The sequence below is a fragment of the Diabrotica virgifera genome, chromosome 7 (genome assembly GCF_917563875.1).
Source record: "Diabrotica virgifera virgifera chromosome 7, PGI_DIABVI_V3a".
NCBI classification, from domain to species: Eukaryota; Metazoa; Arthropoda; class Insecta; order Coleoptera; family Chrysomelidae; genus Diabrotica; species Diabrotica virgifera.
Window position 1 is genome coordinate 170801081 of NC_065449.1, and position 240689 is coordinate 171041769.

The 240689-nt window shown below is 32.2% G+C and overlaps 1 protein-coding gene and 1 non-coding gene across 3 annotated transcripts; both read left to right on the forward strand.

Moving 5' to 3' along the window:
* Positions 1-21307: 21307 nt before the first annotated feature.
* Trnad-guc (transfer RNA aspartic acid (anticodon GUC)) lies at positions 21308-21379 on the forward strand. Its single transcript has one exon. It is a non-coding gene; the product is annotated as a tRNA-Asp (tRNA).
* Positions 21380-22023: 644 nt separating this feature from the next.
* LOC114339214 (delta-1-pyrroline-5-carboxylate dehydrogenase, mitochondrial) lies at positions 22024-223273 on the forward strand. Of its 2 annotated transcripts, none has more exons than XM_028289835.2 (11): positions 22024-22238; positions 129200-129407; positions 141036-141163; positions 150316-150456; positions 161591-161762; positions 172649-172836; positions 192795-193017; positions 204425-204603; positions 204706-204894; positions 217787-217905; positions 220315-223273. In XM_028289835.2, the coding sequence occupies exons 1-11, from the start codon at positions 22195-22197 to the stop codon at positions 220428-220430; spliced, it is 1707 nt and encodes a 568-aa protein (XP_028145636.1). In that variant the 5' UTR covers positions 22024-22194; the 3' UTR covers positions 220431-223273. The 2 variants fall into 2 exon arrangements, with proteins under 2 accessions (XP_028145636.1, XP_028145635.1); XM_028289834.2 differs by lacking the exon at positions 22024-22238 and adding an exon at positions 23155-23189.
* The last annotated feature ends 17416 nt before the right edge of the window (positions 223274-240689 follow it).

The window sequence follows — 240689 nt, forward strand, 5'->3', positions numbered from 1 at the left end:
ATTTCATATAAATATATGTATCATTTTTGTAATATTATTTCTTCAGAAATGAAATTTCACATATAAAAGTTTATCGAGAAAAACAAGTACAGTGGTAAATAGACTGTATATTATAATAGTAATATTATTAAATTGTTTTCTGTCAAAATTTAATACAAGTTACGTAAAAATTTTCCGTGCGCGCGGATTTGAAGCGAGCCGGGCGATTTGCAAAATTCGGCCGCTTGCAAAAGCACCGATTTTAAAAATAATTTTTAATAATTAAATGTAATTATATTTTATAATAATTTTTATTTTAAGATAATATAAGTCTTTCTTTAGTCAATGACTTTAAAATAATTTCTTAATTGTTATAAATAAAGGCACTACGATTTAAGAAAAAAAAAAACAATTATCTCGGCTTCAGTTGGTTGTAGAAAATTTTTATTTTTTTTATAAATCTTCGTTTCGTCTTCAGCAACAATAATCTGTAAGTTAGAAACTCATTGGATGTACAGGGCCGCTTCAGCTCTAAATGTTTATAACGAAATTTGCCCCCTTATTTTCAAACCCAAAAATTATCTCGGCTTCAGTTGGTCGTAGAAATTTTTTATTTTTTTATAAATCTTCGTTTCATCTTTAGCAACAATAATCTGTAAGTTAGAAACTCATAGGATGTACAGGGCCGCTTCAGCTCTAAATGTTTATAACGAAATTTGCCCCCTTATTTTCAAACCAAAAATTAGAGGTTTAAAAATGTTTTACGCATTTATTTACAACGGAATATGAAAATATAACTCTTTAGAAGGAGATTGGATGTTTCAGTAACTCTCTACGATTTTTTTTCAAAAAGTTGTAGCCTTCGACATTTGACCTCTTGGGATGAACAATTTATAATATCTAAGCAACAAATTCGTTAATCTGACTTTACAATTTTTTTTATGTTTGGAATTGAAAGATCTTCATTTTAAAGCTTTAAAAAATAAAAAAAAAATATTTGTACAATAAATAATGCAATTGTAAAAAACGGCCATTTTGGACCTTCGCAGGCTGTTTTGCAATAACCAATTAACGAAATTAAACTTACCATACCTCAAATTGTAGGTTTTTTAATTTACTACATTTTTCTATTAAAAAGTTTTTTTCTAAAATCAATATCCTAAGCTGCAAAATTAAAAATCATTAAAAATTGCAAATTTAACAAATGAAAATCGCAATAAAAAAAAGCGCACAATATTTTTGGTTACATTTTAGTAGAAGTTATTCCTGGCATCGTCCTTTACAACACCTGATAGGTTTCAAAAATTCCTGAATTATATCACGTTTTTTCACCCACAGCCTGGGGTATAAAAACTAAAGTTTTGGAATGTAAAAATTGGGTTTTGCCGAGACCGTTAAAAATTGGCAATTTTCAACTTGCCCTTTAGACCAAACGGTTCGTCTGAGAAAAAAATAAATAGTGATATTTGTAGATAATTTTAAGTACTTTAATTTCTGTTAACAGACCATTTACTAAAAGTTAATAGTTTTCGAGATTTGAGCAAAAAAGCGGAAAAAAGCTGAAATTTTTCGCTTTTTTCGCGATTTTTTCAATGTTCCGGCAAGAAATTTTGTCCGCAAACCTCATATTCGGATTCAGCAGCCCAAAATCCATATATAATGGAAGAAATCAGAACTACCCCAAAGCTTTCCTAGTAAAAACACAATTTTATTGAATCATTTCACCTAATATCTGACACTACAGGGCAAGGACTATTTAATTTTGTAGTGTGCCAATATATTTGTATGATAAGAGTAGGATAACCCTGGAGCTTTTTTGTTCCACGGATTTTAGTAAAAAATTAGTCAAATTAAAATAGTCAAACGATAAAAGTAAACTTTTTTAATATTGTACAAGAACTTTACGTATTTTTCTCTTCCTCCACAATAGAAGGGATATCTATTATAAAACCCCTAAGTAATACAAAATGGTCGAGTAGATTAGAAGCTATAGAGCCATTCAAATTTTATATAATTAAAATTTGTGAGAATCTTAGACATAGCAGATACCTTTAACACATAAAGTAGACAGTATTACAATAATGCGTATTGATCAAGTTCTAAGTTCGTTAAATAGTAGATTTGATATAATGTCTGGTTATGATAATTTTTTGGTTTTTTTTATTGATATTTTTACATTAAGTGACGTCGATATTGTTAAAAACTGCCTTGATTTTCAACAAAAGCTAACTGATCCACAGTGTTTCGATCAGTATAAACGTATAAGATAGGTGGACAAAAGTCTTGTTCAAATTTCAAAGAATTGTTATTTGAATAATGTAAACAATACTTCAAAACATGGTACTCTAATATTTGGTTATGTCTAACACATCTCGCCGTTGAGTAATAGAGCCCAAAAGTACTAAAAGTAAAAAAAGTCTAAAAAAGAATAAATCAGTTAAATTCCGTACATCATTTCAATCACACGAAAATTAAGTATTAAAAATGTATAAACATTCTCAATTTCTTTGCAAAACGAAAATGCAGCAGCTGCATAATACTCTGGTTAAAGCGGAGAGTGCAGGAAGAGTCTATACCGGTTTCGGAGATCTTTTTCCCCTCATCAGTAAACCCATATCCTCTTCTCTCCGCTTTAACCATTTACCATAGCTTAGGGCCTTCCCGAATTGCAAAGAAAGAAATGTCACGGATGAACTAGGGCCATCTACCGGAAAACAAACTAAGTTATCAATCGAAGCAGCGAAGAAAACGACAATAAATATCGCCTCCGTACCACCAGATTGACAACAGGTGGAATACTTTCTTTTATATAATAAGTATTACTATAAGTATAAATACTATAAATAAACTATAAGGAATAAGTATTACTTAATGTATACGAATTAATTGTTGAAGATGGATACTACTTATGCTGGTAAGTGCTAATTTTTTCTAATTTAACAAATTTATCTGATAAACAAACAATATTAAAAAAAAAATTATGATGAACGAAGGAAAGGACTACGCAACACTCCTTATGGAAAAGTGGTCCCGGTCAAATTTGATGAAAGTTTGGTCAATGATACTTCTTGATGTGTAGATTAAAAAAGTCCATGGCACCTGGGTCTGAATAACTACTATTCTCGAGTTACAGCCTTCTGAAGTTATTGGATTCGAGTGCTCGGTTTACGTTAAGTGCACTAATTTACGGTCAAGTGAACGAAAATATTTATTATTAGAAGAAGAGAAACTCATGTTTTTCATACATACTTGCGTGTTGTATATGAATTCGTGGTCAAAAATAGTTGGATCGTATTTTAGTCTTCACAAAACCTCCAAAAAGTCCTCAGAAAACTAAAGAAGTTCGGTATAAAATGTGCTGCTAGATCGATATAAGCATTATCATGTTTTCATGAATGCTTCTCAGTTATGGAATACCAGCAAAACTGCAGTTCCCCCTTATCTTTAGAAAACTACTGAACAGTGGCGGATCTAGGGGGATAGGGGTAATTCCACCTGTAAAATGTTCCAGAATTAATGAAAAAACTTTATTTAACGAAAATGAACGAGATGGAGCCATCAAAACCATATATCCAAAGAGCGGATAGTGTGATGAAAAGACGTAGGCACGGGCGCCCATATAAAAAAATTTTTAGGGGGGGGGCAAACGTGAAAATGTTGCACATTATATTTTGTATACTTTGAATAACCATATATAATTCAAAGCACCCGAAAAGCCAGCCCCCCCCCCCCCTCCTGGACAAAAGCAACTTTCAACTGAAGATGTTAATAACTCGCGCATTATTACGAAAAATCGATGGATTGTAGAAGGAAGAAATGGATATTTACGCTCTATCTTTAAATTTTTTGCCAATCCTATAAACATGCACCATGCAAAAAAACTAAATGATTTTTACTGTATTGCTGGTGCACTATAAAAATAATCATGATTTTGCTAACTTTCCTGTTTTCGACTTAGACTACCTAAAAGACCTTACGATTGGGATATATCAAATTAAACTGGCACCATCTTACATACAAGATAAAAGAATAAGAGAAAATGACGAAGAGTTTCAAATTGATGAGAATATGAATGAATCGGGATTCATAAGAGTTCGAATATTTTCTAGGTTTCGGCAAGCTACAAAACACCAAGTATTCATTTCCTATACGGTTGATGAAGATAATGATGAAGATGAGCCTACAGAAGAACCGAAATCTAATGCGAGAACTGTAGGTACTTGTGCTCATATCACCAGTGTGTTATTGTTTTTAGGCTTTGCAAGACATCAACCCAATTATAAGTATCCTGATAGGTCGTTAGTTAACACGACGTATGATGCATCTGACCGAAATCAGCAAAATGTTAACGTATTAATAGTCGAAGATGATTTAAACCCGATTTTTCCATAGACAATTGTAATTAATATTTAGCATTTACATACTACTATACCAGGTACTTTGTTTTTTTTGTATTGAAATAAAATCCATGTTCTCTACCTGTCTTATATCTAATATGCGGGACAGGTTTCATGTCAGCTAATGTATTTTTTTATGTTTCAACAATTTTTTCTTTAATTATTCTGGAACATGTTACGAGTGGAATTACCCCCATCACCCCTAGATCCGCCACTGTTCAGTAGTTTTCTAAAGATAAGGCGGAACTGCAGTTTTGCTGGTATTCCATAACTGAGAAGCATTCATGAAAACATGATAATGCTTATGTCGATCTAGCAGCATATTTTATACCGCACTTCTTTAGTTTTCTGAGGACTTTTCGGAGGTTTTCTGAAGGCTAAAATACGATACAACTATTTTTGACCACGAATTCATATACAACATGCAAGTATGCATGAAGAACATGAGTTTCTCTTCTTCTAATAATAAATATTTTCGTTCACTTGACCGTAAATTAGTGCACTTAACGTAAACCTAGCACTCGAATCCAATAACTTCAGAAGGCTGTAACTCGAGAATAGTAGTTATTCAGACACAGGTGCCATGGCCTTTTTTAATCTACACATCAAGAAGTATCATTGACCAAACTTTCATCAAATTTGACCGGGGCCACTTTTCCATAAGGAGTGTTGCGTGGTCCTTTTCTTATTTTAAAAATTTGGAAGGATGGCAATGATTTGTACTTAAAAAGGTTTAAAATTATTTTCATTACCTGACTCATCAAATCCTCTTAAAAATCTTCAATAGATATATGTGAAAATATCTAACTTCATCTTTACCAAATATCACTATTTCATCAAGAACCCCTTTCACTTTAACTGTGTCTGTTGCTTCTGTGAGAAATGATTTCCAAAATTAAATTTAATCAAATATTATTTGAGGTCTACTATGGCAGAGGAAAGATTATGTGGTTTGGCAATATATAGCATATATGCTATATATAGCATAGGGGAAAGGCGGGCAAAATGGGGTACTTAAGGTTTAAATTGGAATTTAAAAAAAGTCTGTATTTTTTAAGGTCTTAAAATAAGACAAATATCATTGTTATAGTAGTAACTATTTATTAATATAATTTAAATTAAAAAAAGTCAAAGTTCTTTTTATTATATGAAAAAAGAGAAACTAATGTAAATTGCCCCATTATACCCGTCGTATAGGGTAAAATGGGGTACCAAATTGAAACCAAGAAAAGCCTATATTGACAAAATTCGCATGCAAGTACTACTTCATCATCCTCATCTTCTACACCTGCCTGCACATGAATTTTTAGCCTATTTAAGGCAACTGGATCAGCTTATCCATCCTTCTGGGGAACTTGAATAAAAGTTTCCGCAGTACCAGTCAGTGTCACTATCTTCGCCTTTTGAATCTGACTCTACTGTTTTAGTTTTATTCAATTGCGATTTCTTACTCGTCTGTGATTTGGTTTGATCATCGGCTGTCTTACTTGGTATGGTAAAAAGGTAAAGACTACCACTAGGTATGGTAAAAAGGTTACCCCATTTTACCCTAACTATTGGTACCCCCATTTTGCCCAAAGAGCAGATTTTGAGATTATGACCTGTCTAAATTATTACAAGTTTGTATTTTTTAACATAATGACAAACGAATACTCTATAACACATTCACTGTTAGTTGGAAGTACATAATGATATTAAATAATAAATTGTTTTAGTAATACTAACGATGGATTATTTTTCGGGTGATATTATAACTTGGTTAACTAAAAACGCACATACTCTTCACAACAATCGACTAACAGTTAATTATATCTGCTTTATGACAGAAGGCGTAAACAGGCGTCTATAATATAATTTCATTAACGTCGTACAGATGGAGCAAGTGATATTGAAAAAAAAAGGGGGTACCCCGTTTTAGGCAGCTACCCCGTTTTGCCCGCCTTTCCCCTATATGCTATATATATAGCATATATGCTATATATAGCATATATGCTATATAGCAAGAGCTCGTCAATAAAATTGACTTTGAAGATATTATAAAAGAATTTGCTGCAGTCAAATCTAGAAAAACACCCATTTAACTCAATAGGGCTTTTCATTCACAGTCATTTGTTTCGAGCTTCTGTCACATGTCGTATAATCCGTATATATTAATATACTGAATTCGCTCTATCGTGATTCACTTTGACACTGACGTTAGTAATTTCTTTTTTGGGAAATTCAGTTGTCAGAAGTGAGATTTGAAATTACTACACAACCAAGGCACCTGCTCATATCCAGTATTATTAATAGTAAACAGCCATAAAATAACATTAACCTTACGCAAATCAATATTTATTTATTTATACCATTATAATGTATTGATAACAAATGAGAAAATTATTTATTGTACAAAATAAAAATATTTTGTAGAAATAAACTTCACAAAATTTTATGAGGTTAGTAGACACTGACTGCCACTATTTCTAATAATTCTTCTTTTTTAATGAAAGATTAAGTTGATTTGAGTTGATTTTAGCAGTTAATAGTGTGAGGTAGGAATTTTTATGTTGTATGTTTCCTATTCCGAATGTGTCAAAAAAAATCTCGCGAGAGCGAATGTAGTATATTATACATAGATTATACAACATATGACAGAAGCTCGAAACAAATGACAATCGATGAAAAGCCCTATTGAGATTTAAGGTATCGGTTATCATCGGCAAATCAGTTACAACAAAATTTGAGTAAAAAATAAAAAAAATATAGATTTATTTCATAAGTGGATATAGTAAATTTAAAGGGCGCTAAAATATATGCCGCACGCGGGCGCCGCTCAGCCTTGCGGGGGCCCTGTAACATAGGCGTAACCAGGGGGTGTTTTGGGGCTTATAACCCCCCCCCCATTGGGATGCACTTTGAGCTCTATACGCTTAACACCATAGCCCTCAGAGACCTTCCAGTAGTTGTAACCCCCCCCCCCTTAGGATCATCCTGGTTACGCCTATGCCCTGTATTGAATTATCTAGAAAATTATTTATTTCATTTAGTTATGTAAGTAATATAATGAATATTATCATCATCTATTAGTTTCAATTTTTGTGAATGAAGGTGCACAACTGTGTACCTAGGTACTAGACCTGGATCCCGCGTACCAAAAGAAAGCTGATAATAGCTTAACGGTGTGTAGTCGGGCGCCGTCCGTCCAAAACATATTAGACCAGGGTAATAAGCTGGAAATAGACTATGTTCGGGACACTCAAAGATCCAGGTAGCTGACTACTTTTTTAGTTATTATTGTAGACCTATAGGAACAAAACCTACCTGTTTCCTGCCTAAAGTTCGCGCTCGTTTTTAATTATTAACAATTTAGTGCAAAAATGGCGATTTTTCGATTTTTTGCATCCCATTCAAATAGTCCGTTCTTTAACGGTAAAATATTGCAAAACCTCTAAATTTTAAAGAACCGCTTGGATTGACATGAAATTTGGCATACACATAGCTAACAAGTCAAAGAAAAAAAGTGATATTGTGCCGATATGTGATTTTGCCCTGGGGGTGGTTTTTAACCCCTCTTGGGGGTGAAAAAATATTCGTCCAAAGAAAGTCAGGAAACGGATAAAATGGCTAATTTTAAGTAACTTTTGTTCTATAGAGTTTTTTCACTAAGTCAACTTTTCGAGTTATTTGGCAGTGAATATAAAATAACCAAGCTTTTAGACGGTTTTTCGCAAATAACTCAAATAGTAAGTATTTTGTCGAAAAAACATTCTTAGCAAAAATATAGCCTGTAAAAAATTTGAAAAATGGTGTATATACCACGTCTCTACACCTAGTAGAAGTAGAGTTATAGCTAATGAAAAACAGGTTCATATTCGTCAAATTCCAAATGGAATACTTTAACGTGAAATAACCAAAAATAAAGCACATTTCGGGGAAAACTCATTACAACTTATTTAAAGTGTTTAAAAAAAGCTTCATTTTTGTTTTATAAAAAAAATTCTAGCATTAAAATTAAACAAGTTACGCTCGAAATAAAGTTATTCCCTTTTGGTTTTGGTAAAAAAATTGAGAAAACCACCCCCTAATTAGTATCTTAAATGAACTTAATCGTTGCGACTTCACCAGTTTCTTGACTCGTGTATATATTGTTTATATGATCTGTAAGTTTCATCGGTTCAAAGTCCTTATTATTGAAAGGGCTGTAGTTAAAAGGGGTTGAAGGAGTCACTGATCACGAATGTATGCAAATTTAGAAACACCAAATCTTAATCAATTTTTGTCTAACAGAAAAACAAAAAAATACATGATATTCAGAAAAGAAAGTCGACTTTTTTGTTTTTCGAGATTTTTGGTATCTCTAACAATTTTTAAGTTATTTTGAAAAAAAAAGCATATTTTTCAAAATTTAAATTTTTAAAAATTTTACTTTGAAACCAATTTTTTTCAAAAATAAGCACTTTGAATCGATGAAACTTACAGATCATATAAACACAACATAAGTTAATAATTTGTGGAGCGGTAACGATTCATTTCATTTAAGTTGCTAATTAGGGGGTGGTCTTCCCGATTTTTTTTTGCAAAAACAAAAGGAACCACCTTTATTTTGAGCGTAACTTGCTTAAATTTAATGCTAGAAACTTTTTCTAAAAACAGAAATACAGCTTTTTTTAAACACTTTAAAAAAGTTATAATGGATTTTCCCCAAAAAGTGCTTAATTTTTTGGATATTTCACGTCGAAATATTCTATTTGAAATTTGGTGAATATGAATCTATTTTTCATTGGCTATAACTAGACTTAGGCAAATATGCAAATTGCATATTTTGCATATAATGCATAAAAAATGCAAAAATTTCCAATTTTGCATATTTTTATATGTGTGCATAAAGTGCATATAATTTTAAATTTTGGTTTTAACTGTACATATATTTTTATATTACTGTAACAAGTAGCTTGGAAATCTCAATATTTAATTTTGTTTTATAATCTCTTGGTACATATTCAAATTTTGGGTACCTGAATGTAGTAACTAATAAAAGAGCGGCTTATTATATGTACACAGTTTTGTCACGTTTTGGTTACAAAGGTTCCAAAATCAGCCAGTTTATATCTCTAGGTAAAAATTTTTATTCTGACGGCTCATTTCGCTTTTGTTGTAAAATAAGCCGTGAACACGTGTCTTCGTAATTGTGAATAATTATTGTGCTTTGAAAATGCCGCAAATAAACAGTTCAGTGTCGTGGTGTCATTCATAAAATCAAACTATTGTTTTGTTCAGAAGACTATTACTCAATTAGAATCCTCCAAATAATTATCATTGTTAGACAGTACATTTTAACTACATAAAAGAATTTGAATCATTGTTTTAAAACGTTAAAAGTAAAACATATTGGATAGGAAATTTTTCAAAAATTTAAAGCAACCATGGAAAAAAACAGTGGTTATTACCAGATTCTTTCTCAAATGGTTCAAGTACTAGCGGGGATATTTTTCGAAGCACTTAATTTAGAACCAACTATTATCGTAAATTTGAACAATGCCCCAATTACATCAGTTAATCTCGAAAGAAGCTTTTCTATGTAATCAGATAGAAGCCATAAGTATTTGTTAGAAAATTTTGAACAGTATTTGGTAATGATTTATTGTTACCACACTTCGAAATAATATCAATTATTTAAAATACTTAAATACTGAAATATTTAATAATTAGCTTAGTCAGTAAAATATATACATGTTAATTAATACACCATGTGGAGATATTGTAAGTATGTTTGTAAAAAAATACTGTAAATATTTTTTTTAATTACATGCATATTTTCTATATAAACGTGCATATTTTTGGGTAAAATACTGCATATTTATTCGCATATTTCATACCTTTTTATTTGCATATTTGCCTAAGTCTAGCTATAACTCTGGTTCTACGAGATCCAGAGACCTAACGCGTACAGCATTTTTTTTTTACTTTTTTATAGGCTATATTTTTGCTAAGAACGTTTTTTTCGACAAAATACTTACTTTTTGAGTTATTTGCGAAAAACCGTCTAAAAATGTGGTTATTTTGTTGAAAAATGAACATATTCACTTGCAAATAACTCGAAAAGCGTTGACTTGGCGAAAAAGCTCTATAGAACAAAAGTTACTTAAAATTAGTCAGTTTACCCATTTCCGGACTTATTTTGGACATATATTCTTTCACCCCCAAGAGGGGGTGAAAGTTACCCCCAGGGCAAAAGCACACATCGGCACAATATCACTTTTTTTCTTTGACATGTAAGCTATACGTATGTCAAATTTCATGTCAATCCAAGCGGTTCTTTAAAATTTAGAGCAAAAACCGTGAAAGAATGGACTAAAAAGCTAAACAGTTGACATAAAACTACAAAATTTAATTTTTTTAGAACATTAAAAAACCTTCAAAATGCCGATTTTTGAAAGTTAAAAAGTTAATTTGCTGCTACGCAAACTGCAAAATAAGTGAAAATCGTTATTTGTTAATAACTTTTACTAAAACTACTTTAGAACTTTAGGGTTTCACCCAAAGTTGTGTATTGGAGTACTTAACAAACTCTTAAAATTTGAGACCGATCCATTAATTAGTTTAAAAATTATTCTACTTGTTTATCCCAGAGACCTTTATTTTGCAATAACATAAGACAGAAAATAATGAAGATAAGGCAATTCTGCGTATGTCAAATGAAAGTAGAAAAGTGATACTATCAAAATGTACTTAAAAAAATAAAAAAATTATCTAATATAGTCAAAAATAGTAATGCCAAATTTTTGAAATTTTATAGTTTATAAACATTTAGAACAACTTTAAAAATATTGTCCGTAGAAAAAACCATTTTACATATTCGAAAAGTTGGTATTCTACACGAATTTTTAAAAATGTGTTCAGTTGATGACTAGTCGTGGTAAGTGAAGGGGGAGCTGGGAGCCGACAAATGCACGAGTTCAAAAACTAAAAAAGGCAACTTAAAACTACTATCATTATCTATATCTCGGGATCTACTGAATATATTTTCATCTTTCTTTTTTTAATTTGTATGTAATTTTTCTGTACATTACAAATATGTAATTTGTCTATTTGCAATTTGACATTTATTAGTTAATAAATAATCTAATTTGTTTAAACAATTTTTGAATAAATAATTTTTCCCCAAAAATCCATGTTTTTAATCAGACTATCATTATTAATCATAGAAAAAGTTAAGTTATACTTTAATAAATAAATTATCTTCAATAAATATTTATCTAATATAAATAATTTATTTATTAAAGTGAACTTTAACGTTTTGTATGATCATTAATGATACTATGATTAAAAAAAAGATTTTTGTAAAAAAATATTTTTTCAAGAATTGTTTAAACAAATTAGACTGATTATTAATAAATAAATTTATAAACAAATTGCATATTTGTAATGTACGTAGAAATTACATACAAATTAAAAAAGAAAGATGAAAATCCATTGAGTTGATCCGGAGATACAAAAAATTGTATTAGTTTGAAATTGCTTTTTCGGTATTTTAACTCGGTGGATTCGTATTTTTGAATTCGGTATTTTTCGGTATTTTTGAAAAATCATAGAGTGTGCTGTGAATATACAATGTTTGTGCAAATTTTTTAACAAAAAATACAAATAATATTATTTAAAATGGCATCAATGAAAATCCTTAATTAATATAAACAAATTAGCTGTGAATTAAAAAAAACAAATGGCTAACTTTGTCCCTAATGAACCCGGGCTAAATTTTTTTATATGAAAATTCGTGTTAAAATACTAGCTTTCCGAATATATAAAAAGATTGTTCCTACGGACCATATTTGTCAAGTTATTCTAAATGTTTATAAACTACAAAATTTTAAAAATTTGGCATTAGGATTTTTGATTATATTGATTAATTTTTTCATCTTTTTTTAATACATTTTGATACTATCAGTCTTCTTCTTTCGTTTGGCATACTCAGAATTGCCCAATGTTTATTATTTTCTGTCTTATGTTATGGCAAATATAGTCTGTTCGCTAAACTCAGACGAAACTGGCTAGATATTTTAGTCGGTAATTTTGCCAATTTTAGTAAAATTGGCAAAAAATAATTACTAAATAGTTAATAATTACTAAATAGTCAGTATGCCATTTTTTGCCAATTTTTGCAAAATTGGCAAAAAACAAAAAAATTACCGACTAAAATATCTAGCCAGTTGCGTCTGAGTTTAGCGAACAGACTATAAATGTCTCTGGGATAAACAAATATAATAACTTTTAAACTAATTAATGGATGGGTCTCAAATTTTGAGGGTTTGTTAAGTACCAAAATAACCAACTTTGGGTGAAACCTGAAAATTCTAAGTTAAATTTAGTAAAAGTTATTAACAAATATCGATTTTCATTTGTTTTGCAATTTGTGAAGCAACAAATTAACTTTTTAACTTTCAAAAATCAAACAAAAGGTTTTTCAATGTACTAAAAAATTAAAGTTTGTAGTTTTATGTCAACTGTTTAGCTTTTGAATAGGGTGCAAGAAATCGAAAAAATCGCGAACTCTAGGCAGGAAACAGGTAGGTTTTCTTCCTATAGGTCTACAATAACTAAAAAAGTAGTCAGCTACCTGGATCTTTAAGTGTCCTGAGAAAATCCTTATTACCCTGGACTATATAACGACTCCACCTTAATACGAAAATAAGTCTACGAGAAGTGCAGGATAAATTGAAAATGGAATTACAAAAAAAATATGCCTATCTCTTTCTATTCACTTTATAATGCTCAAAAAATTACGCGATCTGGATTTCAATGCATATTTTTTTTATGATTCTCATATCATAGTTGCGCGTGAAGTTAGGCATTATCGATTTTGGGGGCGACCCGTCTAGTCGGACAAACTTTGATCTATGGGAACACTGGAACAGGGGAAGTTTTTTAGAACAGGTTAAAAATTTGGAACGTCAGACTACGAAAACGTTCCATGTATTTTGTCGGACAGAACTTAATTACAATTGATTCGTGACCATTGCATTAAATTCTCATGCAAAAATAAAACTGGTGTTTATCACCAACTTTGCATTTTAATGAGTGGAACACGAAGAACATGTCATAAATGACAACAATCATGTTGGTTAGTAATAGTAGTCTGATTTTTGCATGAGAGTTTATTGAAAGGGTAACAAATCAATTGGATGTTCTCTCCGACCAAATAGGTAGATACATGGGACGTTTTCGTAATCTGACGTTCCAAATTTTTAAACTGTTCTACAATTTAAACTTCCCCTGTTCCAGTGTTCCCGTACATCAAAGTGTGTTCGACTAGACACCGTTAAGCTATTAACAAATTTTCAGCTTGCTATTAATCAACTTTTTTTGGTACGCGGGATTCACACCTATAAATTTCTATTACATTAATTGAGCAGGGGATTAGATGCTAAGAGGTACAAGTGATAAAATGGTTTAGTTGAGAAAAACGAATAGTCTGGGCTGATTATCGGAGAATAGGCCATTTTTGGGAAAAGTTATTTACCAGCAATTTTATTGCTGGAATCGAAGCTTATGATTATTTATATTAATAATATAGGTATGCAAAGTCCGCAGATAGTGTGCTACTTTTTTAAAAACAAAATGGCGCCGACAAATCGTGTTTTTTTCAATTTTTTCTCCATAACTCTAAACATTTTAACTTTACACCAAAAACACCCTAATAAAAATTCACCGAAATTAAATTCTGCATAAAGACATGTTTTTCACGATCTGCTCCGACGAAAATTTTCCTCGGAAAATGGGGGTTTTCCCAACAAAATCTTTAAATTTCAAATAAAGTTTTAGAGGTTTAGATAAGTAATTATCTACCAATAATTAAATAACTCGGTGACATAAAAGCTTTCTTGGTTTAGATTATAGTTCCAGAAGCCGGTGAAAATTAAACGAATATTTTAGCAACAATTCAATTGTTAATTAATAATTTACGGTCGCAATAATAACCAAACAAATTATGATACACTGATCAAACTTTGAAATCTTATAAAGATTTATTTATTTATTAAATCTTATAAAGATGCCTATTTAATATTTTGTCGACAAAATATAAATTTTTAATTTTTTTAAATAATCTTTAAATGTTTAAAAAAAATAGTTATAAACAAATTAACGTTTCTCAGAAAGTTTTTATTATATGATAATTTTAAAAAATAGGTAAATTGCGTATTTCAAAGATCTTGAAAATGATTGCTTTAAAACTTTTTTGCAACCATTTGCAAAAAAGTTATTAAACAGCAAAGTAAACATACGATGACTACGTTGTTTATATTTTTTTTTATTCTTTCAAAGCGTAAAAGTGAGTTTAAAGTACAAGCTAATTACTTACAAAAAAATATCGATTATTAGTTTAATGGTTATATTTTAATTAAAGATTATAATTTTTTTTTTTTTTTGTAATTTACACGCGCGAAAGTAGACTAATACAGTACCGTAGCTAAAATTTTCACTCGAAGCGACGACCGCCGCGCGACGTACAGTAGTTAATAAATAAAATTATGTATTATAACCCGTCCACATACACAACTCGCGCGAGTTTAAAGCGTGTCAGTCGCTTCGAGTGAACATTTTAGCTCCGGCTCTCTATCAATCCTACTTTCGCGCTAAAAATTACAAAAAAAACATTTTTAATCTTTGATTAAAATATAACCATTGAACTAATGTTTGATATTTTTTTAGAGTAATTAGTTTGTACCATAAACTCACTTTTAAGCTTTGAAACAATTAAAACAATTTATAAACAACGGAGTAATCGTATGTTTACTTTGCTGTTTCATAACTTTTTTGCAAATTGTTGGAAAAAAATTTATAGCAATCATTTTCAAGACCTTTGAAATACGTATTTTAAGTATTTTTTAAAATTATAATATAATAAACAACTTCTGACAAATGTTAATTTGTTTATAACTATTTTTTAAAACATTTAAAGATTATGCAAAAAAATGAAAAATTTATACTTTGTCGACAAAATATTAAATAGGCATCACATCTTTATAATCTTTCTAAGTTTGATCAATGTCTCATGATTATTTTGGTTGTTATTGCGACTGTAAATTATTAATTAACAATTGAATTGTTGCTAAAGTATTCGTTCAATTTTCACCGGCTTCTGCAGTTATAATCTATACCAAGAAAGCTTTTATTTAACCAAGTTATTTAATTATTGGATAAAGAATTACTTGCCCAAAAAATTTATTTAAAAATTTGAGATTTTGTTGGGAAACCCACATTTTCCGAGGAAAATTTTCATCGGAGCAAATCGGGAAAAACATGCCTCTATGTAAAATTAAATTGGGGTGAATTTTTATTTGGGTGTTTTTGTTGTAAAGTTAAAATCTTCGGAGTTATAGAGCAATAGTTGAAAAAAATACGATTTGTCGGCGCCATTTTGTTTATAAAAAAAGTAGCACACTATCTGCGGACTTTGCATACCTATATTATTAATATATAGGATCTTATAATTCGATTCCAGCAATAAAATTGCTGGTAAATAACCTTTATTTGTACTCTACTAATTAGACCAGCGTATTAATATCTATTTTTTTTTTTCCAAAATTTAAAGATTATGCAAGAAAACGAAAAATTTATATTTTGTCGATAAAATATTAAAAGAGCATCTCAGCTTTATAATCTTTATAAGTTTGATCAATGTATCATGATTATTTTGGTTATATTGCGATCGTAAATTGTTAATTAACAATTGAATTGTTAATATATAGGATCTTATATTGTTAATATATTATTAATACTTATAATATATATATATATATATATATATATATATATATATATATATACAGAGTGGGCCAAATAAAAGGAGCCACCCCGATATTTGGCAGTATTTATTGGATTTTAAGAAAATAAAAAAACAGGTCAATTTTTTATCTAAGGGGGACACATTTTTACGGTAAAAACATCTGTCATTTGTCAACTCCCTCCCTTCCACTTCCCCCACCCCTTATTTTTAAATAGGGAATAGGGGTCGTGTGCTAGCTCATTTGAAAGGTTATTCAATTCTCTATTCAGTAATATCAACATTGACATAAAAATTTATACAGGGTATCCAAGAAAAATTATTTTAAATTATATTAATTGACACAAAAAGAAGAATGTATGTAATTTATTTAACTCAGAATACATTCTACTGCTGATAAAAAACAGAAAACAATGTTTATTTAATAAATAAACACTGTTTGTTGCTTAAATTCAATATTCAACCTTCAACCTACCAAGAGGCAGATGGGTGGAAGCTTGAACTTTAAAATTAAGCAAAAAGCAGTGTCTATTTATCAAAAAACATTTTTTTCTGCTTTCTGTCAGCAGTAGAATGTGTTCTGAGTTAAATAAATTACATACATTCTTCTTTTTGTGTCAATTAATTTAATTCAAAATAATTTTTCTTGGACACCCTGTATACATTTTTAAGTCGATGTTGATATTACTGAATAGAGAATTGAATAACCTTTCAAATGAGCTAGCACACGACCCCTATTCCCTATTTAAAAATAAGGGGTGGGGGAAGTGGAAGGGAGGGAGTTGACAAATGACAGATGTTTGTATCGTAAAAATGTGTCCCCCTTAGATCAAAAATTGACCTGTTTTTTTATTTTCTTAAAAACTAATAAATACTGCCAAATATCGGGGTGGCTCCTATTATTTGGCCCACTATGTATATTAATTTGTTAATATATTATTAATATATAGGATCTTATAATTCGATTCCAGCAATAAAATTGCTGGTAAATAACATTTCTTTGTACTTTACTAGTTAGACCAGCGTATTATAACTAATTTTTTTTCAAAACTTAAAAATTATGCAAGAAAACTAAAAATTTATATTTTGTCGATAAAATATTAAATAAGCATCTCATCTTTATAATCTTTATAAGTTTGATCAATGTATCATGATTATTTTGGTTATTATTGCGATCGTATATTGTTAATTAATAATTGAATTGTTGCTAAAATATTCGTTTAATTTTCACCGGCTTCTGGAATTACATTACAATCTATACCAAGAAAGCTTTGATGTCACTAAGGTATTTAATTATTGATTAATAAGTACTTACCTAAAACTTTATTTGAAAATTAAAGATTTTGTTGGGAAAACTCGCATTTTCCGAGGAAAATTTTCGTCGGAGCAGATCGGGAAAAACATATCTCTATGCAGAATTTAATTGCGGTGAATTTTTATTTGGGTGTTTTTATTGTAAAGTTAAAATCTTCGGAGTTATAGAGCAATAATTGAAAAAAATATGATTTGTCGGCGCCATTTTGTTTATAAAAAAGTAGCACACTATCTGCGGACTTTGCATACCTCCTATATTATTAATATATAGGATCTTATAATTCGATTCCAGCAATAAAATTGCTAGTAAATAACTTTTCCATGAATTTTGCTAATTAGCCCAGAGTAGAAGCAAATACTATGGACTATAGTCCATAGTATTTGGTAGAAGTCATTAAACTTACATAGTAAATTCTACAACGAATTAATCACTTGTGGACTTATTTTGAATTAATTTTATACATTTTATTTATCTAATTGTAAAAGCTTTTGTAAGGTTAGTATTCATTTTCATTCAAAATATTTGAAATTGTGAAAACACCTTATTCGGACGTACCCCTCTGTTTCAAATTTTTCACTTGTTTCTCTTTGTCTCTTAAGTAATACCTTACGAATTTCTTAAAGTAAAATAAAAGAAAAATTACGTAAAATTTTTAATTACCTATGAAAAATTACTTGGTATATTTTGTGTTATTATTTCATTTATTTTGAATACTTTTTAAGCACTTGATTTGCAAAGATGCTAAACGATTCACCAAAAATAATATCCAACACCTTACATGCAAAGGAATATAAGTGTAGTTATACCTCTTTCTTAGTTTTATTTATACAGTGAGTTGAACTTTACGATTTTCATATAAAATTGGTTATAACTTTGTAAATACCCTGTATAACATACCCAAATATTTTTGTTATGAAGAAGGTAAGAGGATCTATTTGTTAGCATGAAAACTCATTATCTTTTATTGAAGGGTGTAAAGTGTACATAATACTCCCCTCTTCAACTTGTTGTGGTCAATCACATCGCGATAAATCACATCAACTTATCACAGCGTCTCAATAGGGCTTTTCATCGATTGTCACTTGTTTCGAGCTTCTGTCATATGTTGTATAGTCTGTGTATAATATTAATATACACGGATTATACGACATTTGACAGAAGCTCGAAACAAATGACTGTGAATGAAAAGCCCTATCATCAACAAATCACAAATATCATCACAACTAAATAATAGTTGCTGTGACTGTGACTTATATTGCTTATCTGTGTCTGAACTGTGTTTGAACTGTGTCTGAACCTGAACGACGCCTTAGCATGCTTTAGCCTCTAATCCCCCCATATAAAAATAAAAGACAACTTTTTCTTATTATTCAATTTTAAAACTTAGAAATTACATTCCTCGGTAGTATAGTGGTAAGTATCCCCGTCTGTCACGCTGGTAACCCTGCTTGTGACTTACATTGCTTATCTGTGTCTGAACTGTGTTTGCACTGTGTCTGAACCTGAACGACGCTTTAGCCGGGGTTATCGAAATGCCTCCCACTTTTTCAGGTAAATATTTTCATACATGAAATGCCTCCCAGGTACAATCGAATTGCCTCCGTTTTGTTTATCATTTAGGCTGATATTTTGTCTATTTAATCTCTGTATAATGACAGAATGTTGCCAAATCATAATTTAAATAGGTTGTATCTATTTATTTTGATTTTCCTAATTCTTATTGCAGTGTACCTACATAAAATTTGTTTCACATAAATATTTCACAGTACGACATACACATTTCTTTTTAGAAAAGAAAGTTGTTACCCGACAATCTAATATCCAGCTTTTCTGAGTAATTCCAATTCTGATTCTAATCTCTTCCCTATTTATCATTCCATTTTATAATTCAATATATAGGTACCTTTACCTTAATTTTTTGTTTGTTTATATTCTCTGGGTAATTCCAATTGCGATTATAATATCTTCTTAACGATTCCATGAATAGGTACTTTTACTTTAATCTTTTTAAATGTTGTCCAAAGATACAGTAAAACGGTGGACATGTACTAAAAAAACCTACAAAGCATTTTTGTGAAAACACAAGGATGTTAAAATACGATAATTGAATCAATATTAGATCATAATCACGAGAAGTTGTCTGCCGAAGTTTACAATAGATAAGCCGTAAGCAATTCAATAAAAAGAGCAGCCGTGGAAGATCTCAGCGAAAAACCAATAAAGCTCATCTGTAAAGAACTTAAGAAGACAAATATAGAGACGTTTACTATCAATGATATCAATAGGGTGAGACAAAATTTATATTATGCTAGAACCACAAATTCTTTAATTAAACTTCCCAAAAATATATCTGAATTTCATAAAGCTCTCGATTCATCTTCTATTATTACAAATAGAAATGAAAATTTTATAATTAAAAATGACAAAGGTAATCATATTGTTATATTAACATGTTTTTCAAATCTTCGTTTTCTTTCGACTGTTTCCAATTGATATTTTGATGGAACTTTTGAATACTGTCCTCGTTTTTTCACTCAATTGTTTAGTATACATGGCTTGAAAAATGGACATTATATTCCTCTTGTCTTTTGTTTACTTAAAGATAAAATGTCATCTTCATATTATCTCGCTTAAATATATCATAGAAGAATGTTTTAAAATTAATTGTCCTGTATCCCCTAAAGTAATAACTTCAGACTTTGAAATTTCCATTCATAATGGTATTCGTATGGGATTTCCTGAAGCAGATCTTCATGGATGTTGTTTTCATTTGGGTCAGGCATGATATAGAAAGGTTTAAGCACTGGGATTAGCTCCAGAATACCAGAAAGAAGGTGTTGACTCAACCGAAATTACGCATTTTCTTATTTATATTTTTGGTCTTTCATTCTTACATCCTAAAGATGGTAGCGATTTTTTTGATAGCTTTGGCAGAAATTAAACCAGTCGATGAAAGAGTCACCCAGTTTTGTGATTATCTTGTTGATAATTACATATCTGAAAATTCGACATTTCCTCCACATCTTTGGGCTGAGCACTCTTCATCCTTACAAAGAACCACAAAACCATGCGAAAGTTTTCATTCCAACTATAATTCTTCTTTGCTGCCCTCATCCTAACATTAATAATTTTATTGATGTACCTAATTTTACAATTTCAAATAAATTCCTATATTAAAATTAATTCTGTTTCGACACCAAAAAAAAAAAAATGTTGCGAAAAGTACAGCAAAAATAAATTTTCTAAAATTCTAAATGAAACAATTTTAGAGTTAAGAGAATGTAAAATAAATAGATTAGAATTTGTCAAAGTAGTATCATATAAATTTAGGAAAAATTTTCACATTTTGTATTATTTTCCAAATAAGTTTTTTTGTTATGTTATTTTTAATAAATCTATAAAATACTTAATATGTTTATGTATTTTTTGTTAAATTATTAATTATAAAAAATAATGGTTATAATAAAATATATATTATAATAGTTATAAAACTAGTTATATATGTATAAGTTAGTTAAAATTTATAAATACCGCCTAGTGTCAATAATGTTTAATACATAAAGGTTGAAAATAAAATAAATTAAATAACAAAATACCAATTTTGACAAAAATTTACAAAGAGACGAAGATGCGGCAACGTCTCACCTTCACATAAAGATTAGAACCATGTAATTATTTATTTAAACCTTGGGAGGCAATTCGTATGTGACCATTTTAGCGACAGGTAAGAAATCCTATTTCGGGAGGCATTTCATATGCGGCCGCTTTAACATGCTTTAGCCTCTAATCCTTCCATATAAAAATAAAAGACAACTTTTTCTTATTATCAATTTTAATACTTAGAAATTATATTCCTCGGTAGTATAGTGGTAAGTATCCCCGCCTGTCACGCGGGAGACCGGGGTTCGATTCCCCGCCGGGGAGGAATTTTTTGTTTTTTTTTAGTTTCTTTTCATGTAAAATATAACAAAAACAATGTCTGATTAGCAGAATGTGTAAATAAAACATTAATAAATCTTATAAAATTAGTTACGTTACAGAGGTGAAATTAAAAACAATAAATTACATGTAACTTTAATTTTTTTTAAGTTCTATAAAATAATAGTAGACAAACAGTAAGAAAAAATCAAAATTTATAATTGTATCAAAACAAAACAGTCCTGTGCTGCAGTCCTGTGAGCTTTAATATTCAAAAAAAAATTTTGCTATATGCAACACACATTACAAGGTTAAACTGTTTGATAACCTTTCCGTTCTTTAGTTTAAGGCTATTTAGTTTAATAATGTTAGAGATAAAATTAAAAATTACATTTTTATATTATTATAATTAAATTTGAGGTTTATCTGGGAACTACCCAACTTCATTGTTAATTATTTTTCACCATTATGATATATCAATGTTAAATCAAAATATCTTGTTTTTGATATTTCCAGAGGGCATTTGTAGGCAACTAGGAAAATTTTATGAGAATAGATATAGCTCATCATTAATTATTTAAATTATAAAAATTTATAAGATATATTTTAAAGATTTTCGGTATCTCGCGATCATCGCCTTCGCGAATCACCCCTTCATTCTGTCAAGTGTCATTGCAAATTTGCTCTTATATAAATTCAACGTTACCTGAATTTTGGAGGTCATTCTGTATTTGTTAAATGTTAGGGATTAGTTTCTATTTTTATGTGTTGAATTGGTGATTTTATTAAAGGAAGTGTTAAAAAAGCTCAAGCTATAAACGATGTTATCTCTATGTAAACAGAGCTTGTCTTCGAGCTTCCAAAGGTCAGTTTTTGAACTTTCTTGATATCTTATCGGCATATGGTAGTTTCATTATACAATTTAGTAATTACTGTTTTATTAATTTAGATAAACAATTTTCATGTGATAAAGCTGTAATTTGTGATTTGAAAAATATTTTGTTTCGTCCCTACACCAATTTGAGCGGATATCATGCGGCATTAGACTAGGGGACTTTCCATTGACAGTTAGTTTCATCTGAAATTATTGTGAAGTTGAATTTCCTGTATAACGAATTACTTTATATTTAATTTATACTAAAAACTATAGACTAGTAGGATTCTGCTTTTTTACTATGATAATGAATTTTCATTATTACTTAAGTAGAAAAAAAAAACAAACACAAACAGCTGATAATGACATAAGGACTAAATTTTTAGTAACAGTATATAAGGAGGGATCATTATTTTTTTAATCTGGTTACTTAAGTTTGTTTATTGTTTGAATTATGCAATGGACATGTTCCCTTTGGTTGTAACAAAAAATCTGCTTTGGTAGTGATGCATATTAGATCAGATGAGATAGGAGAGATGCAGTTTTGTGTTTATGATCAAAGTTCAAGGAAATTGAGGAAAATTTATAAATAGGGTTTACATAATTATATATTTATATCTGAAAACATATTCCTAAATATTTCTGGCAAATTTTTAAGTTACAAACTATTTTTATTTGGTCAAAGTAATAATAAAAGTCCTTTATATACCACAATAGAGATTAGTATAATTATAAGCAACTTATATCACAACATGACTGCTCTTTTATGGGCATATCAACCATTTTTATAAATATAGGGTCATTGGAAATTTCTACTGAGTACTTGGACCTTTTCCATGTCTTACATGACAAATTTATAATTATCAAATTGAAATCGGTATGCTTGGGATGTTTCTGTTTAGTTTGTGTAATTAAGTTCGCCATGACTGAATCAAGTGATGAGTAAGTATACACTAAGAGAAAAAGTGTACACGTATACACCAAGTGCAATGTGTGGAGCCTGTAGTTGTAGTACCATATCTTCACATAAGGAAAAGTTGATAGTCTTCTTGCATTGGGCTCATTATACATTATAAAAAATTATGAAAAATTTTCTGTAATTAATTCCAAACAATATAGTAGGGTAATTAGTAATAGTCTGTTCAGGCAGTTCAGGTTTGAGATTGAGGTTTTTCATTTTACTGTAGAGGTTCATAAAATATTTTTGCTCTCTAGAATAGTTTTAGTGTTTTCAGAGGTTAGATAGTAGGTTGAGCCAGTAGTAGAACTGGGGAAATTTTCAGGGAGGGGAACTTCCAATGAAACACCAAAAGACACAAAATAGATACGCCCAAACTACATAAAAGACAAATAATAACTTACATGCTTCAAGTAGTGAGTAAGTAAAGAAAACTAAGAGAAAAAGTATACACAAAGTGCCTATAATCTGTGGAGCCTGTAGCTCTAGTACCATATACCCACATAAGGAAAAGTTGATAGTCTTCTTGCATCAGGCTAATTATCTCTTATAAACGATTCTAAAGAATTTTCTGTGATGAATTCCAAACAATATAGTAGAGTAATTAGTAATATTCTCCTTAGACAGTTCAGGTTTGAGATTGGATAGTAAGATATATTCATTCTATTGTATTTGCCCTAAATGTAATGTTTGACTATATTGTAGAGGTTTTTCATTTTATTGCAGAGGTTCATAAAATCTTTTTGCTCTCCAACTCTAGAATAGTTTTAGTGTTTTCAGGGATTTTGATAGTAGTATGGTATAACTAGATCCAAACCCAGACATCCTAAGTGAAAGTTATCCTCCAACACCAAATTGTTCTATATAGTCCACATAATGTTCAGAAAAAAGGCACACAATTTTGAGCGTCGGAGAGGGGGGAGAAATTGGTAAATTCGTAGCTTTTACGTCATTCGTCAGTATTTCTAAAACTATGCGGTTAAGCATGAACAACCTTCTATACAAAAATGTTCTACATTAAATTTGAAATAAAAAAGGCTCTATGTATAATCCTTCTAAAATGAACGGTTTCAAAGTTATGGAGGTAGTATAGTATAATTGGTAGAAAAAAAAAAGGCCTAACACAAACATCCAAAGTAAAAGTTTTCCTTCAATACCAAATTGTTCTCTATGGTTCATATTGTTCAGTTAAAAGTTACACCATTTTGAGCGTCCGGTTTGGGGGAGAGATGGGGGAGAAGTCGGTAAATTAGTAGTTTTTCTACGTTTTTCGTCAATATTTCTAAAACTATGCTTTAGCGTAAACAATGTTCTACACAAAATTAAAAACAAAAAAGGTCTTATAGACAGCGTGTCTACTTGAGTTGGAAACATATGGGAAACTTTTTTATTATTAATTTTACGAAAAAAAGTTATTCTTTATAAAAAGTTCTGCATGCCCCAAAACCTAAGATTCAATTATCAGATATCAAATTTTCTCAATATTATACGAGGTATGTCAAAAAATATGAATTTCGGCTAAGGGTAAAGTACCTTTATTTCTCTCAATATCGAAAATTCTTATGATAAAAAGTTGTTTGGAATTAAAAACTAAGATGAAATATGCAATTACATGCTTCTTATTGAAAAAAAAATATTTTTCTCAAATTTATGGATACCCAACATCGTTTTTAATTATTACAAATATCATAACTCGTTTATTATTCATTTTACGAAAAAAAGTTATTCTTCATAAAAAACTTTGCATGGTCTAAAATCTAAGACACAACCATGATATATCAACTTTTATTAATTTTATACGAGGTGTGTCAAAAAATATGAAATTCGCTCAATATTATAGCACCTTTATATTTCACAGTATTTCAATTAGAAGGATGTAATTGCATATTGACACATAGTTTTTAATTCTAAACAACTTTTTTAATAACCGTTTTCAATATTGTGAAAAATAAAGGTACTTTACTCTTGAGTGAAATTCATATTTTTTGACATAACTCGTATAAAATTAATAAAATGTCATATCTGTTGGTTGAATCTTCGGTCTTAGGACATACAGAGATTTTTATAAAGAATACCTTTTTTTCGTAAAAGTAATAATAAAAGTGTTATCGTATGTGTAATGAATAAAAACGAAGTTTCAATAAATTTGAGAAAAATTTGGAAAATATTTTTTTCCAATTAGAAGCATGTAATTACATATTTGAGCTTGGTTTTTATTTCCAAACAACTTTTCATAATAAGAATTTTCGATATTGAGAGAAATAAAGGTACTTTACCCTTAGCCGAAATTCATATTTTTTGTCATACCTCGTATAATATTGAGAAAATTTGATATCTGATAATTGAATCTTAGGTTTTGGGGCATGCAGAACTTTTTATAAAGAATAACTTTTTTTCGTAAAATTAATAATAAAAAAGTTTCCCATATGTTTCCAACTCAAGTAGACACGCTGTATAATTGTTATAAAATCAACGGTTCCAGAGTTACGGAGGGTGAAAAGTGGAGGTTTTCGATACTTTTTATATTGTTTGGGCAAATTTTTAATATTATTACTGATGAAAGAAATTTTCTTTAACAGAATTGTGTTTTGTAAATAAAATTTGCTATATCAGTGGCCAATGGTATGTTAGTGATAAGCCCTTGAAGATACGTCAACCTCACCACCCAAAATCATCATCAATTGAACAACTAATATAAAAAGTATTGAAAACCTCCACCTTTCACCCTCCGTAACTCTGGAACCGTTGATTTTATAGCAATTATGTATAGGACCTTTTTTGTTTTAAATTTCATGTAGAACATTCGTGTATAGAACATTGTTTACGCTAAAGCATAGTTTTAGAAATATTGACGAAAAATGTAAAAAAACTACTAATTTACCGACTTCTCCCCATCTTCCCCCCTACCCCCTCCAAACCGGACACTCAAAATGGTGTAACTTTTACCCATATTAAGCTGCACCCCCCACCATCGCGAATAAAGTTCGGACTAGGCAAAAAATTTAGTGCTATTTATGTGCTAATTAGTTGCTCTATTCCGAATTTTGTTGCTCAAACCGTTTACCAGGAAATCGCGTTGAAAGTGGGGGGGTGCAGGTTAATGTAAAGCTGCACCCACCCACACCGAAAAAAGCTCAAACTTCTTGATTTTTTTTTGTGATAAATTTAGTGCTATTTATGTGCTAATTAGTTGCTCTATTCCGAAATTTGTTGCTCAAACCGTTTACCAGGAAATCGCGTTGAAAGTGGGGGGTGCAGGTTAATGTAAAGCTGCACCCACCCACACCGAAAAAAGCTCAAACTTCTTGATTTTTTTTTGTGATAAATTTAGTGCTATTTATGTGCTAATTAGCTGCTCTATTCCGAAATTTGTTGCTCAAACCGTTTACCAGGAAATCGCGTTGAAAGTGGGGGGGTGCAGGTTAATGTAAAGCTGCACCCACCCACACCGAAAAAAGCTCAAACTTCTTGATTTTTTTGGTGATAAATTTAGTGCTATTTATGTGCTAATTAGTTGCTCTATTCCGAAATTTGTTGCTCAAACCGTTTGCCAGGAAATCGCGTTGAAAGTGGGGGGGTGCAGGTTAATGTAAAGCTGCACCCACCCACACCGAAAAAAGCTCAAACTTCTTGATTTTTTTTTGTGATAAATTTAGTGCTATTTATGTGCTAATTAGTTGCTCTATTCCGAAATTTGTTGCTCAAACCGTTTACCAGGAAATCGCGTTGAAATTGGGGGGGTGCAGGTTAATGTAAAGCTGCACCCACCCACACCGAAAAAAGCTCAAACTTCTTGATTTTTTTGGTGATAAATTTAGTGCTATTTATGTGCTAATTAGTTGCTCTATTCCGAAATTTGTTGCTCAAACCGTTTACCAGGAAATCGCGTTGAAATTGGGGGGGTGCAGGTTAATGGCAAGCTGCACCCACCCACACCGAAAAAAGTTCAATCTTATTGATTTTTTTGGGGTGATATATTTAGTGCTAGTTATGTGCTAATTAGTTGCTCTAATCCGAATTTTGTTGCTCAAACCGTTGACAAAGGAATCGCGTTGAAAGTTGGGGGGGGGGGGGGGTGCAGATTAATGGCAAGCTGCACCCACCCAAACCGAAAAAAGCTCAAACTGCTTGATTTTTTTGGTGAAGAATTTAGTGCCATTTATGTGCTAATTAGTTGCTCTATTCTGAATTTTGTTGCTCAAACCGTTGACTAGGAAATCGCGTTGAAACTGGGGGGTGCAGGTTAATGGCAAGCCTGCATCCACCCACCCCGAAACAAGCTCAAACTTCTTGATTTTTTTGGTGAAAATTTTAGTACTATTTATGTGCTAATTAATTGCTCTATTCCGAATTTTGTTGCTCAAACAGTTGACCAGGAAATCGCGTTCAAATTGGGGGGTCAAACTTAATGGCAAATTGCACCCACCCACACCGAAAAAAGTCCAAACTTATTGATTTTTTTTTTAGATAAATTTAGTACTATTTATGTGCTAATTAGTTGCTCTAATCCGAAATTTGTTGCTCAAACCGTTGACCAGGAAATCGCGTTCAAATTGGGGGGTCCAGCTCAATGACAAGCTGCACCCACCCACACCGAAAAAAGTTCATACTTATTGATTTTTTTTGGTGATAAATTTAGTGCTATTTATGTGCTAACTAGTTGCTCTAATCCGAATTTTGTTGCTCAAACCGTTGACCAGGAAATCGAGTTGAAATTGGGGGGTGCAGTTTAATGGCAATCCTGCACCCACCCACACAGAAACAAGCTCAAACTTCTTGATTTTTTTGGTGAAAAATTTAGTGCTATTTATGTTCTAATTAGTTGCTCTATTCCGAATTTTGTTGCTCAAACAGTTGACCAGGAAATCGCGTTCAAATTGGGGGGTCCAGCTTAATGGCAAACTGCACCCACCCACACCGAAAAAAGCTCAAACTGCTTGATTTTTTGGTGAAGAATTTATGTGCTATTTATGTGCTAATTAGTTGCTCTATTCTGAATTTTGTTGCTCAAACCGTTGACTAGGAAATCGCATCGAAAATGGGGGGCTGCAGGTTAATGGCAAGCCTGCATCCACCCACACCGAAACAAGCTCAAACTTCTTGATTTTTTTGGTGAAAAATTTAGTGCTATTTATGTGCTAATTAGTTGCTCTATTCCGAATTTTGTTGCTCAAACAGTTGACCAGGAAATCGCGTTCAAAGTGAGGGGGTCCAACTTAATGGCAAATTGCACCCACCCACACCCAAAAATGTCCAAACTTATTGATTTTTGTTTGAGATAAATTTAGTACTATTTATGTCCTAATTAGTTGCTCTAATCCGAATTTTGTTGCTCAAACCGTTGACCAGGAAATCGCGTTCAAATTGGGGGGTCCAGCTTAGCGTTACCAGGTGTCCCGATTTGCGCGGGACGTCCCGATTTTCAGGGGTCTGGGGACGCGTACCGATTTGTACCTGATCGGGACACTAAATGTCCCGATTTTCACACACGAAAACCAATTTCAGGTGGACTTGCTGTGAATTTTATAACTCTGTTATAAAAACAAGGCACTCCTAAAAGCGACAAAATCGAATGAAAAATATAATTTTAATAAAAAATAAATAATTTACGTAATATACGATTTTTTTTGTAATTTCGTCTGATTATTATTATTATTTAGGATTAAAGTACAGATTATAGAATCACCTTATAGTCCAATAAATGAACGAAAAATACGGCGATACCGTGTAATTTTTAGGACCAACTCCTCCAAAATGCATGAAAATTTGGACGGCTTGTGCCGTTGGTTGCTTTTACTCAGGTGGTGACAGTCACCCCTAGTTGGGGGGTGAAAAACCGCGCGTTTAAAATAAGTTCGGAGATGGATAAATTGACTAATTCTAAGCAATTTTAGTTCTATAGAATTTTAACTTAGTTAATACTTTTCGAGTTATTTACGATGGAAAATGTTTATTTTTCGACAAAAAAATCACATTTTCAGGGGATTTTCACAAATAAGTCAAAAAGTATTTGATGGAGAAAAATATTCTTAGCAAAAATGTAGCATAATATAAAAAAATTAAAAAAAAAGTGAAATTGTAAAGTTTATAGACCCAGCAAAAGCAAAGTTGTAGCTCATGAAAAATACGTTCTTATTCGTCAAATTCCAAATCAAATATTTCAACGTGAAATAACCAAGAAATGAAGCACTTTTCGGGAAAAACCAGTTAAAACTTTTTTAATAAAGCTTTATTTTATATTTTAAAAAAGTTTCTAGCATCAAAACTAAGCGAGTTATGCCCAAAATGGAGTTGACTCCTTTTTTTTGGTAGGAAAATCGTGAAAATCTCAGCCTACTTAGCACCCCACATGAAATTAATCGTTACCGCTTTAAAAACAGTTTACTTTACTTATGTTTTTTTACATGACTGAAAGGGCCTGAACGAGTCACTAATCACGAGTGTATACAAAATATGAAAAGCCATATTTTAACCAATTTTTGTCTTACAGAAAAGCAAAATGAATCTATATAAAATCAAATCCTACCTACTTTTTACTCCTTGAGATTTTTAGTATCCCTAATACTTGTTAAGTTATTTTGAAAAAAAAGCATTTTCCAATATTTTAGGAAAATGTTTTTTACTATAAAACCAATTTTTTTTCAAAACTAAGCACTTCCAACATGTAAACCTTACAGACCGTAAACCGTATAAATAATACACATATAAAGTAAATGGTAAATCGGTAACGATTAATTTTATTTACGGTGCTAAATAGGGGGAGATTTTCACGATTTTTTTTTTACCAAAAAAGGGTCCAACTTTATTTTGAGCGTAACTCGCTTAGTTTGAAAGCTCGAGACTTTTATATAAAACAAAATTAAAGATTTTTTAAACACTTTAAAAAATTTTAATAGGTTTTGCCCGAAAATTGCTTAATTTTTTGGTTACCTCAAGTTGAAAAATTTGATTTGGAATTTGACGAATAAGAACGTATTTTTGATGAGCTACAACTTTGCTTTTACTGGTTTCATAGACTTTCTGAACATAGGTACATTTCTTTTGCTTTTTTAAAAGATTTTTGCTAAGAATATTTTTTTTCGATAAAACTACTCGAAAAGTATTGACTTAGTTTAAAAATTATATCGAACAAAAGTTTTTTAGTGCTAGTCAGTTGATCCATTTTGGGACTTACTTTAAACGCGCGTTTTTTACCCCCGAGAGGGGGTAACTGTAACTGTCACCCCCCAAGTAAAAGCAACCAACGGTACAAGTTCAACTTGTAGACAGTAAGTAGTAGAACCTAAAACCAGATTTTCATGCAATTCGGAGTTGACTATGAAAAACACTCCAAAACGGTCATTTACTGGGCTATTGTTGTTTATTTGTCCCGATCTACAACCCTAAATCCCGATTTGTTTTTGCTTATGTACCGATTAAAAACAAATCGGACCTGGCAACACTAGTCCAGCTTAATGGCAAGCTGCACCCACCCACATCGAAAAAAGTTCATACTTATTGATTTTTTTTGGGTGATAAATTTAGTGTTATTTATGTGCTAATTAGTTTCTCTAATCCGAATTTTGTTGCTCAAACCGTTGACCAGGAAATCGCGTTGAAAGTGGGGGGTGCAGTTTAATGGCAATCCTGCACCCACCCACACCGAAACAAACTCAAACTTCTTGATTTTTTTGGTGAAAAATTTAGTGCTATTTATGTGCTAATTAGTTGCTCTATTCCGAATTGTGTTGCTCAAACTGTTGACCAGGAAATCGCGTTGAAAATTGGGGTGCAGGTAAATGGCAAGCCTGAACCCACCCACACCGAAAAAAGCTCAAACTGATTTTTTTATTAAAAAATTTAGTGCTATTTATGTGCTAATTAATTGCTCTATTCCGAATTTAGTTGCTCAAACCGTTGACTAGGAAATCGCCTCGAAAATGGGGGGGGGGGGAGCAAGTTAATGGCAAGCCTGCATCCACCCACACCGAAACAAGCTCAAACTTCTTGATTTTTTTGGTGAAAAATTTAGTGCTATTTATGTGCTAATTAGTTGCTCTAAACTAAATTTTGTTGCTCAAACAGTTGACCAGGAAATCTCGTTCAAAGTGGGGCGGTGCCAGCTTCTCATTAGACGCACAACGAAACACTTGTATGTTCACTAAAACAATGAGGAATAAAATCAGATAGAAGTATAATTTGATGGTACGTGCTCCCTAAATTATTTTAGTACCAAATAATATGTACGAGTAACTTATTTATTTAACATAGAACAGAGACACATATGTATAGTGCGGAGCCAGGTCGGGTGGAACTAGCTAATGCATTTGCAAGTTCTACGGTTAGCAACAAAATCGGATACCGATATATTTCGATAGTACGTATCATTATCATCATCATACAGCCCTTTTCGTTCACCGCTGAACATAGGCCTCCCTCATTTTTGTCCATTGTGCTCTATTTTGAGCACTTTGCATCCAATTTCTTGACATTTTCTTGAGCTCATCAGTCCAACGAGTTTATGGTCTTCCTCTACTTCTTTTGTCTAATCTCGGCCTGCACTCTTCGTCCACCCCCCATCACTGATTCGGGCGACGTGTCCGGCCAAGTTCCATTTCAGGGTGGCAATTCGTGAAATTACATCGGTAACTCCTGTTCTTCGCCTTAAGTCTTCATTTCTAACTCGGTCACGAAGCGACATACTCAGAATTGACCTTTCCATTTTCCTCTGGGCTATTTGCAGCATTTTAGAAGCTGTGGCTGTCAATGTCAAAGTTTCGGCACCATAAGTCATCATAGGCAACACAAATTGGTCAAATGTTTTACGTTTTAGAGAAATTGGTATGTCGCTTTTAAATAGGTCTTTGAGTTTTCCATAGGCTACCTATGGTAGGTTTATTCTTCTTCGTAGTTTGCATATTTGTTTGTCTCCTGTGATCTTTATTTCGTGTCCATGGTATATGTATTTTTCCACTAGCTCTACTTCGTTTTCTCCAATATTGATATTTCCCCTAGGTACTAGGTTTGTCATGAATTTTGTTTTGGAGATGTTTATTTTGAGGCACCTACACTGGCGTACACTAACTAAAGTTCATGTAGCATGGTACATATCTTCTTGAGGTTGTCAGAGAACAAAACTATGTCGTCTGCGAATTTCAAATTTGTTAATCTTCTACCGTCAATATTCAGGCCTCGCTCTTCCCAGTTAAGTTATTTACAAGCATATTCTAGTACTGCGGTAAAGAGTTTAGGCGATAAGTTATCGTCCTGTCGGACTCCTCTGCCGATTGGGATACGGTCCGTGTTTTTATGTAGTTACACCGGCATAGTTGCGTTCTTGTATGTATTGTAAATTAACCTTGTGTATCGGTAGTCAATGCGGCATGCTTGTAGTACTTCCAGAATTGTGTCACATTCTACCGTGTCAAAGGCTTTATGGAAATCTACAAAAGCCAAAACGAGTAGTCGATTGTATTCGATAGTCTTTTCTATTACCGTTTTAATGCTCTGTGGGTGATCATTTGTTCCAAATTGGCTGGTAGAAATCAAGTTTTTTCTCAAGACGATTCGTTACTATTCTTGTAAGGAGTTTGTATAAGTGACTAAGAAGACTTATAGGTCTGTAATTTTCTAATTCATGGGGATCTCCTTTTTTGTACAATAGAATTACTTGAGCATTATGCCATTTGTCGGGTATATTGCTATCTAAAAGGCACATGTTAAAAAGGTCTTTTATTTTCTTAAGAAGACAAGTGCCTCCGATGTTTATTGCATCAGTAATTACACAATCTTCGCCTGGAGATTTTTTATTCTTATCTTTTCTTAGGGCTAGTTTACAATCTAGAAATATATGTTCCAGGGCAAAAAGGTGGTATTTTGTATTTGTTTAAAAAAATTGTTTAAACAATTTCTGCCCAAAAATTCCGCCATATATCCTTCATCTTCTTCTTAAAGTGCCTATCCGTTTCGGATGTTGGCGATCATCATGGCTATCTTGATTTTGTTTACCGCAACGCGGAACAGTTCAGTGGTAGTGGTGTTATACCACTTTCGTAAATTTTGAAGCCAGGAAATGCGTCTTCTTCCCGGCCCTCTTTTACCATTTACCTTCCCTTGGAGAATCAGTTGGAGAAGGCCGTAACGTTCTTGATTTCTCATTACATGTCCTAGATATTCTAATTTTTTTGTTTTGATGGTTATGAGCATTTCACAGTCTTTCCCCATTCTACGCAGCACTTTTACATTATTAATTCGTTCAACCCAGGATATACGTGAATATGTAGCTTTTCAACAGACGGTATTTTGTTTTTAATGATATGTCTCGACTGTTGAAAATTGGTCTCATTCTAACGTATGCTGCTTTCGCTTTTATTATTCGCTGTTTAATTTCTGTCGAGTGGTCCCATTGGCTATTTAAATTCGTACCCAGATATGTATATTGCTCAACTCTTTCGATATTCTGTTGGTTGACTGTAAGTTGAGCGTTTAATATTGGTTTTTTACTAATTGACATAAATTTGGTCTTCTTCTGTTGCTGACTTCTGTTATACGATTTGTTAATATCTGTAAATCATTCAGATTATCGGCGAAAACTATGGTGTCATCTGCATATCTAATGTTATTCAACCATTCACCATTTATTAATACTCCCTTCGCACAACCGTCTAAAGCTTCTTTTAATATCCATTCAGAGTAAATATTGAATAGTAGTGGAGATAAAATACAGCCCTGTCGTACTCCTCGTTCTATTGCAATTTTATCAGTTAACTGGTCTTCTATTTTGATTTCTGCCGTTTGATTGTAATATTTGTTTCTGATAATCGGTACCCTTCAGATTTGTTTAAAGGGGACATTTTTTAATAGGAATCCACAAAGAAACCCAATCAGAAATGTTTTCAGACTCACCATATGGACTATATGGAGCGGTCTTACCATATGGACTATATACATACTTCCACATTTTGTAATAAACATACAAACTTTCACCAAGTAACCATCATGTTGATGTAAGATACGAATACGAGTGTGAATTATAAATTTCTAAAAAAAATACAAAATCTTTGTGGCTTGTGAATGTTTTAAAAATAAAACAATTGAATATTAGTCTTAAAGGTGGTGTTGACGCGGCTGAAGTTTCATTCTTCGGTGAGGTATCTTACAGTCCGACCAGATTCACTTTGTATTTGAGATTTGGATGCGCATTGTTGTTGACTTTCGGATTTTCCAAATTTTGTGATTTTTATTTTGATAACATCTCGTCAAGTAAAATACCTGCACGGTACCAAAATAATACTAATTAAAAAGTCTTGAGATTCGGTAAAACCTTACTTTTCAACGTGTTTACAATCTTTGTTTGCAAGTGATCATCATAACACTGAATATAGCCGCAGTTGGCTGTGACGTCACACTCCGGTCGTCTATTTACCTGTCTAGCAACAATATTATTAAACGATAATGTTCAAAAATATGACTATAACATTTAAAAAAATCACTTAAATCGGAAAACAGGTTTAGGAAATATGAGACATAAAAAATGACCAATTTTTAAGGTGATACGTTAATTTCTTGGAGAAATGTAGATATACATAAATACAATTATAGATAAAGAACAGATTAGACGAACATACATAATATACCCGAACAATACATACTGTTTCAAATATTCAAAGATAAAGCGATTACAAAAATTGCAATTCGGCATTCTTCAATATACATTATACAATAACTCACACACAGCCAACGGAATTGACAATGAGAGATACCTTGAAAACAATAAAGCTCTGTTGTTATGGGGCAGAGAATAGATAATAGGTAAATATGATTTATATAGGTATATATAAAGAATCAACTACACCAAAATGTTGATATCCAAACAACATACACTGTTTCAAAGCGTTTTAATAGTGAAATACCTGTAGAAATTAGTTCACAGAAACCGCCATAACCATGGATATGGCTTATACCATTTATGCTTACTGTAGTGTGCATTATAGTAGGGGAGGAAAGTATGCTAAATTTGCAGTTACTCGAGGGTTATGGGCTATGGGGACCTATTGGGTTGTAAAGATTAGGTGCTAAAACAAAAAAAAATTAAGTAAAGTTTATTATAGTCCGTACAATAATATAGAGTATGTCCCTGTAAGTTGTATCCATATGGAAAACCTTTTTATTATTAATTTTACGAAAAAAAGTTATTCTTCATAAAAAGCTCTGCATGGTCTGAAACCTATAACATTATTTTCAGTAATTTTAATTCTAATAACTCTTTTATTATTAATTTTACGAAAAAAGTGATTAGTAATAAAAAGTTCTGCATGGTCTAAAACACTCTAAAACCTAAAATACAACAATCTTATATCAATTTTATACGAGGTATGTCAAAAAAGATAAATTTAGATCAAATGTAAAGTACCTTTATAGTTCAAAATATTTCAATTAGAAGGATGTAATTACAAACTAAAACATGGTTTTTAATTCTTAATAACTTTTCATAAAAACAATTTTCGATATTGTGAAAAATAAAGGTATTTTACTCTTGAGCCAAATTCATATATTTTGACATACCTCGTATAAAATTATAGAGTACTATACTATACTACTCGTACTAGAATATTCTTGTAAATAACTTAACTGGGAAGAGCGAGGCCTGAATATTTCCGGTAGAAGATTAACAAATTTGAAATTCGCAGACGACATAGTTTTGTTCTCTGACAACCTCAAGGAGATATGTACCATGCTACATGAACTTTAGTTAGTGTATGCCAGTGTAGGTGTCTCAAAATAAACATCTCCAAAACAAAATTCATGACAAAACTAGTACCTAGCGGAAATATCAATATTGGAGACAACGAAGTAGAGCTAGTGGAAAAATACATATACCTTGGACACGAAATAAAGATCACAAGAGACAACCAAACATGCGAACTACGAAGAAGAATAAACCTACCATGGGCAGCCTATGAAAAATTCAAAGACATCTTTAAAAGCGATATACCAATTTCTCTAAAACGTAAAACATTTGACCAATTTGTGTTGCCTATGATGACTTATGGTGACGAAACTTTGACATTGACAGCTACAACTTCTAAAATGCTGCTAATAGCCCAGAGGAAAATGAAAAGCTCAATGCTGAGTATATCGCTTCGTGACCGAGTTAGAAATGAAGACTTAAGGCTACGTCTCCACGGGCGGGAAATTGACGCTAGCAGTAGCAGTAAAATGAACTTAAGGTTCCGCGGAACGGAATGGGAATAGCCGAACTGTACCGACTACAGGACTTGTGCGTAGTCGGTTCAATTCGGCTATTCCCATTCCGTTCCGCGGAACCTTAAGTTCATTTTACTGCTACTGCTAGCGTCAATTTCTCGCCCGTGGAGCCGTAGCCTAAGGCGAAGAACAGAAGTTACCGATGTAATTTCCCGAAATGCCACCCTGAAATGGAACTGGGCCGGACACGTCGCCCGAATCAGTGATGGGGGTGGACGAAGAGATTACTTGAGTGGAGGCCGAGATTAGAGAAAAGAAGTAGAGGAAACCACCTACTCGTTGGACTGACGATCTCAAGAAAATGACTAGAAATTGAATGCAAAGTGCTCAAAATTGAGCACAATGGACAAAAATGAGGGAGGCCTATGTCCAGCAGTGAACGAAAAGGGCTGGATGATTATGATCCTGATGATACGTACTATCTAAATATATCGGTATCCGATTTTGTTGCTAACCGTAGAACTTGCAAATGCATTAGTTTATCCCACCCGACCTTGTTCCGCGCTATAGGTGTCTCTGTTCTATGTTAAATAAATAAATTACTCGTACATATTATTTGGTACTAAAATAATTTAGGGACCACTTACCATCGAACTATACCGCTATCTGATTTTATTGCTCATTGTTTTAGTGTACAAGTATTTCGTTGTGCGTCTAATGAGAAGCTGGCCCCGCCCCAATTTCAACGCGATTTCCTGGTCAACGGTTTGAGCAACAAAATTCGAAATAGAGAAACTAATTAGCACATAAATAGCACTAAATTTATCACAAAAAAAAATCAATTAGATTGAACTTTTTTCGGTGTGATGGGTGCAGTTTGCCATTAACCTGCACCCCCCACTTTCAACGCGATTTCTTGGTCAACGGTTTGAGCAACAAAATTAGGATTAGAGCAACTAATTAGCACATAAATAGCACTAAATTTTTCACCAAAAAAATCAATAAGTTTGAGCTTTTTTCGGTGTGAGTGGGTGCAGCTTGCCATTAAGCTGGACCCCCCACTTTGAATGCGATTTCCTGGTAAACGGTTTGAGCAACAAAATTCGGAATAGAGCAAGTAATTAGCACATAAATAGCACTAAATTTTTCACCAAAAAAGTCAAGAAGTTTGAGCTTTTTTCGGTGTGGGTGGGTGCAACTTGCCATTAACTTGCACCACCCCAATTTCAACGCGATTTCTTGGTCAACGGTTTGAGCAACAAATTTCGGAATAGAGCAACTAATTAGCACATAAATAGCACTAAATTTATCACCAAAAAAAATCAAGAAGTTTGAGCTTTTTTCGGTGTGGGTGGGTGCAGCTTTACATTAGTCTGCACCCCCCCATTTTCAACGCGATTTCTTGGTAAACGGTTTGAGCAACAAAATTCGGAATAGAGCAACTAATTAGCACATAAATGGCACTAAATTTATCACCAAAAAAATCAAGAAGTTTGAGCTATTTTCGGTGTGAGTGGATGCAGCTTGCAATTAACTTGCACCCCCCCCCCCCCACTTTCAACGCGATTTCTTGGTCAACGGTTTGAGCAACAAAATTCGAATTAGAGCAACTAATTAGCACATAAATAGCACTAAATTTATCACCAAAAAAATCAAGAAGTTTGAGCTTTTTTCGGTGTGGGTGGGTGCAGCTTTACATTAGCCTGCACCCCCCCACTTTCAACGCGATTTCCTGGTAAACGGTTTGAGCAACAAAATTCGGAATAGAGCAACTAATTAGCACATAAATGGCACTAAATTTATCACCAAAAAAATCAAGAAGTTTGAGCTATTTTCGGTGTGAGTGGGTGCAGCTTGCCATTAACTTGCACCCCCCCACTTTCAACGCGATTTCTTGGTCAACGGTTTGAGCAACAAAATTCGAATTAGAGCAACTAATTAGCACATAAATAGCACTAAATTTTTCACCAAAAAAATCAAGAAGTTTGAGCTTTTTTCGGTGTGAGTGGGTGCAGCTTGCCATTAAGCTGGACCCCCCAATTTGAATGCGATTTCCTGGTAAACGGTTTGAGCAACAAAATTCGGAATAGAGCAAATAATTAGCACATAAATAGCTCTAAATTTATCACCAAAAAAATCAATAAGTTTGAACTTTTTTCGGTGTGAGCGGGTGCAGCTTGCCATTAAGCTGGACCCCCCCACTTTCAACGCGATTTCTTGGTCAACGGTTTGAGCAACAAAATTCGGATCAGATCAACTAATTAGCATATAAATAGCACTAAATTTATCACCAAAAAAATCAATAAATTTGAAGTTTTTCGGTGTGAGTGGGTGCAGTTTGCCATTAAGCTTGACCCCACCAATTTGAACGCGATTTCCTGGTAAACGGTTTGAGCAACAAAATTCGGAATAGAGCAACTAATTAGCACATAAATAGCACTAAATTTATCACCAAAAAAAATCAAGAAGTTTGAGCTTTTTTCGGTGTGGGTGGGTGCAGCTTGCCATTAACCTGCACCCCCCCAATTTCAACGCGATTTCCTGGTAAACGGTTTGAGCAACAAAATTCGGAATAGAGCAACTAATTAGCACATAAATAGCACTAAATTTATCACCAAATAAATCAAAAAGTTTGATCTTTTTTCGGTGTGGGTGGGTGCAGCTTTACATTAACCTGCACCCCCCCCCACTTTCAACGCGATTTCCTGATAAACGGTTTGAGCAACAAATTTCGGAATAGAGCAACTAATTAGCACATAAATAGCACTAAATTTATCACCAAAAAGATCAAGAAGTTTGAGTTTTTTTCGGTGTGGGTGGGTGCAGCTTTACATTAACCTGCACCCCCCCACTTTCAACGCGATTTCCTGGTAAACGGTTTGAGCAACAAATTTCGGAATAGAGCAACTAATTAGCACATAAATAGCACTAAATTTATCACAAAAAAAAACAAGAAGTTTGAGCTTTTTTCGGTGTGGGTGGGTGCAGCTTTACATTAACCTGCACCCCCCCACTTTCAACGCGATTTCCTGGTAAACGGTTTGAGCAACAAATTTCGGAATAGAGCAACTAATTAGCACATAAATAGGACTAAATTTATCACAAAAAAAATCAAGAAGTTTGAGCTTTTTTCGGTGTGGGTGGGTGCAGATTTATATTAACCTGCACCCCCCCACTTTCAACGCGATTTCCTGGTAAACGGTTTGAGCAACAAAATTCGGAATATAGCAACTAATTAGCACATAAATAGCACTAAATTTTTCACCAAAAAAATCAAGAAGTTTGAGCTTTTTTCGGTGTGAGTGGGTGCAGCTTGCCATTAAGCTGGACCCCCCACTTTGAATGCGATTTCCTGGTAAACGGTTTGAGCAACAAAATTCGGAATAGAGCAAGTAGTTAGCACATAAATAGCACTGAATTTATCACCAAAAAAAATCAAAAAGTTTGAGCTTTTTTCGGTGTGGGTGGGTGCAGCTTGCCATTAAGCTGGACCCCCCCATTTTGAATGCGATTTCCTGGTCAACGGTTTGAGCAACAAAATTCGGACTAGAGCAACTAATTAGCACATAAATAGCTCTAAATTTATCACCAAAAAAATCAATAAGTTTGAACTTTTTTCGGTGTGAGCGGGTGCAGCTTGCCATTAAGCTGGACCCCCCCACTTTCAACGCGATTTCTTGGTCAACGGTTTGAGCAACAAATTTCGGATTAGATCAACTAATTAGCATATAAATAGCACTAAATTTATCACCAAAAAAATCAATAAATTTGAAGTTTTTCGGTGTGGGTGGGTGCAGTTTGCCATTAAGCTTGACCCCACCAATTTGAACGCGATTTCCTGGTAAACAGTTTGAGCAACAAAATTCGGAATAAAGCAACTAATTAGCACATAAATAGCACTAAATTTATCACCAAAAAAAATCAAGAAGTTTGAGCTTTTTTCGGTGTGGGTGGGTGCAGCTTGCCATTAACCTGCACCCCCCCAATTTCAACGCGATTTCCTGGTAAACGGTTTGAGCAACAAAATTCGGAATAGAGCAACTAATTAGCACATAAATAGCACTAAATTTATCACCAAAAAAAATCAAAAAGTTTGAGCTTTTTTCGGTGTGGGTGGGTGCAGCTTTACATTAACCTGCACCCCCCCCACTTTCAACGCGATTTCCTGGTAAACGGTTTGAGCAACAAATTTCGGAATAGAGCAACTAATTAGCACATAAATAGCACTAAATTTATCACCAAAAAAATCAAGAAGTTTGAGCTTTTTTCGGTGTGGGTGGGTGCAGCTTTACATTAACCTGCACCCCCCCACTTTCAACGCGATTTCCTGGTAAACGGTTTGAGCAACAAATTTCGGAATAGAGCAACTAATTAGCACATAAATAGCACTAAATTTATCACAAAAAAAAATCAAGAAGTTTGAGCTTTTTTCGGTGTGGGCGGGTGCAGTTTTACATTAACCTGCACCCCCCCCACTTTCAACGCGATTTCCTGGTAAACGGTTTGAGCAACAAATTTCGGAATAGAGCAACTAATTAGCACATAAATAGCACTAAATTTATCACAAAAAAATCAAGAAGTTTGAGCTTTTTTCGGTGTGGGTGGGTGCAGCTTTACATTAACCTGCACCCCCCCACTTTCAACGCGATTTCCTGGTAAACGGTTTGAGCAACAAAATTCGGAATAGAGCAACTAATTAGCACATAAATAGCACTAAATTTTTTGCCTAGTCCGAACTTTATTCGCGATGGTGGGGGGTGCAGCTTAATATGGGTGTAACTTTTTACTGAACAATATGTGGACCATATACAACAATTTGGTGTTGGAGGAAAACTTTTACTTTGGATGTCTGGGTTAGGCCTTTTTTGGACCAATTATACTGTATTACCTCCGTAACTTTGGAACCGTCCATTTTAGGAGGATTATGCATAGGGCCTTTTTTATTTCAAATTTAATGTAGAACATTTTTGTATAGAAGGTTGTTCATGCTAAACCGCATAGTTTTAGAAATATTGACGAAAAACGCAAAAAACTACGAATTTACCAGTTTCTCCCCCCCAAACCCGATACTCAAAATGGTGTGACTTTTTTCTGAACATTATGTGGACCATATAGAACAATTTGGTGTTGGAGGATAACTTTCACTTTGGATGTCTGGGTTATTCCATCTTTTGAATCAATTTTATCATACTATAGTAGGTTGAACCAATGGTGGATCTATAAATTTTCTTGTGTGGGGTAAGGGAGAACTTCCAATGAAACACCAACTAAAAGACATAAAAAAAATAAACCCAAACTACTTACATAAAAGGCATAAGTAAATAATAACTTACCTATATATGCAATAAGTTTACTTAATTTTAGTAACTAGCTGGCTTATAGGGTTGAATTTGTTTTTATGTTTCAATTTTTTCTTTAATTTTGGATCTTGTTTAGGGGTTTTCCCATTTTCCTCCCCCATGTATCCCCCTCTGGGTTGAGCCCAAGTGAGCAGTATTGTTATTAGGCATAGGCAGTCTTGGTTTACAGTATTGGCATATTTTACCACCACTTTTGACAGTTAACACTGTCAGAGATGACATACATGTGAGCCACATAGTGCCTCCACCAATGTGCCGATTCCTTGCACGTATGCCATTGAATATATACATTTCCAAGATGAAAATAAGTTTCAGCTGACATGTTAACTGTTACCTGTTAAAACATTTAATGCTTTGCATATTTTTTCATAGTATATAAATATAGTGATCAGCACGCTAATAACCGGCAAAATAACGCAAAAGATGGAAAACATATTAAGTTGTGAGATAAAAAGAAATGAAACTAGTAGAGGGAGGAAATTTAGCGATAAAAACCTATAAATTTATTTATGTTTATTGTTTTCCACCTTTAGACATATTGGACGAGTTTGGCAACTGCCACTGTGACAGTAACAGTTTTAGTTGACATACTCTGCTGATACGTTTAAAGATGGTAAACGATAAATAAAATGTAAGTTTATAGGTTTTTATCGCTAAATTTTCCACCTCCAGTAGTTTCATTTCTTTTTATCTCACAACTTAATATGTTTTCCATCTTATGCGTTATTGTGCTGGTTATTAGCGCGTTCATCACTGTATTTTCAATTTGAGTACAGAGTAGTAAGTGTATTGCTCCATAGTGTACTCCTGGTCCATAGAGGAAATGGTTCTCCACAACAACTAATCTATTTAAAGCATCAGTTAATAAAATAATTATAGCCAGAACGATCGCCAATATTCGAAATGAATAGGCACCAAGAGAAGAAGAAGTGTATTGGGCGTATACCAGTTCGCTCCGGCGGTCAGATTTTAATACCCCACAGAAAAGGGGCATAGGTAAGTTCGCTCCGGCCATATATTTCTTAGAAAAGATAGTTGAATAATGTCTTTACTGGGTACACAATGAATAATAATGAATAGCCAGGGTCAGCTTAAATAGATAATGTTGCCTTCATAAAGCAGATACTTTGATACATTTTATTAATAAAATTTTTAATAAATATTTCTCAAACTTTGTATTTTTCTAATACGACAATACTATCATTGTTTAAAAGAATGAGTCTTTTTAAACAATGCTACTATATAACACTACTTCTTACTTAAAAATATATTAAACTTATAACGATAAGATATAACTTATAAGATATTCAAATTGACACATGTAAAAATACGAAGTTCGGTGAATCCAAAAAAAGTGTACCGAAAAGTACTTCTAGAGCGCCAAAAATTTGTTGATCACAAAATAGCGGAATTAAAGCAAAATAAAATTAGTAGATTTGATTTTGTCAAATGTATTTCACTTAGATTTCTAGCAAAATAAATGCCTCGTTTTAATTTATATTTGTTTAATTTTGTAATGGTAGAGGATATCCCATACCTATTATGTTAGTTTTTACACTTGTATTGCTTTCTTATTATATCTATATTTTAGAATAAGCACAAAAATTATTTCAGTAATTTTTAAAAACAATTCAAAATTTCTAATCGAATTTCTAATTCAATCATTAACATTTTTCAAAATATAGTAATGAGCGCGCTAATAACCGGCAAAATAACGCAAAAGATGGAAATATTAATTTGTGAGATAAATAGAAATGAAACTAGTGGAGATGGGAAATTTAGGGATAGAACCTATAAATTTACATTACATTTATTATTTCCCACCTTTAGACGTATCAGACGAGTTTGGCAACTACCGCTGTGACAGTGACAGTTTTAGTTGACATCCTCCTCTAATACGTCTAAAGGTGGGAAACTGTGAATCGAATGTAAATTTATAGGTTTTTATCGCTAAATTTCCCAATTATATTGGTTTCGCTTCTTTTATCTCACAACTTAATATGTTTTCCATCTTTTGCATTATTTTGCCGGTTATTAGCGCGCTAATCACTGTATAGAAAAAAATTTTGTGTAAATAAAATAATTATTATTAGCCCAGTAAAGGAACGTGAAATCCGGCGATAGGTACCGTGTAATTTTTAGTGTCACCACTGAATTGCATGAACATTTGAATTTTCGTTCTACTTACCACCGCGAAGTTGGACTTATGCCGTTGGTTGCTTTTACTTGGGGGGTGAAAAAACATACATTTAAAATATGGCCGGAAATAGATAAATTGACTAATTCTAAGCAACTGTTGTTCTATAGAGTTTTTTAAAGTCAATATTTTTCGAGTTATCTGCGAGTGAAAATGTTTATTTTATTATTGTTCAACAAAAAAACACATTTTTGGACGATATTTCGCAAATAACCAGAAAGTAAATATTTTATCGAAAAAAATATTCTCAGCAAAAATGTATTTTTGGAACACATTTTTCATAGGAACATATTTTTCATGAGTTACCTGCAACTCTTCTTTTGCTGGGTCTGTACCTACACTTCATGAATATACTGTTTTTCATTTTATTATAGGCTATATTTTCGCTAAGAATTTTTTTTTTCGATAAAATTATAAAATACTTATTTTTTTAGTTATTTAAGAAAAACCGTCTGAAAACGTGTTATTTTTTGTTATTTAAAAATAAACATTTTTGATGTTATTCAAATCAAACAAGAAGTCAAACAATTATTGACTTCTTTAAAAAACTACATAGAACAAAAGTTACTTAGAAGTAGTAAACTTATCCATTTCTGGACTTATTTGAAACGTATGATTTTTCGCCATCGAGAAAACCAACGGCACAAGTCCAACTTTGAAGTGGAGGATAGGTAGAACGTAAAACCAAATTTTCAACCAAATCCGTAGTAACGCCGAAAATTACAATCCAAAATAGTCATTTATTGGGCTAAATCTAAATTATCTAATTTCACTGTCTCCTTATATAGTTGCCAAACGTCTAAAGATGAGAAACAATCATTATAATGTAAATTTATAGGTTTCTACCTCTAAATTTCTCATCTCTACTAGTTTCATTTCTTTTATCTTACAACTTCATATGTTTTCCATCGTTTGCGTTATTTTGCCGATTATTAGCGCGCTTATCACTGTATTTATATAAATAGGTAACCACCAATATTTTACATAATTTCTAATATAAAATACAAAAGTCACAGTACCAATTTTCCTAGAATAGAATAGATAAATACTTAATCCGCTTAACCACGGGAGCGAACTGGGTGATGGTTTTCGGAGCGAACTAGTATGTAATTAAGAGGGTTTTTTGACCATGGGAGCGAACTAGTGTGCTCCGAGTGTATTGGTAGGGGAGCCCAAGGGGAGATTTTTGCAGTAACTTGAGCGCTTCAGATTTTCATATGGGGAGAACCCTGGTACCCTGTAGATGTACCTCTACCATATATTGGCTCTAAACACAGGGGAGTCCGTTAAGGGGGGGCCGAAAACAATCTATTCTTAGAAAAACTCGAAATCGTCAGATTAAGATAAGGTAAGTTAAGTGCATGCAAAACAGTGTATATTTCAAAAATCTGACGATTTGGGCACATTGGTTGGAAACATATTTGGGGCGTAAGGACATGGGTGAGTCACAAAGTTTCACAAAGACTTTCACGTACATTTAGCATACTTTCCTCCCCTACTATATTGCTCAATATTTGACCACATGTAAAAGCAAATGTATACCTACTTGATCAGAACTATAAATATAATAAAAATTTAACTATTATCTATAGTCGTCGCTGGGCCATCGAAGTGTAAACATCGTTAAAGCGCTCCGAAAAAACCGGTGATTAAGAATTCTAATTATCTTATCAACAACAATAAAAAAACCCATTAGCAATAAGTGAGAAAAACAAAACAATATGTTCCCTTCGGGGAATCTTATTGGGTTCAGAAATGGACAACCAGTTTATCAACAACAAAACATACGGAGTGATCCAATAAATCTACAAATAACAACCAATAACCAACTACAGTGGCAGCCAACAATGATGAACCAACCAGAAAATGCAATGAACATGAATATGCCAACTATGCAACAACAGTATCATACAACTCCTATACAGACAGCAAATACAAACTATCTCTCTCAACCAGTTCAACAGCAAACGCCGACATCAAGTAAAAATAGTGCAAATATCGAAGACAGAGAAACTCACTATATGACATCAACCAGCGAAGATGAAGAAGAAAATCAGACAAACAGTAAAAACGCTTGGCAAGTCATGGGAAGCAATAAAAGGAAGAAAATACGTAACAACAAACCAAATCCAAGCGAAATTGAAACAGGTAACCGATTCCAACCGCTGTCGAAAGAAACAGAAGAAAATACTGGAAACGCAGAAACTAACAAAATACCAAAACCTCCACCAATATTTGTACACGGGGTACAGGATTTCAACGAGATGACAAAGCAATTAGAGGAAATAGCGAAAAAAGAAGAATACCAGACAAAAAGTTTAATAAACAACGTTGTCAAAATAAATTGTGAAACACCAGAAATATACCGAAAATTGGTTAATGAGTTCAAGGAAAAAAATATATACCATCACACGTACCAACTAAAAGAAGAACGAGCCTACAGAATCGTGATCAGATACTTACATCACTCAACCAATACTGATGACATAAAAAGTGAGCTATCTCAGTTAGGGCACAAAGTGAGAAACATAGTTAATGTAAAACAACAAAAAACCAAAGAACCGCTTAATCTCTTCTTTGTAGATTTAGAACCCGCGCAAAACAATAAAGATGTCTATAATATAACAGGCCTACAGAACAGAACAGAACCTCCACGAACTCAAAAAAAAAACAGTATAATACAGTGCATGAGATGCCAACAATATGGACATTCCAAATCATATTGTAATAAACCATTTGTCTGTGTAAAATGCGGAGGCTCACACAATACCACCACGTGCAAAAAGTCAAAGGAGACGCCAGCCATATGTGCGTTATGCAATGGAGGCCACCCAGCCAATTATAAGGGATGTGATCACTATAAGAAACTTACCAAAGGAAGCAACAAAAACAATGGCGAGCATCAAAACCCATCAGCAATCTACACAAATGATATATACACAAGAAACACACAACAACTATCCAATCCACTGCCCCAGGGCTTGAGCTACGCTGAAGTAACTAAACACAACCAAACAGAAGATACAACCACTGTGTTAAACAAGTTTTTGGAAGAATTCATGAATCTATTCAACCAACTAATCCAACAAAATAGCATGGTCCTCAACATGCTTACCATGCTTATGAACAAAATGAAATAATGGCTAAGTTTCTTCGAATAGCCCAATGGAATGCCAACGGCCTTCCAAGCCATACAGAAGAAGTGAAAATATTTCTAGACATAAATAAAATTGACATATTTTTAATTAGTGAAACGCACTTTACGAACAGAACTTATTTTAACATACCTAAATATAAACTATATCATACTGAGCATCCTGACGGCACAGCCCACGGAGGTACAGCAATACTCATCAAAGAAAATATTAAACATCATGAACTACTGAAGTACAAAGAAGAACACATCCAAGCAACGACAGTAAGCGTTGAAGCACTTCCATATAATGTCAACGTAACAGCTGTGTACTGCCCTCCTCGCCATAATCTAAAACGAGAACACTATGAAGAATTTTTCCAAACTTTAGGACCAAAATTCATTGCTGGGGGAGATTACAACAGCAAGCATACCTTGTGGGGGTCACGACTTATAACAACAAAAGGCAGAGAACTTGCACATGTTATACAAAATAAGAATTACTCATTTATCTCAACGGGAACACCAACATACTGGCCGACCGATCCCAACAAAAAACCAGATTTATTGGACTTCTTCATAACAAACGGTATTGGTATAACTTATACAGATATAACACCAAGCTATGACCTAACTACTGACCATAGCCCAATAATAGCAACGGTAAGTACAACAGTTATCACTAAAAAACCAAAACTCCACCTGCATAACAATAAAACAAACTGGGACACTTACCGACAAATAATTCACGATACTATCGAAATAACAACGAGGCTGAAAAAACCGGAAGAAATAGAAGAGGACTATAACAAATTTATAAACATACTACAGTATGCAGCTAAATCAGCTACCCCACAAAGTAGTCCCAACAGAGACATAAGTAATATACCTTTAGAAATAAAAAAACTGGTAGCTGAAAAAAGAAAGGCTAGATCTGCATGGCAACGAACACACACACCAGACAGCAGAACAAGATACAATCGCATCAGCAACAAATTAAAATCAAAGCTGCAAGAAGTCAAAAATGAGTCATTTACGAATTACATCACCAATCTATCAAGACAAGACAACTCTATATGGAAGCCCATAAAAAGTAAGAGAAAGCCAATAACAGCATTACCTCCAATACGTAAAAATTCAACACCACCAGGACCATGGGCAAAAAGTGATAAAGAAAAGGCTGACCTATTTGCCGAGTATTTAGCAGAAGTTTTTTACTCCACTAAATGACGACCAAGTACCAGAAGCGAACCAAATATTAGAAGAACCACTACAGATACAGGACCGAATAAAACTATTTACTCCAAAAGAAATTAGAGACGTAATTGCCACCCTAAACCCAAAGAATGCACCAGGCGAAGATCTGATAACCGCAAAAATGTTCAAAGAAATACCCAAAAAGGGCATAGTTAAACTACTGCACATATTCAATGCAATACTTAGATGTGACTACTGGCCCAAAACACTCAAAATTGGACAAATAATTATGATACCAAAGCCTGGCAAAAACCCTCTAGATGTCTCATCATATAGGCCTATCAGCTTATTACCAACAATCTCCAAGTTGCTTGAAAGACTTATCCTAAACAGAATAAATGCAGAAATAAATCCACAAAATTGGATCCCAGATCATCAGTTCGGATTTCGATAAAGCCATTCAACGATACAACAATCCCATCGCATAGTCAACGCCATCAACCAGTCACTTGAAAATCAGCAGTACTGCACAGCAGCCTTTATAGACATCAGTCAGGCTTTTGACAAAGTCTGGCATCCAGGCTTGTTATGCAAAATAAAAAGAATTCTCCCAGCAAGTTACTACAACCTACTGAAAGCCTACCTACACGAACGGCAGTTTAAAGTAAAAGTTAATGAAGAAGCCTCGGAATACAAGCCTATTCACTCTGGCGTACCACAAGGGAGCATACTAGGGCCATTATTGTACATACTATATACATATGACTTGCCTACAAATGATAAAACAACCATCGGGACATTTGCAGACGACACTGCTATTTTTGCCAAGCATGACGATCCTATTGTAGCAACACAAAATCTCCAAGAGCATCTAAACTCACTTGAAATATGGCTGAAGAAGTGGAAGTTTAAGGTAAACGAAACAAAATCATCCCATATAACATTCACTCTCCGGACTGGAACCTGCCCACCAGTAACCATCAATCAAATAAAAATACCACAAAGTAATCAAGTCAAATATCTAGGGCTACACTTTGACAATAAACTCAACTGGAAACACCATATAACAAAGAAAAGAATGCAACTTGACCTAAAAACCAAAGAACTTTACTGGCTCATTGGAAGAAAATCCCACCTTTCAATAGAAAACAAATTGCTAATATATAAAGCAGTGATAAAGCCAATCTGGACTTATGGCATTGAACTGTGGGGCTGTGCTAGCAAATCCAATACTGTGATTATCCAGAGAGCGCAATCCAAGATACTTCGAGCAATAGTTAATGCACCATGGTATGTATCAAACCAAACTCTACACAAAGATCTAAAAATTCCATATGTAACCGAAGTCATCCGAGAAAACAACAGAAAACACCACAACAAGCTAGAAGACCATCCTAATCCACTACTTCATCCACTACTGCAACCTGTCCACAATAGAAGACTCAGAAGAAGCTGGCCCTCCGACCTAAGAGGTAACTGAGGAAACATCGCTGGATGTTTACCTCTCCACGTCACCACATTTACAATAATTTAATTTAATGTAAGACCAACAAATTGACTTATAGATGTTTGTTTTATATCTGATTGTCAATAAAGGGAGATAATAATAATAAAAAAACTATTATCTGGGCTAGTTTTAAAATTTCATTTTATTTGAAGTCATTTTGCAACTCGCTGCCTTCAAATTGTAGCAGAATGTTAACTTGTGCGAACATGTAGTGCTAAGTGAAAGCTCCGTAAGTTGAGAAATTTAAATCCAGTATGGGGTAGAAAGTACCCTATTATAAAAAAATGTAGAAATTCCCATTCTTGTTTAATTGATACTTGGCAGAAGTGGTGCAGTTATTGAAAAGTAATAAGTGATTCATTGTTGTATAACTGACTTTACTTTTAAGGGTATAGGCATAGGCGCAAAATGCCGCCTGTCAAAATGTTCAGTGTGTTTTGAATGTATTCATTTTTTTCGAATCCTGAGAAAACTAATAAGTATTTTTGAAAAATTATTGCCTAATAAGACAATATAGGCAGAATTTCTCTCCGTGGGGGATCGTGTTTGGTATCATTAAATACATTAATTTGTGAAAAATATTAAACACATATTTTTTAGTTTTCGATCTGACGTTCATTTCGCGAAATATTCGCTTTTTTTGTGAAACTTTGTGACTCACTCATTTCCTTACGCCCGCTCAAATCGTTAGATTTTTGAAATAGAGACTGTTTTGCATGTACGTAGCGTACCTAATCTTAATCTGACGATTTCCAGTTTTTCTAAGGAGAGATTTTTTTCGGATCCCTCTTAACGAACTTCCCTGTATTAAGAGCCAATATATGGTAGAGGTACATCTACAGGATACAAGGTTTCTCCCCTGTGATAATTTGACGCGATCGAGTAACTGCAAAAATCCCCGTTTGGGCTCCCCTGCCATTAGTTTTCTCAGGATTCGAAAAAAATAAATACATTCAAAGCACATTGAACATTTTGACAGGCGACATTTTGCGCCTATACCTACCCTTAATAAAAATATATTTATTTAATATACACTTCACACAATGAATACTCCCTTAAGGCCATCGGTACATAATTCGCAAATATTTTACGGGTATCCCTACTTTTTCTGTCTTTACACGGCAATTTACGTGTAGTAAAATTCATACTGGTATGGATATGTAAACATTACTAGAATGTTATTCTACTTGAAAATGTCATCATTAATTTAAAGAGATGGCTTTTTAAAGTTTTGTTTTTTGATTCATTCGCTTATGTTCGGTAATAAAAGAAATATGTACTTTTATATTATAAATGAGGTATGCTATTTGGTCTTGATCAATATCATTCCAAATCTCGAGAGCTACTGTTTCTACTTCTTGTATGGTTCTAGGAGGTGGCAAACGCTGTCGTAGCCTTCTGCCAATCATGTCCCACAAATGTTCGATCAGGTTAAGATCTGGACTATGTTATGGCCAATTCAGAGTCCGAAGATTTACCTGTTGTAAATATTCGGTTACAGTTCGTGAACATGAGGTCTTGCATTGTCGTGCATTAGCAAAAAATTGTTACCAATGTAAGGACCCGATAGCATGGTAGCTAAGTCCTTCGCTATGTAAGATCACCGCTTGAACACACTTATCGCGTGTCAAATTCCTTGTAGCGCGTTCCATTTACACCAAACAACAACAAAAATATAGAGTTAATTGAGACTTTAAATAAAAATCTACTAATTTTCAAAACAAACCAGACACTTTTTGACTGTTAACAATTTGACATTCATTAAATTGGTAATTTCTCATAGTCTAGTTTAGGCTTGTTTATTAAACTAAGCAGAAAATGAGGATTTATTGATGAAAAATATGGCTAGTTGTTAACGTACCTAAGTTTTTTTATTATCCAACATAAGTACAGTCGGAAAAATGAAAGAATACCCATGAACGAACATATAAAACACGCTGTATTTTCCTGTCACCGTGTCACAAAGAAAATTGTCCAGTGGACAAAATATGTAACAATAATTGTTACATGTACTTGCGCTGGCCAATTTTTTGTGTGACACGGTGACAGGAAAATACAGCGTGTTTTATATGTTCGCTCATGGGTATTCTTTCATTTTTCCTACTGTAAATGAATCCAAAGAGAAAATGTTAATAAAGCCTAAGGCTACAATTGAGTTTTAATTTCAATATTTTATATATGCTAGAATATTCCAGATGGTGTTCCGAACTTTAAGGAAAAAACACAGTATGACGGTATAAAATGACATTTACCTGCCTAGCAATATTATTATTGCGGCGCTATTGTTAAAGAATGTGTATAACATACTAAAAAATCATTCAAATCGGACAACAGGTTTAGGAAATTCGAGACGTCTAACGTGTGTAATTCATCGAGTGAGTCGGATTTTTTTGCTCTTAACCTTTAACTACACGCGCTGGCGTATTTTGTACGCCAGTTATAAGAATTCTACTGCAAATATATTTAAAAATTTAATTTTTGACTTTGTTTATCTATCTATCTATCCTATCACTAGAGTGTGCTTTACAATTGGTTTTGGTTTCGTTATAATCGGCGGTTTAAGAAGCTCGTAATTAACAGTTTATTATTTGTTGTTTCCGGCGGTGTACAAAATATGCCACGATTGTAGTAATGTAAGTACATTTTTCAATTGTTTTTAAAGTCATTATGGGACAGAATATATTTTTCTTTATAAACAATACTTTTTCTCATGTAAAAAATCACATTTCAAAAAAAATTATTAGTAATTTTATTTTTCAATGGATCAGATTCCAATTAGAAATATCAAGTTGACTTACTTCGAAGGAACTCCAAAAATTTGCTGATGCTGAATAATGTTTATAACAAACAACTAAGTGTATTTTTTCAAAAAAAAATAAACAAAATCGCTGCTGTTAAGTGTATTCTCTTGTGGCGTATAAAGTACGCCACGCGTGTACTTATGTTATAACTTGATGCGCGGGTAGTTAAAGGTTAAGTGTAGATACATATTAACAAAAAAATCCAGTTCGTGATGGCATTCTAAAGTTTATAAAGGAAAACCAGAATCTCCTTACATAGGATGAAAAAATTTGCGGATAATGTTAAACAAATTAAATTTTTCTTTGGTAGAGCAAACTTGAAAGTCAATGATAATAAAAAACGAAGACATATTACTTTGTAGGTGCCAGTGGTTAAGCTAAAAAGGCAAGTCTATTATCTAGCTGAAATGTGGATAAATAGATATAGGAAAGTTATAAGTGAAATAGAGAAAACACTATATCTCTCGATATACCCTTAACCACCCTTAATAACATTAGAGTTTTTATAAGCAGAAATTTTAAAAGATCTGTACAGAAGAAAAGTAGAATTAAAGAATTACAAAAACATTTATTTACACAAAAATACGAATTTACAAATATGTACAAATACAAATACAAATAGAGAATTAAAGAATTACAAAAACATTTATTTACACAAAAATACGAATTTACAAATATGTACAAATACAAATACAAATAGTTTTTTGTCATCTTCCAGTATACGAACCAGTTCTATGGTATTATACATACATGGAAAATTATGCGTAAAAGGACTATCCGAATTTTTGGAAAAAAAATTGGTTTTATAAACATAGCTCCTTTATTTTTGGCGATAAAAAGTTTTTTTAAAAAAGACTGTAGGATTTTTGAAGAGTTATAAGACTGTGTAAACTAAATTTCGTAAGATCCCTTAGTTTTTAATTAGGGTGGGTTTAAAGGGCTCGAATACGGGGGTGTTTGCTCGTAAATAGAGGTTTTAAACAGCTATATCTCGCTAACAGTTCACTATAATGAAAATCTATGTGCAAAAGAACTTTAGTTATTAAAAATGCTATAATTTAGTAATCTATCATTTTTTTCCTATCTCCAGTATTTTCGGAGATATTTTGAAGTAAAAGGTGAAACATGAATAATTCCAAAAAATTAATTTTTCTTTAAACTCCAATTTTTCTAAAATTAGGCCTTTTAAATAGGTCAAACTTCTTGGATGTATTAAAAATACAAATATAAAAGGAATTACAGAAAGGTAAAGGCCAATTTTTAATTAGCAGGGTAGTTAGAGGGTTGTTTTCATTGATTTTTTCATAGAAAAAAGCAGGTACCGACCTTTTTTTGATCATAAGTCGCTTAATTTTCACGTTAGAAGTTTTTTATTATTAGTTTTTAAAAGGCCTAACTGTATACTTGAAAAAATATTATTTAAGTTTTCCTCGAAAAATGCAAAGTTTTTCAGTTATTTGGCTTTGAATATTTCAAATTATGCATTTTACGAAAAAAGCTAACTTTTAACATGCTGTATCTCGGTCCGTATTGATCTTAACGATATTACAGAAAAATAATTTGGTTTGTGTTACTAAAAGATACAATTTTAATATCTGCAATTTTTTTGATTAAATGCATATTTTTCGAGGTATTTTCAAAAAACCTACTAAAAAAGTAGATTTTTTCGTCGAAAAACTGTTACTTTCAAGCGCGAATAACTCGAAAAATATTAGTTTTACGAAGAAAATGTAAAAAACATTTTTTTCTTAGAATTACTTTTTACATCGATTTACATGGATAAAATGTAATAAAAAATGCCCGCCCACGAGATGGGGTGGCAACCACCCCCAAGGTTTTAGCGTACAGCGGCATGATATAGAAAATGATCCTTGGACTATTTCCTATCTTCTGTGAAAATTTCAAGTAAATCCGTGCTGGACGAAAAAATTGCGATCCAAAATGCTTCATTTCCTCGACTATAGGTATGTAGCAAACACAGAAACAAAAGTAATCTGGCAAGATCAGGTTTCTCTTTAAAGGTTTCTACATATTATCATGCACTCATCGTTTCCAGCACGTAGCGTTTAGTTTCCGAAAAATATTGATATTAATGGTTTTAAATATGAACAATTCACACTGTCCGGAACGTATCGTATCAGACAACCCTTTGTAAAATCAGGTTTTTCGGAGACTACGCTACGTGCATGATAATATGTAGAAACCTTAAGTCCTTAATATGGAAATTTTTGTTTAATTAAAATTGAATGTTTAAAATAATTTCTACCCGGATAATTATCTATTATTTTTGTATTTATCATTATAAACAAATTTTGTGACTTAATGAGTTTTTTCCTACAATTCCGAGTATCTGTCTTTGTAGACTAAGGCCCGGTATTTTATGACTCGATTAACAGCCGGTTAGTTAACCGGGGTTTAATCGGGACCTCTTTAGGGTCTCTTGCGTTGTAATAAATGCAGTTATAATTATTATTATATGTACTTATTTATAATTATAATGATACTTGTAATTGCATTTATTACAACGCAAGAGACCCTAAAGAGGTCCCGATAAACCCCGGTTAACTAACCGGTTGTTAATCGAGACATAAAGTACCGGGCCTAAGAGTAAGGGAATATAGGAATGGCTATAAAATTATAAAATTTCTATATCATTCCTGAAAAATTTTGCAACTAGGATAGGAGTGACTTGTAAATTGTGTTTTTTTTATCTTTCCCATGTTAAATTCTAGACTTTTGAGATATCATTTCGAAGCTACCTTAGTTAATGATCAGGTTCTAAAAAGATCTTTCCAATTGGAGAACAATTGCCCTCTAGTTTTAGAAAATATGTTCGGCTGTTTTATTTGAATTTTCGCAGAATCTGCATGTAGGTCTGTCTGCCCGTTTTACACCGGTGTTATTGGTAGGGGAGCAAAGTATGTTAAATGTGCAGTCACTCGAGCGTTATGAGGACCTATTGGGTTGTGAAGAGTAGGCCCTAAAACCAAAAAAAGTTAAGTAAAGCTTTCCATTTTAGTGGGGACTTTCCATTTTTTAATTTAATTTTCCATTTCCAACAATTGTTCTTTCCGATTATAGCGCCATCTATCCATAGTTCGAAAAAATGTCTCGAATAAAAGTTGCTTATTAAAATCTTTTTATATACTTGGCTTGGTTGGTGTCACGGACTCCGCAAATTTTGTAATCCCTTTTAAAAATAGTTCTAGGCTACCTAGACACCTGAAATTTTCAGGATAGCTTATAACTAGCTAACAATGCAATATTTAACTGCTATTATACAGGGTGATTAATTATTAGTGAGGTGAAGCTCAGTAGATCCGTTATAGTAATAGATAGCGATAAAACTTAATAACAAAAATTGTTGCGAACTTTGAGCTTCACATTACAAAATTAGCTAGAATGTTAAAGGGTGTTCGATAAAATAGTGGCAGATCAAACTTATGTTTTTTAAATAGAACACCCTGTATTTTATTTTATATTCGAAATCTTCGTAACTTTTCGATTACAAAAATATAAAGGTTTGGTATGTTATACGGGGTATTTACAAAGTTATAACCAATTTTATATGAAAATCGTAACAAGTTTAACTACCTGTATAAATAAAATCAAGCACAAGGTCAATGGTTTATTGACGTCATATTTTTTTATTTATTGTCAAAATTTTCGTAAATGTTTGTTTTGCTAATTTTGTTTATATTGAATACAGGGTGAGTCAAAACGCAAGTACATTATTTTCTCAGTAATTTTAAATAGAACACCCTGTATTTTATATCATTATCGAAAAGTACCATTACCATACTATAATTTTTGTATAACATTATTTTCATTTTCATTTTTCAGAGCAAAATTATTAATAATTACGGGTCTAAATCTTTCCAAATTTTAAGTAAGCCATGACTGAATAATTGTCTAAAACTTACAATTTACGATAATTGATTATCAATATATAATCAAAGTTGGCTAAAATTTTTGTTATTAACTTTTATTACTATCTATTACTTATAACGGATCTACAAAGCTTTACTGACCAATTACGCTGTATGGATAAATCATTTATTTTTAATTTCAAACTATTTTAAAAATGTGACTACTGCAATGATATTTTAAAGTACGTTAATAAATCGATATCTACAAATTGATGGTGCCTAAGTGGCATTAGACTGCAGATCGAGAGGTCCCCAGTTGGAACCCGGCTGTTGCGTATCTTTTTTTACTTGTTTTAATAAATAATTAAAACTTTATATTCTTAAAATCATATAATATACCGTTTTAAACAACAGTGGTATTTGGTATTATAAAAAATACTATTTTATACTAGTGTAATTTTTGGAATCATAATTATAAATAACAGTTAATACATCTACTAAAAATTCATATTTTATATGTTAATTATTATTTTCAAATATGTTGTGCCCTACATAAATATGTACATGTACCGGGTGTCCCAATAAGAATGGCTCTCGGCCATATCTCAGGAACCGTTTATAGCAGAGCTTTGAAATAAAAAATTTTATAACAAAAGTTGCCTCAGGAAAAGCCTGGAAATTATTTTCATAATTGTGGGTCCACCGCTCGAGGGCGTAATTGAATATCAAAAATAAAAAAATCTAAAATCTAGTTTTTGATTTAACAAGTTTAACTCTACCTTTGCAAATAAGAGGTGGGGGTGAGTGGGAACCTTGTTGTGAAAAAATAGCTGTAAGTCCGGTTCTGCTAAATCAAATTTTGAAAACTGGGTCTTGTTGAAGACAGATCTTTTTCTTCAATGTAAGCGTGATAATTTTGAACCATCCTAATAAGTAATAAGCCAGCTGGGAGGCGTTATTTAATTTTTTTCAGAAATCTAGTTTTCTTTGGAAAATATTAAATACAAGTATGCATTTTTAATCATACTTTATAAAATTAGATTAAATTAGCAATAGAATAGCGAAAACCGCATGTCGATATCTTTTTTCTATCTCAAGATATCTCGAGAAACGTGTAAATTTTATACATAACTGTTACTATCACCGGTAAACTAAGTTAATGAAAAGTAGTGTGCTGTGGAAAAAAACAAAATAACATTTTCCAGATGTCAACGTATAAAAATATAATTACAATATAAAGAGAAACAATACTATTAAAATTAAATATAACACAGAACAAAAAGAACTACTTAGTGACGACCTAAATATTCAAATTGTTGCCCATCATACACTACTCTAGAATACATTATCCAGAGAATACTAAACGCCATTCAAAGCATATCGAGAGCAGAAATTGAGACTGCTGTTCAATCTACTCTTGAAAGAGTAAATGTTTGCAACGAAAATGATGGGCAAAAATTTGGACGTTTATGTCATCACTAAATAGTTGTTTTTATTTCTTTGTAATAGGGCTTTTCAACGCTTCTCATTTGTTTCGAGCCTCTGTCATATGCCGTATAATCCGTGTATAATATTAATATACGAGATATGAACGAGGCTCGAAACAAATGAGAAGCGTTGAAAAGACCTAATATACGTTGACAGCTGGAAAATGTTTCTTTGTTGTTTCCATAGCACACTACTTTTAATGAATTTCGTTTACCGGTGACAGTAACAGTTATGTTTTTAAATTTACACGTTTTGTAAGATATCTCGAGATAGAAAAAAGGTATTAACATGCGGTTTTCGCTATTCTGTTGCTAATTTTGTCTAATTTTGTAATATGGTATTAAACATGCATGTTTGTATTTAATATTTTCCAAAGAACACTAGATTTCTGAAAAAAATTAAATAACGCCTTCTTGCTGGCATATTACTCAGTAAGTTGGTTCGAAATCATAACTTTTACATTGACGAAAAAGATCTGTCTTCAACAAGACCAAGTTTGCAAAATTTGATTAAGCAGAACCGGACTCACAGCCAGTTTTTCATAACAAGGTTCCCACTCACCCCCACCTCTTATTTCCAAAGGTAGACCTAAACTTGTCAAATCAAATATGCGTAGAATTTTATGAAGAATACGACGATCGGATTTCCAGTGCCCCTTCATTGGGAAAATTTTGTAAAATTTAGATTTTTTAATTTTTGATATTCAATTACGCCCTCTAGCGGTGGTCCCACAATTATGAAAATAATTTCCAGGCTTTTCCTGAGGCAACTTTTGTTATAAAATTTTTTATTTCAAAGCTCTACTATAAACAGTTCCTGAGATATGGCCGAGAGCCATTCTTATTGGGACACCCGGTACAATAACAAAACCGTGATATTATAAAAAGTACTTTTTCTACTCTATGTCATATTATGTATGAGTTTTAGTTTGTGAAAACTGTCATTATAGATAGCAGTGCATGAAGGATTTAAAGTGTGCGTGAAGTAACAATGTATTTTAAATGGGATTTACTTTTTCGCACTGTTTTTAATTTCGCGTTGTCATGGTCGCAATCCTTATCTTTCGCGTTGTCATGGTGATGACAGTATGACCAATGAATTACAACAAAAGTTTTGACAGTTTTGTTGTTTGAAAGTAGTTAGAATTTTTAAATGTCAAAGTTCTAAAAATTGTAGAATAGAAATGAATTCCAGTGACGAAGAGTTACAGTTTTTATATTTATTTATCGTAGATAAAATATTGTATGAAAGTGTACGTGAAGTACTTTTTGCGAACTTACGCGATTTATAGCACTCACTCCGTTGTCGCTCGTACTCTAAATATCGCGTGCGTTCGCAAAAAGCATACTTAACGAACTGTTTCATAATAGCTATTTGTATCAGAAGGGAGGAAAGTGCTACTTTTCCTCCCGAGAATGAAGTTTACTGCCCGACGCGTAGCGGAGGGCAGTAATCATTCAAGGGAGGAAAAGGCACTTTACTCCCATGTTATACATAAGGTTTTTCCACCTTCCTCAAATAACAAGTCATTTTTTCATTTTTACTTAATTTATTTATGTAACTAACCAACAAAATTTATTAGAACTAAAACTAACAAGTAGGTACAATATAACTGTCAAATATAAGTCAAATTATTAATGTAAACATTGTTAAATCAGAATAACAATTTACTGTTTTTTACCATTCTGCAAAATACAGAGTGTTTTTAAATAAACGTTAAAATGTATAGATACTTACGTAATAGAAAATAGATATTGTACAGGGCGTCAATAAGTTATATTTCATGAATGAAATACCATGACGTCACTTTGGAAAAATATTTTCCTCCCTAGGGAGGAAAAGTACAACTTTGCTCCCTACAATCAGGTCCGGAAAAGTATACTTTCGATAGAGGTAGGTGGAAAAATAACTATTTTTATTAGAGTATAATTTTTGGAATTTTAAGCATTTTATCGTTAAATCGTTTATCATTAAATAATTTTATATTGTTTCCTGTAAATAATAAAAAGGTTTTATTATAAAAAAGTTCTTTTTTATAAAAGTCTAATTATTTTTACGTAAATAATCGAAATCTGCAATAAAAAATGGGGGCTCCAATTTAAGATTTTAAAGTGGCACCTCCGTGGGGGTTCGTATTTGGTGCCATTCGATAGATTAAAAAAAATATTGAATAAGTTCATTTTTCAGTTTTTCGATCTGATGTTCATTTCGCGAAATATCGCGGGAGTCGTATTTTAAATTTATCCCCCGTCCCTATCCATGGAAAGTCGTGTTTGGTATCATTCGATAGATTTTTGAAAAATATTGAGCACGTATTTTTTAGTTTTTCGATCTGTCATTCATTTCGCGAAATATTCGCTTTTTTTCTTGTGAAACTTTGGGACTCACATTTCCTTACGCCCCGCTTAAATCGACCGATTTTTTAAATATTACACTTAGTCCAGGGTAATAAGGTTTTTTCCATGACACTCGAGCAGCCAGGGTACTGAAGCGTTTTTTCGACAGGTAATACCTATAAGAGCAAATTGTAACTATTTCCTGCGTAGGATCTGGCGGCCATTTTTATTTATAAACAATTAACTGTCAAAAAATGGCATTTTTCCCTATTTTTTCAAATCAATGAAAAACGGTGAAACTTATGGTTTTTTTAGTACAAATATCTTTGAGATTATGGAAAAAGCTTTAAAATGACGTATTACAAAGTTTGATATACTCATTTATTGTTAATATAATTGAGAAAAAAGGTCGGAATTACAAAAAAAATTAATTTCGCAATATCTATTATAAAAATTAGTGTACAGCTTTGAAATTTTTTTCATATAAGGGTTCTTTGGTGCTTAATATGTGATAAAAATTTCAAAGCGATTCATTCAATTGTTTAAATTTTATTCAAATTGTTTATCCCAGAAAGCATTTTTTTTTGCAATAACATAAGTCAGAAAAAAATGAAGTTAGAACCATTCCACAGGTGTCAAATGAAAGAGCATGAGCTATATTTTCATCTTGGTTTAAAAAAAGTGAATAAAAAATGCATTTATTAGTAATAAATAATTATGCAAAAGTGTAGTAAATCTTTCCTTATAAACTTTTTATTTTGTTATATAAGAAATTATATATATTTATTACAATTTTTAATCAAGTATGATATACATAACATTACTTGGTAGTTGTGCACTTAAAACAGGGTAATAAAAGTTATTTTATTTGGAAAAATTTATTCAAAAAGTCTATAAGGGAAGATTTACATACTTTTGCATAATTATTTATTACTAATAAATGCATTTTTTATTCGCTTTCTCTAAACCAAGTTGAAAATATAGCTCATGCTCTTCCATTTGACACCTGTGGAATGGTTCTAACGTCATTTTTTTCTGACTTATGTTATTGCAAAGAAAATGCTCTCTGAGATAAACAATTCGAATAAAATTTAAACAATTGAATGGATCGCTTTGAAATTTTTATCACATATTAAGCACCAAAGAACCCTCATTTGACAAAAATTTCAAACCTGTACACTAATTTTTACAGCAGTTATTGCGAAAATAATTTTTTTTGCAATTCCGACCTTTTTTCTCAATTATATTAACAATAAATGAGTATATCAAACTTTGTAATATGTCATTTTAAAGCTTTTTCCATAATCTCAACGATATTTGTACTAAAGAAATCATAAGTTTCATTGTTTTCAATTAATTTGAAAAAAAAGGGAAAAATGCCATTTTTTGACAGTTAATTGTTTATAAATAAAAATGGCCGCCAGATCCTACGCAGGAAATAGTTACAATTTGTTCCTATAGGTATTACTTGTCGAAAAAACGTTTCAGTACCCTGGCTGCTGAAGTGTCACGAACAGGGTATATTTTTGTCTTATTACCCTGGTCTAACTGTTTTGCATGTACCGGCTGTCCCAATAGAATGGCTCTCGGCCATATCTCAGGAACCGTTTATAGTACAGCTTTGAGAAAAAAATATTTATAACAAAAGTTGCCTTGGGAAAAGCCTGGAAATTATTTTCATAATTGTACGTCCACCACTGGAGGGCGTAATTGAATATCAAAAATTAAAAAATCAAAATTTACCTAATGAAAGTACACTGGAAATCCAATCACCGTATTCTTCATAAAATTCTGCGCATATTTGATTTCAGAAGTTTAAGTCTATTTTTGCAAATAAGAGGTGGGGGTGAGTGGGAACCTTCTTATGAAAAAATGGCTGTAATTCCGGTTCTGCTAAATCGAATTTTGCATACTTGGTCTTGTTGAAAAGAGCTCCTTTTCGTCAATGTAAGAATCTTATTTTCGAAATAGCCTAATAAGTAATATACCAGCTAGTAGGCGTTATTTAATTATTTTTGGAAATCTAGTTTTCTTTGGAGAATATTAAATACAAGTATACATTTTTAATCCTGTATTACAAGATTAGACCAAATTAGCAACATAATACCGAAATCCGATTTTCCTATCTCGAGATATCTTAAGAAACGTGTAAAGTTTAAACATTCACCCGATTTGGGTGTCGAAACGTTAATAAAAATATTTTTTTCAATTTAATTGTGGCTTATTTCCCATCTAAACATTTAATAACAATATCACTTTTACGATTGGGGCATTCTTGGGTTGTAATTACAGCTTTAAAGTGGTAAGAAGTTTTTTTATTTTAGAATGGATATTAATACTAGCACAGGAAAGATCTTGAAATGCGTAACAACACCGATTACCTACTATTGAAGAAGTAAATAATCTCCATAAAGACTAGGGCATAATGATATCTAATAATTTAATATAAAAAACTCATACAGAAGTAAAAACTTCTAATTGTATTCTGGTATAAAATCGTTTATTAAAAACTGCAAAACGTTTTCGTTCTAATTCAGAACATCTTCAGTGCATTCTGCTGAGTAGTTTGAAACTAACACACTATTTAAAGTGGTAACCCCATAATACATATATATGGTTTACATATTATATATTAATAGAATATGGTGACTACAAGTCGAGGTTGTTAGATTTAATATAATACATGCTCAAAGGGCAACATGTTTCCCTGCTCGAAAATGCTAGGTACTTGCCAGTTCATTGGGCACAGACCAACTGAAGATGTTCTGAATTAGAACGAAAACGTTTTGCAATCCATTTGGATGACATTTTAGATAGTTTTTAATAAACGATTTTATACCAGAATACAATTTGAAGTTTTTACTTCTGTATGAGTTTTTTAAACTATGGTATACAGCCAACTATTGGGATTTTCGTATTGATTTTATTTTAATTTAATATAACTAACACATTTTTCTCTAAAGACTCAAACGAGATAGAAAAAATGTTAAAAATATCGGACACATTAGTAACGGGAAGAGAATATCGAAAAATACAATAAATATCAATGCAGTAATAATTGAAGAAGGCAATGACCGAAGGCAAAAATAAACAGTATTTCTAATGAAATATTTATAAATTAAATTCACTATGCCAATGTCAACGATTAAATTATATAAATAAATTCTAATAGGTTTTAATATCTATGCTACTTGATAACAACAGACCTTGACAATGAGATACAAATAAGAACGCGAATTAGCAAGGCCAGCTCAGCCTTTCAAACGATTTAACATTGTTACTATAAAAAACATTGTAAAAACATTATTACAGACTCTCTTATGATCTGCGAATAGCAGTTTTAGTTGTTAATACTTTCTTTCTTTCTCCCCTTCCGTTTATACCGTTTCATTTGTCGGATTTGGGTTTAATTTAGCTAAATATTCACCCATCTCTTCCATTCTCTTCGGTCCTGTGCTATTAGTTTCATTTCTTCTAGCGTTTTCTGTTTAATTTTTCCTGCTTCTACTATTTGCTGTATCCATTTTTTCCTCGGCCTGCCTTTTTTTTTGTAATATTCCTTGTTTCGTGAATTTTCCTTGCTAGTCTACTAGGTTTCATTCTCATTATATGTCCATACCAGTTTAATTGCCTCTTTATTATTTTATTCATTATTGGTTCCTGTTTAGTTATCCCTCTTATTGTCTCATTTCTTATTCTATCCCATTTGGTCTTTCCGGCTATAGCACGTAAATGTCACATCTCAATTGCATTTATCCTACTATTATGCTTTTTCTGTAAAGTCCAATTTTCGCTCGTATACAGTATCGACGGTATCACAATCGTATTATATATTTTAATTCTTGTTTCGTGGGACAATTTTTTTTCCTCAGAACTGGCGCTAGTGCGTAGTACAGTTTGTTTGATTTTTTAGTTCTGTTTGTTATTTCGAGGTCTATTTTCCCATCATTGGTAATTACACTTCCAAGATAATCATATGCGGTAACTATTTCCAGTTGAGTATTTTTGCATTTTATATTTACTTCATTTTCTTCCTTTTCGCCGATGACCATTATTTTACTTTTCTCGATGTTTATTTCCATTTTTAATTTCTCTATTTCTTCTGTCCGTATATTTATGAGTTTTTGCATTTTTGTCACGGAATCTGCTATAAGGACTATGTCATCCGCATACAATAGGGCTTCTATTTTTATTGGCTGTAATCTTTGGTATCCTATTGTTGTCTGTATTTGGTTCGTTCTTTCTCCAGTATTTCTAGTCAATTCATTCATGACTATTATGAATAGTAGCGGACTAAGACTGTCTCCTTGCTTGATACCTCTTTTCCAATTGAATTCTTCAGATCTTTCTCCTGCTATCTGTACACGTCCTTTTACTACTCCATATATATTTTCAATTATTTTTATCAGTGTAGTTGGTACTTTCATGTTCTGCAAGCATTTCCATATAATTTGTCTTTCTATAGAGTCGAATGCTGCCCTTAGATCTATGAATGCTAGAATGAGCTTTCCCCCCGAGTCAATACTTCTTTCTATTATATTTCTAATGATGTAAATGTTATCGTTTGTCTGTCTTTCTGGTCTAAACGCTGCTTGTTCTTCTCCCAGTTCTCTTTCTACCTCTTGGCTTAGCCTCTTCTCTACTATTTTCGTGTATATTTTAAAACATACCGATGATAAACATATTGCTTTTTAATTTTCGCAGTTGACGTGTTCTCCCTTTTTGTATATTGGCACTATAAGGTTACTTTGCCAGTCTTTTGGGATTTGCTGCTTTTCCCATGCCTCTTTGTATATTTTCAACAACCAGTTTATCCCTTCTTCTCCCATGTACTTGACCATTTCCGGGTCTATGTCATCATCGCCTCCAGCTTTACCTATTTTTACGTTTGATACTGCCAATATTACTTCTTCTCTATTTATTTGCTCTAATTCTTTGTTCTCGTTATCTTGATATGTTTCATTTCTCTCATCTATTATTGCATTTCTAAATTTGTTTTCATAGTATTCTTTCCATACTTTAGCTATTTGTTCTGGAGTTGTTTGGATTTGGTTTGTTGTATCCCTTACGGCTACAACCCTGAAGAGGCTTAAGCCTAAACGGGGTATAAACGACGAGTTTTCACTTCCCTTACGGCTGTTATTTCTTTATGTTTTCCTTGCTTCATATGTCTGATTGTTGTCCAGAAGCTTCTATTATTTGTTACATAGTTTTGCTGTAATTCTTCTCCAAACTCTTCCCACGTCTTTGTTTTTACTTGTTTTATGGTGTTTTTCGCTAATCGTCTCAGCCTTTTGTATTCTTCTTTATCTTCTTCCAGTTCGGTTTTAATGTATTTTTTCCATGCTATTTTCTTTTTCTTCACTGCTGTTTTAACTTCATTGTTCCACCATCTCGTTCTTTTATGGACTTTGTTATGTTTTCTGATTCCACATATTTCTGTTGCTGTAGACTTTATGACTACTTTGAAGGCGTTCCATCTTTCTTCCAGTGTCCATGCCTCTTTTTGGTCTTCTAGTTGTCTTAATCTTCTATTTGTTTCTTTTTTTTAATGTTCTCGCACCTGTTCTAATTCTTTTGTTGTTAATACTAATATTTATTAATTCATCATTCTCTTTGCCTTATCCCTATGCGGGGTCGGCTTCCCTAATTGCATTTCTCCATACAATTCTATATTGAGTCATATCAATATTAATCCCCTTTACCAACATGTCCTGCCTAATCGTCTCCCCCACGTCTTCTTTGGTCTTCCTCTCCTACTCCTTCCAGGAATCTGCACTTCAGCAATTCTTCGTATTGGGTGATTAGCGTCTCGACGTTGAACATGATCAAACCATCTCAACCTATGCTCTCTCATTTTGGCATCAATTGGTGCCACACTTAGACTTCCCCTAATATACTCATTTTTAATTTTATCCTTTTTTGTCACTCCACTCATCCATCTAAGCATTCTCATTTCCGCCACATGCATTCGTTGTTCCTCTTTCTTTTTCACTGCTCAACATTCAGTTCCGTACATCATAGCCGGTCTTATGGATGTTTTATAGAATTTTCCCTTCAACTTCATTGGAATTTTCCTGTCACACAGCACACCACTCGCTTCCTTCTACTTCATCCATCTAGCCCTAATTCTACTGCATGCATCTCCATCTATTTCTCCATTACTCTGTAATATCGATCCCAGGTACTTAAAACTATTGCTTTTTACAATCAGTTCACCATCCAAAGATACCACTTTATTTGTAGTAACTCCATCTTTAAATGAACATTCCAAATACTCTATTTTTGTCCTACTGTTTTAAACCTTTTTCCTCCAGAGCTTGCCTCCACTGTTCCAGTTTTTGTTCTAAGCCTCTTTCACTATTTCCTACTAACACGACATCATCAGCATACATTAAGCACCATGGAATGTTACCCTGTAGTTTCGCTGTTATCTGGGCCAAAACTAATGAGAATAAATACGGACTAAGCACCGAGCCTTGGTGCAATCCTACTTTTACATGAAATTTATCAGTCTCTCCCACACCTGTCCTAGCACTAGTCGGTACTCCCTCATATCTACATATCCCTCACACTCTTTACATATTCACCAGGGACTCCTTTCTTATTGAGTGTCCACCACAGAATCTCTCGAAGAATTCTATCATATGCTTTCTCAAGATCAATGAATACCATATGAGCGTTTGTTTCTTTACTCCTGTATTTTTCCATCAACTGCCTTATAATGAAAATTGCATCTGTTGTTGATCTGCCCTGCATAAAGCCAAACTGATTCTCCGATATTTCGGTCTCTTCACGTATCCGTCTATCAATTACTCTTTCCCATATTTTCATGGTGTGGCTAAGCAGTTTTATAGCCCTGTATTTGTACATTGTTGTATATCTCCCTTGTTTTTGTAGACAGGTACTAGTATACTGCTCCATTCGTCTGGAATTTGTCCAACTTCCATAATTCTATTAAATAAACTTGCTAGCCCCCTTGTTATTGTCTCTCTCAATGCTCTCCATACTTCCCCAGGAATATTATCTGGTCCTACCGCTTTTACTTTCTTTATTTTTTGAAGCGCTTGAGACACTTCTTATTATCTGACAGAATTACTGTATCGTCTGCATATCTTATCACATTAAGTAGTTCTCCGTTGATTTTTATTCCATATGGCTGTCTCTCAAATAACTGGTCCGAGTAAACATTAAACAATGTTGGTGACAAAATGCAACCTTGTCTGACTCCTCGTTGTATGGAGATTTCATCGGTGTAGTTATCTCCAATTTTGACCGTAGCAGTTTGATTCTAGTACAAATTTTTAATGACAAGAATATCTTTGTCATCTATTCCGATATTTGTCAATATTTGCATTAATTTCACATGCTGTACTTTATCGAATGCTTTTTCGGAGTCCACGAAACATGCAAATACATTTTTTTTATCACGGCATTTTTGTAATAGATTTAATGTTATGTTTTATGTTTATATCGTCAAAGTTAAGTACATTGATTTTTGGGTTTTGTCGCTGAATTCGTTTTAACCTTAGTTTAATGTCTGCTATAAGTGGTTGATGATCAGATACAAGATCTGCTCCAGGAAATGTAGTGACTTTGTGACGGCATTTTTACCGGACGGATATTAGTTTTAAATACACCAGGGCATTTAGGAAAAATAAATCGATATTTAAATAGGTATAGCACCTGTCAACTATCTTGAACATATTACTTGGGGGTTTTGGGGTCGCTGAACAAGAATACGCCATGACAACCAACCTCCGGTGCAAAAACCCACCGAACTCCAGGAAATGGCGTACTTTAGCAGTGACCCTGGGCACCTGACAGTCCGGGAGTCTGTTCTGATGGAGTATTCATGTTCAGCAACCCTGTTCAGTATTCATGTTCAGAGTCTGAATACATTACAGTAGCAACCACAGATAATAGTTATAACCAGATAGTCCAGGGCGGATCTGTTTTGAGATGGACGTTGAGAGGTGACTCTAATTTTTTTGCAGAAATTGCTTGGAATTAACCCATATAATAATAATTGAGTTATCCTCCCACTCAAAAAGGTCCGGAACATTGTTTAAATAATCAAAATGTCAAAAAATGAGGGAAAAATTCGATTTTCTTCGTTTTTTTGATTATAACTTTAAAAGTATTCACTTACGAGAAAAGTTGCACTAAAATAAAAGTTGTGTAATTAAATTTCCTACAATATAAGATTATTATTATATATTATATTAATTATTATTATATTATTATATTAATTAAATATCCGCCACCTGAATACATATTTAAATATAACCTGCCAAAGCAAGATATTTCTACTATCGTCAGATTAAAAACTCGACACGGGAAATATGAGGCACATCTGCACAAATTAGGAATAATTAATTCATCAGTATGTTTTTGTGATAATGTTTCGATTAGAGATTTAAACCATATTTTCTTGGAATGCAAAATTAACGAGAGATATATAAATCAATTATATTACAATTTACGACAAACCCAAGTTCATTTTCCAATTAGTATAGAATATCTACTAAGTTGTCATAAAATGGAAATATTTAAATTACTCATAAACTACTTGAAAGAAACAAATATAATCATTTAAGTGAAATACGTATAAATATAACAAAACTAATAAATTGAGGTAAAAATAAAATAAAAATCTGTGGCTAACGGACTCGCATCCAAGCCGTTTTTTCACACACACACATACAATATAAGATTGGTTAAAATTTTTTAAAATTGTTACCCTTGTTACAAAATAGCAATAATTGCGAAAAGAACAAAAAAAAACAAGTATTCGCATTTTACGTTTTTCAACCATTTGTGATACACTTAGGACCTTTATATTTCACCCAGAAAAACTTTTTGGTATGATAAAACAATACTGTAAATTTAGTTAAGATCGGTTCAATAGATTTTGTAAAATAAATTTGGCAATCCAGCTTTCGCAAAAAAAAATTCATTTTTTCAAAAGGTTGCAGGACTAAAAATAGAGCAGATAGCAAGTTAAATTCGCAGTTAAATAGAAGAATACTGTACCTTTCATTTGCAATTTGCAAAATTAAAATCGGTTAACTACCACGGCGTCAGGAATTTTTTTTAAATAAACATTAATTTTTGGTGATAAGCGCATGACAGCGGTGTTCGATTCACACAAGTTGATTTCCACCAAAAGTTCTTCCAATCTTTATGTAATATATTATTTTCTTACTCTTTATTTTGTTGTATGTTCATATTTTAATTCCACAAAAATCAAATTAATTTCATTATTGTTTGTGAAAAATTGTTTAAACAATTGCATACGTTTAAAAATAATACACTTTTATTTTCTAAGTTAAAATATATGAACAAAGAAAGTTTTTGCTAAAAAAGTGTTATTTCGAAGGACAGAGTATGTGTTTTTATTTTGCAATAAACAAATTTATTTATTTATTACACTAAAATTTATTACAATAAACACAATGAATAAGCTAGAGGCATTTAAGATGTGGATCTATCGACGAATCCTTAAAGTTCCCTGGACCGCAAGAATAACAAATGAAGAAATCCTGAGAAGAATTGGTACAGAACGACAACTGATGTGCACAATTAAACAGAGAAAAACGGCATACCTGGGACACATAATTAGAAATGAAAGATATCAGTTTCTGCAAACCTTAATTGAAGGAAAGATCGAAGGAAGAAGGGGAGTGGGCAGGAAGAAACTGTCATGGCTCCGTAATGTCAAACAATGGACAGGACTAAAAAACATAGGAGACCTAATACATACTGCAAGGGATAGAGAAAAATGGTCAAACGTGATCGCGAACATCCATTAGTGGATTGCATAAGAAGAAGAAGAAATTTATTTATTTCGAAATGTACTAAAAATTAAAATTTACCAATCATTATCAAAGGTCATTGGAATGCCCAATCAGAGCGAACGTATCCGCTGTCCTGCGCGTAGCACCAAAAATTAATGTTTTTTTTTTTTAATTCCTGGCGCCGTGTTATAGGCTATTGATTATATTCAAAATAAGATAGCTAAAAGGAACTACAACGTTAACGGGGTTTTATTATTTCATATGGTCAATGGACATCTATATATGAAAAAACCGCGGAGTGCTACCATTTAAAGGGGTGCGTTTTGAGAAATTGGTGAATTAGTCCCTGGGCACAGGTTACATTTGGGTGAGTTCTATGCACTTTTGGTACAAACATACCTACATAAAAATTGTTCCTGGTTAAATTTACTATCTACATATCACTTTTTAAAGTCAATGATACTTTTTTTTACAAAAATATATTCAAAAGAAAAAGCACAAAGAAACCCAAAAGAAAGAAATTTTGTTTTTTGTCCCATAACTTTTGTCCACGAGGATATAGGTATAGACATTGCTTTACTTAAAAAAAAACCTACATATTTCTTCTTTAAAATGTTGTTTAGTAGAGGTAATTAAGATTTATAGTTTTCGAAATATGATTTATCAAAATTTGCCACTCACAGCAATTTTGGGCAGTTTTCCTTGTTATTTCGCAAATATTGTTCTGTAACTTTTTTCTACGTAACTTTAGGTATATGCAATGGTACACGTAATAGGAACAGAAATGAATTACCTTTAAAATGGTCTACTGTATAACGTTGTACGACTTTTTCTTTTCGAAAGAGATTATGGTTTTTCAAGGTTTTATTTTTTAACGATTTTTTATAATATAATATAAAAATAAAATAATATTATATAATATATTATATATTATATAATATTATATTATATATAGTATATTTAATATAATATTATATAATACCTAATATACAAAAATATTATTTTTTACATTTTTTACGATTATTTTTGAAATTTCTCATTATAACTTTTTTTCTTCTACATTTAGGTATATATTATATATTATATAATAAAAAAGCTTATTTTGTTTACTTTAAAATGGTGTATTACAAAAAACTCGGATTATTTTTGAATAAGATATTATTTTTCAAAATGTAATAAGTACTTGCAACGATTTTTGATTTTAGGATTATTTTTTAAATTTCTCATTATAACTTTTTTTTTCTTGTACGTGAATATACTATATATTGCTCAATAAAGAAGGCTTATTTTTTGTTCTTTAAAATGGTGTATCGTATCATCTATATTTAAATAATGGAAACCGAGTGATTCTTTGATATTTTTTTACCTGTATTATTTAAAATTATTTATTTTACAAAATTTACATAAAGATTAGTCTTACAAAACATAACTTTAGTTAAAATTATTTAAACGTTGACATTTAAAAAAATTTCAAAACCAAAGTCCATCTCTTCGTTAGCATTAGCTTCAATATCTTCCTCTGACACCCCACTTATCTTAGAGTTCCCACAATTAGAACCCATGCATATGCACCCTTTGCAGAATATTGAACAACTAATTCTTATCTTCCTACAACCGCAGTTTTTTGTACATCCTTTGGTACATTTACATGCTATTTTTTCAAGCAAAGCTTGTGGTGCAGGCGCTTTGACAGTAAATATTGGAATTAATCCATATTTTGAAGTTTGCCCGGCCGAGTCAAGTGGATCCAAAGTATTACCTATAAAAAATAAGATTCAATCATAACACACAATCACATAAAAAAGTTGTAATGAGAAATTTAAAATATAATCCTAAAATCAAAAATCGATGCAAGTACTTATTACATTTTGAAAAACCATATCTTATTCAAAAATAATCCTAGAATTTTTTATAATACACCATTTTAAAGTAAACAGAATAAGCTTTCTTTTTATTATAATATAATATATACCTAAATGTAAAAAAAAGTTATAATGGGAAATTTAAAAAATAATCGTAAAAAATATAAAAACTCGTTAAAAGTATAAAATCTTGAAAAAGATAACCTCTTTAAAAGAAGTCGTACAACATTATACAGTAGAACATTGTAAAGGTAATTGATTTCTATTCCTCTTACATGTGGCATTGCATATGCCTAAAGTTGCGTAGAAAAAAGTTGCAGAACAATATTTGCAATATAACAAGGAAAATTGCCCAAAATTGCTGTGAGTGGCAAACTTTGATAAATCATATTTCGAAAACTGTAAATCCTAATGACCTCTACCAAACATCATTTTAAAGAGAAAATATGTAGGTTTTTTTTCTATGAAGCAATGTCTATACCTATATCTCCGTGGACAAAAGTTATGGGACAAAAAACAAAATTTCTTTCTTTTGGGTTTCTTTGTGCTTTTTCTTTTCAATATATTTTTGTAAAAAAAAGTATCCTTGACTTTAAAAAGTTATATTTGGATAGGAAATTTAACCAAGGACAATTTTTATGTAGACGTGTTTGTACCAAAAGTTCATAGACCTCACCCTAATGTAACCTGTGCCCAGGGACTAATTCACCCATTTCTCAAAAACGCACCCCTTTAAATGGTAGCACTCCGCGGTTTTTTCATATATAGAGATTCATTGACCATATGAAATAATAAAACCCCGTTAACGTTGTAGTTCCTTTCTATAGTACATAATCAATAGCCTATTAGTTAACCGATTTTAATTTTGCAAATCGCAAATGAAAGGTACAGTATTCTTTTATATGTAAAAAAATTCAACTTGCTGTCTGCTTTATTTTCAGTGCTGCAACATTTTGAAAAAATGATTTTTTTTGCGAAAGCTGAATTATTGCAAAATCTATTAAACCGATGTTAATGAAATTTACAGTATTGTTTTATCATATCATAAAGTCTTTCTGCGTGAAATATGAAGGTCCTAAGTGTAGCATAAATGGTTGAAAAACATAAAATGCGAATACTTGTTTTTTTATGGTTTTTTTCCAAATTATTGCTATTTTGCAACAAGGGTGACAATTTTTAAAATGTTCAGTTAATCCTATATTGTAGGAAATTTAATTACGCAACTTTTATGTCCGTGCAACTTTTCTCGATAATGAATACTTTCAAAGTTATAATCAAAAAATTAAGAAAAAAATCGAATTTTTCCTTCATTTTTTGACATTTTGATTATTTAAACAATGTTCCGGACCTTTTTGAGTGAGAGGATAACTCAAATATTATTATATGAGATATTTTTAAGCAATTTCTGCAAAAAAATATGAGTCACCTCTCAACATCCAAATGTACTAATATTTTTACAGATGCGCCCTGGTCTAAGACACAAGTCGCAGAAAACCAAACCCACAACCTATTCTTCTTTTGGCGTTTTCCTGTCATCTATTCTTTAGACGTGTTCGTGCATCTTGGTCGATTCTGATTTTCTCTGTTATTCTATACGTCCATGATATTTTTAATTACTTTTTTACTCTATGTAATTTTGATTTACTGCCCGCTCTCCTGCGGTAATAAGTTTTGTTGCTTCTAAATCTAAGGTCTTTAGGGTTTTCTCTTTCAATAAACATACAATTTAATTTTTGTATTTCGCTTCCTTATGTAACAACATTTCTGATAATATTATAAGTAGAGATGTTGAAAAAGTATCTATTTGTTACAAAGTACTCGTTACTTACGAATACCGAAAGTAACGATTACTATACAGAGAGGCAAATCGTTACTTTGATTACTTTGATTACTTCGTACCAATCATTACTTCGTACCAATCGTATCAGAGCGAGTAACGACTATTGTATCTACAACCAGTACACTTGATTACTTTCCATTGATCCCAGCGAGTAACGGACGGGACCGGTATTTTACGAGTGCTATCGAATATCTTATCGGTATGAAGCGTTTTAAGAGTGTGAGCCTCAGATCCTCACACTGTGAGGGCAAGGAGAAGATAGAAGATGAAACAGAGGGAGGTATAATGGAGGTAAAATATGTAATGTTCATTAAAAAAGATCGAATGCGAGAACCCTTTATTGAAGTTATACTTCTTTACGGGCGTAATGACGATGAAATTTTATATGGGAAAACCTAGCGACCGGGCGCATGCGCATTATAACTTTGTTCTGATTGGATGTTCAAATGACATGACAAAAATTATCCAATATGGCAGCTGTGGCACAGCTGTGGGACTGTGCATGGTTTGGTTATAATGTATGCTTGTTGCGTTTTAAAATTTGTAGGAAGAGAAACAACAAACAAAAAGTTAGTTAATGGTTATACTGCCTTTTTAAATAGTTTTCATATTATATTTTTGGACTTATTTACATAGAAGAAATGATTGTTGCATGCCAATGTGAAAGCTCATCAAACTGTGCCTAGTATGAGTGCCGCAGATCTCGCTTATTCAAAGCTAAATAATCTTTCACTGGTAAGTGTTTTATAAATAGTTGATCAAATTTTGTTATGATATTTGAACATAGCCACTTCGCACGACGCAATTGATTGCGAAATTTATTAGTCGTTATACGGGCTCCGATACCTACCTTGAACCTACCAAAATACATAAGTAGTATGTAATACTTTTATTTTACACCTTAATATTCACCTAATATATTGTCTTCTTACCCTATGTTTTGTTGTATTTTTTCAATTCTAAATCATTTCAATTCAAAATCAAAATAATTTGATTTACATAAGTTAAAAATGTCAAAAGGTTAATCTGTTTAGTTAGACGATCTTCGCACATAATGACAAGCTGTGTCTGTAGCGCAGTTTTAATGCGGGTGAATCCCAATACAACGCAAATACCAGCCGCGTGGTAAGTTGGTTCGAATCCCAATAGAAACTTTTATTTTTTTATTTTTTTTTATACATTTTATGATTGTAAGTATATTTATTATATAATTTTTTTTTTCAGAAAATACGTATTTAGTTAAAAAATTTTCCGACAATTAATGTTCAGAAATCATTTGTGGCATTTTTAATGTGTTTGTGTGTGTTTTATTTTTTTATTATTTTAATTTTTGGCACTGTTTTAATAAAAATGTTTGAGAAGTATTAAGTATAAATTAATTTAATATTTAAATAAAATATAAATAAAAAGTATATTAATTTCGTTTATAATCATATAATCATATAATAGAAGTATAACTTCTTACGTGCGTACAAAGTACACACACATTCTTTTTTTTATCTAGATATGTATCTATACCTATTCAAAATAGCTACCAACTGAGAAATACGATTCTAGATATGGTTACCGGTACTCAAATACAAAAGTAGCAAAAGTAATCATAGTAATCAAATCATTTTTACCCCTTAAACAGATCGGTAAGGTCGTTGTTATATCGGAATCCATCCATCCAATGGCACTACAGCCCAAATCGAGCCTTGGCCTCCTTCAACAAGCTTCTCCAATCATTTCGATTTACCGCTGTTCTTTTCCATGAACGCGTTCCCAGGAAGTTCCTGGCATCCTCATCGACTTCGTCTTCCCATCTCTTTTTAGGTCTTCCAACAGGTCTTCTTCCCTGCATTCTTGCATTCAGCAATTTTCTGGGGATTCTATTCTCATGCATGCGGACCACGTGCCCTGCCCACCGTAATCTCTGCAGTTTAGTGTATTGTGCTAGAGTTGGTTCGCTATATTGCTCGTATATTTCTCTATTATACCTAATTCGCCATTTGTTATTTTCACTTATTGGGCCCAGTATCCTACGTAACACTTTTCTTTCAAACACATCTAATGCATTGGCAGATTTCTGTGTCACCACCCATTTTTCGCAGCCATAACTTACTATAAATGCCTGATTATTGTTTTATATACCCGGAGTTTTGTTTTCCAGTGTACGTCTCGCGATTTGAATATGTGGCCCATCGCGAAATAGGCTTTATTTGCCAGCACAAGCCTTCTATTTATTTCCGGTTCTTCTTCATTGCTTGCAACCAGATCCATTACTAGGTACGTGAATCTATTCACATGCTCTATATCATCAATAAAGTGTTGTTGCGCCGGTCTATTTGATCTGGTTTGTATGAGTAGTTTTGTTTTATTTGTATTTATTGCTAGCCCTACTGCTTCTGCACTCTGTTTCAACTCAGCGTAGGTTTCTTCCGCTGCATTCATTGTTCTGCTCATTATGTTTATATCATCTGCGTATGCTGCTAATTGGGTAGATTTGTTTGTAAGTATGTTATTTCCGCTCACCGTCAACCGTCTAATTACATATTCAAGAACAAGATTAAAAAGCGTTGGAGCCAGTCCGTCGCCTTGTTTCAGTCCTTGCGTTATCGTAAACGCATCAGTGATCTGTCCTTGAATACCTGTGCTTCTGTTTCTGTCATTGTCATTTGCACTAGTCGTATTAATTTTGATGGTATGCCAAATTCTTCCAATATATTAGGTAGAATTGTTCTATCTATTGAATCATGGGCTTGTTTAAAATCTACAAAGAGATTGTAAACGTCCATGTCATATTCCCATGCTTTGGCTAGTATTTGTTTAACTGTAAATAGTTGGTCAATGGTAGATCTATTTTGCCTAAACCCTGCTTGATATTCCCCGATGATTTTTTCATAAGTAAAGAGATGCCTCTATAATTCTGACACAACAGTTTGTCTCCTTTTTTTATAAATAGGGCAGATTATACTTTTCTTCCATTGGGGGGGGGGGGGGGGGGGGATTTCTTCTTCTATCCATATCTCTCGTATTAGCTGGTACATCTGTTGTGTCAAATTACTTCCTCCTTGCTTGAGTAGTTCTGCCGGTATTTTATCTATTCCCGGTGCTTTATGGCTTTTTTGTATGTGGATTGCCGTTTGGACCTCCTCTAGCGTTGGGGGTCTAGTTAATTCATTTTCTTCTCCATCTTCCCCCAGCTCTTGTTGTTGTACCACCTGCCGTGCCTGCTGCTGCCTCTGCTGTTGTAATGGTGGTTGTGCCCCTATATATCGGAATACCTATACAAAATACCTACCTACTGAGAAATACGATTCTCGATATGATTACCGCTACTCAAATATAAAATTAATCATAGTAATCAAAGTAACGAATACTGTAAATGATTACTTTATACAAAAGTAACGATTTTTAATGAATACTCGAAAGTAACTATAATCAACATCACTGATTATAAGTAGATTCTGTGTTGATTTTGTGTTTACCTCTTGGTCTAAATTGCTATTCCAAAATTATATTTTGTTTTCTACACCTATACACACATATTCTGTTTTTATGTTTACTTCTAAACTAAATTTTTTAGCGGCAAATTTTTTAAAATACAATAATGGTAGGGGAGCCCAAGCGGGGATTTTTGCAGTTACTCGAGCGCGTCAGATTAGCATATGGGGAGAAACCTGGTACCCTGCAGATGTACCTCTACCATATATTGGCTCTTAACACAGGGGAGTTCGTTAAGGGGGGCCCGAAAAAAAAATTTTATCCTTAAAAAAACTCGAAATTGTCAGATTAAGATAAGGTAAGTTAAGTACCTGCAAAAGAGTGTATATTTCAAAAATCTGACGATTTGAGCCGGGCGTAAGGAAATGGGTGAGTCCCAAAGTTTCACAAGAAAAAAGGGAATATTTCGCAAAATGAATGACAGATCGAAAAACTAAAAAATATGTGCCCAATATTTTTTAAAAATCTATCGAATGATACCAAACACGACTTCCCACGGAGAGGAGTGGGGGGTAAATTTAATATTTTAAATACTAATCCCGCGATATTTCGCAAAATGAACATCAGATCGAAAAACTGTAAAATACACTTATTCAATATTTTTGAAAAATCTATCGAATGGCCCCAAACACGTCCCCCCGTGAATGTGGGGTGGGGGGTTACTTTAAAATCTTAAATAGGAGCCCTCATTTTTTATTGCAAATTTGGATTCCTTGTGTAAAAATAAGTAAATTTTATTCGAAACATTTTTTCGAATTATGGATAGATGGCGTTATAATCGGAAAAAACGATTGTTGAAAATGGAAAATTAAATTAAAAAATGACAAGCGCCCACTAAAATGGAAAACTTTACTTAACTGTTTTTGGTTTTAGAACCTACTCTTCACAACCCAATAGGTCCCCAAAGCGCTCGAGTGACTGCACATTTAGCATACTTTGCTCCCCTACCATAAGGCCAAAAACCCCAAAAAGTTTTAACGAAATAAAATGAATTTTTAACAGAAACATCATGCTAAAAATATCAAGGTTTACACAAAAACATCACCTTTTTATTATTTTGATGTCCTTGACTTTGACATTTTGACAGCCTTCTAATTAAAAAAAATTTTTGCAAATTTTTCTCAAATTGCCCATACCATTCTAATCATTCTTTCCAAGTGAACAACATCTATAAATGACCTTTGAAGGTTCATCTTTTACTGTAGGTAACCCCACAAGAAAATACCGAGTGGCGTGAAATCTGGAGACCAAGGAGGCCAAAAAATTTTCAGATACCCGATGTATAACTGTTCCATTAAAACGGTTTTCAAGGTATTGCCTTACATCTATCGTACTGTTACATAGGTACTTGATACTTAACGACGTTCTACACCTTCGTTGCGGGGTATGCCTCTCAGAGGAAAGGGGGGAAACTTATATGCAAGCGAAAGTTGGTAACAATGCATTTATAGCAGAATACTCAAATTATACGTTTCAATATTGAATACTTAATAAAAATAAATTATAATAAATTACGGAAATTACGGAATAAATTACGGAATTAATTATAATAAATAAATTAAAAATAATTGGTACGGTAAACAATCCTCATTTTTTAATATGTTATTCCTTACAAAAAAAACCTTTAATGTAAGCACAAATAATTAAAAATCGTAAATTTGGGTCAAAAGTTATTAATTTTTTAAGAATTTCCATAAGAGCCCATGTTAAAACTTAACTTTGACCCTTAATAGTAATTAAACGGCACGGTAAAACAATTTTTAAAAAATCAAGTCTTAGTTTTTTGAAGTAAACTATAACATACTAAAATTTCATGCAAATCCTTAATTCTTTGCCGAAGGTGTAGAACGTCGTTAAGTGCATCGTCAAAATGTTATAAGGCAGATATTATCTAATTGAAAGGTTACTAAGGTACTAAGCTTTATTTTTAAAGCAAGAGGAGTAAACTAAAAAGACAGATTCACACCCAAGAAAGTCACTAGAAATATCACCAAATACATCTTCTTTTTTCGTTGATCATATCGGCCTTTGACGGTAATCCATAAATATTATATTATACTAATACGTCGCTAAATAGTTCTAAAAACAAGTTTTTCTTTATATAAAAACAGACATAATAATCTAAAATTTAAAGGAATAACGCAGAAAATACAAAAAATCGCTGATATAATCGCAAAAGTGTTAAAATTTTATAAATGTCATTAGTGTCAAAATTTTTTAACAGTGGAGTAAACTTGCCTGAGGTTGGACCAATTACAAACAAGCTTTACGGCGCGGGAAATTTGAATTACTAATCTTGGTTTAAAAACAGACTATAGTACACTTTAAAAGACCAAAAATAAGCATTTTTTCTCAGAGCCTTTATTAAAAATGAACATAAAACTTTTTACATATTAATATCTAACTCTTAGAGAGTACACAAAAATGTATCTTTTTTCATTTATGCACGTACACTAATATTGTAGAGGGCGATAAAGTCGAGGCCTCGAGAAAAAGTAGTTTCGATGGCGGAAAGTTAATCTTAGGATTGGGATCTCTGAAACAAAAAAAATCGTACGGCCTTTGAAAAAGGAACGTTTCTTACGTGACAATTTACCACAATTTGACCAAAAAATAAAAAATAAATATTTTTTAACCATGAAAAACTGAAGAAAAAAGAGCGATTTTTTCATAAAATTTTTTCAAATTTCCGTACAATTTTTTTGTCGAATTTTTTACTAAAGGTTGTAAATTGTCACGTAAGAAACCTTCCTTTTTCAAATGCCGCACGATTTTTTTGTTTCAGAGATCCCAATCTTGAGATTAACTGTCCGCCATCGGAACTACTTTTTTTCGAGGCCTCGACTTTGGCGCCCTCTACAATATTAATGTACAATATGTAAAAAGTTCGATACCGGTAATTTAAGAAAATAGTTATTTATGAAACTACGAAACAGTTCGTGAAGTATGCTTTTTGCGAACGCACGCGATGTTTAGAGCACGAGCGACAGCGGAGCGAGTGATATACATCGCGTAAGTTCGCAAAAAGTACTTCACGCACAGTTTCATACAATATTTTATCTACGATAAACAACGGAATTCATTTCTATTCTACAATTTTTAGAACTTTGACATTTAAAAATTCTAACTTCTTTTAAACAACAAAACTGTCAAAACTTTTTTTGTAATTTATTGCTCACATGTCATCACCATGACAACGCGAAAGTTATGGATATTTGATTAAATGAAAGTGTTCCCAAAACAGTGCGAAAAAGTAGATCCCATATAAAATACATTGTTACTTCACGCACACTTTAAATCCTTCACGCACTGCTATCTATAATGGCAGTTTTCACAAACTAAAAACTTATACATAATGTGAGATAGAATAGATAAATAATATTTATCTACACAAAACTGTCAAAACTTTTTTGTAATTTATTGCTCACATGTCATCACCATGATAACGCGAAAGTTAAGGATATTTGATTAAATGAAAGTGTGCCCAAAACAGTGCGGAAAAGTAGATCCCATTTAAAATACATTGTTACTTCACGCACACTTTAAATCCTTCACGCACACTTTAAATCCTTCACGCACTGCTATCTATAATAGTCTAGTAAAATAAAATTACACTACATGTAAATCAAAATGTAAATTCGTACAGGTTGAAACAAATTTTATATCAAAGTTTAGGTGGGTACAAAAGATATTTTCAAAAAAGTATCCAAATCATACAAGGGGATCATTGTTTAAATAATTAAAGAGGGGTCATTTTTGCAAAAAAATTACTTTTTTAACTGCTGAGGTCATTCAATTATTAATGAAGGTCTATAGAATTGTTTTCTGTAAAGTTGAAGGGTAAATCTTTCACATAAGACTTACTAAATTAAATTTGACCCCTTATTTATTTAAATAATTATACATAAAACTTTAAAAACAAATTTGCAAAAAATTATTTTTAGCTTTGTAAATAAGCACTATAAAATATCTTATTTTACAGGATAAGTTGCGCTATGTTATCAGTATTATTAAAAAAAATTGGTCCAAAAATATTTAATATTTTTTGAGATATTGAATTTGTTTATTAAATGTTACTCTATTTTCAATTGAAAAAAGGCGGTTGTTACCAAAGAAATAATTACCTGTCTTAAATCTTATTATTTTTATTTTTATGTATATTTTCGACAAATGTATTGATAAATTCAAATTTCAATTAAACTTCCCCCTAAAATGGCATTTGAAAATAATTCAAATTTGTTTATAATTTATTTTTTTAATAACGTCGCGGGGATTAAATATTTTGAAATGCCATTTTGATAATTGGGTTCCTGGGAATTTTTCACTAATTAACAAATTTTTTTGTCTTTTTTTCCTCTTCTTTTTTTTTTCTTGGCATTATATTACTACGGGCCCTTTTTGGGTTAAGTTTCATTAAGAATGTCGAATCTCTAAGTTGTAGATTCTAGACCTAAAAATATTAAGATTGGTCTAAAATCACTTAAATAAAATGTGGCTACTTACTGAGTTACAGGGTGTTTTATTTACAAATTAAAAAATTATTTTTACCAAGTACTTTCAAACGATTTGACATATCCTTATCATACTTGGCAGAAAGTGTGGGTACTATACAGTTTACTAAATTGTGATAAATAAAAGTTTCTAGCTACCACCAGAGGCGTACGACAGGGGCCAGTTAATGGTTGACCCTTCCCAAATTCTACGCCACTGAGGGAATTACTATTTTAGCGAAATTGTTCGATTCTCCAATACTTTCTATGTCAATAATATAATCTTTACTGGTAACGATTAAGTCATTAGTTTTCGAGATATTGGCCGTTAAAAATAAAACGGCATAGTTATTTTGATTCATTCATTCATTCATTTTAAATTTCCAATATCTCTCAAACTGATGACTTTATCGAAACCAATAAAGTTATTTACATACAAAGTATTGGAGAATCGAAAAATTTCGCTACAATAGTAATTCACTCAGTGGCGTAGAATTTGGGAAGGGTCAATCATTCTCTATCCCCTGTCGTACGCCTCTGGCACTAGCTAGAAACGTTTATTAATCACAATTTAATAGGGTGTATAATAGCCACACTTTCTGCCAAGTATGATAAGGATACGTCAAATAGTTTTAAAGTATTTGGTAACAATAATTTTTAAATAAAACACCCTGTAACTCAGTAAGTAGCCACATTTTATTTAAGAGATTTTAGTTAAATCTTAATATTTTTAGGTCTAGAATCTACAACTCAGAGATTCGACATTCTTAATAAAATTTAACCCTAAAAGGGCCCGTAGTAATATAACTCAAAGAAAAAAAAAAGAAGAAGAAAAATGACAAAAAAATTTTGTTAATTAGTAAAAAATTCCCAGGAACCCAATTATGGAAACGGCATTTCAAAATACTTAATCCCCGCGACGTTATTAAAAAAACAAATTATAAACAAATTTGAATAATTTTCAAATGCCATTTTAGTGGGGAGTTTAACTGAAATTTGAATTTATCAATACATTTATCGAAAATATACATAAAAATAAAAATAATGAGATCTTAAGCAGGTGAATATTTCTTTGGCAACAACCGCGTTTTTGCAATTGAAAATATAGTAACATTTAATAAACAAATTCAATATCTCAAAAAATATTAAATATTTTTCGACCAATTTTTTTTCCTTAATACTGGTAACATAGCGCAACTTAGTCTGTAAAATAAGATATTTTATATTGCTTATTTAAAACGCTAAAAATAATTTTTTGCAAATTTGTTTTTAAAGTTTTATGTATAATTATTTAAATAAATAGGGGGTCAAATTTAATTTAGTAAGTCTTATGTGAAAAATTTGCCCTTCAACTTTGCAGAAAAAAATCCTATAGACCTTCATTAGTAATTGAATGACCTCAGCAGTTAAAAAAGTAATTTTTTTTGCAAAAATGACCCCTTTTTAATTATTTAAACAATGATCCCCTTGTATCATTTGGATACTTTCTTGAAAATATCTTTTGTACCCACCTAAACTTTGATATAAAATTTGTTTTAACCTGTACGAATTTACATATTGACTTTTTTTTATTTTATTAGGCTATAATGGCAGTTTTCACAAACTAAAAACTTATACATAATATGGGATAGAATAGATAAATTTTATCTACTCTATGTCATATTATGTATAAGTTTTTAGTTTGTAAAAACTGTCATTATAGATAGCAGTGCGTGAAGGATTTAAAGTGTGCGTGAAGTAACAATGTATTTTAAATGGGATTTACTTTTTAGCACTGTTTTTAACTTTCGCGTTGTCATGGTGACAATCCTTAACTTTCGCGTTGTCATGGTGATGATAATATGAGCAATGAATTACAACAAAAGGTTTCGACAGTTTTGTGGTTTGAAAGTAGTTAAAATTTTTAAATGTCAAAGTTCCAAAAATTGTAGAATAGAAATGAATTCCAGTGACGAAGAGTTACAGCTTTTTTTATTTGTTTATCGTAGATAAAATATTGTATGAACTGTGCGTGAAGTACTTTTTGCGAACTTACGCGATTTATAGCACTCGCTCCGTTGTCACTCGTGTTCTAAAAATCGCGTGCGTTCGCAAAAAGCATACTTCACGAACTGTTTCATAAATAACTATTTTGCATATATGCAATTTATACATATTATGCAACTTTTTTCAATTAAAAGGATGTAATTACATAAAAACATCATTTTTAATTATAAACAAAGTTTATCAATAAAAATGTTCGATATTGTGAAGTATGTATAAGTAATATAAAGGTATTTTACTCCTTAGCGAAATTCAAATTTTTTGACATACCTACTATTATTACTTTTGACTATTACTGTTACTATTTTATGTACAATTTGATAATTCCATCGAAACAGCACGAAAATTGTATGCATTCGTATATAAAAATATTTTTCTAGATTACGCCTTATCTAAATTTTTTAGCAATTATTAATCGTTAAGTCAATATAACTTAAATTGCCTGACATGGTTTTTGTTTTATTTTATTAGTCTATTTTTCAATAATATACAAGTTCACATTTATCACATTAGGTGTATGCGGATGCAGTTGGAAAATTACGCTCAAGAGAAGTTATCGATTAAAGATACATCATAAAACAGCATTTTTCTTATTTTATGCTTCCGTAGTAATTGGTTAAAGAGGATATATCCAGATAAAAATGTTAAATTCTTCACTCTATTTGTTAAAAAAATAGTTGCCAGCAATGTTGACTTTTTACGTTAAGTCCTAAAACAAAATGTCTTTCGTCCGTGCTTAAAAATTTATACAGGTATGGAAAAAATATCTGACTATTTAGGGCATTAAGACAACGCAACGAACTGAGAAAAAATGTTATATAGACTTGTATGCCCGAGAGAATAACATGTGTAACCACATGTCTGTGAGAGACCCGTAATAGTCAAGAGCTAGAGCCAAAAAATCATCGTCATAAGTAATATGGAGTTTGGCATGTGAAATGTGTCTATTGTATATTGATAATTATGACCTCTTTCAGGCTGACACCTCAGTGGATACAGGAAGTAGCAATAAGGGATGAAAGGGGAAAGTTAGTGTAGTCTTTAAAGGTTTTCACCTCCTATTTTGTTAAACCTCCATCGATTTGCATGAAAACTTTGCATGGTGACTAGTTAGAGCATACCCCAAGGAATAAAAATTATTTGGTGCGAACTTCCACTTTTACCCTGGGGGTGGATACCACCCCTTCTCGGGAGTGAAAACTATTTTATTAAAAATAACCTCACAAATCGATAGAGGGGCAAATTATAAGTAAAATTTATTATATCATGTTATTAAAATAAATCAATGGATACTTTTAGAGTTATTAAAGATCAAAGATTTGTATGTTTAAGAGCACATGCGTGAAGTTACGGATGATAAAAAGGACATATTAATTAATTTTATGTTACTAAAATATTATTTTTATATTATTTCGATATTATAAATTTAACAAAAGTATTAGTCCTGTCGCCAGGGGGGGTACAACGGCCTCCTGTATTCAGATGGACTTACCCAAGTTTTTTTTATGTATTTTGACCTGTAGAACACGAATTTTTTGGGTAACAGTTGATCCGGATGTCGATAAGATTGTTATGAACCAAGAAGTTGAGGAATCACATAACAGCGATTTCTCGCAAAACAAAACATTTTTTTGTATTTTTTGGGCCATTTTAACCAAAAAATGTTCCTACAAATTTTTTCGTAGGATGCATAGTTTTCGAGATAAACGAGGTTGAACTTTCAAAAAATCGAAAAATTGGAATTTTTGAACCCGAAAAACTTTTGATTAAAAAATAAAATAGCAATTCTGCTAACCGCATTCGAAAGTTCAAGTCAAATTATATCGGTTTTAATTATTTGTATTGCCAAAAATGTATTATTTTATTGTTAAAACAAAGCTATAAACAACTAGTGCTTGAGTGATGTTTCAATGATTTCTCATTTAAAATCGAACGAGTACGTAGAGGAGGAAAAAGTGCAAGCGGGGCTATTTCTAAGTAGCATGCAATAAAACGCATGTATTAGGCACGGGAAACAGTATGTGTTTATAGCTTTTTTTAACAATCAAAAAATAAATTTGTAGCAATACAAATATTCAAAACAGATATAATTTGACTTAAACTTTTAAAGGCGGTAAGCAGAATTGCTATTTTATTTTTTATTCAAACGTTCTTCGGGTTCAAAAATTGCAATTTTTCCATTTTTTGAAAGTTCAACCGCGTTTATCTCGAAAACTATGCATCCTACGAAAAAACTTGTAGGAACATTTTTTGGTTAGAATGACCCAAAAAATAGAAAAAAATGTTTTGTTTTGCGAGAAATCGCTGTTATGTAATTCCTCAACTTCTTTGTTTATAACAATCTTATCGACATCCGGATCAACTGTTACCCAAAAAATTCGTGTTCTACGGGTCAAAATACATAAAAAAAACTTGGGTAAGTCCATCTGAATTAAGAAGGCCGTTGTACCCCCCCTGGCGACAGGACTATATATTCGAATATGTCAAATGTACCCAATATTGAACACCCCCAGTTTCTGGACATATTCAGTTTATATTGATAGAAAAAATTCAATTAAATATCGAATTAATATAAAAATAATATTTTACTAACATACAATTAATTAATATGTTCTTTTTACCATCCGGAACTTCACGCATATGCTCTTAAATAGACAAATATTTGATCTTTAATAACTCAAAAAGTGTTGATTTATTTTAATAACATGATATAACAAATTTTACTTAAAATTTGTACCTCTATCGATTTGTGGGGTTATTTTTAATAAAATTGTTTTCTGGTGGTACCTGGTTTTTCCCTGGTGGTATCCAATATCACCACCAGGGTAAAAAATAATAGCTCGATTTAAAAATAATAGCAGTGACTTGGTCTTTTTCTGGGTAAAAGGGCATGCCGGAATCAAAGAAAATGAGGTAGTAGATGAAATGGCAAAGAATACAGCAATTACATTCGAATAACAATCTCCAGCGATTACATTCCAGAATTGCATAAAAAATTAAGAAAGAAATGGGAAACTATTTGGCTCAAGTTTGTACAAACTTCGAGGAATCCGTACACTTACATAGACCTACAACTTCCGCAAAACATCCCACATATATTTGATTATCACGTTACTCGATTTTATTCCACATCCCTAAGTCGCTTAAGATTAAACCATGGCAATTTTCCTGTACATTTAGCTAAAATAGGAATGCGTTTCAATTCTCTCTGTTCATGTGATAACTACTCTACTGCAGATTTAAATCATATAATCTTTAATTGTGAACTTAATAAATACCATACGAAAGCACTAATTGCTAGACTTCAGGAGCGGAATGTAAGTTTACCGCTGAATATTTCACACCTACTAAGCTTTAACACCAAAACTATTAATGATATTATCATACAATTTCTTAAAGATTCTAAAATAAAAATTTAATATGACATCTTCAATCTTCAACTTTCAAATAACTGTGGCAAAAAGTTTATCTAATGCCATCCCCTCTTTGCGAACACACACACCAGGGTAAAATTGCAAGTTGATACCAAATGAGTTTTATTTCTTGAGGTATTCTCTAACTAGTCAGGAATTTTCATGCAAATCGATGGAGGTTTAACAAAATAGGAGGTGAAGTGAAAACCTTTAATGACTGCACTAACTTTCCCCTTTCATCCCTTAATGCTACTTCCTGTATCCACTGAGGTGTCAGCCTGAAAGAGGTCATAATTATCAATATACAATGGACACATTTCACAGGAAAAACTTCATATTACTTATGACGATGATTTTTCGGCTCTAGCTCTATAACCACTATGATGGGCGGGCAGTCTTGTCTGTACAACATTGCCGAAAGAAAGTTTATTCTTAAGATGGTCTGGGGAAATATTTCAACGATATGATTACAAGATTATAAAAGCAGGTTCATATCTTAGATTAAATCCACAGTTTCTTTAATCTTAATTCATAAAAAAAAATAACATAATAAATTCTTAACGGCATAACTTAAAACAATTTATTCTAAAAAATAACAATTTTATAATTTTAATTAAAACTATTTTAAATTAAATTTTCAAAAACTTCCACCACGTTCAGCCAAGTAGTAGCCCAATCTATTGTTTAATTGCATTCGGGTGCTCGACAACCTTCGGGTGTTATGTTTTGAAAGGCCTGGATGATTTTTTGACGTCCTAATTAGTCTAAATTTCCGGCACGTTCATGCTCACGTCGGTAAATTTGTTGCTTCACATAACCCCATACGAAAAAGTCCAAAGGTGCAAGATCATGAGAGCGAGGTAGCATTTTAATGGTACCTTTTGTGCTAATAACTCTATCTGGAAACGTAATGTTTAAAAACTCATAACACCTCTCGCGTATTGTGAGCTGTACAGCCATCTTGCTGCAACCAAATTCTATCCATATTAATAGGTAATGCTCGAACTGCTGGAATTATGTAATTTATCAGGAGATCTACATATTTATGACGACACAAAGTGAAAAAGGGCCAATTACGTTGTCACCTAAAATACCAGCCCAGACGTTGGCTTTTTGACGGTATTGTGTTTTGTAAGGAACTTACTAGTACGTTTTTTAACGGTAAAATATTGCAAATCCTCTAAATTTTAAAGAACCGCTTGGATTGACATGAAATTTGGCATACACATAGCTAACAAGTCAAAGAAAAAAAGTAATATTGTGCCGGTGTGTGCTTTTGCCCCGGGGGTGAAAAAATATTCGTCCAAAGTAAGTCCGGAAATGGATAAACTGACTAATTTTAAGTAACTTTTGTTCTATAGAGTTTTTTCACTAAGTCAATACTTTTCGAGTTGTTTGTCAGTGAAAATGTTCATTTTTTCAACAAAATAACCACAATTTTAGACGGTTTTTCGCAAATAAATAGTAAGTATTGTGTCGAAAAAACATGTTTGGCAAAAATATAGCCTGTAAAAAATTTAAAAAAATGGTGTATATATCACGTCTCTATACCTAGCAGAAGCAAAGTTATAGCTAATGAAAAATAGGTTCATATTCGTCAAATTCCAAATGGAATACTTTAACGTGAAATAACCAAAAATTAAGCACATTTCGGGGAAAACTCATTACAACTTATTTAAAGTGTTTAAAAAAAGCTTCATTTTTGTTTTATAAAAAAATTTCTAGCATCAAAAGTAAACAAGTTACGCTCAAAATAAAGTTAGTCCTTTTTTTTGGTAAAAAAATCGGGAAAATCACCCCCTAATTAGTATCTCAAATGAACTTAATCGTTACGACTTCACAAGTTCCTTGACTCGTGTATGTATTGTTTATATGATCTGTAAGTTTCATGGGTTCAAAGTCCTTATTTTTGAAAAGGCTGTTGTTAAAAGGGGTTGAACAAGTCACTGATCACGAATGTATGCAAATTTAGAAACACCAAATCTCAATCAATTTTTTTCTAAGAGAAAAACAAAAAAATACATGATATTCAGAAAAGCAATGCTGATTTTTTTTTGTTTTTCGAGATTTTTGGTATCTCTAACAGTTTTTAAGTTATTTTGAAAAAAAGCATATTTTTCAAAATTAAAATTTTTAAAAATTTTACTTTAAAACCAATTTTTTCAAAAATAAGCACTTTGAATCGATGAAACTTACAGATCATATAAACACAACGTAAGTAAAATAATTTGTGGAGCAATAACGATTAAATTCATTTAAGTTGCTAATTAGGGGGTAATCTTCCCGATTTTTTTGCCAAAACAAAAGGGACCAACTGTATTTTGAGCGTAACTTGCTTAAATTTAATGCTAGAGACTTTTTATAAAAACAGAAATAAAGCTTTTTTTAAACACTTTAAAAAAGTTATAATGGATTTTCCCCAAAAAGTGCTTAATTTTTTGGATATTTCACGTCGAAATATTCTATTTGAATTTGGTGAATATGAATCAATTTTTCATTGGCTATAACTCTGGTTCTCCGAGGTCCAGAGACCTAACGCATACAACATTTTTTTTTTACTTTTTTACAGGCTATATTTTTGCTAAGAACGTTTTTTTCGACAAAATACTTACTTATTGAGTTATTTGCGAAAATCCGTCTAAAAATGTTATTTTGTTGAAAAATCAACATATTCACTCAAATAACTCGAAAAGTGTTGACTTGGCGAAAAAGCTCTATAGAACAAAAGTTACTTAAAATTAGTCAGTTTACCCATTTTCGGACTTATTTTGGACATATATTTTTTCACCCCCAAGAGGGGGTGAAAGTCACCACCAGGGCAAAAGCACACATCGGCACAATATCACTTTTTTTCTTTGACATGTAAGCTATGCGTGTGCCAAATTTCATGTCAATCCAAGCGGTTCTTTAAAATCTAGAGCAAAAACCGTCAAAGAATGTACTATATGTGCCTATTTTCTGTACAGTACCTTACGGCAACAGATGGATTGTGATGGTCAGTAAAAGAAAAAGAAGACTCATCTGTAAACAAGATTTTTTCATGAAATCTTCCTCACGATTAGTGCGTTCCATCATGTCCTCACAAAATACCATCCGTCTTTCATAATCAGCAGGGAAAATTTCCTGAATTTTTTGCAATTTGTAACAATGGTACTTGTGGCTTTTTAAAATATTTCCTAACATTAATACCACCTAATACCAATTTCTCTTGAAATTTGGGTGCTGCTACAAGGAAAATTGATTTCAGCTAGACTACATACGGCAATTTCACGCTGTTCCCTTTCTTCATTAATTGCACGAGCTGGTTGATTTTCATCTTCATCACTATCCGTGCATTTTTAATCTAATAAGTATTAGTGATGTAAGAAGAGAATATTCTCAAGAGAATATTCTCAGTCAGAATATTCTCGTTCTCGAGAATATTCTTTTGAGAGTTGCGCGCCCTTAATCGTGCTAAGACGATACATAAAAAAGAAAAATGAAAAACGGAAAATGTGGATACGGCTTTTCTAAGTAAACGCGAAACAATGAGTAATTTAACTATGGAAATAATGCTAGACAATTATTTGTTTAAGAATTTTACAAGAATGTCAAAAAGTGATTTCGAACTATTAACAAATAATGATAGGGCCAAGAATAGAGAAGAAATAGCAAACATGATTGGCAATACCAATCTCAACAAGATTAGCAATTGTTATTTATATCATGATACTACGACAACCAGGTTGTCGTAGTATCATGATTTATATATACTAACAGTTTTAATTTAATGTATTTATTCAGGGTGCACTACTCTTCCATTTGTCTCATAGTTCCAGAAGTATGCCAAGTTCCACTCTGGACGTAAATATACTGCAATAATAAACCTTATTATGACTTCATTTCACCACGTATTCATCTTTTCTTTGTATGTTTTGACAAAACCAAATTAAATTTCAACAGAGTACAGGAAATAAAGAGGAAATACAGAGCAACATGCAAAATTTTCCACAGCAGTTCGACTTTATCGGCAACGCATCAGACACTGCAATAGTGTTCAAATACCAGTAAAATTTCGGCCACCTGGCTCAGCCAAACGGCGATATTTTCATTAGATGGCTGTAATGTTGCCAGAAACATACCAAATATATATTTTCGACAACATGTTGCTTCAAAAACTAGCCCGTAGACGTAGACCAATCCTAGACCCGGAAGGAATAAACACTTAAGTCTTAAATTGAAAATAAGAAAAATTTTACAGGGGAAGGTTTAAAGTTTCTGGTGAAAAAGTTTAAAGGCGCATATTCTCTTTTATAATGTATTTGTATGATATTATTTATGAGCCTTTCAACTGTGCTATCCATATTAATGCATTATCATTAAACAATAAAATAACTGACTTAAGTTATTATGTTCAACTGGAAAATTTGACTTAAGTGGTTAAGGCAGATACTATTTAGGGAACCTAAATACTTACAATTCAAGAAAGGTACTATGAGTAACAATTTTTATATAGTCTTCAATATACAAAATCAATATTTATTAAATAAACATTATTATAAGTCACTCTCGTCTCTGTCCAAGTCCGGATCTACGTCTCTAACATCGGCAGCAGTCTTTAGATTTTCGTAAAAGTGATGAAAGTATTCCGGTATTAAAGGTAGCAAAGAAATTAAATCTCGCTTTTTCTCTTCACTTATTGCCAACTGTTGGTCCGTGATCGGCTGCAATATAAAATTTCTTGTTTGTCTTGTTGTTCTTTTGAAAGAAATAGTTTTGAACGGCTCATTTTGCTGAAGGGATGTTTTATAATTAATACTACCGAAATCGCGTCCGTAAGAAAGCCATTTAACGTCAAACCACTTAAAATTATTACCACCGCAATCTTTTTTTCGCATAATAAGGGACCTTTAAGCAAAGCAGCAAAATCAAAGAAATCAGCCTGTTGCATTTCAACAGCCTTAAATTTATTACTGCTTGTACGAATCAGTTGCATCCAGTCATGTGAATGATAAACTTGTATAGCCGTATTTAGTTTTTCTTTCCCGTTTTCTCTTTCTGTTTTCTGTAACTGTAAGTGGTTGTGTAATATCATCGGAAGAAGAAAGAATCTCAGGAGGATTATGCACGTCATTAACTTCCAATTGTGTATGCCCTACGACACCATTAGAACTTTCAGGTACAAATGTAGGGTCAGTAACAGAATCGTCACTTGAGTAATCACTTATTTCAAGTTTTTTTTCTGGAATATACGATTTCTGGATACCCGATGTACTTGGCTCAGGTTCTGCTACTAAGTCTTCCTGATGAACTATAAGAAACGAAAACTCAATTAAGTAGGTATAAAAAACAAATTAAAATATGTGTCGTTTACACTTGCACCAGGGATTTTCTAATAGTTAGATACATTTTTTTAAATCTGATAGTAAATTTAAAGGAATTATAATATTTTTCTTTATAAAATCATCTACTGAATTTTTTAAAACATTTCACAACCATTTATTTAAATGCAAGTCATACATTCAAATCACGGTACACAGTTCTCTGTGTACCGTGCATTCAAATGATAGAAATTGGTAGAAGCGTAAAAGCACCCCTCTTATCTTTGGTACGTAAATTCTAAGAATAATGTCCGTAATCCAATTAAATTAATATTATTGTAATCAAAATCAACTTCATCCTTTAAACGGTTTTTAATTATAGTTACATCGTTTTCCCTTTACTTTAACATTTCTACACCAATGGAACACATCTAGAAGTTTTCAATTTTTTAAGAATTTACTGCACACTATTTACGTACCATAGATGAAAAAAGTATTGTCAACAAAAATAATACATACCAGGTTCAGGTTTCAGGTGTATCCGAAACTAGTGTTTGTGAAACTAGCTCCAATATCAAATCTGTCTACCTCTAAGACTTGTAAATTTACTATTTAAATTTATGTCATTATTTAACAGAAATAAATTTCAGACTAATAAAACTATCACCAGATCAGGCCGTCAACTTTATCGGAACTAATAATTGAAAATGGTTTTAAAACGAAGATTCACCCCAAAACTCAAGTGTCTTGTATAAACAAAAGAGGAAGAACCGACTGTGGATATCAATATCATCATTCTGCATGTATTTAATACTTATGTCACTAACAATATAATATTTTAGAAACAAATTTGACGAGCATAAATACCTATATCTACATAAGTGGTTTAGAACGCCGTTTCACATCGAACTCGCTATATTTGGTATGACTGAGTAAAAGTACGTAAGTCGAGCTAAGTGTTTATTACAGCCACCTTTATGAAATAAAAATAAAGAGTTATAAGGAGCACGATAAAATACTTTGATATATACGCGGTATATGACTTAGGTGTTTATTTCACTTGGTGTATTACACAAATTTGGTTAGTTTGCGAGATTATGTATTTTTCATAAAAAAAATGACTTAAGTGCTTGTGGCCGCCGAGTCTAGAATCTATGACTGACACGACTCGTGAAAAATAAAATCCCACAACTTCTCATCAGTACATTGAAATGCAGAATGTAGATGACCAGGATGAGCAAATGATAGAAATAGATTCTGTACCTGAGACCTCATGTTTTTCTGATTAAATCGCTACATCCATTACTTGCATTATTTGTTGTTAAGAAGAAAGTTTTATTTTTTTATCAAATAAATTTTGTGTTTTCTGTTGTTTTTGTATTTTGTTTATATATTAAGAACACTGCTGTTTATTCTCATAATTTTGTATATGATTTCATGATTTTTAGTACCCTATTTCATCTTCAACAATATCTCTAAGTGCGTCGTAGGGTTCATTCTCAGAAAATTCTCGATATCGAGAATATTGAATTCTTGAGAATATTCTCTGATTTTTCATTCTCGAGAATTTTCCAACACTAATAAGTTTACAATAAGGTACGTTTTTTAAGGTATAAATATCAGATCTAGTGAACCCTCCGAGTAACGGTCGTCCTGTAAGGCTAGAAATTTGTATAGTGATAATTCATAGCACACCAAGGCTAAAAACCATGACCTGGCAGGCATCAGCCCTGCATGTGTATCTACCAGGTGAATCGAAAAGTGCATAGTTTAGGGGTAAAATAAACTTTCTCCTGTAAAGTTTAAATTTAAGTATGTGTTTGAGTAAGTCATTTAGAAGAAATGTGTACAATGACAGGCGATTCTGAACATCATAAGACCTTGCCAGGTCAGGGGAAAGATTAGGGTTTTTTCCTAAAATTATTATTTTTTGCATCGAACAAAGTTTTTTTTAGGTTTTTAAAAGGTTTTTAGGATTAAAAATGGCGAAATATGCCATTTTTAACCCTGAATCGGACATTTAACTGAAAATATCAATGTTGCCAAGGTAATTAAGTATTCTTTAAGCATCGATTGATGAAATTCCGAAGAGTTTTTTGCAATACAACATCGAAAACACCTTTGTTTTTTAATTGCTAATCAAGCGGGCGCGACACTGTAGTGTCGTTAGTGAGGACGTTTGAGTTTGCATAAATTCATTATCTCGACTCGAGAATGGGGAAATTTGAAGACGAATCCTCAGATAGGTCGATTTTTATTTTTAAATTAGGACTTATTGATATATATTGTATAATATTAGTGACGTCATCCATCTGGACGTGATGACGTAATCGATGATTTTTTTGAATGGGAGTAGGGGTCGTGTGATAGCTCATTTGAAAAGTTGTTTAATTCTCTATTCAGTAGGTAATATTATAAACGTTAACATAATTATTTATACAGAGTGTGCAAAAAATTTTTTTTAATTAAATTAATTGAGACAAAACGAAAAAGTTTTTTTTTTGCATACCCTGTATAAATAATTATATTAATGTTTATATTACTGAATAGAGAATTAAATAACCTTTCAAATGAGCTATCACAAAACCCCTACTCTCATTTAAAAAAATAATTGATTACGTCATCACGCCCAGATAGATGACGTCACTAGTATTATTATAGATATCTGAAATGATATATATATATATATATATATATATATATATATATATATATATATATATATATATATATATATATATAATAATGAATTTATGCAAACTCAAACGTCCTGACATACTAAAGTGCCGCGCCCGCGCAAAGGGGTTTTCGATATTGTATTGCAAATACCTCTTCGGGATTTCATCAATCGATGTTTAAAGAATATCTATCTACCTTGGCAACATTGAAATTTTCAGTTAAATGTCCGATTCAGGGTTAAAAATGCCATATTTCGCAATTTTTAAATTTTTAATCGCTTATATGTCAAAAACTATTAACCTAAGAGAAAAGTCACTAAAGACCTTTTCTGTTTGGAATGGTTCAAAAAACCTAAAAAACTGTGTTCGATGTAAAAAAAATAATTTTAGGAAAAAAACGCTAATCTTTCCCCTCGCCTGGCAAGGTCTTATGCTGCTCAGAATCGCCTGTCATTGTACACATTTCTTCTAAATGACTTACTCAAACACATACCTAAATTTAAACTTTACAGGAGAAAGTTTATTTTACCCCCTAAACTATTCGATTCATCTGGTAGATACACGTGCAGGGCTGATGCCTGCCAAGTCATGGTTTATAGCCTTGGTGTGGTATGAATTATCACTAAAAATTTCTAGCTTTACAGGAAGACCGTTACTCGGAGGCTTCACGTTCACTAGCTCTTAAGGCCCGTTTTCACACTACGTCTTATTGTACGTTTTGTGTGTCATACAAAACGTACATTTTGTCCAGTGTATAATGTGGCGTGTAAACAGCAAAACGTACGTCTTGTCGAATCGAAAAATGTATAGGATTTGTCCTATCACACAAAACGTACAATAAGACGTAGCGTGAAAAGAGCAAAATGTACGTCTTGTCGAATCCGCTTATTGACAAAACCAACGTTTTGTCGTACGTTTTGTATGACACACAAAACGTACAATAAGACGTAGCGTGAAAATAACCCTTTAGTTTAGACTATTTCTACAATTCTTGACACGAGTTTTTTCAAATTTAAAAATAATGTTGTGAATTGTAGATTTTGTTGGTTCGGAATGAAAACGAAAACCTACCGATTGTGTCGTCGGCACTACTTCCAGAATATAATTTGAATTTTATATTCAGTTATAAAGGTTACCATTTTCCTAACCTGAAATATCAATTTCTTTATTCCGTTTTTTTTTGCGAATAAAACCAGGAGTATTACTAATGAAGAAATAAACGTTTATTTGAGGTTTCCGTTATCAAAACTCAATGTCACTTTGACAAAACTAGAATTCAATTTTTACGCTTGTTTAACATTATAAGAATTTTGACCGTGCGATTGATAAAATCTACATAGTGGCTCGAGCAATCATATATGGAATCTTTCTCCCTTCACCGCTTGAAACATTCGATCGCACGGTCAAATTTCTTATAATGTGAAACAAGCGAATGGGTGTTAAAAACAAGCTCGTATGTCGGCACTAATTTCATACTATATTCGATCTCTCTCTGTTCTCAGAACAACCTCATACTGTTCTTTTCGCAATAATTATGCGTGCTATATGCAGTTTTCAGATTACCGCACCTGTATAGTCCAGGCCGCATCTGTTTTGAGATGGACGTTGAGAGGAGACTCAATTTTTTTGCAGAAATTGCTTGAAAATAACTCAAATAATAATATTTGAGTTATCCTCCCACTCAAAATGGTCCGGAACATTGTTTAAATAATCAAAATGTCAAAATATGAAGGAAAAATTCGATTTTTTTATTGGTTTTTTGATTATAAATTTAAAACTATTCATTTCTGAGAAAAATTGTACTAACATAAAAGTTGCGTAATTAAATTTCCTACAATATACAGGGTGTCCCGAAAAGATTGGTCATAAATTATACCACAGATTCTGAGGTCAAAAATAGGTTGATTGAACCTCTCTTACCTATATACAATAATAGTGCACACAAAAAAGTTACCGCCCTTTGAAGTTACAAAATGAAAATCAATTTTTTTTCATATATCGAAAACTCTTAGAAGATTTTTCATTGAAAATGGACATGTGGTATTCTTATGGCAGCAGAATCTTAAATAAAAATTAAAGTAAAATTTGTGTACCCCATAAAATTTTTATATGGGTTTTGTTCCCTTAAACCCCCCAAACTTTTGTGTACGTTCCAATTTAATTATTATTGTGGCACCATTAGTTAAACACACTGTTTTTAAAACATTTTTGCCTCTTAGGACTTTTTCGATAAGCCAGTGTTTATCGAGATATTTTGAATATTTTTCGAATCCACCACATATTTTTATATGGTCAAGTTCGATTATAGAGACCTGTTAATAATCTGAAAATGTATTTATAATTTACATTTTTAGGTATATTTTGAAAAAGAAGCCACATCTCGATAAAAGGTGACTTATCAAAAAAAAGACTAAGAGGCAAAAAAGTTTTAAAAACACTGTGTTTAACTAATGGTACCACAATAATAGTTTAATTGGAACGTACACAAACATTTGGGGAGTTTAAAGGAACAAAACTCACATAAAAATTTTATGTAAATATATTAAAAAAGAAGCCGCATCTCGATAAAAACTCGCTTATCGAAAAAATACTAAGAGGCAAAAAGTTTTAAAAACGTTGTGTTTAACTAATGGTACCACAATAATGAATTAATTGGAACGTACACAAAAGTTTGGGGGGGTTTAAGGGATCAAAACCCCCATAAAATTTTTATGGGGTGGACAAATTTCACTATAATTTTGTTTTAAGATGATCCTGCCATAAGAATGATACATGTTTATTTTCAATAAAAAAAATCTTTAATAGTTTTCGATATATTAAAAAAAATCGATTTTCATTTTGTATTTTCAAAGGGCTATAACTTTTTTTATGAGCACATTTGTACTAAGGTAAGTTAGGTTCAGTCGAACTATTTTTACTCCAGAATATGTGGTATAATTTATGACCAATCTTTTCGGGACACCCTGTATAATTGGTAAAAAATTTAAAAAATAGTCGTAAAAAAAAATAAATAATTGCGAAAAAAAAACATACAAAAACAAGTATTCGCATTTTACGTTTTTCAACCACCTAGGACCTTCATATTTTAGAAAAACTTTATGATATAGTAAGACAACACTGTAAATTTCATTAAAATCGGTTTAATAAATTTTGCAATCCAGCTTTCGCAAAAAAAAATTCATTTTTTTTAAATGTTGCAGGACTGAAAATAAAGCAGCTAGCAAGTTGATTTTTTTTTGCTAATAGAAGTGTACCGTACCTTTTATTTGCAATTTGCAATAAACATTAATTTTTGGTGCTACACGCAGGTCAGCTGTGTTCGATTCACACAAGTTGATTTCCACCAAAGTTTCTTCCAATCTTTATCTAATATATTATTTTCTTACTCTATATTTTGTTGTATTTTAATATTCTAATTTCACAAAAATCAAACTAATTTTATTATTGTTTGTGAAATATTGTTTAAACAATTGCATATGTTCGAAAATAATAAACTTTTATTCTCAAGTTAAAATATATGAACAGAGAAAGTTTTTGCTAAAAAAGTGTTATTTCAAAGGATAGAGTATGTGTTTTTATTTTGCAATAAACAAATTTATTTATTTATTTATATCGAAATGTAATAAAAATTAAAATGTATAAATCATTATCAAAGGTCATTGGAATGCCCAATCAGAGCAAACTATCCACTGTCCTGCGCGTAGCACCAATAATTAATGTTTATTTAAAAAAATTCCTGACGCCGTGGTAGTTAATTGATTTTAATTTTGCAAATTGCAAATAAAAGGTACAGTACACTTCTATACGCAAAAAAAGTTCAACTTGCTATCTGCTTTATTTTGAGTCCTGTAACATTTTGAAAAAATGAATTTTTTTGCGAAAGCTGGATTGCAAAATCTATTAAACCGATCTTAATGAAATTTACAGTATTGTTTTACTGTATCATAAAGTGTTTCTGGTTGAAATATGAATGTCCTAAGTGTAGCATAAATGGTTGAAAAACGTAAAATGCGAATACTTGTTTTGTATGGTTTTTTCGCAATTATTGCTATTTTGCAACAAGGGTGACTATTTTTTAAATTGTTAACCAATTCTATATTGTAGAAAATTTAATTACGCAACTTTTATGTCAGTACAACTTTTCTCGGAAATGAATACTGTTAAAAGTTATAATCAAAAAACGAAGAAAAATATCGAATTTTTCCTTCATTTTTTGACATTTTGATTATTTAAACAATGTTCCGGACCTTTTTGAGTGGGTGGATAACTAAAATATTATTGTTGGTCTGTGTCCATTGAACTGGCAAGAACCACAAGTTCTTAACGAGCAGGAAACCATGTTGCCCTTTGAGCACTCCTAGCACATTTCATCTTGTAACATCGACTTGGAGTCGCTACAAATATCATTTAAGTATTATGTAAACCATTAATATCGATGTAACCTTTTTCAAAAAGTTGCTAGTTTCTTTTACGAAGCACTACGCACTGAGGATGATCTGATTCAGATTGAAAACGTTTTGCAAATCCTTTTGGAGGACTTTTATGTTTTTTAATAAAACTTTTTATACCAATATACAAAAGAAGTTTTTACTTCTGTATGGTTTTTTAACTATGGTATACAGCCAGCTACGGGGACTTTCCCATTGATTTTGTTAAAATATTATTATTTAAGTTATTCTCAAGCAATTTCTGCAAAAAAATTTGAGTCACCTCCCAACGTCCAAATGTACTAATATTTTTACAGATGCGTCCTGGTCTAATATATAAGTAGGTATGATAATGCAGGGACGTAATTAGGCCGTATTTCACCCGGGACAAGAAATGACTTTGGCGCCCCCCCCCCCCTCCGGCCAGATGCCTCATGAGTCATACAAAGACTCAACCACCCTAAATACCAATGAACCACAAAAAAGTAATAAATTGCTTTTTTTCACAATTATTTATGAAGTCTTCGTCTAAAAGGAGAAAGGTATGGTAAATAATTGCTCAATGTAAGATATTAAATAATAATTATTTAATTTCTTAAATAGATGATAATTACATTTGTGTACAAAATGAAAGCCCTAAACAAACTTTAAAATGAAACTTTTCGGGCTTTTTTTGCTGCAAATGTTTTAACAATGTCATCAAAAGATATTGCTGAAGCTATTTTGTGCTCTATTGATATGATGGCCAAGTTGGTTAGTCGTTGTTGTCCTGTCAAGTTCCTGATGTAGTTTTTTATTATCTTCAGTTTACTAAAACTTCTTTCATTTGATGCGACTGAAACGGGAATTGTAAGAAAAAGTTTCAAAGCTGTGGTTATATTGGGATAGGCATCATGGAGACCGTTTTGGCAAATATAAACCAAAAGGTCGAGTGGAGTAGCCTTTTTCATGTTAGAGCCTAAATCCAATGCATGGTACTTGAAGCTTTCCACTTCTACTTCCAACTCACTCTGATCCAAATCATCCTTGTAGGTAACAGCCAGTTCGTTAGCATGGGTCTTTAACTCCTTTTCAGACATTTGTTCAAATTTAGCCCCATTTAAGAACCAAATAAAACATTCACATTTTGGATGGCTTCAAATCTTTGTCGCAGTTCAGAAAGAATCCTGTCTATAATTTGTATAGTTAAGAGCTCAAACTTTTTTTCCTCTGATAGTTCGTTTGATTCATCTTCTGCTTTTTCGTCAAACATCCGCTTCTTTTTCCGCTTGCGTACTTCTTTGAAGTGTGGATCTATGTTGATCTTTGCTGAAATATCTTTAGCCTCCTTCACTGCATCAGCTGAACAAATTGACCGTTGAGCTTCAAATTCTGTGATCAATCGACTGATGTGTCTTGCCGATCTATCTACAGTGATGTCCTCCTTTTGAAGAAGCTTGTTGACGATGTCAATGCGGCATAATTGTTTATACCAAAAACAGGAGAGAACAACAAACTCAAACGTACTAACATTTTTTAGGTGATAATTCGCTTCTGTTTTCGTTTCAGGTGTTGTTAGTGTACTGGATTTTAGTTCATTGAGGGCATCTACAACTTTTTCTAAGTGCTTATACACAACAGTCACAGCTTCCTTCTTCGTCGACCATCTTGTATTACTCTGTAGTTTTAGAGATAGAGGGACATGTTTAGATAAAACCTCCCATCTATTGGTGGAGGAAGCAAAGAAATTGTGCAGACAATTAAGAGTGCCGAAGTAGGTCTGTGCCTCTACTGACAAGCTAGCAGCATTTGCACCAACCAAGTTAAGGGAGTGCGCAACACATGGCACAAATAAGGCCAGAGAGCTTTCTTCTAGGATTCTAGCTTGAACACCCTTATACTTGCCGGCCATGTTTGATCCGTTATCATAACATTGCCCTCTACAGTTTTTTATATCTAAACCATCAGTTTGTATTTTGTCCAATATTTTTTCAGACAGAGCCAAACCACTTTTTTCACTAACTGTTATAAAACCAATGAAACTTTCCACAACTTCCGGACCCTCTTCTGTGATCTTTACATAACGTAGAACTTGAGACATTTGTTCTAAATGACTAATATCTGGTGTACAGTCAAACATTATTGAATAATATTTTGAAGCTTTTATTTCTGAAAATATGTGCTCTCTGATTTTCCCAGCAATGATATCCAAAAACTCGTTCTGTATCTGAGGAGAAAAGTAGCTCACTTGCCCTTTTTTATGGCGAGTAATATGCTCTCTTAACTGGGGATGATAATGAGACACTAACTCTATAGTATTTAAGAACCTACCACATCTAGGGTCCCCAAATTCCAGGCTTTCATTAGAATTAGAACCCCGTAACGGGCTACCTTGTTTAGCTAAATTTATGATAACATCAATGATAGCATACAGGACCCCTCTCCAGTGCGCTTCCTCAAGCGCTATCTTGTCTTGTAGCTCTCTATCAATTCCAGTACCTTTATTTAATGATGACTGCAATGATTTCCATGAGCAAAAACACTTTTTGTGAATGAGTGAATTTTCATGCTCAGGAATTCGTTCATTCAATTTTTTCCACTGAGTTAAACCCTGCTCTTTAGCCAAAGCAGAAATATTTTGTTCTGAGTTAGAGCGGGAAAAAATTTTACATGGAATGCAAAATAAGGCATTTTTTGATTTGCTGTATGCTAACCATGTGCGGTGGATCTTCTGGCCACCGGACAAAGTTTTTGTAAACCAGTCTTTGGTTAGTTTTCTACCATCTCTTAAGGTGTTACTTAAATCATGCTCTACACTTTCTTCCTTTGATAAGCCTGATACTATGAAGCACCTTTCTGTATCCGATAAAGCTGTAGGCCATGTTCCCGGATCGTTAAATTCTATATCAAAATGAGTTGTATGCTCACCTTGCGCTACATCCATTGTCAGAGCTGTAGGAACGTCATCCTCAACAGTCTTAGTGCACGGTTGGATAACACTATCTGCATCATTTTCGCCTTCATCACCTTGTAATGATATTGCTATACATGGGAGATCTTCTAGTTCGTCTACTTCCATCGAACTGGCAGCCTCCACCTCGGTTAAACATTCCTCTTGAACCGCTTCCGGTTGTTCCTTACACATATCACTTGTATTGCAGCTTCCATCATCTGAAAAAAAATTAAAATAAACAACTTAAAATTGAATTATTTAATAATTGTGTTTATTTTTAAACTCGAATATACCAATTGAATAACAAGATGTACCGTAGTTTTTTAATCAATTTAATCAAAATCATATGAAAAAACGGAAGTTTACCGGTACATTTTGTTTTGTTAAGCTTCTTATGCAGAAAAGTATCTATTAACTAAAATACAATAGTTTTTATTACAATACCATACAATTTAAATATCTTACTCACCTTTTCCTCTCGAGTCGTTAACATTAAGCCATGACGATAACAGGGCAGAAGATTTCTGAGCTACTTTTTCTCTTTCTTTAGCTCTTGTACGAAATTCAGAGCCGGATGGTTTTTTTGACATGGTTTTAAATATAAAACTATCAATATTTTAAATCACTGTGGCACAATGTGTCACCACGACTGGCAGACTCAGACTGTCTGGTTAGTGCGCGAGCCGTGTAACCTCACCCGCACTCGCAAATCACAGAGTCAACAACCCTGCATTATGCAGGGTCGTATGCAGGCTGCATACGACCGCTCAAGGGCAAGGCTACTTCGCGCCTCGCGTGGCATACGTTTACGTTGCCTTTGTTATTTTTGTAGATCTATTTCATTTCTAATTTATATTATTATTTAGTTTTTTGTTTGTTTTTTACTAAATTTGCAAAGACAAATGTACTCCAATCGGTCATGATATTTTAGAGAACTAGGAAAAAAATTTCACTTTTTTGCCCGTTTGGCGCCCCTCCAATTTTGGCGCCCGGGGCAGCCACCCCGCCCCCCCCTAGCTACGTCCCTGTGATAATGGATAGAATAAATAGTAAAAGAAATTGGCGACGAAAATGATGGAATATACAGGGAAATGGAATATATAGGAAATTAATAAAAAGAGTGAACTTTACTAACCAGAGGGGCGTTATTTGCTTTTAAGCACCTAGGCGCAAAATTTCGCTCCAATGTGTTTTAAATGCATTCATTTTTTTTCGAATCTTGAGAAAACTAATAAGTATTTCTGAAAAATTTAAACCCATAATGAACGATAGCATTATTACCGAGGGGCGAAAGTCTCTGAAAACTTCTATAATGTTTATTTTAATAAGTAACAGGGGGATAAAAAGAGAAAATTTAGTGTGATTTTTAATTTGAAATATCTCATTAAAAAAAACTTTTTTGTTATTCTAAGGGGTTATTCTTGGTTATTCTGAGCTTTCATTCTGCATTTAAATTAAAAAAAAAAACTTAGTTTTTTCAAGATTCGAAAATAATTTAAAACACGTTTGGTATGGATGTGCGTGTTTGTTACGTTGATTTTGAAAACGCATTTGACAAAGTAGGACATGAAAAATTAGTCCAAATTCTAAAGACAAAAAACAGACAAAGGGGACATTGATTTCGAATATAGAATAAAATACAGGGTGTTCCATTTAAAAAAACATAAGTTTGGTCTGCCACTATGTTATCGAACACCCTGTAACATTCTAATTAATTTTGAAATGTGAAGCTCAAGTTGGCTACAATTTTTGTTATTAACTTTTATTGCTATCTATTACTATGACGGATCTACGCAGCTTTCCCCCACTAATCAATCACCCTGTATAGTAACAAGGAATGGCTTCTACAGATGAGGTGTGTTTATAGAAGATACAAAAATGAAGAATTAAAAGCCCATTACATGAAGAAGATTTTTGTCGATATACCTGTGGTTTGAGCTAGAAAATGTGTTCCCTGTGCATGAGATCATTCAATGCATGCAGATAAATAAAAAATGTTTTTGTTTTTCCTATTCGAATGTTAAAAATATCGTTTAGAGATTCGTCGGCTGATCTAATAATAGATAGGAGACAAACATATTTAAAATATATTAATGATAGGTTAAGATATTTCTGGAAAATTTAGCTGATGCGTTTGAGACCGGCAGATTTAAAGCCAGAGATTGATTGAATAGTGACCCAGTAATTCATTTTGTCATAGGCCTGTTAGATGTTTTAGATATAGCTGTAGTTTTAAGCTCTAATTACTCCATTAAAATGTTACATTTTTTAAGCCATACCTTGCATTTGTTAGAGGAGTCAATTTTATTTCTTTAATATGTAGGGGGGATCAGTAGAAGCTTAAGTTCAAGTTTTTGGGGTCGCCACCCTTGTCTCTCGGCCGCCATCTTGGAAATGGGGTGCAAAGGGGTTTCGCGCTATATCTCGTAAACTACCAACCGTACGGAAAATATAATTAAACATAAAATGTAGAAAATTAAATTTTCTACAATTTTGTTTCTATTACTTTTTATCGTCAAGTGACCAACAAAAAAGATATAACCATAAATATGTAAAAAAAAATTTAACAAGTTTCCTTTTGGAGGTTACAACTGTTTTTCAGTTCATTTTAAAATAAAATAACATAGCAATTTTGTAGAGGGTTTTTCAGCGAACAATTTCCACTATAAAGTTATTTAATTATATTTATTTATATAGATTTTACAGCGCTCCAAACTTGACCAGATTCTCGAATGCTCATAGGGATACAATAAAAAAAAGTTAGGCTTACTTTTCTATCTATACATATTTTTTATTCATACAATTTATTATGATTTTAACATTCCTATGCTATTATTAACCTGTTTTTGACCTTTCTCCCCACTATGAAACTTATAACCCTAAGCATATATAGAAAAGGCCCAAGAAGTTGTTTGCCGGTTCAGAATATTTGATATCAAAATCATAAAGTATGATCAAAATTAGCCATTCACCACACCGTGGTCAGGATCTCGAGATACAAGCGTTTTTTGGGGTGTGCCGCTTGTCTATGAAGTAACATCATTTTTTCCTATTGTATATTTTGACTTAAAATTTTCCCAAAAACTTCTTCATGAATTATATTTTATTGTCGTGTTGGTTAAAATTATAAATAAAAAATTTGTTAGTCAACTTTTTTAAGTAAACATGAAACTAACGAAATATGATGACAAAATGTTTAAAAACTAACAACTCCTTTTTTAATGTGTTTAAACATTTTGGACAAATTCCACTGTTATTTACATACTACTTCAAAGATAACACAGTAAAATTTTCTAAAGGAAATATTTACAGCGACCAAGGATACAGCGAGGTAAATTTGAAAATCATCAAAACTGACTTTCGGCATTTTTGTATAAAATTTGATTTTTGAACATGTTCCACCAAATCTAGATAAAAATAAACTTCATATTCGGATTCAGCGACCTCGAAAACATAAAAATAGACCAAAATTGGTCATTCACCTTAAATTTTATTTTCACGGTCGGCATAACGGTTGCTGCCGTTCGACTAATATATAGATAGAAAAGTATTTTTTTATTGTATTCCTATGAGCATTCGAGAATCTGGTCAAGATTGGAGCGCTGTAAAACCTAGATAATAAATAAACTTAAACAACTTTATAGTGACTATTTCACTAGACTGTTTTTAGCTGATAAAACGGCATAGCAACGCATCGTTTTCTACTGACAAAACTCCTTAGCGACGTGATTTCTCAGCGACAAAATTATGACAGATCCGTCACGAAAGTGTTTGGTAATAACAAATAAATAAAGATTATATTTCGTTGACATGGTGCATTAATTGTCTCGTGAAATAGTCTTGTCGAATATCATTCGAGAGAAAATTATTTACCGGCAAAATTTTCTCCTGGTTTCATTCAAGTTGCCTTTTGGTAATTTTCGCTTATGAAATTTTGACAAAATCACTCGACTGACGTCTGGTGATTTAAGTCAAAATTTAATTCGCGAAAATTGCCAGGCAACAAACTTTCATACCAGTCGAAAATATTGCCAGCAAAATTTTCTCTCTTGTGATATTATATACGAAAATTATTCATTGAAAAATCCTCTACAAAATCGCTATGATGTTATTTATTGTGAAATGAACGGAAAAAAAGTTATAACTTTTTTCTCATATTTTTGTCTATAACTTTTTTGTTGGTCACTTGTTGGTTGGTTTTGTTGGTTTTATAACACGATAAAAAGTAATAGATATAAAATTGTAGAAAATTTAATTTGCTACATTTTATGTATAATGAAATTTTCAGTAGGATTGCTAGTTTAGGAGATACAGGGCGAAAACCCTTGGCACCTCTTTTTCCAATGTGGCGGCCGGGGGACAAGGGTGGCGACCCCAAAAACTTAACTTAAGCTTCTACTGAACCCCCCTACACATTAAAAAAATAAAATTGACTCCTCTAAGAAATGCAACCTAAATGTAACATTTTAATGGACTAAATTCCGCTATGCAATAAAGAGGAAATACTAGATCTCGAAACGGATTCAATTCTAGCATGAATTTATTTATTTTAGTAAAATAACTAGTTTCAAGGGAAGGTATGATTTGAAATCAACATTTCAAGCACATTTTGTGATTTTTTTAAACTGTGGTAAAATTATTTTATTTTTAAATTAAATAAACAAATTAAGTACAATTTAAAGAATCTTAAAAAAAATCAAGGCAAAATTATGAAAAATAAACCTACGGTTTCAAATTTTCACAGATACTTAAAAAATGGATTTTGCGGTGGAAATTAGAACTCGTCATTGGATCATGTGAAACAAAACATTCAAAAAGATTTGATTAGCTTATGAGTTTCTCGGGGTAACGCTGTCGAGTCTTTTTTTTTTAACGATTTTTGAGTTAAAATCGGTGAAAATCAAGATATTTATTTGGAAAAAGCAGTTTTCAGAAAAACGCGTTTAAAGTTTTGACAACTTTTATTTTCAATTTCTTTTTTGTCTGTCAAATCGTAAAGTGATGCACATCGGTATATGTTTCTGAATCGCGGAGTAATTTACAAAAGAGAAGAGGAACAGTTTTTGGACGTTTCTCACTACGCTGAAACGTGCTGGCGCGAAGCTACTGCAAAACGAGCTGTATAAATATTCAACATACTGTATAAATCGTAAACGATATTCAACATGCTGTATAAATCAGCTAATTTTGCTCCGATGAATCTGAAATTTTCAGAGAGTACTCTTAGTTATCTACGTTCATCTATAATATTAAAAAAATCGAAAATTTCAAAATTTTCAAACTATACCACCCGCCTCCTTAATGAAAAATTATATGAAAAGTATAGTAAGACAAGGAGAGGGGGCTGGTCATCTGCGCGTAAATCGAAAAAAAAGTTTTTGATAGAGATCGAATAGGTTTAGTCATGCTTGTTCCGACTGCTGTGTTGCTGTGTCAAAATATATCCATATCACGAATATAGCCAATATCACGAAAAATTCTTCTTCTTCTTCTTCTTTTTGTATAGACATGACTCTGCCTGTTTTTTCAATGTGCCTCTATAGAGCGTTTCACGTTAAGAATAGAACATTGCGGAGATAGCCCCATGTATTTCTTACGGACGATAGAAGCGCACCGATGCCACGCCGTACTGACTAAAATGAATCGTATATCGGCAGTCGAGTATCCACCCGTGCCCGAAAGGTTTGGCAACACTGATATCCGTAAGCGTAACGTTCTATTCTTAACGTGAAACAAAGTATAGTAAGTTGTCGTTTCATCGTTTTCGTGGTCTTCCCACTGATCGTCTTCCTATTGGGGAACCGTCTCTCGATGTCCTTACTACTCTATTTCTTGTCATTCAGCTTATGTGGTCATTCCATTCTATTCTTCTGTTTCTTACCCAATTATTGTTGTCTACCTTGCATCTCCGTCGTATATCTGTACTTCTAGCTCTGTCCCATAGAGTCTTACCATCGATTTTTCTGAGGGTTTTCAACTCCTCTGTTTCGAACAATATTTTTGTCCTCTCTATGTCGGGTCGTGTTTCTGGCGCGTATGTCATTATTGGTCTGATTACAGTTTTGTAAATTCTGCCTTTCATTTCTTTTACGATATGTTTATTTCTCCATATTGTGTCATTCGGGCAACCTGCGGCTCTTTTTGCTCTGTTCACTTGATCTTCCACTTCTATTTCGAGCCTTCCGTAGCTAGATAGTGTGATGCCTAGATACTTAAACTCCATCACTTGTTCTATTATCTGACCCCTCTAGCTCCAATTTACATCTTATTGGATTTGCTGTTATAACCATGCATTTTGTCTTTTTTGGGGAAATTAACATGTTAAATTTTCTGGCGGTTATGTTAAATTGGTCTCCCATTTGGTATCCTTTTTTAGTTCTTACTTTTTTTATTATTTCATTCATGATCAGGTTGAACAATAAAGGACTCAAGGAATCCCCCTGTCTTATCCCATTGCCGGCTTCAATTAGGTCAGTTAGTTCATATTCTACTTTTACTTTTATTGTGTTGTTCTGGTAGATGTTTTCGATTGTTTTAATTATTCCTAGAGTATAACAAATGGACAACGTCCTTTAATGTGACCCTGTCAAATGCTTTCTAAAACATCTAAAATATCACGAAAACAATGTACAATATTAAATATTATTATATTAGACAATATTAAATTTACGCAAAGATTGTGGTTGATTTTAAAATCAAACTTGTAGAATGCAAAAGGAATAGATTATAATAGATTCAAAGTGCTTATTTTTGAAAGGGTTGTAGTTAAAAGGGCTTGAACGAGCTACTAATCAAGAGTGTATGAAAACTTTGAACAGCCATATCTTAACCAATTTTTGTTTTACAGGAAAACAAAATAAAACCAAAATATTTATAAAAGCAAAACCTACATTTTTTACCGTTTGAGATTTTCCGTATCACTAATATTTTTTAAGTTATTTTAAAAAAAGCATTTTTCCCAAAATAAGCACTTCGAACCGGTCAAAATTACAGATCATATAAAAATACATATTACAGTGATGAGCATGCTAATAATCGGCAAACTAACGCAAAATATGAAAAACATATTAAGTTGTAAGATAAAAAGAAATGAAACTACTGGAGTTGGGAAATTTAGCTATAAAAACCTATAAATTTACATTCTATTTATTGTTTCCCACTTTTAGACGTATCGAACGAGTTTGGCAACTACCACTGTGACAGTGACAATTTTAGTTGACATACTCCTCTGATACGTCTAAAGGTGGGAAACAACAAATAGAATGTAAATTTATAGGTTTTTATCGCTACATTTCCCACCTCTACAAGTTTCATTTCTTCTCATCTCACAACATAATATATTTATAAAAAATAAATATATAAAGTAAATGGTAAAGGAGTATCGATTAATTTCATTTACAAAAAAAGGGATTCAACGTTATTTTGGGCGTAACTCGCTTAGTTTTGATGCTAGAAACTTTTATAAAAAAATAAAAAAAAGCTTTTTTTATTTACCCTATCTCATATTATGTATCAGTTTTTAGTTTGTGAAAACTGTCATTATAGATAGTAGTGCGTGAAGGGTTTAAAGTGTGCGTGAAGTAACAATGTATTTTAAATGGGATTTACTTTTTCGCACACTTTCAATCGGTTTTTTGGTACACTTTCATATTATAATCAAATATCCTTAACTTTCGCGTTGTCATGTTGATGACAATATGAGCAATGACTTACAACAAAATTTTTTACAGTTTTCGTGGTTTGAAAGTAGTTAGGATTTTTAAATGTCAAAGTTCTAAAAATTGTAGAATAGAAATCAATTCCAGAGACGAAGAGTTACAGTTTTTTTATTTGTTTATCGAAGAGTAGATAAAATATTGTATGAAACTGTGCGTGAAGTACTTTTTGCGAACTTACGCGATGTATAGCACTCGCACCGTTATAGCTCGTGCTCTAAATATCGCGTGCGTTCGCAAAAAGCATACTTCACGAACTTTTTCATAAATAGCTATTTTAAACACTTTAAAAAAGTTTTGATGGGTTATCCCCGAAAAGTGAAAAACCAAAATTTGTCTGTTATTTCACGTTGAAATACACGATTTGAAATTTGAGGAATAAGATCATATTTTTCATGAGCTACGACATTGTGCTTTTACTGGGTCTTCATGAATACTCCATGTTTTCCGTTTTTTGCTGCATTTGTCAGCTACATTTTTGCTGAGAATATTTTTTTCGATAAAAAAACTACGTACGTTTTGAGTTATTTGCGAAAACGCCAGAAAACGTTGTTTTTTGGTTGAGAAATAAACATTTTCACTCGGAAATAACTCGAAAAATATGGATTTAGTTGAAGAACTATATAACACTAGTTGCATAGAATTCCGGATTTATTTTAAACGTATGTTTTTTTACCCCCCGAGACTTTCGTTCGTCAATTTTCAGTAGTAATTACACGAGAGCTCTAAAATTATCGATTTGTATCCCGAGTGACACTTTGACAGTTTTAATTTCACGACCCGAAGGGGAGTGAAAACAAATCGATAATTCGAGCTCGAGAGTAATTCGGTAAGATTATTTCATGAATAATACTGTCTTTTTAAGGGGCTATCCTAGTGTAAAAATACGAAATTCATATACTTTTTTGGGAGTTTCTAAAATAAAAAGTACTGTACCGATTGTTTTGAAAATTTGCATAAGCATTTATTATAAAAATTACAATTTTATAAAAAAGAACATTTTTATAATAAAACCTTTTTATTATTTATAGGAAAGAATATAAAATAATTTAACGATAAACGGTTTAACGATAAAATGCTTAAAATTCCAAAAATTACACTCTAATAAAAATAGTTATTTATGAAACAGTTCGTGAAGTATGCTTTTTGCGAAGGCACGCGATATTTAGATGCGCTATACATCCATAAGTTCGCCAAAAATACTTCACGCACAGTTTCATACAATATTTTATCTACGATAAACAAATATATAAACTGTAACTCTTCGTCACTGGGATCATTTGTATTCTACAATTTTTAGAGCTTTGACATTTAAAAATCCTAACTGCTATCGAACCACAAAACTGTCAAAAATTGTGTTGTAAGTCATTGCTCATATTGTCATTACCATGACAACTCGAAAGTTAAGGATATTTGATTATATGAAAGTGTGCCAAAAAACCCATTGAAAGTGTGCGAAAAAGTAAATCCCATTTAAAATACATTGTTACTTCACGCACACTTTAAACTCTTCACGCACTGCTATCTATGATGACAGTTTTCACAAACTAAATACTTATACATAATATGACATAGAGTAGATAAAGTACTTTTTATAATATCACGATTTTGTTATTGTACGTACATGTACATATGTAGGACACAACATGTTTGGAAATAATAGTTAACTTATAAAATATGAATTTTTAGTAGGTGTATTAACTGTTATTTATAATTATGATTCCAAAAATTACACTAGTATAAAATAGTATTTTTTATAATACCACGGTTGTTTAAAATGGTATATATAATTTTAAGTATATAAACTTTTAATTATTTATTAAAACAATTAATAAATATACTCATCAGCCGGGTTAGAACTGGGGACCTCTCGATCTGCAGTCTAATGCCACTGAGGCACCATCAATTTGTAGATATCGATTTATTAACGTATTTTAAAATATCATTGCATTAGTCACATTTTTAAAATAGTTTGAAATTAAAAAAAAATCGATTTATCCATACATATACAGTGTGATTGGTCAGTGGAGTAAAGCTTTGTAGATCCGTTATAAGTAATAGATAGTAATAAAAGTTAATAAAAAAAATTGTAGCCAACTTTGATTACAGATTGATAATCAGTAATCAGTAAAATTTGGAAAGATTTAGACCCGAAATTATTAATAATTTTGCTCTGAAAAATGAAAATATCTCGAAAGCTAATAAATTTACACATAGGGAATGTTATACAAAAATTATAGTATGGCAATGGTACTTTTCGATAATGATATAAAATACAGGGTGTTCTATTTAAAATTACTCAGAAAATATTGTACTTGCGTTTTGACTCACCCTGTATTCAATATAAAGAAAATTAGCAAAACAAACATTTACGAAACTTTCGACAATAAATAAAAAAATATGACGTCAATAAACCATTGCCATTGGGCTTATTTTTATTTATACAGGGAGTTAAACTTGTTACGATTTTCATATAAAATTGGTTATAACTTTGTAAATACCCTGTACAACATACCAAACCTTTATATTTTTGTAATCGGAAAGTTACGAAGATTTCAAATATAAAATAAAATACAGGGTGTTCTACTAAAAAAAAACAAGTTTGGTCTGCCACTATGTTATAGAACACCCTGTAACATTATAACTAATTTTGTAATATGAAGCTCAAAGTTCACTACAATTTTTGTTATTAAGCTTTATCGCTATACATTACTATAACGGATCTACGGAGCTTCACCCCACTTCACAATTAATCACCCTGTATAATAGCAGTTAAATATTGCATTGTTAGCTAGTTCTAAGCTATCCTGAAAATTTCAGGTGTCTAGGTAGCCTAGAACTATTTTTAAAATGGATTACAAAATTTGCGGAGTCCGTGACACCAACCAAGCCAAGTATATAAAAAGGTTTTAAAAAGAAGTACACGTCAAACAATTTTCATAAAAAAATATTGAAAATTAAACGATTTATGCGCCATCTACTGGCACCGTGAAAATAAAAACAGCTCTACTGCTGCAGTGATCGGGACTAATAGTCACCCTGAAACATAAAATTTCGAAGTTATTATTGAAATATAAGTAATTTTCTATACTATAAACTAGGGGTTTTTTGATCGAATAAAAAATGACAATTTGGCGATTTTTGAAACTAAAAATGTTTTAGCTAATTTTAAAAAATGTTTTCAACACTTCGCCATTTTCCCAAATTTTAATATTTTTCAAAAATCCTAGTTGATGGTGTGGGAAATGACTTATATTTCAATAATCACTTTAAAATTTTATGTTTCAGAATCCCCATTAGTCTCAATCACTGCAGCAGTGGAGCTATGTTTTTATTTTTACGGTGCAGTAGATGGCGCATAAATCGTTTAATTTTCAATTTTTTTATGAAAATTGTTTTACATGTACTTCTTTTTATAATAAATGCTCATGCAAATTTTCAAAATATTGGTACAGTACTTTTTATTTCAGAAATTCCCAAAAAAAGTATATGAATTTCGTCCTTTTACACTAGGATAGCCCCTTAAATAATTTTAACTATTTTATTGATATCTTCGCCTGAATATTTGCTAAACCTGTTTCTTGTTGTTCTCTGTGACAAGTTGTAAAACATTAATTGTCATTAATGTCACTAAATGTATTTTTGCGTAGTAACGAAGGGCATGTGACGTAATACTTGACGACGGGAAACTATTGAAAAAAATTATCAGTAGTAATTGCACAAGAGCTCTAAAATTATTGAATTTTTCCGAGTGACACTTTGACAGTTTTAATTTCACGACCAAAGGCGAGTGAAATTATGTCAAAGTGTCACGAGGGCAAAAATTCTATATTAATTTTAGAGTTCGAGTGCAATTTGTTGCGATTATTTCATGAATAAAACTGTTCAAAACCAAAATTTTATTGTAATTTATTTGTGTAAGTACAAATTAGTACAATTAAACACAAAGTTTTTATAAATATTTGACGATTTGAAAGTCATCACTTTTATAATTTTTAAAACATTAATTGTCATTAATGTCACTGAATGTATTTTTTCGTAGCAACGAAGGGCATCTGATGTAATATACTTAACGACGGGCAATTATCAAAAATTATCGATTTAATTCAGATTTCTGTAGCTTTCTATTGGTCAGAATCTCCTATGAATGAAATAATCACTAGTAATTGCACAAGAGCTCTAAAATTCTATATTAATTTTAGAGATCGAGTGCAATTTGTTGCGATTATTTCATGCATAAAACTGTTCAAAACTAAAATTTTATTGTAATTTATTTATGTAAGTACAAATTAGTACAATTAAACACACAGTTGTTATAAATATTTGACGGTTGAAAGTCATTACTTTTATAATTTTTAAAACATTAATTGTCATTAATGTCACTGAATGTATTTTTTCGTAGCAACGAAGGGCATCTGATGTAATATACTTAACGACAGGCAATTATCAAAAATTATCGATTTAATTCAGATTTCTGTAGCTTTCTATTGGTCAGAATCTCCTATGAATGAAATAATCAGTAGTAATTGCACAAGAGCTCTAAAATTCTATATTAATTTTAGAGATCGAGTGCAATTTGTTGCGATTATTTCATGCATAAAACTGTTCAAAACTAAAATTTTATTGTAATTTATTTATGTAAGTACAAATTAGTACAATTAAACACACAGTTGTTATAAATATTTGACGGTTGAAAGTCATCACTTTTATAATTTTTAAAACATTAATTGTCATTAATGTCACTGAATGTATTTTTTCATAGCAACGAAGGGCATCTGACGTACTTGACGACGGGAAATTATCAAAAATTATCAGTTTAATTTTTATTTCTGTAGCTTTCTATTGGTCAGAATCTCCTATGAATGAAATAATCCTTGTAATTTTCATTTCTGTAGTTTTCTATTGGTCAGAATCTCTATGAATGAAATAAACAGTAGTAATTGCAAAAATTGAAGAAAGAAAAAGAAGAAAAAATCTTCTGTGTAAAAGATATATTTATTTAAAACCCCAATAAAGGGCTACACTGTTGGCTTTTACTCTTCTCTTTGTGAAGACAGAGAAATCAACTCAACCACTCACATGCACGTGGTATGTATAGTCATATGAAGCTTTGAAGTATATCTTGTTTAAATTTCACCCATCGCCATGGTGTCATATACAAGGTGTCCCAAAAGTAGCGGAACGGTGGAGTATTTCGCAAACTGAACATCGGATCGAAAAACTGAAAAACACGTTTTCAATCATTTTTAAAAATCTATCCAATGACATCAAATACGATCCCCCACACCACCCCTTGGAGGTGGGGTGGGGGGCAACTTTAAAATCTTAAATGGAAAGCCCCAGTTTTTATTGCAGATTTGGATTTCTTATGTAAAAGTGAGTAACTTTTATTCGAGACATTTTGTCGAATTATGGATAGATGGAGCTATAATCAGAAAAAACCATTTATCGTGACACCATAGGTAAATTATAGAAATGGTCTAACATCTCGGAAAATACACTTCCAAATGAAAAGTCAAAAAATACGTATTTAATATTTTTCAAAATCCTATCGAATACCACTAAACATGATCCTCCACACAACCCCCTAGAGGTGGGGTGGGGGATAACTTTAAAATCTTAAATAGCAACCTCACTTTTTATTGCAGATTTGGATTCGTCATAAAAAATTAAGCAACATTTATTCAAAACATTTTTTAGAATTGTTCATAGATGGCGCTATAATTGGAAAAAGACAATTTAGTAGCGCCATCTATCAACTATTCCAAAAAATGTTTCAAATAAATGTTGCTTAGTTTTTTTATGTCGAATTCAAATCTGAAATAAAACATGGAGGTTGCCATTTAAGATTTTAAAGTTACCCCCCACCCCAAGTCGAGGGGGTAAGGTGGAAGGTCATGTTTAGTGCTATTCGATAGGTTTTTGAAAAATAATAAATACATAGTTTTTGATTTTTCATTTGGAAGTGTATTTCTCGAGATATTAGACCGTTTCTATAATTTACCTATGGTATCACGATAAATCGTTTTTCCGATTACAGCGCCATATATCCGTAATTCGAAAAAATGTCTCGAATAAAAGTTGCTTACTTTTACATAAGAAATCCAAATCTGAAATAAAAACTTGAGGTTTCCATTTAAGGTACTAGTACACTTTAGAAGACCAAAAATAATTATTTTTTTCAAGAATTTTTTTCTCAGAACCTTTATTAGAAATGAACATAAAACTTTTTACATATTAATATCTAACTCTTAGAGAGTACAAAAAATATATGTTTTTTCATTTATGCACGTACACTAATATTGTAGAGGGCGCAAAAGTCGAGGCCTCGAAAAATGATGGCGGACAGTTAATCTCAGGATTGGGATATCTGAAACAAAAAAATCGTACTGCATTCGAAAAAGGAAGGTTTCTTACGTGACAATTTACCACAATTTGACCAAAAAATAAATATTTTTTAACCCTGAAAAACTGAAGAAAAACGGGTAATTTTTTCACGAAAATTTTTCAAATTTCCGTAAAATCTTTTTTTTGCGTATTTTTTCACTAACGGTGGTAAATTGTCACGTAAGAAACCTTCCTTTTTCAAATGACGTACGATTTTTTTGTTTCAGAGATCCCAATCCTGAGATTAACTGTCCGCCATCGGAACTACTTTTTTTCGAGGCCTCGACTTTGGCGCCCTCTACAATATTAGTGAAAGTGCATGAACGAAAAAACATCTATTTTTTGTATTCTCTAAGAGTTAGACATTAATATGTAAAAAGTTTTATGTTCATTTCTAATAAAGGTTCTGAGAAAAAAAATCTTGAAAACATGCTTATTTTTGGTCTTTTAAAGTGTACTAGTACCTTAAGATTTCAAAGTTACCTCCACCCCACCTCTAGGAAATGGAGTGGGGATCGTATTTGATGTCACTGAATAGATTTTTCAAAATTATTGAAGACGTATTTTACAGTTTTTCGATCCGATGTTAAGTTCGCGAAATATTCGACCGTTCCGCTACTTTTGGGACACCCTATATAATACGCCAATGTAAGACTTTTGGTCGGCATTTTAAGGGTTTTAACCCATGTATTTTTGGTGGCTTAGCATGTAGAGCTTGCTTAGAACACTGATGTTGCTCTCTTTAGAGCGAAAACGTTCTGTTTTTTAATGTAGCCCTTTATTGGGGTTTTAAATAAATATACCTTTTACACAGAAGATTTTTTCTTCAATATTTGTAATTAAGGGGGGGGGTATGGTTTGATATCAACATATTAAGCACATTTTTGTGAATTTTTTTCAAAGCTATGGTAGAATTATTTTATTTTTAAATTAAATAAACATATTAAGTACAATTCAAAGAATATTTAAGAAAAAATTCAATCCATAATATTGAAAAATAAGCCATTGGTGACAAATTTTGGCAGGCAGCTCAAAAAAAATGGATTTTGTGGTGGACATCAGAACTCATCACCGGATCATACGAAACAAAAAATTCAAAAATATTTAATTAGCTTATGAGTTCACGAGGTAACAACGTCGAGTTTTTTTTATTTTTAATGATTTTTGAATTTTGGTATAACTCAGAAGTCAAAAATACGAAATTTTTAATAAAAATTTTGTGAAAACCAACAGATTTAATATTTTTGAACAAAAAATAAGCAAAAAACGAAAAATATCTCGACGTTGTTACCTCACGAAATGTCTAAAGAAAAGCTATGCAAAATTTCAGGTGGATCGGTCAAGTGGTTTTTCAGTTACAATGTCCACCGCATTTGAAAAAGCAGTTTTGAGAAAAATGCGTTTAACGTTTTGACAACTGCAACTTCATCTTCTTATTTGTCTGCCAAATCGTAAAGTGATGAACATTTGATTATTTTGAATTGCGGAGTAATCTACAAAAGAGAAGGCGAACAGTTGTTTAACGTTTCTCACTACGCTCAAGCGTGCAGCCGCGAAGCCGCGGCAAAGCGGGTCGAAGGTAGGGATATTCAACACTCTGTATCTCGGGTAATTTTACTCCGATCAATCTGAAATTTTCAGAGAGTATTCTTGAAAGTATGCACTTTTATTTGAAATAATAAAAAAATTAAATATTTCAAACCATACACCCCCCTTAATGGTATACAGCCAGCTACAGGAAATTTTCCTTATGAGTAGTAATGGCACGAGAGCTCTAAAATTATCGATTTGTTTCCCGAGTGACACATTGACAGTTGTAATTTCACGACCCGAAGGGGAGTGAAATTATGTCAAAGTGTCACGAGGGCAACAAGTCGTTAATAATTTTAGAGATCAAGTGTAATTCGCTGAGATTATCTCATAAATAAAACTGTCTTTTTAAATCATTTTAACTAATATTTTATTGATATCTTCACCTGAATATTTGCTAAACCTGTTTCTTGGTGTTCTCTGTGACAAGTTGTAAAACATTAATTGTCATTAATGTCACTGAATGTTCATTTTGTAGTAGTAACGAAGGGCATCTGACGTAATGCTTGACGACGGGATATTATTAAAAATTATCGCTGTCATTTTTAGTTCCGTAGCTTTCTATTGATCAGAATCTCCTATGAATGAAATATTTAAACAAATTCGTCGTAACGCTGAAAAAATCACTCCAAAACGGTCATTTACTGTGCTAATACGTACTCGTTGTTATTTAGGATGGAGTTGTGTAAGAGTTTGAAAATCTAAAAAAATGTCTAAGGCAGAAAAGAAAAAACTAACAGAAAAGAAAAAAACAGTTATACATATAAAAAATGTCAAAACTTGGTAAGGATGTGTTTATAGAAACTACTCATCACTTCATTTGGTGAAAATTTGAGTAGAACTTTTTGATATAGTCCTGTCGCCAGGAGGGGTACAACGGCCTCCTTAATTCAGATGGACTTACCCAAGTTTTTTTTATATATTTTGACCCGCAGAATACGAATTTTTTGGGTAACAGTTGATCAGGATGTCGATAAGATTGTTATAGACAAAGAACTTGAGGAATTACATAACAGTGTTTCCTCGCAAAACAAAACATCTTTTTGTATTTTTTGGGTCATTCTAGGCAAAAAATGCTCTGACAAGTTTTTTCGTAGGATGCATAGTTTTCGAGATAACTGCGGTCGAACTTTCAAAAAATCGAAAAATTGCAATTTTTGAACCCGAATAACTTTTGATTAAAAAATAAAGTAGCAATTCTGCTTACCGCATTTGAAAGTTTAAGTCAAATTATATCCGTTTTGATTATTTGCATTGCTAAAAATTTATTATTTTATTGTTAAACAAAGCTATAAATACCTAGTGCGTTAGTGATGTTGTCAATGATTTCTCATTTAAAATCAAACGAGTAGGTAGAGTAGCTACAAGTGCAAGCGAGGCAATTTCTACGTAGCATGCGTTAAAATGCATGTATTAGGCACGGAAAACACTATGTGTTTATAGCTTTTTTTAACAATAAAAAAATTAATTTTTAGCAATGCAAATAATCAAAACCGATATAATTTGACTTAAACTTTCAAATGCGGTAATCAGAATTGCCACTTTGTTTTTTAATCAAGAGTTATTCGGGTTCAAAAATTGATATTTTTCGATTTTTTGAAAGTTCAACCGCGGTTATCTCGAAAACTATGCATTCTACGAAAAAACTTGTAGGAACACTTTTTGCTTAAAATGATCCAAAAAATACAAAAAGATGTTTTGTTTCGCGAGAAATCGCTGTTATGTAATTCCTCAAGTTCTTTGTCTATAACAATCTTATCGACATTCGGATCAACTGTTACCCAAAAAATTCGTATTCTACGGGTCAAAATATATAAAAAAAAACTTGGGTAAGTCCATCTGAATTAAGGAGGCCGTTGTACCCCCCCCCCCTGGCGACAGGACTAATATTAATTTGTCAAAAATAATTATAGTCCAGGGCGCATCTGTTTTGAGATGGACGTTGAGAGGTGACTCAAATTTTTTTGCAGAAATTGCTTGAAAGTAAATCAAATAATAATATTTGAGTTATCCTCCCACTCAAAAAAGGTCGGAACATTGTTTAACTAATCAAAATGTCAAAATATGAAGGAAAAATTAGATTTTTTTTCGATTATAACTTTAAAAGTATTCATTTCCGAGAAAAGTTTTACTGACATAAAAGTTGCGTAATTAAATTTGCTACAATACAGAATTGGTTGAAAATTTAAAAAATAGTCACCTTGTTGCAAAATAACAATAATTGCGAAAAAAAAACATAAAAAACAAGAATTCGCATTTTACGTTTTTCAACCATTTATGCTACACCTAGAACCTTCATATTTTACCCAGAAAAACTTTACGATACAGTAAAACAATACTGTAAATTTAATTAAGATCGGTTCAATAGATTTTGCAAAATAAATTTTGCAATCCAGTTTTCGAAAAAAAAATTCATTTTTTCAAAATGTTGCAGGACTAAAAATAAAGCAGATAGCAAGTTGAATTTTTTTGCATATAGAAGAATGCTGTACCTTTGATTTGCAATCTGCAAAATTAAAATCGATTAACTACCACGGCGTCAGAATTTTTTTTAAATAAACATTAATTTTTGGAGCTACGCGCAGGTCAGCGGTGTTCGATTCACACAAGTTGATTTCCACCAAAATTTCTCCCAATCTTTATCTAATATATTATTTTCTTACTCTATATTTTGTTGTATTTTAATATTTTAATTCCACAAAAATCAAACTAATTTTATTATTGTTGATAATCGCATATGTTTAAAAATAATAAACTTTTATTGTCTAAGTTAAAATATATGAACAAAGAAAGTGCTAAAAAAAGTGTTATTTCAAACGACAGCGACAGAGTATGTGTTTTTATTTTGAAATAAACAAATTTATTTATTTATATCGAAATGTACTAAAGATTAAAATGTATCAATCATTATCAAAGGTCATTTAGTACGTTCGTTAACGGTAAAATATTGCAAGACCTCTAAATTCCAAAGAACCGCTCCGATTTAGAAGAAATTTTGCAAATAAGCTCATCTTATCCTTCTCTTCAAAAGTGCTATGACTACAATGTGTGCTTTTTATTTTTAAGGGGTGAAAACTACCCCTTTTTACCAAAAATAAAAAACAGCCGATATAAGCGTTATTTAAATCAAAATTGTATGTAGGTACATTAAATAGTATGTTAAATATAGGAATTTCATTGTTTCTCATATTAAAATGTATTTTATAGTTTATAACTATTTTTAAACCCTTAAAAACTACCCTCTAAATAAGAATTTGTATAAAAAATATTTTGTAACTTTAAATTAGGTAATGATGTATTTTGTAGTGATCTAAACTTTATTTTATGTTTGCAATTTAGTTTATTAAGTATTTAATATTTTCAACCCTTATAAATTACCCCTACAAATAGATTTATTAGATCATTCACTCACGGTAAAATATTGCAAAACTTCTGAATTTTAAACAACCGCTTGGGTTGACATGAAATTTGGCATTCACATAGCTAATAAGTTAAGGAAAAAAGTGATATAGTACCGATGTGTACTTTTGCCCTGGGGGTGAGTTTTACCCCTTCTCGGCGGTGAAAAAATATAGGTGCAAACTAAGTCCGGAAATGAATAAACTGACTAATTCTAAGCAACTTTTGTTCTATAGCGTTTTTTCACTAAGACAATACTTTTCGAGTTATTTGGTAGTGAATATGTTCATTCTTCAACAAAAGAACCACGTTGTTAGACGTTTTTTTTCGCAAATAACTCAAAAAGTAAGTATTTTATCGAAAAAATATTCCGAGTAGAAATATAATTATGAAAATCTGAAAAAATCTGTGTATGTATGAAGTTTGGAGACCTAGTAGAACAAGAGTCGTAGCTATACTCTGGGCTAATTAGCAAAATACAAGGAAACTTACAGCAATTTTATTGCTGGAATCGAATCTTATTATTGTATGTATTAATAATATAGGTATGCAAAGTCCGCAGATAGTGTGCTACTTTTTTTATAAACAAAATGGCGCCCGAAAATCGTGTTTTTTTCAATTTTTGCTCTAGAACTCCACAGATTTTAACTTTACACCAAAAACACTCAAATAAAAGTTCACCGCAATTAAGTTCTGCATAGAGACGTGTTTTTTCCGATTCACTTCGACGAAAACTTTCCCCGGAAAAAGCGGGTTTTTCCAACAAAATCTTTAATTTTAAACTAAAATTTTAGATAAGTAATTGTTAATCAATAATTAAATAACTTGGTAATGTAAAAGCCCTTTTCGTATAGATTAAAATTCCAGAAGCCGATGGAAATTGAATGAACAGTTTAGCAAAAATTGAATTGTTAATTAAAAATTTACGGTCGCTATAATAACGACAATAATTATGATGCACAAGAATAACTATGATTTTTTCATAAAAAGACACTATACCTATCTAATGTACTTTACAGAATTGAAATTGGACTATTTAAGCGGCCTCAGAAATATTTTGAAATTATAAACAATTTTTTGGCTTATAAACAAATGGAATATCTCGGGAAATATTAAACTAAATTAAATTATGAAAACGGTATTCAAAAAACAGCGGCAGGATGCTTCTTTTAAAAGAAAAAACGTTTAATTATGACCGAGTGGTTCCTGAGATACAATCGGTAAAAGTTGACCGGAATTTACGGCAAAGATATAAACAATAGGATCATAATTTTCAAACCATCACCTTTTTATTTTTGTCCTCTTTCTCCACACCAATTTTCATCTCCTTAAAATACTCATAACATATATTATTATAATAAAAGCTATCGATAATACGTGTGAAAATTGCCAAAAATAGCAAAATTCCAATCAAAAATTAGGTTGGAGAAAATGTAACCCTCAAAGTTCAAAATCGGTATACGTTAAAAAAATGCATTTTCTCGGCTTCCCATGGAGCAATTTCCTTCATTTTTTTTTTGTTCCCTAATAACTCGAGTAGAGCCATCGAACTAATGCATTATTAAATGTCAAACTTGCTTTTGTTTTGTTATAATAGATTAATTTATTTATAAGAACAGAAAACTACATATTTTTTCCAGTTGTAGGCTTTTGTTTAGATAAACTTACTACAAGTGTACCTTTTAAAGTTAAAAACATAAATATTCTCATTTGAAAGCTGTATAATTATTTAAACAATTTTTATTTAAACAAATTAAAATTTTGTGTTATAATAAATTAATTAATTTATTATAACAAAACAAGAGCAAGTTTGACATTTAATAATGCGTTAGTTCGATGGCTCTACTCGAGTTACTTGGGAACAAAAAAAGAATGAAGGGAATTGCTTCATGGGAAGCCGAGAAAATGCATTTTTTTAACGTATACCGATTTTGAACTTTGAGGGTTACAATCTCTCCAACCTAATTTTTGATTGGAATTTTGCTATTTTTGGCAATTTTCACACGTATTATCGATAGTTTTTATTATAATAATATATGTTATGAGTATTTTAAGGAGATAAAAATTGGTGTGGAGAAAGAGGACAAAAATAAACAGGTGATGGTTTGAAAATTATGATCCTATTGTTTATATCTTTGCCGTAAATTCCGGTCAACTTTGACCGGTTGTATCTCAGGAACTACTCATCATAATTAAACGTTTTTTCTTTTAGAAGAAGCGTCCTACCGCTGAAAGTCGAATACCGTTTTTACAATTTAATTTAGTTTAATATTTCCCGAGATATTCTATTTGTTTATAAGCCAAAAAATTCTTTATAATTTTAAAATATTCCTGCGGCCGCCTAAATAGTCCAATTTCAATTCTGCAAAGTATATTAGATAGGTATAGTGTCTTTTTATGAGAAAATTATAGTTATTCTTATGCATCGTAATTATTGTCGTTATTATAGCGACAGTAAATTTTTAATTAACAATTCAATTGTTGCTAAACTGTTCATTTAATTTCCATCGACTTCTGGAATTATAATCTATATAAAAAGGGCTTTTACATTACCAAGTTATTTAATTACTGATTAACAATTACTTATCTAAAAGTTTAGTTGAAAATTAAAGATTTTGTTGGAAAAACCCGCTTTTTCCGGGAAAAGTTTTCGTCGAAGTAAATCGGAAAAAACACGTTTCTATGCAGAATTTAATTGCGGTAAATTTTTATTTGAGTGTTTTTGGTGTAAAGTTAAAATCTTTGGAGTTATAGAGCAAAAATTAAAAAAACACACGATTGTCGGGCGCCATTTTGTCTATAAAAAAAGTAGCACACTATCTGCGGACATTGCATACCTATATTATTAATATATACAATCATAAGATTCGATTCCAGCAATAAAATTGCTGGTAAATAACTTTTCCCAAAAATGGCCTATTCTCCGATAATCAGCCCAGACTACTAATGAAGTTCCAAGATACGGGCTGTTGAGATTTCTCTTACAAAGTGAAGATTTATTGATTGCTCTAAAACCGGTTGAGATATGCAAATGAAATTTGGTGGGTTTTAAGAGGTAGTTATTGACAGACTTACTATTAAGAATTTTATATTCACCATTGGCGCGCATACGGGTACAATTCTGAATTAAAAAAAATAGTACGCCACTGAGGGATTTCAAATTAAAAAGCATTTTTGAGTTACTTATTTAATTTATGACAGAAAATATATCTTCCCTTTTTTTCATACGATGCGCCTTTTTCATGAAAAAATAAATAAAATACTTATATCAACGCTTAAAAAGTATTCGACATAAGTTTCAATGTGGTTTTTTAACGATAACTTCTGTTCAAAATATTTCATTGTTCCAAAGCTTATTTTGTGGGGAATTGTAAGTGCTAAAAGTGTTCAGATGTTGGACTTTCTGGAGGTCTTTAATTTTTAAATCATGCGATTCAAAGATCTTATAAAACTGCTGCTCACATTTACTTGCAAAATTAGAATATAAATATCTCCCTCAGTTTTTACCATAGAGACATTGAAAAAACTGAATAAGTTTTAGTATGAAAAATACTATATTTTAGTATTGATATATATTTTTCAGATTTCTTTTAGTTTTCAAGTAATTTTGGAAAAATGGAAAACATTTATAAAATATCAAAAAATAATTTAATACTAAATTGAAATTTTTTTCAAACCTAAGCACTTTAATCTGGTTAAAAGTTTAGAACGCGTAGTCAGACTATAAATAAACCTAATTGTGATTGGAATAATGTTAATTTTTATTATTGTGGAAAATTCACCAATTTAAGTAATTATTCTTTTGATTTTTCAACGACATACTCGTTTTGTTTTTGTAATAACTCGGCCATTTTTTATCCAAATCACTTTTATCATAGCACCTTTTAAAGATATCAGTAAAATATTTAAAAGATGTCTCCATAATTTTTTTCTAAAAATCTCTATTTCTTCGTTTATTTAATGATAAAATGTTTGATTCAAGGTTAATTCGAAAAAACCCCGATTTTAAGTAGGCTGTACCTTAGGTTTTGTTATTACTATAATAATTTAAAGAACACCACTCCATTCACTAATTTAATAGGTTTCTTTTTGATTATAATGACTTTTTCGTAAAAATGCATAATTTTGGAGATATTTTTGAAAATCCACTCAAAAACATGCATTTTTCATGTAGGAAATCATCAATTTCGATCGTGAATAACTTGCTAAATATCAATTTACCGAAAAAGTCGTATATAAGATTTTTTACTCAGAATTGAAATATCTATCAATTTCGAGGTTATTTTGAGGTTAAATATTTCCACCCCCGAAAAGGGGTGGTACCCACCCCCAGAGCAAAAGCACACATCGGCCCAATATCACTTTTTTTCTTTGACATATTATCTATATGTATGCCAAATTTCAAGTCAATCCAAGCGGTTCTTTAAAATTTACCGCAAAAACCGTCAAAGGATGGACTAATTGAAATGCCCAATCAGAGCAAACTATTCGCTGTCTTGCGCGTAGCACTACTAATTAATGTTTATTTAAAAAAATTTCTGACACCGTGGTAGTTAACCGATGTTAATTTTGAAAATTGAAAATGAAAAATAAAGTATTCTTCTATATGCAAACAAAATTCAACTTGCTGTCTGCTTTAGTTTCAGTCCTGTAACATTTTGAAAAAATGACTTTTTTTGCGAAAGCTGGATTGCAAAATTTATTGACCCGATCTTAATGAAGTTCACAGTGTTATTTTATTGTATCGTAAAGTTTGTCTGGATAAAATATGAAGGTCCTAAGTTTAGCATAAATGGTTGAAAAACGTAAAATGCGAATACTTGTTTTTTTATGTTTTTTTCGCAATTATTGCTATTTTGCAACAAGGGTGACTATTTTTTAAATTTTTAACCAATTCTTTATTGTAGGAAATTTAATTACGCAACTTTTATGTCGGTACAACTTTTCTCGGAAATGAATACTTTTTACTTTATCGTACTATATACGTAGTATAGTATAATAAAGTTATAGGATCGTGCAAAAAAATTTTTTTCAGATTTCACTTTTTTTCGACGTTTTGAGTCCCGCTGAGTCTAAAAAGCAAATAAAAAAAACATGTCGGAAGTATGTACGTACGTACGTATGTCGCCACCGCCCAGCAAAAACTACCGGACCGATTTTGATGAAATTCGGTATGAGTAAGTTTAAGAGAATTTTGTCGAGAAACTAAGCTTTAAAAAAAACCTCTCAAAGGGGGGCCGAAATAGGGGGGTTATTTAGGGCCCATTTTTGCAAATTTTTACCGAAATGAATGAAATTCAACTCAAAGTAAGCTCATCTATAGGTAAATAAAAATACGGAATTTGACATTTCCAAATTCAAAATGGCGGCCAACATGGCCGACCGCCCACCCGACACATTTCGCTACCTATCTAAAAACTTGTTTAAGATAAGTTTAATTTGAAAACGTCGTTATATAGCTTAAAGATGGGGCTATAAGAAGAATGTTATCGTTTTTCAGAGAAAGTTACGGGTTGCCTATATTTAAGGGGTCAAAATTTGACATAAATTTGAACTAGATTTTCTCAAAAATGGCTCCAAGGAATTTTTTTATTTTTTGATATGTTTTTGATATCCTATCGCTAAATTGAATGACATTAGTCAGATTTCTTAACTCCCTATAGGAGGCGAGTTATGTATTTTTTATAAAAAAATGTTTGAGTGCCCGTAACTTCCTTCATAATAGAAACTTAAATTTTAAATTTTGCAGACATATATGGTACTTTATTATCTATTATCACAATAAATTTTACCAAAAATATGGCTTCCGGTTGAACCGGAAATGAATAAAAAATCTTAATCTTTTTAGATGCGCCCTGTATATTTTTACATATTTTGAAAGAATGCAAAATTACCTTTCCAATGACATAAAATTCGTTGCTGTACCTCAAAAACTCGAAAAGTTACGGTAAATAGAAATTTTGCTATAATCTTAAGTGTGTCCTCTCTCACGCGATCATAGCAGAGCATTATTGTAGGGCACTCAATGAGGGTATTTGGCTCCGAATTCTATCCTACTACATTGATATACTTGATATTTTCACAGTAAGTAGGGAATAGCTCAAGAAACAAAATCTACCCTATATACTATGGCGCTTTTATCTTGGGGCGGTTCCCACTTCTTCAAGGGGGTGGAAAATTTGTTGGTCAAAATAAGCACGGAAGTGGCTAAAGAACCTATGTCTAAGCAAAAACTGGTCTATACTTTTTTTTGAGAACTCAATACTTTTTGAGTTATGCGTAGTTGAAAATTGGCCATTTTCATTGAAAAATGACACCTTTTCGGACTGATTTTTTGTGAATACCTTAAAAACTATGCATCGAACTAAAAACACTATATAAAACATTATTTAGATTATAAATAATAAAGAGATTCGTTCATTCGTAAATGTTGTATTTATAATACAAAAATAGATATGGTAGGTGAAAATAGTTTGTTTTTTGGTGCATGCTCAAATTGGTGTATTCAACTTAAAATAACAGAGGAACGGTAGGTTTTAGGTGTATAATGCTACCAACACCTTTTGTAGTGTTTGAAAAGGCCTTTAAAAAGAGCACCGTTAAATGTCGGTTACATACAAATTAAGCGAGATATGGTGTAAAAAATATAAGACTAATGTACTTTAAGGAAAAATGAAAAGTATATACATTTAACTCCCCATCCAACATAATTTAAATGTATTGTTTTTCTTTTGCAATACCTTTTAATATAGTGTTACTTCTACTTTCAAAAAGTTGAACGAGTTTAAAATGAATGGTTTTTGTAGAAAATGTGATCAAATTATAGAATGAATTTTTAAATTTTCTTAAAAATCTTCCTTTTTCTACATGTAATTCGAAAATAAAAATATTTCACCCCTGAGAATTGGTGGGGACCGCCCCCATGATAAAAGCGCCATAGTATATAGGATTGACTTTGAATTAGGAGATTGGACTACTCCCAAAATTTCCTTAAAATCCATGCAGTAGGATAGAATTCGGAGATAATATCTTGACTGGCATAATCGAAATAGAATGAGATGTAAATAATATAAGCTATTAATTTCTCAGAAAAATGAACTAATTTTAAATTCTAAAATATCAAAATAACGAGTAACTTTGTTATTTTTATAGAATGCCAGTATCTAGTACCATAACGATAATAGATCGGTACGATAAAGTTCTCGGGCGACCCTTCCGTCCAGCGTTTTTAAGTTATAATCAAAAAACGAAGAAAAAGATCGAATTTTTCCTCGTAATCGAATTTTTCCTTAATTTTTTGACATTTTGATTATTTAAACAATGCTCCGGACCTTTTTGAATGGGAGGATAACTCAAATATTATTATTTGAGTTATTTTCAAGCAATATCTGCAAAAAAATTTGAGTCACCTCTCAACGTCCAAATGTACTAATATTTTTACAGATGCAATTATCTAATCGAAAGTCTATTATCGAATAAACAATAATATCGCATAAATCTGTAAAATACCCTTTTGATTTAGTTTCTAAAATGTGATTTCTTTACTTTTTCGATTTCAGAGTGGGTGTACGATGTATAGGTTCGGTGCTACCTGATATGAAAATCAAAGATTTCGACGTCAAGAACGAACCTGTGCTAGAGTACTTGAAAGGGTCCAAAGAAAGGTCAGAATTAGAGAAAGCATTAAAAGAAGCTTCATCACAGACTGAGGATGTTCCCATTGTAATCGGCGATGAAGAAATTAGAAATAACGATGTTAGATATCAGGTAAACTATACATTATTCTTTAAATAGTATTTCGAATCAGCAACATGTAATAGCCATTTTACTTTGCGGCAATGCAATGAAATATACCGGGTGGTGAAACTCAATGGGAAATTCTAAACTGTTGGAATGTTGGGTGGGGAATTCCTGCGTCCTGAATTATTATTTCACATCAAATATCATAAGAAACTATTTGTAGAGAATTAAAATCTGTACTGAAAACGAATGTTAAAACTGTTCTACGAATTAAACACATTCCAAAATTTTGCAAAAATATTATTCATTTGCCACAGTATAGGTATATGATTTTTTTAAATGACAATAGGGGTCGTGTGGTAGCTTACTTGAAAACTTATTCAATTCTCTATTCAGTAATATAACCATTAAAATAATTATTTCTACAGGGTGTAAAAAAATTTTTTGAATTAAATTAATTGACACAAAAAGAAGAACGTATGTAATTTAGTTAATTCAAAATACATTTAACTGCTGTCAAAAAACAGAAGAAATGGTTTATTGACAAATAAACATTGCTTTTCGCTTAAATTCAATGTTAAAACTGTCAAGAGGCAGGTGGGTGGCAGCTTGAACATTGAGTGTAAGCGAAAAACACTGTTTATTTGGGAAATAAACTTTTTTCTGTTTTCTGACAGCAGTAGAATATATTTTGTATTAAATAAATTACCGTGTATGAAAAATTATGTTAATGTTTATATTACTGAATGGAGAATTGAATAAGCTTTCAAATAAGCTAGCACACAACCCCTATTCTCATTCAAAAAATCATCAATTATGCTCAGAGGGTTTCAGCGTTTTTCCCTAAAGTCGCCGCTTTACGAAATAACAAATTTATGCATTTTATTTGCACGATACTGTATAAACAATCGTCAACCGAAAATGGTACTTCATTCTGAAATAATTCATTAATAGTAAACAATTAAAAATATACTTCAAAATCATAAAAATTTGAGACCTTGCGAAGGGAATTAAATAAAAAAAATCCTTTCTGAATATTAACCAAGCACCTGTACAGCCATTTGAGAATAGCCGTTATTTCGCAAATCGGATAAATAAATACAGGGTGTTTGGTAAAGAATGGGCCATAGCTTAACCTCAGGTTCCTGAGGTTAAAATAGGCCGATTTAAGCTAACTTACCTTAGTACAAAGTTTATAATAACCGAGATACAGGGTGTCAAAGTGAAAGTTTTTTTTATTTATTATTGAATATTTCCTGACAGGTATGAGATAACAACATGAAATTTGGTCGAAAAAACTAAATTCTCTACCAAAAATTATGTATTGCCCAGAAGACGCCACATGCGCCTTTCAGCACTGATTTTATTTATTTTTATTTTATTTAATCAGTTAAGCCCATTCGTACCTTTCGGTGTTGGGCTGTTTACAACTAGTTCAATATCTACATTTCAATACATTTTAATAATTATACAAAACTTTTATTTTAACAATACAATTTTAATAAATATAAATTACTTATTTGACCCATTTTTCTGTCCATACGTTTTAATCTTGTGGTGCTTCTTTGATACTTCTTTTCCATGCTGTTCTATTTTGAGCCAATTGTTTTGCCATACTCCATTGCAGTCCTCTCTTCTCTGCTTCTTGTCTAACTTGTTCTTCCCATCTCATTCTTGGGCGACCTACTTTATTTTTCCCTTGTACTCTGACTTCATATACTTTTTTCGTTATTCTTGTGTCGTTTAGTCTGTGGATGTGGCCCAACCATCCTAACTGTCGTTCCCCTATAATTGTCTCTATGGGTTTTATCTTTAGAGCTTGAGTTATTGTGTCGTTTCTTATTTTGTCTCTTCGTGTGACCCCTTCTATTTTTCTCAAGAATCTCATCTCTGTAGCTTTGATTTTTCTTTTGTTGTTCTTTGTTAGCGTCCACGACTCACTCCCATAGACGATTGATGGTCGAACCACTTTTTGGTACACTTGTGTTTTGACTTCTTTGGGTACCTCTTTCTTTCCAAAGAACGTATTTCTTAATGTATTATAAATTGTCCCTGCTTTTCCTATTTTATTGTTTATTTCTTTGTCTATTTTACCATCTTCTTCAATAATTGTACCTAAGTAGTTGTAGCTGTTTACTTGTTCCAAAACTTGTCCTTCTACCTTAATTTTTATCACTTTTTTTGTAGTTGCCATAACCATTGTTTTACTTTTATCTGTGTTTATTTCCATGTTCATTTTTCTTAGTTCTTTTATATAAGTGTTTATTATTTGTTGCAGTTTCTCTTCCGTGTCAGCTAACAATACCATATCATCTGCAAATAGTAATTCTTCAATATCATGTCTTTAGATTTCTCCTTGCATTGCTTTATTGCGTCATCTAGTACCATTGAGAAAAGTAATGGACTTAGTACACAGCCTTGTTTTAGTCCTATCTTTGCCTGGAATTCATCAGATTCTTGATTGTGAGTCCTTATTTTTATTTTATTATTTTTATATAAGGCTTTAATTATTTCTATCATATCCTTTTCTATTCCATTTTTCTTTAAACATTTCCATATATCTTCCCTTCTTATTCTATCAAAAGCTTTTTTCAGATCAATAAAGCATATGCGTATCTCTTTGCCTTTCATCAATAGTTTTTCTCCTATTTGTCTCAATATGAATATCAGATCTTGGGTACTCCTTCCTTTTCTGAAGCCATGCTGGGATTCTTCTAGTTTTATTTCTAGTTTTTCCCTTAGCCTTTTTTCAATTATTCTATTGAATATTTTGGCAGGAACGCTTGTCAATGTAATACCCCTATAATTTTCGCAATTTCTTGCGTCTCCTTTCTTAAACAGTGGTACTATTATATCTGTTTTCCAATCAGATGGTATTTCCTTTGCTGTGATTATTTCATTTAGTAGTTCTCGGAATTTTTCTTTTGAATTTTCACTGATTTATTACGTTCAATTTTTTTTATCCCTCACTCTGTATAATTTTGACATCAAAATTTTTATTCTCATTAGTTTTACTTAAAAAAGGTATACTTCTTTCATCTCCCTAAACTCAACCGTTTTCGAGTTAAACGCATTTTAAATCTGCGATACACTATCATTTTTAGCATAATATCATTGTAGTTCCACCCGAAAAATAACTTAAAACCATAATATTTGTGCCAGTTCTCAAATGTATGTCATTACATCACAAATTCCATTTGAAGAAATTTGCGATACATTTTTGGATAATTTTATGATTTTAAGTTATTGTTCGGGTGTAACTACAATGATATTATGCTAAAAATGATGATGTATTGCAGATTTAAAATGCATTTATCTCGAAAACGGTTGAGTTTAGGGAGATGAAGTATACCTTTTTTAAGTAAAACTAATAGGAAAATAAAAATGTTAATGTCAAAATTATACAGAGTGAGGATAAAAAAAATTGAACGTAATAAATGAGTGCTGAAAGGCGTATGTGGCGCCCTCTGGGCAATACATAATTTTTGGTAGGGAATTTAGTTTTCTCGACCCAAAAAACCCTCACATACCAAATTTCATGGTGTTATCTCATACCTGTCAGGAAATATTCAATAATAAATAAAAAAAAGTTTAACTTTGACACCCTGTATCTTGATTATTATAAACTTTGTACTAATGTAAGTTAGCTTAAATCGGCCTATTTTAACCTCAGAAATCTGAGGTTAAGCTATGGCCCATTCTTTACCAAACACCCTGTATAATTGTTTAAAAACTACTCGACCGATCGTGTCATTTTTTGCCCGTATAGTAATTACATACTAGTGCGGCAGATTCTCGCAAATATTATAAGAATTGTGCATTTAATGATAGAATTTGGACTAATATACCACACATACAAATAATTTGGACTACATATACCACACATACAAAAGTTCAAAATTAGATATGAGGCCATCTCAGATTTTAGCTTTTACAAAAATGGCGACGATACGTATGTGACTAATAGCACGATAACTTTTGAACGAAAAGTCCAACTTCAACAAAATTTGGTATAATATGGGTTCTTTTTTGGTGTATAAGATCGAATCGGTTTACCAGCAGTTGTTTTTCCCGATTTTTTGTGTAAAAATAAGTTTTTTTTTTAATTCCTTCACCCTGTATATATTAATTTTTCAAAAAGGTAATACCGGCGTTGAAAAGAACGTAAAAATATTTTTTAAGAAATATTTTGAACTTTTTAGTTTTGCCCAATTTATATTACCAATAATAATAAGAATTATTGTGCATTTAATGGTAGAAGCATATAATTTGGACCACACACACACTACACATACAAAGATTCAAATTTAGATATGAGGCCATCTCAGATTTTGTCTTTTACAAAAATGGCGGGCATTCAAAATGAATCTGCCGCACATAGGTACATGTGAAGATACGTTATGCATTTATTAAATGGTAATTAACATAACTAAAAAGTTCAAAATATTTCCTAAAAAATATTTTTACACTATTTTCAATGGCGGTATTACCTTTTTGAAAACTTAATATATACAGGGTGAAAGAATTGAAAAAAAAACAACATTTTTTACTTAAAAAAAAAACAGTAAAAACACAACTTCTGGTAAACCGATTCTTCCGGTTCAAGACCTCGATCTTATTCATCAAAAAAGAACCTTGATGTCAAATTTGGCTGAAATCGGACTTTTAGTTCAAAAGGTATCGTGCTATTAGTCACATATGTATAGTCGCAATTTTGAATGCCCTCCATTTTTGTAAAAGGCAAAATATGAGATGGCCTTATAATTTTAACCTTGATATGTGTAGTATATGTGGTCCAAAGTATATGCTTCTACCATTAAATGCACAATAATTCTTATAATATTTGCACGAATCTGCCACACATAGATACATGTGAAGATACTTACTTACTTATTACTTATTCCTCTTCACTCCATGCGGAGCATAGGGCGTCAACTGTCTGCCTCCATTCTGTCCTATCCTTTGCACTAATCTTTATTTCTGCCCAGGTTTTCCCAATAGCATTAATTTCTTTGTCCACACTTCTTTTCCACGTTTCTACGGGTCTAACTGGTCTTCTCTTGCCATGTGGTGTGTATTCTAGGGCTTACCTTGCAATGTCTGTATCAGGTCTTCTTAGTGTGTGCCCCATCCAACTCCATTTCCTTTTGCATATTGTCTTAGATATATGTACCTGGTTAGTTCTTGTCCATAATTCTTGGTTTGATATGCGGTTTGGCCAGTAAATGTTAAGAATCTTCCTTAGGCATTTATTTATAAACACTTGCATCTGTCCGATACATTTTCTTGACACTTTCCAAGTTTCTGCTCCGTATAATAACACAGTCTTCACGTTGCTGTTGAATAATCTTATCTTGGTTTTACTTGTCATCTGACGTGAAGACCACATTTTTCTTAGCATATTGAATGCGTTTTGAGCTATTCCTATTCTCCGTTTTACGTCCTCCTCCGTCCCTCCTTTGTTATTCAAAATACTGCCCAAGTAGTTAAATTTCTCTACCTTTCTAATTCCGTGCCTCCCAGTGATATTCCCATTTCTCTTGGTGTATTTATTTTCATTATCTTAGTTTTTCTGACGTTTATGTTAAGTCCGACCTTCTTCCCTGCCTCTGCTACTTTTTCAGTTTTGCGTTGCATGTGTTGTCTTTTTTCTGTTAAAAGGCATATGTCATCTGCAAATTCCAAGTCCTCAAGTTCGTTAAAAACATTCCATCTTATTCCAGTCTTATTACTAGTAGCCTTAGACATGATCCAGTCGATTACTATCAGGAATAAGGTTGGAGAGAGCACACAGCCTTGCCTTACTCCTGTACCAATATCTATTTGTTCTGTTAACTTGCCTTCGTGGAATATGCGTGCTGTGGACCCTTCGTAGAACAGTTTTATAATTCTGATATACTTGGGAGGCATTCCGTATTTCTCTAGCAATTTCCATAAGGCTTTGCGATCTACACGATCAAACGCTTTCTCGAAGTCTATTAAGTTCACATATAGCTTATTCTGCCACTCTAATGATTGCTCTATAATCGTTCTCATCGTACAAATGTGGTCAATGCAGGATCTTCGTGCCCGGAATCCAGCTTGGTTTTCCCTTATAACTTTATCAAATTCCTTCTTCATTCTTTCAAGCATGATTCGGGTCATTATTTTGCTTGTTGTGCATAGCAGGGTGATCGGCCTCCAATTTTCACATTTGGAATCTTAGCCCTTCTTAGGAAATTTTTACAATTCAGCCTTGCGTCCATTCTCTGGGTAGCTCTTCGGTTCTCCAAATTTTATTTAAAAGTGTGTACAGTATAGAGGTGGACGTTTCGATGTCAGCTTTGATTAACTCAGCAGGGATATTGTCTATTCCGGCAGCTTTTCCTCTTTTTAATTGATTAATTGCATCTTTTATCTCTTCATGGGTGAATTCTTCGGTGTTCATGTTCATTGGTTGTCTGTTAGGTTCCTCTTCTATTTCTTTTATTATATTCTGTTCTTCATACATTTCTTTTAAATATTCCATCTATCTAGTAAGAATTTGTTGTTCTGTTTTCAGTACGACACCATCTTTATCTTTTATTTTAGTGGTACCATTTCGGCTTGTTCTTGTCAAGGTTCTTGTGATTTCATACAATTTTTTTAGGTCGTTTTCTCTTGCCGCATTTTCAGCTTGATTAATGAGTTCGTTTTGGTATGATCTTTTGTCATTTCTTGCGCTTCTTTTGACTTCTTTATTTTTTTCCCAGTATTTCTGTTCTAATCGTTGCTTCTCATCGTCGTCTTTCATTCCTAGTAACTTGACTTTAATTTGTTTACGTTCTTGTATCTTGTCCCATGTTGTTTTTGTCATCCAGGGTTTGTTACTGTTTTGCTTGTAGCCAACTGTTTCCACTGCCGTTTTCTTTATCGTCTCTTTATATTTGTTCCAGAGTTCCTCAACAGTGGCTTCCTCTATGTCGCCGACCGTTCTCCAATTATTCTGCATTCGCTCTCTGAATTCATTCTGTACGTCATTTCCATCTCTGATCCAGTGAACATTGTATTTTTCTCTATTCGGCGTTCTCTTTGCTGTTGCTCGCAGCTTAACTGTAAATTTCGCTCTCACTAATACATGATCGGACCCTACATCTGCCCCTCTCATAGATCTTACATCCAGTAGTGATTTCCTCCATCGTCTATTTATTGTAATGTGGTCTATTTGGTTTTGTACTTCACCTCCTGGAGAAATCCACGTTATCTTGTGTATGCGCTTGTGTGGAAAGATACTTCCGCCAATCATTAAGTTGTTTTGGGCACAGAAGTCAGTAAACATTTCATCATTTTCATTTATTTCTCATAAGCCTTCCCTACCCATTACAAACTCTTTTCCCTCATTTTCTCCACCTATTTTGGCGTTCATATCCCCCATCACTATTAAGATATCACTTTTATTATTTGCCTCCATTCTATCATATACAGCTTGCATCGTAAAATTCTTCTTTCACTACCTGTTCTTTGTCGTTGGTGGGAGCATAAACATTTATTATTGAGAGATTGCGAAATCTTGTTTTAAACCTTGCTACTATAATCCTATTTGTCACACCCTCCCAATCTATCAATGCTCGTGCTGCGTTTTTTCCCAGCATTATGGCCACTCCGCCCTCATGTTTGGCAGTTTCCTGTGTATGTCCCGAGAATAAGATTGTTTTTCCATTTTGTAGTCTCGTTTTTCCACATCCTTTCCACCTTACCTCGCTTATTCCTAGGATTTCTATTTTGTTTTTGTCCATCTCAGCAGCTACCTGATTAGTTTTGCCAATCTCATACATAGTTCTTACATTCCAGCAGCCCATATATATAACCTTTCTCGTATCCATTTCCATAGCACTTGTCGTCATCGTTTTATTCAGGCCAGTTCCGAGGCATCTTGACGATTCCATAACAAAATACTTTTAACGTGGTTGGGTTGTTAGCCCAACGCACAACCTTCCTCCTTTCTCATCCTGGACTTGGGACCAGGCAATGGCGGAGTTACATGTGAAGATACGTTATGCATTTATTAAATGGTAATTAACATAAATAAAAAGTTCAAAAAATATTTCCTAAACAATATTTTTACGCCCTTTTCAATGGTGGTATTAACTTTTTGAAAAATTAATATATACAGGGTGAAAAAATTGAAAAAAACAACATATTTTTACATAAAAACCAAGAAACACGCAACTTTTGGTAAACCGATTCTTCCGGTTCAAGACCTCGATCTTATACATCAAAAAAAGAACCTATATACCAAATTTGGTTAAAATCAGACGCCTCGTTCAGAAGTTATCGTGCTATTATTAGTCACATATGTATAGTCGCCATTTTGAATGCCCACCATTTTTGTAAAAGAAAAAATTTGAGATGGCCTCATATCTAAATATGAACCTTTATATGTGTAATATATGTGGTCCAAATTATATGCTTCTATCATTAGATGCACAATTGTTTCACATATCGGCTGCACTAAACATAAAAAGTCGCATTGTGAAAGGTGTTTTAAATATTTTTATTATTTATTTTAATAACTTTCGGGTTTAATTTGCAATAACTTTTTTAATTAACCTCAGTTTAAAGGACAAATATTTTCAAGAAAGTTATCTGTTGAACGTTTTCATCTACAATGCGTTGTTTTTTCACAATATTGAAATGAATGAAAAAAGTAAGTCGCTTTTTTGCTAAATTGTTAATAAAAAACCACGAGATGGTATTCCTTTTCTATTGACTTTTTCCAGATATTCCAGTTGAAAAATAACCAGTAATTTTTGATTTTTAAATGCTTCGGTTATAACCTGGGGTATAATTAGATATTTTTTAATATGACATATACAAAGAAATACATTTTATTTATCGATTATTCATTTTGATACATGTTGATGTTCAACATATTTCTGTATTAAAAAAGGTATTGACGATAAAAAAGTGGTTATATTATGAGGTCAATGTTGTGTAAAGGCATTTAGATCAACAAAATTATTAAACCCGCATCCAACCAACATTACTTAATTCATTTTCCGCATGTACTGTACTATATAACGCGCAACGAATACTGAATTGCTCAATCAACCTAGATAGTCCATCTCGTTCAAATGTATGCTCGCCTGATCAACACTGAAGTCGAATATCGATTTTTTTAATCATTTGATTCTCTATACATATAAAGTAAAATAGCATATTCCAATTGTGAAATTAACATAACCATATGAAAGGTGCCATGTATATTTTCAAATAATTTAATTAGTAGGTACATTTTTCTTTTATTCCGATTTTTTAATATCTTTCATCTGTAACATTTTTATAATTATATTTACCGTGGTTTAGAGATTATTTCTTGTTCTAATAGTGTAGGAAACAGAGGTTGAACCTCGCAAAATGGACACAAGTTCGGTTTTACTTTTTTTTTCTGATACATCAAGGGGTGCTTAATATGACACTAACTTTTTCTTAAAAAAATTTGCCCCGGAACCCCCCTTTTCATCCCTTTAAAGGGGGTAATTTGTGGTTTTTGCGAAACGTAGCCCTTCTTGTACGTTTTGCAAAAAATGTACTTAATAGTAAAATAAAGAGGACCATATTTCCTACTATTTATTTCTCGGCAGCGTATGTCTATCACCCATCGTTTAGCGGGGGTGGCGCCCCAAAGTTGACAAGTTTTTAAAAAAGATGTTTTTAAAAAAAATATTTTTTCCTAACTGTAATGAAAATTAAGAAAAAACCCAGGGGAGATTAATCACAAATAAATGCATGATTTTTTGGTATAGGTTTCATTTAAGAGCAATTGCCCATTTTTTAATTACAGTGTGTTACATTTTAAAAAAACTCCTTTTTATACCATCTCAACCGCCTATGCTAGAGTAAAAAAACTTTCAGCGATTATCCATGTACTGGTGATATTTACAAATTTCTATAATGCAGCCCCATTTTTTTTTCGGAACTATCCCAAAAAAAAAGGAGAATTAATAAAGAAAGTAATTTTCTTGGAATCCTTCACAGACCATGCCCTTTATTAAAATGCTGCATATATAATGTTGTGCACGTTCATGCATGGACACCAATAGCGATTTCTTAATGCAACCTTTGTAGCCAAAAAAAAATAAATAAAGGGGGGTTGAAAAAATTTTTTTTTGCTTTTTGGCCGATGAGGACATATACTCCATCAATAGGGTTTTTCATAAATATATATATATATATATATATATGATTATTGCAACATTCCTGCGGAAACTACCCCTATCCTTGAAAATAAACTGCAGAAACTACCCCTATCCGTTGCAGAGCATGTTTTGACGATTTTCTCATTACCTATGCATTTTTTTTAAACAAAACTTATACATATTTAAAGACCACTATTTTCTCTACAATAAGCAATCGCAAAAATAAGCAATTTTTAATTGTAAACCTCAGAAATGCTATGGCGGGCACCAGTTTTTGTTTTTTTTTTTTCGTCACCTATTCATTTTATGGATAACATACTTGTGGAAAATAAAAGAACACACTGTCTGCTACAGATTATGACCTATGAATATTTTATTTTCTTTGCACCCTAAAGCCACAGTGGTGGCCCAAAATTAATTTTTGATTATTTTCTTTATTAATTTTCCTTTTTTTCGGGTAGTTCCGGGGAAAATATGGGGATGCAATATACAAATTTTGTAAAGAACACTAGTACATGGATAATCGCTGAAAGTTTTTTTACTCTAGCATAGGCGGTTCAGATGATATAAAAAGGAGTTTTTTAAAATGTAACACCCTGTAATTAAAAAATTTGCAATTATTGCCCTTAAATGAAGCCTATACCAAAAAATCAGCCTATTATTTGTGATTAATTTTCGCAGGGTTTCTTCTTAATTTGCATTACAGTTAAGGGAAAATATATTTTTTAAAAACATCTTTTTTTAAAATTTGTCAACTTTGGGGCGCCACCCCCGCTAAACGGTGGGTGATAGACATATGCTATCGGGAAATAAATAGTATGAAATATAGTCCTCTTTATTTTACTATTAAGTAATTTTTTGCAAAGCGTACAGGACGGGCTACCTTTCGCAAAAACCACAAATTACCCCCTTTAAAAGGATGAAAAGGGAGGTTCCGGGGCGAATTTTTTTAAGAAAAAGTTGGTCTCATAATAAGCACCCCTTGATTACCAGAAAAAAAATAAAAGCGGACGTGTTTATTTTGCGAGGTTTATTCTCATGTTTCCGACACTATAATAATTATAGAACGCGTATTATGTATACTGTATACAGTGATGCGCTAAGAACCGAAAAAATAACGCAAACGACGGAAAACATAATACGTTGTGGAATAAAAAGAGATGAAACTAGTAGAGGTGTAAAATTATCGATAAAAACCTACAAATTTACATTACATTACATAGTTTCCCACCTTTCGACGTATAGGAGGAGTATGACAACTGTCATTGTGACAGGAGAATTTTATAAAATTTCCCACTAAAGGTGGGAAACTATGTCTGTAATATAATGTAAGTTTTTAGGTTTCTATTGGTAATTTCCCATCTCTACTAGTTTAATCACTTTTTATTTCACAACGTATTATGATTTCCATGTTTTGCATTATTTTTCCGGTTATTAGCACACTCATCACTGTATAATACAGTAATTATATAGTATAACATCATTTGTATACTTTTAGGTAATGCCACATGACCACAAGAAGAAATTAGCCAAATTTTATTACGCTGATAAAACTCTTGTTCAAAAAGCTATAGATGTAGCATGTCAAGCCCAGAAAAAATGGGATGCTGTACCTATTTCAGAAAGGCAAGTATTTTGAGAATAAATAGTTGGTTATAATAAATTATTATAAAATATATAGGGATATTCACCACCCATTCAGATGAAGAAGTCGAAGAATTCTACGACGATATCTCAATAGCCCTAAACGACGTACCCACACAATACGTGATAATATGTGGTGATTGCAATGCAAAAATAGGAATCAAAGCATGTCCAGAAGAAACATCACTTGGAAAATTTGGACTGAATGGAAGGAATGAAAGAGAAGAGACCTTAATTGGTTTTCTCCTTCAGAATGATCTAGTCCAAATGAATAGCTTTTTCTATAAGAAACCACATAGAAGATGGACCTGGGCAAGCCCAGATAATAAAACAAAAAACGAAATTGACTTCATAATTACAAACAAAAAAGAAATCATCCAAGACGTAAAGGTCCTAAATGCATTCAACACTGGTAGTGACCATAGAATGGTAAGAGCCGAAGTTAAAATAAGCACAAAACAAGAGAGACGCAAATTAGTAAATACGAAACCAATACCAATATGTACCGAACCTAGGGATATTAAAGAATATCAAAACGACATCGAAACCAAACTGAGAAACAACACAGACATAACTCTCAACGAAAACATAGATGCACTAAACCAACATATTACGCAAGCCATTGGAGAAAGCATGAGAAAACAATGTCCAAGAAATAAGAACGAAGAAAAACTTAGTACTGACACCAGGAATTTAATGAAACAAAGAAATCTTATTACAGAAAGAAATGATCCAAATGGAGAGCAAAAGAGAAAGATAAACAGAGAAGTCAAGAAAGCAATAAGAAAAGATTAAAGAAAGTACAATACACTAAAAATCGAACAAACCATAGAAAATAATAAAGGAATAAAAAGTCTCCGAAGAAAACTAAATAATGGAAAAAGCCAGATCATTAAATTAAAAAACAAAAAGGGCGACATAACAACAAATAGAGAGGAGCTTTTAACAATAGTAGAAGACTTCTATAAAGAACTTTATAAAAGCAGACGGATGAACCAAACACCGCTAAATGATGCAATAAACAAAACAATATTAAATCAAGGCTCTGAACTCATGCCAGAAATATCTCTCAGTGAAATTAGACAGGCGATGAATAAAATGAAATCCAATAAACCACCAGGTGACGATGGAATAGTGATCGAGGCTGTGAAGAATGGCGGTGAACCTCTAATGAGAAAAATAAAAGATCTCTTTAATCTATGTTTGACAAAGAAATCCATACCATCTGAATGGAATAGAGCCAAAACAATTCTTCTGCGCAAAAAAGGAGAAAAAACTGATCTGGAAAATTACCGACCGATCAGTCTGTTAGACCATCTTTATAAACTTTTCACGAGAGTAATTACCACAAGATTAAACAAGAAATTAGACCTATATCAAAGTAGAGAACAAGCTGGATTCAGAGCAAACTTTGGAACCAACGATCATCTCCAAACAATAAAACAACTCATCGAAAAATCCATAGAATATAACAAGCCCTTAGTTTTAACATTTGTAGATTTCCACAAAGCATTCGACTCAGTAGAACTCGACAGTGTTATAGAAGCACTAAACGAGAGCCGCATTGATAGCCGATATTCGAGGCTAATATGTAATATATATAAAAATGCGACAAGCTCGATACAACTACACGCTAACAGCAACCAAATAAAAATCCAAAGAGGTATCCGACAAGGTGATACTTTATCACCTAAACTTTTCATATCGGCTCTAGAAAAAGCGATCAAAACCCTCGAATGGGGTGACAGAGGAATACATGTGGACGGAGAGATGCTACACCACCTAAGCTACGCAGACGATATAGTCCTGATTGCAGACGATTTGGGACAAACAAAGAAAATGTTGGAAGAACTTAGTACAGCCTGTCATAAAATAGCCTTAAAAATGAATATAACAAAAACAAAATATATGACGAACTTAGTACCAAGTAAACACCTTGAAATACAAAATGAACAAATAGAACTGGTAGACAAATATATATATCTAGGTCACGAAATTAAGATAGGTAAGGACAATCAAACAACCGAAGTATCCAGAAGAATAATACAAGGATGGGCAGCATACGGAGCTCTTAGGAACGTTTTTTAGAGTGACATTCCAACTAATATGAAGAAAAAAGTTTTCGACCAATGCGTGCTACCGGTGATGACCTATGGTGCAGAAACATTATCGCTCACAAAGAAAAACGCACAAAAGCTAAGAATAGTGCAGAGAAGAATGGAGCGATCAATGATAGGGGCCACTCTGCGAGACAGGATTAGAAACGAAGATCTACGAGCTAAGACCAAAGTCATAGACGTCATTGAAAGAAGCTGTAACTTAAAATGGAAATGGGCTGGACATGTTGCCAGAATGAAGGACGGAAGATGGACTCGTAAACTAGTTGAATGGAGACCAACAGCCGATAAACGTAGCAGAGGAAGACCACCAACACGATGGCAAGATGACTTACGAAGGACAACAAAAAACTGGGTACAGCAAGCACAAGATAGAACACTTTGGAGACAAACAGGGGAGGCCTATGTCCAGCAGTGGATTGAGAGAGGCTGATGATGATGATGATATAGGGATAAATTCACAACTGGCCAATCATTAAGAACTTTCCACAATTATATTTAAATTAAAGCTTATGAATGCTATTATTTAAATATGATGGCACGGTAGTTTATGTAATGCAAATTGGGTGTAACCGTTGTTAAAAAAATATCAAAAATTCTTAAATTTTTTTAGCATGTCTTTTTATAACATGGTATATAGGGTGATTCATTAAGAACGTCAAATCTCTGAGTTGTACATTCTAGACCTCAAAATATTAAGATTTAACCTGAATAATTTAAATATAATGTGGCTCCTTACTGGATTACTGTTTATTTAAAAATTTAAAAACTATTTGTACCCAGTACTTTAAAACTATTTGACATTATGCTTGTCATACTTGACAGAAACGGTAGGTGCTGTACACCCTACTAAATTATGTTAAATAATAATTTCTGCCTACTACCAGGGGCGCTATTCTTGACCACTCTTAAGTACAAATGTCATTCGCAAGATTGAACGATGCGAACGAAATAGAGCTTTCCGTATTCTTTAGCACTCGCAACATTGCGAACGTTCCAAACTCGCTACGAGTGCTTATAATCATTCGCATCATCTTCGCAAGTGAAGATTGTAAATGTTTTATGTTTATTTTTAAATGGAATTTGGAAATTGTATAATATATTTAATTGTTGCTGTGACTTTTATGTAGAATAATAATTGGTGCGAAAAGTTATTATATAATTTTATTCATTCATTAATATCTAATACATTTTTTAATTTTCCAGGTAAAGTTAAAGTTATTTTTAAGAAGAAAAATTCTTTTGAGTAAAGGCATTTGAAAATTTTGCACTTAGCAAATTAGGATTTTTTTCATAAATTTCAGCAATATTTTTTTTCTTGTCTGGTATTGGTTGTTTGTTTTGCTAATGGAATTTCCATTTTCAAAATACAAATATAAACAATATTAGACTGTGTAACGTCGTGTAACCATGTGTAACAAAAACGATAAATAAATAATCGAATCCTAATGAACCCTATTAACGTTCCCTATTCCGAATTCCTACAGCAGACAGCAGTGAATATAGACGTTTTAGATATTTACAGTGTTGCTAAATGTATTTAGACGTGAACAATGCGAATGGTCGCATGTTTCTGCGAACGGTGGTCAAGAATACCGTTTTTAGGAAATGTTCGCAAATCAATCCTTCGCAACTTACGTATACGCGCAAATTGCGAGTGATGTCGAAAATAGCGAGCCAGAGGGGTACAACTGCGGAAAGTACATGGTGAACCCTTTTTACATTCTACGCAACTGACGGAATTGCTATTTTAGTGACAGTTTTAGATTATCCAATACTTTCTATGTTAATAATATACTCTTCATCCGTAACGATAAAATCATTATTTTTCGAGATAAAGTTAAAAATGATACGGCAGTTATTTTGATTATTGTATTGTGCCCCCTCATTTTTAACTTAAAATATCTCGAAAACTAATTATTTTATCGTTACGAATGACAAGTAAAATATTAAATAGAAAATATTGAAAAATCTAAAAATTATGCTAAAATAGCAGTTTCTCCAGTAGCGTAGAATGTAAAAAGGGTTCACCATGCACTTTCTCCTATCGTACACCTCTGGTAGTAGCCAGAAACGTTTGTTTAAAATAATTTAGTAGGGTGTATTCAGTATACAATTCCTTCCAAGTATGACAAGGATATATCAAATAATTTTAAAGTAGTGGGTACATATACTTTTTAAATTCATAAATAAAATATCCTGTAACTCAGTAATGAGCCACATTTTATTTAAATGATTTTGGTTAAATTTTAATATTTTGAGGTCTAGAATCTACAACCTAGAGATTGGTCATCCTTAATGAATCACCCTGTATAACGAAAATTCTCTTTTTTTTCAATACTTAAACTTACAGTTTTTACTCTACTCTATATCTTTCCTTCTCCTATAGATATAGTAATCGCCAATTAGGAAGAAATGAATAAACAACGCGCAATGTTAGTATTTACGAATGTTATCGAGATCAATGAATGGTCAACACCATTTTAGTTGAACTCGAACAGAGATAAGAATCTGCACTGGCTCTTCCTATTTGGCGCATACTATTATTATACTATTGCCTTCGTATAACTTCTTTTTATCTTTACCCAGTAGTATTATTTTCTACCTTGAAATTACGTCAAAATCAATCACAGTGCCAAATAATGACTGCAGGTCGTAAAGTTGCTCTCTTTTTAGTGACACCAAAATATTTTAACACGTTGACGGACAGAACATCTATAGACGTCTAATTTCCATTAATGTAATGTGACACAACGTCTATAGACGACATTTTTAAAATAACGAGTTGTGACAAAAAATCGGTAGAATGTACAGATGCATATGACATGTGATAATACGTTCTTTAAAGGTAAAATATTGCAAAACCTCTAAATTTTAAATAACCGCTTGGATTGACATGAAATTTGGCATACACATAGCTAACAAGTCAAAGAAAAAAAGTGATATTGTGCCGATGTGTGCTTTTGCCCTAGGGGTGTGTTTCACCCCCTTTTGGGGGTGAAAAATATATGTTCGAAATAAGTCCGGAAATGAATAAAATGACTAATTCTACAGAACTTTTGTTCTTAAAGTTTTTTCACCAAGTTAATACTTTTCGAGTTATTTGCGAGTGAATATGTTAATTTTTCTACAAAATAATCACGTTTTCAGACGGTTTTTCGCAAATAACCCAAAAAGTAAGTATTTGGTCAAAAACATTCATACCAAAAATATAGCACGTAAAAAAGTGAGAAACGTGGTGTATATATTAGGTCACTATACCTATAGTCCAGGGCGCATCTGTTTTGAGATGGACGTTGAGAGGTGACTCAAATTTTTTTGCAGAAATTGCTTGAAAATAAATCAAATAATAATATTTGAGTTATCCTCCCTCTCAAAAAGGTCCGGAACATTGTTTAAATAATCAAAATGTCAAAAATTTAAGGAAAAATTCGATTTTTTTCTTCGTTTTTTGATTATAACTTTAAAAGTATTCATTTACGAGAAAAGTTGTACTGACATAAAAGTTGCGTAATTAAATTTTCTACAATATAGAATTAGTTAAAAATTTAAAAAATAGTCACCCTAGTTGCAAAATAGCAATAATTGCCAAAAAACCATACAAAAACAAGTATTCGCATTTTATGTTTTTCAACCACTTATGCTACACTTAGGACCTTCATATTTCACTTAGAAAAACTTTATAATACATTAAAACAATACTGTAAATTTGATTAAGATCGGTTCAATAGATTTTGCAAAATAAATTTTGCAATCCAGCTTTCGCAAAAAAAATTCATTTTTTCAAAATGTTACACGACTGAAAATAAAGCAGATAGCAAGTTGAAATTTTTTTTGCTTATAGAAGTGTACTGTACCTTTCATTTGCAGTTTTCAAAATTAAAATCGATTAATTGCCACGGCGTCAGAAAATTTTTGAAATAAACAATAATTTTTGGTGCTATGCGCAGGACAGCGGTGTTCGATTCACACAAGTTGATTTCCAAGAAAAATTTCTTCCAATCTTTATCTAATATATTATTTTCTTACTCTATATTTTGTTGTATTTTAATATTTTAATTCCACAAAAATCAAACTAATTTTATTATTGCTTGTGAAATATTGTTTAAACAATTGTATATGTTTAAAAATAATAAACCTTTATTATTTAAGGTAAAATATATGAACAAACAAAGTTTTTGCTAATAAAAGTGTTATTTCAAAGGATAGAGTATGTGTATTTATTTTGCAATAAACAAATTTATTTATTTATATCGAAATGTAATAAAAATTAAAATGTATCAATCATTATCAAAGATCATTGGAATGCCCAATCAGAGCAAACTATCCGCTGTCCTGCGCGTAGCACCAATAATTAATGTTTATTTAAAAAAATTCCTGACGCCGTGATGTTAATCGATTTTAATTTTGCAAAATTGCAAATGAGAGGTACAGTACACTTCTATGTGCAAAAAAATTTCCAACTTGCTATCTGCTTTATTTTCGGTCCTGTGACATTTTAAAAAAATGAATTTTTTTTACGAAAGCTGGATTGCAAAATTTATTTTGCAACATCTATTGCATCGATCTTAATGAAATTTACAGCATTGTTTTACTGTATCATAAAGTTTTTCAGGGTGAAATATTAAGGTCCTAAGTGTAGCATAAATGGTTGAAAAACGTAAAATGCGAATACTTGTTTTTGTATGTTTTTTTTTTACAATTATTGCTATTTTGCAACAAGGGTGACTATTTTTTAAATTTTTAACCAATTTTATATTGTAGGAAATTTAATTACGCAACTTTTATGTCAGTACAACTTTTCCCGGAAATGAATACTTTTAAAGTTATAATCAAAAAACCAAGAAAAAAATCGAGTTTTTCCTTAATTTTTTGACATTTTGATTATTTAAACAATGTTCCGGACCTTTTTGAGAGGGAGGATAACTCAAATATTATTATTTGATTTATTTTCAAGCAATTTCTGTAAAAAAATTTGAGTCACCTCTCAACGTCCAAATGTACTAATATTTTTACAGATGCGCCCTGGTCTACTAGTAGAAGCAGAGTTATAGCTAATGAAAAATAGGTTCATAACTCTGCTTTTGCTAGGTAGTTTTTTTTTCACTTCTTTATAGGCTATATTTTTGCTAAGACTATTTTTTTCTACAAAATGCTTACGTTTTGAGTTATTTGCGAAAAACCGTCTAAAACGTGGTTATTTTGTTGAAAAATGAACAGGTCATTCCATTTCAAATCACTCAATTTTGGAGCAAAAAAAATTTTGGACCTCCGATTTGTATGCAAATTGGTATATAGCTTCTGCGGGACGTAAAAATAAGATATTTAAGGTCAAAAAATCTTCCTTCTTCTTTTTTTCTCAAAATGTTATTTTATTCGATTTTACAGTGATTTGGTGTTTATTTATACAAATTTGCATTTTCTATCGTAAAGTATCAATGGAAAACATAATATTTTAATAGAAGGGACTCAAAAATGTCATTATATGGCATTATAACAAGTTACTTTGATTCAAAACAAGCTTTTGATCAAATTTTATAGTGTACAAAACGTTAAAATACCGTTGTTTACATTTTTCTCCATTCCCAAAATGCATCATAATCGATTTGGCTGAAAATTTGCCCACAGATAGACAAAACATAAGACTTTAAGTGGTGAGAAGGATTTGAATTATATTACAATACCAAAAAAGTTACATGCAATATTATAGTCAAAAGTATAGGCGTCTACTGTAAGTACATAACTCGAAAATATCGACCTCACGACAAAAATTGTTAAAAAGAAATTGTAATAATTGTAAATACGATTTATTTGGAACAATTTCAGTTCCTACCATTTTTGTCGAAAAGTTAAAAATGGCGGAGATATTGAGCAAAGCAGGTTCTCCTTTAAAATCAAGATGGCGGCTAACGTAACGGAGGAATTAATTCGTGATTTTAAATTTAGGCTACTATTGACTCCCCTAAAGATCAGAAAAATAAAATTTTGGGCAGCTCGGCATTCAAGGTCAAATGCTATCCCGACTGGACTAATATATACTTTTGAGTCTGATATTACTGCATGTAACTTTTTTGGTATTGTAATATAATTCAAATCCTTCTAACTACTTAAAGTCCTATGTTTTTTCTATCTGTGGGCCAATTTTCAGCCAAATCGATGATGATGTATTTTGGGAATGGAGGAAAATGTAAAAATCGGTATTTTAACGTTTTTTACACTATAAAATGTGATCAAAAACTTGTTTTGATTCAAAATAACTTGTTATAATGCCATATAATGACATTTTTGAGTCCTTTCTATTAAAATATTATGTTTTTCATTGATACTTTACGACAGAAAATGCATATTTGTTTAAATAAACACCAAATCACTGTACAATCGCATAAAATAACATTTTGAGAAAAAAAGAAGAAGAAGATTTTTTGACCTTAAATATCTTATTTTTACGTCCCGCAGAAGCTATATACCAATTTTCAGACAAATCGGAGATCCAAAATTTTTTGCCTGAGTGATTTGACATGGAATGTACCGAACATATTCACTTGCAAATAACCCGAAAAGTATTGATTTGGTGAAAAAACCCTATAGAACAAAAGTTGCTTAGAATTAGTCAGTTTATCCATTTCGGGACTTATCTTGGACATATATTTTTTCACCCCCTAGATGGGGTGAAACTCACCCCCAGGGCAAAAGCACACATCGGCACCATATCACTTTTTTTTCTTTGACATGTTAGCTATGCGTATGCCAAATTTCATGTCAATCCAAGCGGTTTTTTAAAATGTACAGCAAAACCGTGAAAGAATGTACTATGAGACGACATCCATGGTCGTCGTCCACATGTCTACAAAAATGTTAAAGAACTTATTGTTTCCATAAACTATAAGAAGCATTAAAAGAAATTCAGCAATTTTCCTATTCTACTTTGCAAAATTCATGTGTCACAACACTTGCTTATACATTTGACGCACTGTCCGTCAACGTTTTAAAGTATATATTTTATTGAATTTTTTTTAGGATAAAGATTTGGGACAAAGCAGCAAACTTGATGGCAAATCAATACAGAGCCAAGTTGAACGCTGCTACTATGCTAGGACAAGCAAAAACTATGATACAGGCTGAAATTGATTCGGCTGCGGAACTAATTGACTTTTTCAGGTAAATACAATATGCTACATTATGCTATCATCTGAATTATATTTTCACTTGTAATTACACAAGAGCTCTAAAATTACCGATTTGTATCCCGAGTGACACTTTGACAGATTTAATTTCACGACACGAAGGGTAAGGAAACTATGTCAAAGTGTCACGAGGCAATACAAATCTGTAATTTTAAAAGCTTGAGTGTAATTCGGTAAGATTATTTCATGAAAAAAAGTGTGGTTTATATCATTTTAACTAATATTTTATTGATAACTTCATCCGAATATTTGCTAAACCTATTCACGGTGTTCACTTTGCCAAATTGTAAAACATTAATTGTGATTAATGTCACTGAATGTTTATTTAATTTTAAATAAGCCTAACGCGGTATCTGACTTACTACTTGACGACGAGAAGTTATCAAAAAAAAATTATCAGCATTAATATCACAAGAGAGTGAGAATAAATTGAAAATATTGCGACAGTTTTTCGATAACTTGTTGTCTGGCAATAGAAACGAGAGCCCTCAGGGCTCTTATGACTATTGCCGAATGGCAACAAGTTTGAGAAGAAAACTGGATTTTCTTATTTATTCTTACTTTCGTGTGATATTTGCAAGATTATTTTTTAATATTGACGTACAAAATTCAAGTCTTTGTAAATAAACATTCAGTGACATTTATCACAATTAATATTTTACAAATTGTCAAAGTAAACACCATGAGCTGGTTTAGCAAATATTCAGACGAAGATATCAATAAAATGTTAGTTAAAATTATTTAAAAATACAGTTTTATTCATGAAATAATCTTACCGTAATTACACTCGAGCGCTTAAAATTGCCGATTTGTATTCATAGATATAATAACACAATATATTAGGCCAGGTCCGAAAAATAGCGTATCACGGAGCAGTTCGGGTCGGTGCTCTAGCATATGATGGCTGCCACCTCTGTGTCACTGTCGTTCCATTACTCCTACCTCTTGGTAGATACGCTCACACTCGGATGACAGACAAAGATAGCGATAGCTAGACCACTGTACTTGATATTGGTGTTACACCCCGATGCATTGAGTGGCATGTCCCTAGCCTGATCTATTGTTGACATATCAGGAGCTTGGAGGAGTAAGGGCGAACTGCAAAAACGATGTTTCGGGAAAACTGAGTTAAAGTTTACAAACACGTTAGAATAGTAAGGGCGAACCAGTGATGCTACTAGATTATGCGGTTTATCGTCGAATTTCTACTATAGCGTGCGGTCTACCGAGGGATGCGGTGTACAATGCCGACAAAAAATCTTTACAAAGTGAATAAAACGTGTAAATCTTAGGAATTATTATTTTAATTTTATGGCTTGTTCCCAACTAAAATAGTTAATTAATATAATAAAGTATTAACTTGTAAAATTACTATAATAATCCTTCTTATTTATGCCTTATATTCCCTTTGTAAAGATGGTTTTTGTGGGTGTCACGTTCTATCAGTACATGGGCTCATCACTACAATCTTTTCTCAGAAACGTTAAACAGAATAATAAAAGGCGCCTTTGTAAGCGGAAAGTTTATCGTCAAGTACTAATAAAAATTACAATATACAATAAACTTTATGCAAATTTAACTTCTCTACTATTATGCAAATTACACCCTAATCTTTTCCTACGGTATGGAAATCCTTCAGGTAGATCTTAAAAACTCAAGAGGATTTTGCAAGATTTTTATGAAATAAAAAAAGAGGTTTAATAATTTTTATTCTATAAAAATAAACATCTCTAGTGTTTTTAATAAAATTCACAAATAAAGCTTCAATTGAATTCAATTTGATTTTCATCGTCTACGGTTGCTTTGTTTTATGTATACTGTATCTCACTATCACCAATTAAAGCTACTAAGTAAGCTACAAAATCACTGAAACACCGGCGCGTTAACAGAGGAGAAGGGGCAAACCTTGAACGGAAACGCAACGAAAGCATGTGGGTTCGCCCTTACTCTTCTAGACGATTATGCAGTTCAGTTTCTGACATGAATAGATTGGTATATTATTTCTTACGAAATTTTAGGAGTATGAAGGGCGAAAAATGCTGTTATAATAAACAGACGCATTCTTTAAAAGTATGTGAGGAAGATGAGAGTATTTTTGAAATGATCATTTTTCAGGTTCGCCCTTACTCCTCCAAGCTCCTGATATGTCTGTTTGTATTTCCCTCTTGACAATTTGACATTAGATACAGAACTAAAAGTTTATTTTGGTTAATTTTCTTAAATGTGACGGTTGTCAAAACTATAAAACTAGTTATTAAACACGTGATGAAAAATATTACTACATGATTGGAAATTAAAATCACTAAAAAATAATCGCTGAAATTTTTATTTTTGTAGGTTTCTGTCGATCTCTATGAATGAAATAATCAGTTGTTGGTAACAGTGGCGGCTCGTACCACTTTAAGAAGGTAGTGCCAGAATTCGGACAGCCGCCAAAATTTTTAGTGACGAGTTCACGATATCAAAAAAGTTATAAAACAAAAATTTAAAAAAATAGGCGCTGATACTTTTACCTTATTACGCCAGGGCAGATAAATAAAAATGAGCGATTTCAGGGTAAAAATCAATACAGGTATTTGAAGGTGCTAAATCGTAGGGGGGACATAGTTAATTAAAAATACATACAGAGGTACTCGCAAATCAACCTCAGTTTTTTATAAACAAAGGCTAAAGTCACAAAATATTGTTTTTTGCCTGTAGCATTTTTTGTATCATGTTTACAGCAAAAGTTGTATTATGAAAGTTGTGTATCATAAAAAAACGATTAAGTTTAATTTTGATTAGTTAAAATTGATAAATAATTAACCGAGATAGTTGCAAAAAACCACATTTTTGGCACTATTTTGTGAATGTTAATAACTTTTACTAAATATGCCCTAAGGAACATATTGCACCTTAATTATGAGGACATTATGTGCCTTTATTAGAGTGCAAAGTATCAAGAAGATCGTTTTGTTAGTTTACGAGTTACGTTAATTGTTTATCCAAAACATTGAATGTTTAAACATCTATTGTTGCCCAAGGAGTATTTTCAGAGCTTTTTAGCAAAGTGAAATGAGTTTTTAAAGACTCAAACTACTAAGAAATTAAAAAAAATGATACATTTATTATTTAAATGTTCTTAAACAAGTCGTTTAATAAATAGCGAGTTTTTTCCTTATAAACATTTAGAATAACTTGGTTATTTTTCACGACAAATAATTATAATTAGTTGTATCAGAAAAGTGGTAAAAAAACACACATTAAAAACTAAAAATAAACTTTCTATGACCAATAATACCCAAGTTATACTTTTTTTTTTGAAAAATCATATCTGTATTGTTTATAAATATTAAGAGTCGAAATTTGCAAAAAATCATAATAGACATCTATATTTTACATTGCAATTAATAGCTACAGTATATCTTCTATTTAAAATGAGTAATAACCCTTTAAAATGAAGGTACTCGAGCTGACTTAACTGGGACCGTGTGATGGGGGAAGGATCTCTGAGTCCGTTTTCGCGCTTCGAGATTTTGGTATTGAAAGTTCAAATTGGAGCACTTGAAAAAGTTTACAATAACTCCGCTTCCAGAGAACGTAGAGCCTTCATTTTTTTTTTAAATTGCGGTAACTGGACGAAATAATAACGACTAGCTAATTTCCATTCACCGGAAAAATCGGCAAATTCTGGAAAATGGACTTTTTTATTCAACATTTATTTACAACGTTAACACTAATATATTTGAATAAATATTTTCATAACATATTATAAATTTGTAAAAAAATAATAAATGTATAGTATATATATCTTTATATATATACAGGGTGGTTCATCGTATTTGCCTCGGTCTCTGTACGGAAAACGACTTGATATTTAAAAAAAATTCTTGACAGCAATTTACAGGGCAATTAACACTACAATCTAAAACTAATGAAAATTATACAGGGTGCTTCAAAAAAGAGGGGTATATTAAAGTTTTATTTTCTCTTATGGAACACCCTACTCGTGAGCCATTTTTGAATTTTCCTTAAAAATAAGCTATATTTTTATAAGGGTTTCCTACACGTAAATACATGGTGTTTTGATTTATTTCGATTTTTATAAGAATGTAAGGTTTAAGAAAAAAAAAATAATATCTACGAATCTAAGAATCGGTGAAAAATTTTTTCTTGGATCTTTATAATAGACTATTCAGCATATTGGAACAGATATTTATTGTAATAATATTTATAATTATTTAATCGTACATTTTTAGATTTAAAAATTAATTAAAAACAAAAACATTCAACAAAACTGAAAACATAAACAAAAACATACCTCACTATAGGGCCAAAACTAGTTTTAATGTGTATCTACAAAAACACATAATAAGTATGTGTTTTTGTGTTTTGTGTTTCTCCACAATACACCAGGGTAAATCAATACAGGTATTTGAAGGTGCTATTATTGTGCTTTATTAATAATACATACAGGGGTACTCGTAAATCGACCTCATTTTTTTTATAAAAAAAAGACCAAAGTCAGAAAATATTAGTTTAGTATAGTTTACAAAATCTCAAGAAGATCTGTTTGTTAGTTTACAAGTTATGTTAAATGTTTATCCCAGACATTGAATGTTTAAACAATCATTGTTGCCCAAGGAGTGTTTTCAGAGCTTTTTGGCAAAGTGCAATGACTACTTAAAGACTCAAAAGTTAAAAAAAAAATAATATATTTGTTTTTTAAATGTTGTTAAACAAGTCGATAAAAAAAAGATAAGTTTTTTCCTTATAAACAATTAGAATATCTTTGTCATTTTTTCTGATAAATAATTATAATTATAAATTGGATGTGTCAAAAAGCTGGTAAAAAATGTACATTAAAATGAAAAAAAACTTTCTAGGACCAATAATAGCCAAGTAATACTTTTTTTTTTTTGAAAAATCACATCTCTATATATCAAGTTTATAAATATCAAGAGTTGAATTGAAATTTTTAGAGCATGGTAATAAATATCTATATTTTATATGACAATTGATAAGCACGAAATATCTTCTATTTAAAACGAGTAATAACCCTTTAAAATCAAGTTACTCACGCTGACTGAGCTGGGACCGTGTGATATGGAAGAATGTCGGAGTCCAGTTTCTCGCGTTGAGATTTTGCTATAAAAAGTTCAATTTGGAGCGCTTGAAAAATTTTACAATATCTCACCTTCCAGAGAACGTAGAGTCTTTAATTTTTTTTTGGGTAACTCGACGAAAGAATAACAACTAGCTAATTTTCATTGGCCGAAAAAATCGGAAAATTCTGGAAAATGTATTTTTTATTCAACATTCATTCACAACGTTAACACTAATATATTTTGATAAATATTTTCATAAAATATTATAAATTTGTGAATAAATATTAAAATATAATTATAGTATGTATACAGGGTTGTTCATTTTATTCGCCTCGGTGTCTGTACGGAAAACGAATTGATTTAAAAAAAAATTCTTCATAGAAATATACAGGGCCATTAACACTACAATTTAAAAATAATATGAATTATACAGGGTGCTTCAAAAAAGAGTGGTATATCAAAGACATATTTTTTATGGAACACCCTACACCTGATGAAATTTTTGAATTTGCCCTTAAACAATAAGCTATATTATACCTAAGTACAGGGTGTTTTGATTTATTTCAATTTAAAAAAAAATGTAATGTTTTAGAAAAAAAAATAAACAGGTATTTTCGAATCTAAGAATCGGTGACAAATTTTTTTTGGATCTTCATAATAGACTCTTTAGCATATTTAAGCAGATTTTTATTGTAACAAAATTTATAATTACAATTACATGATCGTACAATTTCAGGTTTAAAAATTAATTGAAAACAAAAACGTTCTCAAATTGAAAAAAAAAATAGATTATAATTATTGATCTTCGTTAATTCTACACAGTTTTTGTACAGGTTCATCAATTTCTTCCACATTATCCATAATTTCTTAAAATAAATCAATTGTACCGAGCTTTGCATAAATTGCAAAGATGATACTGACGAAAACAGATGCTACAACCTTTTGACAGTTATTATAGATCACAAAAGTGAAGTTGAAGAAGATTTGTTTAAAAAAATTAGGGATAATGTTTAAGAAATTAAAAAATCTGTACATAAACTGTGTAGAATTAACGAAGATCAATAATTATAATCTATACATATACATTTTTTCTTAATTTGAGAATGTTTTTGTTTCCAATTAGTTTTTAAATCTAAAAATGTACGATTAATGGCCGGTTTCACCAACGACGAATAGTAGTTTATTCTATGATTAAAGTTATTCGACCAATAAACTGACATATCTCCATTTTACTAACGTCAAATAAGACTTATTTTATTTATTTATCAAAAAAATACTTACTCTTTGAGTAAATTGGCAAGTTAATCTGACTGTGAATATTTAGAAGAAAGTAAATTCGCCAGTTTCACTTTAAATTATTAAAATTATTGAAACAAAATATAAACTTAAACATCTAATACATTTTATTCGACGAATAGCATTCATTGATTTATTTGTTGTTGGTGAAACTGGACCTAAGCAATTATAAATTTTGTTACAATAAACATCTGTTTAAATATGCTAAATAGTCTATTATGAAAATCCAAGAAAAAATTGTCACCGATTCTTAGATTCGTAGATATGCATTTTTTTCTAAAATTTTACATTTTTCTAAAAATTTAAATAAATTAAAACACCCTGTACTTAGGTATAGTCTAGGTAGCAGCTAGCATATTGTTTCAAATTGAGCAATTCAAAAATTTCATCAGGTGTAGGATGTTCCATAAAAAATATATCTTTGACATACCACTCTTTTTTGAAGCACCCTGTATAATTCATATTATTTTTAGATTGTAGTGTTAGTGGCTTTGTATATTTCGATGAAGAATTTTTTTTTAAATCAAGTCGTTTTCCGTACAGACACTGAGGCGAATAAAATGAACAACCCTGTATATAAATAAATATATACATACTATAACTATATTTTAATATTTATTCACAAATTTATAATATTTTATGAGAATATTTATCAAAATATATTACTGTTAACGTTGTAAGTAGAATGTTGAATAAAAAAATCCATTTTCCAGAATTTTCCGATTTTTCCGGTCAATGAAAATTAGCTAGTTGTTATTCTTTCGTCGAGTTACCCCAATTTAAAAAAAAATTGAAGGCTCTACGTTCTCTAGAAGCTGAGATATTATAAAAATTTTCAAGCGCTCCAAATTGAACTTTCTATAGCAAAATCTTGACTAGAGAAACTGAACTCCGACATTCTTCCATATCACACGGTCCCAGCTCAGTCAGCGTGAGTAACTTGACTTTACAGGGTTATTACTCGTTTTAAATAGAGGATATTTCGTACTTATCAATTGTCATATAAAATATAGATATTTATTACCACGCTGTAAAAATTTCAACTCTTAATATTTATAAACAATAGAGATGTGATTTTTCAAAAAAAAAAGTATAACTTGGCTATTATTGGTCCTAGAAAGTTATTTTTTTCATTTTAATGTCCATTTTTTACCAGCTTTTTGACACAACCAATTATAATTATTTATCAGAAAAAATGGCAAAGATATTCTAATTGTTTATAAGGAAAAAACTTACCATTTTCTTATCGACTTGTTTAACAACATTTAAAAAACAAATATATTATTTTTTTTAACTTTCTTAGTACTTTGAGTCTTTAAGTAGTCATTGCACTTTGCCAAAAAGCTCTGAAAACACTCCTTGGGCAACAATGATTGTTTAAACATTCGATGTCTAGGATAAACATTTAACATAACTTGTAAACTAATAAACCCATCTTCTTGAGATTTTGTAAACTAATAAAGGCCCTTCATTACCTCATGATCAAGGTACAGTGAGTTCCTTACGGCCTATTTAGTAAAAGTTATTAACATTTCCAAAATAGTGCAAAAAACGTGGTTTTTTGCAATTATCTCGGTTAATTCTTGATGGATTTTAACTTGTAAAAATTCAAATTAATCGTTTTTTTGTGATACACAACTTTCGTAACACAACTTTTGCTGTAAATATGATAATAAAAATTCTATAGGCAAAAAACAATATTTTCTGACTTTGGCATTTTTTTATAAAAAAATGAGGTCGATTTACGAGTACCTCTGTATGTATTTTTAATTAACTATATCCTCCCTACGATTTAGCACCTTCAAATACCTGTATTGATTTTTTTCCCGTTTTTATTTTTCTACCCTGGTCTATATGTATCTTATGTATATTTATCTGAGGTGCCAATAAATTGTTCAAAATTTATCAAAACAGTTCCGTAAATTCATTAACAATAAAAAACTCTCAACTTACAACCATTATTTACTGCTAATATTACTTAGCTTGTACATATTACGATTTAGTCTCTATTTACAAAATTATAAAAATAATACTATTTCATTATTTACACCCATGCACAAAGTTGTGTTAACCCATGCACTTTTAAAGTTTACGATACATTCTTCTTGTTTTTTTGGTTGCAAAGTTTTCAATGACTTTATTATTAAAATTATCAATACCATTTACAAAATGCTTTTCTGCAGATACCTAAGTCGTTCTTCTTTCATTGTATTTTTAACTAATGTTTTAATTCGTTTTAACATCGAAAAACAGCGTTCTGCTTCAGATATTGATATAGGAATGGTAATTAAAATGCTTAAAAGTTAAATAGTTTCTTCCAATATGCTTCTTAAACCTTCCTCATTTAATAAAACTCATAGCGGAATAGCCCCAGAGGTAGTACTTAATTCGTCTCACTAATACAGTACTAATTCAGTTTTAAACTGAGTTTTGTTTAAAAATTAAAATTGTCTCCATGTTTCATTAAAAAATTATTCGGGGAACCGACGCTTGTAAGCAGAAAACTTCTCCGACGTCCGACATAAATAAATTAGAAGCAACTACATGTCAGGAGACGGTAGACCTTTGAAAGATCTGGAACTTTAAATATTATGAACCTTTAAGTCGTTGTCTAATTCGGCGCTAAAATTGACCAGTTCCTTAAATATGCCTCTATTTTGTGAATTTTTTTTCGTCGTGACCTCTTTAAGCTAACTCGAAAGCTCCACAAAACCTTATAAAATTTGTAAAGAAAAACCACCAAAAGAGTTTTCTAAGATACTAATCTGATTCATTGTCAGTTAATAAATTAAACTAATAATCAAAATATTATTTATATTACACCCACGATCATGATGCACTAAAAGTTTAATAATAATATTAATATTATAAATACAAAAACTTTAACAGAAAATAGACATAACAAAAGCGACAAGCCAGCACTTAAAGAAACTCAAAATCTTGTGCCAGGCACGAGATTCCCATTTAAGGTATATTAAATAGTCCAATATAGCTCTTTCTCTGTCACTTATATAGGATGCTCGTAAAATCTTTCTCTTTTCAGCCGTGGTAATACCAATTTTGGCTCGAGATTCTCCAGCCGAATAATCTTCGCTGTAAGTGGCAGCGATTGTACTACGCGCACAGTTGCCAGATTTTATATAATTTATGAAGATAAGAAATACACACAAAAAATTAACAGGCATTAAAAGATTTTAAAAATAAAAATATGCTTCTGCATAGTTAGTAAGGTAGTGCCATGGCTCCATGGCACTACCTCACGGGCCGCCACTGGTTGGTAATTACACAAGAGCTCTAAAATTAGCGATTTGTATCCCGAATGACACTTTGACAATTTTAATTTCCTGACCCGAATGGTAGGGAAATTATGTCAAAGTGTCACGAGGGCAATACAAATCGGTAATTTTAAAAGCTTGAGTGTAATTCGGTAAGATTATTTCATGAATAAATTGTATTTTTAAATCATTTTAACTAATATTTTATTGGTATCTTCATATGAATATCTGCTTAACCTACTGATGGTGTTCACTTTGCCTGTGAAACACTCGCCGTCAGTACGAGTTACTAGCGTCGTGTAACTGAGCCTTTAAGAGTGGTTAAATTTCTCCTATTTTCAATGGACTACTTGTAAACAATAATTAAGATTCCTCTGCGATGTATTTCTAGAAATGTTCTCGTACTATTTTTTGCAATATTATTACAATATTAGTACTGTTTTGCTATAATTCTTTGTTACACAGTTGTCACAAATTGTGGATATTTATGGAAAGATTTTCCTAGAGGAAACCGCACACATCTTATGGAAAATTTAATGTCACTCAAATGAAATAACATGAATAGATTGGTCTTGAAATTACACTAATTTCATATCATTATTCCAGCTCTGTATTTTGAATAATAAGAGCGTAAATTGATTAAATAAATCGAAAATCAAATGGGAATATATGTGTGTCAAAGAGAGAAAAAAGATTTTGTAATTCGCTACTCCACAAATCTTTTTGAGAGATTAAGACAGAGGTTTACTCTTAATATTGTTCTGAAGCTATTTCTTTGTGGCATTTATGTAAATTACTATTCTAACTGCGAAATAAGCCACAAGATGATTTTATTGACGTTTTTATTGATGATTTAAACATGATTTTATTGACGTTTCGTACTATAAAATGTGTAATATCTGTCTGAATTGCCGATATAAATGAGTCGTCAGATTAAATAAATTATTAGAAGAAATTTTTTTACTAAGCAACAACATTTTTGTTTAATCTAGTAATATTAATAAATAAACGTCAATAAAATAATTTTTTAAGTTATATTGTAGCTTATTTCCCAGTTAGAATAGTAATTTAGGCTTACTCTTATCTTATTATTATTGATAAATAAAGTAGGTATAATTTGGTCAATCGTACTTCCTATTATCGGCCTAAGCTCACGATGGGTAGGCTGTTTTCAATAGCCGCTGGACTAATAGTATTTATGAATGACAGTTTTATGGACTTCAAAGATGTGTTTTCGATAAACTTTAATTACAGTTAACGCCGTTATTAATTAAAATTCAGAGTTGGCGCAATGATAGGAAATTATTGAAATTTTGAGATCAATCTATTCATGTAAATTTTCCATATATAATTTTCCATAAATTTTATTTTCCATAAGATATGAGCGGTGTGGTACTTCTAACTGTATGAATTTTTATTCTGTTTATTTATTTTGATAATTTCGTTTTAGACTGAATGCCTATTTCTTAAAAGAAGCAACTAAATATCAACCCATATCAGAAAACCCAAGAGTTACAAAGAATTCCATGAGGTATCGCGGGATTGACGGTTTCATAGCAGCGGTATCACCATTTAATTTTACAGCTATCGGAGGAAATTTGGCATACACTCCAGCCCTTATGGTAAATATAAAATATTTTTCTTTAAAATCATGAATTTAAACATATGTATTGAAATGTAGTTATTACAGCAGACTTTACAATACAATACGTCGCGTCTATAATTCGCCAATTTCTCCTATTCTTGTGCGTATGATATGTCTGCCTCTTTGTTGTCTGATGTCTGCAAGAGTTGATAAAGCCATATCCCAAACAACTTTTGATAATATGTATTTCTTTAGCACATTTTTTAAAATAATGTTTTTTTGAAAACAAATTCACGAGGAAAAAGTATTCCTGTAGTTGGTTGTATACTATATATTACAAAAACGATAAAATCCTTTATAAAAGGTATATTTGTTAAAATCCGTAAAAAGGGATACATCACAACAGAACTAGTTTTCGATCGGATGACCGATCATCATCAGTGTTTACGTGAATCTAACAGGATAACCACCAAATTAAAAATATCACATATTACCACATAGCATGTTAGATTCACGTAAACACTGATGATGATGGGTCATCCGATCGAAAACAAGTTCTGTTGTGATGTAGCCTTATTTAGGGATTTTAACAAATATACCTTTCATAAAGGATTTTATCGTTTTTTTAATCATAAAATGTAATTTTCATTACAATCAGTTATGGCTTAAATCCATATGAAGGCAATATTTAACTTAGACATGCCACAAAAAAAAAGTTTAATGTCAATTTCTCCTTTTTCTCTCTACTGCCCTAATAATTTCAATGGCATCGTTTCTCTGATAAGGGGGTAATATAAAATACAATTTGTAACTTGTAATAGCAACGAAATAATCGATGGGTTCTTTATTTTGCATATTTCATATCTGGGTTTTTGTTGAACGGCGAACCATTCTGCCCATTGTCTACACATACACACATGCTTTAGTGTTCAGTGTATACGGCACTAAAGCCGTCGTTGTAGACATGTTATTTTTATTTGAAGGAACCAAACCACGTACTTCTCACAGTGTCTCATTTCACGTTATTAGGATCCAAGTTATTTAAATTCTACTCGTTTTTCTCCAAACATTTAGATATCCCCAACCATTCCTGTTCCTTCCAACCACATATACGCCGTTTTAGACATGCTAATCTTAAATCATCTCTCTTCAATAGTCCTTCTCCAACCATACAACTCCTCCAACATTCTTTGCTCTTCTCGACTAATACGTTATCATCAGCAAAGATTATTAACAAACGGAGCCCTTTCTTACCGTCTCTGTATCTTAGTATGATACAATTGATCCAAAAGATGGCATAACCCAGACATCCAAAGTGAAAGTTATCCTCCCAACACCAAATTGTTCTATGCGGTCCACATAATGTCCAGAAAAAAGTCACACCATTTTAGCGTCGGGTTTGGGGGGGGGAGAGATCGGTAAATTCGTAGTTTTTTACGTTTTTCGTCAATATTTCTAAAACTATGCGGTTTAACATAAACAACCTTCTATAGCAAGCTAGTGATCATCAGCAAGCAAAACATAACTGGAGTAAATCTGTATGTGAACAAAATGAGAATTGAACGTGTCTCACAATACAACTATTTGGGCACTATATTCAATGAGTCGTGGGACAATACTCAAGAGATTAAATGTCGCATCGGAAAGGCAAAGAGTGCATTCTTGACTATGAGCTCTGTGTTCAAGAGCCATGACATCACTCTAAAAACAAAAATAAGGCTCCTTAAATGTTACGTGTACTCAGTGCTTTTATACGGAGTAGAAACGTGGACCTTGAAGGCGGAAACTTTATCGAAACTTCAAGCTTTTGAGCTATGGTTGTACAGAAGGATCCTGAAGATACCATGGACAGACAAAGTCACCAATGAAGAAGTACTACAGAGGATGAACACAACCGCAGATTTAGTCAACATCGTGAAGGGCCGTAAGCTGCAGTACTTAGGGCATATAATGAGAAATCAAGGCAGATACTCCAGTGCATTTTACAAGGTAAAATTGAAGGAAAAAGGGCCCCAGGACGAAGAAGAATATCCTGGCTTGCTAACCTGAGAACATGGTATAGAAAGACCTCAACACAACTATTCCGTATAGCAACTAACAAAGTCATCATAGCTAGAATGATCGCCAACGTTCGGAACGGACAGGCGCCCTAAAAAGAAAAACCTTCTATACAAAAATGTTCTACATTAAATTTGAAATACAAAAAGCCCTATGCATAATCCTTCTAAAATGAACGGTTCCAAAGTTACGGAGGTAGTATAGTATAATTGATCCAAAAAAAAAGCCTAACCCAAACATCCAAAGTAAAAGCCAGTATATTTATCAGTCAACGGTAAAAGTTTTCTTCCAACACCAAATTGTTCTATATGGTCCACATATTGTTCAGTAAAAAGTTACACCATTTTGGGCGTCCGGTTTGGGGGGGGAGGTGGGGGAGAAGTCGGTAAATTAGTAGTTTTTTTTAGGTTTTTATCAATATTTCTAAAACTCTGCTTTAGCGTAAACAATGTTCTATACAAAAATGTTCTACATAAAATTTAAAACAAAAAAGGACCTATACATAATTGTTATAAAATCAACAGTTCCTGTTGCGGAGGGTGAAAAAATTCGAGGTTTTCGATACATTTTATATTTTTTTAGGCAATTGATGATGATTTTGGGTGGTGAGGTTGACAAAAATTTCTTTCATCGGTAATAATATTATAAATTGCCCAAAAAATATAAAAAGTATCTGAAACCTCCACTTTTCACCCTCCGTAACTCTGGAACCGTTGATTTTATAGCGATTATGTATAGGACCTTTTTTGTTTTAAATTTTATGTAGAACATTTTTGTATAGAACATTGTTTACGCTAAAGCATACTTTTAGAAATATTGACGAAAAACGTAAAAAAAACACTAATTTACCGACTTCTCCCCCATCTCCCTCCCAAACCGGGCGCTCAAAATGGTGTAACTTTTTACTGAACAATATGTGGCCCATATAGAACAATTTGGTGTTGGAGGAAAACATTTACTTTGGATGTTTGGGTTAGGCCTTTTTGAACTAATTATACTACCTCCGTAACTTTGAAACCGTTCATTTTAGAAGGATTATTTTATTGTTTCAAATTTAATGAAGAACATTTTTGTATGGAACGTTGTTCATGCTAAACCGCATAGTTTTAGAAATATTGACGAAAAACGTAAAAAAACTACGAATTTACCGGTTTCTCCCCCTATCCCCCCAAACCCGACGCTCAAAAAGGTGTGACTTGTTTTAGACGGAGAGCTAGAGGCGAGAAATCATCGTCATAAGTAATATGGAGTTTGGCATGTGAAATGTGTCTATTGTATATTGATAACTATGGCCCCTTTCAGGCTGACACCTCAGTGGATACAGGAAGTAGCAATAAGGGATGAAAGGGGAAAGTTGGTGCAGTCATTAAATGTTTTCACCTTCTATTATGTTAAACCTCCATCGATTTGCATGAAAATTGGTGAGTAGTTAGAGCATAACTCAAGAAACAAAACTGATATGGTGCCAACGTGCGCTTTTACCCTGGGGGTGGATGCCACCCCTTCTCGGGGGTGAAAACTATTTTATTAAAAATAACCCCACTAATCGATAGAGGGACAAATTTTAAGCAAAATTTGTTACTTCTAATTATTAAAATAAATCAATACTTTTTGAGTTATTAAAGATCAAAGATTTGAATTTTTCGTGAAATAAATGCATGATGTAAAGCGGTTTTTCGTGAATAATTCAAAAACTGTAAGTTTTATCAAAATAGTTATGATTACCAAAATTGAAGATAATAAAAAATAAAAGAGATTTATTATTCGAAAAACCTTTGAGAATTAATAAAAAGTGAGTTATAGGTGATGGAATGTATATTTTTTTCGGCTAGTACCCAAATCCAAGTATTCAAGCTCAAATAACGGAAAAACGGTGCATTTTATAAAATATATTTACTGAACACTTGTCAAAGTACTCAAGAATACCTATCAAGTGAGCTCCAGATGAAGTTTATAACATCAAAGCTAAGCAAGTGATGATGAAAATAAGAGAACCCTTTCGAGTTTTTAGGAAAAAGTGAAAATTAAAACATAGGCTATTTATATATTTATTTTGAAATTTGTTTGAAACAGAATATTATTTAAAGGAATTTCGGGAATGAAGTTAGGATTATAATTTATTATCAAGTTCGTTTTATTACAATTTAAATATAACAAGTTAAAAATGCTAGCATTATTATAACGAAAACTTTGTTTTTTATGTATTTAAATTCCTAGTATGGAAAATTGCTATTATGAAAAGTTGTTTACAATTAAAAATTATGTTTAATGTGCAATTATATCCTACTCTTTAAATATTGTGAGCTATAAAGGCAGTTTACTGAGCGAATTTCTTGAGCAAAATTCATATTTTTTACACATCGACTAAAATCGATACAATTTTATATAATCTTTTGTTTATGATTGCATCTTGGATTTTAGACCGTGCAGATCTTTTTATGAAAAATAATTTTTGTTCGTAAAATTAATAATAAAAGAGTTATAAATGAAAATGATGATTGGTAGGTATCTCTAATTTGAGAAAAAAATTAAATATTTTCTTTTTATTAGAAGAATGTAGATAATAGTTACATTATTATAATAATTATTAATTATTTAATTATAATAATAACAACTGTTGCATATATTAGAACACAGTTTTTAATTCCAAACAATTTTTCGTAGTAACAATAATTTACAACAGTGTGAAAAAAGGTACTTTAATCTTGAGCGAAATTCATATTTTTTTAAAATACCTCCTATAATATAGATAAAATTTGCTATCTGATGATTGAATCGTAGGTTTTAGACGATGCAGAACTTTTTATGAATTATAACTTTATTTCGTAAAATTAAAAATAAAAAAGTGTCCCGTAATATATGTGTCCAACTTAAGTAGACACACTGTATATTATACAATATAATATACATAATACATAAATCATTGGGTAGACAGCACCAAAAATTTGTAACCTGCCATTTAACATTACTTACATTAAAATTAATAAGTAATATTTATTTATTTGATATTTCAATTCTTTTACAGTTTATATGAAGTAATATATTTTTGAAATAATATGAAATTTTTATTAACATTTTTACGTACAGTGTCTCCATTGTAGAATTATCTCGCTATCTAAAATTGCTAAAAAATCATAAATTGCTGTCCCGAGATGCAATTTGTCTTTGAGGTCGGTTATCTCGAAGATGGTTTGAGATATCGAAATGCCGTTTTTAGATTTGGATTCAGGAGACAAAACTACATTGACATCGGTACATAAGCTCCAGATATTGCAGGGGTGGCAACGCAGGAACGAACGAACGGACTTTGCGAATTTATAAACAAAATCAAAATTTTCGTTGAAAATACTATTTATTTTTCACTTTCGCTGTCACATTCACTAAAATCGCTATCATAATTATTTTCATCACTTTCGCTATTATGAATGTCATCATCAGCTTGCTCATCATCCATCTCATCGTCTCTTTCATTCTCAAAAATAATATCTCTAACAATCTCTGGCATTTGAGGCCTTTCAAACCATTTGAATTTATATGTGTTATCTTCAGCAAGTTCCCAACCATTTTGTTCAATAACCAGATCTGTTGGATTTTTTTTATAGGCGTTCAACCAAATACTTGTAATGTATCGTGCTCGTAAAAGATGTTGATATAGCTTAGATTGAGATGGTGGTAAAGTTGATGCATCAAAATTTTTCAGATATTTTTTAAAAAATGGTTCATTTACGTCTTTTAGCTTATATCGACGATTAAATATCGTAAGCCGTATGTCATTGACTTTTTTTGGAGAATTCTTTTTGTAATCCCTGTACCGTATATGTGACAAATATATGTTTCTAGAATTTCAAAAACCGTCTCTTCGTCAAAATCGATATCTCCAAGAGCATAAAATGTTTCCTTATATTGCTCAAATGATTTCATAATATTGAATGGTCTCTTTTTCCCTTTCTATGAAAACATGGATTATAGTCACAGCCAGTTAGAGCGTGGAAACCAGCTAAAGCTTTGCATATTGAATCTCCAAAATGTTCATAAATTTTACAGATATCAATATACCTAATGTTTTTTTCCTGCGGTTCCAGACTGTATCCAAATGTGTAGATTACTGTTCAAGTGATGCATATTACTTAACATAATAACCAGAATATCTGTATCTGAGCACTTTATGATTACATTGGCATCTTTCTGTAGTTGACATACGTGGTATATTATTTTAGTGTCTGCCTCCTCATGAGCTGGACAACTAAAATATGGAGCTTCGTCTTTCTGCACTTCTCCATTTTTACTAACGAAAAACTTGTGGCACTCAACAAAATTAACATATATTATTTTACCTTGCAGAAAAGGTGCTATTTCGTTATCAGCCAAATAAGCCAAAAAAAATCGAACCAAAGCCTCTTTGAATTTGTTATTTCTTAACTATTTAATAAAATCGACTGGTCTCTTTTGATTATACATATACAGAAAACGCGATCGGCTTCTTTGTTACCTCTTGTAGATCTTTCATAGTCTTTAATTGACGGTTGGAAATATTGATCAGATATCAAATGTATTTCAGTTGCGTTGGTATTTTTATAGTATTTATGTAGTACTTTTGTACTATAATTTTCGTTAAAAAGGCACGTTATCTTGTTTATTCACCGGTTGTGTTCCCTTGCCCCCCACTTTTTTTGGTCCAGAACCGCCCCTGTATAAACTGAATATGTACAGAAACAGAGGGTGTCCAATAATGGGCACATTTGACATAATATTCAAATACATTTTTGCTATATTTTATATAAATGTCTTAAAACAATTATAAAAACTTATATAAATAATACAATACTTAAGCTCCAAATTTTTGGAGCATAAACTTTGAAAAATGTTTGTAGCATAATGTTTAATGGTATCAACTTTTCCGGGAGCTCATTTGATACATGTTTCTAAGTACTTTGACAAGTGTTCAGTAAATATATTTTATAAAATGCACCGTTTTCCCGTTATTTTAGCTTGAATACATAGATTTGGGTACTAGCCGAAAAAAATATACATTCCATCACCTATAACTCACTTTTTATTAATTCTCAAAGGTTTTTCGAATAAGAAATCTCTTTTATTTTTTATTATCTTCAATTTTGGTAATCATAACTATTTTGATAAAACTTACAGTTTTTGAATTATTTACGAAAAACCGTTTTACATCATGCATTTATTTCACGAAAAATTCAAATCTTTGATCTTTAATAACTCAAAAAGTATTGATTTATTTTAATAATTAGAGGTAATAAATTTTGCTTAAAAGTCCCTCTATCGATTAGTGGGGTTATTTTTAATAAAATAGTTTTCACCTCTGAGAAGGGGTGGCATCCACCCCCAGGGTAAAAGCGCACGTTGGCACCATATCAGTTTTATTTCTTGAGTTATGCTCTAACTACTCACCAATTTTCATGCAAATCGATGGAGGTTTAACAAAATAGGAGGTGAAAACCTTTAATGACTGCGTTAACTTTCCCCTTTTATCCCTTATTGCTACTCCCTGTATCCACTGAGGTGTCAGCCTGAAAGGGGTCATAATTATCAACATACAATAGACACATTTCACATGCCAAACTCCATATTACTTATGACGATGATTTCTCGCCTCTAGCTCTTAGACTATTTCTGAACATTATGTGGACCATATATAGAACAATTTGGTGGAGGATAACTTTCACTTTGGATGTCTGGATTTGGGTTTAGTTATACCATAATATCTCATATTATATCGTACTCATCATTTGCCACAACACATCAACCGCTTCCTATCCTAGAGCCTTCCAAACTTCCACAGGTATTCCATCAGGTTCTACTGCCTCACCATTCTTCATACTATTCTAGACTCTACTCTTGAGAAAACATTTGCCAAATCCTTATCCTTTAACTTCCACCACTTTACTTTCTGATGTCCTGCTTGCTCTTCTTCACCGCCTCACTTTCATGTCAGTATCCACTATCACCGGCCGGTGTTGGCTAGCTACACACTCACCCTTTATCACTTTACAGTAGTTGGTAACCTCTTTTAGCTGGCTTCTTCTAAAAACCACAAAATCTATCATCTAACTTTTTGTTCCACGCTACTAATAGGTAACATACTGGTCGTCAGTCTTCATAAAGAACGTATTAATCACGGCCAAATCACATGCAACTGCAAAGTCAATCACACTATTTCCTTCATTATTTCTTCTCCCCATCCCCCAATTTCCATGAACTCTTTCTAATCCCGTTAGTTCTCTAGCAATATGTCCATTCTAACCCCCTCCAATAAAACACTTTCCGTCTACAGGAATCTCGAGATTCTCGCAGTTTCGCAAAGAAAATAAATATTGAATAAAGTCACGTTAATGGGAATGTACAATGAATTAAGGGAATCACCAATAATTAATAATCATAAAATTAAATTACCACAGCTTCTCAGCGCAGCGGCCTGAAATCGTATTGATGTTAATGCATGTTTGACTAAATGTTACTTAATGCTCTTTACTCGAATACGAGCAAACAGATTGGAAGTAAACTCAATTTCTATCAGTCAGAAGAACAAGCAGGATTTCGATAAGACCACGGAACAAATGACCATCTGCACTGCCTTAAAACTCTAGTCGAGAAGTCTATCGAATATAATAGAGTATTGTTCTTATTTTTGTTAACTTCCACAAAGCATTTGATACAGTGGAAACAGTTGCTAACTTTAAAGCACTATCAGAATGCGGATTGGACCACAGGTATACTCCATCTAATTTACTTACCGTTGCACGTCATCCGCGTCATAGCCCGTGATGTCACATGATACCAACACGAAATATTTAGGCGGTAGGTGTGTTCTTTTTTAGAATCACTTTGCCGAGTACACTGGCATTACAGCCACTAGACATATTTTGTTATATACGCGTAGAAATAATACTTAAAGAGTTCTATTAATGTTAACTTAAAGAAATACACAATAATATGTTTCATTTAATTTGTATAAACGGATTATAAAGCGTTTTTATGAAGCACATTTGTTCGGAATACACTGTAACCATAATCGAACGAAGGTGATATTTTGGCATAAATTGGTAACATTTATTTGACAGTTGCGGTGATGACACTTCATATTTGTTTATATTATTTATTATAAGTATTTGTTTCATTATATTTACTGTTTTTATTGTGTACTTTAACGTAAGATTATAACTTAATTCTTGTTTTCTATTTCTAAAGTTCTTGGGAATTAAATAACCTACAATTTTATATTTAAACATTTTTTCGTATCTCTGATGCTAATCTTTCTATTCTGAAGAAAATGACATTTTTTACCAAACTACCAAAACTCGTTATTGGCTTTTAACTCCAGTTTTTTAAAAACTAATCATTCTAAACCAGACAAACTTCTAGAATATATTAATAACTAAATAAGAATAAATAAGACCAATGACTAAAAACATCACTAACTTACATTATTATGCTTCCCATTGGATTTCGCCTATTTTTTTTTTAAATATATTGATTTTTTAACCGTAACTTTTTTATCTTTTATCTTAGGAAGTTTGGTAAAACATAATTTTGTAGGTTTTTATAAGATCTATAAGCCAATTAATATTAACTCTTTTTAAAATCCTTAGTCGCAAAAAGAGGTGACTTTGAAAGGGTTTGTAAAGGTGGTTTTTGCATGTTATTACAAGTTTTAATTGTCAATAGCTCAAACTAGGTTCTTGGGAATTAAATGAGCTACAATTTCATATTTAAACATTTTTTCGTATCTCTGATGCTAATATTGCTATTCTAAAGAAATAACCTTTTTTTTTCAAACTACAAAATATCGTTATTCGCTTTTAACTCCATTTTTTTTTAAACTAACCATTCTAAGCCGGTCAAATTTTTAAAACCTATTAATAATACATACATATAAAAAGACTAAATAAGGTCAATGACTAATTTTAATTATTGTGGTGATTAGGGGGTTGCTTGCGATCACTTTTTCGCTGAAAAAAATTGGGACTGACATTCTTTTCATTATAAGTCACTTAATTTTTGAGCTAGAGACTTTTTTTATTTCTGGAGATAGATATTTTTAAGTACTTTAAATTAGTTCGAACACGTTGTCCTCGAAAAATGCCTAGTTTTCCAGTCTTTTGATTTTGAAACTACAATATTTAGCATTTGACGAAAAAGAGCCAACATATAATAAAGTATAGCTCGATTACTATTGGTCTTAAAGAAAATTTAAAGAAACAGTTTTGTTTATTTTTTCAAAAGGTACATTTTTGTTAAGTAAAGTTGTTTTGATAAAGCGAGAACTTTTGGAGTTTCGATATAAAACTAACACTTTCGAAAGCGAATAAATCGAAAACTATCAATTTTATTAAAAAAATGTATAGAACATTTTTTGCTTAACATGAACGTTTTTACTAACTTTTGCGATTAAAATATAATAAAAAATTTCCACCCCCCGAGATGGGGTCGCAACCACTCCCATGGTAAGAGTGCCTTTCAGCATGACATAGATTTTGATCCTTGATCTTGATCCACTACTTATTCTCAAATTTTCAAGCAAATCAATCCATTCTGTAAAATTGCGAGGTTTTGTCCTATTTTAAGCTTCATTACTTGGACTGAGAGTTCAGCATCATTGATATAAAATATGTTCATACCTCTTTTTTTCTGAGGGAGCTCATAGTCAAATGTTGCCTTTGTCACATTTTATTATCGGATCCCTAATAATTGTATTCTTTATAGACTTTCTCTACGGAGGTTTTTGATTAGATAGATATAAACTGTATGTGGGACTCATGTTTCGTCCTAATAAATGTAGCGGAATAAAATGCATCAAAATTAAAGTTGCTATGTTTGTAATATATAATAACGTCGTAGGGCAACGCTGTTTTATGGAAACCCAGTGACACAGCTTTACTCTCGAATTGGGTAATCTTTAAAATCTGCCGAGAAGCTGGAGTACCTCCTGGCGTAGTCAATTTTGTACCTGCAGATGGACCAGTATTTGGAGATACGATTACCGCATCTCCACATTTGGCTGGAATTAATTTCACTGGAAGTGTTCCGTAAGTATTATTAATTTATTTTAATGTTTGCTTAAATACCAAAGAAGTGAAAGTGATGTAACAGCATTAAAATTCAACTTTGTGTTTTGTGCTTTGTTTTTAAATATCCGTAAATAAACAGATAATAATAAATAAGTGGTTAAATAAGAAAAGTCCTCTCCATGGAAACTGTAGTGATGGACTTATTAAAAAGAGTAGAGGTAATTCCTTGATTTTTTTAATGGTATGGACTAGATGTCAATCAGCCAGTCACAACATGAGTAAGAAATTCACTTCCTTTAGTGTTTCAGGTGATCACCGTCTCATTTTCAGTTGTTATAAACAAAAAACCTGATAAAGAAAGTATAAAAAATCAAAGTTTTCAACCTAATAGAAATATTAAAAATATTAAAAAATATTAAAAATATTCCTAAAAGATATTTAATTGAAAACTTATTGGACCATTTTCCTGGTAACACCTCCATGGCTTCTAAAAATTGCAAGCCAGATGGATGCTGAAGCGAAGAAGACAAGAGGGAATTTAAAAACTTACAATTCACGACCCCGTCTGTTCAGCTGGTAAATTCCAATGGAAAATGGACCTACTTACTGGAGTCATCATAAGAGAGGCGTAGGTTTGCTGCTCTTTGCCCCAAGTGACGAAATTCCGAGAGCTTATCCCCGCATTGCAACTGACGTTTATGGAGTAGGTGTCTAGCGACATCTGGCAACTGAAAGTCAACTTAATAGAAATATTAAAAATATTGAATTTGATAAGCTCTCAAAGTTTCGTCACTTGGGGCAGAGAGCAGCAAACCTACGCCTCTCTGATGATGACTCCAAATAGAGTCGAAAATCGTCGATGTTGGTTTGGGCTCTCTGTTCTAAGTGAAAAATAAGACAGTTTTTGTATAAATATCTTGTGTGGACTGTAATATTGTTGTGGTTCTAATAAAAGAAATTTATCTTCAATTTATTAAATTTATTCTTCGTCTAAAATACAAATGCTTTTCGAAGGTGTACGTAATGAAATTGAATTATTGAATCTTGTCATTCTGACAATCGGCAACTTACCAAATAATAGCAAAATATTTCATTGCCACCTTATTCAGGATTTAACAGATTATGTATTAAGTTTTAACATAGCCCCCACCTTGAAGGGAACCTTCAAATAATAATAATATTAATGTAATATAAAACACAACAAAATTAACTACATTACACATGTGAGTCCTGTAATGGTATTAAACAGAGGTCTCTAATAGATCGTTTTAAAACGCCATTGGACGTCCGAACTTCCGCTACCCTAGAGATATTGTCTTTTCCAGGAAAAAATTTTAACACTCGTCCAATATTTCATCGGAAAGACGGTAACTGGCTATTCTTGATGAGGACAAGACTGTCCACCATTATTGGAGATGCTGGTTCGTTCCATTTATACTGCTTGTGTTGTTGAGTAACATAGTCTTTTGAAAACCGATTCCAGAATTGTTGCTTCAGTTGTTGCACAAATTGAAGTCTAGATAGTCGGTTAGATGGAACTTCTTGAAAATCAGCTTCAGGAGGGTCTGTGATGATCCGTCTAATAAGAAAATGTGAAGGAGTTAGAGGATTTAGGTCATGAGGATCATTGGATAATGCAAATAAAGGTTTGCAATTTATTATTCCTTTAATTTGAATTAATAGTGTATTAAACTCTTCATATGTCAATATTGCATCTTTCAAAATTCTTTTAAAATGAAATTTTGTACTTTTGACAGCAGCCTCCCATAGGCTACCAAAATTGGGAGAATATGGAGGTATGAAATGCCAGATGAAACCCTGATTTGCTGCAAAATCTAAAACAACACCTCGATGTTGTTGTAAAAATTGACCTAATTCCTTAAGTTCATTGTAGGCACCTATACCTCGTCCAATTTACTTACCGTTGCACGTCATCCGCGCCATAGCCTGTGACACGAGACCAACACGAAATATTTAGGCGGTGGGTGTGTTCTTTTTTAGAATCAAAATGATTCTAAAGGGGAACACACCTACCGCCTAGATATTTCGTGTTGGTATCGTGTCACAGGCTATGGCGCGGATGACGTGCAACGGTAAGTAAATTGGACGAGGTATATAAAAGTATTACCATTATCTGAGTATATATTTGAAGGCTATATTATATATTATCGTCTTGAAATAAATCTACGTAAACATGCCACAAAATTTTCCTCGTTAAATTTGAAGCTAATTCAAGATGTATTGACTTGGTTGAAAAACATACAAAAATACATATATAGCATTTGGTAATTAGTTTACCTCTTCCCTTTCTATCTGCAACTGAAAATGGACCAGCATAATCTATACCACTATGCTGAAAAGGAAATGATTGCAAAACACGTTTGTTAGACATGGGTGATGTTGATGCACTGAGAGTAGGCTTTGCCTTAAAGCATACCATACAGTCTTTTATAACATTTTTAGCTAGAATTTTTGCTCCTATTATCCAATATTTTTGTCTAATAGAGGACAAAAGTGATTGAGTTCCTGCATGTAAGAGTGTATTTTGTTTCTGTTTAATTATGAGGTGTGATAATGTATAATTTGAACATCATAATATTGGATATTTTATGTCAAAGTTAAGCGAAGTAAAACATAACCTGCCTCCTACACGCAAGACACCAACTTCATTAATAAAATATTGCAATGAACGTATTTTATGATGCTTTGGTAACTGTTTATTGGTACTTAGATTGTGAATAATATCATGAAATGACTCAATTTGGGCTGATTTATTAAGTTTCATTGTAGCACTATTGAGTTTACTTGCATTAAGAGTTACTTTATTTATAAAAATCTTTTGTAGTTTGTTAAGGTTTTGTAATTGAACGTAAAATTCATGCCAAGTTTTCCACAAGTTTTTAGGAATATGTTCATCCCATAGTAATTTTTTTGACCATAGCTCTTGAATAATAATTCTTGCTATTATAATGCATGGACTAAGTAATCCTAATGGATCATAAATTTTCCAAATATAAGATAGACTTGTTCTTTTTGTTGCATGGTCTGAAGGTGTAATGGGTTCAATATGGAATGTTAACAAATCTGGTTGGCTAAGCCACTTTAGATGATTCATTTTCTCCTAACATGAGAATTGAGTTGGGATCATTGTTGTCTTGTTCATTTAGCAAAGATTGTGAATTAGAAATCCACTTTCGTAGTTGAAAATGACCCGAATCTAAAATAGAAGAAATTTGTTGACACAAGACTTTAAGTGGTTGAAGGTCATTGGCACCAGTTAATAGATCGCCTGCATAGAAATTCTTTAAAATAGTTTTGGAAGCAAGTGGGTATTTATTTGAATGATTAATACCTAACTGATTTAAACATCGTATGGCTAGATATGGAGCAGCTGAAGTGCCATATATGACTGCATTTAACTGCAAAACCTGAAGTTTTCTCTCTGGATCATCTCTTCAGATAATTCTTTGTAGTGATTGATATTCAGGGTGCATTTGAATTTGTCTATACATTTTTCTGATATCTGCTGAAACTGCGTAAATGTATTGTCGGAATCTGATTAAAATAGGAAATATATTATTTTGGATCTTAGGACCCACATATTGTATATCATTAAGAAACAAACCACTAGTAGTTCTACAGCTTCCATCGAAAACTACTCTTAGTTTTGTAGTGAGACTGGATTCTTTGTATACACTATGATGAGGGAAGTACTAGGTTTGTAATTGTGTATCAATAGTCCTTGTAACATTGAATAATTAACCAAATTCTTGATATCCATCAATAAATTGCTTGTATAAGTATTTTAACTTTATATTGGTTGTGAGTCTTTTTTCGAGAGAATAGAAGCGTTTTACCCAAGTATCAAAGGAATTGCCTAATATTTCTGGAAGATATTTAAATGGCAATTTAACAATGCGTTGTCCATTGGGAGCTCTAGATGTAGTATTTAAGAATAATTGTTCACATTCAATATCATCTTGTGATAAAAAGTTACTTTCAGGAATTTTTTCTAATTCCCAAAACCTTTTTAATTGCTCACCTAAACTTTCAATAACAGAAAAATTGAAAATGTGTTGACTTGAAATGGGTTTTGATATTAGTGCTAAGCCTGCTACTGTCCAACATAGCATTGTATTTTGTAAAATTGGTAAGTTTTTCCCTAACTTCATTTGGCTTTCTGATAGCAAAAACCAAAATTCACTAGCTCCAATTAGTATATCTATGCATCCTGGCTCATAGAAAGATGAATCTGACAATTCAATATTTTCAGGAATGTGCCACAGAGAATTGTTTAAGACATACGATGGAGTAGCAGCGCTAATACTTGGTATTACTTGACAGTTAAAAGTTGTAGAAAATTGTTTATTGCTTGAAATTATATTGATGTTGCTTTTTTTATGAATAATGCTTTCAGATTGGTTAATACCGATAACTGGAATATGTCTATTGATCAATGGAAAATGGATCTTTTGACAAGAATGCTCAGTGATTAAATTTGATTGTGCACCACTGTCTAAAATTGCTCTAGCTTTATGAAAATTGTTGTATTTATCCTTAACTTGAAATGGTACAGTAGGCAGCAAAACTTGTGTAATTGGAATCTTATTTTCAACTAGTAAATTTGTTTGACTAACAGATGGTTCTCCATTTATAGTTGATTTAATTTGAGAATCAATGTGTAGCAATGTACTATGTTTTTTTGAACATTTTTTACAATTATCTAGTCTACACTGATCTTTGCTATGGCTTATATTTGATTTTATTTTAGGTAAAAAGTTATTTTTTATATGGTCAAAAGATTTATTTGCATTTTTAATCATATAGTTGATTAATATTGCCATAGCATCAAAAATGATGTTGTAAATTGCTTTCGTGTTTCATAATGAATCTCTAGATCTGTCTCATCACATTTCTCCTCTATAGTTCTCTGGAGTTGATTAAATTCTTGTCTTAATTCATGGTAATGAGGTAACCTGTATCCTACATCTGCAATAGTAGGCAAATTGGTATTTATATTTGTAGCAAATTCAGTTAACATTGCTAGTTCTTGAGTCAAAAGTATTTCTGTTTCTTATTAATTGTTTGATAGACATTCTAATAGTCACAATGGAAATATAGGCTAAATAGAAATTGTAATCTAGCAAAGGTTTGACAAAGGTATAAATAGACCTTTGACAATAATTGTATTTGTATTGTTACAGAGGTAATATCGTATCTACCTCGTAATCCTCGTATAATCGTACCTCGTAATGTAGAAATGGTAAATTGGCAATTGATTGAAAACAGGTATAAATAGACCTGTTAAAATTGTAATCTAGCAATGGTTTAACAAAGGTATAAATAGACCTATGACAATAATTGTATTTTTCGTATTGTATTTGTATTTGTATTATTTGTATTTGTATTTGTATTCGTATAGAAGTAAAATCGTACCTCGTAATCTTCGTATAATCGTACCTCGACCTCGTTATATAGAGATGGTAAATTGGCAATTGATCGAAAACAGGTATAAATAGACCTGTTAAAATTGAAATCTAGCAATGGTTTGACAAAGGTATAAATAGACCTTTGACAATAATTGTATTTGTATTGCTATAGAGGTAATATCGTATCTACCTCGTAATCCTCGTATAATCGTACCTCGTAATATAGAAATGGTAAATTGGCAATTGATTGAAAACAGGTATAAATAGACCTGTTAAAATTGAACTTATATTGAACTTGAAACTTGAACTTAAACTTATGAAAATAGTATCCCCAAGTAGCAATTTGTCGACGCGACAACGTTGTCTACCGCGTGGCAACGTTTTGTTACAACGTTGTTATTGCCTAGAAGACGACCCAATTCTGCACTAATTTGGTGGACGATTTTTGAGTTGTCTTGACGTTGCCTAGACAACATTAAGCGTTGCATAAGACAATTGAAGCGACTGCGTGCAATGGTTGCTCAAAGAGTCGGACTGGTTATGTTTTTTTACCTATATAAAAAGTAAACTATTTTGACATCATATCAGGTATTTAAATTTATATAATTACATAAATAAGGACTTAAACAAAATTACCTGATGTGAAATTTATAAACGCATCTCAGATTACCGTCAAATATGGATATTCCACCTTTAAAAAACACACGCGCTCATTTTTTATCACCTTTTTAACAAAAAATATGTAAATTTAAAAAATCTAATTTTAATATAAAAGCCAGAATTTATGTTAAAGATGTTTTGTATAAATTTAATGTATTGATGGTGCTTTTAAAGGTATTAGAAAATGCCTGCATTTTTTATATTTTGTGTTTTTATTTTCTTTACATCCCAAAAAAACCAAAATGGTGCATTAAACAACATTACCAATATTACTTAAAATATACCTTATTACCAACCATAGACGGATGAGACAACCGAGAAGTTAAATCGCCGACCAAACACGGCCGGACCGACTATCCCAACCACTTTAGAACGCACTCTCTTATTGGGTGACAGAGGTCATGTGACCAGTGCAATGAAGTGCATCATTCTCCTTAACAGCGTTGCCACATTTAGTAGATATCTACTGTTTTGGTATATTTTTGATATTATTTAAAAAATTCTAGTAGGCAATGTTTTTTATTAGATGTTTGGTATATTTCAATATTTTGTTATCACTAAAATAAAATTTGCTTTTTAATAGTATTCACCCCATTTCTAAATTAATTTTCAGACATTTTGTTACAATTTCCCAATGTCATTACCGAAAATAAGATTCAGGACGTAGATGATGATAATAGATGGACAGAGAATAGACAAGGCGGAAACGGCGGGTTCGTTGGGAAAATATTCCCATGAGATATTTTTGCATAATCACATTCGTGAGACATCCCAGAATAAGGTTCAAGAAGTCGCCCACGAGAAAAGTGGGCCAATTTTTTTTTAACAATTTTTTTTAATCAAATTGCAAAAATAAATATTTTGGCCCGGACTAATTTTTTTTTATATTTTTTGGACCATTCTGGACAAAAAAGGTCTCTTATAATTTTTCTCTAAAGTTGATCTTTTTCGAGTTAGAAGCAAGTTAAAATTTGAAAAACGCGAAAATGGCCATTTTTAAGGCTTAATAAGTCGGTCAAAAATTATTATTTTGAAAGTCAGAAAGTGACTAAATCAAAGTTTAAAGTCACCGTTACATGATCCCGAAGAAATCTGTTTCATTAATTTACTACTAAGCTGTTATTTTTAATTAATAACAATGAGTGGTTGTATCGTATTGACGCTGCTGTAAATGTGAGTGCGAGGACTGCTGGAATAGCTTCTCTCTCGCACTCAGCATTTACAGCCCCGCACACGTGAGTGGCGCTTATTATTATTACTTAAAAATAACAGCTTAGTAATAAAATAATGACGAAAATTTCTTCAGGATCTTGTAGGGGGGGCTTCAAACTTTGATTTAGTCATATATTGACTTTCATAATAATAACTTTTAACCGAGTTATTAAGCCTTGAAAATCGCCATTTTTCGTTTTTTTCAATTTTAAATTGCTTATAAGTCGAAAACGATCAACTTTAGAGAAAAATTATTAGAGACCTTTTTTGTCCAGAATGGTCCAAAAAATTAAAGAAAAAATTGCTCGGGCCAAAAATATTGATTCTTGCAATTTGATTAAAAAAAAATTGTTAAAAAAAATTGGCCCACTTTTCACTTGGGCGACTTCTTGAACCTTATTCTGGGATGTCTCACGAATGTGATTATGCAAAAAAATTTCATGGGAATATTTTTCCCTTCGAACCCGCCGTTTTCGCCTTGTCTAGAAATGAAACTGGTAAATACCAGATCTAAATAAGGAAATCTTCATATAATTGGTTTGGAGAATTTTCAAAATGATTGTAACGCTCGGTTTCATAATCAGTTTTTTAAATTTTAAGTAAGTTGGTACCTCTACCTTTATCACAATTCATATATGGGTAAATGTCACGGTTATTAGACTTTATTACGGGTGTCTTGTCCGACGGTGGTGGGGAGACTTATATTTTTGACTTTACGTCACAAGAGTTTACATTCCCATATTTTTAAAGGATTTTCGATCATTGAATGTGTGTTATTGTGTATATATGTGTATTATTTGTGTTATTATGAAATAATTAGACAAATAGTACACATTTTATCTTATACTTATATTATAGGGCCATAGGAAACTCAATGTAAAATTCTGAATTGTTGAATTCCTGCTTCCCTAATTATTTTACATCAAAAGTCATGAGAGAATACTTGTAGAGAATTAAAATCTGTATTAAAATCAAATGTTAAAATTGTTCTACGATTTAAATGCATTCCAAAATTTTGAAAAATATGATACATTTGCCACAATAAGTATGCGTGTAAAAGTAAGGCCACACGTTACTATTTAACTGAGAGTGCTCACACCATTGACTGAATAAAAAAATATTTATTATTAATCCTTTCTCCGCAACTGAGGGTATCTTATCAACTGTATTCTTTTTAAACAATAGATGATAAAATAAAAATATTGACAGTTCAAAAATGTGAACATTATTGCATTGTGTGTGGCCTAAGTTTGGGCTGAAAACTAAAATGTATTACATTTTTACAAAATTTTGGAATATGTTTAATTACGTAGACCAATTTTAACAGTTATTTCCAATACAGATTTCAATCCTCTACAAATAGTTTCTAATGTCTTTTGATGTACAATAATTATTAGGGAAGCTGGAATTCAACAGTTCAGAATTTTACATTGAGTTAATGCAAAATTTTGACGCATGTCAAAATTCTCAATGTGTTTTAATTGTATTAATTTTTTTCGAATCCTGAGAAAACTAATAAATGTTTTTGAAAAATTTAAACTCAGAATGAAAGACTACATTATTACCGAGGGCTGAAAGTCCCTGAAAACTTCTATAATGTTTATTTTAATAAGTTACAGGGCTGAAAATAAAAGAGAAGTGTGATATTTAATTTCAAATATTTCATTCAATAGAATCTGCTTGTTTATTCTAAGGGGCTTTCCGCCCTCGGTAATAATGTAATCTTGCATCCTGCGTTTAAATTTTTCTAAAATACTTGGTTTTCTCAGGATTCGAAAAAAATCATATTACGATTCAAATGACAGTAAACTCTCGTGACGTAATCTCACCCTTAATGTTCATTGGTTAGTCGATTTAGGCAACCGTAGTAATGTCTAAGAACCGTGGGTAAATGTCAACTTTAAAGTGAACTTTACTTAATGTTTACTTTAAGTTGATTATGAAATCGGGCGATTTTGACAGGTAACCGTTAACACAGATTTTACTGTATTTACAGGGCCTAAAAAGAATCTACTGATTTCTATTGATTTTTTGAAAGCAAAACTACTATCCGCTGCAAGATAATTCGGATGGAATTCAGACAAAATATGTACAAAAAGTACATATTTTGTCGGAGTTTCAGCCAAATTATCTTGCAACGGATATAGTACTGAAAGAGTAAGAACTGGCCTGGCAACCCTGTCTAGCAAAGCTGATACAAAGATTAGAGCTTATCAAATCTACTGATAAAACAATGGACAATGGAGAAACCAGCTAATAAAAAACAAATAAACAGGTTGTTAAATAAATCGAAAATTTCCAGCAAAATAAAATATAAAATAATAAGAAAAAAGTAAGGTTATAAAGTAAATTCTTTTTTTGCTCCTGAAGTTGCCGTAAACGTGTCACATATCTATAGAACTATACTAAAGGCCCTGTGGTCGTGAGAGACAACTACCTAGTCGGCCAGAAAACCCATGGGCGTAAATTAGTTTAGCATTATAACGTTTTGAAGTAGTTGCGATTGTTGAAAAAACTTGACTGTGATATGTAGTTGTCACAATAGTAATAATTTAGTTGCCCATATAACTAAAGATATTACAATGATATTACTTAACGTTGTAACATCGTAATGTCAGTCGGGTTAGGGGTCGTTGGCCGAAACAACTGAAAATGCTCTCGGGCAACGTTATATACAGTGCATTTGTTTGTACTGACAAGCAATGCGTCGAAAAATTGCTACTTGCGTCCCAAGTGTAATTATTGTGCAATGGTAAATGGACACATTATTTCATCAAAAATAATTGTATTTTACTTGAAAATTGTATCAATTTTGAAATAATAGAAAAAATGCAATATTGGCCTAGAAATTTGTACACCAACGATAAATGAAATCAGTTCCAAGTTCTAAGTAACTGGAACTGTTATCGAAATGTCAATTTGACAAATATTCAAAAATAAATATTCTAAATGACTTCAAAATAATCGTTTTAAAGTTGAAAAAGGGGGTAATCAAAATAATATAAAACTGCAAACCCTTAATTACAGTAATATGATCAGAAAATAGCTTAAAAGGATATCCTCGTGTTATAATTTTAATAGCGTTCTTGAACTGTAATTTATAGTTGACCAGTTCGTTTGCAGATTGAATATCACCTCTTTGTGTAATAATTGCTCTAAAATAGTTCACTACTTGACTGGGCCACTGACTGCTACTATAGACTTCGCTTGTGGCTTCTTCTTCAATAGGTCGTTGCAATTGATTTTCAAAATATCCGTCTCGACTTGGACCAAAAAATATGTATAAATATCTTGTGTGGACTGTATTATTGTTGTGGTTCTAATAAAAGGAATTTATCTTCAATGTATTAAATTTATTCTTCGTCTAAAATACAAATGCTTTTCGAAGGTGTACGTAATGAAATTTAATTGGATCTTGTCATTCTGACAATCGGCAACTTACAAAATAATAGCAAATATTTCATTGCCACCTTATTCAGGATTTAACAGATTATGTATTAAGTTTTAACAGTTTTGCCTTCGCATTGCAACTGAATAAAAATGATATACATTTTTATTTTATTTTATATTAGTTTTACTTCTTTGATTAACTAATAACAGTATAATTACTAAAATATGTGTAAATGACAATATTTGGCATTTCTTCAAAGTCTTCATCAGTTAGTGTTTATTGGATTCGTCAGTAGATTTTTTGGGAATAGACATGAAAACCTGATTTTTTTCAAAAAGTTGAAGGACGACCGTTAACTCTGCCGTTTCAGATTGCAAAAGTTTTGATATTAGATTAAAAAATTTAAGTATTTTAGATTGAATAGTAATGTTAACGACAAATTCAAAATTATTCATAATATGCTCTAATAATGCATTAGCTTCTAATTTTTCATCGTTTTTTAGATAGCAATGAAATTTTCGTTAAAGATTTCATTACTTGTCGGAAAGCTTGACGCAAAACCATAACAGCATCATGTCTGGATGATCACCGGGTTTCACATAACCTTTCTAGTGTTGGCAAACGCGATGAATCCAAAGTCATAGTACATAGTACATCACATCTTTTAATACTCGCACTAAAAAAAAACATAATCTTTTAAATATATCCTATAAAAACCAACTCATGTACACCAGCAACGGCATCATTCAACACTAGGTTCAGATTATGGGATGCACAATGAATATAGGAAGATGTTTTTTCAATGTCAGTTATGCACCTTTGTACGCCTGAATTTGTACCATTCATAACGCTTCCCCATCATACCCCTTTCCTCTGCAGTTGTATACGGAAAGGTGCTTTGATTGTATAAATTTTAAAATTTCATTTACAAGACCTTTTGCACTTTGGTCTAATATGCGAATAAATCCCAAAAAACTTTCAACAACTTCTTCTTTGGAAGGTAAATTATTGTTTTCATCAAGTTATTTTTACATACCCGAAAATAAAACTAAACTGATTGTGCTTTGAAATATCTTGAGTGCTGAGTGGTATCAAGAATTATTGAATAAAAATAATTCATTTTAATTAAATTAATCAATTTGTTTTCAGTTTCTTGAGCCAGCCAATTTATAACTTTTTTTTGTATTTGGGGGCTCAATTAATTTTTTTATAAGTTATTTCGTTATTATATAAACGCTAAATTTCACCCGGAAAGAGTAAGAGTTACGTCAATTACCCACTTCATTACTTCCTTCCAAATTCCCTATTTTGATGCTTATTAGGAAAATATGTTTTGGTCCCCAATTTAAAGAAAGTAGAAGCGTTGATTGATAAATACGGAAAGATACGAAAGCCTATGCATTATTTTGTTGTCTTTAAAACCTGCCCGTATAGTGGCGCGCCTAGCTTAAATTTGTTGGAACTAGCCTTAGAGAGAAGTGTAAAATTCCCCCTACTCAAGGAACTAGCCAAGAACACGCGGTTATTTTACATGGCCCATATTCAAAATTTTAACGCAGCAGTCACTATCATATTAATCTGTATTAATTTTTTTTGTTTTTGTTTCTGCAAAAATGTTGGAAATATAAATTGACTATAGGGTTTTTTTCACTAGTCTTGACCTCACAAGTAAATACTTTTCGAGTTATTTGCGAGTGAATATATTCATTTCTCAAAAAATAGTACGTTTTTAGACGGATTTTCGCAAATAACTAAAAAAGGAAGTATTTCACCAAAAAAACATTCATAGCAAAAATACAGCTTATCAAAAAGTGAAAAAAATGTTTTATATAAATATGACATATTATGAAGTCGTAGACCCAGTAAAAGCAGAGTTGTAGCTAATGAAAAGTAGGTTTTTATTATTTGTCAAATTCAAAATTGAATAGTTCTACATGAAATAACCAAAAAATTAAGAACTTTTCGGGGAAATCATAACTTTTTTAAAAAGTTTAAAAACAGCTTTATTTTTTTTGAGTTTCTAGTATCAGAAGTAAACAAGATGCGCACAAAATAAAGTTGATCCCTTTTTTTTTGTAAAAAAATCTAAAAATCACCTCCTAATTAGCATCTCAAATGAAATTAATCAGTAGCGCTTCATAAATTACTTTACGTATGTATGCTTATTATAGAGGATCTGTAAGTTTCATCGGTTCAAAGTGCTTATTTGCGAAAGGCTGTAGTTGAAAGGGCTTCAATGAGTCACTAATCACGAGTATATGCAAATTCGGAACAGCCATATCTTAACCAATTTTTGTATTACAGAAAAACAAAATATTCAGAAAACCAAAACCTTTACACTTTGGGATATTTCGTATCACTGATAATTAAAAAGTTATTTAAAAAAAGGCATTTTTTTTTTCAAAATAAAGAAAATACTGTAAAACTAAATTTACGATGAAACTTACAGATCATATGTATTATAAACAATACATAAGTAAAGTCACTTGTGAAGCGGTAACAATAATTTGATTTTATTCGTCTTGAGGGGCCAAACGAAAAACACAAACTACTTTTTTTCTTTTTAAATCGTGTTCTGTTGTGATTTATAGCAAATTTATAGCATCTCTTTCGAAATAAAAATTTTATGCAAGTTCCCTTTTAGAGGGTGATTTTCACGCTTTTTTAAAACTATCTTTTACAAAAAAGGACCAACTTTATTTTCAGCGTAACGTGCTTACTTTAATGCTAGAAACTTTTTTAAAAACAAAAACAAAGCTTTTTTAAACACTTTAAAAAAGTTGCGATGAGTTTTCCCAGAAATGTGCTTTATTTTTTGGTTATTTCACGTTGAAATATTCGATTTGGAATTTGACGAATAAGAACTTACTTTTTTAGCTACAACTCTGCTTCTACTGAGTATAAAGACTTTATACAGACATTTTTTTAAAATTTTTTATAAAGTATATTTTTATTGAATACTTTTTTCGATAAAATACTTACTTATTGTGTTATTTGCGTAAAACCGTCTAAAAACGTGTTTTTTTTTTGTTAAAAAACAAACATATTCACCCTCAAATAACTCGAAAAGTATTAGCTTAGTGAAAAAACTCAATGGAACAAAACTTGCTACAATTAATCAGTTTATCCACTTGATAGATACTAGATAGTATTAGACTTATTGATATTATAGCTACCTAGCCTTATACAAAGTGGATTTAGAAAGTCCACATCTACATTAGACAACCTAGTGGATAGTCCTGTCGCCAGGGGGGGTACAACGGCCTTCTTAATTCAGATGGACTTACCCAAGTTTTTTTTATGTATTTTGGCCCGTAGATCACGAATTTTTTGGGTAACAGTTGATCCGGGTGTCGATAAGATTGTTATAAACAAAGAAGTTGAGGAATTACATAACAGCGATTTCTCGCAAAACTAAACATTTTTTTGTATTTTTTGGGTCATTCTAACCAAAAAATGTTCCTACAAGTTTTTTCGTAGGATGCATAGTTTTCGAGATAAACGCGGTTGAACTTTCAAAAAAATCGAAAAATTGCAATTTTTGAACCCGAATAACCTTTGAATAAGAAATAAAATAGCAATTCTGCTTACCGCCTTTAAAAGTTTGAGTCAAATTGTATCTGTTTTGAATATTTGCATTAATAAAAATTTATTTTTTGATTGTTAAAAAAAGCTATAAACACATAGTGTTTCCCGTGCCTAATACATGCGTTTTAATGCATGCTACGTAGAAATAGCCTCGCTTGCACTTTTACCTCTTCTACCTACTCGTTCGATTTTAAATGAGAAATCATTAAAGACATCACTCAAGCACCAGGTGTTTATAGCTTTTTTTAACAATAAAATAATAAATTTTTAGCAATACAAATAATTAAAACCGATATAATTTGACTTGAACTTTCAAATGCGGTAAGCAGAATTGCTATTTTATTTTTTAATCAAAAGTTATTCGGGTTCAAAAGTTGCAATTTTTCGATTTTTTGAAAGTTCAACCGCGTTTATCTCGAAAACTATGTATGCATCCTACGAAAAAATTTGTAAGAACATTTTTTTGTTAGAATAGCCCAAAAAATACAAAAAAATGTTTTGATTTTCGAGAAATCGCTGTTATGTGATTCCTCAACTTCTTGGTTTATAACAATCTTGTCGACATCCGGATCAACTGTTACCCAAAAAATTCGTGTTCTACAGGTCAAAATACATAAGAAAAACTGGGGTAAGTCCATCTGAATACAGGAGGCCGTTGTACCCCCCCTGGCGACAGGACTAGGATATTGAATCTGTAATTCATGGGTCATTTGGATGTGATCAAGTATGTTTGGCTTATGGCTATCTTTTATTATATTTTATAACGCGTGCCATTTGGGGATTAGATATAAGAATTCTATTAAGTTGGTCAATTCCAGTAAATATAAAATTTATTAATAATTTCCTATATAGACGAAACTTATTCGAATAAATAACGTTCTTTTAGACTCAAAAATCCAATTAAACGACATTCCTCAATGGTCTACTCGTTGCACTTTTTCTTATTGCCATCAATGACATCGCTAAATCACTTAACCCACTAGTCATTTAGAAATTAGAGAATTGGTCAAACACTACTGGCCTAGAATTTTCTCCCACTAAAACGAAAACAATAATCTTCAGTAAAACTCCAAAGAAGCACATTATACTACCAAAAATCTACCTAAAGAATTTCTTCTTCTACTTTTTCGTTTATATAGGCAGTACTGCCTGTTTTTTTTTCAACGGTGCCTTTCATTCTGCCCCTAAATTGTCATTCCATCTTTTCCTTGGGCGTCCTATACTTCTTCGGCCTAACGGTGACTTGTCCCTGGCTATTCTTACTATCCTTGATTCAGACATCCTGCTTATGTGTTGATTCCACTCTTCTTTTCTATTCTTTACCCAGGTATTTATATTGTCTACCCCACATTATGCATCTGATTTCCTCACTTCTTACCCTGTCCTGTAGTCCTTTTCCAGCAATCCTTTTAAGATTTTCATTTTGTTGGTATCCAGACGTCTTTGTATTTTGCTTGCATCTGATCTTGTTTCGGCAGTGTAAGTCATAACTGGTCTAATAATTTCAGTCAAATGACTTATATACAGTCGAACCTGCTTATTAGAATAACTGTTATAGGAATATCCCGGTTTAAGGAATATAAATTTGAGGTCCCGGAACGTTTCTACTAGCAACCAATGATCGGTTATTAGAATAACCCGGTTATAGGAATAATTTTGCTTGGCACCAAGGCTATTCCAATAAGCGGGTTCGACTGTATTCGGTCCTTTGTTTCCACTCTAAGGTATTTGTTTTTCCAAATTGTGTCGTTTAGGCATCCGGCCGTTCTACTGGCTTTAATTATTAGTCTTCAACCTCTTCTTCGATATTATTGTCGGCTGATAGATTAATTCCCAGGTATTTACTTTTATTGTCTAAGTCTAATTTGCATCTTATTGGTTCATTGGATATTACTAAGCTTTTTGTTTTTTGTGCTGATATTTTCATATTCATTTCTTTTGCGTTAATGTTGAATTCGTGCAGTAATCTTTGTAGGTCGTCTTCGCACTCTGCTACTAACACGGCGTCATAAGCGTAACAGAGTATTTTTATCTCTATCGCCCATTTTTTACCCTCTTTTTTTCTTCACTTGTTTTATTATTGCATCCAGCGTTATGTTAAACAGTAGAGGGCTTAGTGAATCTCCTTGCTTGATTCCTGTGTTTGCTTCTATATGGGTTCTGTTATTATTCCATTGGCTTTCATTTCTATTTTATTTCGTACATAAATGTTTTCTATCAGTTTTATAATATCCAGTGGTAAATTTTTGTCATATAGTAGGTGTATCACGTCTTTTAATTGTATTCTATCGAACGCTTTCTCTAGGTATATAAAACAGAAAAACCCTCGCTTGTTATACTCTAATGATTTCTCCGCTATTTGTCTTATCACAAAAACTGCATCGTTATGATCTTCGCCTTCTAAATCCTTGTTGTTCAACCGATATATTTATGCACGCCATTATTTTCTTCATCAGTATTTTTGTTGGGAGTTTCAGTATAGTGCTCCGTAAATTTATCCCTCTATAATTACTGGGGTCTGCCCTATCACTTTTCTTAATAACGCTATCATCTGAGTGGTACTCCATTCTTCTGGAATTCTTCCTGTATTTATTATTTTACTTATCAGGATATTCAGTTTTTTGTGAAGTCTCTCTCCTCCGTATTTTAAAAGTTCATTATCTATTCCATCTTTCCCTGGTACTTTTCGATTTTTCATCTGTTTTAAGGCGTTCGTTATATCTTCCTCTTTAATTTCTGTTTGCTCATCCGATTCTAATCCTGGTTTTCCAGTTCTTCATGATTAGCTGTTTGATACAGGTTTTCTAGGTAAGTTGTCCATGTATTTGTATCAATATGTTTTACTTCTATCAACTCCTTCATCTCTGCTGTTTGACCTCTTATCATTTTCCACATTTCCTTTTGCATCCCGTATAAGTCGTGATCCATCTCTTTTGAAAATGCTTACCAATGTTCTGTTTTCTTCCTTCTTACTATTGAGTTTAACTCATTTCAAACTCTTTTAGATTCTTCACATATGTTTGTCTCGTTCTTTTGAATTTGTATTCTAGCTAGATTTTCTCTTTTTCTTGACATTTTATTTTTATTTCTTCACAGATCCATGGGTGTTCTCCTTTTCTTTCGTATTTGTTTACTTATCTTACGTTCTCCAAGTGTGTCCGTTGCTGCCATTTTGATATTATCTCTAATCTTCCTCCAACTTTCTCCAAGACAATATACACTCACTCCGACTGTCAGCTCAAACGGGCTCAACTTAATGAAAAATATCTCTCATAAACAATGGGATGTCGACGTCCAAACTCTTATGACTGTTCACTGAAATTTGGGTTTCAACCTGAGATACAGTCGGAAAAATGAAAGAATACCCATGAACGAACATATAAAACACGCTGTATTTTCCTGTCACCATGTCGCAAAGAAAATTGCCTAGCGCAAGTACATGTAATAATAATTATTACATGTACCTGTGCTGGCCAATTTTTTGTGTGACACGGTGACAGGAAAATACAGCGTGTTTTTTATGTTCGTTCATGGGTATTCTTTCATTTTTTCTACTGTACAATACGCTAAAGTGTTACGTTTGGCTTGTTCTCTTGTATGTAATGAAAGCATGGATAATAAAGGCCAGCTCCACTAACAAACTTGAAGTCTTTGAAATAAGGTGCCTGCACCGAATGCTTAAAATATCATGGACATACCTAGGGACATATTGCGAGGAGAACGATATACTTGTTGGCAACTGGAACTCGAAGGAAAAAAAAAGGTAAGAGAGGTCTAGAAAAAGATGTCATGGCTGGGTAATATTCGCCAAATGATATTAATGAAATTACTCTTAATAGAATAATGTAATCGTGACTATCTAATATCTCACCTGACAATACAATGCACAGTGGACGCCTACACAGAAATACACGGCACCTTTAAGAAGTAAAGTTAATAATAAATAATTCAATAATTATACTTAGTCACTATTTTCCCCCTAACTCGGAAAATATCGACTGCACGAAAAAACTTGGAAGAAATTGTTGGAAATCGCGATTGCCACAATTCATGAGTCCTTACCATTTTCCTCTCGAAGAGTTTAAAGTGGCCGACCGGGTTACTAAGTCAATTTCATTTAAGTAAATACGTTTGCAATATCTCCAAACGAAATATACAATTATCAGAAGAGACTGTAATTAACGAAAATAACTACCTATTTTTTTTTATCGAGATTATGAGGCAAATAAGAAATGTAGGTACAATATCTAAAATCACCCAGTGAGTATTTTTCTCGTTAAATAAATTTTTTATTAAATAAATTATATTATTATATATATTATATAAAATTATTAAATAAACTTTAGAATATTTAATGTTTTGTTTCAAGAATTCAAATTAGAAGGCAAATTACAACTACAGAATTATTCTTGCTAATTTAAAAACGAGTTTAGAAAGTAATAGATAGGTACACTCCAATAATTATTTTAAAGATTGCCATTGTTATCGTTGAATGAGAACTCAAATTTTAATGCATCAAATAAAAAGAATTAAATAATTTTTATTATACTCCGATCCACCCGACCGACCCCAAATTCCGATAACCAAAGCTACCTGAATACGTCTCATCGTTGTCTCAGGTAAATTCAATCTCGCACCTAGAAAGCTGCTAACGCCATCTATTTCTAAAACCACTGGTGTCGTACATAAACGCTCATTTAGTTTCGTATCTTCCAGTATATTTATCAGTCAACGGTAGAAGTATTAAGCTTCTCCTAACGTCCTTGTGTCCTAATAGCTTGTGTACATCCTCCCCCGCCTTGCGGGCTTGTCAGCTACGCCACTGGGGGGAGGATGTACCAACGAATTGTCAACACTGATGGAATGGCCCCGTCCCATTCCAACAGTGAAGCGAGATAGGCGCCAACATACAAGAGAGAGGTTCTAGCACTTCTAGAGAGACATGAGAGAGACAGAGAATTTGTCAGGTAACTACAACGTACCTGACTAGTGTTTGTTTACGAAAGATGGCGATTATCTTCCCTCCTTTACCTGATTATCTTCTATCTCATCCTGGCGCCATTAAATTTGCTTCATGGCGATTCCATCAGTGTTGACAGTTCGTTGGGATGTACACAAGTACAAAAGACAAGTTTTATTTATTAAGCCAAGCGTCCACAGACCCGCATCGTACGCAACGGATTTTAGTTTGCCTTGTACAGAAACTTATGTAACCGCGTCCACTGATCCGCATCGTACGGATCGCATTATCGGCAATCATTGTAAGGCAAACTAAAATCCGTTGCGTACGATGCGAGTCTGTGGACGCTTGGCTTAAGACAGAAGAGTGATATAAAATCAACCGTTTTCTGTATTGTTGTGTGTTTTGTGAAGAAAGAAACGTTTCGTTGTGCGACAAAATAATACTTGGTAAATCCCATTGCTATGTTCAGAGTAAAAATATATCTAGAAAAAATTATTTTAAGAGATTAAAAGTGTTCCTAGGTAAAGGAACCAGTTCCTTTAAGAACAACTTCTTGAACAACCTGTTGAACATGACTGTATTAGAACCAGATCCCTTAAGAACAACTTCTTGAACAACTTGGTGAACATGATTCTAGTAGGAGATCACCTTTTATTAAGTAGGAGATCATATCCCATCAAATTACCACTTATAACACATTGTTAAAAATTCTAAAGAAGTTTTTATTTTTTAGGACTTTTACAAGGTTATGGAAGCAAGTAGGAGATAATATAAACATTTACAGAAATTTCCCACGATTAATTGGGGAATGCGGTGGCAAAAACTATCACTTCGTTCATCCCACGGCAGATGTACAAAGTGTTGTCAATGGTACTATTCGTAGTGCTTTCGAATTCTGCGGACAGAAGTGCAGCGCCTGTTCGAGAATGTACGTTCCAGAATCACTTTGGCCTAAGGTAAGTAGTTACTATAGTTTTTGGTATTTTTCTGCTGACAAAAAGTTTTGTATCTTCTTAGATGGTAGAAAACCTTTGCGCGGATATTTTTTACTTTGACCTGGACCGTGGACCAAGGGTTTATCAATCTTTATGAAGCGGCGCAAAATAATTGTGATAAAAACGTGGCAAAAGTTCGAGAGTATCATTAAAACGATTTAATTGCTTTCAACACAATTTTATCCATTTTTAAGAATCGCAAAAGACGTCCAATTTAGCATACTGTCAAAAGCAGACTGATAATTAACAAATCGATCTACCTTCTGTACTTTGAATAGTGGACTCTCACAGACGACACCTGCAAGAAAATTGAGCCTTTCGAAATGTAGCTTACCGTCGAATCCTGAAGATATCTTATACCCACCACGTTACTAATCAGGGTGTTTTGTTGAGAATGCCAAAAAGTAAAGGAGCTGTTGACCACGATAAAAACAGCCAAAATCGAATACTCCGTTCACGTTATGAGGAATAACCAGAGATGTGGACTGCTGTACTGCAACTAATTTTACAGGGAAAAGAAGAAGGGAAACGCGGACCAGGAAGGTGAAGGATTTCCTGGCTGAAAAATCTACGTACGTGGTTCAATACAACAACCACAAATCTTTTCAGAGCATGAGTGTGCAAAGTACAGATTGGTTTCGCTAACATCTGAAACGGATAGACACTACAAAGAGATGTGCCTACTGTAAATTCTCTCTGAATATATTCTTTCTGAATTAATTCGCATTATTTATGTAGTAAGTCAAATCCTTGCTGGATTGTGTCCGTTATTTATTTTATTAAAGAAAAAATTACCGCATCCACCAACAGGTTATTAGCGGCATTACTTGATAAACAAAGGTTAACAATGTTTTTTAACAAATAAAAAAAATAACTAGATTTGATACAAAATATTGATTGAAATTAGATAGTAAGTATTTTACTGGACAGTTTTCTCCTAATAAAGCTGGTAGAGTGTTTGGTAGATTGTTCATTGAATGTTCACTTTGATATTTTGGACACTCAATTAACAGATGGGTGACGGTAAGAGGCGTAGCACATAAGTCGCACATGGGACGTTCACTTCCCGAAAGTAAATATGAGTGTGTAATCTTGGTGTGCCCTATACGTAGGCGCGTTAGAACCGTTTGAATAAACCTCGAACTAACACTTGTTTTCCACTGTCGTGTATCTGGTTTCACCGATTTTAGTTTAGATTGCGATAGAAACCATTCGCGTTGCCACTGACCGATCACTTTTTGTTTAAAAAACGTTTTGAGATCTTTAGATACACACTCGCGCACTAATTCGGATTTCGCACTTGTTGCTGTATTACTAGAACTTCTGTCTGCCTCATCATTGCCGATAATTCCTATGTGATGGGATCCATATAAATTTCGGAGTTGTGTTGTTCTCTTGAGCAATTTGTAGTTCAAGTTTTATTAGTTTCTCTAAAGGACTTTCAGGATACAGATGCTGGATTGCGAGAAGGGAGCTGAACGAGTCGGTGAGAAACAGAGGCTTTGAAATATTTGAAAGGTTTGCATGTTTTAGGGCGCAATACAGAGCTAATAGTTCAGCGGTGAAAACGCTTGAACTAGGCGGTAGTTTAAATTGAAAAGTAGACGTTGGAGTTACAAATGCACAACCAATACCTTCACTGGACGAGTTGAATGTAAAAAAAAAGAATATAACAATGGATAGAAACCAGCTGCTGGTCTATGATGACTGTGATGCATCACTTTCTATACCGGGGCCCTGATTCTAAATCAAATTTCGACCAAAAACAAGTCGCTTTCAATATGGCGACTGTCGAAATTATTTGACACGGAGATGAATGAATGGCCAAAAGCGAGGTTAGGTTTAGTTTAGATGTGTTTTGTTTATTTCTTGCGAGGAAAACTAAATCAAAAGGTATTATAATATAGCTGGGTTTAATTGAAATTTGCTTGTTTTGAGGAATTAGATAGAATAGTATTAAATTAGAAATATAATAATTGAGAATGTCCACAACATGAATCATCAACTCAATGAAAGATGTGAGGTAATAATCTGGGAAAATTAGTAAAAAACAAGGAAAATTAATTACCAGCTATTTTATTGCTGGACATGCTAAAATCAAATCTTAAGATTTCCTATATTAGTAATATAGCTGTGCAAAGTCCACAGAAAGTGTACTATTTTGTTTATAAACAAATTAGCACTCCGAAATCTTTTTTTTATTATTGCTCTATAACTCCGAAAATTTTAACTTTAAACCAAAACACTCACATAAAAATTGACAGTAATTTAATTCTGCACATTGATAATTTATTCCAATTTCCTTCGACGGAAATTTTCTTCGGAAAATTCGGGTTTTCCAAACAAAATCTTTAATTTTCAACTAAAATTTGAGGGAAGTAATTATTTATCAATAATTAAATAATTTGGTGACAGTGACATAAATCTTTTTTGTTATGAGTGTCTTGAAGATATGAAAATTTGTATGTACAAAGAGGACCGGAATTAAAAGGTATCTAATGGTTCAAAGATTAAAATCCTGTTGTTTATAACTCTGTCGCAAATGCCGGTCAAATTTGACCGGTTATACCTGGAATCACTCCTCGCAATTCAATTTGTTTTTCTTCGAAAAGGACACAGAAGCCGTGCTCTTTTCAACAGCGTTGACTTAATTTAATCTAATATTTTCTGAGGGGTTCTATTTGTTTATAAGCCAAAAAATTGTTTCTTTATAACATTCCTGAGACCGCTCAAATGGTCCAATTTCAATCCTGTAAGGTACGTTGAATAGGTATAGTGCTTTTTTATATGAAAATCATAGTTATTCTGGTGTATCATAATCTTTCTGGTTATTATTTCGACCGAAATTTTTTAATTAACATTTTAATTATTGCTAAACTATTGGTTAGATTGTCGCCGGTCTCCTGATATACAGAGAGGGGCTAAATTATGGAATAAATTCATTTTCTCTAAAATGGACGATTTTAGAGAAAAATCCCGAAACAGGTCGATTTTTATTTTTAAATTAAATTTCTTGGCATATATTTCAAACTAGTGACGTCATCCATCCGAGCGTGATGACGTAATTATTTTTTTAAATAGGAATATGGGTTCGTGTTGTAGCTCATTTACAAAGGCGTTCAATGCTCTATTCAGTATTTATTATAAACATTAATATCATTATTTATACAGGGAGGCCAAAAAAAATTTTGAATTAAATTAATTGACGCAAGAAGAAGAATGCATGTAATTTATTTAACTCAAAATACATTCTATTGCTGTCAGAAAATAGAAAAAAATGTTTATTTTGCAAATAAACATTGCTTTTAGCTTAAATTAAAAGTTCAAACTGCCAATAGGTAGGAGGGAGGCTGTTTGTGATTTAATTTAAGCGAAAAGAAATGTTTATTTGTGAAATAAACCTTTTTTTCTATTTTCTGACAGCAGTACAATGTATTTTGAGTTAAATAAATTACATACATTCTTCTTTTTGCGCCAATTAATTTAATTCAAAATTTTTTTGGCAACCCTGTATAAATACCTAATGATATTAATGTTTATATTACTGAATAGAGAATTAAACGCCCTTTCAAATGACCTACCACACGACCCCTATTCCCATTAACAAAATTATCGATTACGTCATCACGCTCAGATGGATGACGTCACTAGTATGAAATATATGCCAAAAAATTGTAATTTAAAAATAAAAATCGACCTCTTTCGGGATTTTGCTCCAAAATCGTCCGTTTTAAAGAAATGAATTTATTCCATAATTTAGCCCCTCTGTATAATCTACTATAATAAATCTTCCATGTCTTCAATTATTTAATTATTGATAAATAATTAGGTACTTCCCTAAAATTTTAATTGAAAATGGCAGATTTTTTGGGAAAACTCGGATTTTCTGAGTAAAATTTTTGTTGAAGGAAATCGGAAAAAAAATAACTGTGCAGAACTAAATTACGGTGAATTTTTATTTGAGTGTTTTTGGCTCAAAGGAAAAATTATAGGAGTTACAGACCACTAATTGAAAAAAAAAGAAGATTTAGGAGTGCTAATTTGTTTATAAATAAAATAACACACTTTCTGCGGACTTGTCATACCCCATATTACTAATATATGCAATCTTAAGATTCGATTTTAGCAATAAAATAGCTGGTAAATAATTTTTCCCAAAAATGGTATTTTTTCGATAATTTTCCCAGACTATCAACAAAATCCAAGAAACCGAAGCGCCAACCCAAATTCTGAGCAGTCTCAACATGATAAGGTTAATATCCCCAAGAATCTCCGGCTGTCATGGCGGTGTCGAAATGAAATTGCGACTGTCGAAATGAATTAGAATCAGGCCCCGGAGCCCACCTCTCCAAGATGAGCAAGTATTTTTTTATTCAAGTTAGCCTTGTTTTTATCGATCTTTCTTTTAAGTAGGGACGGATTTCCTTTAACATGTCACTGAGACCTCTAAAATCAGAAGTGAAGTCAATGATTGGGATTATGGGGTTCTATAAGCCAGCTGTTTTCTAGGAGGAGGACTAATTGATCACTGTTTAGCTGAAATAATGGTTCGTGATTATCGATGAAGGTTTTGGCAGGCTTTATCATGGAGAAAATGGATACATTCGAATGCGTTTCTTCAAGTTTAGATGTCTTTGGCTTCTTTCGAGTTGCTGTAGATTTTGGTACTGTAAATGGGTTTTCTTGAAGTGTATTGTCGGTTTCTGGAGAGGCGACTTCACTGATAGAGCGTTTTAAATGAGTGTCTTTGTTTTCGGTTACTTCTGTATTTACGTTTGGTAATTTTGACTCAGTATGTTCTGAAAAGGTACCTTGGTGTGATGATGTGGTTGGAGCTTGATTAAATTGGGACGTTTCAGGTTGGTTAGTCGTACTGGTAAGGGTTGGCGTAGGAATCGATGCTGTTGTTGTTTGTGCAGCCGAATCAGCTACAGTTGTAGTATTTGAAGCTGTAGAGCTTAGTGGAGTTTGTTGTGTCGTAGATATATTTGTAGGTTCGGTGCAGGCTGCTGCCATATGTCCTGGTTTTTTGCATTTGAAACAGACGTTTCCATCTTGAGAAAAGAATATTGTTTGGTTTGTATTTTCGAATGTTATTGTTATGGCGCTTGGGATGGTTAAATTGTGAGGGCTAACATATACTTGCCGTCGAAAGCTTAGGATATGGCTGTACTCGGAAAGATTTGCGCCGATTTTTAGAAATTTTATGGGAGATACAAGATGTAGACCGATTTTTAGCAATTCTTTTTCAAGGTGTGGAATGGTCGGGGATACATTTGACATGACAATTCGTTCGGCTGGTGTTATAAGTCTTCTAGCCTTTAAAAGTTCTCCTCGGATAGTGATTTTGCCATAGTTATCTAAAAACTGATCTAGGATATTTTTATTCGCAAACCCGGTTGTTGTAGTCCTGTCGCCAGTGGGGGTACAACGACCTCGTTAATTCAGATGGACTTACCCAAGTTTTTTTATGTATTTTGACCCGTAGAATAAGAATTTTTTGGGTAACAGTCGATCCGGATGTCGATAAGATTGTTATAAACAAAGAACTTGAGGAATCACATAACAGCGATTTTTCGCAAAACAAAACATTGTTTTGTATTTTTTGGGTCATTCTAAGCAAAAAACGTTTTTACAAGTATTTTCGTAGGATGCATAGTTTTCGACATAAACGCGTTTGAACTTTCAAAAAATTGAAAAATTGCAATTTTTGAACCCGAATAACTTTTGATTGAAAAATAAAATAGCAATTCTGCTTACCGCATTTGAAAGTTCAGTCAAATTCTATCGGTTTTGATTACTTTCATTGCTAAAAATTAATTTTTTTATTGTTTAACAAAGCTATAAACACATAGTGATTGAATGATGTTTTCAATGCATTTCCCATTTGAAATCGAACGAGTAGGCGCGCATACACAAAATTTCTACGTAGATTACGTACATTAAAACGCATGCATTGGGCATGAGAAACACTATGTGTTTATGGCTTTGTTTAACAAATAAAAACTTAATTTTTAGCAATGCAAATAATCAAAACCGATAGAATTTGACTTGAACTTTCAAATGCAGTAAGCAGAATTGCTATTTTATTTTTTAATCAAAAGTTATTCGGGTTCAAAAATTGCACTTTTTCGATTTTTTGAAAGTTCAACCGCGTTTATCTCTAAAACTATACATCCTACGAAAAAATTTGTAGGACCATTTTTTGCTGACAATCACCCAAAAAATACAAAAAAATGTTTGGTTTTGCGAAAAATCGCTGTTATGTAATTCCTCAAGTTCTTTGTTTATAACAAACTTATCGACACCCGGATCAACTGTTACCCAAAAAATTCGTGTTCTACGGGTCAAAATACATAAAAAAAACTTGGGTAAGTCCATCTGAATTAAGGAGGCCGTTGTACCCCCCCCCCTGGCGACAGGACTATTGGAAAGGCGGGAGGCGAAAATGATGTTTTTAGGTTGAATAATGTTACGAAGAGGGATTAGGTAGTCATGAAGTGGAGTATTTTCGATTGCACTGAAGACTAGTGCCTGGTCTCTTGAAGGGAATTTGAATTGATTTTTCACCTGTGAGTAGCTTTTCGGTGAATATTTATGTTGTGTTGAGATTGTTGATCCATGCTTGCTTCGGTGGAGATCATTTTAGAAGAACAGGTATCACTTGCAAGAGTGAGTGCGGCAGTGTGGCCCTGTCCCCCTATTGGTAACCGACTCCAGTTCTTATCAGTATAGACCGTATTATAATACAATAAAAAATATTTATTGTTTCAAATAATTACGTGAAAATTAGATAATATGCCGTATATCACTTACTTGTATGTACCACTTTCACAAAAAACTTAACTTATATATAAATAAACTTTTATTTATATCTACTTAATGAACGATAAATTTTCTGCTAATTGCTTTTTGATAAGTACCTAGCTTGTATTCGATCTGTGTCCGTTATTGCTGTCGATATTCTTATAGTTTACTATTGTACTTACCTGGTATTTATTGGCTATTTTCATAAACCATTCTATTCTTATTTAAGTGCCGCCTCCCAATCGGAGCTTAGATATCATCACTATCTTTACTCTATCTACCTCTACTCTGAAGAGTTCTTTGGAAATGGATTAAACTAGTCCCATAAATTTGTCAAGCATGACACTCTCCTTCCTCCTATACTCCTTCGTCCTGTTATATTTCACTGTATTATCAGTATCTATCACTGTATTATAATTCTTTCCTCTTAAACTCGCCAACACGCATGGCAAGCGCGGCGTTTTAAATTGCCATTTTCCCTCGAAAAATGAAATGTCAGATAATAAAGGAAGATTACCCCAGGTGAGTAGGGTTCAAAACCCAGAGTCTCACACTGATCTATCAGTCTGTCCCACGGATTCTGGGGGGGACAAAGTTCTGACACAACCTGAGAAAAACACAAAGCGATTTACGATGAAAGTTGCAACGCTTAACGTTAGATCCCTGATGTCGGAAGACAGATTACTGGAATTAGAAAACGAACTACAGAACATTAAATGGGACGTAGTCGGACTCAGTGAGGTAAGAAGACGAGGAGAGTCTCTCGAAACACTAAACTCTGGTCATCTACTGTATTATATGGCAAGTGAACACATCTCTGTAGGAGGAGTAGGCATCATAATACACAAGAAACTCTCCAAAAATGTGGTGTTAGTAAAAGCAATATCTGAGAGAGTAATTTATATAAATATACAGTTAAATAAAAAATCATACAAGTCTATGCACCAACATCAACCCATCGTGACGAAGAGGTAGAACAATTTTACGAAGATATATTAGAAGCCATAAGAGAGAATAATGCTCACTACACTGTCATGGGTGGTGATTTCAACGCAAAAATGGGAACACAGTTAGATGCATCGGAAATATCTCTGGGAAATTTCGGAAGTCCGGGTAGAAATGAGAGAGGTGAAATGCTTTTGTCATTTCTACTAGAGAATAATCTTTATCAAATGAATAGCTTTTTCTACAAAAAGCTACACAGACGCTGGACATGGAGGAGCCCAGACGGCAATACCCGCATCGAAATAGATTACTTTATTACAGATAAAAAATATGTATTTAAAGATGTGACCGTTCTTAATAGATTCTCGACAAACACTGACCATAGGATGGTTAGAGCTACCACTGACATACCAACTCATTTAGATAGAAGCCATATATTAAAAAAGAAATACTTTCACTGGACACGCCCACAAGACGAAAAAGCATTTGGAGACTACATTAATAACACTCTTGATCACACCATAATATCAAACGATGTCGATGAGTTGAACAAACAAATAGTTGATACACTTAAACTGGCACAAGCACGTTTTTGCCCAAAGACCAAACGAGATGAAAAGATCACTTTAGAAACACAACACAAAATAACAGAAAGAAGACAGTTAAAAAGTGAAAGGGACATTGATCCACAAACCATTAGGGCACTCAATAAAGACATATCAAAAGCTGTGAGAAGAGATATTAGGAAATGTAAACATGAAAAAATAGTACAGACTATAGAGCAAAACCGGAGCATGAAGGTAACGAGACGAAAAATGACGACAAGTAGAAAATAAATTTTCCAGCTTAGGGATAAAAATGGTGAGATAACAAGAGACAGACAGAAAATACTAGGAATAGTCGAAGAGTTCTACACTATATTATACACAAACCAAGTTAACAATGTCATAAATCCAGAAAATAGACACAAGGTACAAAACCAGGGATCTGAGGATATTCCAGAAATTACTCAAGATGAGATACAATATCCACTCCAAAAAATGAAAAACAACAAGGCTCCGGGAGATGATGGAATAGTTACAGAAGCTATACAACTTGGCGGAACTTCTCTTCTGAAAAAAATACAAAACCTCTTCAATCTCTGCTTGTATAGTCAAAAAATTCCTATAGCTTGGAATAACTCAATTACAATTATTATGCATAAAAAGGGTGACAACATGAACCTAGAGAATTACAGGCCAATTTCTCTACTCAACCATTTATACAAACTGTACACCAGAATAATAACCAATCGATTGGAAGCAAAATTTGAGCTGTACCAACCAAAAGAACAGGCTGGTTTTCGCCCCAACTACGGTACAAATGACCACCTACAGTGCATCAAAGTCTTGATTGAAAAATCAGTTGAATACAACAGACCTCTAGTTCTAACGTTTATAGACTTCCATAAAGCGTTTGATACTATCGAATTACCCGCACTACTTAAGGCATTGGAAGTGTCGAATTGATCATAGGTACACCAATATTATAGAAAATATATACAGAAATGCTACAACAACTATAAATCTGCACGGTCCTACCAATAAGATATATATCAGGAGAGGTATTCGACAGGGAGATACTATGTCGCCTAAGTTGTTCATTACTGTACTTGAACATGCTTTGAAATCACTGGAATGGGAAAATAAAGGAATAAATATCGATGGTGAGATGCTCAGTCATCTACGATTCGCAGATGATATTGTTCTGATTTCAGATGACCTAAAAACTGCCAATGATATGTTGAATTAACTCCGCGATGCAGCACGTAAAGTAGGTCTAAATATTAATTACCAAAAGACCAAAATGATGACGAATTTAGTTCCGAGCCATATACCTTGGACATACGGTAAAAATTAGCAGAGACAATCAAACTGCTGAGCTGCTAAGAAGAATAGCTGGGATGGGCAGTATATGGAAGACTACGTGATATTTTTAAAGATGATATACCTATCAGCTTAAAAAGAAGAGCCTTTAATCAATGTGTCCTGCCTGTTCTTACATATGACGCAAAGACACTTAACCTAACAAGGAAATCTGCACGAAAACTACAAGTGACGCAACGTAGAATGGAAAGATCATTGTTGGGCATAACTTTAAGAGATAGGGTAAGAAACGAAGAAATTCGTAGAAGAAGTGGTGTAGAAGACATAATAAAACACATAGCCAAAATTAAATGGAAGTGGGCAGGACACGTCGCTAGAATGAGAGATGATAGGTGGACCAAAAAAATCTTGGAATGGAGACCGAGAGCGGATAGACGAAACCCGGGAAGACCACCCACAAGATGGACTGACGACATAGAGAGGATTTGTACCAACTGGATTGCAGCAGCGCAGGATATATCTGAATGGAAGTTTTTCGAGGAGGCCTATGTTCAGCAGTGGACGACTACGGGCTGATGATGATGATGATGATTATCAGTCTTAGCATTTCATATCGCTGTCCCCTCATTATGTGTCCCAGATATTGTAACTTTCTTATTTTTGTTGTGTTTATTATTTCATATTCTTTGTCCATCAATACTTCCATCTCATAATACTTCCATGTTTGTTTTCTTCTGGGTCCATAATATCTTCCCTTTCAGATAGTAAAACTTCTTCAAAAATGGATTCACTATATACATTGAAAAGTAATGGAGACATACATGGAGACAATACATCCCTCCCTAACTCCTCTCGTATTTCAATTTCTGAACTGGGTTCCTTATCTACAGTTGAGTCCGGGAATCTTTACCCGTGCGTCATCATTTAAAGCTTACGAAATAAGTAGATGATAAGTCGTAAATTGAAATTTACTAAACGCAACAGCAAGTCACTACTGTCACTTGCTGTTGCGTTTAGTAAATTTAAATTTCCGACTTATCATCGACTTATTTCGTATGCTTTAAATGATGACGCACGGGTAAAGATTCGCGGACTCAACTGTATTACAGTTTGTGCTCTTTGATTCCAGTAAAGGTTTGTTATTATTCGTGTCTATTTTTTTTGTCTTTAGAATTTGGACTAACTTTTATGTCTGATTTTGTCAAATGCTTTTTCAAAATCAACGTAACAAAATTGAACATCCATATTTATAACCAAGCATCTTTGAGCTATCACATTAAAAGCAAATAACGTTTCTCTGGTTCTTAGTCCGTTTCTAAACCCAAACTGACTATCAATATATTCCTTCTTCCGGTTTTGTATTTATACGACCGTGTATTATTTTCAAGAATAATATGAGAACATGGCATATTGTTCTGAATTCACTGCAGTCTTTGTATTTTTAGGGATAAAGCAAAAAAGTGGAGAGTAACCATTGTTTCGGCATGTGTCCCGTTTTATACACTGTGTTTAAAAAGTCGACTATAATGTTTAATCTAACTATTCACTACATCCCATTTTTCTACAGTGTTCTTGAACCTTGCTAAGCTAGACAAAAATAGTGAGACTAAATGAAATCATTACATACACTTTTGAGGAGAGTTCAGTTTAAGTGATAGTATTTGAAGAGCTTTCACCATATTACATGTCAATGCTGATATTTATATCAGTGATCTTCACTATATACTTTTTCAAAACTTTTAACGTTTTAGATTAAGGAAGGACTGATCGAAAAAAGAAATCAACTAAAAATTGGCGATCCAACGGATCCTGCTAGCTTTACCTCAGCTGTTATCGATGATAAGGCTTTCAACAGGATTAAAGGTTACATAGAACATGGTAAGAAGTCATCTAATACAGAAATCGTTGCTGGAGGTAAATGCGATGATAGGTAGGTATGGTATGGCAAAACACCTATCATTAGAAAATATAACCTTTATCTGCATTTGTCTATTATTAAGTATCCCAAATTCATTATTTTTTTATTTTTTAGTGTTGGCTATTACATTGAGCCCACGATTATCCAGAGCAAGGATCCTAAGGACAAATTGATGGTAGAAGAAATCTTTGGGCCCGTTCTCACTGTATATGTGTACAAAGATGACAAAGTGAAAGACACCCTCAACCTAATAGAATCATCAACATCCTTTGCCCTCACAGGAGCTATTTTTGCCCAAGATGAGTAAGTTCAACATAGTTTAACTTAATAATTATTTTTGATGCACACGCAGTATTTTTAGTCCCAAATACATTGTATAGTTCATACCAAACCCTTCTTTCAAAGCGTATAGATTATCGAAGTCTCTCTAACGCATTTGAGTTGGAATTGACAGAAAAAATGTACATCTATATTTATTATACATAGAACTTAGAAAATTATTTATTCGTTGACGGGTATTTGCATATTAAAGCGACTTATACTTATAGATGTGTGTACAATACTCTAAATAGATAACCAATCAATGATTTTGACACAAAAGTAATCGATCGTGGGAGTAGTTTCACAATGGCAACGTGTAAAATGGAAATTGTAATTCCAGGTTAGTATTTTTCAACGACGTAAATATAAAATATATTTTATGTCATTGGTATATTCGGACATTGTATAGTGAAATTTTATTTTATATTCATTTATTGTTCCACTAAAGTATTTTAAATATTAATATTCTGGCAAATATTTATATAAATATTGATATTTATATAAATATTAATATTCTGAACACATTCTGATATTCTTAAAATCCTATATTATGACGTCAAAATTAATGACTCTCTGAAAGAAGAGTTTGGTATGAACTTTAAGCACATTTGGTTTTACATTAAAATTACAAATATTGGAAAATTCCTGTTTTAAAATCATTTAGGACAGCCATACAATTCGATTGCATATCGACCTTTCATTTGGTTTGTGCCAAGAAGTTTTGATCAAAAACATGCACTGAGTGGTTATAAAGTTTGTTCCAGATTTTCGAAAGAGAAACAAGAAAAGGTTCCATCATGAAGATATGCTTGCATTATAAAGTACATTTACTTCTTCTTTACTTTTTGTAATTTCATTAAGAAATGTTTAATAAACAACATATCAAAAAGTTCTACTCGAGAAGTGGGTGCTTCATTTTTTATTAAACAAATGAACTACGAAATTAGATGTTTTTTTAAATAACTCCGAAAATATAAATTTTAGAAAAAAACTGACTTGACCATTGAAAACGTCAGAAAATTTTACAAAAAAAACCTTACATAAAGAATTTTCTAAAATTAAATCTGTATTTTCTATAATTTTTTATTTATAACGCTAAAGTCACCCTTCTCACAAACATTGGCGCACTGTAAACTAGCGTACGGCGAAGTTTACGGTTGAGTTATTTTAATGTAATTCTTTAACTAATGGATCAAATGAAATTTTACAAATTGAACTTAGAAAGAAGAATAATTAAGCTATCTTATGGTTATAATAAAAAGAAATAAAATGTAAGGGCATAAGTACGGTGTGGGCGGAAAGTGATCCTTACATAAATTTTATTTAAAAATGATTTAAAAATGTGTAACATACAATTTTTCTTACAAAACTCTTAATTTTACACAACTTACCTTTTAAGCATCTTACTAAATGATGTTTCATTAAAAAAAAACCTCGACACCGTAAGGTACAAGAGGACGGCTTAAGTAAGTAAAAAAAATCTCAAAAATTTAATTCAAATGATATGACGACGTCTCAAAAAATGTAATTTTTGAAATCTTCGTAGTTTTATAGAATTAACACCACTTTAAGACGGTATTACTCAAGTTTGAATAGATCTATTACAGTTTTATAAGTGCTTTTTTAAAGTTTAGGATGTAATCCTTAAAATGCACTAAATTATTTTACCTTAGAAATAAAATAAACTATTTCTTTTTAAGAAAATTAAGAAAGATAACAAAAATGTAATAGAAAAACCGAAAATTACCATCTAAAAAAATGTTTATACAAAGTGATCAAAACTTTTTTCTGTAAAACTTATCTAAAATACATTTAATAATAAGCTTCAACAATAATAAATGTTCAGCAAAAAAAGTTTTTTTTAGCTCTTATACAGTATCTCTGCGTAACTTGGAACCTATTGATAACTTTTTTATTATCAGTTTTACGAAAAAAGTTATTCTTTATAAAATACTCTGAATCGTATATAATCTAAGATGCAATCATCAAATATGTTATACGATGTATGTCAAAAAATATGAATTTCACTCAAGAGTACCTTTACATTTCACAATATCGAAAATTGTTATTAAAAAAAGTTGTTTGGAATTAAAAAATTTGTTTAAGTATTAAATTACATCCTTCTAATTAAAATATTGTGAATAATAAAGGCACTTAACTCTTAAGGAAAATTCATATTTTTTACATACCTCGTATAAAATTAAAAAAGTTTGATATCTGATGATTGTATCTTAGATTTTAGACCAGGGAGAGCATTTTATGAAGAATAACTTTTTTTTCGTAAATGTGATAATAAAATAGTTATCATAATTGTAATAAAATGATGATGAGTATCCGTAATTTGAGAAATTGAATTTTTTTTTTTTTCGATTAGAATGATGTAGTTGTATACTTTGACATAGTTTCTAATTTCAAACAACTTTTCATAATATCATTTTTTGATATTCTGGAATATAAAGGTACTTTACTCTTTAACGAAATTCATATTTTTGACATAACTCGTATAAAATTGATAAAATTTGATATCTGATGGTTGAGTTTTAGATTTTTGACTATCCAGAACATTTTATTAAGAATAACTTTTTTTCGTAAAATTGATAATAAAAAAAAATACCAAGTTTCTTGTAAAAGGTATATATTAAAATACCCTAAATAAGGGTCACAATACAAAACGTTTTCGGATTAAGGAATCCATCATCAGTGTTTAAAAGGCCTAAAATTAAGTATAACCTAATTAAATGAGATAAAAGTTAAAATTGACAGAGGTTTTCAAATACAAGAGGCCATACTTACAAAATTTGCATGCCTGAGCCACCAAAATGTATAGGGTAAAAACCCTTTAAATGTAAATAATAAAGATATTTTACATATTTATATAAAATTCATCGGATGTTATAGATAAACCTGGATGTTACCCAGGGCAACACAGACTCTCCCCACGTGGTTGGAACTTTTTTTTTTTGGAGAAAACCTCACATATTGGATTTCAATGGCCAACTGACAAGTGAATTCAAGAGCAACCCAAAATGACATCAAGAACTGTCAATGTAACCTAGTTGTAATATTACTTCAGCCACAACGTTAAAGATTAATTTAAATGTTTTAAGATAAAAAACAGTATCAAATTTACAAATAATAAAAATAAAAGATGTTCACAAAATATGAAAGATTTTTTTCCTTAAAATAATGCATTAATTAAGTATTCAAAATAGGGAAATGAAATGTTTACGTTACAGGAAGTTATGCAGTCAACAATACCAATAACTTCCTGTAACGTAAACATTTTATTTCCCTATTTTGAATACTTAATTAATGCATTATTTTAAGGAAAAAAATCTTTCATATTTTGTGAACATCTTTTATTTTTATTATTTGTAAATTTGATACTGTTTTTTATCTTAAAACATTTAAATTAATCTTTAACGTTGTGGCTGAAGTAATATTACAACTAGGTTACATTGACAGTTCTTGATGTCATTTTGGGTTGCTCTTGAATTCACTTGTCAGTTGGCCATTGAAATCCAATATGTGAGGTTTTCTCCAAAAAAAAAAAGTTCCAACCACGTGGGGAGAGTCTGTGTTGCCCTGGGTAACATCCAGGTTTATCTATAACATCCGATGAATTTTATATAAATATGTAAAATATATTTATTATTTACATTTAAAGGGTTTTTACCCTATACATTTTGGTGGCTCAGGCATGCAAATTTTGTAAGTATGGCCTCTTGTTCTTGAAAACCTCTGTCAATTTTAACTTTTATCTCATTTAATTAGGTTATACTTAATTTTACGGCTTTTAAACACTGATGATGGATTCCTTAATCCGAAAACGTTTTGTATTGTGACCCTTATTTAGGGTATTTTAATATATACCTTTTACAAGAAACTTGGTATTTTTGTGATTTATGGTATACAGCCAGCTACAGGAAGTTTATTTTCCTCGTGGATTTTGATAATAAAAAAGTTTTCTATGTGGTTCCTAGCTACGCAGACCCACTGTATAAGAGCTTCTGTATAAGAATTTTCAACTTGCAATGCCATATGCGGATTCAGCATAATCAAAAACAAAATAGAAACATATTTGATCAAAGTAAAATGATGAATTTAACGATATTTTTAAAATTATTTATACAAAACAATTGTTATTGTTTAAACAATTAACGGCCAAATCTGCGAGTAGAACTTTTTACTTTAACATGTATATAAACTAACAAAAAAGTTTTAGAAAAATATAAGCTTGTTTAAATTTTTGCGAAACAATGCATGTTTTCGTTCTAATTGCACTCCCCTACTATCAGAGGTTGGAAATCATCATGCCTATCTTTAACCTTATTCACCGCATTGCTAAAGGGTTCTAATGAATTAAAATCAAATAATTTTTTAGACTTATCTTTATTAGCCAGGATATTATGCATAAGTTTTTCTTGTATCTATATAATCCAAATACAAAAAGCGACAAACCTGTTGTCCGATTTGAGTGATTTTTTAGTATGTTATAACCTCATTATTTAAGAAAATCGATGTGATAATATTGACGGTAGATCAGGGCCGTAACTACGATGTTGGGGGCCCCGGGGCAAACGTGATCTAGGGGCCCCTACCGTGGGGTCTGGAGTTTATCCTAAAGTGGAATGGGGGGGTCCGGAAAAATGCTTGATATTTAACCCCTTGAAAACTCATTTTAATGCATTTCATGACTGAAGTTTCTTGTACCTACATATTGCTATTTTAGTTGACCAATACAAAAAATTTTGAAAACACCTTATTGTAAGTTAAACAATTTGGCAAGTACATACCAGCTTATCTGTTTTATGCAATAGCCCAGTAAATGAACGGGAAATTCGGCGATACCGTGTAATTTTCAGGGACAACTCCGAATTGCATGAAAATTTGGATTTAGGTTCTACTTACCCTCCACTTCAAAGTTGAAATTGTGCCGTTGGTGTCTTTTACTTGGGGGGGACAGTCACCCCTTCTCGGGGGTGAAAAAACATACATTCAAGATAAGACCATAAATGGATAAATTGACTGATTTTAAGCAACTTATGTTCTATAGAGTTTTTTACGTAAGTCAATACTTTTCGAGTTATTTGCCATTGAAAATGTTGATTTCTTGACAAAAAAAACTACGTTTTCAGACGGTTTTTCGCAAATAATTCAAAAAGTAAATATTTTATCGAAAAAAATATCCTCAGCAAAAGTGTAGCTTATAAAAAACCCAAAAAAATGATGTATCAGTAAAGTCTATCAATCAAATAAAAACAAAGTTGTAGCTCATGAAAATTACGTTCTTATTCGTCTAATTCCAAATCGAATATTTCAAGGTGAAATCACCGAAAAATTAAGCACTTTTCGGGAAAAACCCATTTAAACTTTTTAAAGTGTTTATAAAAAGCTTTGTTTAATTGGTAACAAAAGTTTTAGCAAATAAGCGAGTTACGCTCAAAATAAAGTTGGCCCTCTTTTTTTTTGTAAAAAATCATGAAAATCTCGCCGTGTTTAGCTCCCCAAATGAAATTAATCGCTACCGCTTTACAAACAATTTACTTACCTATCTATTTTTTTATATGATCTGTCAGTCTCACCGGTTTAAAGTGTTTATTTTTGAAAGGGTTATAATTGAGAAAGCTTGAATGGGCCACTAATCACGAGTGTATGCAAATTTTGAACAGCCATATCTTAACTAATTTTTGTCTTACAGAGAAACTAAATTAGTCCAGAAAGCCACTGCGCATCCGCTAGGAAAAATATTTTGATTAGGATTTTTTGCACAATCTTACTCAAAAAGGACTCCTTTTAACAAATTTGCATGTTGCCAGGAACAAAAGGTGGTCAAAAATTTTTTAAACGTTTTTTTTTTGTTTTTTCCTAAAATTATTTTTTTTTGCATGGAAAAAAGTTTTTTTTAGGTTTTTTGGATCATTCCAAAGAGAAAAGGTCTTTAGTGACTCTTCTCTAAAAATGATTGTTTTTGACATATAAGCGATTAAAAATTGAAAAATTGCGAACTCGGCCATTTTTAACCCTCAAAAACTATGTGAAAAGCTGAATTACGCACGCTTGATTAGCAATTAAAATACAAAGGAGTTTTGCATATTGTATTGCAAAAAACTCTTCGGGATTTCATCAATCGATGTTTAAAAAATATCTGCCTACCTTGGCAACATTCAAATTTTCAGTTTTCCACATAGTTTTTGAGGGTTAAAAATGGCCGATTTCGCAATTTTTCAATTTTTAACCGCTTATATGTCAAAAACTATCATTTTTAGAGAAAAGTCACTAATGCCCGGTTCCACCAACAGATCTTAAGCTTAAGTCGAGAATATCATAAGAATTAATATAATATAATTATAATATATTACAATAAGAATACCATAATATAATAATAGATATAATTGATAATAAGGTAAGAATCTAAAATTATGGTGCAACGTAAGTGATACTCAAGGAGGCCCTATTTATAAGTAGAGCTTAGCTAATCTCGAACTTAAGATCTGTTGGTTCAACCAGGCATCAAGACCTTTTCTGTTTGGAATGATCCAAAAAACCTAAAAAAACTTTTTTCCATGCAAAAAATAATAATTTTAGGAAAAAAACAAAAAAAAACGTTTAAAAAATTTTTACCACCTTTTGGTCCTGGCAACATGCAAATTTATTAAAAGGGGTCCTTTTTGAGTAAGATTGTGCAAAAAATCCGAATTAGAATATTTTTCCTAGCGGATGCGCACTGGCTTTCTGGACCTGGACTAAATGAAACTAGCATATTTATAATAGTAAAACCTACATTTTTTTACTCTCTAAGATTTTTCTTATCACTAATACTTTTTAAGTTATTTTGAAAAAATTAAATTTTTTTTACTATAAAACCAAATGTTTTAAAAAATAAGCACTTACAAACCAATCAAACTTACAAATCATATAAACAATACACATATCTACAGTTAAAATAGATGGTAAATCCAAACGATTAATTTCATTTAGGGTGCTAAATAGACGGAGGTTTTCACGATTTTTTTAGTAAACAAAAGGGTCAACTTTTTTTCAGTGTAACTCGCTTATGTTTGATGTAAACTTTTGTAAAAAACAAATAATAATCTTTTTTTCGATACTTTAAAAATGTTAATAAGGTTTTCCCGAAAAACGCTTCTTTCTTCGGTGATTTCGCGTTGAATTATTCTATTTGGAATTAGACGAATAAGAACGTATTTTTCATGAGCTACAACTTTGCTTCTGCTCAATTTGTAGACTTTACTGGTACACCATTTTTTCGTTTTTTAAAGGCTACACTTTTGCTAAAAATATTTATTTCGATAAAATATCTACTTTTTGAGTTATTTGGAAAAAACGGTCTAAAAACGTAGTTTTTTTGTCGAAAAATCAACATTTTAAATCGCGAATAACTCGAAAAGTATTGACTTACGTAAAAAACTTTATAGAACAAAAGGTGCTTAAAATAAGTCAATCCATCCATTTCCGGCCTTATTTTAAACACGCGTTTTCACCCCCCGACAAGGGGAACCCCCCAAGTAAAAGGAACCAACGGCACAAATTCAACTTTGAAGTGGAGGGTAAATAGAACCTAATCCAAATTTTCATGCAATTCGGAGTTGCCCCTGGAAATTACACTCCAAAACGGTCATTTATTGAGCTACAAGTAGATTGTTCGGCTGCAATGTGGTTCCTTTCACGTACCAATATGTGGCCTGGGGTGAATTGATTAAAACAATATAGCTGGGACGGGGGGCCCATATTCCGGTTGCATTTTAGTTTTTATTTCGCCAAAATGACTAATTTTCTCAGTAACAATTTATATCCTTACGAAAGGTCTCGGGGGCCCCAGCTTAGCCCGGGCCTCCTCTTCCAATGCCATTTTATGTTTTATTACGCCAAAATAACTAATTTCCTAGGTAATAATTTAAATTTTTATGTTATGGTCTCGGGGGCCCTAGCTCAGCCTCCTTAACTTTATGTTGAGGTCTAGGGTGCATCTGTAAGGTCTTTTTAAAATTGTGTCATTTAAAACTATTTCGTTAGGATCGGCTTTTAAAATACATATTTTTATTTTCCTCGTTAAAATCTATGCACGGCCAACCAAACGAGGGACCCTGCGGGGCCCCTCTTGGCCGGGGGCCCCGGGGCACTGCCCCGGTTGCCCCAATGGTAGTTACGGCCCTACGGTAGATAGGTAAATGTCATTTTCTACTGGGTATAAAAATCATACTGTGGTTTTTCCTTAAAGTTCCAAACACCCTGTGGGATATTATAGCACATAAAATATTGAAATTAAGACTCAATTGTAGCCCTAGGCTTTATTAACATTTTTTTTTTATTCATTTGCTTATGTTGGATAATAAAAAAGTTGGGTACGTTAACAACTAGCCATGTTTTTCATCAATAAATCCTTATTTTCTGTTTAGTTTAATAGAAAAGCCTAAAGTAGGCTATGAGAAATCAACAATTTAATAGATGTTAAATTATTAACAGTCAAAAAGTGTCTGGTTTGTTGTGAAAATTCGTAGGTTATTATTAAAAAATTCAATTTCAATTCCGTATTTTTTGTTGTTGTTTGGTGGAAATGGAACGCGCTACAGGGAATTTGATCTGCGATGAGTGTGTTCAAGCAGTGATCTTACATAGCGAAGGACTTAGCTACCATGCTGTCGGCTAGTTAAAAAATTTTTGCCAATACACGATGATGCAAGACCTCACGTTCACAAACTGTAATCGGATATTTACAACAGGTAAATCTTTGGACTTTGAATTGGCCATCGCATAGTAAACATCTTAACCCGATCGAACATTTGTGTGATATAATTGCCAGAAGACTACGACAGCGTTTTCCACCTCCTAGAACCTTACAAGAGGTAGAAAGAGTAGCTCTCGAGATTTGGAATGATGTTGATCAAGACCAAATAGCATACCTCATTTGTATTATACAAGTATATCTCTTTGATTATCGAACATAAGCGAATTAAATAAAAAGAATGTCTGTGTACTTTGTACGCACGTAAGAAGTTATACTTCTATTACATATTATGTGATTTTAACGAAATTGATATAATGTACTTTAAACAGTTTATTTATATTTTATTTAAATACATACATACATAATCGGTTGCCTCTTTTACCATTAGGTGTCGAGGATTGCCTGGTGAGGTACTGGTGGAGGAGGTGCCTGGGGAGGTACTGAGGTTCTCGGGATACATACAGTTTCAGATTGAGTCTTAATTTAACTGACAATGTCATACAATGTTGCAAGATAATGTTTTATTTAAATATTAAACTAATTTTAATACTTACTACTTTCCAAAAATTTTTATTAAGACAATATCAAAAATTAAAAAAAATAAAAGAATAAAACGCACACAAACATTGAAAAATGCCACAAGGAAAAAATGATTTCTGAACGATAATAATTGTTGGCAAAAATTTTAAATACGCATTTTCTGAAAAAAAAATTATATAATAAATATACTTACAATCATAAAATGCATAAAAAAATAAAAACTTGCATCGGGATTCGAACCCGCGAATTTGGGGACGCTTTGATTCGTAATCGAAGCCTAGACTCACTCATCCAATTACTCATTATTTGTCATGTGGAAAAATAGGTCAACTGAACGTTTTACTGTTTGACAGTTATTCTGAATTTAAATCAAATTATGTAGTTTGATTTTTGTGGAAGAAAATATTAAAATATAACAAAACAGTAAGAAAACAATATATTAGATGAAGATTAGTAGAACTTTTGTTGGTAATCAAATTAAGCATGTAAATCAAAGCATTACATACCTACTAGATAAATAAATCTACGCCAAAAAATCATAATTTAAAAATAAAAATCGGACCTAATTTCGGATTTCTCTCTAAAATCCCCATTCTTCAGAAAATAAATTTATTCCAACCTAATCCAAATGTATAATTACAATATGATTATAATAAAAACTACTTACCAAATTAGAATGAGTCCTTGTCCAAAATAGTCCAAAAGTCCAAAAATATATATGAAAACTATTTAAAAAGGCAGTATAACTATTAACTAACTTTTGTTTGTTGTTTCTTTTCACACAAATTTCAAAACGCAACAACCATAAATAATCAAACCACAGCTTTGCCACAGCCGACATATTGAATAATTTTTGACATGTCATTTGAACATCCAATCAGAACAAGTTATAATGCGCATGCGCCGGGATCGTAGGTTTTAACATATAAAAATTCACCCTCATATCGCGCGTAAAGAAGTATAACTTCAAAAAACAAAATGTTAAGAGGAAACAGTAACGATCAACAGGTAGCAAAAACGCGTTCCAAGATTGCGGCTGTAATTTTGAATATTTTTTCGAGATATTTGGCACACGTATTCGTAATATAATAAAGAATGACGGTACAGAGCCCAATTTTTGAAATTACTCTGTAATTAAATACAATATTAAAAAAACGAGCCTGTACCGCCATTAAGAAGAACAAAAAATACACTTTCTTCAAATAAACTTTTTTATCCGATGCCTAGATTTTGTGTCATTTTGGAACTACTAAAATTTTTTATTTCATTAGTAGTTCCAAAATGACACAAAATCTAGGCATCGGATAAAAAAGTTTATTTGAAAAAAAAGTATTTTTTTGTTCTTCTTAATGGCGGTACAGGCTCGTTTTTTTAATATCTTATTTAATTACAGAGTAATTTCCACATATTAATATATTTTTCAAATTGGGCTCTGTACCGCCATTCTTTATTATATTACGAATACGTGTGCCAAATATCTCGAAAAATATTCAAAATTACAGCCGCAATCTTGGAACGCGTTTTCGCTACCTGTTGATCGCTACTGTTTCCTCTTAAGATACCATAAGGCTACAGTTGAGTTTTAATTTCAATATTTTATATATGCTAGAATATTCCACAAGGTGATCCGAACTTTAAGGAACAAACACAGTATGATTGTTACACCCGGTATAAAATGACATTTACCTGTCTAGCAACAATATCACATCGAGTTTCTTAAATAATAAGGCTATAACATACTAAAAAATCACTCAAATCGGACAACAGGTTTAGGAAATTCTAAACATCTAACATGTCCAATTTTTAAGGTGTTCCGTTAGTTTTGCCGCTGTGTGTATTAAAGTTTTCTGATTGCAATAGTTTACATTTTTTTTAATCCATAAAACATATTCTTATTATTAGTCTGATAACATACATGGTGTCCAGAAACTCTCCCGATAAAAGAAGACTGGAGATTCTTCAGATAATTTTAAGACAATTTAACCCAATTCGTCTAGTCCGAAAATAAGGGAACTAGAGTTCTTTGAAGATGGCGTCTTGGAATTGGTTTTTCTTAAATATCTCCAGGACGCTTATTTTTAGAAAAACGAAAACTGGTACGCTTATTTGTCTTCCAGAAATAATTCGTTTCCATCAATTACGAATTTCTAGTACCGGTCATAGGCGCCCGTTTTGGGTAAGGCAACGGTTTTTTTTATCGCATAACTTTTTTATCTTTAACTTTTAAGAATTTTTGATACTGGATTATTAAATTGGTAGATATTCTAGTACTAAAAGGTACTCTTACTTCAAGTATGTAGGATGCACCGTTTTCTATACTAAATTTACAATCAAGATGCAGTAGAAATAAACAAACCAAGACACGTTAAATGCTACTAGAGCACTCCTGAATCATAATTTACAATGTATAAACTTTGGAAATCATGATTTGGGATTTACAATGTATATACATTGTAAATTAGGAATCGGGAGTGCTCCTAGTAGCATTTAACGTGTCTTGGTTTGTTTATTTCTACTGCATCTTGATTGTAAATTTAGTATAGAAAAATCTATTTAAAAATTTTTCTGTTTCTGAATTTGAAAAAAATTTGAAAAAAAAAACGGTGTATTTTACCGACTTAAAGCAAGAGTAACTTTTATTACTAGAATACCTCATAATTTAATCACTAAGTGTCGAAAATGCTTAAAAATTAAAGACAAAAAAGTTATGCGATAAAATAACAGTTAACCTACCCAAAACGGACGCATATGACCGATACTAGATTTTTTCAATTGAGGAAATCGATTTATCTCTGGACAAAAAATAAACGTACCAGTTTTCGTTTTTCTAAATAGTTTTTTTTTTCAAATTCAACAAACGAAAAATTTTTAAATCGATTTTTTTTTAGAAAATTGTGCATTCTACCGACTTAAAGCAAGAGTACCTGTTAGTATTAGAAGACCTCACAATTTAATAAAATAACCGTTGCCCTCCCCAAAACGGGCGCCTATGACCGGTACTAGAAATTCGTAATTGATGGAATCGATTTAGCTCTGGAAGATAAATAAGCGTACCAGTTTTCGTTTTTCTAAATAGAAGCGTTATAGAGATATTTAAGAAAATCTAATTCCATGACGCCATCTTCAAAGAGCTCTAGCTCCCTTAGGAAGCATTTTCGGACTAGGTGAATTGGGTTAAATTGTCTTAAAATTATCTGAAGTTCTGGAAACCCTATATATTGTGCACTTATTTTCTACTTAACTTAAATTATTAAAAGTTAACCTTTTGATTTATAGTTACGTCCATTAATATTTGTTTAACAGTCTAGCTTATAACCTATTTAAAGTAATAATTTTAACACTTTTTAGCGTGTTCACTAAGCCGCTCTGTAGCCTCTTTCACACTCACTGTTTTTCACGTCACCAAGTCAAAAGGGTTTTCTTAGCTTTACTCTTTCTAGATCCACTTTGACCAAGAGTTCTCTTTTTCTTTATGTTGAGTTACTATTATATTATTTGGACGTCTTAACCGGCAGAATTTGTAATTTTAGTATAGTAACTACAGAACATATATATTTCGTACTAATAAAAGCCTTTCATTTTTTGTAGGAAATTCCTTAAGAGTGCTGTCGAAGAACTGAAAATGACTGCAGGAAACTTTTATGTTAACGACAAATCGACTGGCAGCGTTGTTGGACAACAACCATTTGGAGGTGCTAGATTATCAGGTAATTTGGTTTAAAAATAGTTAAATTACAATCATGAAAATCATATAAAATTATTATTATAATCATCATAATTTCATTCTATAATTTGATCACATTTTTTACAAAAACCATTCATTTTAAACCCGTTCAACTTTTTAAAAGTAGAAATAACACTATATATATTAAAAGGTATTGTAGAAGGAAAACAATGCATTTAAATTATGGTGGATGGGGAGGTAAATGTATATACTTTTCATTTTTCCTTAAAGTACATTAGTCATATATTTTTTTGCACCACATCTCGCTTAGTTTGTAAGTAACCGACATTTAACGGTGCTCGTTTTAAAGGCCTTTTCAAACACTACAAAAGGTGTTGGTAGCATTATACACCTAAAACCTACCGTTCCTCTGTTATTTCAAGTTGAATACACCAATTTGAGCATGCACCAAAAAACAAACTATTTTCACCTACCATATCTCTTTTTGTATTATAAATAGAATATTTACGAAGGAACGAATCTCTTTATTATTTATAATCTAAAAAATGTTTTATATAGTGTTTTTAGTTCGATGCATAGTTTTTAAGGTATTCACAAAAAATCCGTCCGAAAAGGTGTCATTTTTCAATGAAAATGGCCAATTTTCAACTACGCATAACTCAAAAAGTATTGAGTTCTCAAAAAAAAAAGTATAGACGTTTTTGCTTAGAAATAGGTTCTTTAGCCACTTCCGTGCTTATTTTGACCAACAAATTTTCCACCCCCTTGAAGAAGTGGGAACCGCCCCAAGATAAAAGCGCCATAGTATATAGGGTAGATTTTGTTTCTTGAGCTATTCCCTACTTACTGTGAAAATATCAAGTACATCAATGTAGTAGGATGGAATTCGGAGCCAAATACCCTCATTGACTGCCCTACAATAATGCTCTGCTATGAACGCGTGAGAGAGGACACACATAAGATTATAGCAAAATTTCTATTTACCGTAACTTTTCGAAGTTTTAATCTACAGCAATGAATTCTATGTCATTGGAAAGATAATTTTGCATTCTTTCAAAATATGTTAAAATATTTAAAATCTAAAAAAATTAAGATTTTTTATTCATTTCCGGTTCAGCCGGAAGCCATATTTTTGGTAAAATTTATTGTGATAATAGATAATAAAGTACCATATATGTCTGCAAAATTTCAAATTTGAGTTTCTATTAAGAACGAAGTTACGGGCACTCCAATATTTTTTTATAAAAAATTCATAACTCCCCTCCTATGGGGAGTTAAGATATATGACTAATGTGATTCAATTTACTGATAGGATATCAAAAACATATCAAAAAATAAAAAAATTCCTTGGAGCCATTTTTGAGAAAATCTAGTTCAAATTTATGTCAAAATTTGACCCCTTAAATATAGGCAACCCGTAACTTTTTCTGAAAAACGATAACATCCTTCGTATAGACCTAACTTTAGGCTATATAATGACTTTTTCAAATTAAACTTATCTTAAACAAGTTTTTAGATAGATAGGGAAATGTGTCAGGTGGGCGGTCGGCCATGTTGGCCGCCATTTTGAATTTGGAAATGTCAAATTCCGTATTTTTATTTACCTATCGATGAGCTTACTTTGAGTTGAATTTCATTCATTTCGGTCACAATTTGCAAAAATGGGCCCTAAATAACCCCCCTATTTCGGCCCCCCTTTGAGAGGTTTTTTTAAAAGCTTAGTTTCTCGACAAAATTCTCTTAAACTTACTCATACCGAATTTCATCAAAATCGGTCCAGTAGTTTTTACTGGGCGATGGCGACATACGTACGTACGTACATACGTACGTACATACTTCCGACATGTTTTTTTTATTTGCTTTTTAGACTCAGGGGGACTCAAAACGTCGAAAATAAGTGAAATCTGAAAAAAAATTTTTTGCACGATCCTATAACTTTATTATACTCATACTACGTATGTAGTACGATAAAGTAAAACGCACGTCGGTGATTACATTCCATCGGTGATATTTATAACATTTATTCTAGTTATTCTAGTTGTCAATAAATGGCGCCATAATAAAAAAAATAATTTTTTTTAATTAGATAATAATATTACAAATATAATCTGTAAAATTTATAAGACTATACAAATCAAAGAAAATACCATTTATAAATGCAAGAAACACATTTGATTTATTATTATTCCAAATTGAAAATAAAATGTGACAACTGTCAGACTTAACTAAAATGTCATGTTAGAATAAATGTCATAAATGTGTATTATCACGGACTTACCCTTTTTCCTATCATTTGTTACGCACTGAAAAATGCTCATGAAAAGGACAATATGAACCATGGTCAGATACTTTTCGGGCTAACCTCATAGTTAAAAAAATTAATTCATTTTTATAGTAACAACGATTTAATAACTAAAGTATTATTTTTCAGGTACGAACGATAAGGCTGGTGGTCCACATTACGTCCTTAGATGGGGAAATCCACAAGCTATCAAAGAAACATTTGTTCCTTTAACAGATATCGAATATCCATATATGAAACAGTAGATAAAACTATCTATATAAATATATTTTTTTAGGTTTCAAAAATTAGCATATTGCTTTTAATGTGATAAATATAAGAGTCAGATGTAATAGTTGTTGTTATATACAGGATCTTTCTGGACTTATAAGTTGTTACAAGGCATTTATAGGTATATAATATGGGGGAGACGATTTTTTATAAATATTTTTTAATGGTATACAGAAATGCCAAGGGATTGGGAGAGGATAAATTAACAACAGGACAAAAGCAGCTGGAATGCTATTTCACAACTAACCAAAAGATTTCTTTGTTGTAAAGAAGTTTTTTCAATAGCTGATTCAAGAATAATTTTTGAAGTTCAAGCTATAGAATGTTCTATTTTGTTTTCATATTAATTAATAGTTTGTACATTGCGTCAAAAAACGTAATTTGATCTCATATTAGAAGTAGAGATGGCATAAATAACCGTGTGTACTGAAAAGAATAATAAGTAAGGAATCGTGAAGACTTTTACTGAATTTTAATTTTAACATCATTCGTCAAAACTCATTTCATCCAACAGACATTTAAACAGAGTTGAGAAAATAATTGATAAATCTTTTTTGCGATAAAGCAAAAATTAGCGAGACTATTTCACCTACCCCCAAAATTCATCACCACTGCCATTTTCTTTTAGTAACGTAAGAGAGTGTCAAATGGTTTTTCTCAATGGAATTTATAAGTTTGCAAATATCTTGTATATAACTATTTAACGTAGGAAATTTTCTACCACGGATTTAGTCTTAGGGTACGAACATACCGAAGATACATGGATGTGCGCGGTGAAGGTCGAGATCGCTACATCGATGTCAAAACAAACCTTCGTTTTCTTATCAGATCGTACATACCAAGAATGTTTCATCCGTTTACCCTCGCGACCTATCATCGCGGTTTACAGCGGTGTCAATACCAGAACAAAATAGTTTGTTGTACATCGCGATAGAGCTATTGATTGCCTGGTAAATTACAACTTAATTGGTAGTTTTTAAACCACGTGACATTCGCCGGAGATTAGCATAAATATGCTGAAATTTATCCACACTTATTCTCTTAAAAGCATAAAATCTGTCTGAGTGGTGTTTCTTAAGCTCTTTGAATAGGTGATGGCATTCTTCCAGATACTGCCTTTTTGATTTAAAGGATGAGCCGAAAACTGGCGATTTGAAGAATTACAAATGATCCACCACTTTTCACTTCAAGACATGTAATTACTGTCGTCAATACTGTTGCTCATGTACATAAGTGTGAACAGCCGTAGCGCAGCGGCATGATACTGGCCTCAGAAGCCAGAGCGCCCGGGTTCGAGCCCCGGAACAGACAATCCATCTTTCATTTCTAAAAATGATACGAACTGTTCACCGTGCCTCGGAGAGTACATGTTAAGCCGTTGGTCCCCCTGGGCTAGTACATCGACACTGCCCAGGCAATCAAGCGACGTCAAGAACGTCGAGGAAACGTCAGTTTTTAGTTGAATATATATACGTGTTTGAATATTATGTCGTATAAACGTCTTTTGTAGGTGATTTTAAATACGTAACATTATTGACGTTAAAATACGCCTAAAAACACGTTTTCATTTCAGACAGCCTTGTCTGACAGTTTGACGTCACAAAATTGGGAGGAGCTTAAAGACTTAATGCTTATGACTTCAAACAATTTCCATTAAGAAGTGTTTCATTTATTGTTTAGGTGCTTTGTGTGGTAAAATAAGACTTCATTTAGATATTTAGTTGAAGAAACTTGTTAATTAAGAGATTTTCATTAGTTTTTCTCAAGTGAGTAAGTTTAATACAATAATTCTTCTTGAAAACTGTTTGACGTTATGTTTTAATTTGTTTTGGATATGTTATCGAGTTCAATTAAATTAACAATAAATTATTTATTAATTTATATGTTGTTTCAATTTTAACACAGTAAGTATATGTATATAAAAAGTGAAAATTCTATACATTTTAGAGTCTTCCAATTTGGTTTTACTTTTAGCCTATGGGCTAAATTTAAAACGGTTAAATGAAAAATTGCAATACCAACAATGCCCATACGAATAAAATTATTGTATATCTTTACAACCATAAAATGAAACATAATCTAAAAACGACATAAAAACTACGTTTTTGATATCACGTATTTAAAAGGTGATAAAAATGACGTCAATTATGGTGGGACATATTCACGTGACTTTCGACGTCGAAAAAACATGATAAACTGACGTGGTTTGGTGATAAATATGACGTTTTTTCAACGTTTTGTAAACGTTATTTGGTTGCCTGGGTAGTTACTTGAAACAGGGTTAAAGATGCAAGTGGCGGCGGGACCTGTCCGAAAGGACATCCCTGGCAAAAATTCCATACGATATTATTATTATTATGTACATAAGTCAGTCACCTCAGAAGCCACAAAGTACACTGAAAGAAAGGTATCTTCGGTACGTTCTGCCCATCATCGATGTAAACCTCGACCCCCGACCTCCACCACACACATCCATGAATCTCCGATGTGTCCGTACCCTTACAATCACCAGTTGAGTATGTACATTACTGTCTTTAAATTTCGAGTAATAAAAAAGACGTTTATAGATAGTTCTAAATAGTAGTTCACTTTTCTACAGAGTTTAAAATATAATCCAGATATTTAGGAAGTTGAACTGTATAGACAATAGTAAACTCTGAAAGTATTTATGAACATTTTTTGTTTGTTACCAACACTTTGTATTATAATATGTAATTATTTTATTTGTGCATGTGTATGTTGTATATTCTTTTTTTTATTATACACCGGTAATACATGTAATTTCCAAAATTATGTAAGCAATAAATAATTTATTTTATTATATGTTTTAATAATCCCAATTTAGAATCGAATTTACCTAATTTTTTGTGGATCATAATGTTCATTTAATCATTCACTGTACAGAAAACCGACTTGGAAATCGATCATATGTTTCAATACACAACCATCCAGCCCAAAATAATCCAATCATTAATTCTCACATCCATCGGATCATTTCTATTCCTCAATGACCTAAAAGATGAACTTTATCATATTCAAAAAACCCTGTCTTGAAAGGTTAGTCTACGTTAACAATTCAAAAGATTTTTCTTCTTGTGCCTTATTCATTGCAGACGTTGGCTATTAACACGGCAATTCGGATCTTGTTTAACCACTGTTGGCTATTAACACGCCGACGCCGTTTATATATCTAATGATTATCTTAGAATCGATAATATTGATATCTATTCGAATGGAGTAGGTATCACAAACTACAGTGCAATGTAAATGTAACATTGTAACGTCTTGGGAATTGGCTATCGATTAAAAAAACGGTGTTTTGTCAACAACCGCCAGTTTTACTTCAAAGCTACTGGCTGTAATGGAAGTATCGTATGTATATCTTATGTTATTTATCAGCTCCCCATTCATCATTATGCCCTCTGTAGCATCATAGACATTACACATCTCTAGCGAACCCCTTTTTAATGGGGATGTTTTTTGACAAATCTTTATAATGATTCTTATTTTTGCCGATTGGTTCCAATATATCATGATTTGATTAGTTTTTCGTGTTTTAAATTATCGAACGTCTTTGAAAAATTTATGAAACAACCAGTGGCGACGCCTAACTTTTTCTAAAGTGTTCCAAAACCAGATGCAAAAAATCTGTTTAAAAAAATGAAGATATGGCTAAATGTATATATTAGAGATCGTACAGAATAGCATTTTTCGGTAATAGGTTGGAACCGAACCTATTCCAAACAAGTACCTATTCCAGAAACCTACAGTTGGAAAAATGACAGAATAACCATGAACGATCACATCAATCACTTATTTTGTATTTGCTATCTTTCTCTATAACAAACGTTTGTTATTTATAGAAAAAGACAGAAAATACAAAATAAGTGATTGATGTGATCGTTCATGGGTAGGTATTCTTTCATTTTTCCAACTTACTTACTTACTTACTTTCCGTGTCCGAAACACCAACAACTTTAAATTCTGTATTTTCAATGGTTAGCCACATAGATGGCCCTGTCATTTGCTAAAATTAAGTCTTTTTCTGTGCAGGTCTCTCTCATCTCTGTGCATGATAGTAGATGCCGGCTGGTCTGAACCGCGCCACAGTCGTAGGTATCGTCCTCCTGGTATCCCCATTTTTTCAGGTTACTAGCACAACGTGAAACGCCGGTTCTTAATCTGTTTAGCGCTTTCCAAGTCGGATACGGTAAATTGAGTCCAGCAGCCATTTCCTCTGAGGGAGGAAAATGTGTCGCGGTAGCTGACGCTTGCCATAGGTGTATTTAGCGCGTTTCGGGGATGGATCTTGATGTTTTCAGGAAGCTTTTCCGAGATCTTAGTCTGCTTGGCTGAGTTTGGTGGACGGACCGAAGGGGTGTCTTCGGTCCGTCTCCCGCTTTTTTCGTTCTACCTCTGACGTGACCTTCCTCCTGATAGGTGGTGGAGCAATCCCAGCTATGTGGTATACCTCTTCGATAGGTGTCGGTTTCAGGCAACGGTTTCATTTAGAGCCACGTCGACGTTCCTTGCGTGAGCAGAGTTTGCCCATACTGGTGCTCCAAACTCCGCGGCCGAAAACCATAATGCTAAGGCAGAAGTGCGAAGAGTGTGTGGTTGTGCTCCCCATTTTGTATTAGTTAGCTTGCGGATATTATTTCTGGCACTTACTTTCTTCTTGACATCTTGACAGTGGTATCGGTAAGACAGAGTTCTATCCAGACGTACGCCAAGGTATTTTGGCGTCTCGTTGTGTTCCAGCATCTGACCACGCCATTCCACCTCCAGCGGCCTTCGGGCATGCTTGTTTCTAAGGTGGAAAGCACATACCTGGGTTTTTGTAGGATTGGGTTTCAGATGGTTTTCATCGTAGTATAGAGCTAAGTCTCTCAGGGCATCTGTCAGTTTCACTTCGACTTCATTGAAGGTTCTTCCCTGAGCTGCCACAGCTGTATCATCAGCGTAAATAAATTGCCTTGTTTTTTGGTGTATGGGTTGGTCATTGGTGTATATGTCGTAAAGAATCGGCGCGAGGACACTTCCCTGTGGTAGCCCATTTTTTTGGTCCCTCCACCGACTTTTCTTGGACTGGAGCGTTACGTAGAAGCGTCTATTCAGGGGGAGACATTTCACTAACCTTGTTAGTCGGAAATCCTTTGTGGTTTCATAGAGTATTGCGAGTAGCCGTTGATGGTTAACTGTGTCATAGGTGGCAGTTAGGTCTATGAACGCTACTCCTGTTATTTCTTTCCGTTCAAAACCATCTTCAATATGTTGGGCGAGATTAAGAATTTGACTGCAACAGCACTTTCCCCGGTCTGAATCATGCTTGTTCTGGAATAATTTTAGTCTCCACATATTCAGCGATCCGGTTCAGTATCATTCTTTCAAATGCCTTGAAAAGGTGGCACAAAAGAGAGACAGGTCTAAAACTCTTTGTATCCGCCGGATCCTTCCCTGGTTTTAAGAGGGCTACTACCCTAGCTTTCCTCCAGATTTTAGGGATTTGTAATGTACGGATGCAGCAATTCATCATTTTTACGAGTCAGTCCACGGTTTTTAGCCCAAATTTTTCCAACTGTAATGCGAGTTTCTGATTCCGAGGTGAAAAGACGATATATCGATCGCCCTAGTTGTGCCACTATTGTTTGCGCTGCATCAAATTTTAACGTTCAAACTAGTGGGTATCCCTGCTCTTTATATATTTCTAAGTTCTAACCCTCGTTGCTACAAAGCTTGTCAAACTTGTGTCACTTTTGTTTTTTTTTTTTTTTAATTTTTAAGAGATGCATAACCTGTTTACAAATATTTTTCTCTATTGCACTGGGGGAACAGTTTGAGATTGCAACGCGCAGTCTAGGTATTATATGTCTTATGTTCATATTAGTATTTATAGCATATTTGAGCTAAGAAACATCTATTGTTCTAGTTTGTTTACATCCCTTGATAGGATATGGATATATTATAAATTATAGGATAGCTATGCTGATATATTGTTTTAACTAATGATTTACAAGTAACGCAATATTGAACTCAAGATGAAATATCAATGAGTTGAAAGAATATCCTGAAGAATGTATCACATGATGGGATAGGAAGAGGCTCTTTAGTGGTGTTACATTAAAATGAGCTTCTATGAAATAACTTTAAAACCATAGTCCATTTTTAATTTTTATTGTTTAACATTAAAAACATTTACAGCCACACACTTTGATATTAGCAAAATTGTTTGTCATAAGAAAAAAACTTCTTAAATTGTACTAACAAAATATGTACGTTTTAAACTGTTTTATACAATTAAGTTATTTTAAAATGACATCGCAAACATCGAAAAAAATCCATCTAAATATACATCAATATATATTTGTAGCGGTACAACTGAGCTGATATGTAGTACAGTCGAACCCGCTTATTGGAATAGCCTTCGTGCTAAGCAAAAGTATTCCTATAGCCGGGATATTCTAATAACCGATCATTTGTGGATAGTAGAAACGTTTCAGGGCCTCAACTTTCTATTCCTTAAAGCGGTATATTCCTATAAGAGGTATTCTAATAAGCGGGTTCGACTGTACTACTGATGCAGACTGTTTCCTTTTAAATTAGATATACACGCTATAAATGGCCACATCGTTGAGTACGAATCGACCGTTGCGTGTCGTACAATCGTCGCGTACGAACGAGACGATTCCTGTTTCTCACCAAGACGATAATAGTGTACCCATGATACTATAAATAACGTTCTTTATAGTATCATGAGTGTACCTATTTTCTGTGAGCTTCGACAGTAGCGCTCTCTCGCGGTTTGAAACTTGTACTTTTCTGATAAAATTGACAAAACGAGAAAAATACATATTTATCTAGAAAAACACAAATTATGAACTGAAATATTATTGTAACCTGATTACTGAACGAATACACAGAATTAATAGTAAAAGTAATTATATTTTTTTATTATATTCATTATAATTGTAATATTTACTATATAAATTCGTGCGACTGGATGACTGCTTACGCAAGAGGCCAATGAGAAAAAGAAGAAGTTTATGTGAAATTTAGAGGTTACCTCTGTTTTATTGGCTGGCTGTGGGTTTCGTCGGTAGCGCTCTCTCGCGGTTTGAAACTTGTACTTTTCTGATAAAATTGTTCAAATTCAATACACAAAACTGCCACTAACAGCGCTGGCGAAAACTGTCAAATCCCCTCTACTCATCGGCTCACATCCAATGGGTGTATGTACGAATAACCCTTTTTATTCAGTATTCAGTTGTCAGCGCGCAGGCGCACTTTGGACTGGCCCGTTTAAATACGAAGGATTATTCGCACAGACTCGAAGCTGACTCCGAAAACTAGCGTGCACCCTGGACGCACCGTATGTTTTTAATTCGTGCCGATTCATTCAGTCATTCGTCGGCAATTCTTAAATGACGGCAATGTTGCCGTCTGAAATAGCTATATGGAGATGGTGGTTCAACTCTGGATCGAATAAAAACAAAAACTGCCTTTATTATCTGTATTAGTAGTTGATTATACTAAATAAAAATGTGAATTTATTTTAAAATTTTACTGATGTTTATAGCATCTCTAAAGGTTAAAATTGTGCTACGAAAAATTAAACTGACAATAATGGTGAAGTTTTGTCACGAATTGGAATTTTGGTATGTACTGTATGAAAAATGGAAAATCACCTGGGGTGAACGAAATCCTTACAGGGCAAATAAAACACTTCGGACAAAAATCGAGACAATGGGTGCTCGATCTATTTAACATCTGTCGCTCTACCTACCAAATTCCAAAACTTTGGCCTAAATCAAAAGTAGTAGCCCTTATGAAACCTGAGAAAAACCCTGAACTACCGAGTAGCTACCGTCCAATACCTCTCCTATGCCATTTGTATAAATTGTATAAACGCCTCATTTTGAAACGCATCCAGAAAAATTAGATGCAAAACTAATCCCACAACAAGCAGGCTTCAGGCCAGGTAAATCATGCACCGGCCAAGTGCTGAACCTAACAGAGTGCATAAGGAGGGATTTGAGCAGAAAGAGATAGTGGGAGTGGCCTTGATAGACCTCACAGCAGCCTATGATATGATAAACCACAGAACCTTGCTAACTAAGATCTATAACACTGTTTGACTATGATCTGGTAAATATCACTGTTATGTAATAGACCCTTCTACGCTGTGCTAAATGGAAATAAGAGCAGATGGAGAATCCAAAAAATGGCCTACCTCAAGGAAGCGTTCTAGCGCCGTCCCTATTTAACATCTACACCAACGACCAACCAATGCACCCCCGAACTGAGAGTTTTGTTTACGCTGACGATCATGGTATCGCCGTAAAAGGGAAAACACACAAGTAGAGTCGACAATAGAAGAGGCTTTAAACATTATGTCAACTTACTACAAACAAAACTCATTAAAACCAAACCCTACTAAAACCCAAGTATGTGCATTCCATCTCAACAACCATCTGACCCATGTAAAACTGAGTGTTTCTTGGGAGTGGCAACGCTTGGAACATACTGATTATTACCGATAGGCCCAAGTAACTTGGAGTGATACTAGATCGGTCACTAACGTATAAATTCCACTGTCGGAGCACAATACAAAAGGTTTCTACGAGAAACAACCTTCTCCGGAAACTTGTAGGGAGCAAACCCCCAGGTCTTAAAGTCAAAAGCTGAGGCCTTATGTTTCTCAACAGGAGAATGTGCTTGTTACGTCTGGGGTAGATCTAGACACGCCCAACAAGTCACCATAACGTTAAATGAAACATGTAGAATAATTACCGGTTATATGAAGCCGACCCCTCTGCCCTTACTGTACCGGGCAGCTGGATTCGAATCACCAGACGACCGAAGATGCACCTCACAATATATGGAGAAGTTCAGGCAAACTTTCGATGAAAGGCACCAATTATACGGGTTTGACGAACCGCCAGGAACCAGCTGACTTAAACCAAGGAAAAGGTTTATGAGAAATGTCAGCGTCGAACCACTGTTCCCCCTACATCCAGAACGATCTAATGGAATGAACCTGGACTGGAGAACCTGGCGGACACTCAACCGCATACGTACAGGTGTTGCCCCTGTAAAACAGAACCTTATTAAATGGGGCATCAAGACAGATAACGACGCACTTTGCGAATGTGGAGACATACAGAACGTGGACCACCTGAGAGTATGTAGACTTTGCCCATCACATAGCATCCTCGATGATTTATGGCTCGCAAATACAAAGGGTGTAGACGTAGCCCGATACTGGGCAGAAAAACTGTAGTCGGATCCAGACACGAAAAAGTAAAGTAAAGTCACGAAAAAACTCTTTTTGGCGGTAATCTTTTAGTAAATTTCAAGCACATTTTTGTGTTTTTTTTTTAAACTTGGTAGAATTATTTTATTTTTAAAATAATAAATATATTAAGTATGTCTAATTCAAACAATATTGACATCTTCAGTTACACGGTCTTCAGTTTCAAACCTAATTTTTTTCGATGACGTACTTGCTTCTACTGTGTTACTCATACGTTTATGTGCGTATTTGTTTTGATCGATATCGCCTCAAACCTGTCACTCTTATATTTTCCCTACTATCTTTTGAGATCGTAGTTGTACACTAAATTATATACAGGGTGTACCATAAGAAACGGAACGGTCGAATATTTCGCCAAATGAACATCGGATCGGAAAAATGAAAAATACGTGTTCAATAATTTTCAAAAATCTATCGAATGACATTAAACACGACCCCCCACAGGTTGGAACAGAAGAAGTAGAGGTAGACCACCTACACGATGGACAGACGACGTCAAAAGAATTGCTGGGATTTGGTTGCAGGAATCCCAAGATCGACAAAACTGGAAAAAATTAGGGGAGGCCTATGTTCAACTTTAAATGCAGAAGGCTGGGTGAGATGGTAAATTATAGAAACGGTCTAATATCTCGAGCAATACACTTCCAAATGAAAAAACAAAAAATACGTGTTTTAATATTTTTCAAAAACCTATCGAATAACACCAGACATGACTTTTCACTCCACCCCCTGGAGGTGGGGGTTCAGTTTAAGATCTTAAATAGGAACCCCCATTTTTATTGCAGATTGGATTTGGATTCCTCATGAAAAAATAAGTAACATTTATTCTATTAACGTTTCTACGTCCAAATCGGATGTCGTTGTCAAAATACAAAATATTACTATACATTTATTCGAAACATTTTTTAGAATTGTTGATAGATGGCGCTATAATCAGAAAAATACGATTTATTAGCACCATCTATCAAAAATTCTAAAAAATTGTTTGAATAAATATTACACATAAATAACGTAGAATGAAGTAAACACTTCTGTTGTATGTAGGTATATTAATTTATTAAAATTCTTAAAATTTATCCACAAGGGAGTGGAAGTACAAAACGTTTTCGGTCAAAATGACCATCATCAGTGTAAACGTCCAGTGTACAAGTAGTTGAAACTAGCCACTTCAAAAGGTGTAAAAACCTCTAAATAACATGATTGCTACATTATAAGCTATATAATAATCGACCTTAAGTCGATGTCTTAAGATTATATTATTATCACATGTGGATGTATGTCATCCTTGCTCTGAAATTGCACAAGGTTATTGTGTTCAGGTGAGAGGTTAACAACCAACTAACAACCAACAGTTGGTTGTTAACCTCTCACCTGAACACAATAACCTTGTGCAATTTCCGAGCAAGGATGACATACATCCACATGTGATAATAATATAATCTTAAGACATCGACTTAAGGTCGATTATTATATAGCTTATAATGTAGCAATAATGTTATTTAGAGGTTTTTGCACCTTTTGAAGTGGGTAGTTTCAACTACTTGTACACTGGACGTTTACACTGATGATGGTCATTTTGACCGAAAACGTTTTGTACTTCCACTCCCTTGGGGATAAATTTTAAGAATTTTAATAAATTAATATACCTACATACAACAGAAGTGTTTACTTCATTCTACGTTGTTTTAACGAAGGTATACAGCCAACTACAGGGTTTACCCCCTTTTAAGTTTGAATAAATATTACTTATTCTTTCATGAGTAGTGTGACCAACTCCAATTCAGTCGAATTCGGGACAAGGCTGAAAAAAAAAACCTGAAATCCGTGACTTTTTAATGAAAATCGGGCCATTTTTTTTTAAATATGTATAGAACATTAATATATCATCCTTTTATTGATTATTTAACACTTATATGTTGACAAAAATTTTTTTGATGGGAAGGGTTGTAATGATTATTACATTTTTGTTATTTTTGACGTTTCAACTTCCAATCCGGAAATCGTTCTCAAAAAAGGAAAAATTAGAAAATTAACTGATGTTTTTTCCATGTAAATAGAACCTTATTTTAGGTTCATATAAAAATATTATCATTATTACCTATTCATGTTTTTGAATCGTCTTTTCAGAAGACGATAATTACAATACAGAAACGTGAAAAAGTCCGCAGTTTGCGTTTTCGTAGAACTATAATACCACGATATAAAATGCATGCGTGTTGGATGTGGTATTAGTATTACACTATAGCTCTAGAAATTGTCGACTTCTTTTCGTCCCACCAATTCAATTTGATGTGAATTCTTAGATGAATAACGTATTCAAAGTTTCAAAATACAAGTTTACCAAAACGTTGAAAATTCGGATGGCCCGGAAGCCTTGACCGGGACGCCGCCCGGGACACGACTACGTAATTCGGGCCATGTCCCGGATTTTTCGGGCTAGTTGGTCACACTATTCATGAGGAATCCAAAACTTCAATAAAAAACAGGGGTTCCTATTTAATATTATACAGTTACCCCCACCTCACCTCCATGGTGTCGAGTGTTGGGTGGTGTTTGGTGTCATTCGATAGATTTTTGAAAAATATTAAATATATATTTTTTGGTTTTTCATTTGGAAGTGTATTGCTCGAGATATTAGACCGTTTCTATAATTTACCATTGAAGACAACACTGGAACTCTGAGAACAAACAGAGAAGAAATAGCAGAGACATGGAGATTGTATTGCAGGGACCTATATAAAGATGATCAACGCCAAGAACCGGTTAACCAAATCTCTGACGAGGTGGAAGAAGAACCTGATATACTTGAAAATGAAGTAAGACTCGCGATCAGTAAGCTCAAATATAATAAAGCACCAGGTCCAGATATGATAACAGCAGAAATGCTCAAAGCCACAGAAGAAAGTGGCGTAAAATTACTTCATCTACTCTGTAACCAAATATGGCATTCAAAACAATGGCCTGAAGACTGGACAAAATCTACAATAACCACAATTCATAAAAAAGGCAGCTTCCATAAATGCGACAATTATAGAACTATTTCTCTTATATCACATGCCAGTAAAATAATGCTACATATAATCAACGAGAGACTAAAAACATTCCTTCAAAGAGAAATCCCACAAGAGCAAACTGGATTTACCAAAGGTAGAGGTACTAGAGAACACCTGTTAAATATAAGACAGATAATCGAAAAATCTAGGGAATTCAATATTCCACTATACATATGCTTTATAGATTATTGTAAGGCGTTCGACAGGGTCAAGTGGAGACACTTATGGCAAATTCTAAAAGAAGTGGGCGTACCCCAACACCTTATTTCGCTTATAACTGAACTATACGAACACACTACTGGATCAGTTAAAGTGCTTGACACACTTTCAAACGAATTTCATCAAGAACGGGGTGTCAGACAGGGATGTATACTCTCTCCACAATTATTCAACATATATGGAGAGCATATTACGAGAAGAGCACTTGAAGGATGGGAAAAAGGCATCTCAATTAATGGTCATAAAATAAACAACCTACGTTTCGCAGATGACACAGCCCTTCTTGCAAATAGTCAAGCAGAGCTGATTGATCTTATACGACTGGTTGAAAACGAAAGTCAAATATTTGGTCTGCAATTAAACATATCAAAGACAAAGATCATGATAGTGGATAGACTACATAACAATCATCCACATATAATAACCACAATTGATCGCTTTGAGGTTGTGAGCTCATACTTATATCTGGGATCATTAATCACAAACACAGGGTCACTACAGGAAAAAATAAAACGTAGATGTGATCTAGCAAAGGTCGCCACAGCAAAAATGACCACAATATGGAAGGACTGTCAAATTTCAAGAGCGTTAAAGATGAGGTTGATCAACTGCTTAATATTCCCAATACTGACTTACGGATGTGAATCTTGGACCCTGAGAAATTCGGAAAGAAGAAAGATAGACGCCACTGAAATGTTCTGTTGGAGACGAATGCTACGAATTCCTTGGACCGACCATAGAACAAATAATTCGATTTTAAGAGAGATAAAAGTTAGCCAGCGGCTCTCCAGTAAAGTCCATCTCCAACAATTAAAATACTTTGGACATGTTATGAGAGCCAACACAGAAAACATGGAAAGACTCATTATACAAGGAAAGGTGGAAGGCCGAAGACCACGAGGAAGATCCCCAACAAGATGGATCGATTAGATTACAGGAATATGCAAAAGACCTATGCATGAGTTAAAAGAAATGACCAGAGACAGAGATCTTTGGAGACGGACAATACACGACATCACGTCGACCACTACACTCCCTCCGGGGGGTCAGGATTGAAGAGAGAGAGAGAGATCACGATAAATCGTTTTTTTTTCCGATTATAACGCCATCTATCCACAATTCAAAAAAATGTCTCGAATAAAAGTTGCCTACTTTTACGTAAGGAATCCAAATATGCAATAAAAACTAGGCGTTTCCATATACAAGCTGCTACACATACAATGTCGATTATATACAGTAAAACTGATTCATATTTTACAAAAGAGATAGGGGAGTGCAATTAGAACGAAAAGATACAATGTTTCGGAAAAAATCAAACAAGGTTATATTTTTCTAAAACTTTTTTTGTTAGTTTATAAATATGTTAAGGTAAAAAGTTCTACTCACAAATTTCGCCGCTAATTGTTTATTAATTGTTTAAACAATAACAATTGTTTTGTAAAAATAATGTTAAGAATATGAGTGAATTCAACATTTTATTTTGATAAAAATTGTTTTTATTTTAGTTTTGAGTATGCTGAACCCGAATCTGACATTACAAGTTGCAAATTCAAAATGGCGGATTCAAAATGGCGGATTTTTTCCTAAAAATCCTTAAAAAGTAGTTGTAAAATCCGAATTTTTTTTATAAAACGTGTTTGTTTGCATATATGTGGATATTTTTGAGAGGTTGCTGAACATGAATCAAATTTTGATAATTTAAATTATAAAATGGCAGATCCAAAATGGCGGATAACAAAAAATAGTTAAGAAATCATGATTTCTTTACAAAATGTATTTCTACATATATTTATTTTTGATTGCTTTGATAAACCTAACTTAAATGTTAACATTTTAAACTATAAAATGGCGGATCCAAGATGCGGATTTTCTAAAAGGAACATAAAAAGAACATTTTTCTAAAACATTTATTGTCTTTATTTTTAACAGGTTGTTGAATCTGAATTAAAGATTAAACATTTTAATTTCAAAATGGCGGATCCAAAATGGCGGATATTTAAATGAAAAACAAGTAGAATCCAATCAAACAAATATGGAATTTCATTCTTAAAAAAAAAAGATAAACAAATAATTTTCACAATAATATTAAAAATTAAAATGTATTAGAAAGAATATTTAAAAAAAAACAAATTTTCGATTAGAAGGATATAATTACATATTGGAACATAGTTCTTAATTCCAAACAACTTTTCTTTATAAAAATTTTCGATATTGTGAAATATAAAGGTACTTTACTCTTGAGTGAAATTCATATTTTTTGATATACCTCGTACAAAATAACCAAAATTTGATATTTGATGGATGTATTTTATGTTATATACGATGCAGAGTATTTTATAAAGAATAACTTTTTTTTGTAAAACTGATATTAAAAAAGTTATCAATAGGTTCCAAGTTACGCAGACATACTGTATAAGAGCTAAAAAAAATTTGTTTTGTTGAACATTTATTATTGTTGAAGCTTATTATTAAATGTATTTTAGGTAAGTTTTACAGAAAAAAGTTTTGATCGCTCTGTATATATATTTTTTCAGCTGGTAATTTTCGGTTTTTGTATTACATTTTTATTATCTCTCTTATTATCTCTAATTCCATTAACCTTCACACCCCATTCCAAATTATGCAGCGCTTCCTTAAATATTCTATCTGAATACAAATTGAACAACAGTGGGGACAGTATACAACCCTGTCTGACGCCTCTTTGTATTTTGCATATTTCTGTTGATTTTCCATTTATGCAAGCTGTCGCTGTTTGACGCCAGTATAATTTTTCTATGATTCGTACATCTTGACTATCAACTCCTTTATCCTTTAGTATTTTAATTAATTTGTGATGTTGTACTCGATCAAAGGCCTTCTCATAGTCAATAAATACAGCAAAGACGTCTTTCCTTTGATGTCGGCATTTCTGCAATAACACATTTAGTGCAAAGAGTGCGTCCCGGGTTCCCAGTCCATTTCTGAAGCCAAATTGTGTTTCATCCTGGTTTTCTTCACATTTATCTCTGATTCTACTGTGGATGATACGTAGAAAGATTTTCAAGGTGTGGCTCATAAGGCTTATCATTCTATAGTCGCTACAGTTTTTCGGACGTTGTTTTTTTGGTAGGGTTATGAATTCGGACTTTAACCAATCTTCAGGGATATCACCAGTCGAATAAACATCATTGAAAAGTTTGACTAGTATTCCAATGTTTTCCTCATTTATGAGATTTAACATTTCTGTAGGTATGTTGTCGGGACCAACGGCTTTCTTGTTTTTTTGCCAATTTTATAGCATGTTGTATTTCTGATTTTAGTATTTCTGGTCCTTCACCTTCATCTAAAGTGTCCAGTTCTTCGGGTCTATCATCATTATACAGTTCATTTATATAATTATACCAGGTAGTTCGAATTTCGTGTTCGTCTATTATCATTTTTCCAGACGAATCGGTTATAGTATGTGGAGTTTTCTTATAATAAAGACCAGCTACTTCTCTAACTTTTTTAAACATATTAAACGTATCATGTTTTTCATTCAACTTTTCTAATTCCTTGCATTTATCCTCCATCCAAAAGTGCTTAAAAATTGAAAACAAAAAAGTTATGCGGTAATATAACTGATGCCCTACCCAAACGGACGCCTATGACCGGTACTAGAAACTAGAAATTTGCAATTAATGAAATCGATTTATCCCTGGAAGATAAATATGTGTACCAATTTTCGTTCTTCTAAATAGAAGCGTTCTGGAGATATTTAAGATAAACTAATTACCAGACGCCATCTTCAAATACCTCTAGCTCCTTTAGGAAGCATTTTCGGACTAGATAAATTGGGTAAAATTATCTGAGGAACCTCCTGTCTTCGTTTGTCGGTAGAGTTTCTGAACACCCTGTATTTTAATTTCATAACAAATGGAACAGTCCATTTATCATAAAGGGTAGGCCGTATACTCGTAAATATATACCTACTTAATAAATTATTGCTTTTAAAATATACTCAAATTGTATTTTTGAACATCTTATTTATTTTATATAATAATTAAATTCACTTCTCAAATGTCATTGATGTTTTATTAATACTTAATTTAAAATTTAGTTTGACATTCACGAAGTGTCAAACTGAAATGTAAATAATCTATGCTTTGCTGAACAAATTGAGATTAAATAATAATTCAAAATAACCAAATATTGTTAAAATTATTCAAATTCATTAATTACAAACGTCACATAATATAGGTATATACCTTGTTGTGCATTACGTCAATGGTTTTTAATTTCAAAAATAATTTATATAGGTACAATATATAACCTGAATTTACAAATAAATTAAAGGAATAAATGGTTTACTTACACAAGATTCGATATTTGATGTAAGATGTAAGAAGGTAGGTAATGAATTGATTTTTTTATAGTCGCACAAAAATACGACAGCGCTTGTTCAATTCTGGAAGAGAAATGTCAAACATTTGTAAAACTACTAGATAATTATAATAAATGATGGTTTTGCTTGTTTTCGATTCAGAGGGTTGCACACCAGCTAGACAGGCACTGTTTCTACCCTTTCAGGCGTCATCAGTAGCTTTCGAAAGTGTGCCCACCTCTGAACCGAAAAATAGCTCCACCATCATTTTAAAGGGAATCTGAAAAATAATTCAAATTTCCCATCAGACGCGATACAGCGACATCTACTAAAAAATTGAAGAATCTCAGATGCAGAATCCACCAATTTAATAAATTAAAATGGTAGATAGTATTTTAAAACTGAGATTTTTCGTGTTTGAAAGTTTTACTAGATAATTATTACTAGTCTACTCGTAACTTATTGAGTTTGATGTTTAGCTTTTTGAAAAGTAGCCTACTTCCTAACCAACCATTTGAACTGACGTTTAGTGCGTCGGCGTCGCGGTGGGAAATAACCGGATTGTGACGTCACATTTTAGACTTTGAGGTCGATTATCTCGAAGACGGTTAGAGATATCGAAATGCCGTTTTCAGATTTGGATTTAGAAGGCAAAACTACATAAGAATCCATCGATACACCTGCTCTAAGTATTTCAGGAGCGGCAACGCAATAACACACAGACTTTTGCAAATTTATAAACGAAAAGTTTTCTTTGAAAATACTCGAGATTGTCAGATTAAGATAAGGTAAGTTAAGTACATGCAAAAGAGTGTATATTTCAAAAATCTGACGATTTGAGCGGGGCGTAAGGCAATGGATGAGTCAAAAAGTTTCACAAAAAAAAGCGAAAATTTCGCGAAATAAACGTCAGATCGAAAAACTAAAAAATACGTCTTCAATATTTTCAAAAATCTATCGAGTGGTACTAAAAATGACCCCCACGGAGAGGGGTGGAGGATAAACATAAGATCGGAAAACTGCAAAATACACTTTTAAAATGGGATCCCCAAATTTTTATTGGAGATTCTTTACGTAAAAATAAGCAACTTTTATTCGAGACATTTTTTCGAATTATGGATAGATGGCGCTATAATCGGAAAAAACGTTTGTTGGATGTGGAAAATTTAATTAAAAAGTGGAAAGTCCCCACTAAAATGGAAAATTTTACTAAACTTTTTTTGGTTTTAGGACCTAATAATCACAACTCAATAAGTCCCCATAACGCTCGAGTGACTGCAAATTTAGCATACTTTGCTCCCCTACCATAATATTTGGAGGTTTATTCCTGTCCGTTAAGATCTACAGTTTTTTAATAATGCATCACGATCTCCATTCATACGTCTTAAAACTTTTCATTTCTAACATGGTCAGTCATTGGAATTTTTAGAATGCTGCGAAATATCCACATCACAGTTTTCCAGAAGTCGTAACGAGCTAACTGTCAACTTTGATCCTTCCATGTCATGTAGTAGAATATTATGTATATAGCATTTTATCATAGACCAGTAAGGATCTGTTTTTAGGTGGATGTGAGAGGTGGCATTCAGATTTTTGCGGATAAAGTTAGGTGATAACTTCGTTAATAATAATTGATTTATGCTCCTTCTCAAATATGCCCGGAACATTAATAAAAAAAATAAAATATTTAAAAATTTCGTTTTTTTTCTACTTTTTTTGCTTACAACTTAAAAACTATTCATTTTAGAACAAAGTCCTATAGGAATAAAACAAAGATAATTAAATTTTCTATCAGATGCGATTGGTTAAAAATGTCTTAATTTATCACCCTTGCTTCAAAATAGCAATAAATATAAAATAAGGGGGCAAAACAAGCCTGTCCTTATTCAATGATTTTCCATCACTTAGGTTACACTTGGAGCCTTCCTAATTCGCTTAGAAAATTTTTGTAATGTGCTAAAACCGTACATCAAATTTCATTAAAATTGACTTACTAGATTTTGCATAATAATTTTGCAATCTAAACTTTTTTAAAAAAATTAAAAATTTTTAAAATCTTGCACAACAAAAACTAGGACATACAAAGATTTGTCAATTTTTTTGCATATAAAGAAGTACTCCACCTATCTAATGCACTTTACAGAATTGAAATCGGATTATTGAAGCAGCCTCAGTTATGTTTTAAAGTTATAAACAATTTTTTGGCTTATAAACAAATTAGTGCTGTGGCCAGAAGGGGGTGCTACGGTCTCCTTTATTTAGATGGACTTACCCAAGTTTTTTATGTATTTTGACCCGTAGAACACGAATTTTTTGGGTAACAGTTGATCCGGATGTCGATAAGGTTGTTATAAACAAAGAACTTGAGGAATTACATAAAATCGATTTTTCGCAAAATAAAACATTTTTTTGTATTTCTTGGGTAATTCTAAGCAAAAAATGTTCCTACAAGTTTTTTCGTAGGATGCATAGTTTTCGAGATAAACGCGGTGGAACTTTCAAAAAAATCGAGAAATTGCAATTTTTGAACGCGAATAACGTTTGATTAAAAAATAAAATAGCAATTCTGCTGACAGCATTTGAAAGTTTAAGTCAAATTATACCGGTTTTAATTAAAATAAAAATTAATTTTTTTATTATTAAACAAAGCTATTTGTTTATAAGCCAAAAAATTGTTTATAAATTTAAAACATTGCTGGGGCCCCTTAAATAATCCGATTTTAATTCTGTAAAGTGTATTAGATAGGTAGAGGACCTCTTTATATATAAAAAAATTAGCAAACTTCTAATTGGTTTACTTTTTGTTCAGAAAGATTTTAAAACATTTGAACTTTTTTAAAAACATTTACATTGCAAATTTATTATGCAAAATCTATTAGGTCGATTTTAATGAAATTTGGTAGAAAATTTAAGTAAGTTATAAGAATTTTCTAAGCGAATTACTAAGGTTCTATGTGCCACCAAAGTGGTTAAGAAACATTGAATAACAACAGGCGTATGTTGCCCCCTTATTTTGTATTTATTGCTATATTGCAGAAAAGGTAATACCTTAATATACTAGTCGTATATCATACAAAATTCAATTATCTTTATTTTATTTCTCTACGACTTTGTTCCAAAACCAACCGTTTTAAAGTTATAAGCCAAGAAAGCAGAAAAAAATCGACGTTTTTCGAAATTTTTAAATATTTTAATTTTTTTATTAATGTTCCGGGCATATTTGAGAAGGAGCATAAGTCAATTATTATTACTGAAGGTGTCACCTAACTTTATCTGCAAAAATCCGAATGCCACCTCTCACATCCAA

Coding starts and splice junctions, on each gene's coding strand:
- LOC114339214 (XM_028289835.2), top strand. CDS start 22,195: ATGTTATCTCTATGTAAACAGAGCTTGTCTTCGAGCTTCCAAAG. Junction 22,239..129,199: donor TTGTCTTCGAGCTTCCAAAG/GTCAGTTTTTGA, acceptor TTTCGATTTCAG/AGTGGGTGTACGATGTATAG. Junction 204,895..217,786: donor GCTATTTTTGCCCAAGATGA/GTAAGTTCAACA, acceptor CATTTTTTGTAG/GAAATTCCTTAAGAGTGCTG.